Source organism: Ixodes scapularis, unplaced genomic scaffold, assembly GCF_016920785.2.
Source record: "Ixodes scapularis isolate PalLabHiFi unplaced genomic scaffold, ASM1692078v2 PGA_scaffold12__126_contigs__length_90152505, whole genome shotgun sequence".
Classification (NCBI taxonomy): domain Eukaryota; kingdom Metazoa; phylum Arthropoda; class Arachnida; order Ixodida; family Ixodidae; genus Ixodes; species Ixodes scapularis.
In genome coordinates this window covers 17,255,184-17,543,541 of record NW_024609838.1, presented here as the reverse complement: position 1 = coordinate 17,543,541, position 288,358 = coordinate 17,255,184, and the positions used below count along the sequence as shown (strand labels likewise).

Genomic DNA, 288,358 nt, shown 5'->3' with positions numbered 1-288,358 from the left:
CGGAAGATGACCAACTTGAGCCAGATCTGCGAGCGGAATATGCGCGCTCCAAATGGAGCGCTTTTGGAGCGCTCGAGATCTGCGAGCGGAATTCACCAACAGCTATATCTACTAGAGCATCACAAATGGCCCTGTCGCGACAGCCAACCACTAGCGTTTCCCAGTTTATATCGGGTGCATTAAAATCGCCCAGCAAGATAAACTTGAAATTCGCCAGATTGTATTTGTGAATGTAGTCATATATATCAAAGATCGTTTGCAGGCCCGAACTAGGAGCGCGATAAACCGCTCCGATAACAAGAACGAACTTATCAAGCTGCACCTTACACCATAAAGACTCTGTGTTAGGTAAACAGGGAAGAACCGAAAAGCTAATACCAGATTTAAAAAAAAGCGCGACACCACCACCTCTAGAGGACCTATCGCATCGTACCACGTTGTAATTAGGAGGTGTAAATTCGCAATCAAGAATGCCATCGTGTAACCAGGTTTCCGTAACACACATCACGTGCGGTGAATAAGAAGCTGCAATGCACGAGAACTCTGTAAATTTAGGGACAAGGCTCCGAGCATTAATGTTTAATACAGACAATGGTTTATTCGGTAACTGTCAGTTCGATCCGGTGGCAAGAACCGGAGGAGGAACTTTTATCAGCGTTCTATTTGTTGAATCCCACGAGTATCGGTCGTTGTCAACAAGAGCGTAGTCGTAACGTAGACGGACCTTTGCGCCATTTCTTCGGAATTCGGCAGTACTAAGCCAGAGTTGTTTTCGAATGTCTCTAATACGAGGTGAAAAATCCTCGTTAATAAATATCCGTGTGCCTTTAAGTTTAGAAACATTTTTGAGTATCCGCATTTTGTCACGGAAGTCCATCAATCTAAAAATTATAGGTCGTATTTTACCTTGTGCGGGGATACCAATACGATGACAGCGTTCTATGGCATCGCAAGTCACAGACAGTTTTCTGGTCAACAGTTCAGTTACACTATCCAGTAGTGATGCAGGGGTTTCATTAACAGGCTCTTCTAGACCATACACGACCAAGTTGTTTCTGCGAGAACGGTTTTCCAAATCATCATTCTTATCTGTAAGTTGACAGACAGCTGTTTCGAGAGCGGCACTCTTTCTTTCTAGACACTGCAACCGTCGGGCGATATCAGATATCTGGGACGAGCCAGCTTCGATTGCAACAAGTCGAGATTCGTAGGCGGCAAACTTAGCATCCAGAGCCTCTTGTCTGTTTTTGATAGAAGTAACGTCCGCAGCAATTTGTGTTTGGCCAGTTAGTAATTGCTGAAGGAGAGCTAGCGTCTCGGGGCCAGGGTTAGATTCAATATCGCCACTACACAACAGGATAGATGAACATATCCTAAACCATGACAATATATCAGAACAAATGCCAACCAGTGGGCCCGGTAGCAGCAAAAGAAAGCGATCATCGGACTTAAAACCGTCTGGCAAAGAAACAAACTCTACCTGTAGGGTGAGACAGAAGAAACTCAGTGGCATATTCGTCTCGCTGCCACCAAGCCCACTGAAGAGAAGAGACTGCGTCGATGGCTTTATGGCATCTGTACCGGAAGTAGGTGTCGCTGCGGTGCTTCCGTAGAGGGTCCAATCCAGTGTTGCTAGATGAAGTGCAGGCCGGTCGTCAAAAGGTGTCGAATCATCACACGATGACGGGGGTTCAGGAACCAGAAAGCGGGAACTGGCGAACCCGTGCGGCAACAAATCCGCGGTGACGCGGCATACGGAAGCCGGGGATGACCAGACCGTTCCGAAGACAGCGATCTGTAGGGTGAGACAGAAGAAACTCAGTGGCATATTCGTCTCGCTGCCACCAAGCCCACTGAAGAGAAGAGACTGCGTCGATGGCTTTATGGCATCTGTAGCGGAAGTAGGTGTCGCTGCGGTGCTTCCGTAGAGGGTCCAATCCAGTGTTGCTAGATGAAGTGCAGGCCGGTCGTCAAAAGGTGTCGAATCATCACACGATGACGGGGGTTCAGGAACCAGAAAGCGGGAACCGGCGAACCCGTGCGGCAACAAATCCGCGGTGACGCGGCATACGGAAGCCGGGGATGACCAGACCGTTCCGAAGACAGCGATCTGTAGGGTGAGACAGAAGAAACTCAGTGGCATATTCGTCTCGCTGCCACCAAGCCCACTGTTCGTCATTCATTTGAAAATAATCAGCTTTATTGTAATCAAGTATAATCTTTGAAGTTGTTGAGTGTTGCGGTGAACATATATCTAGTGTTATGTGTATTAGTTTATGGTCACTTAGGCCATTTATGTACTTGATTGAGTTTATCACGCTTGGATGAGTCACAAGAAAGAGATCAAGAATATTGTTCAAGCGTGTCGGTTGGTCAATTACTTGCTCAAAGTTAAAGTCGAGAGACAAATCAACGAATGCCTGTTCCTCCTGACATGATGATGAAAGCGTCGTCCAGTCAATATTTGGAAAATTAAAGTCACCGAATAGCAGCACAATAGAATCTCGAAACCTGTTTTTGATAATGGAAAGAACACTTCTTAACTCAGTACAGAAACTTTTATCATAATCTGGGGGCCTGTAACATACACCAACAACATATTTGCCGGTAGACAAAGATATGCAGATAGAAAGTATCTCTAGATTGCTACTTAGGTTAATAACACAGGAGGGCACATGGTTTTTTATCGCTATCATGACACCACCGCCTCGTTTGTTTAGGCGATCCTGACGATATATTTGAAAGTCATTACTCTCCGCAAAAATTTCGCAATTCAGGTTATCAGGCTTTAGCCACGTTTCTGTCAGCACAACTATGTCCGAGTCGCTATCTTCGAGAAATGCACTCAATTCATCGCGCTTAGAAAGAATGCTACGAATGTTGGTAAACGATAAGGAAAGGGGTGGTTTATATTTTTTGCACGTGTTCACGGAGGGCGGAAAAACGACGCGGGCATGACTGCGCGGTCTCCCGTGTTGCTATCTTACTTCCGTGATGCAGTTAGTGTCATGATTGTACTCGTACGTTCTGTTGTCGAGTTTAAGCTTCTCGAAACGTAGCTTAAAAGGAACATTTTTTTCTTTTGCAAATGCGAGTAGCCTAGCTCTTGCTATTCGTACAGCGAGGGAAAAGTCTTCTCTTACTGCAAAGGGGGTGTTTTTTAGTTTAAACCCAGAAGATAGTATTGGCTCTTTATCTTTAAAACGAAGAAACTTGGCAATTGTGGGTCGGTTTTTTTCCAGCAGCAAACTTTCCTAGGCGGTGAGCTCGTTCAATATTATCGGCTGCGATGGTAATCCCGAGGTTCTCCGCGCAAAAGTTCACGATTTTTTGTTCACATGTACTCCATGTTTCATTGGAGTCATCAGAAAAACCAAAGAACAATAAATTGCATCACCTTAGTCTGTTTTCTGCGTCGTCACATCGGGTCACAATATCACTGAGCTTTTCATGAACTAGAGAAAGGGACTCACTTGAAGCCCCTTCGTTTTGAACGTCAGATGCGTTACCAGTTTTTGTTTCCAGCGCCACTACCCTTGAATACAGCTCCTGCATTCTTTCGTCCGTCGTCTTTTGCTTCTCTTTGAGTTCTTTCATTTCTGAGAGCATACTAATTTGACCTTGTTCTATTCTTTGAACTGTGGCAAGTACCGTTGTCAAGATGACGTCAGTGCTCAGAGTGGAGACTACGGGCAGGTCATCCGGCCCCGGATTGGCCTCCACGTCGCCGCACATAAGCAACATAATACCCCTCAGTCCAGCGGGCAACAAGCCTTCACACCAAAAACGAACGCGCCGGGAAGGTCCAAGCCAGTGGTCGGGGCACGACACTGCTAACAGACAGTAGTCACTCGAACGATAGCAAGCAGCGAACTCCAAATAACTAACCTGGAGCAGGAATATGCGTGAGCGTTCCATTCCGGATGCAGTGTCGTGCCCCAAAGGTAGCTCGAAGTGGGCGCGCTTTTGTAGTCCAGCTGTAGTGGCGGTGGCGTCGGTGGTCGATGATCGATGTTGCCAGCTGAAGTGATGAAAATCCTCCAGGTCTGGTGGCATACGATGTTTTTCCGCCGTAGTTTTCCCGCGCCAGGCGGGCCTTAGACCGGTGATGTCCGTGCGTAGCGGTCCAGCGTCCACGCCTTCGCCGAAGAGGGTCCCCAGTAGTACCTGGAGCAGGAATATGCGTGAGCGTTCCATTCCGGATGCAGTGTCGTGCCATCTTCGCGAAGAAGTAATTTATAACGCCAAGCATGCGCTGGAGAGCTTTCTTGTTTTTGCGTGCATCCATCTTCACAATATTTTCTAAAAGACTCGGATCAGGCCTGATACCTTCTTTGCTCGCTACATCCCCAAGGAAAATTACTTCTGGAACTCCAAACTGGCATTTCTCTGAGTTCTGCGTCAGGCCTGCGCTGTGTGCAGCTTGCAGAGCTGATCGCAGCCCATCATCGTGCTCCTGTCGCGTAGCTCCCCAGACCTGCACGTCATAAATGTAAACACGTACCCCCTCCAGTCCTTCAAATATTTCAGACATCGCACGCTGGAATACCTCTGGCTCGGAAGCCAATCCAAAAGGCAACCTCAAAAATCGGTTTTGTCCAAAAAGGGTGCCGAATGTGCAAACTCGCGATGTTTCGTCAGTCAATGAGATTTGGTAAAAGCCTGCCCGCGCATCAAGCTTCGACAACACTGTGGCGCTTGCAAGCTCAGCTTGTATATCTTCCCTTCTTGGCATTTCGAAATGCTCACGTCTCAGACACTCATTGATTCTTCGTGGGTCCATGCATGCCCTTAAACTGCCGTTCTTCATTTTCACCAAGACTAGGGGGCTTACCCAGTCTGAGGGCTCCTTCATTCTTGTGATAATTTCTACCTGCTCCATGCGGCTCAGTTCTTGCTTCAGCGGCTCCATGAGGGCCTGAGGTACCCTACTGGCAGGTTGGACGGCCTTCACTGTGGCTTGCTTGAAAGAGATGCTGTCTGGACGTTGGATTTTCCCTGTGCCTTAAACAGTGCTAGAAATTCTCGCTGCACTTGGGATTGAGTATCCGTGGTGGTGGCAACCTCTTGCACTCGGTTCACCAAGCCTAACTCTTCACAAGTAGGCAATCCTAGAAGTGCACGCCTGTTCTTCTTGACGACGAAAAACTCGGCAGAAACAACTTTTTCTTGGAACTTGAGCACGAGTCTGGCTTTTCCAAGGTGGCCGATAGCGTTGCCGTTGTAGTTTTGTAACACTGCCGGACTTGGTATTAGGTGCCGCCTGGAGTTGGCGCTTCGCAAGAGTGACAGCGGGAGAAGATTGACTTGGGAGCCGGTTTCTACCTTGAACTGTACAGGCACCTCTTCAATCATTACCTTGATCAACCAGTCTTTTTCTGCGATTTTCCCGGACTCGCCGACCTGGAGTATCTCAAAGATATCTTCTGACGGTATCTCTACTTCCTCCACTCGCCGTCTGCTTTGCTCATCTTGAGGCTTTGCGTCACAACATATCTCGAAATGGTGTTTCTTTCCGCACAAATTGCATACCTTGCCGAATGCTGGGCATCTGCGTGGTGCGTAAAATCGGTTGCACTTTCGACATCGCAGACGTGACGCACTTTTTTCCCTCTTTTGCGTGGCGTCTACTTGTTCTACCGGTGTCGGTTACTGATCCATCCACATCCTCGCTTGTTGCGACGAATTCTCTCCAGCTTTGCAGATTCTCGTTGCTTTCTCAAGGGTCAGGTCATCCTCCCTCAGCAGACGTTCCCGCAGTTTGTGATCTCTGATGCCATCGACAATCTGATCTCTCACAAGAAAATCAAAGGTCGCCGAAATTACGAGAGCGCACTTTGAGTTTAACGTCTCTCAAAAAGTTTTCAAATGACTGACCTTCCATCTGGATCGTCTTGCGAAAAACGTGGCGTTCGATGTCTCGTTAGCTTTCGGAGTACAATAATCTTGGAACGGGTGAACTACCGCCTCGAAGCTTTCCCTTTGTTCTTCTGTGAGAGTGAATGTGTTGAAGACGTCGACAGCTTCAGGTCCCGCGACGTGCAGCAAGATAGCTATCTTCTGCCTGTCTATTCGAGCCTCTGGATCAGACCCGCCCTATTGGAAAGACCAGTTTGAAAATCTTACTGGTCGGACTGGTGTTTGGACTGGTCAAACTGGTATTTGGACTGGTCAATCTGGTATTTGGTCTGGTCAGACTGGTTTCACAGGGAGTCAAACTGGTGCAACCGGTAGCCAGACTGGTCTAGCTAGTAACCATATTGATCTAACTGGTCACCAGATTGCCTTCTTACTCGTCACCAGATTGGCCTGACTGGTCACCATATTGGCCTAACTGGTCACCAGATTGGCTGAACTGGTCACCAGATTGGTTGCAGAGCTTTTTCAGAAGTGGCTGATGATTTGCTTTATCGAATGTTTTAGTCATATCGAAGTACACATCTGCTTAGCTTTGGCTATGTACAAATGACACGACATGATTCAAGAAGGAGCACAGATTGGTCTCCAGAGTTCGGCCTTTCATAAAACCGTGCTGTTCTGAAATGATCTTCTGAGAAAAATATGTATAAAGACGAGTATACAAAACAATTTCGAAAACTTTTGATAAAAGTAGAAAAACAGGCCGATGATTGCACAAGTCGGTCGCCCGATTTGTGCAACGGAACTACAACTTATCACTTACAAGCGACAGGAAAAATTCCAGACTTAATTTACAAATTAAAGATATGAAGCAACGCTGGACAAAGTAGTTGAGCACAACCCTTTACTGTAAAATTTGGAATTCACCATCCGCTCCTGCAGATAACTTCGGTTCCAATTTTCTAATGGCCTCCATTACTTCCCTTTCGTCTATTGGAACGAGAGACAAAAATTCTGTGCAGTTTGTATCCAAGTATGGCAGCGAGCAATCGTTAGTATAGAAACAAGAGCTAAAATGCTTGGCAAAACGATTCGTTACATCAACCGGATATGGTTAAAAAGTTCGCAGTCTTACAGTGTGATAGTGGCAACATTATCTTTCGTGTGCTCCGACCGTGTCCTCAATGATTGCTTCGTAATGTAAACGCGCTCTCGCTTATCTTGCTCAAATATTTTTTTCCAATGCACTACACTGATTATATTTTTATACCAATCTGATAATTCATCTTTCCGATAAAGACGATGATAGTGTAGCTTGTGTCTTAAGCAATGCCTAAGTTGCTATGTTTGACCCCCATTAGCAAAAAAATGTTTAGAGTGATATTTGAGCAAGTAGATGACACTGAATTTGTTAAAAGGGTCCATTTTTGTGTGCATGCTTGCTTCTAGCGGTAGCGGCATGTCTTTAGCTGCCAGTACTTTGAGTAGATCGCATGATAGCCTGAATGTAATGCAAAAGCTCTTTGTCCACTGCGTTTTAAGGGCCCTATCGCCTAATCAGACAGAAATGTTGATGGGGAGATTATAGCGCAAGCTTCTGCCGCAATGTTCCTGATTTTTCGGCGACGCGGTGCGACTCTGCCGCCAACAATGGGTTCAATTTCTTTTTCCTTTTTGAGGAATGTTCAGCGAGTTTCAGCATACAGATCGAGACGTTAGAAACGAGGGTTTCCATCGCCGGCGTCGACAAGGCCTCGCCGTATTGACACAGCTGGTCGCCAGGATTGCCAGGTGCTCGCAGACTGACCCGCCAAATCCAAACATAGAACTACAAGAATAGCCCACATATACAACTCTATGCAAGGTATTTGAAATATATTTTTGGAACCCTGATGACATAATACATGACATAATAGATGCAAAAGTGCGGTTTCGATGCTGCTACATGCAAAAGTTCAGAGCCGAAATGGTAGAATATAACGAAGAGCAGGCGACGAAAGAGCGGGAAATCCGGCGGGGAGCGCGCTTGCAATCGCGAGAGCCAGTGCTGTCACGTGATTCTAACGTCCTCCTTGCCTTGGGACGCCGGACGGCGGTGCCGCCCAGCGGCACCGACCGGCGGCGCCGTTGTCGCTAGTGTGGTCAGGCCTTAACGCAACGTAATGTAAGAAAACGGGGCTGTTTTAACCAGCATTTACAGGAGCTACAAGAGCGAGCTCCAGGTTTCTTGAGTTCATGATATATACGAGTGTGCGCTCGTGCACCTCAATCATCGTTTACAACAATATTCTCGTGTTTGTCCTTGAGGAATAGTTTTAACATGCGTTGCTATTGCCGGTATTCGCTATTCAAAGAACCCTAAAAAACGAATGCATCGCAGTTCTTGGCAAACCTGTGACAAAAAAAAAAGATTCTGAAAATCTCGCCGACCATTACCATCTCATTCTTGTATGTTGAGAAGCGTAGAAAAAATCAGTCATGGAAGTATATGTATTTTGGAAGCTAGGTTATGAACCCAGATAACATTTCTGTTGTATGTGGTTTTATTCAACTGGACGACGGGCAATGGAAAACATGATACTCGCGTAGTGCGATTATTAGAGCTAGAACTGATCACCAAAAAGCGAGCTCTTAAATGCTCAATATAGTTTATTTATCTATCTATTGAAGAGTATCAAAAAGGCCCCTACGGAAAAAAAAATAACGTAAGATGACGATTTATTTTACGTTCCACAGGCTCATGTGGTCCGTTCCTTCCGTCATTTGATCAATCCTGGCTTCCATGCGTTGGATTTGATCGGATGAAAAGAGTTCCGGCCAGTCGTTCACCTTTCCTTTACGAAAAAGCCTGAAGTCATTCTCTTCCCGTCCTTCTTGTCTGGAGCTGGAAATCTTGTCCGCAAAAGAAGACGAATTTTCAACGAGTGTCGAAAACTCCTTCTCTCGAGGTTCGAGCACACGGCTCATGAACTCGAAGCTGCTTTTCATCAAGACCTCCTGAAACATCTCTTCGCTGCCCTCAAGCAACTTTCCGTACTCTTCGCCGAGGAAGTAGGCAAGTTTCAGAACCATTCCGGGAGCATCTGCTTTCAGCTCCTCGTAGGTCATGAAGAAGACGTTCGGGTCGTCCTTCCGAGCGTATCCATGGAGCACGTGATCGAAGTACTCTCCAAAGCACAACTCTCCAGTAACAAAGGCCTCAAAGAAGTCGTCGAACGTGCCGTCTTCAAACTTGTACTTGGGTACACGTCGCGTATAATGGTAGAGCGACACGCACGTGTCCCATGGGTTCCGAGCGACATACACGTACTTCGCCTTGTCGTTGAAGTTGTTCCGGAGCAGCTGGAGATGTGTCCTGAAGAACCTCGGTGAAGGCAGATCATTGACGACCGCAGCACCGTGGTATTCCAGAACTGGAGTTCGTCGAAAGAAATCCGAGTAAGTTGATGCGCCGTCTCCCCGATCTAAGAGAAGTTGGATGATGCGTTGCGTCCAGTGGGACCCGCCCTTGGGGTACGTCAAAAGGACTATGTCCCCGTCGCGTGGTCTGTACTTGAGAGCCTCGCGGACGACAGAAGGCTTCATAAAGGGGGACCGTCTGATGCCATCAATGAGTTGTACGAGAGGAGCTCGACTCTTACTCTCCATGCTTGGAAATCTTCACAGCAGTTAGAGACACCTATGGGCAGACAAGATTTTCATTACATTTTAGATAATACGTGTTCGAAATCCAGATCTACTCGAAGCTGGTAGGAAAAACTTGCTAAAAGAACGTCCTAAAAGAACGTCGTGGAGGAAACGAAGCATCTAAGCCTCTTGTTGAAAACTCGCCATCCGGCAGCGCAAACTGAGGACGAACTGGGCTATGCTTGCCTCGTTTCTCTTTGTCATTCTGTTCACCAATTTCGCCGTTCATTTTAGAGCGCAACCCTTAGGCGCCCTCAAGCCGGAAACGGCTTGAGGGCGCCTAAGGGCTGCGCACGTGTGACGCCCTCAAGCCGGCGTCACACGTGCGTAACCGCGCGTTGTATCATGGGATGTTTCCCATAATGACGTCACACGTGACGTCACATAGGTTACCTTCGTGAGGGTAACCCTCGTGACCCTTGTGAGGGAAAAACTCGTGGCCCTCGTGAGGGTAACCCTCACGAGGTTACGTTCACGAGGGTCAGGAGAGTTACCCTCACGAGCGTCAGGAGGATTACCCTCACGAGGGGTACCCTCGTGAGGGTAACCTTTGTGAGGGCCACGATTGCAACGTAATGACGTTACCCTCGTGACGTCACACGTGACGTCATGTGTGACGTCATTACAAGAAACGTTACGTGTGACGTCACACGCATCTAACATTGGTAATATTCCCGCAAAATTTAGCGGGGAAATTTCTCCGCTAAATTTGGCGGAAAAGTATTCCCACTAAATTTAACCTCACGGCGTCACGTGTGACCTCACGAAGGTAAAATTTTCTAGCTAAATTTAGCGGGGAAAGAAGAGGGGCATACTCTTCCCTCCTCCTCCTGAAGAGCTGCGATCTCATTCGGCGTGGCAAAAAATTGTAAACGTCTTTAATTGTCTTTATTATATCTATTATCTTATTTCAACACTACAGAACCGACTTGTTCCCACTCAAGGAGTAATCAATGTAAACATCAAGCGTAGGTAGGACCGGGAAAAACAAAAACAGGAAGCTCCGTGTTTGCGTTTGTCTGCAGCCTGATGCGAGCTAAGAACTGCAGCTCGGGCCCCTCCTGCGAAGTACTCCACTCTTTCCACTTTAGTTGAAAGAACGCCGGAAAGGAGGCGAGTGGAAAGGAGGAAGTCACCAATCATGGCGAGCGGGGGTATCTATAGAAGCTTGTCAAGCTATAACAGTCCCTCCAGACGCCCCAGGGTTATTATGTACTTGACCAGCTGGCTTGCATACTCCCGTTGACTTCAATGGGTGACATAGTATTCCCGATATCAATAGCGAGTTTTAGTAGACCGTGTTTCCCGCTCCGCTAAGCCCCTCCGCTACTCGGAACTCTACAGCCAAGGCCATCGGCGCGCAGGCGTAGTGGCGGTTTCTTCGTAGCGGAGAGCTAGCGGAGGGGAAAACACGGTCTACTCAAACTCCCTAATATGTCCCCTTCCCACCGCTTACTAGAACTAACTTCTGTCCCGGTACCGCTTTTAGCGGTCGAGCGTACGGCGCACGTTTCTCTCGCTCTTTACAACGGACAACTCGCATGTTTGGGTGCAGAGATTGGACGCTCAGAAAGGCTGATACTCACGCACAATCACAGTCTCGTCTTTGAAGTGGACCACCCGACTAGGAATTCTTTCATTCAATGCGCTCTCACTGGGACGAAGACGTGGCTCTGCTCTTTTCCCCAGAAAGCAGTGTATGTGCACCTGCAACCTACCTGACGCATGAGCTTTCTGACATCCGCTCTTCTAATTTCCAGGTGGCTTGGCCTGTTTGCCCTCGACCTGCATTGTTCACAGAAATGAGTGTAGTGATTGCGTTATGAGAAACAATTTGTCGTTCCCGTTTTCGCTTAAATGTTGTGCAACGTTGTTACCTATAATACGAAGCGTTGCGGTATGCTCGTACTGTGGAATGTGTAACTTGAATCAAAAGTAAAACTTTCGTCTAGAACATAATTTCAAATCTAGAACTGAATTGATACAAGATTACAAGATTGTTCAGTTCTAGACTGATTCAATCTAGAACTAAAAAAGATTTAAAATGTAGAACAATATGTATATCTGTGACGGAACGTTTCCGAAGGTTCGTATATTGCAGCAGGTGTAAATTTAGTAGGGAACGTAATTTGTAATCTAGAACAGAATGTATAATTTAGAGCCGAGCGCTTCTTATCCCATCAACCCTTTGAGCATTTCTTGGATACAATTTCCCCTCTTAGCCTCCGTTCCTCGAACACGGCCACCAGACGGCTGAAGTGTAACAAAACCTGGCTTGGTCTGCGCAATAATGCACATTTTCTGCTTAATCACTGATGCCATGTGACGACCGTGTCAGGTGACGTCGGTTCTGACACTAACGTCATCACGGCGTTCAAGTTGTTACGTAATGGCGAACATCTCTCAAATTTACAGAATTACTTCAGTTGTGGAACTCCCGCGGAAAGGAGAATCCCCCCCCCCCCCCCCCGACTTAAATCCGCCTCCCGTCGTTTGAAGCGCCATCTAGATTTTCGTTTCTTAACTATGTGTTTCATTGAGTACGGTGAAACGTTATCTAGACGCTGTTTCGAAAAGTACGTATTTCATAGCAGCAGGCTGGTGCCTATCTCAAATACTCTACTCAAGATACTGTACTTTAATTACATTTCTGAGTATATTGTACTCATTATCTCAAATACTTTTTTGACATCCCGCCATTTTCTAAGTTTTTCGGTATGAACTGGCGTGGGCGTGGCACGAGCAAACGTGAACATTCTTTCTAGCAACCAAATCCTGTTGCTAGCTCCGATATAAGCTACGGCGACTTAGATTGAACTCGTGAAAACATTGCTTTTGTGCCGATTGTGGCTCATATTTTACCCCAAAGTTCGTACCAATAAAGGTTTTTCCCCTCGCCTTCCGAAAGGCGCCTTTTGTTTCCTAGAGTTTCCCCCACAAACTCCTCAAACAAAAGGGGTGCTTTTACGGAAGTAAAGATTGCCACACTGAGGCGCAAAGCAGAATGGGAAACGACCCTCGAGAACAATGCTGACTTTAGTGTAAAAAAAATAACAGATAGAAGAAAATGAGAAGTGAACACAGAAATAAGTCTTTTTTTAATTTTTTTGCTTGTGGTATATTCAACCCCACTAGGGCAAAACGTCGTGTTTTTTTGTTTTTTTTTGTGTGTTTTTCCTTCAGATTGGCACTTATTTCTTTCGCGAACACCGTCTCTAAACGAACATTGATAAGCAGGAAACAAACTGCGAGCACAATTACCTCTAAAAATGCTAAGGCCCGCTTCAGACGGGGCAACTTTACCAGCAATTTTGAGGTTGCTGGCGGGTTGTTCCCTAGCTTTGCCTAGATCGACACGAATTGCTGAGATCGGGTCCGGCTCGAAACGGACGAGCAAGTCGGAGCAATTCGAAGACCGTTGAAGCGGCTGCAGCCAATCAAAGACGCGATATTTTCACGTGACACCCCTGTGGTGGTGATGATGACAGCTAAAGACTTAGTTCTGGTTTGGAATGGATCGTTTTCAGAAATAAACAGTTTCAGAAAAATTAGTTAGTATTCTCAACGTCGTTCAAAGATATAAGAACGCGTTTTTAGCGCGTAGCTGGGCGTCTAAATAGTAAAAGAAGAATAAAATTTAATGATGATGATAGCAAGTCGGAGCAATTCGGTTGCTGCGTGTGAACGCCGGCGGCCGGTGTTGCTGGTGTTGCGACGTCAAGTTGCTGGGTGAAATTGCTCCGTCTGAAGCGGGCCTAACAAAGCACCCCTCCATCAACCTTGAGAACCTTTCTGAACGCAACCTACTTAAAGAAGGTGTTACCAGTGCCGTGGCTATTATGTGGGCTCTCCTTGTTTTCCATTAACTAATTTCTGTATCCAAAGTTCTCTCCCTCTATAGAGAATGTGGATTGTAGTTAAACGATGCATCTAAGGTGCGCCGCACGACGTGATATTCAGCGATGTCACTATTCGCAAGTTTCAGCGACGGTGGTACCGGGGTGTGAGAATCGCGCTCCTTATCTCCTGGATAATCGGCTTTACGAAACATGTGCTTCCTGGCTGAAAAAAATAAAAAAAATAAAAGTAAAGTTCTAATACTGCTCGTATAAAGCAAAACTAGAATTTATTATGCGTCGCAGACCCCGCCTCTTATAGTTCTGTTCTACGACGATCATCCAGATGACGGCCATTTTGATAGGCACCAACGCGCCCCTTATAGATCGTGGAGGTTGCAAATATCTAAAGCGACGTCTTTCTTTTTTGACCTAGAAATGTTTTGTAACATACATGAGTGATATCCTGCTCCTTATATTTGTACTGCATAAAATATCCCTACGATGTATTTTTTTTTCTTTCTTGCCGTTGTGTGTTTGCGTGCTAATGAACCATTCTGGTAAACCAGATTGCCCAACTGTGTGATTGTGCTTCTCACTGACGTTGATACAAATTACGCAATGCGAAGTATCTTTAAAAGTAATTGAATTACATTTCTAAGTATTTGTGCTCTACTCAAGTTACTTTACAGTGAAAGTAACTTGAATAGTATTTTAAATACTTTACGAAGCAGGTATATAGTAACTTAAATACTTTTATCGGGAACAAAGCATTGAATACACTGCAGTTAACATAGCAGCCGTCCGGCGCGTCGAACGACTGGAAGCGAATCGGGGTGCGTGAGGGGGGCGAACTGCAGGGGCAAGCAGCATCTATGGACAGTTTCATAACCGTGGTAACCTAATAAAGTTGACCTTTCTAAAACACCGTGATGACGTCACGTGAACGTCGTGGCGTCTTCAGATTGACGTCGCCATTGAGGCCACGAACTCGAAGACGCTATGATCTGACCCTAGAGATGCCCTGTATATTAACGCCGAGGAGATTCGGTGGCACCCTCTGATGGTTTCCTTTCGTGACGTAACGACCAGGATTTGCCTCGACGCGATTGGCAGGATTTGTCTCTGCCTCGCTGCTCTTCTAAAAATGTGAAGCCTGACGTTGTACGAAACTTCGCGAAGAGCGCTTTGAAGAAATCATCTCCGGAACCCATTAAGTCCTCGCCACAACGCCTTTTCGACCGTTGTGGTGCGGCTGGCTGTCCGGAAGATTGTTTTCGAACAGTTATCGTTCCTTCTTTCCTTCAAGAAGAAGAGTCGGGACTCCCAAACCCACCTAACGCGTACTTCGTCCTTTATTCCATCGCATCTCCCACAATCTTAAATCAGTTGGGAACCGTTACCGTACCGGCACAGTGTTTTTTAATGATTTTAGGCTAAACAAATCGACACTGTCTGTTTTCGCGAAAACTTCATGTACAAAACAGCAAAGAAAAGGATGTCAATTGTGTGTTGGGTGCCTGCAGAGCTCCTTTTGATTGAGGCCTCTGTTACATAAGGCAAACCAAGCGTAACCTCAATGAACAACTAAGCGAATACAAACGTTGGGTTAAGAACAAGGACCCCTCCTGAGAATTGTCACAGCATGTTATTGAGTGCAATAATTGTTTACCTCTTTGGTAGTCCACCTCAGTTATCTCAACCGAGAGAGATGGTCACAAACGGTTAGTAAAAGAGGCTCGCACTATCATTAATCATACTAATGCAGTAAATACTCCGTCCCTTATAGTTTAGGTACAGAGTTAGGAGGATGTCTACAAATCTGATGGTATTTGTTTTGTTTTGGAAGAAGGTCACCCTCCAACCTAAGTGTCCGGATGTTCCTTTGTTATATTGCGTTGCAACTCAAGAAGGCAGGGCGAGGGAAAAGAAGGCTGGGGAGGGAGAAGCAGACGAAACGCTGGGGACAAGAGGGCGAAACCTCCTGCTTTCTCCAGAGTTTCGTCTGCTTCCTCCTCCCCGACCTTCCTTTCCTTCGTCCTACCTTCTTGAGTTGCAACGTGAAAAATGGGGCGAAATGAGCGAGGCGTTGCTTGTCGCCTGGCCACGCGCGCGCGAGCTACATTTCTTCTTTTTTTTTTTTTTACGAGAAAGGGAATGGAGGCGGTCGAACTGGCGTGCGAGACTGGCGAATATCTGTCCTTATGCGGTTTCTGATTGGAACCATATGTCTATTTTCACTAATTGAAAAGTTAATTAGTGAATTTTAATTAATTAGCCGACTTATCGCGAAGATTAGCCACCCACATAATGTCCCCCTGGCCGCCTAACTCACCTGCCCAAACCGTATAAGTGTAGCTTTCATGGCTTTGTTTAAAACAAATCTGTAAGAATAAAAAAACACCCGGTATGTATATATATATATATATATATATATATATATATACCCACGCCTTCGGCCCCCCGCCACCATGCCCGTTCTATATATATATATATATATATATATATATATATATATATATATATATATATATATATATATGGGTGGTTTCATCTCAAATCGTGCAGGCAAAAAGGGTCGAATTTTTAATTTCGATGAAAAAAATATATGTTATGGCGACGTTTCTGAAACCGCAGTCGACACAAACCGCAAGTTCGTCGGATTTTTTGTTCTGGACTTATGAATTTTTAAAGAGGCCGCGGCGAAAAGCAGTGTTTTTCACACCCGTCGTGGGTCGGATGTTTCGCTTGATCTCCCGCCATGGATTTTCAGTCCACATTATATTATATTTTTTGAAGCACTCTGTGGACATATTTAAAAGGCTCCAATACTATGGAATAATTTTAGGCCTTTTGCTTTTTTTATGTAAAAATGTCAAAAACGCCTCCTCGGTCAATTGTTGACGAACTTTGACAATTAATTACTCGCGATCTACTTGGGTTACACCGATATTTTTTATGTCCAGGGAGAGCCCAAAACACGGTCTTTATATTTATTATAAAATGCCCTGGTTGTATAAAATATCCTTCGCGGTACGTTTACGTTAATATTATGCAAAAACCAAAAAGTACCATTTTTGAAATTGATTTTCTCAAAAAACCCATTTTTTATTTTTTTTTATTTTTTGTTCAAATGTAGATATGATAGTTGTCTACACAAACATCAAGCCTAGAAAGTGTATATTTTGTTTGTATGTTCTACATTTAAGCATCAATATCGTACAAAAACGTGTTTTACGGCTCGAAGTGGACTTGCGAATTGCGCGTCTTCACAAGCTTGGAAATAGTTTTTTTCTTTTTTTCAACGTTCCCACATAAAAATGAAATACAGTATTTCCACCCTGATATATTTATTGATTATTTAAATTTTATTGTAGGCGGCAAGCTACATCGGAGGAGTTTCAAAAAGAGAAAGCAACACTTCTTAACTCACCAGCAGGTGTCGTAAATTTTTAACGTGTAGGAGTCGGCAGACGTCTTATTGATTCGGGGCCCTCATTGGCCTGCATGAGCGTCCCGCCCTTTCGGAGCCAGCAGATGACCACGACCTTTCGCGCTCGTTGTGTTAGATGGGACGGCCCGTGACAGTAAAGCGAGCAGCGCACCCTGTGTCACCAAAAGTGAAATGGTACGATTGTGTCGTTGACGCGGCGAACAGTGACAGCCACCCAGGAGGAGTCTGTCAGAGTATTGCACAAGGGAAAGCAAAGGAATCGTTGCCTGAAAGGATGAGGACACCACGACCTTACAATGTCGACGGTCAACAACTGTTCTGCCAGCCAAAACAACGCCGCGTGCGGGCTAAAACCGGCGGCGCGTGACAGAATTCGTGCAGACGCACACACGAAGATGGGCCGGTTTCGTTAGGGATGTGGGGAAATTTGAAACCAGCCATCCGTGCATGCGTGAAACGATACCGCATGTTTGCCCTAGCTTCGAGTGCCCTATCCTTACATTGAAACGGCCGTGCTCTCTCTCTCTCTCTCTCCGGGGAGATCCGATAGCACCGAAGGGTTATCTATTAAACTTGAGGAAGAAAACGGGAAGGGAGTGTTTATGTTTAATTATCCCCACCAAGCCGCTCGTTCTGTCCCTATAAAGGGTTATCTCTTTTGGAAACAGCAAAGCCCGGAAACTGACATTAAAACGAGCGTGTTGGTAAATATACTTGTGTTTGTATTCTGCACGGAGACTAGTTGGGTCGAAGTCAGCCTCCTTGTCAACTATAACCGTTTGTGAAGAGTGGGCTTCTCCCGATATGAAACGTTAGCGCCGGCTGACGTGTTCTTTTGAAAAAAGGAAAGGGAAAGAAAAAGTTTGAGTAACTGCAGAAACTACCTCGAAAGCTCCTCTCCCGATATGAAGCTTGAAGCATAGTCTCGGTTACCTTCTCGCGCATCGATTGCTCGAATCTATTCTTCACTTTCTTTCGTACAGCCACTGTTCCGCACCGCCGTCGTGGATGTGCGTAATAGAGGGAGGAACAGATTCGAGCATCATCTGGACGCCGTCATCATGCCAGACTTCAATGTCGTGGGACCGACTCGTGTGTGTTTCTTCGCCCCGCTGAACTTTGTTTCTCGGGTGCGGTTTTTTCTGAACGTTTTTTTTTTTTTTTTTTCAATTTTTTTTTACTAGCTGTTTGTTAGCACTGTTCAGTTGTTGGGTTTATTTCGTCATGGCGTAGCGGCCTGGCGGTGATGTAGAGAGCGTGTTCGCACGCATTTGGTTGCGTCCCGTTTAGGGAATGCCCGGGGGAGTTGGTTTTTGTTCTTGCCATGTGCGGCTGAGTTTTCCAGTCTTTATTCAATTAATTTTTTTTCCCCTTTACGTGCCGTCGACTTCTTTGTCTGACTCTCCACCAGGCGTGGACCTATCGCCTTGCCACCACTCAAACCTAAATACTTTATTTATTTTTTTAACGCAATTTTCGTTAAGGTCGGAGTTGGGCAATTTAATTCCTATTTATTTATTTTTATTTCCTACCCCTCTCCATGACACACTCTCTGTGTGTTTCGGACCGTTTCTGTGTCACCACTTTTGTGTATTACGGAAGTGAAAGGACATTCCCTGGTGACCTGTGCGATGTGCGGTGAACAAGCCCCAGTGTTTGGTTTCGTAAAGGATTGTATATAATATATCGACGATGTGGTGACCTTCTTTGTTTTAGTAATATGACAGCTAATAGCTGGTCGTGCTAGTTTACTTTAAAAGGTTTATAAATCGAAACAACGTCTGTGCCTTTTGGTTATTGAAAGTCTACTAGGCCTGTTGATTTGGTTAGATATGTATCTCATGGTTCCCGCTCTTATCAAAACATACATAAATATTCAATACCACAAAATCCGTTTATAATTGATTACAAAATGCAGAAGAAAATTCAAGAAAACTTTTTCACAATTCATAGAGACGCATGGGTCGCTATGTCTGACTTTGGTCTTGCAAAACAAAGACGTCTTTTCCCGATATTGAGGCCTAAATATAAAACATGCAAACAAAATATACACTTTCTAGGCTTGATTTTCGTGTAGACAACTATCATATCTACATTTGAACAAAAAATGAAAAAAGTAAGAAATGGGTTTTTTGAGAAAATCAATTTCAAAAATGGTACTTTTTGGTTTTTGCATACTATTAACGTAAACGTACCGGAAAGGATATTTTATACAGCCAGGGCATTTTATAATAAATATAAAGAGCGTGTTCTGGGCTCTCCGTGGACATAAAAAATATCGGTGTAACCCAAGTAGATCGCCAGTAATTAATTGTCAAATTTCGTCAACAATTGACCGAGGAGGCGTTTTTGACATTTTTACAGAAAAAAAGCAAAAGGCCTAAAATTATTTCATGGTATTGGAGCCTTTTAAATGTGTCCACAAAGTGCTTCAAAAAATATAATATAATGTGGATTGAAAATCCATGGCGGGAGATCAAGCGAAACATCCGACCCACGACGGGTGTGAAAAACACTGCTTTTCGCCGCGGCCTCTTTAAAAATTCATAAGTCGAGAACAAAAAATTCGACGAACTTGCGGTTTGTGTCGACTGCGGTTTTAGAAACGGCGCCATAACATATATTTTTTTAATCGAAATTAAAAATTCGACCCTTTTTGCCTGCACGATTTGAGATGAAACCACCCATATATATATATATATATATATATATATATATATATCAGGGTGTCGAACTGGAACCGAACCGAACCGAAAACCGGAACCGAACCGGTATTTTTTCTGGAACTGAACCCGAACCCGAACCGTTATATTGTTATCGCGATGAACCCGAACCGGAACTGAACCGGAAAAAAAATAACGGTTACCGGCTCATGTCAAAACGGTTCGGCCACGCGCTGTTGACAATGAATGTGCTATCAATGCCATTTGTTTCTTAAGTGCCGTCAACTGACACACACCTCGCTTACATATTTTTCTTCTCCACTCAGTCTTAGGAATATAAACGCTGCATCCATGAATCTTGACAAACGCTGCATCCATGAATCTTGACATAGGAACCAGTATTGCGCTGGTCGCGGCTTGCACGGAAGAAAGATAATTGGAAGGCTGTGCAAAAATAAAAATAAAAAATCGCGTCACGAGATTTTATTTTGCTACAATCTCGTAAATCCTAAATGCTGCTGTGTGCTCATTTCATAACACGTTTCTAGAACGCGCGAGTTCTTGAAGCTTGCTTCCATCGGAATGAGAAAAGAAAAGGCTGTGGAGTTTGATAATAATGCATCCGGTTTCGTATAGGCACTTAGAAGCTAACATATTTGTGAGACAGCGAACTCTTCTATTTTAATATTTATCCTATTACGTCCTTCTGGCGTTGCGTTCGGTGAAGTGTTTTTCATATTCCGTATCTTGTTTAATGAAAACTTCTTTAAGGGTCTAATTTGAGTTCCCGAAGGCTAGTTCAAATAAAGAAAGCTGTATTTTCTCCCCACTGTTCCTTCAATTGCTTACACGCCGAGGTGGCGGGATAGTTAGCGAGTTCTACTTGTAAGTGGGTTTGTAAGGAGGTCGCGGATTTTACAGCTACTGCGTCGGACCCAATTAGATGAAGTCCGAATGCGTAAACGTCGGTGAGGTAACCTTTGAGTGCACATAAAGAAACCATTCCTGGTAGAAATCCCTGAGCCTTACACTGCGATGTATCCCGTCTCGTATGTGCTGATTTCAGATGTTTTATTTGTAATTTGTTTTGATGTTGCAATTTGTCATTTATAATTTCCGAACCGGTTCGCGAACCGGTTCAGCGCCCCGAACCGGTTCGCGGATCAAATTAATCGAACTGGAACTGAACCGGAACAAAATAAATTTACCTGAACCTGAACCGTAACCGAACCCGTATTTTTTTCGGTTCGACACACTGATATATATATATATATATATATAATATATATATATATATATATATATATATATATATATATATATATATATATATATTTCGATTTTGCGATATACCGTGCTAAACATTCTGAGATTTTTCTCAGATTGTTTGATGCTGTATATCGCAAAATCGAATACCTCAAGAGATAAGGAGGAGGAGAGAAGGAGGGGCATACCCTTCTCTCCGGACCCTCCCCTCCTCCTCTTCAAAATCGGGGAAATTTACCTAAAATTTACCGCTAAATGGCAGGATAGTAGGAGAGGAGGGTATGGAGGGGAGGGTATGCCCCTGCTCCTCTGCTACCTTTCCTCAAGAGCTGCGCTCTAATTTGGCATTACAGGGAATTGTAAACGTCTTTCTTTTTTTTTTCTCGGTCTACCCTCTTCAAATGGAGAGAAATAAAGAGTTTGACCTAGCGTATGCATACCATGACACGAATTACTGGGGATGTGTGTGTGCGCGTGTGAGTGCGCGCGCGCGTGCGTGCGTGCGTTTTTGTGTGTACGCACGTGCGTGCGTGTGTTCGTGTGTGTACGTGCGTGTGTGTGTGTGTTTGTGCTTTACCGAAAACAATTTCATTACGCCTCAACGAATGTTCATTTTCCGCCTGGTTCCAACCAGATGCCAAAGTTTCAAAACTAACCGTTATGTTATTCAAAAGTTATAAATGATATTTTTTTTTAAGTTTTCAATGTGAAAATGGCAACCGACGGAGCTCTCAAATACTACATGGAGTTGAATTGCGCCATTTCCCGAAGACGAGCCCCATTTTCCCACTGATTTGTTTTAGAAAATTACTTTAACTTTTGAAATAACGGTTAGTTCTAAAACTAAAACGCTATAGTGCTACAATTGGGCGAAGAATGGGCGTTCGGCGATGCGTAGTTTATTTTTGCGGTGACAAAAACGCTCATTTGTTTAGGGACACGCTGTAGAAAGGACAAATCATCATCAGCAGCAGCACGCATTATAAGAGGTGTCACTATATAGCTAACTGTTACCAACTCGTCAAGGACCAGAGGGAAATTGTAAGTAGAGCGGAAGTCTTTATCGTTCGCGCCTTTTTGTTTTAGAATATTTTATTGGATGTTTGTGTATGACAATCTTAGGCAGTAAACGTAACGATAACTTAAATACTTTTTTTTTAAGTGACTAAAACAGTATCTGCAAAGACACCGATACTTCTTGCGAAAAAATGGTCCTATTTTGAGAACACTACAGCGGGTTCGGCCATGTGCGGGGGTTGGGTCCCATATTAGACGCGACAAAATAAAACAAGAACTAAACACTTTTTTTTCGTCAGAGCAAAAGCGCCGGCGGAGAGGGCAGATGTTCTTCTACTTCTGTGTTTCCTTTTTCATCGCGCGGAAAAATGCATATAGGATTTGTTTTATTTCAACCTTTTCGCGCGTGGCCTCTCTCGCCCCGTCTTCAACCCTTCCGGAACAGGGGCGGATCCAGAACTCCGCTTTAGGGGGGGGGGGGGGGGGAATTTTTAAGGATACTATTCTCACTTGCTTTCTTGTGCAAGGGGGGTCCACCTATGTCAAATTGCCCTCCGAGAAGGGGGGAGGGAGGAAGGTCGACTTTGTTTGGGGGGGGGGGGGGGGGGGGGGGAGGCGTCCCCGTCACCCCCCCCCCCCCCCCCCCCTTGGATCCGCCACTGTTCCGGACTCATCGAACATCGCCGCCTCTTCAGCCAAGCGACAGAGCCATTTCGCGGAGACACGCAACGCTCAGAAACATAAAGGCTCCGTTATACTTCGACATTGAGCGAAGCGAACGCAGCGTAATGCAGAACACGCTCGTTTCATTGTCCGGCGATAAGGAACTCAAAGTCTGCGACCAATCAGTATCTGTGTGCGCTGCACTACGCCGCTCTTGCGAGACCGAGCCTCTGTCGTCGGTGCCGCAGCAGTCGCGGCGATAGCTTTCTTTGCGAAAGCGAGTCGCTACCGGTAGACATTGTTTGACTGGGGCCAGAGACGATGCTTCTACTGGTTGACTTTCCCTTTCCAGGGGCCGCGAGCCCGTGATACAAGGTCGAGTCTTTTGTTCTGCGCTGCACAGAAGAAATTGAAAAGAAAAGCGGAACGCCTTCCGAGACGACCTTATGTTGTTTTCGTTCACTCCTTTCTTTAGCATCTGGATACCGTTTCTTTAGCTTGCTGGATGCTAACGGTCCTTCCTCACTTTATTCAGTTCCAAATGGTTGGGGAGGGGAGGAGCCCTCTGCTCCCCTCCCTATTATATGTAACGGACCCGTCTGTTCATCCGCATCGCTCTCCTGTCAGCCGTGAAAGGGGAGTACTAGAGCGTTTAAGAGAAAGAGGAAGGCAATAAATATAAATCGTAGTCATTGCGTGTTGTCATTTATGTCTTGATAGTTAAATTTAGAAAAATAGGCGAAAGTATCTTGAAAGTAACGAAGTTAATGACCAGTGGAGTGCCAACTTGTTTCTGAATGGGGGGGGGGGGGGGGGGGGGGGGGGCGGGAACAAACCAGACCCCCCCCCCCCCCCCACGGGCCGGTGCCCTTAATATCCCTTGGGCGCCACCGGCCAGTGTTTGCCCTGCCCAGTAGCGGCTATTTCGGGGAGGGGGGGGGGGGGCAAAACACATGCCTTGCCCCCCCTCTGAGAACTGGGGGGCAAGTACCCCCCTTGCACTCCCCCCCCCCCCGGTCGGTACGCCCATGGGCCGACCATGACGAGGCAACTGTAACTGTAACGCATTACTTTTATTTTTAAGTAACTAACTTATATACATTTTTGACAAACCGTCTGTAAGTGCAACTAATTAATTTTTGAAAAGTAACTTACCCAAGACTGGTGAATGTTAACATAAAAATTGTTCCCGCTTGTGTGACCACACCCAGATGACCGTCGGACTGACTATACTGTGCACAATTAAGAAACAAAGCAGGTATGCACAAACCAGGTGCGACTCAACAGGAATCATGTCTATCCACAGGTGCCTACTATCATAGGAGCCATCGACCACTATGGACCGTCAACGCCGTGTTCCCCTCTATGAAGTCGTGGATGGAATCAGGTGTAAGGCTCTCAGCTACAGACCAGGGGCCCTAATCGGGACACTTGCCGAGAAACTCGGCGAGAAATCTGGCGGGGGTAATTGGCCAACGCCGCACTTGACCTTGGCGCCGCGGCCAAACAGAGCCGCGGAATATCTCGTCGACTTTTGCGCCAAGTGTCCAGATTAGGGCCTCAGGTGACCTACCCCAAGGGCGGGACCCGTTGGACAGGGCACATCATCCAGCTCATCTTGAGTCGCGGACATGGTGTATCGAGCACCTGAAATGCCGCGGCCCGGAGGCGTATTTCAAGCTTGTCAAAGCTACGGCCACGCGTACACTGCACGTGCTTGCACGCATGGGGCACCAGTCGGGGCTCCATGCTTGCAATTGTCTATAGGACCTTTACCTACCCCAGTTCTAAAAAAAACAGGGCTGTTTGCCTTACGTGAATTTATCCTGGAAACTAACATAGCAGACAGTTATTGAAATGTATCTTCATAAAGAACAACACATACACGGCACAAAAGTAGAAACTTTATTATTCCATGATAAATTGACATAGTGATAAATTTTATATAAATTGACATTATATACATTCTTCAAACTCTGAAACCTTGGTTGTATAGTATCGTGCTAAAATTGGATTTTAATGGAAAAAGTGTTTCCGTAGTTTGATGTGCGTTGCGACATCTTTTGGTGTATATTGTACAGTACACAACATACTCGAATTTGAGTCTATGAATTATTGTATGTAAATAGCAGGGTTGTAAAGTACCTAGGTACAAGTAACTGTAAATCGGTATCTAGGTACGTTTGTTGTACCTGAGGTACAAACCTAGGTACTTGCATTTCTCAGTATCTGCATCTGTATCTTAGGTACATTTTCCAGTAACTTGTAACTAAGTGAAGTTACTTTTTACAGGTACTTTTCTATTCACTTCGTCAAAATCATAGAAATACAATGTAACATGTAACTGAAAATAAATTATAATTACAGTCGTAAAGCAATTTAACATCACGTAGTTTTTCCATGCAATAAATCGAACTGAAATTTTGCACTTTACAAAACTGAAAATGTTTGTGAAGAAAAAAAACTGGGAGGACGATTAACCTTTGGCTTTAAGAGTTGAACGCGATAGAGTTATCGGGCCCCGTTCGCATGGCCTTCTCAATCGCTTCTCATGCTCTTAAAGTCACACAACGACCTAGTTCTTATGATACAACACTCCCGGTGCGATCGAGGAGCTTTTGCCAGTGCTTTGGTGCCAATTTACTCCGCAAGGTATATTTATGTGTTTGGTCGGCGCGCGCAGACAACACTCGATGCCATAATGCCTTTACCCTGACACAGACAGACATCGAGGCACTCCAATGACGGCAGGATCGCAGTGCCATTCCCAAGCCCTCCGTTGCCTAGTCGGTAGCATGTCTGGCTCGCAACCGAAGGGTCGCGGGTGCGTTCCTGCGTAAATTCTTCAAATTTTTCTTTAAGGCAAATGAATTAGTTTATGAAGTGGGATCATTTGGAACATGCGGCGACCATTCGCCGCATGTTCCAATCGAAGACGATTGTGTATTGTATAAAAAGATAGTACATATAGAAGACACCTCGACACTTCAAACCGATCGGAGCTCTATTGCTTCGTGGTGCGACAAGTGGCAAATGCGAATTAACATAGATAAAACCAAATATATGACCGTGACAACAAAGAAAACATAAATTAATTGCAGCAACTCTATCAACGGTGTCCCTCTGGAAAAGGTAAATAAATATAAGTATGTGGGTGTTTTTATTTCCGATAGTCTTAATTGGCATGACCATATTAACTACTTAGTTGGGAAAGCAAATCGTTCTTTAGGATTCATCAGGCGCGGAAGTTGTTTTTAGCTCCTCCCGAAACTCGTTTGCTAGCTTTTAAGTCCTTTGTCAGATCGCAGCTCGAATACGCCAGCATCATATGGTCTCCCCACCAGGACTACCTGGTTGACCAAATTGAAAGAATTCAAAACAAAGCCGCGCGCTTCATATTTAGTGACTATTCACCTTACACGAGCGTTTCGGCACTGAAACAAAAGGGCTAATTTACCTTTATTAAAAGTCAGGCGCAAAGTCTCTCGTCTTACCTTCATTTACAATATTTATTACTATAATGTTAGCCTTAAGGAACTCTTATTGCCTCCCCCTCATCGCATCTTTCCCAGACATGATCACCCTCACAAAATTCGTTTATCAAATTGTCGCACTAACCAGTTTCGCAACTCGCCATTACAGCTTGCCATTGCAGAATGGAACTCTTTGCCCCACCACGTTGTAGATATCATAGATAAAAATGAATTCAAATCATCATGTGAACGTTTGTTTCACTTTTCCATGGAATGAATCGCGGGATGGTGTCTTTCTTGTTTTTCATGTGCAAAGATGGTCTTTTCTCTCTCTTTTTGTAGCCTGGTTGGCACGTTGTTTCCTGTTTCTGTAAGAGTGTATTCCTTTCGAGTGGGTGTATTGCATTGTTTCTTGTTTATTAAGCAAATATGTACGATATGTATCGTTTCAATATTTTTGTCGAAAACCTTGTACTCCCCCCTCATACAATGCCCGAAAGGGCGCTTTGAGGTAAATGAAATAAATAAATAAATAAAAAGAAATAGATAAAATTAATTCGTGTGTCTCTAACCACCTTCATTCCACGCGTAACGTCACGTTTCACATGAGCGTTGTGGGTTGTTTGAAATTGCCGCGCGAAGTCAAGTGGCTGTGACGTCACAACCCTATCAACCATTCAGGAATTTCCCGTCACGCCACCGACGCCACCGACATCCGACGGATTTTCTGTGACACGCACGAGCTCCTAAACGCGCTCGCGTTAAAATATTATCTTCCTTCCTTAAAACATTGACATCAATGAAGCACGTTTATCAAACTTGTTTTTGTGTGCATCCCAGCATACAAAGGATTTACTTCCAATAATAATGTGACAAATTTGAGAACAATACTTGACGTGAAAATAAAAAAAGTATCTTTGAAGTAACTGTACCTGTACCTAGGTACATTTTTAAGCGAGTAGCTAGATACGCACCTAGGTACATTTTCGCATGAGTAACTGTAACTGTATCTTAGGTACATTTTTGAAGTAACTTTTACAACCCTGGTAAATAGCATAACAAATCATTGCACCCTAATGTAAATAAAGTACTTTTATACTTTGGAGTGTATAGCAGGGTGTTCTTTGCAGTGCTCAGTTCAACTGTGAACTTGTCAAGTAAATGAACACTAATCAATCCAGTTCAAAGGAGTAGCCGGCAGCCAATGTGTCCTTTTTGTTAAGTTTTTTATCAGTTATTAAAGGAAAGATACGCCCCCAATTACGTCCTGGACAATGAATACCAGTTAAAAAAATGCATAGGAGAATGAAAGGGCACAAGTAAAGATTGTTCATAAGTACTTGCACTTTACTTTGAAGTACATTGTATTTATAATACTTTACTCCAAGTTCATTGCGCCCGGTGTACTTACTACTTTGGTTGACGTAAATAACCTCTCATTTACTTCGTATTTTACTGTAAGTGCTTTTTAGATGTACATTACCCAACACTCTGCGAATGACGACGAACGAGTATAGAAAGCGTGTCCTCAGCGTGCTGCCGCACCGCTTCTGCAACGCTCCAAAGGGCCGAATTCGGTCCATTAAGCCCCTCTAACCTGTGAAAAGTGGCGCCATTCATCGATCTGGAAATGCTCGTGACGTGCCGCACGCCCCTTCTGGGAGGAACTAAGGCGGAGGAAAGTGTGCCATTTGAAATCTAGCTCAGTGCTGCGCTGTGCCGCCATGATCTTCGCAGGGGCTGCACGTTGTACGTGTCTCTTGCATCAGCGCACCTTGCGCAATTTTTTTAAAACATGAAGGGGCTTGAGCCGCACTTGCGGCTCAAGCCCCTTCGGGAATGCGCGATCCAGCAAATAAGAGATATCAGTGTGTTGCGCCATCTCACGGCGCAACACACTGATATCGGGCCACAGCGGCAGAACAGAGGACCACCACAGCCGCCGCTTCAACGACGTGCGGCGGAGTAGAGCTGGTGCAAGCGGCGAAGCGTCATCTCGAAAGGCGGGAAAAGTGCTGCCGTGCTGCTGAGGAGTCCAAAGCCAGAGACCTCCGAGCCCCAGCGAGCCAGGACAACACACAGCCCGCCCACCTCAAAAACTTTCATTGCGGCCCGCGCATCAGTTTATCTCGGTGTTGTGACGGGTAAAGCTAGACTTTTTATTGAACATTGTATGCATCAACTAGTAGCTAAGTTTCTCAAAAGTCTCAAAAGGTGTGAACGGGGAGCAGCTTCAGTTGTCCAGCCTCCAGCGCGAGCCTACTACCCTTGACAACGCTTCGGCGTTCGTGCACCTCGAGCGCTCGCGTGCAGTCAAAGCACGACGGAAGGCATGGGGATCGTGCTGGATGCCAGGCGTTCGGAAGACACGCCCTGCCGTTCTAAATTCGCGACTGTAGTGACTTTGATGACCAACATAAATAGTCAACTAGTAAAGAAAAGCGAAATAGTTATTTGAAAGTGGAGAAACTGCCTTAACTCGCTTCGTCCAGGATGGTGCTATGCAGAGAAGCGATATTTCTTCTAGCAGCCGTTCTTGTGGATGTTGTTTTAGTGACTGCGCCGAATTATTATTGGTACCAATGCTTTTTAGTAAGAGATATTGTCCACGAACTTCGAAACACCGTTTTCCCTTTGACAGACTCGCGAGAAGATCGAATACTTGGAACCTTGATATGTGCTTAGGTGGTCACCGGCCGAATGATTACCTTAAATATGTAGGCTATATAAGGCTCTGGAGCACTCAACGGGACTGTGATTCAAGTTTTAGTGCTTCGTGACTTTTGTTTGTTTCTAATATGTAGCTGTGGGATGGTATGTAGTAGCGCCTTCATATACCACAGGAACACCATCTACCAAAAAAAAAAAAAATTCTCGCAATTTTTTTTTTATTTTACGTGACTTTGCTGCCGTCAATTTGGAGGAAAGTGGAAAGCCAAAGTAAGCATCCAAAACTTTGTTGAATGAATAGCTAAGCTATAAAGAATTTTTTTTTCTTTTTAAATGGCTGTAGTTTTTTAATTGAAAACCTGCAGAAAAAGCATCCTGGAGGCGACAGAAAGTATGTTGGCTTTCTTATTACAAAGTGGGCCAATATTCAAAAGAAAGTCAGCAGAAAAACTAGAGAAAGTCAGATGAAAAGCTATTGACATTTTATATCCTCTGATGACTTTCTTCAACAACCTTTCAACAGAAAACATCACAGTTCAGTCCCTCAACAGAAAAACAGTTTTTTGTAAGGGGTACGCCGGGGCGTGAGCAACGTCTACTTTCCTGCACAGAGTTTGAGTCTGCTCCTCACGCACGGTGGAAGGAACATCTAGGTGATGACACTGTCCGACGCGGTGACTACAATATGTTCGGCGCACCGAGCGCTTCACTCGCACGGGATAGATGGCGCCCCAGGTCCTTCTCAAATAGAGTTCCTGTATAGCTACCTGTATAGGCTCCCGTAGGGAGCCTATACAGGAACTCTATTCTCAAACCAACCGCTCCGGCTGTTTCTCCCAGCGGTGGTCCCGCATTCCCTCGCTCACCGCTTCTTGTTGTACCTCACCGCCGCTACCAAGTCGCCAGAGACCGTAAATCTGTGTTCTCTTCCTTCTTCTTCGGGTTAAGGCTCACCTTCGTGCACGATGGTGGCACGTGTGATCGACACAGCACCAAAGCAAAACACGAGGCCAGCCACTGGCCGCACACCACCACCACCACCACCACCACACCGCGGGAAAAGGCGAGCACGCTACGTTGCCGACACCGTGGCCGCCGTGGAGGGACCTCATACCTCAGCGCCCACCGCGGCGGCGCGGAACTTACTCCTGACTCGAGGTTAGCTCCGAACACGATCTGGTCGCTCGCTCCCCGCAAGAAAAGCGGCCATAGCCACCTAAATATGTTTCTTCCACCGTGTCCTCACGTGATCGGAGCTCGGCGACTAGTGGCGCGGCGGCACGTGAAAGCAGACGCGCAACTCTGGCTCACCCCAAGGCGGACAAACAAGTCACTTGGGAGGCAAGCCAGGTCAGACCGTCTGGAACTACGGTCCAGGTAGTGGACACACGAATTTTAGAGCGCAGCTCTTAGGGGCCCGTTTCCGGCTTGAGCGGAGTCGCCGTCGGCGTAACCGCGAGGTCACGTGACCCCCCCTGAGGTCACGTGACCCCCCTGACGTCACACGACCCCCCCCCCCCCCCCCCCGAGGTCACGTGACCTCAAGGAGTCGCCTATCCCTCAGTACACTTCCATCCTCCTCCTCAAGAGGAGGATGTAAGTGTACTGAGGCTTTCATTTTTTGGCGTTTTTCTCCATTTTGTTTTTACTTTTTTCTTTAACCACGTCATATCGACAACAGATTTTTTTTTTTCAAAATTTGCCTGCGACGTTCCCTTGGGAGCGATCGCCCTGGCGCAAAAAGCGCAAAAGCCTTCGACACACCTCTTCCATGGCAAGGCGGTGTTGTTCAGACCATAGTCATTACAATAAACGCTACAGGCTCAGGTGGCTCTAGTGTGCTGTTGCATTTTGAAGCAGAAAACCAGTCTAAATTTGACTTCCGGTAATGCATTCCTATGGAAAAACACAAATGCGTTTTCTCTTCGTGCTCGATTATAAGAGCAAATATTGTTTAGTGTCGTGACAGAATAAAAAGTGTAAAAAGTTCTACGACCGGATGTACAAAAATATATGTCAGAGTGTTTTGCTTAAGAATTCATGGCGTCGAACACTGCGCTAATATAGCCCAAAACACATGCATAGATCCTTGCATGTGACGTCATATGGCACCGTACCAGCCGCCATTACTTTGTACCATGCCCCTGTGCCTGTACCTTATGCAGCATATATTTCATACCATCGAATTTGTTCTTCTCGGCAAGCCTCGTAGAGTAGAACAAACTCTATGGTGCGAAATGTAGGCTGCAGAAGGTACGGGCACAGGAGCACCATAGAGAAAAACGGTGATTCATGTGACGTCACTGCAATCCATGTACAATACGTGTTGACGTTGCAGACTGCTATTATAGGGCACATATTTACGCATATAGTCAATGCTATGAGGCACATGGTGAATCAACTTGACAACACCATAAGGATGCTAATATATGCCATATCAAAACAGGTGACAAGACCGAAGCATGGAGTTATGGAACAAAGAACACGTACTGGATTAGTAACAAACTGTGCATGAATAATCAAAATAAACCAGCAACTGAGTGGGTTCTTTATGTTCTTTTTGCTTGAATTGATAGCTTGTATCGACATATATGCTGTACAACATAGACCTGGGCCTCTCAATTTTCGCTAACTTTAACATCGCTCAGTAATAAAAAAAATAAACATCAACTAAATATAAATTACACTTTCATAATGTGAATAAAACTACATAATAGTCGTTACGAGTAAAGAAACTACGCTGATTTCTGTTATTCCCTAGCGAAGAGAAAAATATTGTATACGTTTTCCCATAGGAATACAGGCAAATTGAAAAACTAGACTGGTTGCTGTCTGCTTTAATTTACAACCAGAAGTCCCATAGTCACTAGCGCCAGCTGAGCCTCTAGCATTTATTGTAATAACTCTATGGTTCAGACACCTCCCTCTTCTTCCATCGTGGGCAAGGACAATCAATGCCAAATACAACCCGCCAAAAATAAATCTTATTTATATTCGAAGCATCAAGTACAGGGACAATGTTGTCTAAATATACATTTCTTTTGCCTATCCATAGACCTTTTTCGCTCACTCTTGTCTCCAACCACCTTGTAAGCATATCCGGTATGGGCGACATAAAAATAATAAAACAATTTAACCTCCAAATAATAAAAAAAATAAAGGGGAGACAAAACGAGAATGGGCGACAATTACGCACATATCCTAAATGTATTCTATTGGCGAGGCGACAGCAGAACAATGTTTTTGCCCATACTGGAAGTGACAATATTTGAAGATGGCTGCGCCCTCGTGAAATAGGTCTGTGCGAAGGTTTCACCGAGACTTAACATCTCAGTGAGCACATCTGCTCACCAAGCAACACTGCTTCACAAGTCACTCGCGATTGGTGAATCTTGCTCAACAGCGGGACTAGGAAATTCCATAGCACGCCAGTATCATCATGCAACAAACATGTCTTGTCTTTTCTGCCACAAAGTTCATGCTTATAAGCGTGCACTGGAATGCAAAAACCTGAAATTAAAAGACAACCAGTGTCATGGCATAACTCTTAAAATGGTGCTGCTGCACCAGAAAAGTGGCAATAATACTCAATATCAGTTCAACTGCCACACATGAGTACATCTTGTATATAAATATAGCAAAAACATGCATCTCACTATCAACTGCCTGGATTCTGCTGGCCCTGCATGAAGGCAAGTATTTTGTTCAGCATGATACGCATTTAATTGATTTCAACAAGCCCGCTTGGCGGCGGCAGCCAAACCCGGTGTTGCTTTCCCAGGTTCGCCGACAGCTAGAGAAATGCCGAGTGTAACATATCATGCTCCCACTTCTTGCCTCCCGATTCGTTCTGTGGTGCTTTTATCAGCTCATGCCTCGATCTGACTGGCTGAGGGACGATAATAAAATGCTTGGGACTCGCGAGCCCTGCGTTGGTTAAGCCGTCAGCTACATAGGGCTTGTTATACATCGACAGGTGCCATCAAGCTATAACCTCAATCAGCTTGGAAAAACAATTGTGGATAAGCTGCACCAGCCTAAAACAAACTTTGTAATGTATCGCACCCACAGTATATGGCACACATAAATATGCTGAAGCACGCATTTCAGCGGTGTACACGGTATAGTGACATCCGTCAATTCCGAGCACTTCACACATCTCAAACGTATACAGCGGGAAGAAAAGAGGGTTCACGAGGTCAACATCTCGATTTCCGCCTTTATGTTGCTCTTGGCCCGTTCTTCGAACTTCCTGCGAAATGGTTCAGTTGCAAAGATGTTTGGGATCTGCAGGAAAGATGTGAGTATCTGGAAAAGGAAGCAAAGGTGTGTCTTTAGGTGGTCTACGAAGTGCTCTTTCCATTCCCAGCAAAACAACAAGAAACTTCTGTTGGCACACTGAAGCTCTTCGAGATACAGTATTCACTCGCACACTTTGTGTAATGTTTGTGAACAGGACCCACAGATTTGCTGTAGGCTCATACAACACCCGTTGTTTACCAGTGCAGCAAGGAGTCTGGTATGGACGCCACACGTGTCGGAGAGACGCACCTTTGAGCGAAGGCGGTTGTAGAGGTGGTCGGGAACAAAGCTGTATTCGAGCCTTATTTTCTGAGCATAGTCTTTATATTCTGAAACAAAACAAGGGGGAAAAATATTGGCCCTTTGCTGTACAAGCGTTAAAGAGGCAGCGGCAACACAAAATCCAATGTGGTAACTCTCAGAGCCTGTTGGACTGTGAGATGCAGTATACTGAGCGTGCGGAAAGTAAAAGCAATGGGAATGCAGCAGTGCCGCAGTGTGTTCCCAACTGCTCGATCACGATTGAGCGGTTTACGAGTCGTGTTTGCACGACACGCTGCAAGGAGGTGACGCCTGCGCTGCTCGTGTGCAAGTGCTCGTCTCCTCACTTCTTTGACTTCCTTCACTTCTCCATGACAACACAACGTATGTTCACTCGCAATCAACTTGCCCAGGACCTTGAGGAGGCGTCCACCATTAAATTACAAACTTCCACAATAGTTTAGTCGCTCGGCGCAACATGCAAACTGAACAAGCTTAATGTGGCGTATGTTCTCGTTTTTTTTTTTTTTTCTCTCTTGCTCTTTCTTGTCGTCTTTCTTTGGGGAAGCCCAGAAAGCGCTCGTTTCACGGAGCAGAGTGCTGCTGTATGTATGAACCTGTGACGTTTTACCCCTGCCGGGAGTAATGTGAAGGCAGTCAGGAAGAGGTTCGGCGGGACTGGTGTCTAATAGACCTTTTGCGAAATCCCCCAAGCGCCCCGGCCAGCACACGAGGAATTGTGGAAGAGACTGTACCTCGCCTGGCCGCTCTGCCTTGAGTTCGCATTGCCATGTCGCTTGTTTCCTCTTAATCTTCGGTTTTGCGATTCTATTACTTATTTTTATCTATTCCAGTGTATTTTTTATTGCTTCTAAGTGTTTATATTCTCTTTGGCGCGCGGTATTTCTTGTATACATATAGTATTTGTGTCTTTATTTTGCCTTTTTCGACGAAAGTGCTGACGGACAACACGCCGCTTCGCGCGAGGTCCCCGGGTGAGTACTACTGTTACTACAGATTCCCATCACACTGTTAGCTGTTCATTTTTGGTTCATTTGACCAGCGTGCAGTCGAGAGGAGCCGTTTATGAACACCCGCGCACATGTCATAGGGGTAGGCAGAGCTCCGAATCAACAATCGCGACGCAAGAGCCGAGTGTGCAGTGATTTGGCCGCCCGCGCTCGCTCCGTTGACTCGCACTGCAGCGTATGCCTTCGAGTTCCGCTCACTTGACCAAGATACAGCACGCCACTTTGTCGCCACAAAACATTTGTTCGAATGTTTGCGAAGCTGAGGCATATGCAACCAACTGCGCACTGCGGCGCGATCCCTTCGCAAACGCCAACAGCTCAATGTCGCGGCTTGAATGCGTCTATGGCATGCCTTCGTAATCTATCTGCTCAGCTGCTTCAGTTGCCAACGCCCTTTTTCAAGTGCAGAGATATGTTGCCGCGAATCATTTTTCCGAATGCCTGCGAAGCCATCACACCGTTCGTCATTTCCAACGCTGCGGTGCCTGACAAACTGCGCGCAGCGGCGCGAGCCCTCCTTGAAGGGATACTGAACCGAAATTTCGAGCTCACTAAACAGGGCCGGGCGGGTAAGTGGGAAGCTGCAAAACCAAAAAATATCACTCATACGGCGATATATCTAACAGATCGCCATATTTTTTGGAAAAGAAGTGCGCGATTGAACCTGGCCGACGAGGCCAAGACAAGGCACGTCACGATTCCCATTCTCTCTCTTCCTTGCTACGTCCCGTCAAACTGGTGAACCGAAGCGAGGAGGAAAGAAGGGAGGCCGCTCCTCCTCATTCTCAAATTCTCCCGGAGGACAGTTACGTCAAAGAACTCGCTTGATCGCGCCCTTCTTTTCCAAAAGTATGGCCATCCGTTTGAGATCTCAATGTATGAGGCGAGGGACAATTTCTCCCACAATTCCTCGCACGCGGGCCGGGGCGCTTGGGAAAATTGCAAATCGTCTATTGGTGAGGAGGCGATGCTATGCCAGTGTTCAGCTGGCAGTCAGCCTGTCAACTTCTGCTGCTGGCACCTAACCGGATGTGGTTAGGTGCCAGCCGTATAACGCATTCTGTGTTAAAAAAGTAAGGTGCACTTTTTAAACTGGAGTAGCCTGGGGGTAGCCATGTCAGCTTTCCCCGTGATTGCAAACATCAATCTCTCTTCCCTGTGACAATACCCAGCCCTCTCTCAGTAATAACAAAATAACCTCAAGGAGTGGAGCAACAGCAATAGCGCCGCCAACCACCGGATATCGCACAAAACAAGCTCCGAAACCGAAACTTGAGCCAGACTTGTAGTCAGGATTTATGGCCCGTAATTGATGGCACACGTGACACACTCGTGACTAGTAGCCACAAGGTTAAAGAGGATAAGCTGAAAACTATGTATAGCAAACTCTAGACAGCGATACGAGGGGCAATATTGCGTAGGCACTGCATGAGGTACTGCTTCATGTGTGTCAAATCCGAAAGGACCTCGAAGCGAAGAGCAAGGAGGCAACCAGTGCCACTGCAAGGGCGACCCCGGTCAATGTTTTTTTTAATTTGGGATTACGACTGTTTTCAGCTAAACCAGTGTCCCTGAATTTCAGGGTACAATATTTTTTTTTAGATATTGTGAGCAGTTTTATAAATATCATGGCTCAAAGCTTGGTTTCGGGCATCTACAGCAAAACCGAAACTATCTGCTAGAGGGTGGAAACACTGATCATCAGCCGTACGGCCGCGACATGATGTCAGAAGGATGCTGCGGTACATACCAATCAACCGCAGCTCCACCGCGACATGACGTCGCTAGGGTGTTGCACCAGTGTTGCTTGACTAAAAGCCAATCCGCTTGCCGCCCACTAAAGAGCAGTTGCTCGCACCTTTAAAATCTGTTTTAGTGGAGAACACGGCTTCACTTTGACGTAATATTTCAGCTGTGATCATATTTCGTGACACTAAACCGATACCACTCATTTATTTTTTTCGTTTTCGACCGGAGTTGTCCTTTAACTAACACATCCAGACTCCGATTCATTTTTAATTATTTCAAAATTCAAGGAGTGCAATGTCTTTGCATTCACCATGAGAATGTGCTTCTTACGGAGAGTGAAATCATCATAAAAATATACTTTTCCAGGGGTTACAAGTTTACGAGCTCGCGTGCACGATTTCTAATATCCCTAAATCAAAGTGTTTTCAGCCTCCAGTGGTTGTAACGAGTAAGCTTTATGCATGAACATTTTTATCAACGAAGATGTGCCTCAAAATGCCTGTTACCACACTTACACAATTGTAAGTCTATGCGATTCTACGTCGACAATACCTGTTGGCAAAATGAAAGAAAAAACCGCATTCCATGGCGAACATTTATTGATCACTGAATTACTATTCGTCCTCACTAGTGCTGCTGTTACCACCGTCATGACTGCTACATTCCCAAAGCACGTCATCGTCCAACGAAATATCCTTAGGTACCAATCGCACATTTTCGCGACGTGCGCTGCAAGCTTGAATTTCGGAAAGCATTCGGGTTTAGACCCGTTAAAAGCGATTTGTGTGCCATCACAGTTAAAGATCCTGTGCGCATTGCAGATGCCACTGTGCACACCCCACTGTGACACGTCTAACGTACAAACTTCTGTCCAGCAGCGCAGTTGTTGGTTGCTTTTGCATGAAGAATGGCCGTAACGAGCGCCGAAACCCAAGCTCGCCCGGACTACGCACGTCAATGAAGAGAAACGTAGACCGGCAACCTCCAGCGCAGTAGCATGGTGTCGTGCAAACCGTTCAAACAAAGAATGTGCAATCAGAAAGTTCAGTGAAGCGTATTTCACATGCAGAGCTGATGAGGCTGTTCCAGCGGCCGTTCCTCCAGTTCCGGCGAGGCTCTTGCATTAACTGTCTCCAGCCCCTCGACCATTCGTTCCGCGCACCGTATCCTATGCACGTATTCCACACGTTCCGTGCTGATGTGCAAACTGCAATACCAGTTTCCACCATTCAAAAAAATGTTTTTTAAAAGGCAATTGTAAAACGAGCACATAGACGTCGCTCGTGTTTTACTGAAGATCTAGGACTATTTTAGTGGCACTTCCACAGGTCACTAACAAAATATTTGCTAAAGATTTCTATAAAGTCATGAAATACAAGGACCTAACCGCCGAGATAAAAATGTCTATGGCTCTATATCTCTCTGCTTTTCAGACGTAAGCCATTGCTTGAGATATGCGGCATATGATAGCACTTTGTTTCGCTTTGTCTCGACACTCAAGTGCATAGAAACGTGAGACATTGTTCTCACCGCTTGGACTGCCTCCGAGCACGCACATGTCGAAGTCGAGGAAGAAGTGCCTGTCCTCGCTGCCGTAGATGCCCTCCTGCTTGTGTTCCTCGGTGCTGTGAAGTTTGGTCAGCTGGATAAGCTCGGTCACTGTCAGGAACAGCTCAGAGTCCTACCAAAAGGAGCAGAAGGGGCCACTTAACATCAGCATTTGATTGCGACAAATTTCCTTGCTTTCCAATATAGCAGTATGACCGGTATCGCTGACCAATAGTAATAATAAAATTAGATAAGCACCGTAATGCTACAAGATTAATAAAAGTTTGAGAGTTATGCGAGGTTTTTAAAGCAGTGATGTGATTGGCCTAAGCCATTGTGGCGCACAATTCAAAGCCACTAAAACAGTGTTTTGGGGCAGTAAAAGTGGCTTTTGGGGCAGCCAAGACAGTGTTTTGGTGCACAAAAAAGTGGTTTTTGGAGCGGATATTCATAGAAAAAAAAAATTGCTTTAAGTGCTGTACCATAGGGGTTGTGTGGATATTTAGACAGCGTGTACTTGGTCAGCCATTTCAAAGTTGCTACGAGTCACTCACTGTAGATGAGAAATTTAGCCAGTGCGGTACAACCGCTAACCTAGAGTCTTTAACGTGCATCACACAGAAGTGATAAACGACCGCACGCCGGTACGATGCTCATCCAGATCGAAACAGGCAGGAGTGGGGATTGAGCCCAGAATCCTGGGTTCTGCAGCGCGAGCTTTCGCTCCATGTGCTACGAGCTGGTGTGTGTTAGCCCATTCGGCCACCGATCCCCCCATAAGTGCTCTACAAACGAAGGGCACTCTGTGTTGCGTTGTGTCCTGATGTAATGTGTTGTGACGGAACTCGCTGCTTGTGTTCTTACAGCTGAGACACCCCGCAAGTGTACAGTGCTGTAAGCATTGCCGAGCAATTCCGAAAAACCGCTTGCCACAGTTTTACTTGTTCACAAAGTGCCAGATTTTCGTAAACAGTAAGCGAACGTAAAATAATGAATTGCAAGCGTCCCAGCTGGTGCCTCTGTTCGTGCAATCATGTTTGCATGCACGTGAGGGCAACTTCGGCAGGCTTCCAGCTGCGCCTGCTTCGTCGCGCGAGCGGAGACAACGACTGTTCGGTCGAAACCATGCCACTGCGCTCCGTCGCCAACCGACTCCCACAATTGCATGCAAAATGTAGCTGTCGAGCATACGACAAAAAACAGTCCAGCGACGTGTGCTTGCCAGGCCAGCGAACAAGCTAAACACACACAAAAAAAAGAACCTGAGCGCATTGATGCAAGACATCGCGAGCCAGGGTCAAAAAGTTCTTGGAGCGCTTTGTGCAATGGCTGAACTCGAGACATTCAAGCACGCTGTACGGGTTCAGCGTGCAGACATTGCCTTCCTTGCTTTAGCTCACTTCTCCTCACCAACTTTCTTTCGCTGCAGATTTTTCAAGTACCGGGGTCCGTCTCGAAAGAAGGCCCACCGAGAGGAATCTAGATAATCAATCCTTCAACACAGCAGTCTTTGAATTGAAGATGGGTTCTTGTAGTAATGCACGATTTAAACAAGAACAAGAATGCTGATGAACATGCGGCAATACTTAGTTTCATTTTAGAAAGCACATATCTGCAGCGCTGTGGGGACGGCAACACTCAATGTCGCGCGACGACGGGGACTGGAAGGCAGGGACCAAATAGTTTTCCCACGGCCGTTGCTTCAGCCGCGCAAAAACATGGTTTCGTTTCGCAGCATGACAGCATGGCTTGTACCCGGCACGCTAGCGTTGGATTGTCCGCACAAACCCGCGTCTATTGTTCAAAATATTTTACAGAAAAAAGACGCGAGACGAGATCCAAGAGACGACGACAGCGCGAAACGCTAGACGGTGGGAAAACCATGCAAGACCGGGTGGACAATTGATGCACGGTACTTTGTGCCGGGCGGCTGCTTGTGCCACATAACACATGCATGCTCAATTACGGTACTCAGAATACTTTAAATTTTGAAAAGCGGCCGAAATTGTTTTTTTGGCGCAGGCTTGGCACAGATTACCCATATTTTGTCAAAATGTAGCAAGATGCAGCAGGGTTAGCCCCTTGGCACTGTTAAAGGTAGATGTGCTTACTGTAGACACTTTGATCCGAGAACCTCAGTTTATGAGCGACAAAAACAAATGTCTGGGAAGTTGCAGACTTACCTACGTGGTCAAAAGCAGGCCACTACAACAAGTTACAAGTTGAGCCTGAACTTTTGCTTAAAGTTCAAGACACTTGAGAGAGCTTACAGGAAATATTGAAGTATGTAACGCATAGGCACAAAATTAGCGACTTGCGGCTTCAACACAAGTTTGTTTATCTAAAAGTTTCTCTATGCTTCTGACCTTGTGTAGAGTGTATTTAGCAGTCACCATGGCAGTGTTTCTAGACAAAGCATGTGTTGGCATCCGGATTTCACCAGATTCATTGAACACTACCACGAGTGTTGCTTGGAAAGGGTAAAACCTTACTTTGCCCACAGCTCGATCTAATGACATGTAAATAGTGGGCATGGCATTTCGAGCAAACGAGGAATGACTACGAACAACGGTGGTAAATAAGCTGCGAGGCATCATTGGGAAAAGAAAATATGATTGCAGTCTGACCATTGGGATCCTCGCTTCGTCTGCAAACTGCCTGAAGGCTTCGATGCAGCGCTCTTCGTTGTCCTGAGACCTGGGGTCGTATTCCAGACTGAAAATCACCATTCAAAAACACAATCGACGATTAGTCACCAGCAATAACATCTTGCCAAAAAAAATCAACAACAACGAACGGCCTCTGAGCGGTCCGACAATGTACCGTGCTGCGTGGGGAATTGCATGGCCGTACCAATGTATGCTCGGGCTAACTTGTATCCTCAATAGATCCTGGAAGCCATGCGATCTCTTCTCTGCTACTATTGCGAGTTCAGAAACCGAAATGAACAGAATGGACAAACAAAGCCAATATGCACACTGTTTCATTACTGCACTGTCTTCTTCTCAATCTAAAATCCTATCAACATTCACACCCTCTTCTATCCATGGGTATTCCTCCATGCACTATACATCATAGAGCCACAGTGTGTCGAAAATAGAGTGGGGGCACTGAATATTCCTGGAATGGTCTATAGAGTGGCTAACTGATTTACTATAGTTCTCTTTTCATCACTGCGACGAGCTTTGATGGTGCCATACAAAATCCCAAGAGCCAGCTCAAGCACCTTGCAAAATCGCTTAGTCGGCCACCTGTCAGTGATTTCGCCGGTACAAACCAGTGCAGCATATTTTAATGAAAATTTTCTGCGATTTTGTCCAATTGTGAACACCAAAATGAAGCACATGTTGCCTTAAGATGCGCTATGGTCCAACATTGTTTTGGTTTAGTTTCAACAAATAGCTGGATGTCCAAAGAAAAGTCCCCGCCTGAAATCCCCAATAACCTTTCCAACTAAAGAACACGAATTTGAGCGTATCCTCCCACAACAAAATCACAAAATATAAAAACCAGCGAAATGAACACAAGTATACCATACAACATAATGATACAATTTCATCTCCGATCGGGCAGCCCACTTTGTGATGCTTGAGGTGGCGTACAAAGAACGCTGAGCACTACCTGCCCACATATTTCAGAAACGTATAAAACTCTTCTGTCCACTTACAACTGAAAGAAAAGAGCAAAAGCGACGCCTTTCGGATTGCTCAGGTAGTCTTGATAGGTTCGGAACAGCCCCATCATGTGGCTGAGGTGATCCAGGTTGTGGTGATGCCTGGCGCCGTCCGTGTACTTCTGGCAAATCCAACGTCTCCACTTGTCCCTGACTTCCTCGGTGAAGTCAAGGGTAAGATCGCTCCACACCTCATCTAGTACGCTGCAGCCGAAACCGTCTTTTTCGGTCATTGTCGCAGGCTCGTTAGTTCAGAGCGTCCTGAAACAAGAAAATGTGAATGGCAGATGGCAGACGGCAAAGTAAGAGTGTGTAAGCATGGGAGCAGCACTGGTCATTCGAGAAACAAAACGAAGGTGCCTATCCACTAAGAGATTGAAAACTTGTCCTGTGTCCAAACCTATGTAAAAACGATTGGCAGTCCTTCTGGAGTCGGGAGACTTTAACAGCAGGTGCATGGTCTTGCAGATAAACATGAAGTAAAACAATTAGGCTTGTACGAGCGAGTGCAACCCTACTAACTCGCCAATGGTAATTGCATGGTATAACAGCATAAATGCCAACCAAAAACAAACTTGACTTTTTTTGTTCTTTTTAAATGACATTATTATCAAGTGAAGACTTGCATTTCAACCACTAGTGCTACAGTCCGACAGAGCGCGAGCGTTCGACGAAACATAGGCCATTTATGTGGCTAGAAAAACACAGTTCTGTTTTCTCTCAAACACCAGGATATCAAAAACATTGTCTGACTTTGCTCAATTTGTGATCTTAAACGATCTGAGAGACAGACTCAAAATAGTTTCATAGGCCCGTTTATTAAAACATCCATGAGAGTGAGTGGCTACCTCTTTAAGAAACAAAAGTAAATGCGACCGGCAACCGGCATGGGAGGAAACTGAAAAGGAAGGCCCTGCAGCGTAGGGAAAACCCCTTTAGAATGATGCAGACTACCACGACGTCATCGTCACCGCACGGAAGCAGACCAATCCTCGTACGTGCGATACTTTCTAGCCACGGAAACCTCACCTCGAGAGTGCAACAATACCAGTGTGGCAAGAAACAGGTTCAGCTTACTCTTATCGCGATCTTTCAAACGAGAGATTGCTCAAATGTCACTTGCGCATTTTCAGTCGCTCGCGATCGATTCTCGGGTGGCCCATTCGCGAAATCAAAACGGATAGCGGTTTTGAACCTCTATAACCAGAAAACGATTTTTTCTGAACTGGACTGTACTGCACGTCGGAATCGAAGCACAAAATTCGCTCCACAAGGTGTTTCGCGGGTCGTATTGCGGGGAAGGCCCCCTTTCATCTCTGCAGCGCTACAGAAGCTACGGCACTGACCCGCCAAGAAAAGTCACCATCAATTCTGGGACTTGTGGAGCATTGACTTACATTAGGCTGCGAACCAAGGGTGGAACCACTTGATAGACTTGATATGACCGAGGACTGGACCGGGACAGGAGAGAGCGTTGTTTACTGTGTCGTGATCCAGTCGATCCCGTGATGCGAAAGGAAAACTCCGCTGGCCTTGGTTGGCTATTGACTTTTGACTACGGATTCTAATGGATCGCGCGAACGGCAGGAGCGCGCAAAACGTGGTGGATAGGGGTGTCGCGAACTAGAGCACTATATATCGCGAACCGGCCGAGGTTCGCGTCCAACCAGGTTCGACTTTTGCGAACCTTTTGTGAAGATTTCGACGAACCTTGTATTGAGGTTCGACACGTCTGCGCATGCGCGACAGGCTGGCCATTTGGATTCGGATTGGATGGTAATGGCTAAAGGATGAATTAAGGGCACCGCTGGTTGCACCCACTGATCTCAATGACAATTGCTGGATCGCGCTTGCCGCTCCCGCAAGTGAAGCCACCGGACTTCACTCGCTTGGGATACGATTTGCCGTTTTTGCTAGCCTTTGCTGCGGTTTTCCAGCGTGCTGTAGACACGTTTTCTACTCGTTCGTCGTCATTCGCCGAAGAAGTTTTTTGAAGACTCTGTGTATTGTTGAGACTTGCCGTTGTGAACACGTGGAAAATTTTACGAAAGTGCGGTGTCGCAGGAAAAAGGCACAACGCGTCGAAAGGAAGGGCTGGCGGCGTGTTCAAAGCGTCCTTGGCACGCCGAAGTGCCGTGTCTCTGTGCCTTCGCGCGCTTGGATACCGACCAAGAAGCGACGCCGTGTGAATGTGTTCAGCGAGTGGAATGTGCGTGAAGCCGTATCAAAAGGTACAACTCGTCGAAAACGTGTCGCCGGTGTCGCGGCGTGATCAAAGCTTCCTTGGCACGCCGAGTGATGCATCTTTGTGCCTTCGCACGCTTGGATACCGGTCAAGAATTGACGCCGCGCCAAAGTTCTGAACGTGTGTCGCGCGTAGATGCCTTTAGATCATTTATATATATCGGCCACGGAGTTCTGGATCGTCCAGCTGTTCCGGTGAGTTGCTATCAATAAAAGGGGGAGATCTGTACGTGTTCTTATGTACTATATTAACCATGGCTATGTACCAAATCTACTCTAATAGATTCCGTGGGAGCACGAATAGGGCAACGTTGTGGAGCCAGGGGGTTTTCGAAAGCAAAAGTACAAGACGGCGAGAATGAAAATCTTTGAAGCGCGGCCGATATGGTCGTGTGCAATCTGTTGACCAATTACAATTAGGCGAGCCGCGCTCAAACGTCAAGTGCAATTGAGTAGGTTGATAATAAGCCAGCACTGATCAGTGATGAGGAGCTGTTGTGCACGGTATTGCGTAAATCGTCTAAGGACGAAAAAAAGACGTACCTTCCCCCCATCTTCCGTCGCTAGTGGACGCTGGATTAAGCTCGTTCCTAAACCGCGAGGGGAAAAGACGCTGATCCAGAGGCACGAACAGCTTCACGCACATTGCACTCGCTAAACACATACACACGGCGTCGGTTCTTGGTCGGTATCCAAGCGCGCGAAGGCACAGAGACACGGCACTTCGGCGTGCCAAGGACGCTTTGAACACGCCGCCAGCCCTTCCTTTCGACGCGTTGTGCCTTTTTCCTGCGACACTGCACTTTCGTAAAATTTTCCACGTGTTCACAACGGCAAGTCTCAACAATACACAGAGTCTTCAATAAACTTCTTCGGCGAATGACGACGAACGAGTAGAAAACGTGTCTACAGCACGCTGGAAAACCGCAGCAAAGGCTAGCAAAAACGGCAAATCGTATCCCAAGCGAGTGAAGTCCGGTGGCTTCACTTGCGCTGCAGCGAACAAGCGGGGAAGCGCGATCCAGCAATTGTCATAGAGATCAGTGGTTGCACCGCTGATTGGTTATTTCCACTGATCTCTATGTCTATTTGCTGGATCGCGTTTGACCAGCTCCTCCTATGGACCGGAATGCGGTCACTGGCGGCCATCTTTAAGTAGAGTTATATCATCTCTAGCCATCATAGTAATATGGCGGACAGCGCAATGGCGGCAGGCTGCCATAAAAATAGCCGTAGATCTAGTACACTGTACCGTGGGTGACATTTCGTGCTTGATTGAAGTTGTTCGACGAAGCAGATTGTTGAAACCCGGCGTGAACGGTATCCTCATCTTTGAGGACCCGGCAAAAGTTCTACGAAAGCGCAGCACCGGGGGAAAGCAGCGCAGCTCGCATCAAAAGCAGACTCCGTACCGTCGTCTGCTTTCGATGCTTCTTTCGATGCGACTTTCGATACGTGCTGTGCTGCTTTTCTCCCGGTGCTGCGATTTCGTGAAACTTTTACCAGGTCCTCAAAAGCCGGACTACTGTTCACGCCGGGTTTCAAAAACATGTTTCGTCAAATAATTTTAATCAAGCACGCAATATCACCCACGCTATTTTGACCGCAGCCTGCCAACCCACCTGCCAAAACGCTATCTGCCATGGATGGATGATAGCGGCTGCAGCAGCTTACATTGGCTAGAGGTGATATAACTCTACCTAAAGATGGCCGCCAGTGACCGCATTCGCGGAGCGGGCAAACGCGATCCAGCAATTGTCATAGAGATCAGTGGTTATTTCAGTTAATACAGTACAAAAAAAATATTTTATTAACGTCTTCAGTGATTAGAATTGGTTTCTTTTAATTGCAAGTGTTCATAAAATAAAATAACCCTTTGCATAAAAATAAATTCTCAAAACCTAGACATGCGTGTATCAAGGTCTGGCTAGAGCACTATATAGCTCCTACGGAGCAGAGTAGCGCAATCCTTTGAACCCCGTGTTTTGCCGACAACATGGCCGACAGAGCGGCTCGGCGCGAGTCACGTGGTACTCAGGGTTCCAGGAGGCGGCCCGCCCTATAGGAGAATACATGGAGATCGACATAACACCGCTGACTAAAAAACTAATGGCGAGTTCACATTTTTCAAAACTAGCCTGTCGTGAAGTTAGTAAAGCGCTAAACACTTTATCAAAGTTTTAATAATATCGGATGCGTGTGCAAATTTTGAGAAGGCAATTTCCAAGGCAATGGCGTTTGAAGCACACGATTTTTGCTCGCAGCGGAGATGGGCTTTTCGGGTTGGCCGGAGCGGGTCACGTGAATGGTGTGACGTCGCCGTGTCGTCTGCTGCATGATGCCGCTCAGGCAATTTTTTAAAAAAAGTTACGTCCTTGTATGGCACAAAACTTATCGCATATTATTCTAAAATGTTTCATTATTATGTCAAAAACGATTTCCATTCCGCACATCCCCACAAAACTGCAGAAACAACGATTTTCTCACGTTCTCCATGCATTTCTGACCGCAGTTGGAACCTCCGGGCGTTCGCCGCTAGTCGCCGAGAGACGGCGTTCTAGATTGCGCTACTCCAGAGCTCTGCGCTACTCTGCTCCGAAGGAGCTATATAGTGCTCTAGGTCTGGCCACACGGTCCGCAAAGTCGAACCGGTCGAATCTGGTGAAAAGTTACGAAGGTTCGTCGAACCGGTTCGACCCAGTCGAACCCCGAAAGTTCGACCTAAAAATCCGGTTCGACAAAAGTTCGCGACACAACTAGTCCGGCCATACCCGTCCGCCCCTGTTCCCCTCCTTCTCCGGCTTCCGGCGGCTGTTCGCGGAGCTGACGGTTTTGTGGACCTAGGATAGATGTCGCCGCTAAAACTCCGTATAATAAAAGTTTTGTCGATGATACCAGGTTTTTGACGCATTTATATATATATGTTGGAACGACAAGATTTATAGGAAAGTTACCTTTTATCGAGCAGGTATTCGCACAACTTGCTATCTTTCTACAAGATTCTTCCTCATTGACGTCACGCCGCGTGTTTCTCATGGCCGCCGCTCGCGGCTGCAGGTCGGGGAATATTCGAAGTTTTGCCTCGCTATTGGCCTCGAGATCGACCTAGAGGTGGCGCTGCGGTCGCGCTATCATCATCATCAAAGCGGGGATCGGAAAACGGCCGCCCCATAAGCTCTCCACGGTCGCGCGCGAGACGGCGTAGATTCTTGCGTTTATTTTGTCGCATACTATCGGTGGGAAAACAATTCTAGCGGAAAAGGATGCAGTACTTTTCGGTGCTTCAGTTAAGATCGAATCGTGTTGCCAGCGTGCGGCCCAAATTTATATAATCGCTTCTGTGGGTGCGTCGTCTGCTCTAGGCAGACGTTGGAAAGCATGGATCACCACGACTGATGCTTGTCTGCGGCTAAACTGGACTATTTATGTTAAATATTTGTTTCTTTTAGAATGGATGTATCGGTTCATCAACGTGGGAATAAAAAAAATAATAAATTCCAACCCAGCTAACATAATACTGCTACTGTGGGCTGTGAAATCGCAGCTTCTGGGCTTTTTTTTAACGTCTAGCTTTTGCAGTAATATAAATATTTAGAATGAAGATAAGTTAGCGCTGTATTAGAAATTACCATGCTATTGAGTTCCTCTGCCCTTTTACTGTGCCATAGTGTGGGTAAGGTTTTTGGAGTCTAAACAAATCTACTGCGTTGCGATGAGGAGAGAGTGTCTCTTCTAGTTAAAATCTGCAAACTGCACGTTGGCAGCACAGCTGAAACAAGTGAAGCAAACTGTTCTAATATATCTGCCGTGACTGTAATAAACGAGTGTAACCGAGCAACGCAACAATGTTTCTATTATTAAATGCTTTTCTCGGTAGTGCGGGTTCACTCGCTTCAATTTTCTCGGTGAGGGCCGCGGATTTTAAGAGGCTAATACTATAAATTTCTGGCTAAATAATCTTGTATTCAAACACGGTAGACTTTGCAGCCCAAGCAAACGACGCGCACCACGACACAGACAGCATCGGCCGCCGTGATACTCTTTTACTGATGAGGGCTAACAACCTTCACGAGACTTTCCGATCGCCCTCCGCCCTCACCTAACGCATATCGGGACTCAGCAGTTCATCGATTAACTTTCAGATTATTCGAGTAATGCTTTAATTGCAATTTTCTTTTGCCGGTGGAGTCTTGTGCTGGAGAAAGTCATCAAGGAGTAAAATATGCCTGCTTTAATATTTTTGGCGTCTTTACTTTTTTTGTGACACAGGCTTGCACGGTAAACCACTTCAGCGTGCTTGTCATTTCGCCGAGGGCGATTATACTGTTTAAATAATAACTTAAAAATACTTCATTTTAAAAGGCTTCTGTGTTCATATTTATGTAGGACTCACAACGTGAAGTTTAGAATGGGAATGCAATATGCCATTTATGACATAGTAAAACCAGTAGAAAATATATATATAGTTTAACGTCTTTCACGCAATATGACCGGGGAAAAATCAACATACGGATTAATTAATTGATTGATTAGTCTATTGAAGGATAGCGATCAGTCGGGTTAATTTTCTAATCAAACCACAGACCCACTCAACATTTAATGCTTTATGAAAGCCACGGTTTGTGCGAGATAGCAAAAATACGTGGGACCAGCGATTGTATAAAAAACAACACACTAAGATTATGGAAGCTTCCGTCTTAATAATAATCGCTTTGCTGAATTTCTACGCATGGCAAACGATACAACACAACCTTTAGTAAGAAGAAACGGCAACAAAAACATAAAACGTTTAATAAGAATGTCAAGCTCAGCCTGAAACGGGCTTGCGTCGTCGAGATCCATGCTTCTGAGCGCGCGCCCGTAGCAGACGACGCACGGCGGTATCCCCGCTTTCGCGCGTTTCCAATTTCGGCCGCACGGTGGCGGCACGGTTCGATCTCGAGGCGAATTGCGCGGCAGAATCGCAACATTTCGATGAAAAGAGGTGTGTTTTCTGTCATTTGTGACAAGGTGAACAATACCAAAAGCAGAAGATGCCAATTCTTTCAACGTTAAAATCGTTGCACAGCTCCTTTAAGTTCGAAGTCTGAATTTCACAGAAGGAGATCAGATTCCGCAGTTTCGAACTAAGGCTTCATCGGTTTTATAAATTCATAAAAAAAAAAAGAAAGAAATGTGTTAAAAATTTTATTGAAAACGCTGCCGATTTCTCTTATGCCGTGAATATACTCCTTTCTTCTTAGTGTTGTGGTACTGACGGTACTACCTGTATTACTCGTTATTTGTCGTAACTTATGAAGCAAGCGTTGAACTGGTTGAGCGTTTCATTGAAAACCCCTGAAGCGGTCAGGTGAACGTACTTCCTACTTGTTTGCCAACCTAGTAGTAATTCGATCAAACGTCGCTTAAATGCAATGCTGGCATAAGACGTCTAAATATGCAGAACAATGCATTCCCATAAAGGGATTCAGGCTTCCCCGAAACTCTTTTTTAGTCAGTCTCGGCGTTTCTTCTCGGCGGGATGACGACCCGTGGGATGGAGAAAACACGGAACACAGGCACAGCACCCGACACAAGTCAAGGTTGAGGAGAATGCACCCAGACTAAATTAGGGGACCACCCGGCCTAATGCAGATGATCGGGTCATGACCGGTTGTTATCGGGCTAACCATATTGCCGCTGGCTGCAACTCTTCTTTTTCGATGAATGGAGTTATTGGCCGCTCCGATATACAGCCGGTTGCTAATGATAATGAAGTAAGCGTTGATTCGGCATTCGCTGTAGCGCATCGGTGTCGCGCTTCGCGCGCGCCTTTCCTTGACGCGAGGAAATCGGGGCGCCTCGGTTGGATCTCAAGCTTACAGATCAGGGATCTGTTGGACCAGACCAGAGGTTACCTCGGGGGCAATGTACGGAGTTGTGCGCGGGAGAGGCTCTGTGCGCAAGTCGAAAGAAAAAGATCGAGGTACACCTAAGCATTCCTTATGATATGCGAAAGCATGTAAGCCGCTCGTCCGCTCCCTTTTTCGTTTGCTGAGTATTTTTCGTCACCGGTCGGCGCGTGTGCCCCCCTGGTGACCTTGGACGCTTCGTGTTAACGGCGCGCTGATGGACTCGCAGCGCCATGGGGTGAGCGGTCGTGGAAACTGACGAGCGCAGCGGCCAATGGGAGCCCCGTCGACGCGCGCCAGCCAATGGAACCGAAGGAAACGGAAACTATATATGAAGAAACACGACGACGTCTCAACGTCGTCGTTTTTCTTCCACCCGGTCTTCCACCCAGTCTCAGGTGGTAAAAAATGGTAAACTTACACCAGCTCGCCTGCGCCCTAACTGTTTTTTCATTATATATATCTGTCGTTTTCGCGCTTCCGACTGATGGCGTCAGCTCGCCCTATCAGACAGTTAATGCTTTCGCATTAAAAAGTGTGAGGTACGAGGCCACCCCAAAGTGATCAGTGAGTGCTCTACAAGCGAGTCGTTTGTGGCACGGTCAGGTAAGACTGACTCGAAATCCAATTTCAACTACACTTCACAGATTGACATCTTGTGTTATCTATAATTGCTGCCTCGAACCTATGGGGGTGAACGTGGTTCGAACTTTGTCGAACTTTTGTTCAGAAATTCGAAGTTCATCGACCTTTTAAACTCAGCAAGATCGAAGTTCAAAAATCGCCGATTTGCTTAGCGTGAGAAGTTCGAAAATGTCGAATTTAATAACGCGAAAAAGTTTGACGTTTAGAAGCTTTGGAAACCTTTCGACCCCTTGGTTCAATCTTCGAACATCGGGTTTGGAAAACGTTTGCGGCATCTCTAGTCAATATGCTCCGTGCGCGGATTTTCTGGGAGTGTCATCACGCCCTTTCAAACGCGCATACATTCAAAAGCTTGTTTCTTCCTCTTCCCAAGCTTACACTTAATTATTTTCAAATGCAAATGTGTAACGCACACCTTTATCGGAGTGTGTCCACCAAACCCTTTCTGTGTGTGTCCTCGTTAGTTCTTGGCGTCGGAACTATTCTGGAAAGGGGGGAGGGGGGCTTAGATTTTCCTTATCTTCCCCCGTATTGTTTAGATGAAATTTCGAAGAGGGGAGAGGGATATCGTCTCCCTTCCTCTTCCCTTACACCCATTTCCCCTGTTCCGACGCAACTGGTGGTGGGGAATGGGGTCGATATCTATGTCGGTTATGTCGAAATCTAGCCAGCCATGCTTTGGCATAAATATTTTTCGTGACTTGCGTCAGACGTGCACATTTCAAAGGGCCCTCAACTATACAGTTGCTGTATGAGCGATCCGTCGCTGCTACCCAATCAATCAAACGCAATAAATACAAAGCGCGTATCAAAAACAACCATTTCGTCTGGCCCCCCCCCCCCCCCCCCCCCTCCCCCCCGGCCCCTCAAGAAAAAACAAAAAAGTGCTGGACATCGAGGTTTTTGTGCGCCCATACATTTCCTACCAATCTCAGGTTTGACAGAACACTCAACAACAATATGTACGTGACGTATGTCATGGACTTCTCCGTGGATATGGACATCTATATCAAGATGCTTTTAGACTTCCAGAAAATCTCTTGTCTTGTAATGGCTTCAATCGTCCAACACGTTAGATGTATTTTAAGGAGGTCTTCTAGAGGAAAATGGCTAAGTGGACTAGTTGGCTCATGTTTAACTGGAAAAGCGCCTCACACATACGTGGACACGAGAAAGAAGGGACATGATAAAGAGCTGCTCTAGAGATCTAGAAAATACCTTGCCGATGTCTTGCTTAGCCCAAAACGTGATATGTCTTGTAAATATGTCTTCTAGAGATCTAGAAAATATGTCTTGGTGGACGTTTAGGTATAGAAATTTCGTTGACGTCTTGCGTGTCTCAAGACGTCAGACGTCTAGATGTCTTCTAGACGCCTAAAGGTGTCTTGTAGACACCTTGCCAAGACTGTATCTTGCTTCAGCCGTTTTAAAACGTCAATGAGACGTCTTGCGCTCAGTCAGGTATGTATGTGCTTGGTACTCATGCCATGATACAGTTCCACTAACAAAGGGAAATGTAAGCATCGGAATTATATCGTTTCGTCGGCCAAGAATGAAAGAGTTCACTCTCAATATTCGAAATCGCAGTATTTGATGCGTCGAGCGAACGGCAGACAAGAACTCACGAGACAAGAGCTTGGTGAAGTGCAAGAGGACATGACGTCGCGGACAACGATTGTTGGGAATTTAGGACGGATCATGTCCACTTGAAGCGCTTACCGCGCTACCATGGCTGCGAAATCGTCGCTCAGCCACCTCGGCCGCTCAGTCGAGAGTCGGCGCGGTGATCCTGCGCTACACACAAGAACACGACTGGAAGAAAATGATGGTACGGTCTTCAAAAGGTTGCCTTTCTTTTCTGTATTTTCCTTGTCGTATGGGAGGCCTTCATTCTCGCGCTAGCCTCTTCGCCCCTGGAGGAACTCTACGAAGCGGGTAAGACCGTTTTGATTCATTTTATATTTATGATTTTTCTACAGCTCGGAACTGGACAGTGAAAAGTTCGGTACATTTATAAGTGCTTGTGCACCGAATAGTTTAAACTCTGACAATGAAAGGAAGCTTCTTTAATATTGCACAGTAATCTTACAACGTATAGATGGAGAATATCAACTGTAACTATTTGAAATCTAGAAACGGTTTGTACATCTGGCGGATAAAAAAGAAAAAAAAAAAAGAACAGCCCTTTTTTTATTTTATTTTAGCTCTCGTTTCGAAGCTTGTCGTGCACCACGAAGTTCGTATTCCCGCATTCGTCTAAGTTTCTTTGTGTCTTCGTTTTCGTAAACACTTCTTTGTGACCATCTTCCCGACCCGGCGGTGTTTAAAAGCTCTTTTCGTCTCAACTGCTTGGAGAAATGCATGTACAACTGCAGTGACCTTGGACGGACGATCTGCTAAGCGCCTAAACACAGCCGAGTGCTATTTTATTTCTCCTTATTCACGTGGGCACCGGTATACAAATGATGTCACTTCCCGGTGACCAAAGAAATAAGCATGCTTCTCGTTATGAATGCTTGCGTGGCAGGGGGAAAAGGGGGGAGGGGGGGTTCTTTTTAAGGTTAAGCTCAAATAACTTCATAATGCAAATATAGTTTTGCTTGCAATCTTGCGCGACAAAATTATTTCAACCAGTTATTGCTTCGAGTGGAATGTGAGCGATTACCATTTGCATTTCAGGGCTGGGCGTCGATTAAAAATTTTACCGGATTAATCACCACCGTTTAATCGATTCATCGGTTTCGGTCCATTTCCATGCATAATACTAAAAACAATAGCACTACTCACACTTACAGATTATTACATCCGCTGCACAAGGCGAAGAGCTCCGGTGATATTCGACGGCAAGGGTGACCTCAGTTCAGTTCAGTTCAGTTCAGTTTATTTTACCTCAAAGGCATTTCAAATGAAATGCATTACATGAGGGGGGATCAAATGACATATACAGATGGCAAAAAAGTGACGACAAGGTAAATAATACGAAAACGCAAAAAGAAAACAAAAGAACTACAAACTAATTGGACAGATATCAGAACATAACATGTATAAAAATAATTAGCAGATAAACATGTTAAGGATCAACGTTTTTCAGGTGTGCCTTGCATAGTTCACGGAATGTCTTAGGGTTAGATTTACGTACTATGGATTCAGGATGGGAATTCCAGTTAGTAACAGCGAGAGAACCTCCTTTGATTGATTACAATAGTCTGCTGAACTAAACGGACACTCGCGCGGCATTGATGTGGCCGAGATACCTGTAATCTTGCTGCACTTCTCTGCAGTCACAAATCTCGCCCCTACAGTTTACTTTAAGTTAAAATTTTACCTAAAGTTTGCCCTTCATACAGGTATACTCGTCCACGTCTGCGTGGTGAAAGCGTTTTATATTTACTTTCCTTTGGTTCGCCGAACGTTTACCGATTAACTGGTCAAAAAAAGTTAATTGCGATTACAGCGTTCATTGATTAACCGGTAGGTTAATACATCAATCTCCCGGCCCTGATTAATACAAAAAATATATTTTATAGAAATTAAAAAAACAAAAAGAAAAGAACGTTCAGCTTTTTGTGTTTAAACCTTATTCAACTCTAGTGGCCGGTGCAATAAAATTAAACAAACATAGAAGAAGAAAAAAAGTGATTGCGGGGGCGAGACTTTCCACCTATTATTCCGTTTGCGGTATTTACGAAAACAAATTCTTCCGTAAAGTACATTTTCATTGATGCGGTTATATTTAATCTCACAACACCACACATTTCACCGCAACGACAGAATGCGCTCAGAATCCTAAGAAATATTCAACGAAACAAAACGTGACAACAATTTCTTCACCGCCGAGGGTGAGCCGACCACAAGAACTGTTCCCGTGGTCGGCTCACCCTCGTCTAATTCAAAAAGCAGTATCAAAGTGACCGTTAAAACAACGGCCAGCGGTCGTCGCTGACGAGGACACGTCGAGGCCACGCATGGTCCGCTTTCGCAACACCGCGCCTTTTGCGCCATCTTTTCTTCGTATCTTTGTGCTTGTTCAACTTCAGAGTATAAGAGTAATAGAGCTGTCATTGGGCCGTATCACAAGGCTCCGATGCCTCCCGTCTCTTTACCACTCTGACGGACCTTTGGCACGCCTCCTACCCAGCATTTTGGCTGCCGTTGCTCCAGTTGCACATCAACGGCAATGTCACTCGGTCAGGAGGCCCCGCGCCGGTGGAAGCGTTGATTGTTATGATCTCTTGTGGCCCAGAGATCTGTTGTGTTTTGTTCGTGATCAAGCTCTTTGAGAGAGCGTTTCGAAACACATATAAAAAAAAAAAGTCACGCGTAGAAAAGAAGACGCAAAGAAAGGAGGTTTTTGTGACTGAAGTGTATGGTAGTTTTTGCTAATGTGTTCTCGTGAAAACTTGGCCGTACTGTGGATTTTCTTTTGTGCTCTTTTTTTTAACGCAGGGGTTATAATGGAAAAAAGAAAAAAAAAAAGGTCTGTGCTTTGTCATAATGGTTCATCGTGTGAATGAAACATAAAAGCAAACGGAAACGTAGCGTTTATCGAAATCATCGAAGGCGGAAAACAAGGTCAGGTTAAAACCCCAATTATGGGTTTCACAATAGGAAAGAGCAGGCCGTCGTTGGGTAGGAATCTTCGTGAACACAGTGTTCGTGGCGCCGCCAGACTTTTGTTGGTGGAACTGGCTATCGTCTTTGGGGTGATTTTAAGAGCTTTGCGAAGGATAGTGTTTGTTGTTTCTTCGCCCACTCGAGCCAGGTCACTACAGTTACAACACGGATAGAGCCAGTTGTCACGCATGCTGACATTCTGGAGTACTAAGGTCTCGAACTGCTCATAAAAAAAAAAAAAAAAAAAAAAAAATAGATCGTTTTTTTAGGGGCCTCAGTCACAACCTTTAGAAGTTGTCGCATAGGACTAGCCTTTAAGAAATACTTGATTTGAGTCACTTTCATAGGCAAGATCTACAAAGTTCCGGTGAGCTTACGTTACAGGAGTGGTCGATAATATGCCAGTAAAAGCACTGATGTCATATGCGCACTGACCTCTTTTGCTCACGGTCATTGTGTCTAAGATCGACGAAGTCGCAGTTTCTGATTTGTGTTCCCGTGGAGAAGGTGTGCGTTCAAAGCAGACCTAATTCTTACTGAGCCCTCGAGAAAATCCCCGATAATTGTATCTTACACTTCGGAAGCGGCGCAAGTAAAATAGTTAGAGAAAGATGTAAGCAAGGCAGTACATGAAGGTTTCAACAATTGGCCCCACTGTTCGCCGAGCTATAGACGCTTTACACACGCGCCAAATTACAGCCGCCATTGCTGACCTTCTCCTGTCTCACTGAGATGCCGAGCAACTGAAACGGTAGTTGACGATCCTCTACAAAGGCCGATGCTTTAGAAAAGAACACAGTGGAATCTTGAATGGCAATAATCTGGCCCGCTATGGTAATAATGAAGTGCAATAAACGGAATAAGAGGAAACAAAAACTGAAGGTCAGTTATGGCGGCGTCCATGCACAGCTGCTGCAAAGCGTCTATATTAGCGCCGAGATGTTTCGGTGGCGCCCCGCGGTTTCCGTTCGTGACATCACGACCAAAACATTCATCGCCGTGACGTCGTGAGCTGGAATCTGACGATAGTTATCAGTTGCGAACCGCAAGTTCGTTGGTATGTGTAAGAACAACAATGGAAGCTTGGAGTCATTGTATTCTTAAACCACAACGTCCCAGGTGACACTCCAAGATTGCGCCGATTTCCATCGATGAAAAAAAATAATCCGAAATAAAGAGATTTTAGTGAGCGTTTGGCCAATCGCGAATCGCGACCACAGCGACCACAGTGACGTCAGGAGTAACGTCAAAGCACCACGACACGACGACGTGACGTTACGACGACGCCACGACGTCATCGTCGACTTACGACGTTACGCGACGCCAAGATGCTGCCGTAAGGCCGTCGTGACATCCCGTTGCGTCGAGGACGACGCCGTTTCGCGACATCAAGTCGCCGTTGCAACCAGGTCATGACGTCGCGCGAAGCGTCGAGGACGACGTGTACGTGGTCGTCGATGCCGACGTTGACGTCTACTCCCCACGCAACGTCAAACATCACTATTACGTCAGGTTAACGTCGTCCTGACGTTACGTTAACGTCGTCCTGGCGTCGTCGCTAACGTCAACGTCACAACAAAGCCTTGACGGTGTGTAACGTCGTCGCCTTCGCCAGCATCATCGTCGACGCGCAGTCACAACGAAGTCTTGACGTCGTATAACGTCGTCGACGATGACTTCAACGTCGACGTCCTGAAGTTGCCGGGACGTCTTCGTCACGTCGAGTTGCGTCATGTCGACAACGACGTCGCCGAACTGACACCAAGCGTCCTTATGACGTCGCATTGACAAGGACGCCGTCATTTTGAGATCCCGTGACGTTGTCGTCGTCGTCATCAACGCCAACGCTGACATCGTCATCGTTGTCAACGCAATATGACATCAGAACGCAGTCTTGATGTCGTGTAACGCACGTTGTCAACGTCGATGACGACGTTGACGTTAAGGCGTCGTCCTGATGTCGCATGGCATTGTGACAACAAGTCAGGTCGCGGTGACTTTATCTACGTGACGACAGGCGTCTAGGTTGTATAAAAAATATTGTCAGGCGTCCTATTGTTTCTATGACCTTGTCCAGTGTGCCGGTCGAGCTTGGGTTTCGAACGAAACGCGTTTTTCATAAAAAACGGCTAATCCAAACCACCTCGTAGCGCCCGAAAGGGCACTATACGAGCGAAGTGGCTGGGATTAGCCGGTTTTTTCCAGATGTGGGGGTACCTAAATAGCACTCCGGTGGCCCCACTCGTCCCTTCTACACTCCGTTTCACCTTATGTTGTTCCTTAGAAAAGGCTAGAAGCGCGAGCTCATAGCGTTGGGAGCTGCTGTTAACGCACGAGAGTTTGTGCCGCCGAGATGTGCCCTAGAGCAAGGAGCTCGCACTTGTAGCCTTTCCTGCGGTACATCATAAGGTGAAACAAAGTATGGTACACTCTAGCCGTGCATGCGAAGGCTCGTGCCGTCTTGGGCTTTACACCAGCAGAGCTTCAGTGAAGTTGCCGCACATGCAGAAATAGTAAAGATCCCTCGATGCACAGCGGCAACGGCGGCGCAATCAAACTGGCTGGTAATATCGGTCTATTGGAATCTTCCAACAGAACAACGCTCCACATGTCACAAGGCCAGAATTGTGCTACGGTGGATTGAAGAGCATGATGAATTCCAGTTCATGTCCTGGCCAAACTCACCAAATATCAATCCTATATTCACTGGCGACCATATCCGTGTGCGCTGCTGGAGTGCGCGTGCTGACGGCGAGCGTCCGCAGTCTTTTTGGAACGTGCATTTAGCACCATCAAGGTTGCCGGTCTTAGCAGGCTATTAATGTGAGCTCGTTCTGAGCATGCGCTCTAGACATCGCCCTCAAATATGGCTTCCGGTGATTCGGTGAATACCTCCTATTGGCGACGTGCGCGATCAAAAGCGTCGCGGTGGCCGGCCTTCCACGATTGGCCGAATGCTGACTATGACGTCAGCAAAGGAGTTCTCATGGACGGAAATAAAAGGAACGTGAGGAACGCTATGATTTCAAGCTTCCGCCATGCTAATTACAAACACCATCGAACTTGTTGTTCGCAAGGTAATGACGTCACAAAAGGTAACCATATGAGGGCGCCACCGAAACATCTCGCCGCTAATAGGAAGCGTTCACTGGCCGCCATAGCTGTGGGCGCGGCTGCTGAGCGCGTGCTGACGGCGAACTTCCACAGTTCTTTTGCAACGTGCATTCCAAACCATCAAGCTTGCCAATCTTAGCGGCCTCATAATGTCAGCTCGTTCTGAGCATACCGCTCTAAACATCACCCTCAAATAAGGCGTCCAGTGAATACCCTTTGTATTGATCACATCTGGGATGTGATGGGGCGCCGGCTCAGCGCTCGCAAACCATCTTCCTCGCAATCTCCGAGAATTGCGCGACCTGCCTGTGCTTACAATTCTGGTACACTCTCACCCGAGGCACCTACCAAGGACAGGTAGAATTCATGCTACGATGGGTTGCCACTGTTTTGCGTGCCAGAGGTATAAATCAACACGGTATTAGGTGGGTGGTCATAATGTTTTGGCTGATCAGCTATAACCAGGTAAACCATTCAAGCGCAATACGTGGCCATGACTTGCACTTTCAGTATGTATGTCCGTGTTCATGAGCCCTCTATGCTCACTGCCGCAAATCAAAAAGCACAGGGCAAGGCTAATTAATTTCGTACTTCTGGCCCACACCTGGTGTGGATAAACACTGGCTTGTTTGTGAGCGGTGCGTTGGTTTATAGAAATCCCCTTCATGCCACAGCTTCCATTGTCAAGGAGCCGCCCCTCCATGAGAAAGAACGGGAGCAGCCCACATGGGACTTCCGTTAGATTGAGGTGTTTTTGCATACGTCTGCGAGACAATCTGGCATCGTTTTTTGCTGAGAGCGGAATTTTTTTTCCGGTCCAACGGTACATACATTCTGTTCACACAAGAGAGTTTTCGCAGCTGTGCTCGTGCGGTGCGAATGCTAACCACTTCAACAATGCCCGAGGTGTGACGCGGGTAGGGGTTTGCAGAGCTGTGTAACCTTCGCCACCACGCACGTATTTGTTCAAGGCGAGGATGAGAGAAGGACGGGAGCGATTTAGGAAGCATGTACTGAAGTCACAGCACCAATAGAACGTGCAAGCAGTGATGAAAAACATTTAGATAGCTTGGTTGATTAGTCCCTCTAAAAAACAAAATCATCTTGTACAACTTATTTAGTCGTCTGTGTCCGCGTCACACTTAGTGAAATTAAATATAACACGCTAAACTCAAATTGCTTTGTCCCAGTGAAGTATAATCCAACATGAATATATTTCCAACACGTCGAGTTATATATCTACGCAATTTACACAGCACTGCTAGCTCTCGCGGTCACCAAATATCCGTAAACATTGTCGTAAGCTAAACCAGGGGTTTTCTTATGAATTGAAACTAGGGAGAGTGCCTAAATATTTAGGGAAGGGGGGGGGGGGCATTGAGAATAGAGGAGTCGTTGCGAATTAAGGGGTGCCTTCAGAAAAAAAAAAGGGGGGATGTACACCCCCCCCCCCCCTTCCTAGGGGGTGCTCTACGAATCCCGGAGAAACGCTCACCGGAGAAAAGCTCACCGGAGATAAGCTCACCGAAAAAAAGCTCACCGCAAAACCAGCGGATGCGGAGAAAAGCTCACCGGCCATCGAGTGTATGCCAAGAAAAGCTCACCGTTTTTTTTTTCTTCTTTTTATATGAAGGCTGTTGGATCATGCGTAGCATATATCAATTTATTGTCATTAGAATTCGTCAACTTTATAAAAAATAAAATGTCCTTTGTATTATTTGTTAAGCTTATTGGGTATATTGCTCCCAAATTAATAATTGCGGGGGTGTATTTTCTGTGGCTTACTCTGTAGGCAACAAAAGCCAAACTGAAAACTTTATGAGGTTCAAGCAGGAAAAAGTTCGAAAACTTAATAATGTCCGCCTAAAACGTAAAAACCAAAACTGTAAATGCCGAAAATCCGAAAGTGCATGCGCAACAACACGGTGCCTGGAATTCTTTTTGAAGCTTTTGTTAACCTTTGAAAACATGTAGGATAAAACAGTCAGTAGGATATATCGGGGTTTCTTTCTTCCACAGACATGCACGTTTTCTAGCCGTTCATGCTGGTGTTTCGACACGTTGCCTTTGTGTGATAGTGTCCTTCTACGGTAAGCCACCTGTGACCTTCAGAGCGGCACACTGTTACCGTAGTTACTCGTGACCTATATAAGAAGTAGTCTTCTGTAACGCAGCGAATAGGGCGAGTTGGTAAACATTATACATGACGAAAACCGCTCGGGGTGAAGACAACAAACACGAAAGGACGAAGTTGTTCTCGCAACTGAAGTTTTGTTAGTGAAATTAACAGAAAGAATACAGCGTAGCCCACACTGATTACATCAACAAACGCCTACTTATATATTAGGCACTACACAATATTTGGAGCTGAAGCGGTTCACACACAGCTTCAGAATCCGCTAAGTAAAAAAGAAAAAAAATTGGTGAGCTTTTTTCCGCACCCTTGAAAGGCCGGTGAGCTTTTCTCGCATCTGCCGGTTTTGCGGTGAGCTTTTCTCCGGTGAGCTTATCTCAGGTGAGCTTTTCTCCGGTGAGCTTTTCTCCGCCGCCCGTGTTCTACGGGGAAGTATACAAATTCGTTAAATAAAATTAACATATATTTTTATCCAGGAAAGTACAATAGTGGATGACTGTTAGCACTATTAACCGACAATTAAAGTTACCAACAATAATTCTTGAGTGTACTACATAACATATAGTTAAACTACAAGGACAGTTGACTCAATCGCGATCGGCCAGAGTTACATGGTGACGCCAACTGTCATTGAGCCGCCAACGATCACTGAGTTCAAGTGAGCTGGCCTAGCTCAGTTAAAGGGGCCATGGAACGAAATTTGGGCTGGAATGAATGAATTTAAATTGAGACGTTACTAATCGCATATCGTTTAGTGGGACAAAAGAAAGAGGGTAGTAAGTCAAAAGCCAGCTTTCGGTACGAACATTTCAAAACACAGCGGGCTATTTCGTACCTCCTTTCCTTCGAAAGCTCTCCGCCTTTTCTCTATGATACATTCGCGGTACCGAAATCACGTCAGCAGCGCCAAAATGACATCAGCTGAGCCCAGCTCACGCATTGGACGCGAGAACTGCGTCACTCGGACGTATGCGCTCTTCAACAATCAATCCGTCGACGAATATTTGGATTTGCGTTCGTGGCCAATGGGTGCCCCGACGGAACTAATCGTCACATGCGAATAATAAGTTCTATGGTGCACTTAAAAAGCACGGTGGAAGCTTGGAGCCATCGGACCGGTGCCCAAGCATGTCATGACGACGTGATTTCTCAATTCGCTTTTGAGTTGAGGATTAAAGCTAAGGAGACGGAAGTAGAAAAATCGTTTCATGGCCCCTTTACCTGATGGGGATTCGCCCCAATAGAGCTAAACATGGCGGCGTCCGCCACATCGCCACTCATGGCCAGCGCAAGCTAAAGTCACTGCAGCTTGGTAAAGTAGCGCCATTGCCTTTCCTACCTGCTAGCCGTACACAAACAGATACTAACATACAGACCACCAAAACCTCGCAAGGTGACTAGCTAATCGGCGTCCGTTGCCATGGCAATTGCCATTTTGGCCCCTTCATATCTTCGAAGCTTTGAGAGGGTCGTTCTAAACCAGTCGCTTCAAGATCATCATGGAGCATCGTGGTACTCAAGGAGTTCCTCGCCAGTATAAACGTCTTTGGCACTGTGTATGCAATAAACTTTTCAATCATGCCCATCTCCATGGATCTCTTACAGTGATTTTGTTCTTGTTGCGTATTTCAAGACATAATTGTTTTTCAGTGCCTCGGAGCTCCGATACCTTATGTGGTGATGGTACGAAGATGTACGCTTGCTTCGCCGATGTGTCGATAGCAAAATATTGGTGTACAAGAAACGTCTTTATAAAGCTACCCGTCACCAGCGAATGTAGATTGGCTTGCCAAGAATGGAGAGGTCAAGGGGAAAATGTTCATTTCCAGAGCCAAAATGGCGTCCATACAGGGAGCTTGGCTCCACTTTGTCATGATCCAGTGACCAGTGACTATAGCACCAACGAAGCATTTGCTATTGCGGAAGATTGAGGGAGACATTTAGAAAGTACCGTAGCAGCAAATATTGTCGGAAGAGGTATGACTCAGAGTCAGAGCTGTCGCTAGATCGATCATGGCACGTCGCGGCAGCCAAAGCTCGGCGAGGGACGACCATTGCGATGTCCATATTAAAAATAGCGCAAAAGAGACGGGACAAAAAGACGAAGAAGCACACAGGACAAACGCTAACTGTGTGCTTCTTCGTCTTTTTGTCCCGTCTCTTTTGCGCTATTTTTAAAGGACCTTGGCAACGATATTCAATTGGAATGTTTTTCGCTCTACACGAGCTTACTGGCACACCTAGGACTCAAGGATACTCACACGCAACGCCATTGGCCAAAAAACTCCTTTGTTGCGGTGTAATTTCAAGGACAAAATCGATCATTTTCATTCAATCTCTCCTTTGCAAAATTTGATGACGTAACTCGGGGATCGCAGTACACCCAAGTGACGATATTTGAATGCGGTTCATAGATTGGACCCGAGCATTGCGTGGGCACTCGACTTGGGCTCGTGACAATTGTTAGCTCGAGAAGCATTCGGGTTGTGACCCGTGTCCAATTGCTGCAATGACGACAACAGCCGAGCAATAACAATGTCTGGAACTCAGCGCGTGTCCTGCGCTTTGCCAACCCCAGCGCGTGGCTATGATCAACACTGGCGGCATATAATCGGCTCCAGATCACGTGGCCGCTTGTTCTGGCTGCGAGTTGAGGGGGTGAACGCTGCTCGTTTTTCTTTAATTTTTTTCTGGGACTTCTATTGCGTGGGGTGAAAAACGAACGCGTGTTTCATAGGTCATTAACGTTAGGGATCCGTTTTAAGCGGTATTTGCGCAAAGTACGAAAATTGTTGCATAGCTCCTTTAATATGAATGTCCACTACCAACTTGCCCAGCAGACCAAGCTTTTACATTGCGATGTCGTTGCCGATTAGACTTATACGTACCTCTCTGGCTTGAATTCGCGTGAAACGTTCTGATTAACGTTTCTTTATTCTAAGAACAAAACAGAATTTCATTTTATTTTGTTTTAGACGTTATAATGAATGAAAAAAGAACATTAAAATTATTTGCCTCACTTTAAAAAAAAAAAATGTAATGTGACACAAGTATTGGGCTCGTTTCGGTTTCAACTGTGTCCCTGACGCGTATCTCAAGTGAGTTTGTGAAGTCTATGTACCATGTAACGTCATACAACTCAGTTGAGGTCACTGACAGTTGGAAGAGGCCGCCAGCGATCATTGGCTTAATGACAGTTGAGAGCGCTCGTGTAACTAAGGTAGAAGTCACACACCAACGTGCGACTCTGATGTCGCACCGCTCCGTTGCCGCTGTTGTCGGCAAGGTGAACGCGCAGCGCTTCACTTCCTATAAATCTGGTTTCCCCGCATACTCACAAATCCGGACTTGTTTGTAAACAGGGTGTTGGTATGTAATATATAGTAATACTTAAACCTAGGAAGACCATAGTTTTCGAGTCATCTGCCATTTTTGTCATACTGGACAGTTGTGGTATTACATTTGACTCACTGGCGGTCCTCGTACGATTCGGAAACGAAGCGCCATTCCAGTTTCCTCGCCAAAAGGGACTCCATGATTGTCTCCGAAGAGTCAAAGGTTTTTCGCGTTCGTAAATTTCGAAAGGTCGCAAACAGGGTCGTGTACAAGTGTTCGCTAACCGAAAAGTCTGTCTTGCAAAGCGTTTTTGCGCACCAAGACAAAGTTAAAAGTTAAAGAAAACAACAAAACAAGCGATCGGTAACGGATTGGTGTAATAATGCGCTGTTCGCGGCGGACAAAAAGCTAGCGAAAACCACGAGGAAAGAGAAAAACAAACACAGGAGGACATCATTGTTGTTCGTCGACAAAAGCATGAAACCGTCACCGAACAAAAGGGCTCCCGAGAAACGAACACACGGGCATCGTTTGCTTAGTCGCTTGAGAACCAAGGAATACCGGGACACCGATAATGCGGACAATGGTCTCCATTGTAAGGCGTGTTCCCTTCTCTCTCGTGGGGGCGCCACCTTTTTACGCAATGCGTGACAGCGACATCGGCATCGTCTCCCCCTCCCGCGTCGAACCGGAAGCCATAGCGCGTCAAGACCCGAAAGGTATCGATCCTAGCAGTCGAACTGTCTAGGCTCTAGGCGAAGGCTTGCTGAAACGTTTTGGATAATGTCCAGTACCGTTGTCTGACCATAGATAATGGATGTTTCAGATTAAGGCATGCTGAAACATAAGGTGTGCAGTGTGCAGGTACAACTCCACCCTCAGAATCTCAGAAGAAAAACGCAACTCAATACCAAGGAATGTTTGTTTTTTTGCACCCAGAATGAGACACCAATAAACATGCGTTTCTATGACCTTATACTGTCGCTTTTAGTTGGACTGTAGTTTGCACCCGCTACTATTAACTATTTTGTCCCCCCCCCCCCCCCCCCCCCGTCCATAATGTTAAGGTGGAGCTTCGCTTGTGGGTGCAGTCTCCTGCATATCTTATGTTGCAACATATTAGTGGTAAGTGTTAAAAAAAAAGTACATTTATCTTTCCTTCATCGTTGTAGGCTTTGGTTGAAGATTTTGTTTTAACTATCTAAGTTTTGTTTCCCAATTAGGAAGACCTCTGCCGAAATGTGTACGTTCAAATATTTATCTTTCCTACCAGTACAATACTAAATGTTTTTTTTATTACACTTGATGCTCTGATTTAATTAGCTGGATTCGTTTTTGTGCATATCCAAATATAACAAGAGTCGTCGTACGGCAGTGCAATGTAAATTAATTCCAGATTTATTTTCTATAATTTCTTTTCTTACGCTTGTAATCAGTTCAATATTGAGAAAGGCAGACAGACAACCCTAACAACAAAGAGTCTGAGATGATGTCTTGAAGGCTAATGATAACGAAAATTATGGTTCGAGCTCGGGCGACCTCCATGCCTCAAAGATACAAACAAACACAAATACCGCGTTCTAGTTCGTCCTTCCTCGTACCACAGCGTCAGGAATGCAGTCTCAACACGTTAGTTCCACGCGAACGATAATTGCCTCTGTGGCTAACTTGTTTTACTTGTTAAATCCGGGTTCCTTCTCACACAGCCAAGAGAGTCACGGCACCCTATATCAATCGCCCGTGCCCAGACGATCCTCGATAGCCTTCCTTTCTCCAGTTCAATCAAGCGCCCAGGCGGAAGTACGTGTGGCCGGAACAATGCAAGAGCCCCTCGTCGTCTGCGATCGCCGGCGCGCGTTCTTCTTTTTTCCCACAGGGCGTTTCGTCCAATTTCTCCGTTCCGCGCGGTCATTTTAGCCCAATCCGTTGGTCATCCCGTTTCGCGCGAGACGCGCTAGGGCCCGGCCACGTCCCATCCCTCCTTCACTCATAACCCTGCACCAGCAGCGACGTGCACGGAAGAGCGGCCCGACCTCAAAATCTCAAGGCGCCCGTCGCCATCCTTCCCTTTACACCGCGCGTTACAATGGGCTCGGCCGGCGCCGTCGTTATAAATGCAACTTGAAGACAATGCAGCCCTCCACAATTTGCAGTCGCCTTTTACGAACAACAAAAGCGCGCTGATGAGATTGTAAAGCTCCCCTCCTCCTCCCCTTCCAACTGAAGGGACGTGTCTTTTCGGGGCCACGGATGAATTGCTACGGTCCTCCTCTGGCACACCCTAGAAGACTCGCGATGATGTCCATGGGCTGTCGGCGTCTGACACGGAAATGAAAAGGGGATCGTTGGCAGAAGACAAGATGAAAGAAAAGATTTGATTTGGTTTGCATCGGTTTCGCGGACTCTTCAGATCGAACGTCTTTGAGGAGCTGCGGGCGCCCTAATGATACGGTGTACCAGGAGTCTTCAAGACCTCCCTCCCTCTTAGCTTCCATGAAGCCGCCGTGCCCCTACCAGGGCATACCCCGTGAAGGGATGGTAGTTATATATCTTGCTATGTCATGGCTATGAATGTATCCCATTACCTGAACGATAGATATGGTATTTCAGGTTTTTTTTTTACTTTTTTTGTTAGTTTTGTTGTCAAAAGATTGACGGTGAAGGTATACTGTTGACAAGGATTCAAGACAGATTCCATGGGACGTTCTCTACAGTCATGAGATCAGTTCGGGATCATCTTGTCTAGGTGATAAAAAAGACGGTATATATATTCACTGATAGATAAAGAAACGTTCGCTTATTGTGGTCGCACCTCTCGTGATTTATTGTTCGGTGTTCCTATCAGCGAATGTCACAACCTCATTGGTGGCGGCGCGGTAATAAGATGATGTTCTTATGCTGTCACGTGACCATATTACACTTGGGTGATCATTTCACAGCCAATCAGGCCGTCAAAACAAGTTTCATTTTTTTTTTTTTTTGCATATACCTGAATTATGTTGGGTAACTAAGAATACATACATCTTCGGTTGAATCCTCTTATACACATGCGGGAAGAACGCTTATTTGTTACCAAGAGCTCTTGATCTATGCACCAAAAACGCCAAATCTCTCGGCAAAAAAAAAAAAAGAAATAAATAAATAAACAAATAAATAATAAAAAAGAAGTTAATAACAAGCATGGACTTCGGTGAGGGTCAGCAAGGGTTGCGGAAACCCGGAAGTGTTGCGCTGCCCATCTTTCGTCGTAATTCATCTCCATAGAGAGCCGAAGCGCACCCCCCCCCCCCCCCCCCCCCCCCCCCCCGAAACTTATCCCAAATACTTTACTTATCCTCATTTCCTCGCGTTCCGTGACCGTAAGCAAGGCTTCGTTAAGGGGGGGAGAGTCGGCCGCTTTTTTATCCGGACACTCAGTTGTTTTCTTCGGATGCCAGCAGCAATGAGGGTCGATCGTTACCGTCACCGATCGCCCCAAACTGGTCAATTTAATTGCCCCAGACGCCGTCAATGTACGATTAATGATTACATTATTTATCGTCGCGTCAAGGGGACTGGGCCTCCGCGTGCGTGCATGCCCGACCCTGCAAAGTGTCAGAGGTCTGCCGCACGGTTCCATGGGAGCGACCTCGCATAAGTAGAATCCGCGTCTGCCCTCTCTTTAACGCTCCGTTCATCCCCGCCGAGTTGGCAGTGCGTTGGAAGCTACGTGCTCGCTGGACGAATCGTACGTCTTTCGCTGGACGAACCGTACGTCGTACCTTTCGTCACGTTATTTCGTTCCCTGCCATACCACATCGCGCTGAGAGTGGGGTCAGGTGATGAAGAAAAGGGGGGGGGGGGGGGGGGGGGGCGGTTAGGTCTGGAAAGCGCGCTGCCCCCACCGCATTGCCAGCTTAGGGGTGAACGGTGTGTAGGTCAGAGCCGTACGTCTCTAAGAAAGAAAGCGGAGAACAGGAACGTTTAGAGAAGACAAAACAGCTGGCCGCATCCGCCCCGACTGCAATTACTGTCACGCGGTACCTCCCGAAGAAGGGAGAAACAACACGACTCGTAGATCTATTGAAACGGTGCGCTTGCGATGTATTATAAATCGTTTTTCGCGGTGTGCTCTTCTTCTGCGGTTTAAACGGCCGCACGTTACGGTCGTGCTTTGCCAGTAGAGACCGAACGCTGCGAAAGTGTTTTGTAGTAGCACTTTGTTTCATCCGCGAAACGTGGTTTGTTCTCAGGATATGCGGATCAGGATTTCGTTTTCTTGTTTTATTTTTTTTTTTTTTTTCTTTGCGATGCCATGTCGGGGCGGTTTTCAATATGGCCCCGTTTGCCCTGAGATGCTGACAATGGACCTTTTTCACATATCGACGGCACCAGGCGGTGGCTGCACGAACTTAAAATCGAGGAAGTGACCTACCTGCGCTACCAATTGATAATTGGAGCTACGCCACCTGTTTTTTTAGCTCTCTGAGCTGCAGCGCGTGCCCAACGCGACTTTGAAGAGGGCATCCGTGGCGTCCACCTAAACGTCGTGTTTTTCTTTCTGTGCGCTTTCTTTTTTGTGTAACACAATTATATATAGGCTGCAATTAAGTGTACGACTCCCTGATCCACAACCTCCTTCCGAATTTCCTCGATTTTTAGTGCCGACTTCCGCCGCTTGGCCTAGGGAGCTCGCGCGTGCGCAGAACGCTTCTTGGAAAGGTCCATTAAATATGGCGCTTGTTTCTTTTTCTCGAGAACCGACGATTGAATTCCGGCTCCTGTTTGTCCTGGTATCCCTGAAACCAGGCAATTCAAGATGGCGCCGGTCTTTCCTGAAACCTGGCGACGACTGGCCGATTCAGAAGTGAACTTCGCGGAGATAGACTAAACTGTTACCATATATGTTTCTCCCAAAAGAAGAAAAAATAATTGCATTGTTTTCACCTTTTTTCCTGAACTGTTTGATTTTTTTTCTTACCCTGTCCAAAGGGGAGCGCGAGAGGCGGGACCACATGTGCCGCCACCTAGTAACGAAAAGAGTATTTGTTTTGTTGTTGCTAGAACAGCATAAAATAAATTCAGAGCTCCGTCATTCTCTGGGATCCTTCTACAGTTAGATGTGATTGGCTCTTTTTGTTTTCTGCAAAAAAGTAAATTCACAGGAATTTTCTTCTAGGGTTGTATTTATTTGTGTGGAGATAAGTCACGAGGTGCACTCGAAGCTAGTAGACCACAACGTTTGCTGAGAAATAACGTAGAAACTGCAAAACCAAGAACTTAAAAAACGAAGTGTGCGAATTCTTTGGATTGACATTTTTGAAAAGAAGGAGAAGCAAAAATACCGACCGGTGCGGTCGCGTTTGCGCTTGAGAGACTACCTACCAACATGAGCGGAATGCGGCTGTCGTGCCAAAGATGTCGACATATTTCGTAACGAGATGCGTAAAGGTTTTGACGCTTCCTAGCCGTCGCTTGTCATGCTGCAGAGTCTCTGTGACGAACAAGCCACGTCGAAAAGTAATATACACCATGAAGCGAACCACAAAAGCCGGCGCCGTTTTTAAATGCAAATCGTGCATCCAAATTTTCCGTCGGAGATTTTGTATATTATACGTTCAGTATTATGACGGATATCCATATCTGCTTTCCGAACTTTCCAAGATGAGCTATTTTGGGGGAAGAAATGCCCTTTCAAAACATTTCTTTATTATTGTTGCTGTTGTTGTTTTTGATTTATTAACTTAAACGATGGAGTACATAATTTTTGAGGGAGGACTTCTACTTCTGAGAACTGTAGTCACTGAGAAAAAAAATACTAAAGCAAAAAACCGACAATTTTGACGAAATCAAATCGGCGTTGGTATAATTTAGATATGATAGTATAATTTGATGTGTTATTATGACTACAATGTCTACACAATTACAGGTATAATTCTAGTTTCAAATTTGAGGAAAAAATTAATTCTCTTTCTGACTGGTTTTGCAATGCTGATTAGAAATGTTCACGCCAATTCAACACGCAAAAAAAAAAAAGAGGAAGATGTTTGGGTACAGAACGAATTACTTCGAAATATATGTGCACACTGTTAATACGTGTTCGTGAAAGAATCGTGTCAAACAGTATATTTTTAATATATTTTTTTTTCTTGAAATGATGTTTGTGTGCCATTGTGGGGGGCAGAGAACACGTGAAACTGATTTTTAGCCCCCCGGTCTCCACTTCTGCAATGGGATGACACAGTAAAAATTCATGCTGTATTAAATTGTGTAATATGATATTTATTGTATTATATATTTCAGGCCCCCTCCCCTCTCCCTTACCACGCAAGAAAAAGCTTATGCCGCGAAACCGCAAAAAGTAAATAGCACTAATTAACTTTCGCTACGCTTCATTAGATGAAGAAGCCCCCAAAGCTCAACGCATACTCCATCTTGAACTCACAGGACCGCTTTCCTTTAGGTAATTTAATGATTCCTCGCCTTGTGTTTGTTTCGCTTCGTCGGGGTACTTATGTGTTATTAAGTGTACCGGCTGCTCTCTCCCACCTTGTACTTTTTTTAGACATCGTCGTTTTGCGGTTGGGAGAACGCAGCTCCTTCTGTTTTCGCTCCTTGTCAAGCAGGAACTGTGTACCACCGACGAGGCCTCTGCGGGCCGTTCTCGAAACTGTGTTCGCGCGCTCTCTTGGTAAACATTGTCTTCCCTTCTACTCATTGTTCTGCAACCGCTGAGAGAACTGGGTTGTTCTTCCTGCTTATTGAATGTCTACGTCTTGTTAAAAAGGCGCGTAATACGGCCGCCGGTTAAGTATGATTCTGACTGTTTAATTATAATGACCAGCAAAAAAAAATCCTGAAAAAAGTTAAAGTCGGCAATAGTACAGTAGGCCACTGTAGCAATAGGATATGGGAGCAGACATCCATTATTTAGACACCTTGGAGGTGTCTAAATAATGGTTGTCTGCTTCGGCATCAAACTCCAAGTCGTTAATTAATTAAATAATTAATTAAGAAAGCGCTTATTGGTCTTAAAACAGGGATGGGAAGAGTGGGAACTTGTCGACGGCGTTACGGCTTGCACACAAACATGCACATAGAGTATACGCGGTTTACCTAGACAGACTCATAGACAAAGTCAAAGAGCGAGGTAGGAACTTGTCTCCGCTTGTCTGGTGGTTCCACCGTAAAATCATTCAAATTTTAAACCACTAGATGAACGAATGAAGATGGCTGAGTCGGTTCAATTGGGCGGCGGCTTGCGCCACCTAGCGAGTGTCCCGCTCTCTTCTCTTTCAAGCGGACAGTGGGACAAACCTTATTTCCTTAGTTCGGGAGAGGAAGATAAGTATCTTCTTTAATATAGAAATAGAAAAAAAAAAAAAGTGGAGAGCTCGTTTCAAGAGAAGAAGTAAAAAAAAAAGTATCTAGAAAAATCCCATATCGCCCGCAGCCACATACCACGAATAATTTAATTTATATCGCAGCGGGCCGATTCATTTGCCTCTGGGTACACGCCTCTCCTGGATATGATAGTCTCAATATGTCTGTGCTGTGCACAAAAGCCCGTCAATCACTCACTTGTAAACCGCGCCACGCGACCCACTTAGCGTACCGCCCTGGTCCTCGGCCGCTAAAACTAAAGCTAATTCAATATCGGACAAATAAAAACCGGGGAAGTCTGAAAGAAACATTTTGCAAGAAACAAAGTCCTCGCTTGAAAACAAATAAAAAAAAAAAGGGTTGGAATCTGACTTGTCAGTTTTGTGGAGCGACGAGCGATTATGACGGACGCGGTGAAGGCTCTGGAATACTTCGGCGGACTTCCTCGTGCCAATCGTTGCTGCGCGCTCTTTCATCGACGCTTTCTTCGAGTGCCATTCACAAAGCGCAACGGCCACCAAGCGAGCAACCACAAGCGAAGTTTGCGTAGCGGACGACTGTAGGGCCGTTTGTCCCGCGAATCCAAACACCCCCTTTCTCAACCTCTCTCTCACACATGCACATATGCACACAAACATCCGTATACACACACGCACACACACACACGAGCACATACACATACGCACACACTTGTACACACATACACATGTAGATACGCACACAAATACACTTGCACATACACACACACACATATCCGGACGCCCACGCACGCCCGTACGCACATGCACATAGACACACACTCACGCACATGCACATACACACGCGCACACATATACATGCGCTGACGCATATACATACATACATACACACAAACACACATGCCCGCACACACACGCGCTTTCTCTCTCTCTCCCTCCCTTTCTCTCACTCGAAGTAGATCGAATAGAGGGTAATTGGACACTCCGAGTTTCATCAGACACGCGTCAGCTATGGAGGACGGTCTGAAAGGCGCCCCAACAAAACCGCCGTGGCGCAAGCGTGAAAACAAGCTGCACTGAATGGACGCGATCAGGGCCCGTGTTGGAGCGACCAAAGGATGCGTGTACAAATGGTACGATCTGGCGGTGGAGCAACCAGAGCACCTCTTCGCCGTTTTATACTTTTGTTTCGGTGTACGTGGACCCTGTTCACGAGAGGCACGCACGATGCGAGGCTACTCAGGTCGTGCGAGATGAGACATGTAAACGTTACTCAGAAACAGTTACTAAATATCGTTGCTCGTTAATTGCTCAAAAAGTAACTAAATACGTTACTCGTTACCGAAAAAAGTAACTAGGTAAAAGTAACTCCTTCGTAGAAACGCGTGAGATAACGGTCGCAGTTTGCTGGCGAGTGATAAATAAACGACAGTATCTGCAGAGGTATACTTTTTTCATTGCGGTAGCACGTTTTCACTCCACCCCTTTCCTGCAAAATTCATGTCTGCGCATCAAAACGCATGCTCATGCGCATGCTCGGGGGAGGGAAGTACATGTGCCATCCTCCTCTCCCTATCGCGCGTATACGAGAATCGCGGGACGATGTGCTCAGTGGATGCGCCGTAGTCTTTGCAGTGCCTCGCAAGAGTGACACTTGGAGAGAAGCAAACTATCAGAGAAGGAAAGCAGTGCATGCTGTATTTAGACATAATCTGCAGCGAAACACAGCCAAAGCAAAGCCCCCCCCCCCCCCTTTTTTTTTGTGCGTTTGTTTTTCTACTTAGAACGCATTGTCATCTGGAGTTTTTCGTTAGATTTCTTGGACACTTTCGGTTCGTGGTTCTTAGCAGAAACAAGACTGCATAGGAACAACCAGCCTTTTCTTGAACTGCGTCCGTGGTTACAATACCCGATTTGTGGTTCAGCCAACATTGCAGACCACGCCTAGTACAAGAAAGTCTACAATATAAAATTTGACAGTCAAAACAAATAAACGTCGTCTGGACGCGGCAATTTGAACGTTCTCTCTCAGATTTATATTTTAAGGGTTGAATAACAGTATTCACATTACAAGTAAGCGGCAACTCGACAATGCATGTGTGCTAAATTAAGAAATGGTCATCTTCCATGGCGATAAAACAACCGATAAGCAAATATTAAACGACTGCCATCCTCTCATATCCCGTTCCGAAACTATCATCAGCTGTACTACCATTAAGTTCCCATAAAGTCTTTCAAATAAAGTTATGGTTGTGCATAGTAACAAGTAACAGACATCAAAAGAAACATTCTTCTTTTGCTTTATACCCCTGCAGGAAATCGCCATTACATAATAAACGCAGTAGATATCTCGGTCCGAGTCACATTTCCCATTAAATCCACGCCTACAGAACCGCAGTCCCTACATATCGCGATCAGTCAATGGCAACTTGGTGTTAAAAAAAAAAAGTGTTTTACAAAATTGATTTGGGTCACGGTACCTGCATGTCGTATAAATATTTCTGTACATTAAACTAGTTTTGTAGGCATAACAAATATCAGTAACGCTCAAAGACGATACAGTTTTTTTTTTAATAGTCACTGATGGTTTAAGTAACACAGGGTGTGGCTTATCACGTAGTAGTCGCTTCTCGAATTCTGATTGGTCAATGGTGTTCTTATCAGCTAACACCGTAATTTCATTGGCTACAGAGCAACAACAGGATGCTTGGGGTCACGCCGTACGATCACCTTCGAGCATTTATACTATTTTAGCGGCTAAACCGATCACGCGCAATAAATGATCCTGCGCTTTTTTTTTTTTTTTTTTTCCTGCGCGCGATTTCTTCAGCTATAGTCTCCCGGTACTTTTTTTACGAGCAACAACAACCAACACAAATTACAAAGCACATTGCGCTCCAAGAAAATGGCGGTTGCGGTCGAACAGGGGAAACGGAGTTTTTAAAATGAAGCGTGCGAAGTAGGAGCGGGTCACTGGACGTTCTCTCTCCCTTCGTCCTCTCTCAAAGTCCGCAGGTCAAATCGTCATCTCGTCCAATTACTTTCAGTTTGTCGACCATCCAGTTACGGTCCAGCAGATTCGTCACTCAAACAGGGGTGGTCGCCGAGCATCACGCAAAAGCGGGTAGATCGATGCCCGTCGGTCGCGAAATTGCTTCCATGAAGGTTTCATTACAGTTATATAAAAGCTCCGGTTTTTTTCTGTATTTGTATTGGGGGGCGGGGGAGGGTCGTGATGTCCGTGTACTTCATTTCAGTTTACAATGGGCCGCAGCGGAGCCATCCCTACCGATTGAGCGGTGTTTTAAACGGATCACGTGAGTACGCGCTTCCAGCGTCGCTGCGCTTTTCCGAAGGTCACGTGATATTCACACAAGCTTTGGTCGGCCTTCACGTCTCCTTGCGTCCTCTTCGGTCTTAGCCTCCTATATACTGACAGAGCCTGGCAGATCACCACAAGAAGCGGCCGCCGAAATGGAAAAGGTAAAGCGTCAGACAGCGGATGAGAGGAGAGCCACGTGACTGGCGCCCCGCTGCGGCGAGACGCCGAAACATACTTATATGAAACCTCAGGCTACCACGTCATTCGCGGAATTAGCAGGGGGCACGAATCCCATCATGTTTCACAACAGTGCAAGAGCCCGTACCACGTGCGTCCACGACCAAAGGTGACGGCATTCCTAACAAATCGCTATAAAAAAATCATTTTTTATTGTTAAATGATTGGTTTGGTAGGAATGCCACTATTTTTAGTTGTGGACGCTCCTGACATAAACCCACTCATTATCTTCAAAAATGTGTGAAGTACATGTCGCTTGTATATACTTCCACGAAGAACGCTTGAGGTATTCATATATTACCGCGAGCTGTTTGTAAAGTACTAAATTATCGTCTACCGAGAGCAACGTTTTTCTGACAGTATCAAAGGACTCTAGTGAAAGCGTACTCACCAGTGCATGTTGTCGTTTCAAAGCTCTATGACCCGCAAACGAGATCCCGAAAAATCGCTGAAAACCGCTAAATTTAGTCAGAAAGACAATAACGACTGTTTAATGCGTTTCCTCTCAAACTAGTTTAAAAAGCAGTATAATAAATCAAAGAACAGTTTAGAAGGAAGCTTTTTGTTTTGACTCAAACTGCTTCCATGCACAGAACGGTGACCCCGCTTCATCTTGCTGTCACCAGGTATGTTCCCATGCCTTCCAAAGTACACATGCAGCATTTGGTGGCAGTTCAAAGCTTCAACGACCAAATTCATATGCTACGCACAATTTCAATATTTTTTTAAATGGAATTTGATTTGTATGGTGTCCATTGAAACTTTTGCTAACCAAGCTTAAAGTTTAAAATCGTATAGCATTCTTCTGTGTATGTAGTTCTCTACATACTTCACTGTTCCCCTTTCATCTGCCAGATTTCAAAAACGCGTTCATGCGCTCATGTACAGATTAGTTCAAATCATGTTCCAAATGTGTGCTACCGTATTCTCTCCACATCTCAATGGCTTAGCGAGCGACACTCTTTTTGAACGACACTTTTCCTTACAGTAAGAAAAAAATGTCAACTCTATGACTTTTCTTTTTTTATCGCTGAATTCCAGCTATTCTTTTGTAATAAATGGTAGCTAAAATACATTTTACAGCTAAAAGTAAAACGCTAGCACGAGTTGAAAACCGCCAAAACAGCCGCTACCAGCAAAATGGCTATTTCTCACAATAGGCAACACTGAAAACGTCCTAATTGGCAACACTGGCCAGCACGCAGCCCCACAACATCGGCCACGAGTTCCTCAGGGATTCGCCACGGAATTTAGCGGAAAGCACATTCTTCACAAAACTTTGTCGGAGAAACTTTCAATTACGACGACGACCAAACCGTATACCGATCAATTCATTAGACATTAAACAAAGAAATCACGCATGAATTGTTCAAACCCTATTTAATGGTTCGAGGTCTTGACCCCGTGACAAAAACAAACAAAAACAAAACAAAAAAAAACTAACGAACAATAGAGCTGCCGATTTGGGTCTTTGTAGTTACAACACATCAGGTAATGTAATGTCACGTAATAATTGTGTATAACGTGAATTTCCTACCCACTCCCATGCCCGTTTCGACCTGGATGAGCCCCATACCGGCGAATGCGGTCGTGTAACACTACATGCGTGATGCACGTTAAAGACTCGGCTGTTGCAGTCGTACTGCACTGGCTCATCTACAGTGGGTAACAATGTTGCTAAGCTCCCGCTGTTTAAAATAACTAGTGAACTTTTTTTTTTTCGCTTGCATAATGTGTGTTGAACGGCAATTCATTCCGACTGGTGGTGTAGAATGTCCGTGTGCAGTGCGGATATTGTGTGTGGTCAGGTTGCAAGAGTGTGTGCAGCGCATCGGCTGTCGCGCTGCACTTCATTTTCAGGACACGACAAAGAACCGGAAGATGTTTTTGGTGAGCTCTGTGCTTGCAGACGTCTAAAGAAAATCTCGTTCGAGCACTAAATTAAACTAGCAAAGCACCGTTTTTTTTTTGTTTTTTTTTTAATGATTTGTGAGCAATGCGATTTTGGCTTTCGAAATGCGAAACAAGAATTTTATGCTCGCGATCGTGGGTTCCGGCGTTCAAACAAGTTTCGTGACCCGGTCGTTTTCGATGCACCGCAATTTGCCAGAGCGTGAAACAAAAGGTATGGCTCCTTACTTAAAACATAAAATAGGCTTCAAGGGGCCTCCATATACACTTCCATCATACGCTACCAACGCCTCAAAAGAAACCGGCTCTTGTCTTTCCTACAGCTTCGCCTACTTGTGACTTTGCCAACCTTCTTCCAGTTCAAAAGTCAGGTATGAAAAAAAAAAAAAAAATAGTTGACACCTATCGTAATTTCACTTCTCGAAATCGGCACCCCCTTTTTTTCGGGGCGCGTGTAATGTATCGGAAGGCTGCGGATGGGTGAGGCTGACACACTAAGGACTCTGCTGCGCCCATGGAATCGTTAGCGATCAATACCCTATACGCCAAAAAGCTACTATCGACTCCGACTAACGCGAATTAGACGGTTATAGGTCGACTACACGTTGAGTGAACTAAAATAGGGGTGTGGAACGGACACCAACCACATCGTTTGTGGTAAACGAGACAAGTATGTTCCTTCGCAATATATATCAGTCTAGGTAAACATGTTCCAGAAGCTAGAACTCATTATAATAAAACATTACACAAACTGCACCGATTTTACGCAACAAAAACATATCGTAATTAACAAAACATAACTTCACATGACTAAAACAAACTATACAGACTTTACGCATCAAAAAACAAAAATCAACTTGACAAAACTGATGATGTCTCCTGTATGGGGCACGAAACGTCCGACTGAATTGTTATTTTTGTTATGTAAAGCCTTTGTAGTTTGTTTCATCAACAGTCAATAGAAAACACTCGCATGTCTACTTTTCTTCCAGATCACGTGGACACTAGATAAATGTAATCTATGGTAGAAAACATGCGAATGGCAAGATCGAGAAAGAGAGAGAGAGAAAAGGTTTTGGACCCAGGAATGCAAATCTGCGCCGAGATACTGTGCACAACATTGCAAGTGATCAGTCCTAGCGCTGACTTTTTTTTTTTTAATATTTTTCTGAATTCTCCCGATAAATGTCAGTGATTAGTTCTCATCACGCTGCTGCTATTGTTGTCAAAAGTAAGACGAAGTGGTGTTTAGGAACAGGTTTTATATCGCGTTTTTTTTCTTCTAAGATCTTGAAATTGGGTAAAGACAAAAGGGCGGACTACCTTTCAGGGACGGGCATATACAATTATCCCTTTGGACATTACCTAACTCTAAATACAAACGTAACAAAATCTCGCGTAACCCGTCACGCGTAATGGAACGATCTCTCCAGCCCTTTCGCTGCATGCACACGGCGTTCAGCGCGCGCTCTTCCAAGACAACAAAACCACGCGGACGATCCCACCCAGCGTTCTTCGGACGTACTCAAGAGAAAAACAGAAACAAAAACCGTCCCGTTGGACCAGTTCCTCGCCATCACCGTTCCCCTCCTCCGCTTCAATGCCACACTCTCTCCTGGAAGAAACAGCGACGGGCCTCCGCCTCTCCCCAACCTCCCACAGAAGCGCAGAGGAGGCAGCGTCTTGACCACAGTGGACTCAGCCGGCGAAGCATCGCGTGTGTGTGTACCCGCCTTCGGCGCTATAGCTGCCGGGATTCCGCGGTAACGCATATAAAATCGGACAGCGTCGCGCGTTTTGCGTGGGACATCTGTCACAGAAGGAACACCACCGGCGTCTGGATGGCGTGTGCTCCGTGCGCTATGAGGACGCTGGTAAGCGCGGCGTGGTTGCTTTTGTTCGTCGGAGGAGGTGTCTTGCTGAGGAGCCAAGCTGACGCCGCCTTCCAGCGTGCTGTGAGTATTAACCGTATTGTCGATGATTTGCTTTGCTTTTGCAAGCGGGTATAGCTTAGATGGTCCCTGGGAGCTCCTCCTTACTACATCCTAAATCTCCTGTCACACTATTGGTGTACATTATATAAAGGAGACGGTGTTCGTTGCGGACATGATGACGGAATCATGTGCGCGGAGAGGCCTCGAGCATCTTGGAAACATGCTTGAGTCGTACATGCGCATGCTTCTAACATGATCTGCAGGCGGTGTCTGCGTGACTGTCTTTTGTATTATGTATCAGCGATGGGACTATGGCTTATAATGGCGCGTTTACACTCGTGGATTTGCGGGCGTATCCTCGCAGTGGTATGCGGATTTTGGAGCCGCGGGGGGCGAAATCGACGCGTCGTTGGCGGAAAATCTGGATATGTACGAGTGTCCCCGGACTGATTCTGATTTTCCGCCAGCGACGAGTCAACTTTACCACCTTGCACAGCAAGAAAAGAAAAAGAAATCCACTTTTTGTTTGCGCGCAGATTCGCCGAGCAGGAATCCGCAAGTATAAACGAGCCATAAGAAAATCTGGAGCGTTTCGCACAAAAGCACGCGGGAAGAGTCGATCGCTGCAATCTACAAGACGAGCTCGGTGAATTATGAGACTTATTATATATTAAAACAAAAGAAAAAAAAGTGTGTTGTGAAAATGAGCATGACGTTTCACGTGTTTACGTCATTCATAGTGATACAGCGCATACATTTATTATTATATCGAAACTTTTTTTTCATAGTCGTTAATATGCAATAAACCCCTTTAGAAAATCACGTGCCGATTGTTAGAAGGTCGGGACCACCACTGCACAATATGGCGGAGCAAACTAGAAGACACGCCAACACATACACTAAAACCGTAAGGTCACGCGGTGCATGCCTGCGCGCTTCATTGGTTCATTAGTCTTGTGATAACATACGCACTGGCAGGCAACAAGTGCCGTGACGTTGCGCTTTTGGCGCTGAATGTCTTCATCCGCCGTCTCGTGGAGTTGACTGTGCTGCACGTCGCATCTGCGTCCGCCACTGTCCGCCATTGTGCAGGGATTCCACAGCTTCCAACAGAGGGCAGACCTTCGAGAGGGGTCTATTCTCCGTGCTCTCTCCGTAGACTGGTTCTCCTAGTAACTTGCGGAAAAAGTAGACATCCTGACACCCTGGAGTTGCTAGAGAGCAGCGACATCATTTGCGGTGTCAACGAGTGTGACGAAGCGGGATTTAAAAAAATCAATTGCGGTGTATAACAAACAAAATGGACTGGAAGCTGCCACGTTCATCCAGAAATTGTGCTTCGTCATACGCGTTGGTGATCGTTGCTTGTAAAAGGCAGTGCGCAGTATCAAGAGACCTTGCTTCTTTCTATAATGAGTGGGAAAACTCCCCAGCACAAAAAGAACGTCCCGAGAACCAATCGTAGTCACTCACCGCTAAGCTGACCGCGGGCGGTGAAAGCTATGTGGAAAGCAAGTCGTCTGCTTCTTGCACAGGAGTTGCGGTGACGTCAGAAAGGCGCCGAGTTTTGATTGGCTCTGATCGAAGGATAGTGGATAGACCTCAAAGCAAGCTGTCTTCAGGTCTACCCACTATCTTTCATTCAGAACCAATCAGAGCTCGGCTTTCTGACGTCACCACAACTCCATCAAAAGAAGCAGACGAACTTGCGCTCCACATACGGAGTGCAATTTCGTCTGCTTTTGCAGGGGTTGTGGTGACGTCAGAACACTGATCTCTGATTGGTTTTGATTGAAGGATCGTGGATAGACCTAAAGACTGCTTGCTTCGAGGTCTACCCACTATCCTTCAATCAGAGCCAATCAGAACTTGACATCGTTCTAACGCCAACGCAACCCCAAGAAGCAGACGACTTGTTCTCCGGATACGTGCTCGCCAGTTCAATCATCTTCCTGCCTTTCATCGCTTGACACCGCTGTGCGATTGAGTGTACGCAGAGAGCGCGATCACGTGGTACGAGACCGATGGTTGACTGGCCCAACAAGCATGTAACTTCCACCACTCTGTCAGCTTCGTGATGCACCCAGTACAATCCCATTTTTAAGAATGCGTTACTATCAAATCAAGTTGCGCTTCGACCAATCACGAGGACTCTGTCGCCCTCATATTTTTTTTTTCTATTTGAACCAATCACAGGCTACGTTTACATGAATGCGACCGATTCGCATCGAATTAAAAGGCTTCCAATCAAGGGCGCCCAATCTTCCTATTTCCTCCCCTTCTCAATTACTGTTGTCAAATCTCAATTCGATGTGCTGTGTTTATTGGATGCTACGTTGCGCATCGAATTGGGAGGAAACCAATCACACGCGTCCAGTCCCTCTGCTTCTTCCTTTTCTACCCAATCGCAGTATTGGTTTACATGAACGGGACCGTAGCGCATCGAATCGGGCATGGGCCAATCAGACGCACCCTGTCTCCCTACTTCTTTCTCTTCTAACCATCTACTACCAATAAAAAGAGTTAAATTTCGATTCGATGCGCCACGGTCGCGTCCATGTGAGCTCAGCCAACATCGTCACATCTCGATTCGACGCGCCACGGTTGCATCCATGTGAACGCAGCCAAAGTCGTCGTATCTCGATTCGACACGCTACGGTCGCATCCATGTATCCGCAGCTTTAAGCTGCGTTTACATGAATGCGACCGTAACGTATTATTTCTATTTTGATTTGTAGTAGATAAGTAGAAGAGGAAGAAGTCGAGAGGCAGGGGACGTGCGATTGGTCCCTGCTAGATTCGACACGCATGCGATCGCGTTCATGTAAACCCAGTCTCCTCGCAATGCGATACGCTGCTTTCATATTTACGTAGCCACAGGCACTGCGACACAACGACAAACACTACGATACAACGACAAATCCTTCGCAAAGTTTTGAGGTATTCATGCGACCTGCTCCGAGATGAGAAGCCACCTGCAACAATATAGTGATTTCTCCAAGACAGGATTTGGGCATCGTCGTCGAATTGCTCGGCTCGTTTGACTGCCGATTTCCTCAGGGCATTTTTTTTTTTTTTTACAATAACTGGCAGTTAAAGAAACGCAGGTTGGGGCTTATCATATGTTCACCATTCTTGCTTCGTGATTCTTTCTTTGAGGTTTCTTATCAGCTAATGCCGTAATTTTATTGGCTCCTGAAGGATAATAAGAGGCTCGACACTCCCCGCGCCTTCAGTTTCTAGAAATGTCAATGCCCATAAGGTAGCTGAACCTCTGGCAAATACCGAGCCAATGCTTGAAGCCAGTGTACTCCACTGCGCTCAACTCAGCTAGCCCCGTTTTGCTTTTCCCAAGTTGTCTTGATACTATACCTCGTTTCAGCGTGAGTCCAGATGCAGCCGACTCTACCAGGTAATGGGACCAATCAAGCAGCTTTCAAAGCGCAAGTCGTTAGAGCTTTACTGTTAATTACTGATTCAGCGATCATATACCACGTACAGGAAAAGGACGAACGCCATGATGGTGCTCTTTTGACGCTATCTGAGGGGGGTCATCACCTCGTAGTGTCGGTTGCTTTTGGACTCAAGGTGAGACGAAGTATGGCCCCATGTGAGTTGAGTGCACGGACCGAGTGCGTGCTTCAATCAAACCCTGAGGCTTTGCCATGTCATTTGTGCTGTTGAAGTCAGAAATTAACGCCCGGTTCCTTATGTTATTTTAATAGGATTTTATTTATTCAATGAAGAAGAATTCGATAGCTTTCGTCGGACCAAATTCAGCGACAGCCTCGGTGCAGGTCGTAAAACTGCTGGACACTCTGCTTGATGCCGCCTACCATGGCGTCTTAAATGAAGCACTGAAGGCCGTCAAGTTCGAAAATCGACGACCATACTCGACCACATTGGCCCATATATCCTTCCCGAATTCCGTCTTGATGCATGCGCAGCTTGCAAGAACAGCGAGTGCCATGGCCCAAGTTCCGATGCTAGTACCATTCTCCGTTTTCTTGACGGGGTCACCAAAGGGGGCCTGCATTCTTTCATCAAAACGCAAAATGGCGTCCCTAGCTCCTTTCCACGAGTGCGGACCTTCCAGTCGGTACTGGTAGTTAAGCACGGGGCTCAACATAAGCTTCCAGTAAAGCTTCGGATCATAGAAGAACATCTTCCAGTAGTTAGGCTTAACTCCAATGGCTCGAGCCAACTCCTCCACGTACGCAACCCTGTCGACCATCAGTGCGTGCCGAGGAGTAGCTACGTAAAAGGCCTTCATCGCCTTCTGAACCGCCTCGATGTCAGCCTTCATTGCATCTACCGACGGCAGGGTCACTTTTCCGCAGAAGACCTGTACCGCGTAACGTGCCTGCATCTCGAACGCTTGGAGCAAGTTGGCACCGGCGTCTATGAAACCAAGGAACACGATGTTCGGATTTTCTGGCGGAATCATCATCTTGTACAGGGGAAAGTAATCGCCATTGCGTGGAAGTGCATCCGACGCGAATGGGACATCCGACTTGTAGCCAGTTGCGAAGACCACCAGATCTACCACTTCTTCGGCGCCATCCATGACTACGCCCTTCTCGGTAAAGCGCTCAGGGGGGCCCCGGACTTTAACGCTTCCGTCAAGGAGCTTGCCGTCCACAAAAGCGTTAATCACTGCCCCCTGAGACAGAACGTTATGTTTGATATCGAGGTTGAAGATCTTGTGGTCCCAGGATTCGTTGGAACAGCGTATCATTAAACGAGCGAAGTAGGACTTTGGCAGCCAGCTGTACAACCATAGGCGCATTTGGTTGAACAGGTACACGTCCAGCGGAATGCCCTTGTAATGCATCGGCAGAATCCAGTTGATTCTCCTGGTGCTGAGGAAGACCTGAAATAAAGTTGAGCTCCTTTGTTTATGGCATGTCTTGGTCGAGGTTACTGATACAGAAATGTAGCACACACGTCAAGCGAAGTTACATATTTTTTATCCATAAGCACGAGCAACTCCAAAACCGCAAGCCCCAGAAGTTATCCCAACTGTAAAACCCTATCCTCCAGAAGAATTAGATTAATGAGCGTTTGACGCTTACCATCTTTAGTGTTATATTGCTGTGAAACAGCTAAAGAGCACTCTGGTCATGTAATGTTCTCTACACTTACCATTTGCAATAGTGCTAAAACAATCTAAGTTATTCAGATACTCTAACAAAGACCAACCTGTTCTGCTACAGAGGTCAGATTGACGGCGACATCCACAGCCGAGTTAGCCATCCCGACCACCACGGCCTTCTTCCCTCGCAGCCCTTCATCTGCATACTTGTACTGATGGGAGTGCAGTATCCGTCCTTTGTACTTGTCCATGCCAGGGACATCTGGCATTAGCGGCGTGGCGTGATGACCCGTGCATACCAGGACGCGATCAAAGTTCTCTTCAAATTCCTTGCCCGTTTCCAAGTCCCGAACCTTCAAGGTTCCATCCTTGTCCAAACGAAGAACTTCGTGCCGGTATCGGATTCGATACGGCACATCAAAATGTTCGGCGTAACTTCGTATGTACCGCAAGGTCTGCTTGTGATTCATGAAGATGGGAGCCTCTTTGGGAGGCGGAAAGTCGCTGTAGCAAGACATTTCCTTGCTGGTGTTGGCCACGGTGAAGCGCATCACAGTGCCGGTGCCCGCGGCCGCATCCTCTCGGTACCACCATAGGCCGCCGGAATCGGCAGCCCTCTCGAAGCAGACGACGTCAAGGCTTTCTTCGAGACAGGCTTTGACGGCAGTGATGCCGCAGCAACCCGCACCGATAACGGCCACACGCATCTTGCGTTGGATGCCTACACGGGAGAAAAAGAGAAGGTGTCGGCTCTGTCCTGACGGCAAAAGCAGAAGGAAAACAAAAATCAAATCACAACGCCTTCCACTTTTGGAAGTTCCTCACCGCGTACTGCGTTGAGACGCATTCGGCACACCGACTTAATCAATTCCACTAACACAATGGTTCTCAAATATGCGTCCGCGGACCCTTTGGGTCCGTCAAGGCAATCTAGAGGTCCGCGAAGCCCTGCCTTATCAGTCAAGCCCGGCAATAAAAGTTGTATTTTTTTTAGATTGAGCAGAAACGTTTCAATTTCCGGGTGAGTTTTGTGAGAGAAATCTACTTCACACTAGCCCTTAGTTATTTCCACTTATTAAATCGTTATCATAGTTAACCTATATATTTCCCTTCACCTCACCACGAACGGGGTCCTCCTTCATCTCCGCCAATCCACAAAGGGTCCGCGAAGCGTCATTGGTTGAAAACCACTCCACAAACGCTTCAATTGTCATGCAGCGTCGATGGGACAAAGCCGTTCACTTCTGACACTGACTGCAAGATATCGGAGTATGACACCTATGCGGAACGCAAATTCGTCTGCTTCCTTTGCAGTTGTTGTGGTGATGTCAGAACACTGAGCTCTTACTGGCTCTAATTGAAGGATAGTGGGTGGACCTGAAGGCAGCTTGCTTTGAGGTCTACCCACTATCCTTCAATCAGAGCCAATCAGAGCTCGGCGTCGTTCCGACGTCACCACAACTCCTGTGCAAGAAGCAGACGATTTGCTCTCCGCAGCACTCTTCCTATTGGTTGAACGGGTCAAGAGAGCAGTGATGGCTTTAGTCCCTGGCAACTTAAGGAACGCGTGAAGTGGCGTGTTTCCAGCATATTATTAACGCACCCCAGCCTATCAGATTTTAGCCGACAGAAACGGAGAAGGACGAATCCCGAAGCAAGAATGACAAACTTGAGAAGCGCAGGGCGAGGCTTTATATATTCACGCGTCTCACTTCGTCAAGCGGACGTCCCTAGATAACGCTATACGCGATGCAGCCACAAGGCCTCCTCCACCGTTCTCTTTCCCTCGCTCCTCCTCCCCTCGCGCGGTCCACCATGTTCTTCCTATCTTGCCCACCATGGCTGTGTTCGAAATCTTCCCAGTTACTTCGGCGGGTCAGGTGGCGTGAAAATTCAGAAAGAACAACCGTGGACGCGGGTAGGCTTTCGAATGCCAAGGTACCAAACCGTTGCTCTAGAGTGAGGTCGAGTCAAATCCGCCATGTTCTTCCTAACCGGAAACGAAACGCAGGCACGGACAATTAAGAGAGCGCGTCGGCACATCAGTCGGTCTCTTAGCAAAGCGTTAATCGAGGGACTTAACGTCAAGCATTAGATGATCATGCATTAGAACAGTCACTCAGTAGGTTACCTTAAAATCAAACCTGCGGCGATCGAGCGTTGCAGTATGGCACACCTCAGGCTGTGGCAGCGAGGGCTTCAGATCGTCCCTGCCGCGGTATCCCCAACTGTCGAAGCGGATAAGCGCAAGACTTATCTCAATGCACCTCGGACATCGTAAAAGGATCGTCCAATTAAATGCGACAAGATAAACACCAGATGCTGTTCTCGGTGCTTCAATCGGACAAACAAAAAACAACAAAAAGGCCCTACGTGCGAAAACGGCATCTGAGTTAACTGCACGACGCTCGATAAGGTAACAACGTTGATAAGACAACTAGAACAGTGAGGATCTGTCTGTAGTGGGATCCCATAGCAAAATGCGTAAAGATAATAAAACACGACATGCTTTTTTTTTTTAAGTTGTCTGCGATTAAACATATGTTGAATGTCTACGGTTTTGGGGTTCAAATTTAGATCTCAGCGGAAATTAAAAAAAAAAAAAAAATTAAGCTTGCGTTACGAGCTGGACTGAAGCTTCAGTCTCAACATGTGCCATTTGAAGGCAAATTAAAACGTCTTCCCTAGTAAAAAAAAACTTATATTTATAAGAAATTTCTTTTCCAATAAGCGCATTTCCTCAATTAAAATCTTATAAGAGCATACAATAACCATACGAGATTATATAAGAACAATATACGATTATATAAGGTTACAAGAAACTTTTTATCAGTTTCTTTTATCTTGTTATATAATCGTATATTGTTCTTATATGTTCTTATATGGTTCTTGTATGCTCTTATAAGCTCTTATTTGGTCATATCCGTTAAGTGGACAAGGCAATGTCTTATACATATAAAAGTTGTTGCTAGGGTTATTAGAGACTACTGGTTAGCTCAAAGACAATTTTGGTCACATAAAATTCGCGTTCCCCGCGTAACGTTTGTGTTGCTTTCGAAAATACTTACAAGTGTCTATCTCGTGTTTCGAAAAAAAAAAATGTTCTTGCGTGAAACGTAGTCTTACGAAACTGCCGACCAGCAAAAATAAAACCAGCCAGCAACACTAGAAAGCAAGCAATGTGCAGGAGGATAACACTGACGACCCACCGACGTCTGTGTTGCGTTTTCCTGCATCTCTTCCGTTTACTTGATACCCTGATTACAAACGCGTTCAACATTTCAAATACAGTATTTTTTTAACTATTGTATCTTCTGGCAAATCGTTCATTTGGCTAAATGAGCGAGGAACGGATCGATATGAAAACCGGCACTATAGAAACTTGACATTAATGAACTGTCGGCTTCTTTCTGATCATAACTAATAAGCACAAGCAACCTTCTTGAGAAAAACAAACATTGTCTCGTTATATTCTTTGTATACGAGTATAGTTGCCTGTCATTTTCCCGTTTTCACGCGCGCCGCTCATAATCTGATTATAAGAGTGCGCTGCCTTGAAATATAATAGCCGAGAGTGCCGCACCTCGGCAAGTATATAGATGCTAAGTGCGCGTATAAGCCTATTAGTTCCGCATTTCCAATAGCCTTGACTTACAACGGCACGACATGCCGCCCGGCGCCCATATGCCACGCCGTTTCTAAAGGCAGCGCCGAAGTAATCGCCCGTAACTGTCGTCGTGACCGTCGACGTCAAATTCGTGTCATGAGGTTGCCTGATAAGCTCCCACGACCCGCTCGCGTGGATTTGTATGTCGAAGAGCCTTCCTCTCACGCTGCTCACCCCTAATCACCGATAATTGCGAATTGCGCTTTGTAATTTGAGCCAGCGACCCCAGCGTATACTATAATGATCGTGTTGTTTCAATAGGCCTTCGCTCTCGATAGCCGGGTTTAAAGTGCCGTTGATACCGGAAGACCATGCATACGGAGGAGGCCTTGGAAGCATCATGAAACCGTGTCACTGCTTTTTCCCCTGTATACCACACCTAGGAAAACGTGCGCACATTTATGTTTCGCGTATACCGCTGCCAAAGTTGCAAGAACAACGGCCGAAATGATAGTATAATGACATTTATCGCTGTTAAAATGATGATGTTTAAATTTACACCTTGTATATATCTTTTTTGTCCTAGTTTCGGCTACCATACTGACTTGTTTCGAATAAGGGACAACTGCAGTTTCCTTTTTTTTTTCTCTAGTCGGGTGATTCGGTGGTCTATTTATAGGACGGTTATATGCCAGTCGCATACCCTACCGAAAAAAAACAGTATAGACTGGATTATGGAACTAAAAATACTAACTGAATTCCTTGCTGAAATCCTGAAATCCAGTTTGCAGACTATTGTCTGCGAATTGGAGTTCAAGTTTCCAGCAAGAAATCCAGTTAGATTTTCCTGTCTCATAATCCCGTTTATACTGCTTTTTTAGGTAAGGCAAGCACATAGTAAACTAGTAAAGCAGTAAAGGCGTCAGTGTACCTAATCTAAGCCCTTTCCGCACGTTATTTAAGAAATGGAGTTAACCCTTATACTGCCACACGTCTAGTTGCCCATACACGAACCGCACGGTTCTTCAATTCTCATTCCACTGATGCGAGAGTGAATACTCAATGGAGTAGGTACAACTCGCATTTGGATCCTATCTTGGTTGCATCTATCAAAGTCAAATTTGGGGGTTTTTACGTAATAAACCAACGGAGGGCATCTGGCACACCCCAGCGGAGGACCGAGGATTAATTCCGACCGTCTGGGGATCTTTCGGCGTGACACCTAAATCTCGGTTACACGGCACCTTTTCTGCACTAAGTTTCCGTCAGATTGGGGGAGGGGGGGGGGGGGCAACTAATTGGCATAGGTGTACTCGCCCGGTAGGTCAGCTTGTCACAGGTCATCTCGTGCGAGGAATTCTTGTCACGGCGGCATTCTTGTGGCACGGAACACTGGTATTAGAACTTGATTTTTTTTTTTATACAATGTGACGAGTGACTTTGGTTTTGTGATAGGATTAGTCAATATTTGAAACAGTGATATCCACAATTCGAGTTGCTAGCGAAATAATTATAATGACATACATTCCCGGAAATTTTACATCGATTTGAAATGAAGCGGTGAAAGAATACATATACTCGTGAACACACCGTAATTTTAATAGTGGAAAACAGAAACCACCGGCCATAGACTTATAATAATACATACTCCAGAGGGTCAACTGGCACTAGTGTGCTGGTGCAAATTGAAGCAGACAGCAACCAGTCGAAAATTTACATTCGCAAATGCATTTCAATGGGAAAAAGTGAGTACATTTTCTCCCTGCGTTTGATTATAATTGCAAATATCACGAATAATTCGTACATGCTATAATAGTAGCTTGGAACATTTCTCACTAACGCGTACGAAATAATCGGTCAGTTATGTCGTTTTTTGTTTCTTAAAACTCATGGCATTAAACGCAGTGCTAAGACAGCTTCATACATGCGTTTATGTGCACTGTCGGACACTGTTAGCGCGAACACGGCGTCGGCGCTTTTGGACATGGTGGATATACGTGCCAAACGAAGGACATGTGGAAAACCAAGGGAGACTGCAAGAACTACGCAGTAACACGGGATCAGTAACTACCCGTGCATGTAGATGATCAAAATAAATAGAAGGCCACGTAATAGAGACCGATTTGCAATAAATAATTTGCTTTATTCTTCCTGCTCATCAATATGTACGAAGATGCTTGTTCTGCGTTCAAAACATCACCCGCGCGGACGAAATCTTTGAAAATATGGAGACGCCAGAGGACAAGTGCCCGATAAAAGCTGTCTGGCATAGGAAATATTGGAAAGAAACACCTTTTATAACCCACATACTTTATACTTTATATACGTTTTGAGTGTTTTTAACCGCCCGTAACGATGCAGGACGGGGTCAATTTTATATAGTGACAGGACTGGCATATTAGCAATACATAAACGTCCCTGAAATCCTGGCGAACTTTGAACACACTTTACATTCCTTTCAACGGTTATTTCGCTTAGATCCGCCACACGTGTTTACACACCTCCTGTAAAGCAGAAATTTGAGCCTGAAATATAGCGAAGTTGAACATCATTTACTGATGAAAGAAAATGACGTAACTAAAATATTTACACCTTCAGAAATCTTAATAAAGGTACATACTATTCGGTGCGGTCGAAATATCAAACGTGATCCATGGTATTTTCCGGCGAAGATACAAAATGCACCCTCGTTTTGAATGCACAGGAGCGTCGCAAAAGCAGACTGGCTGCTGTCTGCTTTTGTTTGCATCCGGGAAGTCGCATAGACACTACAAAAAAAAAAAAATAGTGCCAGTTGAACCTCTACCGTACATTATAATAACTCTATGCCGTCGACTAGGCGTGAGTTTTGAAGAACTACTCGTCGCATGAGTTCTTGAAGGACAAGCGTCTTTTATCAGCTGCTCACTCACGCCTTTGAATTTCATAGCATGCGGCACAGCCTGTTTGTTTTTGTATTTTTTAATGAATATTGTAATAGAAGTTTTCGGAGCTGGCATGCCCAATCCTCAGGATGTTAGGATTGACCGTATGACGTTAAAATGATAGGTTAAAAGGTCTTCATTGAACTTATGCAGATCATACAAATATCTCAGATATTTGTACGTTTAGTACAATATGGTCGTTTAGTACAATATGGCAAAGTGTGGTGATCGTGGAAACAATTTCGAATACTAAAAAAATCCGGCATCAAGTAGAATTTAATGCAAAAAATCTCTACAATGTCTTTAGTAAAAAACGACAGCGTGAAAAAACAATTTAACAAAACCATTGGAAAAACGACAAGTAGAGGAAAGGCACAATTTAACTCTTCTGCTTAAAAGAGAAAAAAAAAATCTTGCCGTTTTTTTATGCTTTGCCATATTTCAGTAGAGTGGTTTGTGTGATCTCCAAAATAAGAATCGGTGCCACTAACGCCCACAATACTAACGGCCTCGTGAAAAGTTATCGATTGTCTTCCCGTAGTTCTCATCCCAACATACCCAATAAATGACATAACTACATTTTCTGCTAGCTGTGTAAGAAATTTCTTTCTACAATGGCACGAAAATTCTTTCACCATTATTGAAGTCCAGTACGTTGAGTGTTCGTTAGCTTCAAACTCTCCTGAACGTAGCCTTACCAAGTATCCGCGTCCTAAACGTGTTTCCAAGTCGGCTCCAAATTCATTATGTTAGAAAACAAACAAACGAACAAAACGACGTTAAGCCGGGGTAATGTTGCTCATACACCAAACAAAAGGCAGTCTTCAAACACGCATGCCAAGTGTTCTCCTTGAACTCGTTGCCATGCGGCATTCGAAGCAGGCGGATCTCGCAGCGACCCGCGTTCGAATCTGTATGCAGACCGTCTTTGTGGTGTGACCACCGGCTTTAGGATTCATTCCTGGTGTTGCGGTTCTTTTGTGTAAAGCAAAGTTCACCATGCTCCCACCGAAACACAGACAACTTTTTGACCAGTGTTCCGGTGACGAGCGGCACCCGTGCCGAGTGTTCCTATGACAAAATGACCTAGATCCAGAAGGCCGGTGTGACCAGTAGTCCTGTGACAAGTTTTCCGGTGACGAGCAGGAAGGTGACGTGTGGGCCGGTACCCGATTGCGGACGGCCTTGAAGCTAATACCCCCAACAAACACATCATCTGACAAACAAGTCGAAAAATAAAAACAAAAAATTATCGTGTCTTATGGGATGCGTAAGCTCGTGACTTTGAATGCAGTCAGACCTTAAGCCGACTAAAGGATTGCGTGCATACACTCCGTTTAGTTTTTATTCTTATTTTTTTTTAAAGCGAGCGCCATTTGGGTCAAAGGTCCGCCGTACATGGGAGTTCAAAAATCAGACACGGGTCAGTGATTGACAGCTTAATTAACATAAGCCCCAGTAAATCCGCCTTGAGATGGATTTGACCGCAATGTGGGATTAGGTTTTCTTTGAAGACGGGCGGCCTGAGACGTGGCTAGCCTTGAGAAGTATGACGTTTTCGTCTGCAGGTATATTAATTATAATTTGCGGAAGACTCTACGAAGCAACTGGCGGATCGTTTGGAAACGCCGAATCGCCGCGGGCTCGGTTTTTGCCACACAGTGTGTAATTGGTGCTTTAACAATTTGCCTGTCACACCGCAAATTCTCGTCCAAAAAAAAAGCGTGACACACGGGGTTGAAAAGCCACACCACCGCACTCGTCCCAAATCTCAACCACGACATCGCAGCGTACCGCAAAATGTCGAGCTTCGTAAAGTAGACTTCAACTTTTATATTATAGCCAAGATGCGGTTAAGAGAAATAATCAAACTCGCAGCTCGTTTTTCGACAATTCGGGCCCGAACTTACACGAGTTCACGGATGACGCTTACTGCTCATCATTCACTATCTAGTAGTCACAGTGAATTCTATATATTTTTCTCACTGTCTATGGGCTCCGTACTTCGTTTCAGGCTAAGCCCAAACGCCGTCGATCCGAGCTTATGGGACCAATCATACACAGTCAAAGACGTCCGCACATGGCGTTCGTCATGTTTCCCTATGTCCTCTATTAGCGCTGAACCAATCATGTACAGGGAAGTCCCGGTGACTTTCGCTTTTACACAGTTTGAGCGGTTCCCAACGCACGTAGCGTCGGCTGCGTTTTGACTTAGGATGAAACGAAGCATAGTGGTCATTGTATTCATCGAATGTGCTTGAAAGTTGTAAACTATCAAAAGTGCTACAACCCGATACGCAAGAAAAGCAAAACGAAAAAAATAAACCGCTCCAAAGCCTCAAGTTCTAAGTGATATTACACACTTTTCAAGATGCAAACTCGCGATCAAACAAGCGCAAACGGTACAGTAGTTTAAAAAAGTGGGGTTCTTAAGCGGTCAATGATTTAGCGCAGATATTCGTGTATCTCCTACACGAATCACTGCGATCGACTTGCTGACAAGAAAACGTGAGAGCACTCACCGTTTGTAGAAATGATATCTAAAACACCTAAATATTGTAGCAACTTTTGTTTTTGGTTCCAGCCTTCTCGCTTGGCGATTGCGAAGAGTTAGCTGCGTTTACGACAGTCTCCTACTGCTCCAGACACTGTCAGCGAAAACCGGTTGTCTGACGAGTCCTCTAACCAATGCGGCAATCGGAAAATTGGCGCAGCGACTCCTCGAGGGAACTTGGAATTATGCACTCTTTTGAAACCATGCAGAACGTCATATTGCGTCACAAAACTTGAGGAAAAACAAGGGAAAAAAAGTGGAAGGAAGGAGAGAAGGAATGACGCGAGCATTTGTCGGATGATTGATGGATCGAGGAGTTTCTACCGTTTTGTTGTGCCTTTGTCCAAGGAAATGAATAATTGCGTCATTAATCGGAGAAATTACAAACAAAAAAGAGGTCGGATTGTCTAGTGACGTCCGTTAGTCTCTAAACAAGAGATTTGATTATAACTTGTGGTGATAAATAACTTTTAAGAAGGGAGAAATTGGGACACTTTTACCAACATTTGTGTGCCTGTATAATGAAAATGAGAAAACGGTTACCGAAGATACGCAGAAAAAAATTGTGTAAATTTTTTTTGCGGATTACTGAACTTTTTTTCTTTAATTGTTGTGCACTCTAAGAAAAAATCCTTTCTTGAAAGATTTTTCGACGCCCTAAGGACTATTTGAGCCCGTGAAGAACGGTTCCACCTCAAGCACTCTTGCCCCCTGACGCACTAAAAAGGCAACTGTGCGATGAAGAAAACTGATAGGTTTTTCACGAAAAACACTTTCAGGGGGTGCTTAAAATAACATTTTTATGGTACCAAATACGGACAAGCGGAAGAACCCCTAAGAGTTTATTCCCGACCAGATTGTTCTTAGAGTGTGCTTGTATATGCTTGTGAGAATTGGTAGTTTATCATGGTTAAAACCCGAGACTGTAGTGAGGGAAAAACATCTGAAATATTAAGTCGAAGATTTTAAGCTTTCTGTGTTTTTCCTCACCACAGTATCGGATTTCAAGCATCATGATTAACTGCTATCACCAGCTCGCCTGCGCACTCACTGTATTTTCGGGAATTGCAGTACCCCTCTACAACAATTCTTTGTGGGAATTGTTGTACCCCACTAACCAGTATTCGTTTTATCGGGCGATTGCGAACACCAGTAGTGGTAAACGTTCTTCAGCCCCGAGAAGTATGCAATCAGTGCGCATTGAAACGGATCAATTTAGTCAGTGAGTTACAGCTGGTTTAACATGCTCTGCGATACGTCTACGACTGCAGTATAACAGTTTTACGCTTGTCAACGTTCTCGTGACTGGGCTAATTGCCACCGTGGCCAATGGCGAGGAGATTAAACTATAGGGGGCGCTATGTCCAGTTTGTTTTCCCCTGTGTTTACCAACACAATGCACACGTGCACTGGATTATTTACTTCATCTTTCTCGATTGAACGCGCGGCAAAGATTGACCAAGTCTCGTGCTTATGGGAGTAGCTCTCAATTTAGCCACTAGGGGCGCGAATGTTGCACCCCCTCCCCAATACTAATTTTTAACTGCTATATCTTCTGTTTTGCCTATTTGTGTTTTGCTCGTATTTTAATGCTTAACTCGGTATGCAACGATCATTTCATACTACGTTTATTATTTTTACATGCCTGCATGATTGTGTTAATCATTTGACTCTTGCGTGATCGTTAAGAACGCCATTTTCTCCTCCAAGATATTCCTGACTGAGAATTGTAGAAAGGGGATATAGGATCAGCCATTGAATTTACTGAACGCGTTCGTTTGGGCCTGTTACGATATCCTCTCCACATTTTCTAGACGACGTCCTGTTCTTAATCTTGGGGTTGAGTTCATTTTGAGTTTTGACATTTTATAGCACTGCCTGTCCCAATGATGTCACTGGAATATCTGTTCTTTTTACCTAGAAAATCGATAGAAAATGAGCGTTTAGAAAATGGTTGCTTCTTCTTACCTCGCAGGTGCCAATAGGACCCAAGGGCCGAGTCATCAAGGATTGCGAGTGGCGGTACAGGCATTTGAACGACGTGAGTGTGCAGATCGTCAAAACTTGTTTCGAACGAAAGCGCCAAAACTTGGTGATATGGTCGCCGACAATTTAAGAAACGCCGTGCGCGGCGAGTCTCGGACATCTCATTATCGCTCTGCGACCAATCAGATTGCTACATTAGCCGATAAGAATGCCGGAGAGCCAATCACGAAGCAGCATGAACACCAGCCACGCGCTTCGTTTTTTAAACTGTCAGAGGTTATGCAGGGCGTTTCAAATAGCAGCCAGGCTCTTTATATCGACCGGAAAAGTCGGTTTCTTAAGCTATATAGCGCTACTATTTTCTGCAACGTTGCGCACAGGGGGTGCGTTTTTTCTATAAATTTTTCAAAGAGCGAACTTACCTGAAGAAAAAGAAATAAAGGAAAAAACTTAACTTCTAAGGAAACGCAGCGAAGCCACCGGTCTCCAAACAACAGGGCGCCCTATTGTTTAAAGACCGGCGGCGTCACTCCGTTTCGACAAGAGTTAAGCTTTTTTCTTATTTAATTTTTCCTCGGGTAAGTTCGCTCTTTGCAGGTTTTATTGAAAAAATGGACCACCTGAGGACAACGCTGCCTAATATCGTAGCGCGATAGGTTAAAAAACGGATTTTTGCGGTCGATTTAAAGAGGCTGGCCGCTTTTTTGAGACACCCTGTAGAATGCATGAAGAATACTCGTTTTTTTCTGTTATCCAATACTTCAAAATATAAAGTTGCTACGTTCGAGGTGCTATTCCACACTATATTTGATAGCTACTTTCAGAGAGTCGCTGCCGTTAGTTCAGAGAGTTAATTCAGCGAGTCGCTGCCCATTCACACGATCATAAAGGTCCATTTAAATAAGGGGCCTTATGGTCGGTGCTGTTATATAGGGCCGACGCGCTGTTTACAAACAATGTCCGCGTTTGCCTACGCTTTTTCCACTAAAATTTCGATGTCGTCGCAGTGAGATCGAGCGAAGACTTTGATTGGATACGAGTGTGCTGCGTCAGCGTTCGGCTGGGCCTCGCGTCCAATCAACGCGTCGAGGGGCGCTCGGCATCGGGCTCGGGCCCAACTGCGGAACGCAAGTTCGTCTGCTTCTTCTGCAGGGGTTCCGGTGACGTCAGAAAGACGCCGATCTCTGCTTGGCTCTGATTGAAGGATAGGGCCTCAAAGCAAGCTGCCCCGAAGGCTACCCGCCATTCTTCAGTCAGAGCCAATCAGAGCTCGGTGTTCTGACGTCACGACGACTCTTGCAAAGAAGCAGACGAACTTGCGCTCCGCATTACTGAGTTTTGTGGGCACTGCGGGTTTCGCAAAGAAACCAGATATGGAAGAAGTAAAGCGTCTGGCGCATGCACCATGTCGACCGCAGCGCCGCCACAGCGGCGTGACGTCAGAGCCGCGCGTTGGTCTATAGCACATATGAACAATGGTAGAGAAAGTGCGGAAGAATCGAAGCATCTCTGTTTGTAACCATGCATCGCGCGACCGGGACATTCTTCTTCAATGCATTAATTCGGATATCTTCCAGTTTTTCATGAAGCTCTACAGTAATGGCAGTAATAGTACAGTTCGTTTGTATGCACATGAGATGTTTATCGCCTCGCATAGACCATTTCAATGACAGCCTTGTGCGCGCTGCCGTCTTAATCTACTGGGCTGTAGAGGTCCTTCTGAGCATGCGTCGTAGCTGTCTCCTGCAGAATAATGGACGTCGCGCATGCGGGCAGAGCCCAATGACTCGGTGTATTTTACTTGGGTGAAGCGCTGTAAAGGTGTATATAGACCAACACCCTGTTTAAAAACAAGTTCTGGGCGATGTATAGGACTAGATACTCCTGCTGTGGCTCCGATGGCGACGTGGACAGTCATTGACTGCGGACGGACAGTAGCGTCCCTTAAGTCAAAACGAAGTAGAAACATAACAAAACGTTAATGATGTCGCCAGACGTCTAAACTTCAAAAAGTCCGTTACGGTTAAACTTGCATCACAATGAGCTCCGCGTTCTTCTTGCCGCAAAATAAGATATGAAGAAAAGGAAGCGGACGAGGCAGCCTCAACTGTCGCAGTCGGAACGCATTAAAACTAAATATAGTCCGCATTCAACGAAGCGACGTGACCGGCCAAGCGCTGACCGGAGGTGTCCGACAAGACGCCGTGAATATGCATCCGCGGACACGGCAGTCCTCACGATCTATTGTGTATCCATCGGTTATTTATAGGAGGAAGCCGCCTGCGTTAAAGAAAACACACGAAACTGTGCTGCGGTGGCGCTGCGGTCGGTATGATGCGACGGCGGATGCGTCCTTTATCCGGGTCGCTTAAGACATCTATAACGAAACAGCAGATGACGGGACATCGTATGGTTGTCTGCTTGCGGCGGGCAAAAATGCTGACTGGGAAATGTGGTCGGAAACGATTCGGGTTGTTTGGAAGTGTTGCGTGCGGAAGGAAACAGGACTGCGCTTGTTTGTTCTTGGGAGGAATAGTTCTTCCGCGCAAGCAAAGCGGTCGCAGCAGGTTTTCTTCTTTCTTTTTGTGCTTTCACATTCAGTCGGCGCGGGTGGCCGGGTAAATAGTTCGATGGAAGGCCAGCCCGTCCTGCCTCTGATCTCCTTTCAACGAAGCGCTTTTGCCAAGCTGTAACGAATGAGTAACGATTGTGGCCGACATCGGTTTGTTTGGATGTTTTCCAAAGGAATATTGTTAGAGCGCTATATGGCATTGAGCGTTGATGTCTTCCGGTTTGAAGCCGTCACTAGTGACGAAGTTGCCAGTAACTCGACTTCTACCATTCAATAATGCGTGCTCAATAAAGTGAAACACGCATTAAGAGGCCAATTGAGGCTTAGTAATGGGAATAATAAGACCCATATCACTAAGCAACCCAACTGTAAGTTTTGTGTTCAATCTCCGCCCCTGCCAGTTTTGATCTGGGATAAGCGTCGTACAAGCGTGCGGCAATGTAATCACTACTAATTTGTGTTGCACAGTATAGTGCAATTTGTGCCGGCTTCAGGCATCCTATTAAAGGTGCCCCGAGAAAGTTTCTAAGATCGCCTGAATGTGGCGATTAGTCACTCTGCTGGCTCTAAGCATCCTAGAGATTCACAAATCATGACGCTGCGCGGCCAAGTTCCCTATTAAAAATGCAATCAAAGATCGGACGCACCGAGGTCACCTCCGGCAATGTGAGGAGCATGTTCCGAAACCAGGACCACTTTCAGCCAATAGCGAGCGAAGGATTCTCGCGCCTCCAACCGGGGGAACCGCGGAGTGATATCTCGAATGCGCGCGGCTCGTTGCCCATACACAGATGCCCATACAGCCAGGACTACGATTCAGCCCAGCAAGCGCGCTCTTGAGAGTTGACGACTAAACACATCACTCTCGCGAAAAACAAAACAAAAGACAGGGTTTTTTTTTTTTTTTTGTGAGACGATTATTGCAGTAATATGTTCCCTCTCCGCGAAAAATTCAAATATTTCGACTACTCTTATTTGCTTTTATTATCTACAGAAGCTACACATTTTGTAATAACCGCGTTTACAATTTCAACGAAATGTCGTGTTTTCATTGGTCACATGTCGTCCTGGCTGCCGGAACAATGTTTCTCTCATCGCCTGAGATGACCTCGGTGTGTTCGATCTTTGATTGTTTCTTTAATAGGGAAATCTGTCCCGCATCGTTATGATTTATAAATTTTTAGGATGCTTAAAACCCACAGAGTGAGTTATGGTCGTATGTAGACGAAATCAAAAACCTCCTCGGGGCACCTTTAAAACTAGTTACGGCGCAGCAACTGTAATTAGCAAAAAAGTTCCGGCAAGAGCAAGACTTGGGGAAGCCATAATCGAGATGCACGTTCATTTTGAACTGGATTAAATCACGGCCATCAATTATCATTAATGTCGCGTGCACGCGTTTGTGTGTATGTGTGTGTGTGTGTGTGTGTGTGTGTCGGGGTCCCTTTTACGATGTAGTATATAAATATGTGATTGTGCACAAACGCCAATGCAGTGGTGAAAGATTTATTATTATTTTTGTTTTAATATTTCAGGATGAAAGCAACCTTCATATTGTGCCGCAGAGTGCATGATCTGACAACAGGGATATGATTTCTCATGCTACATCTCGACATTGATAAGGTGTAAGATTAATAACTACACCTAAAACAACATACAAATTACGCAATCAACTTGTCGACTATCAATGGGTCAAGTATTGTGCGTAGTTCTGATAACAGTGGCGTTGACGAATAGTCCGAGTTCAATGAAAAAAACGAATAGAAGCCAAAACATGTAATTAAAAATAAGAGTCCCGCGATACGACATTAGGACGAAAATCAATGTCTAAAATTATGCTTGCCTGTTAAACAACCAGAAACTGTACGAAGTTCGGACACGAACGAGTCCCTGCCGGTGTGAAGAATAACAATCAACATTATTTAGATCGTTATGTAAATCATAATTTAAATACTGTTTTAGGACAGACCACTTTTACTATGACCAAAATCCCCCTTTTGCGTAAAAATATTCCCGGAAATATTTTTATATTTACCGTTTGTCTATCACTTCCTTACTTTCAGACACGACCAAAAAAGAAGTGCTTTTTTTTTAGCAAATCGAACATGCACCAGCTACGTACCGTCCCATCGCCACAAAATCCGAACGCAAGAGAAAGAAACGAGAAGTAACGTAATATCCTATTGCAATCAAGTCAGAACTAAATAAATAAATAAAATAAATATTTCTTTTTTAATTTACTAAAAAAACGAGCTGTTCTTATTCTAGTGTGGTGGGAGTTACATCACTAAAAACTAAATTTTTTCTTCCGTATTGTTATCGGTGATCGGACGAACTGATCAATCAATCTCCCATGCTGAAAAATGCATCTCGTGGTAAAGAATTACTTCCTTCTAGCTACAGTGATTTAAATCAAATAACCTGATTTGTTGAATTTATAAAAGTAGTAATTTTGTTTTTAAGTTTGTAAAACTTTTGATTTATTGTGGATCCAAGTTTCACGTTGTAGTTTGACCTCAACACCCTCTCTAGGCTCTAGGTTGTATGAGATCGAATAATTTAATCCTCATTATTAGTGTCAGAGCGCAGACTGTCTTCTTAGGTCTAAACATATATTCAAAATCCTCATTCACCAAATGCCTTTCGTAGACTGCTGTGAATGACTCTCCCGAAAGTTTGACGGGAAAGTAGACGCACTATTATATTTTTAGAGCGTCTACTTGATCTATTTGAAGCCTTCCATCAAATTGATCAAGAGTTTTGTGCGTGTGTTTTATTTTTTTTTCTCTTTCCCTCTTTCCAGACAGACGAGCTGCTTACGTGCAAGAAATGTGTGAAAGAGTTCGACCTCCCCTTTCCGCCACGGCGAAGTAACGTGAGTGCCATTTGTCAACAGATTGCGCGAACAAGAGGCTCGTGACGAGTCGAACCTCGGCTCCTGTTTTGCGTGGGAAGTCGAAGTAAATACTCTTGATTTTAAAAGCGGTTGTAAAACACGATAGGTAACTGAATTGACTGATGGGGCGCCGCGTTTTCGCACGCAGCACGTTGTGCCTATTTCCAAGAACACTACAATGTGATACTGTCGAAACCGGTTATAACGAAGTCAACGGGAATCGGTAATCACTTCGCTATATTCACTATTTCGTTATAACCGAGTTCGGTTATGACGAAGTGCAAAAGGGAATGAGAAATCGTGATCGCTTCGCTGTAGCCGCTATTTCCTTATATAACCGACTTCGGTTATAACGAGGTGCAAATGGAATGGGAAATCGTGATCGCTTCGCTGTAGCCGCTATTTCGTTATAACCGACTTTGGTTATAACGAAGTACAAAAGGGAATGGGAAATCGTGATCACTTCGCTGTAGCCGCTATTTCGTTATAACCGACTTCGGTTATAACGAAGTGCAAAGGGAATAGGAACTCATGATTGCTTCGATGTAGCCGTAATTTCGTTATAACCGACTTCGGTTATAACGAAGTGCAAAGGGAATGGGAAATCGTGATTACTTCGCTATAGCCGCTATTGCGTTATAAGCGACTTCATTATAAGCGGTCTCAACAGTAGACTCAAAGAAAGCAGTAAGGTTTTGTTTGTCTTGATTCAGTGTTGCTTCTGTAGACTAATGCACACTCCACGACGCTGTTGGCACAGAGAAGCTATCACTGATATTCTCCGAGTTTCTCTCAGGTTTGAAGGACCGTCATCGAAACTATGCTATAGTGGTGGAAAGTGCTTAGTTTTGGTACTAACCTAATTAGTTAATTTGGATGCCCGCCAGCACCCCTTCGAAGTAGAATTCGAAACTTGAGTGCCGAAGTCGTGCTCGCGTTGACAGTGTCGCGCAGTGTGCAATATGCTTAGCAAATTACGTAAACTACTCTGTTAGTGCAAACACGACATACGCGTTTCCCTGCATTTGACCTCGAAAGGGTATTTGGAGGGCATCAAAATTTACAACTTCAGTTAGTGCCCGACATGTCACACCTCACTTTACAAGTAAAATTTTTTACTCTCTTTTAAAATTAAAAACTGAAGAAAAATAAACAGCAATCACTTGTTCACTCTAACAGTGTCGCGCTTTTTACCAGCAGTATTGACGGCAGATTTACTTAAAGGGTTTGTCCGGTCGAAACCGGAAGTACTTAAGCTTTTGTGCTCGTTACATCGAGGGAGCCTTCATGTAGACAAACAACATTTTTATTTTGATATATGATCTCCCGTTATTAACTAAACCTTTCATGAGCGTATGTACGAAACTGCACCCCGAATTTCGCCAGTGTCAATGGCTGACATCCTTAGCTGCTGCGTGACGTCACAAAACGCAAAGGTTTATCTGATGGTCGGGATAACAAGCGTTGGTCGATGGATGTTTTGTATTTTGTTTCGAATTATATAGCCTCCTAGGCCAGTGGTTCTCAAATGGGGGTTCGCGAAGGCCTTCTAGTGGTATGATGATCTCTATGGCCTCATTAGTCGAGCCCAGCAACAATTCTTTTTTTTTTTTTCAGGTTGAAAAGAAATGTTTTAGATTTCGGGCAAGTTTCTTCGTGTGAACGTCAATAAGAGAGGTCTACTTCACACTAGCCCTTAGTTATATCCATTTATTAAATCATTATTATATTTAACCTATACTTTTCCTCTCCTCTCACCACGAACGGGGTCCTCCATCATCTCCGCCGATTCACAAGGGGTCCGCGATATATCGATGGTTGAGAACCTCTGTCTTAGGCTGTACCTTACTGAAATACGGTTCTTTTATTGCAGTTCCCAAGCCCGTGCAAAAAAAGTGACGCCTTTTAGTAGGATATTACTCGAAAACAGCCATATAAGCTTCGAGCAAACGTACGCCGTTTCGCACAAACACAACTGCGACGGCCACCGATCGAATTACCAGCGCTTGCAAAGCAAAGGATGCAGATTTCGCCCCTGAAGCGGCAACAAGGTACACGAAGCGGTATCTGGGTACACATATCGGCGGATCCACTGGATGGGTGATGAGGCTGCGGGTCTTTCCCTCAGAGGCGACAACCGGTGAATCGTTCAAATGCATGTCGTCACTTGACTTGGACGAGCTTGGTGAATCGTAGCCACGCTCTATTTGCACATGCGGGTCAAACAGAATTTGGCTGCACGCGTGCTAAATACAACTTCTGCTATCGTTTCCAGGTGGTGTAGCTATTGGTTTCGGTTTCGCTGCATAAAGAAATTGATTGATCCGATTTGGGCGGGGAGTGGATGGACGTAGTTTAATACCGTTGGCACAGCATCACACCTCAGCTTACGAGCCTTCTGTCCGCTTAGAGCTCAGCTCGTAGCTCTCTTCTGTGAGATGATTGCTGCATAAGCGGGATCTCGATCTTGACGGGAACCCAGTCCCTACGCACGGCGACGATCCATTTTGCTCGTCCCTGCACGTCTCGCGGAAAAGCATGGAACGTCATGTCTTGGCTCGCATGTGCTGCCCGGTGGTTGTGGCACCCAACCGTGCGACAAAAATCTCACCTAACCACGAAACAAGTCGAGCACAACAACAAAAACGAAGCACGCTGAGGCGTCCACTCGCAGGTGAACGACGAGACAGAAATGCTCGCTCTGTGTTGTGTGACGTCAGAGCTCCCATGTTGCCACTGAAAACAGCGTTTACGCTAGAGTGCGATTGGAGCAGTATAAATTCAATTACTCGTGCAGAGGGGCATATTAAATTCAGATATTGCACGTACGATGCTTGTCGAGGCAATAGCAGTAATATTCAATTGTTTCTCGAAAACAAAATTTGACCGGATAATCCCTTTAACATAGAAGTTGTACAATTCGACACCGCACAGCGTCTTTGTTGATTTTAAAATCTCCTGCGAAGTGTTATCAAATATAAACATGAAAATTGTGATCGGATTGTGCAAAAAGAAAGGCAGGTCTGAACACAGGCAGTATTTGTATTAATATTACTCTATCGCTTAATGAGCTTGAGTCCAAAGAGACTCAACGAGAAAATAGCGCATGATGCTAAGAGTCACATATAGTTTATAGCTTAATGCTCACCATTTGGTGACCTGCATTTCGGGTTCTGCGTTTTCCGAGTTTTTGATCCAAATCGGAACGATTTTTTTTTTTCCAAGTTATATTTTTAATTCCACCTCCATTTTTGAGTTGCTCGATGCTGTCGTTCATTTTCGACAAAATTTTGAGTTTTCTTTATAGCACATAGTTCAAAGACAGTGAAGCAAAACCTGAGCCATCCACAATATAGATGAATTTGTCGAAACCATAGGCGTATTCAATTCATTGAACACGCTTGCCTCTCTCTCGAGATGAGCCAGTCTCTTCCGATGGATGTGCCAGTTAGAATTCAGGTATTTCAACAATTCAGAAGGGTGCCCTATTCGCTAGGAAAAAAAATATTGCGGGCACTGAAGCCAGTACGAGGTAGCACAAAAAGTGCGTCATCAGGGTGATCGTTGCTTTATGTGGGTTCACGAATACAGAATCATGCATAAAAAAAAAAATCACGTATAAAAAAAACGCAGGATCGCTGCGCATTTAATGTGCGTGATTGGTTTTGTCGTTGACGGAAAACGCACAAAGGCGATGAGCGTGGTGACAATGCACTTTTGGTGCTGATTGATTGGCAACCTTGGTTTGTAACGTTGACTCTCGTCGAACTTAAAGGTGAAACAGAGTATAGTTGAACGTAGTATACCTTGGTTCAACCCAGAAGAAAGCTTTCGCTTTCTACACATCGCACGTGGGTGGTAAGGAAGTCATGTTTGAATCTCGAATTCCTGTCCTAAACGCGGATGGGGCGACGGTACGTGCCCGTAAGTTATATTTTTAACAAAAGGGGGCCAGAAAGAAAATGGCCAGTGAACCTCTTGGAAGGAGGAAGGCCCTAAGTTCAGCGGCTGGAAAGGCCAGACCTGCTCAACGAATGTCTTTTGAACCCCTTGGATTAGTATAAAAATACATTGTTTTGTGAGATTCATAAAAAAAAAAAGGTTGGGGGGGGGGGGGGATATAATTGCGAGAGACGTTTTAGGGTTATAGGAAAAGATAAAGAGCAGTCGGGGTTCTACCTTAAATTCTGAGGTTCGTATTAACTTGAACATTTTCGTTGGTGAGTGTTTTTTTTTCGGATTTTATCGGATTTATTTAAAAATGCTTAACGGGATCTATTGAAAGCTCTTGTTCCTTTATCTCGCTGAGGCCACTTTACGTTTTCAACTATAATATGCGCCTGCTCGAACAGTGTACATAAATTGCTGGAACAAAAAAAAAAAAACATTTTGCTTATTATTTATAGGTGATCCAGATGAGACAGTCATGCGTTAAACCGGTGAGTTCGACTCGAGAAAGTTTCGCGTCAACTTATGATCAGTTCAGGAAAAAAAAAAAAGACGTGTGAGTGTGTGTGTGTTTTTTTAACGCAGTATACCGCCAAAGAAGCTGCTCTCGTGCTGTGCAACGCATTCCACGGTGTACCTGGGGTAAGCATTGTTTGTTGGAATTTTTCTCGGGCTTTATTCATATCTCCACGAACAACATTGTTCATGGAACTAATAGTTTTTTTTTTTGTTTTTTTTTTATTTAAACGTACAGCAACAAGATCTACGGGAGGAGTGCGTACGCTGCGTCGAAAACTTCCAACTGCCAGAAAACGCCACCAAATTTGAGGTACGGTCGCGGCCGCCAGCAGTGTCCCTTAAGTTAGACCCGGTATCAACACCGATTACAACGGACAAAATGTTTCTTTTTAAGCAAATTTATATCAAGAGTCACTGAAAATTAGAAGAAAAATAAGAACGGTCAGGCATCTCTTTCGGTTGTCCGGCGTCCGCGTTGTTTCCAAGCTTAAAGTGTTACGTCGCCTGTTCGGCGTCGCAAAACGACGCCGAACTCTTATTGGCCGATTGAAAAAAAAAATATAGTGGGTAGACCTTAAGGCATCTAGCATTGAGGTCTACCCACTATCTTTTTCGATCAGCCAATAAGAGCTCGGCGTCGTTCTGACGTCATCACCACTCCTGCGAAAGTAGCAGACTTGCTCTCCCCATAGGCTCCTTGCATTGACGTCACATCGCACACATTTGCACACCAAGTAAAAGGAGGAGAGGGAAGCTGCTTTTGTAAGAATTTTGAGTGACAGGTTAATCTTCTATAATCTTCTGGGAGGAGAATAGCGACGCCTGTGCAAATCCGGAAGGCACAAAGGAGGGTCCTGGTAAGAGGGGAGCTCCTTCTCCCCCTCTTCTCTGGAGGGTATCGGAAATGACGTCATGTGCAAGGAGTCTATAGGTGATGCCGGATGTCAACAAAAGTATAGGAAGCCCGCGCTGCGGGTGCGGCACAACTCAAAACCTCCCTTCCGTTCTCGTCGTGTTAGTGGCTATAAAAGACAGTTGTAACGTTCAGACATGCTAAATGCCCAACTTTACTTTCGCGCCATTGTGTAACTTTCGTACACAATAAAGTAAAATAAATTTAACCTATCGATACTGCGCATATAAATGTAACTTTTTGCTTAACCTAGCTTTTTTGTCAACCTTTTTTTTTGTGATGAAGCGTAATTCGGTCTTAATATTTATTAACTGAGCGTTAAAATTGTCGTTTAATACACGCTCCTTCTTTCTGAAATAAAACAAATACAAACAAAAAAAACGCTGTCGTCACAAACAGCGATTTCCTAAAAGCGGGAAACAAAACAAGCAATCGTGCGATCGAAAACTCCACTACAAATTGGTAAAGGTCTGCTTGATAGAATTCTATCGGTCGGTCATGACGGAATACTGTTGGCGATCAACTTTATAGTTACGGGAATAGCTTATGAGTACCGTTCCGGATTTTAAGATAAAACCGAAACATGTCCGTGAAAAACACTTGTAGCAAACGTTTCCTGAATTGGCCAAGTTATCCTCAAAAATATGATATTAAAGAACTAATATCGTTTCGGTTTTAGGCACAATGTGGTTTAATCCTTTGTTTGTTTTTCGCTGAAAGGAGAAGGTAATATATTTTTGTTTTGTTACGACAGCAGTTTTCGTAGTAATAACATACAATTAATAGTACGTTCCGAGTCTTTTTTTCTTTCTTTGGAGTTCGGACAATAGTTTTATTTATCCCGAATTTTGGAGGAGTAAAAATATACCGAAATGAAAGACCGGGGTAAAAAAGTAAACGCTGGCTATCCGAGAATTCGGGAATTAAACGAAAGAATAGATTTTGATAAAAGCGCCGAGTTTACGATGGAAATGTAACATTTCCATCGTAAACATTTTAGAAGAAAAAAAAAATTCCTGAAACGATGAACGTTTTGTTACAGGACATTCATCGCAGAATTCAGTGATCGCGCCGGGCTCATCTCGTGAAATTAAAAGGGGCTTATATGTTAATTCACGATCGCTGCTTCGCGATTGGTTGTATGGCGTTCTGATCGGCTAATGCCACAACCTGATTGGCTGCCGATCCATGAGATGATTAGGACGGTCCCTTCGTTTATGCTGTTGATGGTTATAAAAGAAACAGAATAAAAAAATGATGAGATGTATCTTTTATTTCAGCAACGAGAGATCGACTGGAAATGCATGCCCCACGTGAGTTCTCCTTACTCTCGATCAATGAGCACTATAAAGGGGTTTCTGAAGTCGAAAACTTGACTGGAAAGTTTTTGGTAGTGGGCAGAATCTTCTATCTATCAGTTATGTACACTAAAAAAAAAGCCTGCGCGTCTACTTTCACGCACAACACTCGGAGGGCCAATCATCGAAACTTACGGTGGCAGCTCAGCGAATGACACTGCCGAAACATATGTTTAGACCAAAAAACGCAGGCTGAGCTGTGTCATTAGGCAATGCAAAACGTCACACCAGCATTGCTTAATGTCACAACTCTGACTGCGTTTTTTGGTCTAAACATATGTTTCGGCATCGTCCTCTCCTGCGTTAGCTTTGCTAAAGTGCAAAGTATGGAGGGCGTTGCAGCAAAAGCTTGTCCTGCCTTAGTATGGTAAGCACTTGAGCTTGGTGCTCGCCAATATTTCGTCCGAACAAAATGCAGAAACCCAACTGATGTCTTGTTTGGGCTAAAAGTGCCGCGCAGTGTACAGGTACAAACGGCTGTACAGACCGTCCACGCCTCAATCAGGTATGTTCGTTCCAGCCGTCGCCGACGGACCTATTGCACATGGAATGCCGATATCGGTTCAACAAAAATGTAAGTTTCTTTCTCGTTTTTTTTTTATTTTTCATTTGCCCCAAAAACGGCAATGTTTTTTTTTTCAGAAAAAAATAAACATATCGGTGACTAAAAATATTTTTATTCGACAAATCCTTGTTATTTGCGCCACAACCGCCGCATTCATTAGTGCTTATTAATTAACCCTGGAAACTTCTTTGTGTCAACCTTAAAGCATACTTGAGTTGTTCCACGTTCGGTAGTAAAATCAATTACACGAGTAGGTATTTCCGCACGTTACTACTAAACATGCAATTTTGACTTTTATAGCCGAAAATGAACTGAGGAAGCAAATGGGAAAAAATACAAGGTGTTCTTGATCCGGAGGCGTTTTATAAAATAAACTAGAAACATAAGCGTGCCGATAACGAGCTCAAATATTTTTCCAAGGTGTAGTTTGATAGTTTATCTTAACTAGCGAAAATTCAAGTCGCAACTTTGTTCCCGTGAAAAATAAAACAACATATTTTGATAACTCCAATGACGGGTGCCGACGCAAGCAACTGAGTTATTTCGATAATCGTATTTGGAGTCTCTATAGCCTGTTGTAGGTTAAGAAAAGCATGACAAACCCCACGTACAAAAGTTTATGCTCGCAACGATCGAAGGCTTCCTCCTCTCCAATTGAACCCTCTACAGCATTTGTTCTGCTAAAGTGCAAAAAGTGGACTACTCTGTGGGAGATGCTTGTCCTGCTTTTCTTAACCTGCAACAGACTATGCGGTGGGCAAGTTCGTCTGCTTCCTTTGCAGGGGTTGTGGTGACGTCAGAACGCCGAGCTGTGATTGGCTCTGATCTTTGGATCGTGAGTAGACCTCAAAGCAATCAGCCTTGAGGTCTGCCCACTATCCTCCAATCAGAGCCAACCAGAGCTCAGCGTTCAGACGTCACCACAACCCTTGCAAAAGAAGCAGACGAACTTTCGCTCTGCTAGTTACAAATATTTTATTTAAAAATAAACCAACAGAAGCTTTAGAACCGAATTTGATGTGTATAAAAACTCACTGCTGCATTTTTTACTTCTAAGAGAGTTTTCCCACTGGCTAAAAAAGAATTGTTTTGGCGCCTTGTGCAATAAAACAAACTATTAATCTCATTCATTTATTTGTTTGTTTTATGTGCTCATTGACAGCCGAAGCCTTGGTAATGATGCACATCAGATGGATTAGGTAGTGGTAAAAAACAACTTAAACGCAACATTGTGTGAACAAACACAATGCATTTAGTTCCTTAAATTTGAATTTTTTTAAACTTTTCTACAGGTTTGCGTTACGTGCTGACGATGCTAAACTATACGCTGCTGTAACTTCAATTAAGAAAAACGAACAACATCAGACAGCACTTTTGTACCAAGTTTTGTTTACTTTACTCAACTTTTCCTTTCTCGTTATGGCTAAATGCTTCACAGCCCGAGAACCAAACGGAGTGCTACAAATGTGTCAACAACACGGGTATTGACGACAGCGCGACATTTGCCGAGGTAAGTTGGCCAGTCGGTGTGTACAGTTTGTAGCACTGCAAACGCACGTTTTTAGTATTCGCTTTATTTTCTTGCGCGTTCAGCTGTATACGATGCATTTATGGTTTATCAAGGCGATATTTTTGCAATTCGTATCACCGTGTGTCCCAGAGTCTCACAAATTGCTTAATTTACTGTGTTCTACGTATCATATTTAGGTTATTCTTATTGATTAATAATAAAACAATTTTCGAGTCGTCCAGTTCCTCGCTTCGCGCTGTTTCAATATAAGTACGCGTCAACTCGCCCAATTATATATTCAGTTATTCTTACTGAAATGAAAAAGTTTAAGACAATGCATAGGTATGTATAAATGCTTAGCTACTCAGTAAAACCTAATGTGTGCCTTCATTTTTAGATATGTTCTCGTAAATAAATAGTATGAGTATGGGTTGTTTACGTGAGAAGGGTTGTTTAATTAGTTTAGCCGTCAGTTTATCGTCAAGTCGGTTGCTGTCCTTTTGGTGTTCCACAGTATCTAGTCATTGTTTTTTTGCTTTTATTTTGTTCTTTCAGTACAGAAGAGTGGAATCTACGTGCATGCCAAGGGTGAGTGTCTGTATCGGAATCTTTATTTCTTTGCCCTAGTAAAATATGGACTGTTTAAGCAGCAAAGATAATTGCATGTTCCTGTCTCCAGTCAAGCCCCAAGGAAAGGCTAAAGCGTCTCTGCAAGTGGAGGTACATCGACGACGTAAGTCACGTCCAACGTTTTGTTTTATTTTGTATGGGCAAACTATGTTTTACCAATCAGTGCCCATTAATAATTACTATCATACGAACTCAATATATTACAAGTAATTTTAGTTTAATGGATTTATTTTTGCTTTGAATACATTTCTTACTATTAATTCTGTGCTTATTTTATTGCTTAATCACCAACAAATTCATGCTACTTAAAAAAAATGTATGAAATAAACTGAGGAGGAATGAGCCCCAAAGACTGGATTCAAGGATAAACGAAAGCTTACTTAAAGCCCTTAAAAATAACAAAACCCTATTAGAAGGCATCGCGTTATCGTTAGTCATGGCATTCAGAACACCTTTAAGGCATTTTTAATTTTATTTGCACGTGTTCATTTTGATCAGGAACAGGCCGCTCAGTGCCAGCAATGCGTTGACGAGTACCCGCTTCCAGCCAACTTCGAATACGAGGACGTGAGTATATGTTCATGTTCCTAGTTATCATTTTCTTTCGTGTAAAGGTAAGCCCTACCCGTTGCGTTTAGTTGGGGAGGTTCTCGTATTGATAATTTTACACAAAATGATTGGAGAGAAAATTTCACTTCTCTTTCTGGTTTGCAGTTAACTTGAAGTGAACACTGTAAAATGTTAAGAGTTGCGGAAGACTATATTAAATTATTTTATATATGTTTCATTTTCTAACCACTCAGTGAGTTCTATCTATGTTTTTAGTGTCCCGCAGGTAGATTTTGGGTATGTTTGGTTGCCATCACGCCAGGCTCTATAGATAAACCTTCAGAATACTGTCTTCAAGTCCATAAAGAACATGTGTATCAGCATATATGAAAACCAAAAAAAAAAAAAATATTTTTCCAAACTTTGTCTTTCTCAAATAAATAACATTACCTTCTCATCAACATTCTTTTTATATTTCTCACACTTTTAAGGTTTCCAACCTGCGGAACAAGTGTCTACCAAGGGTAAGGCTTCATCATAACCTTTACAACTTGAAAACCTAAAAAAAAAAGGAGATGGATTAAGCATTTTGACAGGCTTTTTGACTATTACGTATCACCGTAGCAACTCTAATTCCAACTTCGCCTACGCATATTATTGAAACATATTATGAATGGAGTAAGTGGTGGTGCTGTGCTCGAGGCGTCCATTATCTCCAAATTCACTCTTCTCCCCCCTTCCCCCCCCCCCCCTTCTCTCTTTCTCTCTCTTTGTTATTCTAATCCCGAGCACATCATTATTTGCCTCCCCAACCCGACACATTTAATCCCCTTTCATCTGCTTCACAAATCAGCCGCTAGGTCTCGCCAGTATTCGCTGGCAACTTAGGCAGATGGTAGCTCCCCGCTCCTCACCTTCACACCTTTTCCGCTAGGAGGTGTGGACGACGGAATATTGCAATTTTTCGGGGATATTTACAAAGACTAACATGGGAAGGAAAAAGAGCAAAGCCAATTGAGATAAAAAGAGGTCTTAGACAGAGAAGCCCTTTCTCGCCATTGTTGTTCATGTTGTATCTCCAAGAACTAGTGGAAAAGTTGAAAAAAACCTTTCTTCTTTTTTTTTTTTTTTGGGGGGGGGGGGTTGATTTTTCATGCGACAGGCAAGGTCAAGCGATCAAAAAGTCATTACCAGGTCTTGTACATACTGATGATATTGTGCTAATGGACGATATCAACATAGGGCTGCAGTCCCTAATCAATACATGTGGCGAAGAGGGCCAAAGTTAGGCTTAGAATTCAGGAGTGACAAATCACCGGTCTGGTGTTCAATGATGACGGAATTGCAGAGCTAAAGTCATAAGGACTATAAGTTGTGCGAGTCGATAAATAAAAGTAAATATACCACAATGAACATGCAAAATATGTAACTGGCAAGGGAAACAGAAATTCAGCTGTAATGAAAAATAGAGCACTGTGGAACTATAACAGGTTTTAGGTGGTGTGGGAGATCCTAGGAGGAATTATGGTTCTGAGCCTGACTTTTCCAAATGCAGTATTGTGCATAAAAGTGGACGTTCAGACAAGGCTAGAAATAAAGCAGCGAGGAGTAGGTTGGTTGGCTCTGTGAGCTCGTGGTAAAACACCGAACCAGGGGGTACAGGGTGATATGGGATGGCACTCATTCGAGTGCAGGGAAGCTAGCAGTAGGGTAGAATTTGAGGATAGGCTAAGATAAATAGATGCAGAACGATGCTGTAATGCCCTCCGGGCAATTTAGGTATGACATATACAAATACATAAAACTGTGCCTAATTGAACCCTTCGTTTCGTACAGCCTTCACGAAAAGAACTTCTCCGCAAGACGTGTGACTGGTATTTCAGAAACCAAAATGTAAGCCTCTAAAATAATTTTCGTAAGTTCACGGGTGCAAGCCTGAACTGCAATCTTGGTCCTATAGATCGAGAAGTCGGCGTGCGAAGCTTGTGTCGAGAAGTCCCGCCTCGACGAGAACGCATCTTATGATGATGTGAGTCGTTTTTTTATGCGTTATTAATGCGTGAGTATTAAAACGCTCGTTTTGACGAAAACCCGGCGGTGTCTTTTGTTTGTCAGTGCCGGAAAGAGAGGGAGAAAGAGGGGAGAGGATGACACGTGCCTCGCTCCCATTGGTACAAAGCGCTGACGTCAGCACGCGTCAACCTCTCCCTCTCTCCCTGGCGCTGACAAACTGACAGACACCGCCGGAGTTTCGCCAAAACGAGCCCTTTCGTTTTCGTCGAAAGAACGTCGCATAGGCACAACTGGCGCGGAGCCAGAGAGGAGGAGACGGCGCGCAACACCTCCTAGATAACATAGCAGCAGCGCTGAATGAGATGGCGTTATCGGAGAAGGGAAACGCGGGACACAGATCGGAAATGGGTGCTGCGTCAGCGCTCGGCTTCGAGTCAAGTTTGAGCCGAACATTGACGCAATCGTCGTGTCCAATCTATGAGCAGCGTTGGCCTTCTCTGATGACGCCATCTCATTCAGCACTACGGCTTTGTTATCAGGACGTATTGCGCGGTAGCGTGGTGGAATCCGGGCGTGCTCAGTTGCCGCTCTGCCGTCGCCGGTTGTTCTTCGCTCTGGGTTTCCGTAGTAGAGGTGCGTGAGCTATGATGTGTGTGTATGTAGTTAAAACGATTGACGCGGTTTCCTCCACGAGTGATATAGATAAGATTCCTTCCACAAGTGTTATGGGTATGGTTCTTTCCACGAGCAATATGAATGGCCATGTCCAAGGGCGTCGACGTACCCTGACAGGCAAAGTACAGAAAAGGGGGCGAAAAAGATGCATGAAGATCCATTGGTGAGTTCTTAGAAAATCCGTTAGCATAACAATTGGGAAACGCCACACACGCCCGCCTTTAAGAAACGCTACCCCGTAATCAGGCCAAAAAGATGTTACTAAAAAAAATAGAGCATGCAAAAAAGAAAGCCGAAAGGGAAAAGTGAAGGGGTCAGCGTTAGCGTTTCCGAATGGCGGACGTGTGTGGTGTTTCCAAGTGTCATGCTGACGCAACCTCTATAAGAATCCACTAATGTATCTTTCTGTAATTTCTGTCTCGTCAATTTTGTTCACTGAATTGAAAGTTCTTTCGCTAATAGCAAATACCGAGAACATTTCTTGCGTAAATGCTGCTCGCGCATACTTGAACAAATAGCGTAAAAAAGTAAACAATGCCGTGTAAAGCCCGATTCGCACGATCGATTTTGCTTGCGAATTCAAAGCTGCGACGTAAGGGCCCGCCGTTTCCCCCAGGTATTTTTTTTTTTTTTTGCCGCACGAGTCACGCCGTAACTGCGAAATCGCAAGCAAAATTGCACAATATAAATCAGTCTTAAGGGTAACTACGGTCAGTGACAAGATGAGAACGGGGGGGGGGGGGGGGGGGGGGGGGGGGCGTCTCTCTTTTGAACGCCCAGACTCCAGCACGCACTCAATCGCTGCCTTCACTCGCGCTTTTCCTGCGCCTGCACGATCGAGGCTCGCGGGACGCCGAAGCATCATCGAAGTCAGAAAGCTCTTGCTGGAGGCTGGACAGCTGAAAGAACCCGCCTGCCGCTTTAGTCTGTCAGTGACTATTGGCGATTTTCATCACGTGTTTTTGGACCTAATTTCACGGCTTCGTCTTTCGATTGCGACAGGCGCTGTGAAAATCTGAGCGAACTTGTCGTGACACTTTTCTGTTTTAACCGCTTAGTTGCCGTCGATTTCACAAAATTCGCCAATAGTAAAAGCAGCAATAAAAAAAAAATAGGTAACGATAAGCTCGATCGCGTTCCTTTGTTTGGTCGCTTGAGCGTTACTGATTTTATATATCATGACGGCGTCTACGTTGTTTTACAACGTGTCTATTTCTAACTAAAACGCCAAGAACAAAATTAAATGAAGAACGCCAAACAATCCGCCAAATTCCAGTGTATTTCTTTTATTGAGCTGTGGAAATAATAGAAATACAACACGGCGTAAGTGCCTAAAAAAAAAAAAAAGAGTGATCCAGATAATAGAATATCGCATCAGGTCTAATGTGTTCATCGAGATGTTTAAGTTTTCCTCCTTTTTTTTTTTTACAGGAAGCACAAGTAAGAAGCATCTGCATGCCACGGGTGAGCCCATGCGACAATGTATATCGCGTGACTAAACGTAATTGTGTTGTGCGTATCTTTAGACAGCGGGAAGTTTGCCAGCTCCAGCGAGCGTCTAGTGCCTCAGCTGTATGTAAGTTTAGCCGGTCCGCTAGCCTGGGGTCTTTATCGTGCACCACGCAGTAGTGATACACGACCGGACGCCGGTATGCGATGGTCATTCAGATCGAAACGGGCAGGGGTGGGGATTGAACCCAGGATCTTTAGACAAAGGTGTATTTTTATGGCAAACATTAATGTGGTTTTCATTACGGTAATGACTACGAGACCGATACGCATGAATAAAAAGTTTGTCTTCGCGCGCAATACAGAAACAAGCAGTTTTGTTTTGAACATACATAACAGATTTGGGTTTTTTTCTTTTGTTTCTTTTTAGAAACCGCCTAGGGAGAGAGTCAAGGATGCCTGTCCTCGACGATTCAAGGATTCGGTAAGGACAGTCACAGGACCTTGTTGCGTTACAATAGCAGCAAACTATAATTGGCCTGAGTCCACTATCCGCATACCACGGGATGCGATTACCACCTTGGAAACCCGCTGAGAAATAACGTCATATCGGCGATGCTTTCATCAACCCGTTTGCTGACCCCAAGAGCATGACAACACTTGCGCTCCCTCTGAATGCCATTGACCGCGCCTTTAATGTAGATCAAATGTAACTGATACATCCCGTTCATGACCTACAAATCGATCATGTAAATCGTGCGTGCTGCAGCACTCACACACTATACGTGCTCTTAATGTATATTCACCTCGCAAATCGAGCGCAGCCCTCGAAAGGGCGTGAATTAATCTAAAGATGGCCTGTTCAGAGGCACTCGAATCACACGAAGGTATAAAATAAGGAAAGACGTTATTAACTCAAGTCAGGAAGTCGAAAGACTTCACTGGCGCAAAAGCAGTCGTGAAAGTAAAGCAGCTAGTTGTAAAACTCCCGGACTCACTCCAAAGGCATGCCTGCGCTTGCTGCTTGCTTTAGAGTGTGATTCCGCACAACAGGGAGCAGAGCCTTTACAGAGCCATGAGCGCGACCTTGTCGCCTTGGGTCCACTAGAAAATATTGTCTTTAAGATTACTCGGCGTCTAGACTAGTCGCTATATGCGGCTAAGAAGGTAACCTCTATTGTAAACACAAAAAATTACCATTTCGCGTGCTCTCTGAAGCGATGGAGTCAAAACCGTATGAACGCTCGTGCGCTCTTGCACCCTAAGCTTTCATATTACAAAAAATTGTACATTTTGTTGTTAGACGTTACCATGATGACACTGAGTGATTTTAGATAAGATCGACCAAAGGGTGGCTGGTCGACATTTTTAAATCAACTGATGTTTTTATATGATATTGTCTAGTGTATGGTATAAACGAAACCAAACTTAGTTTCGACCAGAAAAAAAAATTTGGGGATAGGAAACCTCGTAACGCATGATGAGGTGGACAGCTGCAGTAACGCGCGCTGATGGAATGGGCATGTTTGAAAATGAATAACTAAAACGATAAAATTAGGAGAATTCTAATGCTTTTTAGAAAAAAACTATGGGTACAGTTTGCTTGTAATATATAGCAATTATATTTATTTCTTTTATATTTTGTTTTCTAAGAATTGCCAAACATGCCTCCTCGAACGACAAATGGCAAAATTTGCAGGCCTGTATCTCATAAAATAAGTTAATCATTATCATATACTTTTCAGATAGTAGTCTACTTATAAATGGCTATTATTTAAAAAAAATATATATATAAGGTATCTGAGTGATACGGTAGTCGGTATATATTTAGGCAAACAGGGGGAAAAGATCAAACAACAAAAAAACCCGATGCGAATAAAAAAAAAAACACCTTCCATTTTTTATTTAATTTTGATGCCTTGTTGTACACTATTAGGCATTCATTTCTATTAAAAAGATGTTGCATTATTCGATTGAGAAAGAAGACATAATTCCCCAAAGTAGGGTCCTTTTTCAAAGCCTGCACTTAGCAGTGCCCTATACGAGAAATGACTCTGAGTTTTAGTTTCGTGAAACTAACACACATCTTTTATATATTTTTATTCAGATGAGACCATTGATGACTGTGGCCATCGTTTGTACAGTAAGAGTGGAGAGAAATTACTGTGTACAAAGAGCTACTATATATAGATGTAGTGATCCGAGAAAAGATCCTAAAGCCATCGACCACTGGGAACTTTGTTCATTTTATTTTTTTACGACACGATATGCTCCTCTCTCTTCCCCTCTATCTCCATCTTCCTCTCTTATATATACCCCTTTCTTATATCTAGAATAAAACATGTTCAAGCATTCCCTTTCTGCGTGATAGTGTTCTGTGGCTAGCAACAATCATCTTCTTGCGAAGGTCACGATTATGGCGCAATAGTTGACGGAAGTAGCAGACGGCACTCGTCGCTAGTTCTGGCAAAACTGCCAATACAATCTTTTTTCGCATTTCCCCGCTTCCTGTCAAGGATGAGGGGGCTCAATTTAACCAGAAAAATATGGCCGCCGATGCCTGTTTACTGAGCAGTCCTGCCTGTCACCATCCCACTCGCTGGCTTCGCGGGCGATATTATGAGGCACAAAGAAGCACACCGACGTACAGCAGAACCCCCAAATACCCGATCCCTGCCTAAATACAACACAGTGTAAACACTTTCGCCATATTAACCCAGGAAAGGTTAACATGGCGACGGTGTTTACGCTCTAGGTAACAAAAAACGTGGCGTGTCGTATGAGCCGGATCCTTAGATGAGGTGCGAGGTGAGCCCTGAGAACGTGTCTGCTGCCCTAGGGTACTTCACGAAAGACGAGCTACAATGTTCGCGCCAAGGTCCCAACCAGAAGGACGTGGTCTCTGTCATGCTCGACGGGGAGAAAACGTTCGTGCCAAAGCGCTTCCTGACACGCTCAATCCGAGAGGCCTTTCCTGCATACAAACACAATCATCCTGATTCCGCCGTTGGGCTGGCGAAACTTGCAACATTCCTTGCGCCCTAGATGGGTCAAATGTATTCCACACCAGGAAGTGTGTGTATGTGTCCGCTGCGCCAATTGTTACCTTTCTATTTCCGCTGTAGAGAACGTTACAGCCTCAGCATTGAACACTGGTGAAATGAACTCAAAGCATTTTTGTGCGACCCACTAACAAGTCTGTGTATTTAGGGAAACTGTGATCACTGCCAAAAAGGCCAGTCTCTTACACTGGAGGAACTCCATGTCCCAGAGAATGATAGATTGTGCTTACAACATGGGAGTTCGGTGACCTTGAGAAAAGAACATTGGATCCTGAAACTCTTCTAAAAGTTGTTCAGGCAACGGTCGAAAGTTGGATATTTCACAGCCATAACCCGACAAACGCAAGATAAAGCGATCTACAATGAAAAGCAGTGCATGCAACGCAGGAGCATTGTCTTTAATTTTGACTTTACTGAAAACTTGACCATCGCGCTTCCTGACAAAGTTCAAGTATACCACTGGGGAAAAAGAAGTTACGATATTTACATCTGCAGTGACGACAAGAAAATCTACAAACAGCGTCGCTATCATCAGTGAGGACCTGTGTGACGCCACCGCTCACGCGCGCTTGGCTCTAAAAAAAAGTGGAAGAGTGGGTTGAAGACAAACGTTGCGGTATACTCGCACATGACGTACGTAAGTGACGGGGCCGCCAGTCATTTTAAGAATCGCTAACAGCTTCACCAGTTTGCACAAAATGATTGCCCAAAAGCCCAGTGGTTATTTTCTGCATCTGGACATGGGAAAATACACGCGATGGAGTTGGCGGATTCGTGAAGCACCAGGCCAACGCTGAACAACCTCAAAGAACGTTCAATAAACGCAATTCAGACGCTCAGGACATTTGTTTGCATTCTATCCGATAAACTGGGTGCATCTTGTGTATCTGGACGAAAACGATGTTGTTCGGTATCATCGACAAACAAATAATAATAAAAAGAAGAAGAGTGGCTGACGGTGCGCGTTTTTTCTGGCATCCAGTTTTGGCATGCGTGGCGGCTCTGCAAGTCATCAACAGAAGGAACCGGTGACGTATATGTAGGACGGACAGTCGAATATGGTTAGAAAGAACTTTATTAAATGGGGTACATCGAGGAATGCCTTAGTGTAAAGTGTCGAATTTGATGCCCCAAGGACTGCTCATTTTGAATGCAGGGACATCTTATTTATCAAAGTTTTCTTCGCGGGGTATTTAACCTACTGTTTTACTTGGTGATAGCTTATAATCTTTATCTGATCACCATATAAGAATCACGAAACGTTATCCTCGCGCAGGATAAAGTATCTCGGACTGCCACGATATATTCTTACACCGAGAGTATCGTCGAAGCTCTTACAGTCCGGCGCGGTGGCACCTCTCACCTGAAATGGTTTGCCCCCGGAAATACATAGCTAACCTGAACAATTTTAGTATTCTATCTTTATTTTTGTGTGCGGAAGTAAAGTTATTTCTTTTGTTTTAAATATAAAATATACAGGAAAGCAAAACTTCACACTGCATCATTAGTCACTTTTATTGTGTGAAGGATTGCTACAGTCATCAGTGGCCTCGTGTGAATAAAATATGTAAAAGATCTGTGTTAGTTTTATGGAACTGGAACTCACGAGTCACTTCTCGTATAGGGCACTGCTAAGTGTAGGCTTTGAAAAAGGACCCTACTTTGGGGAGTCTCAATCAAATAATGCAACATGTTTTTAATTGAAATAAATGCCGAAATAGACTATAACAAAGTATCCAAATTTTAAAAAGAATCGAAGGTGGAGCTTTTTTTTTTTTTTTATTCGCATCGGAATTCTTCGTTGTTTGATTTGTTCCCCATGTTTGCCAAAATATATCCCGTCTATCGTATCACTCAGATACGTTATATATTTTTAAATAATAGCCATTTATAAGTAGAATACTATCTGAAAAGTTTATGATAATGATTAACTCATTCCATGATATACAGGCCTCCAAATTTTGCCATTTGTCGTTCGAGGAGGCATGTTTGGCAATTTTAAGAAAACTAAATATAAAATAAATAAATATAATTACTATATCTTAGAAGCCAACTGTACCTATAGTTTGTTTCTAAAAAGCATAAAAATTATCCTAATTTTATCGTTTCAGTTATTCATTTTCAAACATGCCCCTCCATCAGTGCGCGTTAACTGTCCACCTCATCATGCCTTACGATTTTTCCTGTCCCCAATGTTTTTTTTTTTTCGTCAAAACTAAGTTTGGGTTCGTTTAGACCAGACACTAGACAATAGCATATAAAAACATCAGTTGATTTAAAAATGTCAACCAGCCACCCTTTGGTCGATCTTATCTGAAATCACCCCACTTACCTTTGCTCTTTGCATTCGACGCTGTGAGAACAATCCCACATACGGTCGTGTTCTGCGCGTTACAAATAGCTTATGTCATCAAAATGATGTCCGAAAGATGCCAATGAAGCCACCCTTCAAACAGATTACAAAATAATCAGGACAGAACTTGTGTTTGCTAAACTCGCTTACGAAATTCAACCTTCGTGTATGTTGTTTCTCTCCGCCAGCAATCCATTGAGGAGATGATGAAGTCACTATTCAATCAGAGTGCTTAGAAAAACAAAACTGACGCCAGCGCATAATAGTTTAGCAGGTACGCAATGTTACACAGCCATAACAGTGTGCATAAAGAAACCTTTCAGAACAATCGTCGCCGTAGAGGTTACCTGGGGCCCTAAACTCGTGAAACACGAAGTTGGAGCCGAAAGTTTCCGGAGAGCGGCGATTGGACGTCGGCCAATCGGTGCGTTCCGTCAACTTCGGACCCAACTTTGTGTTTGACGAGTTTAGAGGCCCTGGTGTCCTGGTGTCACCAGGCAAGCGTAGAAAAAACATGGTGCGCCAATAGAATAAAACACAACTTTACGGCGATCCTAGCAACGTTCGGTGGTAGTGCGTGCTCCTTCGTCACCAGTTTGTGATACTTAAGCGTGACAAAAGCCCATTAGAAATTTAAAACGTTCGCTAGATGGCGCAGGACACCGCCCAAATCGAAAGGCTCTGGTCATCTATTTATCTAGTCGTAGACTTGACATATGTCGGAGAGCAGAAGCCCTATTACATGAAGCGATTTCTGCTTATCGCATCCCGTTACTAAAACTTTGTTTGGTTATCACTTTCTCTCTTTTGCAATCTATTTCTCAAATGGCGTCTGCGATTTTACGTTTGTAGGAGGAAATTGAAAAATGCCGAAAATGCGCTGACAACTTTATGAACGATCCAGCTAACAACGAAGTACAAACGGTGGACGTAAGTAAAACATTTATTAACAAAACAAAACAAAAAGTCGTTCTTGCCTTTCGAGATACGATCTTTTAAAATAAAACCTAATTCTTTTGTTGTTGTTTTGTTCGCAGGTACAGCAACTATATCGTCGATGTTTGGCCGGGGTAAGAACAGCGGCTTACATAACTCCTACTTGATCTAAGACATGCCCTTCAAAAGCCACGTGTAACTTCATTCGTTGAAGTGTTTAACACGCACTGTCAAAATCAGGCTTGGGGTCAGCCCATAGTTGAATCCGGACTTCTTGTCTTACTTGGTTTTTCCAGAATAATCTGAAGGCTCGCCTGCTGCAAGAGTGTCAACAAAAAATGCCAGAACCCGTGAGTCCACAAAGTATATTCAATTATCTTTGGTCCATTGTTCGTCTTGATGTTACCTAAGCAGCGGTAAACGATTACACATAGTATATTAGATCAACTGTGAGCATTCAAGTCATATATCAGTAACGGCCAACGATTCTGTTACAAACTTCACGACCTCTTGCCCTCAATGAAAATTGTATGCTATTTCGCCTCAGTTCGAGTTGAAACCACGTCCAGTTGCCCGATTTTTATTTAGTAAGCCCTAGAATACTAAAAGAAATAAAATATAGACAAATTACTCTAGCCAATTCAACAGTGAGAGTGCCATGTGACTATCTGAACTGGAAACAATGGTACGCGAAGGGGTTGGTCACGTGACATATAAGTTCTCACGTTGCATTGGTTCCGATACCGACAGCGAAGAAGCGATAACGGTAGCAATGGTCTCCTTTTAGTGCGCTTTGTTTTTGCCATCTTTAAGAAAGAAAAAAAAAAACTGGTTTGATGGCAAAATACGCGATCCTATACTATTTGTCACCTAAAAATACATTTTTGCCCATAGTTTATAGGTTGTATGAATTAGTTCTTACAATATTTGGTTGTCAGATAAGGAAAAAAATATCTTTTCGTGTTTGGAACATGTACGTTTCTGTAAAATAATGTATAACCAATATTGAATGGACAGACAAGCATCCGAATTCACCGCATTAAGTGGACAGTTAGCAACGCTCCACGAGAAGCCAAACTGCTTTTCTTTTGGTTTTGAAGGTGAGAAAAGAGTACTGATGGAACGTGAAAACATTTTGTGTTGTTGTTCTAGGACGTGGCTAACAAGTGCAAAGCGTGCATCCTCCGAACCTACCAGTGGAGAGTACCGAAGCATATGGTAAGTTCACAACTTGCCGTGAGATCGAAGTTGACAGTTGAGAACCGGATATGACGTCATCTCGAAGTTCCGGTGACCCGCACTCTTCCGCAAATAAGTGATTAGCTGTATGATTTTTTTTTTTTTTTTTGTTGCAGCTATTTTTAGAGTTTTGAGCGGATTATTCATAAACAAAGGATAATCCTTCTTTATATTTGTTTCGGAATGAAGGCTTTCTGGTGACAACTGACACATCTCGTACACATGACCATGTGCCCGCGGAAAAAAAAAGCTAAAACGGAGAGACAAAAAAAAAAAACATATGTTCAAGAATTGACACGTGGTCTACTCTTTAGAATCGTGTGAAGAGTTTATTTTTATCATTAACCATAAATATTGTTTCGTGTTTTTTTTAATGTAAGCGGACAAACACCAGACATAATAAAATCGGCAACCATTGTGCTGAATTTATGACTATGAAATGGCTCATATTACCGATTAAAGACCTAAGCAGCTGGCACGGTAACATCATGAATAATATAGGGAAATGTCAAAGCATACAATTTGTTTTTTTTCTGTTGTGATTAGAGTAAAATCTTCAAGATTATTTTCAGCGCCTCTAAACAAATGTAACTTCAACTTGTTTAACTTTGAAACTCCATGGTCATTGAACTATGGCATCTAAAAATAGCATTATCTAAACGAATGTAACCTCGACCTGTTTAACTTTGAAACTCTATTATCATTGAACTGCGGCGTCTAATAACAGCATTATCGTCATTTATTTTAGATCCGTGAAGCAAGAAAACGCTGTTTCATCGAGGTAAGCATATACAGAACAACAAATATTCTAACTTGCTTCAAATCTCTGCAGTCGACTTTCAAGCAAAAGAAAAATTCATGTTAATTTCTTGAAGATACAAGAAGGAAAACCCTAGAGCTGACACAATATTATCTGTTAAACTCTGGTCGATATTCGCGCAACGGGAACACTTTTCTTCAATATAATTATTCTAAGGTTGTTTCTGTAACTATACATGACACAAGCCCGTAAAAAGGGAAACGTAGTGTGTACAATGCTTTCATTCGAGTTGTAGCCTTCTCTACTTTAAACGCGCGAATATCTGCCATACAATAGATTTTGACGCGCGCTCTCTTACGCTATTAAAAAAGCTTGTGTTCAATTATGAGTATTTTGGAAGTCTTCAGTTAGTAAATCTTTCATTTTGTTTATTTTACCTCCAAGGCATCTAGAGATGATGCTAAGTAAACAATGTTCAAGAGCAATATTAAGAACGATTATATGGCCAAGTTATCCATGCAATATGATAAAGTTACCACAAGCAGATATGAAGCAAAGCAAAATCAGGGCATACGGACAGTAATCAAAGAAGCTTGCTCTTGCCTTTCAAGTTAGGTGCATAATCAAAACTTGTCAGCAAAATACAACACAAACACAGAAAACTTTTTATTTGTGTTATTGAAATAGTGGTCTTTCTGCTCTTTCTGATGAGTATAGGTTTTTTTAGCGAATTCCATGATATAACTGGTTTTATTTATTCGCCAGCGCTGAGTTATAACACGAGCAATATGTTTCTACGCTTTACGTTCACAGGGTTTTCAAGAGAACGAATCATAACCAGGTCTCCTCCGGCTTAAACGACGGCATCGAATTTTTATGCTTCTCTACTGTTTATTGTTTAATAAAAATGTTTCCGATAAAGTAAAAAAAAAGTATTTGTTTTTAATCAAAAATAAAATATTGTTTTTGTCTGTTCGGTTGACTCACGGTCCGGAAGGCTGAAGAAGCTCAGTTACCGATAAAAGAATATTAAGAATGTCTATCCTTGGGGCTACAAGCAGCACGTTCGAAAAGGTTACGTTCATTTACCTATCGCAAAGATAGACGTACATACGTGCCTCCACTCTCTCCCCCCTCCCTTCCTTTTTTCACACACACACACACACCGACACACACGCACTCACGCACGCACACACACAGACAAACAAACAGGCAGACAGACAGACAGACAGACAGACAGACAGACAGGCAGACAGACAGGCAGACAGACAGACAGACAGACAGACAGACAGATATACACACACGCGCCAACACAAAAATAGTAAAGAAGGGGATTTCTGTCTTCCGATGTCTGGGGAAGGAAAAACGCGTTGACGTTGGCTCATTTTATTTAGGTTTGTGGCTCTGTGATCAAAGGCGAAATAAAGCCCCACGATCGTTCTAGCGACAACAGATAACAGGTTTAATGCTAGAAGCGTTGATTTTGTTGAATCGCGCCTCGGCACCTCGGCTGCGAGCGCTCGTGCAGTAGCCGTGCGTCCTCAACTGTCAGAACAGCCAGAGTTTGGCATTTTCTAAATTTTTTCTGCAAATAATGCGTCGAGAAAGTGAGGGAGAGGAGGATATGAGAGGGTCATTACAACGCCGAGATCTGGTTGGTACGAAAAGTAGCTGCCCTTGTTCGACGACGCTTAGTCACAGATTTGGAGCGCGAGGATCTGGTAGCACAGATCATCAGAGAGCCATTTCTCGGGGAACCTGGACGTCAGCGCACAGCTTTTACAGCGGCGAGAAGCCGAAACACATTTGTTCGCTCGGGAGAAATGTGTTTCGGCGTCTCGCCGCAGCGGGGCGCCAGTCACGTGGCTCTCCTTTCATCCGTTGTCCGCCGCTCCACCTTTTCCATTTCGGCGGCCGCTTCTCGTGGCAATCTGCCAGGCTTTGTCAGTATATAGGAGGCTATGACACTGCACTCGTCCAGCGCGTTAGAACGCGAAATGCCGGCGTCCTGCGTTAGGCTCGCATTCGAACGCGTTCAACGAGTGCAGTGGAGACAAAGGCACATAGCTTTAGGCTTACCCACTAATCGTTCAAACTAAAGATCGGCGTTCTGACGTCCCCACTCGCGCTCTCAACTCCTCGTCTCCTCCCTCAGTTTCTCGGCGCCCAGCTTTAGGAGAGCTAGATCGAATGATTTGCCAATATTACGTCATGAATCCAGTCGTAGTGTGGCGAAAGCTTGGTGTAGATTCCCGGGTGCTGAGGTGCGCCGCACTTAAGACCTCCAGAGACAACACCGGCGAGCAGCCAACGACCGGACTGCTTCACCACCAGAGGTCCTCCACTGTCGCCCTGAAAACCAATGGTTTTTCACTTGTTCAGTTTAAGTTCAAAAAAATATACACACACGCACAAGCACCGGAAAGAACAGCTTGTCGGGTCTCTCTACTCAACATTAAAGGCTGTGCTTGGCGATAGGGTTGCCTGATTCAGATGGTGCAATTTTACTGGCGATCTCGCAGTTGCGACCTTGTTGGTGCTGCAGGAAAAGCGGGGTGGAAGCTGCGGTGTTCGACGTTGTTTAAATGCTAAACTCGCGTGCAAAATAGCATCATATGGTCGCCGCTAACGCATTGCACAATCAAGAGCACTGCTTATAAGTTATTATATTCGCCTTTGCAACCATTATGGACCAGTAAAAAAAAAAAATTAGTAGTTGGGTTATGAACGCATGTGGGATGTCTGATATTTTCCTGAAAAGAGCTATTGCGCATGCTCAGAATGCTTCCAGGTCCCAATAAACAAAGATGGCACCTTGCAGATGGAGATTGTTGAAATGCTTCATAGACAACATGACAAACACTTAAAATAGACGCATTGGCACCTAAACAATGACAGTGCGTCCACTTTTCAAGAGATCACTTGAAAAGTCAATCGGTACGCGTTTTGGAAGGAAGTCTTTGAACGACGAGGTGAAAGAAATATTTTATTCGAAAAAGAAAGTTTGTGATTTGACATTGAGCATGACATTTACGTGATCGCGTCATGCTCGCTGTCACAGTCTAGACTGAATTTTGTGGGTCGACATCTTTGATGTGATCTCCTCATTCGCTGTGCTTCATGAGTAGACTGCGTAGATTGGCCCGAAGGGGGTTCTGCCGGAATGAAGACTTGGCTCTCTGACTGGAGCGTTCTTGATAGCAATCAGCATATTTGAAGCATATATAAAATGCAAGGACAAAGACTACTGGAGTCTTAAATGATCCCTTAGTTTCGTGGGCTAAATAGGACGATGACAAGCACACCATTTTAAAAGCGTCCGAGAACTCACGTGGCAGGAATCGTGTTGTCCCTCTGAGTAACCCGCGCAGTACATCAGGTCGTTGATGATGAAGGTGCCGTTGTAGTAGCGAGCACAATCTTCCTGTCGAAGTACTAGAACCGCAGCCTGCTTCAGTACCGCGCTCGTCTCTTTGTCTGCAACACGGATGTTCAAGCACTATGTCAGATTCGATTTGTCCTCCAGTGCACCAAGATGACTCTTGGATCAAACGTCTGTCTGTACTTGCTTTGGTTAAGCAAACATTCAGAATGTTCTTACACACTGAAAGAAAACGAGGAAATTCTGATGTATACATAGTCTATTGTGGGCTCATAGTTCGACCAAATGCTCCACTAGGGGAGTTCATCTCACTCCGCGAAAATCCCCATGGCATTGACACGGAGACGTTTTGCGGAGTTTGAATGGCTGGATGCGCCGTAGCCTTGGCGTTTTCCTCTTTGAATTGAAGGGGGTGACTGCCCTCACTTATCGTTCTGGGCACTCGAGCGCCAGTCAAGACTCAAGACAGCCGTCTCTGCTGTCTCGGCGAGCCCTTGCAACCCGGTGCGCCGGCGGCAGCCCTCTCTCTCTCTCTCTGTCTACCCCGAGCGACTGCGCGACAACATGGACAGGCCGATGCATATTCGTCCTTTCGGACACGTACTGCACACACTACTCGAGGAAGATTTGGCGGTGTAAGCACGCTGTTTAAAACAAATGAATGCAGTGGAATGCATTCTCTAGTGAAGTATTTGGTCACTCTACTCCAGATGGTCACGATCTCCAATTTTACGCACCCTTGCTCTATGGCACGTTAGTGCACGCGTACAACGTCGGACATTACGACTGCTACTTGCCTTTCGTGGCGCCCCAGCCTGTGACGTAGCAGGTTGTGTTGGTGGGCAGTTCGGGCATCTTGTTAAAACAGATCGGCTGCACCTGAGCATTCAGCTTGAGCGGAGCATTCAGCTTCAGCAGTGCAATGTCGTGGTCTTTTCTGTTTTCAATCAAGGTAGGTCGCTGCGGGAAGAGGCAAGATACCGTTCTGTATAAAAGGAAACAAGATAATAATATGCATAGAAAAAAAAAAAAAAAAAAGACAACATGACGCATGGTTAGGCCCATGCGTGAACTTGTATCTCTGTTGTCACTTATGGCAATAGCCCACTATTCTGACGCCTCACGCGTAAAGTGAGGGCATTTGGCATGCCCTTGCGTCACTTTAAGTGTAAGCTTAGCAGGAGTTGCAAGAGCGAGCTCCGTGCTTTGAACGAAACTGCCGAGCATGCGCGCACTTGCGCATTACAAGAGTAGTTCGAAGCAGTACGCTCGCGCTCGTAGAGTTCGACCTTGCTTGCACTTCTCGTGAATCAGATAGCTCTCTAGATATCTACGGTGGCCACAGTTTTCACGTAACTACACGCTTGTTTATCAACAATCCGTCGGTGTATAGGCCAACGCGCTGTTTCCAAACAAGCCCACACGAGGTGCGCGCATGCACGGGAACCGGACTCGCGTGAACTGAGGCTTCCGCGCATGCGCGCGGCCGACAGCAGTGTCTCTGCTGCGGTGTGACATCGGGGCCGTCTGTTGGTGATACTTTATCCAGTCTTGTTCTTATTAGTGAAAAATGTAGCTCGTTACAATTTCAATTACTTAATTAAAAAACGTAATTCAGCACAGTTATTAATTAGAACATTCCAAAGGTAATGAAATATTACTGAAAAAAGTATTATATTTCCTAATACATTCTTTCAAAAATTATCTTGCGATTAAGAAATATATATTCCTTAGTACAAGGATAAAAACGTATGTTCTTTTACGTTACGATGACAAAAATAACAAAGAGAAAGCGTAATTTCTTTTTTGTTTTAATTTCAAACTTCGTTCAAACTTTGTTAAACATGTGCTCAACAGTTTTATTTCAAACTTCACGTCAATCACCTAGAGACTGGCAGCACACGCCGTCTTCAGAGCACGTCAACTGCTACGCTGCCCCTCTTATTTGTTTTCTTTTTTCTTTTTTTTAATTTGAGGTAAGTTAATGATGAAAGCGGAAAAGCGCAGGAGAGCTGATGAATTAACTATACAATGTAAACACCGAAACTGGGAACACATAAAAAAACGGACAAGCACACACACATTGTCCCGTTTGAGACAGTGTGCGTGCAGAAGTGTGTGTGCACAGAAAAAGATTGCGAAGTAGCAAATCATTTTTTGAGCAGGTTGAACTCTTCGTGACTGTAAATAAACAATTATTTCTCTCTCAGGAGACAAAACGAAAACTCACAACTTCCATCTGGTAGCCCGGATGAACGAAGATGGAGTCCACATAGCGCTCTTGTTGAGTCGTTTCTTCCTCGATCAAGAAGTACTTTCCGGCCAAGACGATCCAATCGGAGGGCTCGCCCCAGCTGACAAGAAATACGACTGAATGAAACGAGAAACTTAGAGAACGTGGCTTGTTGAGAGGGAAAATGGCACTTTCTTTTACTCTAAACAAGATGCAGAGAAAAAACTAAAAATATGTATATCTTAATCCTACTGAGAAAGTTGGGAGAAGAAATGTGCAGCGCATTTTGAGCTGCACTGGGTCTGTGCCACACCTAGGAAATGTCGCGCGGGCACGCGGTGTCAGTCAGGTCGCACCGGTCGCACCGTGACGTCATAGTGCCATCTGACGTCATGACGTCACGTGACTTCTCTCCTAAGTTTTACAAAGTCGCAATCCTCCTGCAACTTTTTTTTTTCAAGTCTACCGAGGGCTATTGCGGCTAAGCTTAAAAAGAAGCCAACTCGCAAAAACGGCGTAGCACAAGGTAAAAAAAAACGCTCACTTTCTGAAGCAATGGGCGGCGGAGACGAGCCACTGTTCATTCAAGATGGCCCCACCGCACTTGTGCCCGTAGATAGGGTCATCAAACAGCCTCAGGGAAACCTGCCAGGGCCAACTATCTGGCTTCGCCTTCCTGCCGCCAACGATGTACGTGTCGCCTTCGTCACCGTCGTTGAGAGAGAACGGCTTGACGGTCGGCTCACCACAGGTGACGTTCTCAAGAAGTGGGTATCCTGGGAACGAAAACAAAATCACCAGAAAACCATTAAGCCTCGTAGTCTGATCTGGCCAGCGTTACTAGAACACTCAGTTGGAAAACTCGCCGTCGAAACCTGGGCCGCTGGCGTCCACCGAGACCGAGCTAAATACGACAACAGCGCCACTCTTTATCATTTGTCTGTACTGTAGTGCACCTTGAGCTTTTAGAAGGCATGTATTTCGTAAAAACCAACGAAAAAAAAAAACTCTTTTTGTAGTAACGTTTATTGGAGTTTAGTACAAAATGAAGGGCGGGTGACGTTTTCTAAAATCTCTAGTTTGCAAGGTTTTGCGGCACAAATAATATTGTTTTCATCCAACCATGTATCAGTGGTGATTTCAAGTAGCGCGTCCCGACCTAAGCGCATCCTAACTTCGGTAGTAATTCGCGGCGCTTCCGCTTGGGAGACGGGGATGGCACCCCTCTTCCACCGCATATGTTTCGGCGCTAAAATAACCGATTAAAGCCAAAATAAAAGTCACGTGCAGTTCCTCGAGTGGCCGCTGCGGGAGAAATGGCGGCGTGGCGATCGCCATTAGCTCGGTTCTCGAATACGGATCGGTGCCTCTTTTTCAGAGCAGGCTCTATGGCATTTTTTCATCTGAGTGGTTATAGTAACGTTGGATGTGACTCTATTCTGATGGAGTCAAAATTTTAGTGCACAGGGTTATTATACTTCGTGCGACTTTAGGTCAGAGCGCAGCAAACGTCACGGCTTTCGTCCTCGTATTGAGTGTGTGTGCCATCATCGGCTAAAATAGTCAAGCACAGTGAGTTCGCTGTGACCTTTCACTTTTTGACTGCGTCTATCTGCACTCTGAAATATATGGTTAAACCAGAGATACTAAATAGGCTACGCTTCAGGGTAACGACACTTACCCATCTTGGTGCTTAAATTCATGGCTGCCAGTTATCTGAAGCTTTATCTGAAATCACAAGAAACGTTTTTCCGTCCTCCACAAATGTTTAAACAGTTCGCGACAAAAGCAAAGCAAGATTACACGAGCTTTCTAACACCGAATCTAATGCTGAGAAAGTCGCACTGTTGAATCGTGACGATCGGCAGTCGCGTCTGCTCTCCACTAAGCACCAAGATGGCGGCGCCCACAACAATGTTCGGGGAACAGACTGCCAATACTCTAAGCGTAGCTCGTTTAGTGACTCTAGGTGAGACACGAGTGTATAGGTTGCGTCGTTTCGTTGTTTGGTCTCTTTCCGGCTTTAGTCTCCTCTACCCCTTCTGGCGTCGCACTGCGAAGCACCAACGCACTTTATCAACAGCCCCCAAGATTAATCGAAGCCCGTGCACGAGTATTTTGACGTCATCATATCGACATCAAGCTTTTACACACAGATTAGACACGAGTTCTGTGTGAACGTTGGGGCCTAGTCTCTATGTCTGTCTGTCGAAGGACGCCGGGCTCGGCCTGCAGTATACGATGGCACAGCCCATAGCAGTTCCACCGCAGCGCGCCGTTACGTGAGGGCTACGTGTTAGTGCATACAATAGGCAAAGAGGGCAATGAAAAACGGTTGCTCCATACGTCTTTATACACCAACACGGTGTTTCCAAACAAGCCCGCTTTACCCACAGCAGGTGTGGGCACTGCGCGTGCGCAGAAACCGAATTCGCGTGAAGTGAAGCGTTTGCGCATGCGTAGTACCGACAGCAGCGCCACCGCAGTAACGTGACGTCAGTGAGATGAGTTGGTCTATACATTCGCATGCAGTCAACATGTCGGCAGACGATTTTTTGAATGACCCATGTGACAAGGCCGTCGAACGAGGAACAAACGCACCACAGACAGTGTATGCTGACACTCTTTTTCAGGAAACGTTAGCCGGGGTTTCGACATCTTAGCTCCTCCAACGATGGCCGGTTGTCTCGTGCCGTCACTTCTACTATCAACCACCAGGATCGCGGCGGTCAGAGTGATTCACAACCCTTGTCAAATAGTTTTTAAACGAAATTCTTCACCAGACACTTTAATTTATTTGGAAGTCGGAGCGACACAGTCCAGAGTCGTATAGAGCTGAATTTTCGGCGTTGTTCTAAGAAGGCCAACGTGGGCCACACACCAGAGTCGAGTCGGCGTTCGGCTGGAACCTGTGCCCTCACTAGTTGCACACGAGTCCCAGCAGACCAGTGTCGCGGCATTGCATCCAATCTGGGCTCCACCTTCTCTTTTTTTTTTTTTTTTAGTTAATTCTCAATATTCAGTACTAGGGCCTTGCTATCTAAGAAAGGTTGGTCGGAGTCGTGTTTATTGCAAACGTATATAGGACCCTATTTCTCAGAGAGTGTAAGTTATATTTCTGCGTGTGGGAGTAATTTATCGTGAGTGATGCATGCACGGTACGCAGTCTTGAAAGATCTCACCACAATTTTCTTCGTCCGTGCCGTCCCCGCAATCATCTTGGTGATCGCATTTGGCGGTGGCGTCGACGCACTGACCATTCCTGCACCGAAGTTCGTCGTCCTTGCATTCGTCTTGAAAAGCGAAACAGAAAGGCAAATAAATAAACTATAAAATGTTTTCTAAGCAAATGTGTTGCATACGGGAAACGTTCTTGCATTACAAACATCTAGCGATACACCGAGTTCACGGCGTTATTCATCGGATAGTCTAACGCGTACCATGAGTACACTTGATAGTTTTTCTTATACCTCGTTTCAACTTAGGCCCGGAGGCAGCCGACGCCACGAGGCAATGGGACCAATCAAGCAGCATCAAAAGCGCAAGTAACAAGGCATGTTATGTTTATGATTGGCTCAGCGATTATAGAACACGCACAGTGCAGAAACGCTGCCGGATTGGTCCAATCGGTTCGTAGCGTCGGCTGCGTTTAGACTTTGCGTGAACCGAAGTATAAAGCGATACTAGTGCCAACCGGACTGATAAGCCTGGCGTTCTTCCATATTCGCCAAATCAAAGTCAAATTTGGGGGTTTTACGTGCCAAACCTACGACGGGCATCTGGCACGCCCCAGCGGAGGACTGAGGATTAATTTCGACCACCTGGGGATCTTCTGACGTGCAACCGAAAGCTCGGTTGCACGGCGCCTTCTCCGCAATAAGCCTCCGTCATATTGCGGGCACCTCGGTCGGGATTCGAACACGCCACCTGGGGATCCGTAGGCCGGCGCTCTCGCCTCGGAGCCACCGAGGCGGCTTTTCCATATTCGCGAGCTCCTCTTCCTCAGTGCGCACAGGTGGTCGAGCTCCTCCTCGCCTAGCCTACTAGTCACATGACCTCCCCGTTAACCAATCAGCGTCGAGCACCCAACCAATCAGTGTTGAGCCTCGCGGCCACGCTTTTATCCAGGCTTCACGAAATGCCAAACACCTAGCCAAAGAACGTTTCACGTAAATACAAACCCTCCCAAGAAACGCAGAGCGTGGGTTATTATGTTCAAGCTTCTTGCTTTGTGATTGGTTGTTCGGTGTTCTTATCGGGCTAATGCCGCAACCTCACTGGCTGCGGGGCGATCACGTGATGCCCGTAGCTCGCCACGTCCCGCACTTCTTCAGCTGTCAGTCACTGTCAACCGGAGCCACACTTACTGCGGCTGACGCCACAGTCATCGCGTGGCGTGACCACCATATGTTTTCAAGATGGTGTTATTTACCTTCGACGGGTGCATCTGCGACGAAGTAGCGAGCGACGAACCCCAGCGACGTGTCCGGACCGCCGCTGGACGCAAAGACGAGGTTCGCCGCCGCGTTGGCGGACACAACGTACTCTCCGGGAGACCACGGTCCGCACCACTTGACCAAGGGAGGAGGCTCGTCGCCCGCGAGCCGCGGCAGGTCTTCGCCGGCGTAGACGGCCAGGTAGTCCAGGCTACAGTTGAACGAGTCGCGCAGTGAGAACTCTTCAAACGCCAGATGGATTGCCTGCGATGTATTACGAAGGTCAAGCTACGTTGTGGTTATGCATGGCTTGCTCGTTACGTCATCGCATCGTGCCGGTGGTCCGTGGTCACTCCGACTTGTTCTTGCCGAGAAGACCAAATTCGATGGTCCGAAATGCATGTTGGGAACGTACGCAATCAGCGGAAAAGTCGCTACAAACTTTCGTTGATGGGATGTCATTGGAAGCCATGGATGGCTTCCATTGAAGTCACGTCAGCGGCGCTTTCCTTCCGCCGCATACATTTCACAACAAGTACTTTGTTCTCATCGGCAAGAACAAAAACGAATGACCACCAGCACTGCGCGAAGACGGCACGTGTAATCCGTGTGTACTTCGTCCCACCCTATGGTGGACAATAGCCAAAGCTGCGCGCTTCCAGGGTCAGTCACGAGTCAGTCGAAAGGCACGTGATACATTGCGCCGGTTTTAGTATCGGTGCACCGCTGCTGTACACATACAAGGCAACACACCGCGTGGTTTCTAACTGGCTCCTAATTGGACCTTGCAGCCCGTAGCTTGCAGCCCGTGAACGTGTTTGTTGTTGAGTGAGATGAAACATATGCGCTCCCAAAAATAGTCCTTGCTTTCTCTTTCCGGCAGAGCACTCAGAGAGCCAATCACTGCAATGTACGGTGGGAGTTCGGCGAATGGCTAGGCTGAAAATATGTCTAGGCCTAAAAATAATAAAGTCCGCGATGTAACACTGAGTATGATATCGGAATGTCTAATATGTCATGCGCGCGTGTCACATCGAAGGTGTCATTATCGGGTCCCGACATATTTTTAGCATCGTTATTCAGTCAGGTTCCTCCCTAGGTCGCAGTGACCGGTTCTTCGTGTGGGAAAATGCCCAAACGCAAGGATGCGTTCTCGTACGAGCCGCATCGTTTTAGGCTGGTCGCACACTGTGGGACGCCAAAAAAGTTACGGTATTAGGATACGCCGTTCATCCGATCCCGCCTTTGCTCGGGCGTGCGCCATCAGCATGTATCGGATACGAGTGCTCTGTCAGCATTAGGCGAGGACTATAGATTCAATCGCATGGTTCGTCCACAAGAAATAGTGACCGCTAATGTTGCTTGATCGGGTTTTAAAAAAGGTATACTGCACGTACGTAGCGAGGGGCCTCAAATTAAATAGAGATTGGTTTCATGAACAGTGGGGTCAGGAAGCCTTCTGGTTGACATGTTCAGGGTATGGCGAGCAAGTCTGCCTTTTCATCCAAAGGGTTATAGTGACGTCCAAGCGCCGTTATCTGATTGGAGAGTTGCTCCGGCAGCGTTGGTAAACAGGAGCGGTTGGCGTCTGCTATTTGCCGTCTGTAGCACCCACCTATTCGCCCGAACCATGTAAATAAAAACGCCAAAGATACCTTACCTTCCCAGGTGGGACCTGCAACTTCCAGGCGCAGAATGTGTTGGGTGGATACTGGGAGATCCCGTCGTAGTTGGGGCTCAAAATGTACGTCGGATCACTGTCCACGACTTCGGGCAGGAACTTGGACCGACACGCTATGCTGGAATCGGTCAGCTTTGGAAGGTTCACGCTGCGGGCGTCAAGGCGCATTGCTGGAACCGACCAAGCAACATGCTTAAAGAGGCCAAGAGACGATTACTTCGGCTAAACAGTAGCTTCGTTCGATTTACCTGCACTTCCTGCACCGTTGCAGAAAAGTGGTGTACTTCCGGTCCTATCTCAATACACACACCGGAAGTAGACTGTCCTACACTCGTTTGCACCGGTGCAGGAAGTGAAGGTAAATTGAACGAAGCTGCTGTTCACCATAAATTCTGAACCCTCGTATAGCCCCATAGAGTGAACAGGAGGTACCTCAATTGGGTGCTATGCGGAGCGCAAGTTCGTCTGCTTCTTTTGTAGGGGTTGTGGTGACGTCAGAACGCTGAGCTCTGATTGGCCCTGACTGAAGGAGAGTGATTAGACCTCAAAGCAAGCTGGCTTGAGGTCTACCGACTATCTTTCAATCAGAGCCGATCAGAGTTTGCCATTCTGACGCCACAAAAGCCGGTGAGTTTGCTTTCCCGCACAACACTCGGAGAGCCAATCACCGCAACTTACAAAGGCAGCTCAGCCAATGACAATGCCGAAACATATGTTTAGACCAAGAAACGCACTCTGAGTTGTGACATTAAGCAATGCAAGCATGACGCTTTGCATTGCGTAATGTCACAAGTCCGACTGCGTTCTTTGGTCTAAAATTATGTTTCCCCATCGTCATTCGCTGAGCTGCCTCTGTAAGTTGCGGTGATTGGCTCTCCGATTGGTGTGCGTGAAAGTAGACGCACAGACATTTTTTAGAGTGTTAAAGGGAAAAACAAAGCATAATCAGTGTTGCTGGTGTCGAGAAAGGGTAACGTGGTGCAGGCCATGCCACCGAATGATTGGGCACGAGCGCAGCGTCACAGTCTGGCAACGCACTCGGGCGTTCGAGCTCGAGAACGGGTCATGACTGCGACCGCAGGCCGGCTCAGAGTTACGAAAGTTCGGCGTAGAATGCCAGTCCTCGTCAAACCAATCTTCGCTGCTGCCAACGTTACTAAAACATTCAGTTGGGAAACTCGCCGTCGAAACCTGGGCCGCTGGCGTCCACCGAGACCGAGCTAAATGCGACAACAGCGCCACTCTTTATCATTTGTCTGTACTGTGGTCACCTTGAGCTTTTTGAAAGCCTGTTTTTGCGTAAAAACAAACGAAAAAGACTCTTTTTGTATGAAATTTATTGGAGTTTAGTACCAAAAGAGGGGCGCGTTATGTTTTTAAAATCTTTAGTTTGCAGGGTTTTGCGGCACAATTAATATTGTTTTTATACAACCATGCCTCAACGGGCCTTTCAGGTAGCACGTCCCGCCCTAGGTGCATTTTAACTTCCGTAGCTCAACGCGGCGCGTCCCCCGGGGAGACGGGGGTGGCTGGTCCGTCGTACGTGTCTTTGCGTTGAGAGAGACGCATCGTCATGGCTGCTGCGTCAGCGCCGCACTCCCCCCCGCCGAAGGCTCGCGCCTTCGGCGTTGTCGTGCCCTTGGGCACCTCGCCGGACGACCTCATTCATGCTGTCGCCGGCGTTGTCGGACTTCCTGAAGTCTACTCAGCGCAGCACCTTGGTGCGCAAAGTTTTGAAATCGTTATCAACAGCCGTCTCGCCGCCGCCAAGCTCACCGAAGCCGGCGTCATCACCATCGCCTCTACCCAAGTCCCCATCGTTCCAGCCGGACCTCAGGTGACGAACGTCACTTGCATGTTCCTGCCCACCTATGTCCGCAACGACCTGCTGGTTCAAGCCCTGTCCGCTCACGGGAAGGTCCTGGAAATCACGCATGCAACGTACCGCAGCACACCAACCGTAAAGACTGGGACAAGATATGTGAGAATCGAGATGAAGGAGTCGGACCCGGTCCCTAACTTCCTTCGTATCGGAGGCCACCGGGCGACCTTCGACTACCCGGGCATCAAGCGGGTATGCCGGCGGTGCCGACTGGAAGGACACATTCGCGCCAACTGCACGACAGAGCACTGCGACCGGTGCGCTGTTTTCGGACACGCTACGGAAGGTTGCACGTCTGATTGTCGGCGATGCGGCGGCTCCCACGCAACTGTGGACTGCGTGGCTCGGCGGAGCTACTCGTCTATGGTCGCTGGGACAGCCTCGTCTGATTTTCCTCCGCTGTCCCCAGCACATGAGGTGTCTCCCCCTCGCCCAGCCGCCCAGACAGGAGCGTCCACAGACCTAACCAAGCCCCAAGCCAACGTCGACCCGAAGAACTCCCAGTCCGCGCTGTCAGGGGGACGACCGCCTCCGGCTCCGCTGACGGACGCGACGGGTGCGATGGCCCCCGAGACGCAACTCGTCACACCGGCACCCAGCCTGTCTGCTGTGGACACCCACACCCCGTGGAGCGAGGTGACGGAGGACCCCGAGGTCTCTAGCGACGACGAGCGCCTCGTCATCATGGAGGACGAGTCGCCTGTGGCGGAGGACCTTTCCCTTTCTTCTCTGGGAGCCCCAAGTACTTCCGTGGCGCCAGTGACGGCAGGCAACAAGGACTCGACCAACAGCTCGGAGCCCTCGGACCTCGCAGGCAACTCGGACCCGACAGACGCACGCCGGGGACAGGCCTTAGACGCCAAGCGCGCCATCTCAAGCAGCGGCTCTCGTTCCCCTCGAGGACGAGACAAGGCTGGTCGTCGCCCCAAGAAGCCGCGACCAAGTTCACGTGACACCTCGTTCAGCTCGGCTGAGGACGTTTAGTGAGTAGATGTTACAAGGTACTGTTTCCTTTTATTTTTTTTTTTTCTGCTTTTTTTCCTGGCCAGTTTGCGAATTATTTCCTTTAACGTTCGTGGCTTTTGCAACCGGGCGAAGCAGACGGAGATATTACACTTTGCCAAACAAGCAGCTGCCGATATCCTCTGCCTTCAGGAAACAAATTTTTCAAGCCGGCGTGAGGTTGCAGAATTTGAGGCTGCTTTTTCTGTGACGTCTTTTTTTTCTTTTGCATCGCAGAGTTCGTGCGGCGTAGGCATTGTGGTCTTGAACCATGAACTGCTGCGTCATGGCTCCTATTTGTTTGACACGGAAGGTCGGGTGATCCGTTTTGATTTTGTTTTTCAGGGCATAAAGTACAGGCTTATTAACGTTTACGCCCCCGCGAACCACGCTTTTTCTCATTCCTTCTTTAACAACCTCGACGTCCATCTACTCGATGCTTGTCCTTGCTTTATTGTGGGAGATTTTAATTGCGTTTTTGACTCGATGACAGACATCCGGGGCCCGGGAATGGGACGATCAGTTTGGAATGCACGTGAACTGCAGAGACTGGTGCGTCATTTTGCACTTGAGGATGCGTGGTCTTTCCTTCATGGCGCCAGTTTTCAACCCACATGGAGCGACGGCAGGACCAGCTGCCGCTTGGATCGCGTTTACGTGCCGCGTCGGTTGACCACGGCGCTGACGTCATGCACTGCGGTTGTTTTTCCCCGACTCCGGTTCGCGTGTCGGATCACAGCCCCGTTATCGTCGCTCTCTCTCTACCCAAGGCGAGCGGCATGCGTCCTTGGCGTCTGGACGTTCGAGTTTTGCGTAATGAATCCGCCAAGACAACGCTGTCCACCCTAATAAAACAGTCTCTTGTTGGAATGCGCCCGACCCCCGCCACGTGGGACCACCTCAAGGGCAGGTGGCGGGATTTATGCTCCATGCAGGGGCGGCACCTTCGAGCGGACCGTCGTGCGCTCCTTCAGGATACGATTCTCCGCATACGCATTGTCCGCAGGGGTGGTGCTTCCACTTCTCTTATGCAAACGTACTTGGCACAACTTCAGCAACGCTACCAGTGCCTACTCCGCACTGATACAACGGCCTCTACGGTTTCTTGGGTAAACCGTTGTCCAGCGACTCATCCCGAAGTCCTTCGATACTCCCGGCGGGCTCAGCGGCCCGGTTCTAGCGCGCCCTTGTGGAACCCTGCCCCTGTTCCCTCGACAAGCATCCCCACAGACGCAGTCCACCTTCCAACCTTTGCCTCCCACTTTAGGGCTCTCGCGCAGGCAGAAGATGAAGCTGGTCGCCCTGAACTACTCGACCACCCATTTCTTTGTGGGCTTCCAACAGTTCCCGACGATTTTGGTTCGACCTTAGAGCAATGCCCTAGCCCGGCGGAGCTTCAACACGCCCTTTCGCGAATGAAATCAGGCTCGGCGCCCGGGCCGGACGGACTCCCAACAGAGTTTTATAAGACCTTTTGGCCTGTTCTTTGCGATTTTTTTTGCGGCGTTTTACGGGTTTTCTTTGAGGAACAGTGCCTTCCTGCATCCTTCCGGCTTGGTCGAATAGTTCTTCTCCCCAAGGAAGGGGGAAGCCCTGGCGACCCGGGTGCTTGGCGCCCAATTACGTTGTTGAACGCGGACTACAAACTTCTGACCACTGTTCTGTCGTTGCGGATGCGGACCGTACTCCCAGAACTGATTAATCTGCGGCAGACATGCTCGGTTCCAGGTCGCACCATCCATTCACTGGTCGCCCTTACGCGGGACCTCGTGGAGTACACGCGATCCCGACGGGCAGGCGGTCTGCTAGTATCCCTTGATCAGGCCAAGGCCTTCGATCGCGTAGAACACAAATATCTGTTCAGGGTCCTGGCCGCCTTTGGATTACCTCCGAAAAGCATTGCTCTGTTCGAGTGTCTCTATAACGGTATGCAAAGCGACTTGTTTGTCGATGGAATCCCGGCCGCACGCTTCCCGGTCACGCGGGGCGTTCGTCAGGGTTGCCCTCTCTCCCCGCTCCTGTTTGTGCTCAGTTTGGAACCTTTCCTTCTTGGACTTGAGAGAGCCTCGAACGTTCGGGGTCTACAGCTCCCAGGAACGGGTCAGGTCAAGGCGACTGCGTACGCTGACGATGTGACGCTCTTCGCCCGGGATGGCGACAGTGTTCTGTGTGCGCTTCAGGTTTTTGCGACCTATGCGGCTTTGTCCGGCGCAGAGCTCAACTCCACCAAGTCGAAGATTCTCTGCATTGGCAATCCCCCGCCCGATCCCTTGCCGCTCCCTGTTGACGCAACTGTCAAAATCTTGGGGGTGACCTTTGATAGAGACGGCGTGGCACGCGAGACGTGGTCGACGCTTGCGCGTGACATAAACTCGTGCGTAGAAGAGGCCCGGGGATATGCCTTCCCAATGGCTGTACGGCGTTACTTGGCACAGTCAGTGATTTGCGGGCGACTTTGGTATGTCGCGCGCGTAGCTTCACCGCCCTCTCCGTTTATACGCCAGGCGCGCTCTTCTCTCGTGTCCTTCTTTTGGGCAGGCAAGACGGCTCTGGTGGCTCGCCCCGCGCTCAGCCTCCCTCGAGAGCGCGGTGGCTGGAGCTTTCCTTGTGTCAAACTGACAGCGTCCAATTTAGCTCTCAAGACCCTCTTGACTACTCTCGATGACACGGACAACCCGTCCCGTCCACTGGCGGTGTATTTTCTCGGGACATTGTACAGTGACCTGGAACCCTCGCAACCGCCCTTCATTGGCGCCCGCGTGGAAACGGTTCCGCCTTTCTACAGAGCTGCTATTGAGACTTTCCGGCAGCTGCGCGCCCATGTGTCAAAAGAAGACATTGTTGAGGCTCCGGCGTCTCGTCTTGTTGAGATCCTCTACTCGTCGCAGTTTCCGGCGCCAGTGCCGGGGCTTGGTCCGTCGTACATAGGACCACCCCTCCCCCACGGTAGCCTGCCAGGAGAAGTGTGTGACTTCCAGTGGAAGAAAGGTTGGGGAGTCTTACCAACCAAGGACCGCCTTTTCCGTTGGGGTTTGGTCAGTGATGTAAAGTGTCCCAACTGCAGCGCAGTGGAGACAAACGTCCACGTAACGGCGGAATGCGTGGTGGCGCAGATTTTCTGGCGCCTTGTGGCGCATGCCTTTCCTGACGCTGGTGTGCGCCCTTATGTCAATCAGGGTCGTTGGCCCCGAGGGAATTTTGCTTTCCTTGTGATAGCGCTGGCCGAATGGGTCCTGTGGCGCAACCGTTGCTCCTCGAAGGTGCTGCAGCGGTGCCAACGGGCGATGTGGCCACTTTTATGGAGACTGCGACGGGAGCTGGTCACGTTTTTGGAGTGTGAGCTGTTCCTCCTTGGGGAGTGTGAGTTCCTGCGGCGTTGGTCGTGCCGGTTCTTGACGGTGATCAACGGCCAGGTACATTTGGCTTGCCTGTCCTTGGACATGCTGTAACCGCGGGCACTCCGGTTCCGCCTCGCCGGCTGCGACGGCCGGAGTGATTATTGCGTCGCGTAAACATTGTTTTGTGAAGAGCATATAACATTGTATACCTTGTAACATTGTATAAACTCGCAGTGGTGTCAAATAAATTTTTCTTCCCTGTAACCTCTACCGCTGTATCTGTTCTTAAAGCCAAAATAGAAGTCACGTGCAGTTTTTGGAGTGGCCGCTGCGGGAGAAATGGTGGCGTTGTGTTCGTCATTAGCTCGGTGCTCGGAGACAGTTTGGGGCCACTTTATCAAAGCTGTCTCTATGGGAGTTTCCCAACTGAGTGTTTTAGTAACGTTGGCTGCTGCCAACGTTACTAAAATATTCAGTTGGGAAACTCGCCGTCGAAACCTGGGCCGCTGGCGTCCACCGAGACCGAGCTAAATGCGACAACAGCGCCACTCTTTTTTATTTGTCTGTACTATGGTCACCTCACGCTTTTTGAAAGCCTGTTTTTTGCGTAAAAACAAACGGAAAAGACTCTTTTTGTATTAAATTTATTGGAGTTTAGTACCAAATGATGGGCGCGTGATGTTTTTATCATCTTTAGTTCGCAAGGTTTTGCGGAACAATTAATATTGTTTTTATAAAACCATGCCTGAGCGGGCCTTTCATGTAGCGCGTCCCGACCTAGGTGCATTTTAACTTCGGTAGTTCAACGCGGCGCGTCCGGCGGGGAGACGGGGGTTCACCCTTGTCAAAGCCAAAAATAGAAGTCACGTGCAGTTTCTCGAGTGGCCGCTGCGGGAGAAATGGTGGCGTTGTGTTCGTCATTAGCTCGGTGCTCGGAGACAGATTGGGGCCATATTTTTAGGGCTGTCTCTATGGGAGTTTCCCAACTGAGTGTTTTAGTAACGTTGGCTGCTGCTGACGGTATGAGAACGGCAAGGCATATCTTTCGAAATCCCGGCCACCAGCAGGCGTGCTCGTTGCCTTTTGCAATACTTTGGCTGTGCATCCGTACTTGAAGACCCTCATGGAGCGCCGAAGTGTTATCGCAGTTGGAACCTTGCGCTAGAGGCGAGAGAACTGAGGCTTCTGCTTGTCATTCTTATTCTGCCGAGTTATAATAACCAAGAGTCAGTGACAGTACGTTAACGGCAGGGAGGTCTTTCAGTTCGTGACTGCCTGGAGCTGAGCCGATTGGTATGACATGATTTTGAAGGTTTCCAGCTGAACGTAGGAGTCTTTCAGTTGGTTCCGCCATCAGCCCGTGCTTGTGCTTGAGGCCGGGCACCCGAACGGGGCATTTTGTCGTTCTCATTCTGGCAGTAACTATAGTAAATACGCATTAGTTTTTCTCTAACCAAGAGCACGTAGGGTTGAACAACGCTTTCTCTCCACCGCAGACGGCTATGAGCCTGTGCACTTATACTGATTATACGTCGTTCTTAAAACGGCGGTACTGACGTGCGCGCAGCGTGTGCGCACGTTTGGCCAGTGTAGCCAAAGATGAAAGAGCGTGTTGGTGAAAATACAGGAGTCAAAGAAAGAATAAAAACACTTAGGGACAAAGACAGACAGCACAGTTCTTTCTGAAAGAACTGTTCTGTCTGTCCTTGTCCCTAAGTGTTTCTATTCTTTCTGTGACTCCTGGCCAGTGTAGCGTTCTATATAATATTGCCGCGCGCAAGGTCACGGACTTGTAGAAGGTTCTCGTTTGTTCTTACTACTGACATAACTTCTATCGCTTATCCCTGCTCTTGTTTTTCCAGAATGTGCATGTTCATTCTCGCCCCGAGCGCGCTACGCTCGAACCTTCTCCGCCGAAACTTCGAGATAGCGCTCACTCTAGATAAGAGGCCGCCAGCGACTTTGTCGAGTCAGTTTCGCCCCAGCGTTCGACTGTGCTGCTACGCCGACTTCGACGCCCGCGACGCTCTGTTATTATCTTTGTACCCTTTTAGTTTTTGGCACAAGTTCGCCACATTAAACGTTTCTTTCTTTCTGTTTATTTAGTGTTCCTTTGGTCACCACCCGTGACATTTTTGGTGGAGGTGCGGGGTACCCGCATGCCCGTGCAGCGCTCCCCTCCGAGTTCTCGGAGTGCAAGTCCGAACACAAGCCCCCAAGAACCCAACGAGGACCAGACCGAGATCCGATTAAGTCGCCGGAACCTTGGCCTACCCCCGGAGTTAGGACCCTTGCCACCCAGGACCAGGCAAACAAGGAGGACGACGATGGCCAACCAGTCGGAGACCCCGGCAGCTCCAGCCGTCGTTTACCTGCCCGTCGTACCGCGGACGGCTGCTCCATTCCACGGCGAGCAATACGAAGACGTCGAAGATTGGATCGACCAATTCGAACGCGTCGCCCGCCACAATAGCTGGACCAACGAGCAACGGCTGCAAAACGTGTATTTCTCGCTCGAGGGGACTGCCAGAAGCTGGTACGAAAATCACGAGTCTTCGTTGACATCCTGGGACATTTTCAAGAGCCAGCTGAAGGCGACATTCGTCAACCAGCATCGCCGAGAGAGAGCCGAAGACTTACTGCGTACCAGGACTCAAGGGCCCAACGAGAGCATCACCGCCTTCGTGGAGGATGTCCAGCGTTTAAGCGCCCGAGCCGACCCGGAGGCCACAGAGGAAAAGAAACTTCGAATCCTCATGCGAGGCGTCAAGGCAGAAATTTTCGGAGGCCTGGTTCGGAATCCCCCGACGACCGTCGATGCTTTTGTCAGTGAAGCCACCAACATCGAGCGCGCACTGACGGCCCGAGCAAGCCACTACCACAGACTCGCCGGCGCGCCTACTGCTCCAACCGTCACAGCTTCCCTACTGGACCCGAATACCAACGGTGTCGACAACCTCCGGGAGATCGTCCGGGATATCGTCCGGGAAGAGCTCCGCAAGATCCTACCTGCTGCAGATAGCCCGTCTTCTCTCTCACTCGCCGAAGTCGTACGAGAGGAGGTCCACCGAGCCTTCCAGGCGGAGACTCCTGTCATCGCAGCAGCACCCGAGGAGCCCAGCCTGACCTACGCCGCAGTGGCCCGAAGGCCACCACCTCCTCCTCGAGCCTATGTCGTTCCGCCCCGACGTCGATCTCCTGCGCCGCAGCACGACCGCCACCGCGACGACCAGGTCCAGTATGCCGGCCAGGAGCCCCGCGCACCTCGGAAGACCGACGTGTGGCGAACACCCGACCGACGTCCTTTGTGTTTCCACTGCGGGGAAGCGAACCACACCTACCGCCAATGCCCATACCGACGACTCGGGCTGCGCGGATTCCACCCGAATGACCCACGCCCCCGTTACGGTGAACGCCCTCGGGAGATCGACGAGTACCTTCGACGACCTCAGTCCCCCGAGCCTGCCTCCCGCCGAGAGTTCCGGTCGCCATCGCCACGACGTCCGGCTTCGCCGATGCACCGACCCCGACGTGAAAGCCTGTCACCCCTCGCTCCTCGCCGGGGAAACTAGGCGCGGCAACCCCTGGAGGTGGAGTTGCCGAAGACGACCGACGTAAAGAGCCTCCAAGAACGACGGAGCGCTCCCACTCTCCCGACGCCACGCATCGCAACGAAGCTTCTGCATCGGTGTCCAACAACCTAAACGTTGTTATCGACGGCCACGACGCATCAGCACTCGTGGACACCGGAGCAGACTACTCAGTCTTGAGTGGGAGGCTCTCCCGCCGTCTTCGAAAAGTCACGACGCCGTGGGATGGACCTCAAATACGAACCGCCGGAGGGCACCTCATCACGCCGGTTGGGAGATGCACTGCTCGCGTCGAGATCCACGGTGAGACGTGCCCTGTCAAGTTTGTCGTTCTGCAAGACTGTTCGAGGGACATTATCCTCGGAATGGACTTTCTCTGCGAGTATGGCGCCGTCATCGACCTCGGAGCAAACCGGCTGACGCTACGAAAACCTGCTCCACCGCAGGAGGACCCCAAAGCGACGTCATCCGCGGTACGAGTCCTCGCAAACCACGTGAACCTACCACCGCGGTCAAGTGTTTTCGTACCCGTCGGGGTCGATGAGACTTTCTGCGGTGACGTTTTGCTCGAAGGAAGCCTCCAGTTGCTTCTAGGAAGAGGGATCGGCATCGCAAGAGGCGTCACGGAGCTCCAAGACGGACACACTGTCGCACTCGTAACGAACTTCCGACAGGAGGCCCAGCACCTTACAAGAGGCACCGCCGTGGGTCACGCGGAGGAACTCCCGGACTCAGCCGCAATCGCCGGAATATCAGAAGACCTCTCCTCGTGGCCACCCAAGACAACGCCGCCTTCGCAGTTTGACATCGATCCAACCCTGCCTACCCCACAACGACGACAACTCAGTGACCTACTCGTCGAGTTCAACGAGTGCTTCTCCACGTCGTCAAAGGTGCGCCAAACGACCGTTGCGAAACACCGAATTGTCACTGAAGACAACGCGCTTCCTGTTCATCGGTCGCCGTACCGTGTCTCTGTCAAAGAGAGAGAAGTCATCCAGAAGCAGGTCCAAGAAATGCTCGATGACGACATTGTTCAGCCCTCAAGGAGTCCGTGGGCTTCACCGGTAGTCCTGGTGAAAAAGAAAGACGGGACCCTTCGGTTCTGCGTGGACTATCGCCGACTTAACGCCGTAACAAAAAAGGACGTCTACCCGCTGCCACGCATCGACGACACCCTGGACCGGCTGCGCCACGCCCGATACTTTTCGTCGATGGACCTGAAGAGTGGGTACTGGCAGATCGAGGTGGACGAACAAGATCGTGAAAAGACCGCCTTCGTCACGCCGGACGGGCTGTACGAATTTAAAGTTATGCCGTTCGGACTATGCACAGCACCGGCGACGTTCCAGCGCGTAATGGACACCGTTCTTTCCGGCTTGAAGTGGCAAAGTTGTCTCGTCTATCTCGACGACGTCGTGGTATTCGCCACCAACTTCGACGAGCACCTGAGACGCCTGCGAGCCGTGCTACAGGCGATCCAGAATGCCGGACTGACACTGAAGCCGTCAAAATGTCGGTTCGCTTACGGCGAGCTCAAATTCCTGGGCCATGTCGTGAGTGCTCAAGGTGTAAGTCCTGACCCTTCAAAGACATCCGCTGTCGCCGAATTTCCGAAGCCATCAGACAAGAAGGCCGTGCGAAGATTTCTTGGGCTGTGCGCATACTACAGGCGTTTCGTTCGCGATTTCGCTAAGATTTCTGCACCGCTCACACATCTGACGAAGGACGACGTGAACTTCCAGTGGGGGGAGGAGCAAGAACAGGCGTTCAACGAACTGAAGGAAAGACTCCAGTCTCCCCCCATTCTCGGACACTTCGATCCATCAGCGGAAACGGAAGTTCACACGGACGCCAGCAACGCCGGACTAGGCGCGGTACTCGTCCAAAGACAAGACGGAGCAGAGAGGGTGATCGCTTACGCAAGCCGGGCACTGTCCAAGGCAGAGAAAAATTACTCAACAACCGACAAGGAATGTCTCGCTGTCGTCTGGGCGTTAACCAAGTTCCGTCCGTACCTGTACGGGATCCCGTTCCGCGTTGTCACGGACCACCACGCTCTCTGTTGGCTCGCCAACCTTAAGGACCCGTCAGGACGCCTCGCTCGCTGGAGCCTTCGACTGCAAGAATTTGACGTAACCATTGCGCATAAGTCTGGCCGCAAGCATAATGACGCCGATTGTTTGTCTAGGGCCCCAATTGAATCTCCACCCGACAGCACCGACGACGACGATGACGCCCGTTTTCTCGGAGCACTTACGGATACTGACATGGGAGCGCTTCAACGAGACGACCCCGAACTTCGCGCCGTGATGGGCCACCTCGAAGGTCAAGGAAGTTCAGTTCCGCGAGTCTTCGCCCGAGACCTGCCAAGCTTCGTTCTGCGGCGAGGCGTGCTCTTCAAGAAGAACTTCAGAACGAGCAACACTGCCTGGCTGCTGGTTGTTCCGGCCAGCCTGCGAGAGGAAATCTTTCAAGCATGCCATGACGACCCGACGGCTGGACACCTTGGATACAGCAGGACGCTCGCCCGGATTCGTGAAAAGTACTACTGGCCGAGGCTACCGAAGACCGTTCACCTATACATTCGATCATGCCATGAGTGTCAGCGACGCAAGAAACCGCCGACGAAGCCGTCAGGACTTCTGCACCCGATTTCTCCCCCGTCTATGCCGTTCCAGCAGATCGGAATGGATTTACTGGGCCCTTTCCCGCCGTCAACGTCGGGAAACCGCTGGATTATCGTCGCCACCGATTATCTCACACGGTACGCCGAGACGAAAGCCCTTCCAGCAGGCACGGCTGTTGAAGTCGCCAAGTTTTTCATCGAGTCCATCGTCCTCCGGCACGGCGCTCCAGAAGTTTTGATTACAGATCGCGGATCATCGTTCATGGCGCAGCTGACCCAAGAAATCCTCCGACTGAGTCACACCAGCCACCGTCGTACAACTGCGTACCACCCGCAGACCAACGGGCTGACGGAAAGACTGAACAAGACAATCGCCGACATGATCTCTATGTACGTCGACGTTGAGCACAAGACGTGGGACGAGGTGCTGCCCTACGTCACGTTCGCCTACAATACGGCGGTTCAGGAGACCACTGGATTCACCCCTTTCCAGCTGGTACATGGTCGGAAGGTGACGACCATGCTGGACGCAATGCTGCCCCATGAGCCATCTGACAATCAGAGCGACGACGCCCAGGTGGTTGCTCAACGCGCCGAAGAAGTCCGCCAGCTCGCCCGACTCATGATTCAAGACCAGCAACGCGTCGACGCGGGCCGCTACAACCTTCGTCGCAGGGACGTTCACTTCCAGCCCGGAGACAGGGTGTGGGTGTGGACGCCCATCCGTCGCCGCGGTCTCAGCGAGAAGCTTCTGAAACGCTATTTCGGACCCTACAAGATCATCCGACGGCTCGGCGATCTGAACTACGAAGTCCTTCCCGACGGAACGCGTCCATCTGCAAGACGCCAGCCACGACCCGAGGTGGTGCACGTCGTCCGGCTGAAGCCGTATTACGAACGATAGCCCTTTCCACCGTCGTCGACGTGTGAACTGTGAACTGTGAACGGTGAACAGTGAACTGGTGAACTGTGAACTATGGCTCGCAATTCTACTGTCCTTTAGTTGTGGATTTGTTTTTCGTTTTGTGCTGCATCGGGACGATGCGCTTTTAAAGGGGGGGATAATGCCGCGCGCAAGGTCACGGACTTGTAGAAGGTTCTCGTTTGTTCTTACTACTGACATAACTTCTATCGCTTATCCCTGCTCTTGTTTTTCCAGAATGTGCATGTTCATTCTCGCCCCGAGCGCGCTACGCTCGAACCTTCTCCGCCGAAACTTCGAGATAGCGCTCACTCTAGATAAGAGGCCGCCAGCGACTTTGTCGAGTCAGTTTCGCCCCAGCGTTCGACTGTGCTGCTACGCCGACTTCGACGCCCGCGACGCTCTGTTATTATCTTTGTACCCTTTTAGTTTTTGGCACAAGTTCGCCACATTAAACGTTTCTTTCTTTCTGTTTATTTAGTGTTCCTTTGGTCACCACCCGTGACAATATATTCCAGAAACTATACTTATGATGCAGGTTCTCACAATTGTCGGCCAATATTTCTTCTACGGTCCTAGAAAGTTTTGAGTCATTTTAAAATAATAAAAGTCACAGTATATTTGAAATAAATGTATTTGCCCTCCAAAAAAAGAAAGCATTGAAAAAAAAAAAAAAAACGTCAAAACTGAGGGAGTGCTACAAAACCCAAACCAAACAAATAAAAAAATTCAAAAATTAAGCGTTTAGTGTATTGTTTATACAAATTATATTATATAATTTATATAAAATACAAATTATATTATCAGATGATATATTCACACCAAAAATTAGAACAATGCTCTTATCGAAACGCCTCAATAAGTCGCAACATGTTGATGAACGTGACTGCAAAACAAGCCTACACTGCAGTGGCGTCAGAACATGGGAGGCAGGGTCTCCCGAATAGTTCCGATGCGTCTGATTCAATGATACGGCAATCATAACTTGCTATGCCATGAAGAAACTTGCGACTTAAAAAATTAATTCTCAACCACGTTTTATGAATTGAAGAGACGTAGACGTGTTTTATAGCTTGGATGCCAAGAAACCAAGCAATAAGCCCTTCATTTATTCCTTCGCTTATTATAAACGTTCCTCATACCTACCTTGTAAAAACATATAGGTAAAAGGATTCAATCTTGAACATTCAGTACCTAATAAATGTGCTATCTTAAATAACCGAAAGCACCAAAGGACAAACATTGAAATAATTGTGTTGTGAGTGCTTTAGACAACTGGAAGTGGGTGAGCTTCAATGGAAATCTGTCTCCGCTGTAGATTATGAATTTAGCCAGAGCGGTACCCCTGCAAACGTGGGGTCTATAACCTGCAGCACGCCGTGTAGTAATACACGAACACGCGCCGGTACGATGATTAACCTAGATCGAAAGGGGGAGGGGTGGAGATAGAACCGACGCCCTCAAATAATTTACACCATTAGAGGTGTAAACTAGCTTGTCCCAAGGCTAACACCCTAAAAGTGATACAACAACACCCTTAGGACACTTGTGAACAGACTAAAATAGGATGCTGGCAACCTGAGCAGCCTCCTATAAGGATAATTATTTTACAAGAACTTGTTCACAAGGAGCTAGCACTAGATGCAGTGTTCACATGCACAGAAACATCAAGTACAAGTGCAATGAATCACTTGAGATACAGGAATCACGACCATGTTCATTGCTCCACTGCGTTATATATACTCTACAATTCAAAGGCACTCAATGTTGCTTTGTTGTCGTTACGTAGAGCATATTACTAAGTTCACTGAACGTATCCCCAAGTAAAGCGCGTTGGTATACAGGCAATAATTATTTGACATAGTCGCTAAAAAAAACCGTTAGCAGTTGATACAATTGCAGCAAACACCCTTAAAAAGGGAATGGTGTTATCACTTCCCAGTAATACCCTCCTCAGCATTCTTCTCGCTGCCGCTAAATTTCAAGGGTGCATGCTCCTTGCAGCAGAACTTTATATTGCGATTAAAATGCGTGCACTACTCGAAATAAAAGTGCTGAAGAGATGAAACTATGGGTGTAAGTCTCTGGAACACAATTTAAACATTCTTAAGGGTGTAACCATTTTTACTGTGTGGAATCCCTGGGTTCTGTAGCACGATATTTCGCTCAATGTGCGTCAGCGGTGTGTTAATCCCCTCACCCATTGACCTCCTTGCGCTTAAGGACAACTGACACAAACATCGTGCAATTTCAAAGTTACGTACCGCACAACAGCAGCAGAATCCCGTTAGCAAGAAACTTCATTGTCCCGGCACACCTGAATCAATGAAACTAAGAGGTCTAAAACCTACCAGAGTGGCGAGTCTTATCGCAAGAGGTTTATTATCTAGCTGAGTGGCCATCATGCGGTTGATAATTGCCCCCCGTTACAAAGAACCCCATCAAAATAAGAAGCTGTTAATCTTGCTATCGTACGCACGCCAGCGAGGAAAAGACAACCATCGAGTGGACTCTACCAAACATCTAAGAGCAAAACAAAAGGTGTTGCTTCCTTTTCTTCGATCTTTGCAATGTGGACGCTGAAGGAGGAGCGCACGAACTGGATGTCACAACGCTCACGCGCACCTTTTACCTTGAGCTCGATTACCATTGTCGCGACAATTGTAAGACACCCTGGCTCGGTCAATATTGCATGTCACCATAGATGATCCTATATTGTCTGTTTCGACGAACGCTTTTATTATCAGTAGCAATGGCGCCGGTGTTATTGTCCCAGGATGTGCACAACGATGACGTTCTAATTGTGGGAGGTTCGCATGCTTTTTGTACAGTTCGTGCTTTTTGCATTGTTAATTTTCGTTCAATAGTTGCTTCATGTTTTTTACCGTAGTGAAGCACGATCCGTGTCGTGCTATCACACACTATCAACTTGTATTTGTTTTTGATTTTCCCTCGGCTTTCTGGAATGGATGTTACCGAGAAACTTATTTTGATTCTGGCTATATGGTGGCGACATATTTGCGGCCGATAAAACCACGAAACTGCGGACACTGATGAGAATGTCCAGTGTGCCCTTATATGCTCAATAACTCTTGCATCCCTGCACCATAAAACACATTGATCTCGTGGTAAACCCTTCTATTCGCAGGAGGCCGGTCTTGCCTTACCGAGTTTTCACTGCTCTTGATTCATGGCTGTGAAATAAACCAAGAAAATATAAGTAGCGCGATTGTTTTGACGAAGGCTGATGTCATGATAGGCCAACTCAAAGCGCTCTTGTAAATGCATATCAAATATAGGTGCGACACCCTTGCGTTTGATCTCGCCTCCACTGCACGAACAACTTGAAGCACCAACAAGAGCTATTCTCGTGGGCTTGTAGACTTTGTTGTGCTTTGTTGAACGGAATGTTTTTTGTTTGCTTTTAGAAATGTATTTTGAAACATGATAGAGGGGAGGTGGGAACACCGAAAGGAAATGTCATAATTACGAAAAAAATCCACGGGACGATGGTAGAATAGGGACAGCATACACGAAGTCTCAGACAGCTGAAAGTTTATTTGACAAGAAACCCCTTAAATATAGTCTAAAGACCCTAGTCACGGGTTTTTTTGTAATTACGTTCCCTTTACACCAGCTTGTTCGCGCACTTACTTTTTGTTCAGAAATGCTACCGCATTTAAAACAGTAACGACACATCAGACACCTATCTTGCATAGACATAAGGGCGAGCGAAAGATTATCATTGTATATACTCGGTCTTCATTGCTTCACCTCTGAAGAGCTCCTATTTTCTAATACAATAAGTGGAAACGTGAACAAAACACATCAAATCCGACCGCTGTATTATTCTTTTTAAGCGAGAATTTAGTGTGATTCAATGTTCGTTAAAGGAATAATAAACCAAAATTTGAATAAAAAAAAAAAAAAAAAACAATGCAGGAGATGTAGGCGGGACGCTACAATCCTTACAGCACTGCTAGTAAGGCTATATCTCGAATGAAGGGCCGTATTTTTGGAAAAAAAGGTCGAGATTGAACGAGGCCGATGAGGCGTGGGACGTCAACATATCTCGTTTCCTCCTCTCTTCGCTTTGCCCCCTCAAGGCGGCGAGGCGGAGAAGACGCGAGGCCGTTCCCTTTCCATCTCGGAGAAACAAGACGTAAACATATCTGTCAAATGCGCCTCCTCTTTTTGACATATATGGTCATCCGTTCGAGATATCGCTTTATGAGTGATGTTTTGGTGTTTGTAGCATCCCGTTGCACGCTTTTGTCGCCATGTTTTGTGGAATCCCGATTTCGGTTCAGCATAGAGACACCAACATAAAATAGAAACAGCAAGTAATGTCACGTTGAAGCCAGTCACCCTACTAAATTTATAATATAATTCGGACTTCTATTAAGTGTTTTTCTCTCTGTCACCTTTAACAATTTTTTCGTCTTCCTTTTAGAAGGGTATACCGACTTCACCCCACCCCACAATTGGAGGAAAAAACATAAACTTGTAAAGTAACTTGGCTAAAAAAAAATTAAGAAGACATTAGCCGGTAAAGTTTTTGCCCAAAATGGTAAAAAAAAAAAGAAGCTCAATACTTAAAATTAGGTTAAAAAAAAAGGGGGGCGGGGGGAGGGATACTTTTTGTTACAGTGAGTATTGCGCTGTCAGTGGTTCAGATGCGAGTTCCAATGAATGAAATATCAAACCCTCTAGTATAATTGTTATGAAGACTTATTTTGGTACCTTTTTTTTCTTTTACTCTTACATCAAACGGATGGTTAAAACATACTCCCCTTTTCAACACTTCATACTCAAAAATTTATGAAGTGCAGTGGCGTCGGAAGTATTTCTGAGGTGGGGGGGCAACGGAATTGGGGTGGGGTGGGGGGGGTGGGGGGGGTGGGGGGGGGGAGGGATGAAGCATCTAGAACAGTATGGATATATCAAATCGAAACGCTCAAAAAACGTTTATTTAGAACGAATATATGTCCTTCCTCTTTTGGAATGTGGTGATCTTGTTTCTCTCCCATGTTGACGTCTTCAAACAGCGTGAAATAAGAAAGAGCTCACTGGTGCCCGAAAACGGTTCGTCGTTCAGCCGTCCTTGACACGAACTCTCTGATGATAGAGTTCAGATCAAGTTTTGCTGCTCGCTCACTATTTACGTGCAGCAGCATTACCTGAGTCAGTCGCTTTTGTGACATGGTAGCTCTGAGGTAATTCTTGATACGCCGAAGTGCGCTGAAACTTCGTTCAGCTGATGCCGCTGACGCTGGCACAGTCATTTTAAGTGCCGCAAGGCGCATCACCTCAGTCATCATCATCTTGACCTCTGGGACTTGTCCGCCCAGAGCACGGCACAACTCGGGTACGGAGCCGATCTGACCGAGTGAACCATGTTCAGCTGCCTTTAACGGCTTTCCGGGTGAAAATCAGTAGCGTGGGATCCTAACTTCCTTTCAAGTTCTTCTGCAGTTTGTGGCTTCTCTTGAATAGCGCACAAAATTTTTTGCTCTAGTTGTGCGAGACTCTGCATGCCCGGTTGCTTGAATCGTCTTGCAAGCTCGGCGCGAACACAAATTAATGCTTCGTAGAACTGCTTCCGAAGGCCTGTCTCCGCGACTAGAAACGCTGGTTGACAGGGCTCGCTGCTCTGTGCGAACCTTCTTGGAGGGCCGCAAATAATTGAGCCCTCGAATAACTAATCCCATGATGATGAATATCATCATGCCACTCGTAATGCGAGAAATTCATGCCCGCGAAATATCTTAAAAATCGCACTCTGAGAAATTTGCGAAATATCGAGCTCGCGAGCCGCCATTACTAAAAACTCTCTGGGGGGGCGGTCGCCCCCCCTGCCCCCCCTGTTCCGACGCCACTGATGAAGTGTACAGACGACACGGCGCTCTGATACAGCGATGCTGCCTATCATATATCTATATTTATTCCCGTTTTTTTTTGTTTTTTTTTTCAGTGGGAAATAGAGCGAACATGCTTGCACTCAGGTGAAAAGGTTGTGATCACAAATTGTAGCTGTGGCACTGTTGTCGACAATGCTACCCCGCTTTGCCGTCTGATTCGCGGGTCCATTCTGGTTTAACGAAAAAGCAGCAATTATGAAGCATAGGGCACTATGTCATTACAATAGATATAAAGTTGTTAGGGGAATATGCAAAGGAATCAATGTACCGGGGCTGTCTTCTGTCAATGCCATTCTTGTTCGTTGGGAAAGGAGAGCGATCGTCACTAGGTCGTCGCGCCCCCCTTTTCTAATCCACCGTTAGACAAGAAAAGTAACTTGAGCAGATTTAGAAGAAATGCTGCACACAGAATGTCAACACGGAATGAACAAATTCCGTTATATCGAACGTTAATTTAATTTTGGCAGTCGCAATTTTCATATCAACTTGACCACATTGCTTTGCGTAGTAATAAAGAAACGTTGAAGGAATGTGCTACGCGATTCTTTTTAAATTTTTAGTTCGCAATTATATCTTTCACGTTCCGTCGTGAAACCAGTCAACCACTGGATTAGGAATTCGCAGTGTATTAATTACACCATGTTCATTGTAATTATTTTCTGTAAATAAACCTCTTCAATCCCATTAGACATTATCCTTGGCGTTCCTTCTCAAACATCGAAAATGTTAAGAATGCGTTGCAGTTGAATGAAGACCCAACTAGGGTGTCGAACGGGTCATTATTTTGTTTCGGCAACCGGTTCGAACAAGAGCGACTCATAACTCTAGGTTTGATCATCCTATTCCCTATAAAATCCGACTTCCCATGGAATCTAATTTCTTCATAACGCCGAATTTACATGACAGAACAAAAAAGAAAAAGTATGTACAACATTTTGCTGGTCTAAAGCGAAATGCCCTCAGTAATGAGCATGCCGCGCATATGTAGAGCCGGTACTGGTCACTTTCTTTTTTAATGCACTGTAAACCACTTCTCCCATTTCATTTAAAAAAAAAAAAAAAAAAAAAAAGCTGATTTACGTGGAGTTTAGAGCTTATCTAGAGACCCCCACACAATATAATTCCAAGAAACAAGAGCAAATAAAAAAAAAATAGGGGCAATAAAAGCAAATCAAAGATGGTGCCAGAACATGCCTATGGGCAGAAGCCCGGCAGGCAACACTGAATATTTTAGTTCACCGGCAGCAATAAAAAGAGGACACAGGCAGGGTTGTCCGCTATCGCCCCTGCTTTGTATACTATACCCGAGTAGAATGGAAATGGAATGAGAAGAGTGTAATTTCACGTGTCGCATATGAAGATAGGGGGAAAATTAAACCAAGTTAGAATGTTCTACGCAGACGACATTGTACTGTTAGCGGATAGCCGGTTACAGGAGCTGATTAAGATCTATGGAGAGGAAGGGGACTTTTTGTGCCTGAAATTCAGTAGCGACAAGTCAGGAATTGTGGTTTATAACGATGAAAAGGACATACTAAAAATTCAAGGCGTTTTAATAGAACACGTAGAGAAGTATAAATATGTAGGACTTTTTCTGAATGAGAGAAAACAATAGTTATAGAACAGGGGTCTCCCCAATAAAACGTTAATAAACACCTTCAAGACGGAGTGAGCTGCCTTCGATGGTTCCAAGCAATGTTTATAAAACGTTTTATTTAAATATCCTGTGTCAATGAGTGTGTGTTATGTCGAGAACTGAAAACAGCGAAGTCGAGATGGGCCTAATGCCGGAGCGAGTCGATCAATGATTCAACGATTCGCAATCGATGCATGAGCATGTTTCAACTTTCAGCAACAGAAAATCAAGGTTTCTTTCCAGCTACATTATCTACTAAATTTGAAAATAAAAAGAATCTAGTCGCGTTGTGACGCTCAACATAGGTTCAGGGCTCTCTGGTATCGCGCAGGAGATCGCGATTCAGGAAATTCGATAGAACTAATTTTTCGACAATTTCCAGCCCCACCCGGGGGCGGAAATGAGCCTTCAACTAAGTGTTGTAGATGATAAAATCGAGTAAGTGTCACCTCTTCAAAATATCAATATTCAGATAAATTCAGTTCCAAAATGTTACAAGCTGAAACAGCAATTATCACGAGAAAACTTGCACGCACCTTGCGAGCGTACCCCATGTTCATCGACGGTATCAGCGTTCGGTGCGCACTCCATTCACAAAATGTTCCGAGCACAATCGAGAGGATGACGATGAGGAAACGTGTTTTTGGTTTATGGACGCAACCCACTGCCGCCGAAGGTCGGGGTCGTGTGGAAAGCGATGGAGCTTAAAGACATTGCAGCCGCACTTGTCGGATTCCGTGTAGGCTACATAAATCCTTGGACAGTATTCGAAGCTTTCTGTCGTTATTCGTGCACCCTGTGACCGAGCAAGGGTGTCCCGACGACCTAGAGATTGTCGCCATTCAAGCTCGTGGCTCTAATTAAGTTTGGGAGTTTAAAACAGAGAAGAAAGCGCGAACGAAGTTCGGGCAATGCATTTACCCAACACCGACGAAACCTCTCATCCGGGACTATCCCCTCTTTCTAACGACCCAGCAAGGGGGAAAGCGCCGGTGGCCCTTTCCCCTATTCTCTTTCGCTCTCAAAATAACGCTACCCACGATAAATGAATACGCGGACGAGACAATAGCACACGTATGGTTGAGGTGCACAGGGCTTATTCCCGCCCTTCTGGTGGGGGCGACGGATTCAGCCGGAACGCTGGGGTTTGCAGATGAGAATGGAAGAATGGATGATAAGTACACCTTCATAACTAGTAGGAGATTGGAAGACTGGTGGAAATCGAATTAAGTACAACTAACTAGCACAGGTGGGGGCAGGAGGAACAGAGGAGAATTGGGACTCCCTCCCGCGTGGCTCCGGCCCAAGGTCTCATCCTGACTCCCAGTCGGCCCGGTGTTGGGATAACGGCGAAACGCCATCAAAATTGGCGACTCCCTCGCCGGGGGGAGGAGGTGGGGGGGATGTTTTTGGTTTTTTTCCCGATCCCCCAAAGGTTAATGTTGAGAACTATTTTTAGTAGATTGTACTTAAAAACTTCACAAAAAGAAAATGTTTACTTTACTTGAAGTACATTCTCTGCGTATCCATAATAACCCTGAGACGAAGGAAAAATAAAAAAAAAAACGGACAGTACAACGAAGTCTCTAAAACCCATAGAGACTTCGTTGTACTGTCCGTTTTTTTTTTTTATTTTTCCTTCGTCTCAGGGTTATTATGGATACCATTCACCAGCTCGCCTGTGTTTTTTACCTTTCTTCACTAATTCTCTGCGTATTTTTTTTTTCTCGTACTTTCCGAGGACAGTACAACTCCCGACTTCAAAGTACATTCCTCAAATTCGGCCTTGTTAAACTTGTATCCCAAAATAATCATTTGTGTGGCCGCTGGAGCGAGGTTCCAGAGAAGTTGTCTCTTTTGCCGTAGTCAGGAGGCAATGTCTATACTCCATTTATTGTGTAAAATGCTGAGAAAGACACGGGGACGAGCGAGCGCATTGGTCTGGGCACTGCCTTCTTGCGCTCGAGGAAATTAAGCTCCCTCGAGGATCACGCAAGTGTTAACCGAACTCTTACAAAAAAAGGTTACGTGAAAACACGCTGTCGACTTCTGACTTTCTTAGACGTCTTCTGCTCATTTCTCCAAGTGAATTAATGGCGGCTATATACAATACAAATAACTACTTTAGCAGAACCAATTGGTTCTGCTAAAGTAGTTTTTCGGCGAGAGTAAAACAGCTCCCCATGTGACCACTTGACTTTATTCAATATTCGACGCCATTTCCGAAAATAACTGGTGCCCCCCGATTACCCCTGAGGCAATACATATCAGTTTTATAAGATTGGCTGCATGTTTGGTCATTCTGCCAAATGCACTTAAATACGGAACTTTATGGGGTAGGTGGGGCCTAGGGCAGGATTCATTGCCTGGGGCGGGTGGTGCTCTTAGTTCAGGTGGTGTCAAGGGCAGAATCTTTGACAGAAACAGATTAGGTAACATCATTCTCGTGGCGCTGCGCGTGCTTCCCTTCAGCACCACCTGGATAGTCTTTGCGCTAAATTTTCTGGGTCGCCAAAAGAGGGGAAGCATGCTTTTCTGCCCTTTCCACTCCTCCTCGTTCTGCACGCCCTTTCTACAACACCTGTCTCAGCTCCTTTCTTGCCCTCTCCGCTCCGCAAGCTTTCGCACCACCTGCTTCTGCTCATCCTGTTCCTGCGTGCTGGCTCCATAGCTCAATCAGCATTGCACTCGGCTTCCGCGTCAGTGATCAGAGTTCAAACTTCAATCACAGGCGCCGAATACCATTTTTTTTTTTTTTTCAAGATCGAACTGAGTACGAATTGACTAACCTACACATTTCCTGCTAACGCGGTTTAAAAGGTTGGTAGGCCCTGTATTGCTACCGCTTTAAAAAGCACTCTATTAGAGAATGAAAGGGGATCATAAAATATTTTTTTAAAAGTACTCATACCACACTTTTAAAGTACATTGTTTTATATAATACTTTACTTCAAGCGCATTACGCCCAGTGTACTTAACACTTTAAGTACTTTTACTTGAAGTACATACACATCCTTTTACTTCGTATTTTACTTCAAGTAATTTTTAGATTTACTTCACCCAACACTGCCAAAGGTCATCCTAATGATATCCCACACCGCCTGGTGGTAGTTACAAAATTGCAGAGTGGAAGCAAATTGGCTTAAAAGGGCAAGGGAAGGCATACTTTCGGCTTTGTATCTAGGCTAGGTGGCTCAAGCTACCACCCATTATAAAGGGTACAGCCATTAGCAACCATCCATCCAACCAAGCAAGCCGCCAGATGTCATTCGTTAGAATCGTTACCATCAAGGAGGGTAGAAGGGTAGGAGAGGGCATGACGTCGGCCGCATAGCCTCCACAAGCCATGCTCCCTTGACGCCTCGCTCTTTCTCATTTTCCTCCTTACTCTCCTCACTTACCATGCCAACGTGACCACATCACGTGACCACATCACGTGACCGTAGCTAGCCTTCGTCTTGCTATGGAATACTAGAATACACCACAGTCTAGCCTTCGATCTGATAAAACCTACCGGACGGAGCGCGCGCAAGCCTGCAAGGAGTCCTTCTACAATCAACCACCCATCTCACACGTGACATGTCACGCGCACCAATCGCCAGAGAGATCTACAGTCACGCTGGGCACAAAATCGTTTAAACTTTTTATGACTAGGCTTCACCAATATTGCAACGTGCCCCCTCCTAGTACTTCTAACCTCCTTGGTTACCATGAACAGATCAAGTTAAATCACTTCACAAATTAACAATGCATTTTCAAAATCAGCCATTATACAAGATCAGTTGACAACGAAAAGTTGTACAAAATTTACTTTGTAGCAGCGTACAACACAGCAACTGATCGATCACACAATGATAACTGTAGTGAATTCCATCTTGATCATACTTTGAATGGCACATTGAATGGCCGTTTATTTCTGCAAATGCTTTTTGTAGGTACATGAAAGCTAGAACATATGAGTATGACTATACAAAAACGTAATAAATATAGCAAGTTGTTGGATGTCATAAAACAATAAAAAGGAAATACAAGAAAAACGCCTTTTTTATAAAAAGGAAAAAAACATGCACTGATGCATGTTTTGCATTCGTACCATTATATTTATCTACAGTCACTACTCTATTATTTGCTATACGCCCTTTCAAACATTCATCCATAAACTCTGACCACACTCAAAACATGGGCAAAGGTGGCAACATAACAACAGTCAATTCACACCATCAGAACCAAAAGAAAGCTGATAACACCCTTCCACATAAAAAAAAAGGCTGCACTGATGTCATCACCACTCAATGGTATTAAAATGACAGTATATTGAAACAAGTTCAAATTGTGTTCCGTTGAATTCCCCTGTACAATCGAGGAGTCCATTTTTATTCCCAGCCACAGGAATAAAAAACAATGCTCCGAGAGCCTCGCATGTCTGGGTGGCTCCACAGAAGTTCTCGTTGCAATGTACTAACAAATGCTCCTTTCACCCCTACGCTGACAGTGAGGTTCAAGCTTCGAGCTCGTTGCACCAGTCATACATACATCTTTTGCCAAGGGATCACACTCCTGCCCGTAACCAAAAGTAGAAACTTCCTACACCGCGGTGTAGAGAGAGAGCGGGCCAGGTGATGAAAGGGAGGCAGTCGATTGGTACGGCGACTATGTAGCCCCCACCGCACTTTGAGCTTGGGGGCTGAACAAGGTATAGGTGGTGTTAGAGCTGCTGAATATTCCCCAAATACCAAAAGAAAACCACCAAATCAGGCTTTTTGTTTGGTGAATGTCAGCCCTGCTGGTGCCAGATAGAAAAAAAAGTTCAATATATTCAATCCTACAATGAAGGTCAGGAAGGTGGAAGGTGCAGCTGTGTTGGGTGCTTGTTTATGCATTTTTCTGCTAAATTTAGTGAGTAAACAGGATAGGCATATAATTGCACACCCGTTTAGGGTTCCCCGCTGAATTTAGCAGGGAAATGGTTCCTGCAAAGTTTTATGGGATACAGGTCCAGCAAGTTATACAGTCAAACCCATTTATAACGAACAGCAGGAAACATTACGATCAGTTCGATTTAGCAAGTAATTCGATATAGCAAAAACCATTTACAATGAACTTCCATGATACGTTCGTTGTAAGGCAAGAGCTTCTCTTTCTTTCTCATGTCTTCGCATCCGCCTTGTAACACCCGCAAAAAAGTTATTATTTTTATTTTATTTTTAACTTTTGCATGCGAGCAGTTTGTTCTTTTAGCGTATCTCCTCTTCTGAATCACTTCTCTTCGTGAGCAACGGTTTTGGGATAATTTTTTTTCTTTCCGTGCGTGCAGAGTGCATTTTTTAGCTTTCTCCCCCTTCTGAATCGCTTCTCTTCGCTCAACTTTGTTTACAACTTGAGCTTTTGGAATTTTCTTTCTTTCCTACTGCTTTTTTTGGGGGAAGGGACAGGCTAGAAGACGATGGTCAGCGCGTTTTTGGAAGCCTTTCGGGGGGGAAAGGCTCGATATAGCCAATATGTTGTTCGTTATAAAAGTGCTTTATACATGCATTTTGGTATAAAGTTTCCGTGAGTTCGATATTGACAATAATTCACTGTACGTGGGTTCGTTCTAAATTGGTTTCATTGCATTGTGCTGCACTTTTTTGGGGCACATTTTCTTAAATGATATCCTAGCCCTAAACGATGTGTAAAAATGTATGCAAAACATGTACACATGGGACCTCTCCATAGCCAATGAATTACTACCCAAAGGAAGGTAATAAGCAAGCTGGTTTTGCTAAGAATTTTTCTATCAAAAAGCCAATATACAGATTAAAAAAAAGCTTTCTAGCATGTTTATTTGCTGACGAGTCGACTGCACCTAGCTGCCATATTGCTTTGGCCGATTTGAGCGCTACGGTTTTAAAACAACACTACCTAGGGGGTTTTGGTATTTAAGAAACATTTGTTAGCTCAAGGTTGCACAAGCCACTCACTGCCTAGTCATGGTTAGAGCAGGGTCCTATTCATCTAAAAGGGGCAACGGTACAGCGGCTGGAACGCATGTCTGACCAGCCTGTTGGGCATCCTAAACCACGTAGCATGCATCCGAGCAGTCACGCGTCGGCAGCGAGGTGTGCTGCAGGAGCCAGCGTGTCATGCTGCCAGGCGTCGCCAGACGTAGAACCACCAGCAAAGAAAGTGAGCAGACGCATGCGTCGCTGTCGCTATGGCATCCCGAGCAATGGATACACTAGTTTCCATCATCTGGCCGGCTGCAGAGCAAGGTACAGAAAAAGAGGCATTTGCCGTACCCACATCTGCCGCTGCGCCACGGCCTGTATCGCAGCCATTGGCGGTGTGGCGCAGTTGACAATGTGACGCAGTTGACAATGCGAGGTGAAAATCGAGGGTCCCGATTCGAAGACACTGAAACACACAAGATACCACAGTGACAAGGTCCCTCAACGTTCTTCTTACTCACAACCTGTTTCAAGGACAGGCACATTCTATTTTATGGGCGCACTATAGCCTCAGTCGCTGCCACACCGTCGAACGCCAAAACTCCATTCACAACTGTCACCCATCACCGTACCATACCAAAACAAAAACATGGACGGGCGAAAGTGTGGTCTAAGCATTCGCCGACGCCGAGTACTTGTGTCGTGACGCCCGACACTGCATCCCAGCGTTAGAGTATATCGTAACACGGGTCAGCGTGACAACGTTAAAAAAGTTCCATATGCAGGGAGGCATTTCGTGTGTTCGAAGCGAGTATTTTGATCAAGTCAGTCATTCAATAAAGCAGAGATTCAAAAGCACTGGGAGAGGGGGAAAAACAAAAAGTCACCAAAAGCACTGGGAGAGGGAGAAAAAACAGTAAGCAGCTTTCAGACGCGGAAAAGTTTGCACGCCCGCAAACTTACGGGAGGAAAGCTACTCAGGGCTTGAACTTCACGAGCGGTATGCTCTTCGACGAAAGGCAGCGGTCGCAGACCCACTCGGCGTAGACTTCCTGCGTGAGCAGGTGGAACGCGGCGTCCGTGAGTCCCGTGCAGATACGGTGAAACCAGAAGTTGCAGCCGCTCTCGCAGAGTATCGCCTGGTCATTGTCGTGTACCTCCTTATGACACACGCCGCACGGGTAGATTGGCGGAGCGTTGGGATTCTGCGGATTGAACACCATCGGCTGGTCGTGAGGGTAGATCTTACCCGACATCATCGGCATGGGCTTCGGGTGCATGGCGGACGGAGGCATCACGTTAGCGGCCGACATCTGGGGCGGCTGGTTCACGCTGGGCGACTGGTGTAGCATCGCGTGCTGCGGGGGGCGGTGATGGAGGTGGGTCTGCTGCGAAGGGACGGTGTCGTCGAAGGGGTTCGACGCCACGATCGTCTCGCCGTACCCCGTCATCGGCGGTGGTGGGACCAGGTCTGGGATCGAGGGGCTCGCCTGTGCGGGAGTACGTCGTTTCTTGGTCGACGGACTGCCCGGTTGGAGCTTCATGTCACCACCCGGGCCGACGGCCGGGTTGTCGAGGTCAGCGTCCTTGAATTTGTTGGCTCCCTTGCGTTCGCGGGGCATTTTGAGACGGTGGGGGGTGCCCTCGTAGGCCGGGTTAGTTCATTCGAAGACGTTCAGACGTTGAAACGAACGTTTGGGACACTCGTTTGCATGAGAAGCGCGTTGAAGAAGCAAAACACAACCGGACGCTCGGATGCCTCGTATTTTGGATTGTAGTGGAATTGCGACTGACTTAGTTGCTTAAAGCATTCTGGATTTGACTGGCGCTTTAATCTTTCCCTTTTAAGTGCAAATAGTAAGCAAAAAAACTTAAAATTAGGTATTTTTTGAAAATATAAATTGTTAAATCGAAACAATAGTTGTAAACCAAATTATTTACAAAACTAAAATATTCGTCGTGAACGTTTCAAGATGGCGACCGCTATGGCGACATCAAAACGAGAGCATCCTCTTACGTAAATTAAGCCAATTGAAGATGTCATGTCACGTAATATCTACAATTTGACACTTCTCTGAAGTGGATTCGAAGACTCTGAAGCGTTTGCAATGAAGCTTTTACACCACCAGATTATTTATACAGTATTTAAACTCGTCAGTTTCCATCACCGATTGTCGGAAACTTGGAAGCCGCCATTAGTTTTTTATCCACTCAAGTATGTATCCGCGCGGGTTTGACGTGCGTGCGGATTGGCTGGATTGACGGGGGTGTTCGTAAAAGCATGTTACCGTGCGCTAGCTAGCTTGCTCCGGCGTCGCGAAGTTGTGGTGTGGACGAAAGCCTGTCAAAATGGCAGGTAGCATTCTCGAAAATCTAAGCGGCCGCAAATTAGCCTGTATCGTTTCTGTCGTGCTCGTCATCCAGCTCGTTTGCTTTCTGATCGGCGGTCTCATAGGTAAGCTGTTTTTCCATTGTCCATACTTCCCCTTTGTCGGCACTCGTGAATCACTTCAAGCAGAGGAGGAGCGCACTACGATCTTGCCAGTTTCTAAATTTAGTTTTCACGTTGGACGCTGTCTGATCTTTAATCTTCAGTTCAAATATTTTTGTGTGCGTTCCGTAACTCACGATCGGCACAATTCATGCAGTGTGATGAGCGATTTTTCGTGTTTAAAGACCGGGCCACGAGCGTTAACATAAGAAAATAATCATTGTTATAAAAAAATTTAAAAAATAGATTTGGCAGTTTCGTGTGCAAATTAATTTGCTGTAGATATTGAACTTAAAACCAGGTTGGTCGCCCGAACAGTGGCTTCAATCATAACTTGATATTGACAGACAGGTGCATACCTGTACCAACCTTTCACGCTTGTGTCAGTTATATTACGTTTTCTTGTATTTTACTTTTGTTTCAAAAGGACAAGACATTAGATGTCATGTGAACTTCGGGTTCGGTGTAAGCAGCGAATAATGGCAAGCAACCGCATTGCTAAAAAAAATATTAAACCGCTCTTCGTAAAGTGTGATGTCTTTCCCTTTTACATTTTCTTTCTCGCACCTGACACTTCAAAGGAAGCCGCCCGATCTTCATTGGGAAGCGAAAGGCGGGGGGGGGGGGGGGGTGTCTTATTGTCTGACAAAACGCTCTCTCTCTCTCTCGCTCTTTTTTTTTTTTTTTTTTTTTTGACAGAAGGTTGGCGTTGCCTCGTATATTTCACTATTTTTTTTTTTTTTTTCAAGCCCGTCTACTTTGAGCAAGGTGAGGAAAAAAGAACTTGGTTAAAGAGGTATATATCTGACTCCTGTCAAAGGGTTTTAGTTGGCTTAGAAATGATTAGAAATGACCCAGAGCCTGCAAAACTTGCTCTTAAACGTCATCTTACCGCATGCTTTCGCCAACTCGCGTATTCCGCAGACCCAAACACACCTTTGCATTAGGTCCGTGGTTCTCTCAGTATAACAGAATCAACAATCAAGCAAGCACGAATGTAAGCTTCGAGCAGGAAGCCATGTTGTCTCTACTTCGTCTTTTCTATCTGCGTTACTGCGCACTGGTTGAATAACTCCATAATTATTATTTCTGGATGCCTCGGGGTGCCTGCCACCATTTTTCTTTCTACATGACTATGAAATTACAAACAAAGCTATATTTCTTAGCGAAATGACGATCTCAACTTCCAAGAGACTTCTTTTCAAGCTCCCTTTTCCATGCCGCGACCACCTTCGTGTTTGAGTGTGATTGACTGTGTTACAACCGTTTCTGTCGGCTTACAACGAGATAATTGCCAAATGGAGCACCTCTGTTTTGTGTATAATTTACGCATTATTCTTTCACCATGAGCATGAAATGATTCTGCGACGTTGTAAAAGACCATTTCTCCTGGATACCACGTATATTTGATCTTCTAGTTGCTGCAAAACCTTCAGTCAAATTGAATTAATGAAAAAATGTTTATTTATGAAAAGAAAGAGGCGGTGGCACTCTGGGATAACCTGGCAAGGAAAGGGAAATTATAATCTTTTACTGAGGCCCGTTTTCTCCAGATAGGAGACTACGGATCACTTCAGTTGAACCTGCTTTCGGAATCGCCTGTAGGATTTATCCATCCTTGCGCGTCTTTTGGCTTGTCTTGGGGGCTGTAGCATGGCTAGTGTTTCCTCCCTTTCTTTTCTGAATTGTTCACAGTCTCGTAGAAGGGGATGATGTTGAAGGGGGGGTGATGTTGAATGGCCTCCTTTTTCTGCAGAAGGTACATTCTGGTGGTTCTGGTGTGAACTCGGGAGCTTTTCGAGTAATATCTTTTTTGTGTCTCCCATTTCTTGGGGAGGTGAAGGGCTATGTTACTGCCAGTCCTTACTGCTCTCAAGAGGACTGTTGATACACAGTTCACTCCACCTAAAATAAAATTGAGAAAACTCGAAAATTAAATTTTATCTGGACTAGAAACTGGTTGTTTCTAGTCTAGAAACTCTAGAGAAACTGATCAGTATAAGCAGTACATCGGTATATGTTGTATCATTATAAGTGGATTGCACTTTATATATATATATGGAACAGTTCAGTCTAGTTATACCCAGATCGAATAGATAGATGCCCCGAGTGCGTTCTCTTGACGGAAACCTCAAGCACGCAATTGTATCGCAGCTCCGGCCCCATCCAATGCGGACCAGATTCTGGGCACCGTCTGTTTACGGCACGAGCCGTTGCCATCCGGCGTCTTCGACGACACGTGGCACATTCCCCGCGGAGTCGGCGGCCACCCGACCAACTGCAACGTCCTTGGCGACCTTGCGCACGTGCCCCAAGACAACGCCAGCGTCACGGCGAATCACATCGTGTTCGCCTTCCAAGCACCGGGGCCGCGGGCGCGCCAAGACCTTGACTATTCCCGTTGGATGCAGAACCTCATCGGGATCCTCCAGTTGGACATCGACGACTCCAGCCACATGGGTCGGTCTGTCGTTACGTGGTTCTTTTCGTGGTTCTTTTCTCCCAACTTTCCGTCGGTACTTTTTATACAATGGTACGACTTACATGCTTTTTTTTGTAATCATGTACTTTAATCGCCTGCTCTTCTGGCGGTCCAAACACCGTCCAAAGCATGGCAGCGTTGGTTCTTGGCTGCAGCACCACGCCGGCCATACAAAAGAGGTGTGACTTATATAGTATATATACCGACGTTTTTGTGAAAACAGCCTTTTAGGGGGAGGGTGCGATGACCTATGCAACGGTGTGACTTGTAGACTGGAAAGTATTGTCTATAATGGGCACGTCTTTTGGTGCCATTTCGGTTGCTTCACAAGCTGCAGGGAAGTGCCTCAAAATTTATGCGCAGCAGTCTCTTGTCTTCTGTCCCCTAAGTGTTTTATTCTTTCAATTTCCACTGCTTTTTCCCACTCACTTGTTATCAATTTCTCTGTTTTCCTAGCTTTGTTTGTTTTGTTGAAGGGGCTTCTGTCCACTTGAAAAAACACTGAACTTCCAAGAAATATTAATCTTTTTAGGTGCCTAGATAGAATATGTACGCCACAGAATGAATTTTCCTAAAAATAAAAAAAATGTTTTTTTTTTTTTGTTTTGTTTTTTTGCATATTATTTACATTACAAGAGGCATTTTGAGTAAGGAATCATTCCAAAACTACCTTCTATTTCCAGGCGTCCTCCCCGAAATAGATGGTTTCTGATTCGCTCCAAGTTCACAATTGAATTAGTGTCGGAATAGCTCCTCCCTCAATATGTGTCCCATATATTGCGCAAAATTCTTTGTTCTTACAAAACATGTTTTTGGGGGTTCACTGTCCCTTTAAACACTGTAATCTTTTTCTTTTCGCACGGAATGCCGCAGAGGAACATCCTCTTCACACTTCCAGCTCTGCTCCATCTCTTTTGCGCAAAAACAAACACAATTATTTTTATAATTTTTACTTCCTCAGTCAGTCCGAGTTGAGGCTCTGCTCAATTTGGACACGCTCAATATTGCGTTTTGTTGTGCCTAGAAAAGAGTAAGTGCCACCCATCCAGCAGTTTCAAAACATTTTCTAGAACCCAGTCCACTGTTGCTACTGGAAGTGAAGCTGGGCTATCGCAACAAGCACGACCCCCCCGACAAGTGGACGCTGGTGGCCCAGTCTCTCGAGCAGAGGCACCTGAGGTGCGACGTTAAAACCAACAGCAGTGACACGCAGGTCAGTCGTTGCATCCACATTTCTCCCAGGGAGCAATCGCTTGCCTTCTACCACGTGCCTACAAATCCAAGGGAAGCCTTTAAAGCGACCGCATAAATTGGCTTGGTAACACATCATGCTACAATTTACTGCAGAGGTGCCCGAAGGTGGGGGGAGCACTGCATCAAGATTTCAAAGAACAATTTCACCCGACTAAAAAGTAAAAAAAAAAAGGTAGCTGATTTTTCCTACTTATGACGCCCGTCTTTTATCCGCGCACCCATCGACTCGCACAAGCACCGATAGATGGTTGTGCCAAAAGCAGACAATGTTTTCGAACCATGTACGGCACGCGCTCATTAGAACACATTAACTGGACACAAAACAGATAAAACGGATGGTTCGTTCAGTAATTTCAGCTACACATCACCTGCTTTTGGCGCAACCCAGCGTTAAGCTGTTGCCGGGGCCACTGCCGCCATCTGTCGGGTGTTGCGCCAGTTGGAGAGTGCGTGGATAGTAGACGGGCACCGTAGGTAAGGAAAATCAGTTATTAAGGCGAAAGCCCCACTTGTCCCATTGAGTGGGAAAGCAGCGTATATGGCCATAAAATAATGATTGAGCGGCACGCGCCGCTCAATTGTATGCTCAAGGACGACGCTGTCCTTGGCATTGTCCTTGAGGTCGTCCTAGACCTCTAGGACGTTTTTACTTGTCCCATTACGCGAGAAGGCGGCGTCATACTGGGAGTGCCTATTCGCAGAAAGGGCGACATCATACTGTGAGTGACTATTCATAACTCCAACACCCTATAGGCGGCGGGGTGGTAGTTCCAAGATGGCGGAAGAGACGGGGATAGATTCTCCAGGATTTCCCGTACGCCTGCTCGCTGACGCTGGTCAGTGCGCTAAACATAATTTATTTGCTTACAAATGCGAAGTGGTCAGGGCTGGAGCATCTATAACCGGTGATGGAGATGTTGATCTGCATTAGAAAAATGAGCATGTTGATATTCAGAAGTTGCGGTACCCTCAACTTGCGAAGCTTTGTAGAGGTCGAGCGCGTTTTGGACACCGGCCACGCCACTGTTTGTGGCAAGATATTTTTGAGGCTGATGAAGATGTTGTGGTGTTTGCACTTTGCCTGGCCATTAGTGCTCTAAAAAGTGAGTCGTGTACGGTGACCGTCAAGCTCTGGAAGAGCAGCATTCACAGTATTGATGTCTTTGAGTTACAGGCTCACAACTCGGTCCTCACTGTCGCAGTTTTAGTGTATTGCTACGTATGATCGAACTGCGCTATGGGTATTGATAGGAAGTTTTAGGATAGCGTGACCGCAGGCTACTGAACGGTGCAGCATTGCAACCAGAAGCTCGCACGCTGCTCCTTTAAGCATAGTTTTCAGCACGCGCCAGGAGTGTTGCCATGCTCACGGTAGCCTGTGATAATGCTATGCTAAAACGCCTACTTACATCATCGGCACGATTAGGGGTTTTGTTTATTGCTCTAGCAAAAAAGACATATTTTAACATACCATACATTTGTGTACCATGTTATTTGCAACATTGCAACCCGCCTCGCCAAAACTGCCTGTTCTAATCTCATCGCAAACGGCTGACTAACACAGACGCGCAATGCTTCAAGCATTTTTTTTTTGCCTTTGTAATTAGCTGAAAGCTAGTATGTGTATTCTGTCTTTAGAAAGGGTTTGGAGCAAATGGTCACATTCCTTGTAACGGCCTTAAGACGCGAACCCATTCCCCATGTCTGTTGCTTGACATAGTGTTGCACAACCTGTTTTCTCCTACTTAGAGCAAAGAATAAATCATTCGTGGACTGTACGCTAGAGCGGGGGCATTTGCCATGTTGAGCACAGATTGAGCTGGTGACCACAAGACCAGAAATCCACAGCGTGTGCAATATACAAAAAGTCCTCAATTAAATTAGACATCCCGGTCTCCTTGTGCAAGGCTGTTGTGAGGCAAAACACAAAAATTCCTCTTTTAACTCTCACTTTTTTCAATAAAAGTGCTTTACGCACAAACACGCTGACCAGAACCATGCGGTAATAGAAGCACCAAGGCCGACAGTCCCTGCCAGTGCCACCGTCTCCGCGCCGCCACTGCCATCCCCACTCCTGTGATTCTCCGCTGGTCCACAAGAGGGCGAGCAACGGGCTGGAGTTGCAAATAGTTGCACTAGTTAGTTGCCTTTCTGAAACGGTAGCATTAACTGGCAAGGAAAACGGGCAAATCCAAACGTGTGCCAGAAAAGTAGAGGCCGTCGAGGCTCTTGGCTTAAATGCACCTGCAGTTGGGAAACGTTTGTAGCCAATGCATTCCTTATTTTAACAACGTTCCTTCTTTGGCGCAAGTGTGGATTGCTTAATTTAACAACGTGCCTTCTTTGGCACAAGTGTGGAAGACACCCGTTTATGACATATTAGAACTCTTATCAGTTTCTCAAAGGTGCATGTTTTAAAAGTTATCAAGTTTTTCACTGCTCTTGAAAGTTCAAAGTGTCGATTTCCCCCAACTTGTATGTAGTAATTGTTCCTTCTTCTTTATGATTTGGCATTTGCTTGAGAGTATTATATATGTCATATTATTTTTGTCATAATTGAGAGTAAAGTTGTCTTCACTTCAATAAGTGCATCAAACAAGTCTGGGTGGTTTGGGGACCAGTACTGATTTCGATCATTGGAGTATATCAAGTTACCTTTGTGCTTGCTGAAGAACATTTCTTGGTTAGTTTACCAAAAAGCACTACCATAAAGTGTGCTGCAAGGGCCCACCTAAAAGTTGGAGATATTCTTGAAAAACTGGGGTACAGGCAGGGGCAGATTTAGAGCGGGGGGTCTGGATGTCTTGACCCCCCTCTTGATTTCTGCATGTGTAAAATTTAAGGCGTGAAACGAGGGAGAGGGGGAGGGGGTACCTAAACATATGGTACGCTGACCAACACCTGACCCCCACCTCAGGAAATTCCTGCATCTGCCCCTGGGTACAGGCAATTGTTAGGTCCAAGAGCCAGCTTAGAGAACTGGCACGCAGTAAGGTGGGTTTCACCGCTTAACACCAGTGCGTTCGTGTCATGCTTCATTGCATTGCTGCGGTGCACTTGGAGAAGCAGCTGACGCAAACGAGCATCTCAGTTATCTAGGTGTGCTCAGAAGTCTGGTGTGTACGCTTGATATGGCCTTCGCCTACTTTTCAAACATTTCAAAAGTAGTGGGTGGGAACTTATTGAAACGTGGCTGGATCGATGCTCGATATTTTAGGGTAGTTTTTAAATTAAAAACTTTAGAGAACTGGATCTTGTTTCATGCCACAAGCAAATTGCTACATGCAGAAGATAATGCCAAAGTGCTGCTGGATAAGGTTAAAATTGTGCACAAATAGAAATTAACAGAGGGAAATGGGAAAATCTCTTTCTGTTCCTTTCTATTTGTGTGCAATTATAACCATGTTCCATCATTACCAACTCGCCCAACTAACCACCTTACTACTGCTGCTTGAGTGTGCCTGCCTTTTATTTGGAAAAACTTTTAGAGCAAAATCAGCCACTCTTTTTGAGGACCCACATAGGGTGGATATGTACATATCTCTGTTCCACTAAATTACCTTGGAAAATTTTCTGGAATCATCAAAGATAATCTGAAAAACCGGGGTAACTTAGAAATGCATCTCACATTGGGTGTCCCATACTGTGTACGAATCCGTGCAGCTGCAGGATACTGGAGGGCGTGTGTACAACTGCGACGTCCTGAGCTTGTTTGAGCTGGGAAGCCTGCACCACGACTTCTACCTCCTCAACCTGCGGCTGCCCATCGACGGAAAGAGCACGGCCAATCTGGGGCTCGGAAAAGTGATTGATGCCTGGCTGGTGGTGAGTACGGGGCAGAAAACCACTAGTTACTGTTATATAGGTACATAACCCAGTAAGGTGCCCCTTCCCAGTTCTACACTTGATTTTCTATTTTTGGGAAAAGGTCACCAACCTCAAGATTGTTTCTTCATGCAGTAGGCAGCCGAAAGCTATGGTAGACGCTAAAGCGGTGGAACCATTAATGTTTCGCGGGCTCCTTGTGGATTGGCAAAGATGATGGGGGACCCCATTTGTGGTAAGGGGAAGGGAGAGATATAGGTTAATTATGATATTGATTTAATAAATGGATATAAATAAGGCTAGTGTGAAGTGGACTTTTCTTATTTACATACACACGAGAAAACTCGCCCGAAAATTGGAACGTTTCTTCTCAATCTAAGAAAAGACAACTTTTATTGCCGGGCTTGACTGATGAGGCAGGGTTTTGCGGACCCTTAGAACGCCTTTGCAGACACCAAAGGGTCCACATACCCCCATATGAGAACCATTGACCTAAAGCATGGTGCACTAAGTGCGATGAGTGAATAAACCAATCTTCGCATTCTCGAGAAAACTTAGCAACTTCAGCTTTTTCACCATAGCCATGTGATGTAGGGGTTGGCTATGGTTTTTCACCATAGCCAGCTACCGTAAACTTCCATAGTGCCACCCACACAGATGTTGCGACCAGCATCCTGTGCCAGATTTACGACCGAGCTTGCTCTTGTGTTTCTTCCAGCTGATTCACCAAAATGGAGGTTTTACCAAGGTCTGGGTGTCCCTCAAGACATTCTTCTTCCCCCTGATCGTGGCAACTCTCATCTGGTACTGGCGGCGCATCAGGCTTCTCGCAAGACCTCCACACCTTCTGGAGGGGTGAGTGTTCCTATCTGGGGTCACTGACTAGGTGGCGCCAGCTGCCACCCGGTTCAAAAGATTTTGCCACGTCTGGCCGTCCAGTTAGTTTATTGCTAATTTGGCCACCAGCTGAAATCAAATTCTTTCTAAAACTAAAAATCTTGCATTTCTCTTTCAGCCTCCTCTTGTCGCTGGGATTGGCCATGACATTGCTGAACAGTAAGTGCTGCTTGTTTTGTTTACATTCAGGTCCTCATACATAGATAACCTTAAAGATGAATCTTTTAGTGTCAGTTGGAAGTTTTATACTATTCAGGTTATGGTATTTTTTACTTCTGCTTCAATGTCATTTCTATGCAGATGTCTGTTCAAATGTTCTTTTTGTCAAGTATGATACAACCAGTAGTTTCTATTGTTTATTGATAAGGATGTAGCTCACCAAAATGTACTGCAAGCTGAAGTCTGTTTTATGCCTACTATATCATTTACTTTCGATTTCATGACTTTTTATATTAGTTTATTGTAAAGTCTGTCATAGACATTGTAGTTTGCCTTGCTGCTGATGGAACTTGCAGACTAGAAAGGTTGTGTTTAATGCCCTGTTTATACTGGCATAAGAAATGCTGCTGCAGTGGCTTTACAACAGCTTTACCATTAACAAATTGAATGTGATGCTTTTGTCCGTATAAAAAAATTATTATTTATAGCGAAGTTTTAGAGCCCTGCGCAGACAGCAGTTTGATCGTCTGCATCTGATCTGCATCCGCAGACGTTGTATCCGCACCCGAACCGCATCCGTAATGTTCTTAAATTATTGTATATCCGTATCCGATTTGCATCTGCAGAATTTATATTCGCATCCAGACTACATCCGCAAAATTTGGAACCGCATTCGAACCCCAATTTGTGCCTTCATGTTACACCATGAAATCGAGCCCGATAGAAAGTCCCTGGATGGTACCTTATACGCTGCTTGCTTCTCTTCGTACAGAACTCTTCGAGCCAGAATACGGTGAAAATCATTTTATCGTATTGTGCTTCATCGTATTAGTATTATAAACAATCATCCTTTCAGAGACATTTTGCATCTGTGGAAATATGATCACATTTATAAGATCATCCTGGGTCTACAGCACTTTGCCTCTCTCAAATAAAAAAAACACATTTTATTTTATTTTTTATTGATTTTGTTTTGTAACACCCACTTAAAGCAGACAGATATTTTCTAAACATGGTAATTAATGAAGGACAGACTAATAACATTCTGTCATTTTATTGAGGTCAAACAACAAACAAAAAGGGAGAGAAAATGTCACTCACCCCAGTGAAGTACTCGTATGTACAGGGCAAGATGCGAGTACATCACTGGGAAAATATCACAGTATTCAATAATGGCAACATTTCCTATCAGTTTTAGTTTTAAACACGACCCCAAAACTACGTACTTCAAGCCACATACTTATCAACAACTAACCAACTGTCAAGAAAAAAACAAAATGCGCACACACACCACATTTTTCTTTTGGAGGAGGCTGCTTCTACTTCCCTGTGGATTGTATGTTTTGGGTTTTCTTTGCCAAGGAATGTTTTCCACTCTTGCCGTGTCAAACAAGAATACGCACTCCCAAGGCGATTGATGCCCCTGCATGTTTTTACTTTATCTATAGGAACAGCATTTTAGGCAAAAAAAAAAACTCTAAAGCGATCATTGGCGAGAATTAGGTCTTTCTTCGTGTAAAGAATAATTTTTTCTCCGATTGGCACCTTTCCTCTAAGACAGAGATTTGCTCCCACGAAACATTCAATGGTGCCCTTGTATCGCTTATTTATTCACTCTACACTCTGTGGTCACAAATGTTTGTGGGCCGCCTCAGCAAGAATGTACAGGGTGATTTAAGGAGACGCCAGGCTCTTTAAATCGACCCCAAAATTCTGTTTCTAAACCTATCACGCAACGACTTTGTGCAGCGTTGCCCACAGATGGTGCATTTTTTTTGTAAAATTTGCAAAGAGTGAATTTACTTGAGGAAAAAGTAAAGAAAGAAAAAGGCTTAGCTCCTATGGAAACGCAGCGACGCCACCGGTCTTCAAACAACACGACGCTGTTCCGCACGGGAGACAAGAGATGGCGCAACGAATGCCACCAACGAACGACCATACGGCGCCGAGAGCCGGCGTTTTTAGCAGGCAATCTTTTCGACTCAAAAGCGGCGTGCGTTCCGCAGGCGGCGACAGTCGCAGAAACAAAAACAGGCGCGGTAACAACAAGGAAGTGCAGTTCCTTGTCGGCTAAAGACGCCGGCTCTCAGCGTCGTCTGCTCGTTCGTTGGCGGCAGTTGGCGTCGCGACCGCTTGCGCCGTCTCTTGTCTCCCGTGCGAAACGCCGCCGTGTTGTTTGAAGACCGGTGGCTTCGCTGCGTTTCCATAGGAGCTAAGCCTTTTTCTTTCTTTACTTTTTCCTCAGGCAAATTCGCTCTTTGCAAATTTTTCAAAAAAAATGCACCATCTGTGGGCAACGCTGCACAAAGTTGTGACGTGATAGGTTAAGAAACCGAATTTTGCGGTCGATTTAAAGAGCCTGGCGTCTCCTTGAATCACCCTGTAGATCCGGGCTCGAGAGTGTCCGAATCCGATTTTCATCCGAATCCGATTCGCATCCGCAGCCCCTATCATGCGATCTGCAATCCGCCATATCTGATTCATTTTTGTTTGTATCCGCTTATAACGATTAGTTTCTAGGGTTTCTGGACTGGAAATTATCAGATGAGGTGCTAAAGTTTACACTATAATTATTTAAATAGCTATGATTACATTATAAATTTAAGATTTTTACTCTTTCTGTTAAGGTTTCTTAAGCTTAAGCTGACACACTCCGTTACATGACGACCACAAGCATTTTAGTCATATCCTATTGATTATGAGAACCCGTGCAGTATAAATACTTGGGCTGGACTGAGACAATCCAAGTTTTCATGACATGACCTGATTTAAACGGTGCTTGCGTCTTGCATTTCAGTTCCCCTGGAGTTCTTGACCTTATGGCTCAACATGCCGTTCATGCTACTCATGAGTGACATACGGCAGGGAATCTTTTATGCTACGCTTCTTAGCTTCTGGCTTATCTTTTGTGGAGAACACCTTATGGTAAGTGCATGTTTCTGTGATCGCGCTTGCTTGTTGCTAGAAAGGAACACATAATTTTGCTTGTTATGTCGCTCTCTTAAGTGTATAGTGTTGCTCTATGTGCAGGAAAAACCGACTTTGTATGAGTATAGCTAGAAAAGTATTTTTCTTTTTGGCAGCATTAACACAGCTTTAAAGCTCGGGATACAATGATTTTGTACAAAACATTCATCAAACGAATTTGACTAATGAATTTGCGTGTTGTGGTTAATTTTTTTTATGTGCTCTCTTACATTCAGTTTTAGTTTTTCTCAGAATTGCTGTAACTTCGGCCTCTGAAATCTATGGCACCTGATAAGGCTGTTCGTGCATTCCCCCGTCGAACACTGTGTTTTCCGGTGTATAGTCCGCAGGGGCAGATTTGGGGTCAAAAATGAAAGTTTTTGTTTCGATTGTCCGCACCCGGTGCACACTCCGCACGCCGTGCATAGTCGACACGAAAATTTTCCCATACGTCGCATGCCTTGACAAGTGCCTGCTTTCTTAGCTCGCAGAGAAGCGTATGATATACATAAGTCATCATTAACATACTCTTTTATTCATAAAATCCGTCTCGTCCTGTCATAATCGACGGTATTGAAAGACGAAAATCCTGTATATTCTGTATGCATAGATAGTCCTAGATAGTAGATAGCAATAATACTTAAAAAACAAGCGAGCTGGTGATGAATCATGGTAATAAAACCCGAGACTCAGGAACACAGAAGGGGACTAACACAACACAATGTCTCAAACACGTTGTGTTGTGTTCATCCCCTTCTGTGTTCCTGAGTCTCGGGTTTTATTACCATGATAGTAGATAGCACAGCCTAAAATTTCAACTTTCAAACATGTACACTCCATGGACTATAGCCCGGAAAACACGGTGATATAACTGAAAACAAAATAGCTGCCAACATTGTAGATGCGTAGCATTGGAATGCCGCACGCTTGCAACCGATACAAATTAGTTACAAGTTATGGTTCTCTGTCTCGAATGCCCGCAGCTATCTAAGCTGCCCAGGACAGTTCTTACGCCTGGGGGCACCCAACATACTGTGTTGGAAATAAAGCTGAATAGGATTGAATTGAATGAACCGCATTTGCCAATCACTGTGAACTGTGCTTGCTTTTCATGGGATCCTGAAGGAGGGACGAAGGGTAGGTTCTTTCACTTGAACGTCACACCAGACTCGCGTTGACCCTGCGGCTCTTCGACTCTCTGACTTGTCCGCACCGGAGTCGGGCTGTTGCTACTTCGTGAACTTAGACGCACCCTCAGGCCATAGTTCCGTATCTACTGACGCGTCCAATACACACTTTGTGAAAATGAGTCTGAGCATGTCAGAGGAGTGTATTGGCACAGGAGTTTTGTTAGGATCGGCCCAGTTCAACTGAAGTTTGTCTATCGACCTCAGGGGCCGATTTGCAAACTTAACTGGGTGTTGTACCAGACTCTCTATCACAAACGATTACCGTTTGTTGGAGTCCCTAAGCGTTAGGGTTGTTAAAGTTCTGCCACTTGCTGCAAATCCTCGTGTAAATTTACGCATACTACATTAATGCTATTGGTTTAACTTTCATGTTGGCCCAGCATGTGTTTTGGAGTCTTTAGAGTGCTCGACTGTTTTTCTGAACAGTTCAAACAAGGGGCGTTGAGAAAGTGATTTAAACAACTTATTTAGTCACATGCCCTACATAGTTTTAACATGAGCTTTAAAATTGCATTTTTTTTTACTTACAGTTTATCAAGGTTTAAGTTATTTCTACTCTAAACAGCTTTCTATCCACTTACAAATACCAGCACCTCTCTACTCAGGTTCCTGCAGACCTTACATCAACTTGACATCCTAAGTAGAAGGGCATTGCAGACAAACCCTTGAGTGACACTTGTTGTTACGCCTCAAGTGCTTCATAAGTTCCACCGCTTGTTTTGGCTATTTAGACAGGGAATGATAAACTATGGTCACTGTCAGTATGAGAATGGCGGGGCACGTCTTTCGAACGCCCTGCCTGCAGCACGCGCTCCAAGCAAGCTTTGCTCAGCTTTTGGCTGCACACACGCACGAGACACCAAACTATTGTTAAAGGTAGCTTGCACTAGAGATGGGAAAACTGAAGCTCCTCCCTGCCCTTCTCACCTTGTCAGTGATTAGAGAAACTTTTCACGTCTTGATACAAGCCTTCGTTAGGCTGTTCTTCACAAGGCTCCGCGTGCGGAAGTGTTCGTCAGCATGCGAGACCCTTTTGCACGAGTGTTGGACAACGGTAGCGAAGGGTTCACAACGTTTGTGCACGAGCTTCCCGCAGAAGTTGGCCTCATAACAGTGATGGAGAGGCAGAGATGCTTTCGTTTCAGGACGACATTGAGCGCAACCGACTTCGGTCTTACTGGAAACATCTAAGTGCAGTGATCACCGGCTGTGTCTGCCTCTTCATTTTCGACCTGTGCGAAAGGTGATTCGCCCCATGTTGAGTCACTTGAATTCACCAAGTTTTCTCTGTGTGTTGCGGTGCCTTCCATTGGATCACTCCAGAGTGACACATATCTACTTTCTTTTTGCTACTACTAATATCCCGATAGATTGCCCACCTAAATCCGAGAACAAATGAGGTGAAAATAAGGAGCGGGCTAACTTTTGGAAGTGCAGTCGAGGAAAGTTGAAAAAATGCTACTTTTAGATTATATCTCCCTGCCAAACTTGTTGTCGCGGCGAGGGTCAGTGAGGCAAAGATAACTGTACTTCCCAGTCAGCAATGTTTGCTTATATCCCGCCATAGCTATCTAGCCGCATGTACGCCAAGGTCATCATTTGTCCCAACACTACGATTACTAACGGTGTATTCTCACGACAGAGTTTCTTTCCGAGGAGAGGATTAAACGTCGCTTAGTTTTAAGGTCACAGGCTACGCGTCACGGATGTTTGCTAATCCTTCAAGCTCGCGGGGAGCCGAGGAGAATCTGTGGCCGGCCTACAGAATATCCACTGTTCTGTCGGAGCGATCTGACCCCTTCCTTTGTCCCTCTGCTTTTGGGGGGGATAATGAGGAACAGCTATGGAGGGGGGTGATTTTTTCTTTATTATTTTTTCCTTGCCTTTTGTACGATGAGCTCCCGAAAGTTGCCAGCAGGTTTGCGAAAAGAAAGATTTTGGAGACTCAACTTCATGCGACTCCATTGTGCGAATGCTCGCTTGGATTTTCTGTACTGCCTCCTCCTTCTCGTGTCGTTTCCTTCTCGCAGTTCCGGAGATAAAGCTCTCTCGTGCGAATACACCATAAAAATTAGCTATCTTTCGGTGTTTGAAAAAAGAAAAATAGCAAATCTGGCTTAAAATAGGTGTGGGTTATCTTTCGGGGATGGGGCATGTGTCGGGATACTACGTTAAGCTGCATCGCTCTTGATGTTTCGTTTAGTTGATTTCGAACTTCGACTGCCAATTTGGCATACCTACATAATGCACCATCGACACATACTGAACCGCAGGTATATACTTTTCATATCTAAATATGAGACAGTTTGTAATCATTTTAAATTTTAACCTCCAGTTTCAGACCAATGGTCATTACTTAGCTTTTCCTAACCTAACCCTTTTGTGATGTAAAGCCTGCTTCCTAAAAGATGTGAAAAAATGTGCAGTGTGTAGTATACACAGATACATTTTGACGATGTGGAGGAATGCAGAAATGTTTTCAACGGTCCCCCTTAAGACTTTAGTGAACCGTGGCAGTCTCGGCTTTTGCACGATGCGATAAACTGTCGCCAGCTTCCTTGCACTGCTCACTGTCTTTTCATTGTTGGCACCATTTTTAGTTTGCGTAATTTGTAATTAAGACAATCTAAAGTTGCCGCCAACAGCCTCAACGTCAAGGAGAATTCATTGTCTCGTAGGAGAGTGTGTGGAACTTCCAGCGATGAATCGGCTTTTTTATCCTTCTTTTGCAGGGGAATTCAACTCAGAAACCCTTTCTACAGCATCTGGGCATCGCAAGTTGGCAGCAACCTTGCTGTATCCTTTGAAGCAAAAGCAATCTAAGCCTTCTTTCTCCACGCTTACTCCGTCTAAAAAAAAAATAAATGCTGTTGTGAAGCAAATTTTTAAAATATTTGGTCTAGTTACTTTTTTTTCTTTAAGTAAGCGTAGGGTTTTCCTAATTATGGAATGCAAAATGGAATATGCCACGATCGCAATAATGTATCATTGCATTATATCTACAGGGTGTCCCCCCAAAAAAATATTGCAGACTCTTTTTCCGCCGCAAAAATAGACAATGCATCGCCGAACACTCATTCTCCGCCCAAAGTTAGCAGGTCCGAACCAGATCCCAAGGTTTCAGCACAAACCGATACCTTATTAAAAACTTAGAAGTGATTTTCTGAAAATTTCAATGAGAAAATGGGGCCCATTTTTGCCTGCTTCTGGTGCCATAGGACTGCATGTACAGTGGACTCGCGATAATTCAAACTCGGATATTTCATACTTCCGGGTAGTTGAAACAAATTGAAAAAAATTCCTTGTCCCGCAATGTCTTCAATGCATTTATAAGCTGCTTAATTCAAACAGCGTTTTCGCTTAGTAGATTTTTCCGGAAACATGTGGTGCCCTCACCATCTGCTTGACGCATTGTGGCATTCCAATGTACGCCACGTGAGATTATTCAGGAATTAAAGACGAAGTTGACGTTGGTTTAACATCTTGTGATTTCAGAACGCAGAGAAGGCCGAAGGAAAGAAAAACAGAGTATGTGATGACCTCCTTTTGTATTCGCTTTATTTTTTGTGCGTTCTGAGCTGCTAATGATAGGAGAGAATGAATCGTACCGCTTCGAGGATATACGAAGCATTCGAGTGTGCACGAGCATACATCTGAACAGCCTCACAATTCGCTCCACCGCGAGGTATTCTGGGACTTTCAGGAAAGGTCTACTCATACTATTTGTTCATTGCGGTGTTTGCCCCTTTGAGCAGGCTTCTCACCGAGCACCTGTGTACTGTGGGTAAGCAATACCCACGATGGTTGCAGTCATTGCTTTTCCGCAGTACGCGGGTGCTTGGTGAGAAGCGCACTCGATGGGATTAACCCTACGCGATTATGCAAGCAGAACTGTCCTGACAATCTGCTTTCATTATTCATGCTTGTTTTTTTTAATATTTTTCTGAGGAAGTTAAATTAGAGATTCAAGACAGAATATTTGCATATAGCAAGCAGATTTAGGAATTCCCTTGATTAGGATAGCTGGGCATCTCTTTAGGTTTAATTTTATGTCAGGTCTGTCATTTACATGCCACCCCATTGTAGGCATTGAACTTTCTGAGGCCACATTTCGTAGATATAGCTATATTAAAACTAACCGAGCTTAAAGTTGGACAAGTGGAAGGTTGGAAGCAACCTTCATGAGTTCAGCCGAATTTTTGTTTTGAGCACGGCACAACGGTACTAAGAGGCTTGGAGAAGCGATTCAGTATTCAATTAGAAAATATTTGACCAAAACCACTGTTTGCTTTGAACTTCACCACTGTTTTATGTTTGTGTGTGTTTATAAATAAGCCTGTGTGGAGGAAAGTGTAAAAAATCTGCTTGATACGTGTAGTAGCTATTCATATAGCAAATTACTACTTTGCCTCATATCATATTTAGATGGATTTCTGGTAAATCAAATTTCTGATATTTTAAACTAGAGTCTGTGGCTTCCTGGAGTTTGAATTAATAAGAGTCGACTGTATTCGAGAGTTTTGCCTGCCACCATTTTCCCATTTAATTTTTGAGAAAATCACCTATAACTTTTGAATAAGATATCAGTTTGTGCTGAAACTTTAGCATCTGGTTCAGACTTCTAGCGCTACCTTTTGGTCGAGAATAAGTGTTCAACAATGTGTAGTTTATCTTTGTAACAAAAAAAAAAAAAACCCTGTAAATTTTTTACGGAGACACCTTGTACTTTTTGCTTTTGGCAAACAACGAAGTTGCCATTGCTCCGCAGCTTGCTGGCCTACGTGACCGTTGCTGTAGCTGTTTTTCTTGGCCTGTGATGTCATCCCAAGTTCCGAGCAAAAAAACTGAATAAACTAAGTTTAAAAAAGGCAATAATAAGCTTCTTACTGCATTTTGGTGCATTCTTCGTTGTGTTCTATTGATTAATAATGTCCTACGCATTAGTTACAAAAAAAAAGTCTGTTCCAAAAATTTAATGTTTTTACTATTTTATGGGGAGCTCATGCCTACACTCGCCATCCATCCGAATTCGGTTTCAAATAACTTCAAGGTGGAAAAAAAAGTCAGACCCATCGTCTAGGAACAAATTTCTTTGTCACTGACGTATTAGAAGCTTTTTTTTTTATGCGCTGTTGCCAGAATGTTAGATTCTAGAGTAATTTTTACTCCAGCAGTCATTGAAAACAAAAAGGCCAGCACATTGCTGAAATTATTTTACCGTATTTACTCGAGTAATAGCCGCACTGCTTATGAAGAAAACCCGAGGGTTCGCTTTTCCGCGGAGCACGCGGATTGCCAATCGCCGCGATCAACAGCATGATTCCAGCTGCTAACAGGACAGAGATAACGTCTTCGTGCGAAGATACCTTCTGTGAAGATTGCATTTGTATGGAGAATCGTGTTCTCGATCTAGTTGTTCGCTATGTTATTTATGCGCAACGTGATGATTGGCTGTATATGTGCTTTGCGGGAAAGTAGACGCAAGGGCCTTGTTCATAAATAGTGTGGCTATTACTCGAGTAAATACGGTAGTTTTTTTCAGTCAAAATCTGGGGGATTAAAGCCATTGTTAAACGTGGAAATAATGCTTGAATAAGCAAAAGCTGAACTGCTGTGTATGTATCCGTCGCCTTCCGCCTATAACTGGTATAGGTATGAAAGGGACGTTTTGCATCAAGGGTGGCTCAGACATTTTCATTAGAGTGTAACGAACTGCATTATGATCGCTTATGACTGCCTATGACAAAGTTGCTGATGCGGCAACCAAAGTTTGTGCAACTCGTAGAGGAATGCAAGCAGCCATAACGCAGCGAGTCACACTCGAACACGTAGGTCTAAACCACACTTTTCAGAAATCTGAGTTGAGGGCTGTTCAAGCAGGAGACGGCTTGGGCCACACACTCTATTTGCCTGCTTATTTTGGGGCGATTTTTGTCGCGAGGAAAGCTGCCTTCCGCTTTTCTGTCTTTGGAAGGTGCTTGTGATGTAGTGCCAGTACCCAACCACTCCCACCCTTCGCTGGGCGGAGCAACAGCGGTGGAGGTCAGTCAAGGCCTCCACCACTGTTACCCATTCTGAACTTCTCATAAACAAGAAAGGGGAGGAGACAATGGTGAAGGTGAGGAAGAGGGTCGTGCTGTGCAGAAGGCCGCGTCCTCACTGAAATTGTATGCACGCGCCTAAAGATAAAATTTTAATTAAGACATCCACTTTTGTTTTTCTTTTTCTTTGTGCAAGACAAATAGTGTTTTGTGTGAACAGCTCTTTATAGGTATGCCACTGGTCCTTGACACAATTGACTGCAGCTGGCCTTCATCATTCTTGCCGGCCTGTCCGCGGGGCTCTACTTTGTGTTCCTGTCGTACATGCTGTACAGAGTGCTGCGCAACATCAGCTTCAAGAGGAATGCCTTGCCCAGCATGAGCCAGGCTCGCAGGATGTACTATGAGGTATCTCGAAGCAAGCCCGCATCGTTCGACGTCCGGAGGACCGGAACGAAAAGCAGGGGGGGATGTTCGACAAGAAGGTGTAGTGCCAAAATGCATTTTTGACACGTCGGAACGCAAGGAAGGGCACGCCAATTGAAGGGCAACACAAAGGATGCATAGGGAACGCGCGATGACGAGGCAGCCAAGCGTGCACTGTCATTGGTTGAGGTGGGGAAATGCAAAAGCATGTGGGTGTATTTGGTGAGTAAAGAGATGTATGGAGGTGTGCAAGGAGCAGACGAGCTTGCCACTCAGACAAGAATGCTCGAAATGCACTCAGAAGCCCAATAAGACCAAGATGGCGGTGCACAAAAACCGGTTATTGAAATGATCTCTTATCTTGTGACCGGTGTAAACACGAGTCCAATAGTTGCGAGGACTTCAGTGTTTTGTGAGTATCCATGCACCCAGAAATCCTTTAAGTGGATGAACCTCCGTCTAGTTCCCAATCATTTTTAGAGTTTAGGGATTTTCTAAACGCATTCTCAAGGCACAATCGAGCGGCGAGGTTAAGCGCATGCTTGGGGTCTGTCCCCCTGGTTTTCAACGGGCGGAAGGTGAACGAAACGAGTTTAATGGAAATAAGGACGTAGCACAGATGGCCGATTTTCTCCAGGGCCTAATATTTTGACGAGCCTTGGACCAAAAAGCTTATCTTTAGCCTGAGATTTGGGCTTAGTGTTTTTATGGGAACATGGGGCTAAGCTACCGACATGCCTGTGATCTTCTCTTGGAATGATGCCAATGTAAGAAAAACTAATAACTCTACAACCTTTTTTTTTACACATTTCTTACCGCAGACATGGACAAGGCCCTTTTGTATGGAGTTCTGCCTGCAATCCAGCTGTGTATTCTACCCTTCTTAAAAGAAAGACATCAAAAGTGGCTTCATGTTGCATGCTTAGATATACTTTATTGAATGCATTGCAACTGATGGGCAGAAACAGTTTCCTCTGTTTTCTCTTTATTTTCACGTGTACTATCCTGGTTACAGCTACATTACCACAGCGTTTTGTCTACATGTTGCTCTCTGTGATCTTTTTTCTTTCTCCTCCTTTTACAGGGCATCATTTACAGGTTTAAGTTCCTACTTCTCGCCACACAGATCTGCGCTGCACTTACGGTGATCGCTTATATCGTGGGCCAGGTAAGCAGACGCCGTAGTGTTGGTTCGCTCATTGGTGGCACTGTTGTACAGTGAAACTCGTTTAGAACGAACCCACGTACAGCGAATTATTGTCGATATCGAACTCACAGAAAATTTAAATAAAAATGCATGTAAAAAGTACTATGTATAACAAACAACATATTGGCTATAGTATCTAACTTTTTCCCCACGAGAAGGCTTCCAAAAGCGCGCAAATATTCAATTTCTAGCCTGTCCCCCCCCCCCCCCCCCCAAAAAAAAATAGAAAAGAAAAAAAAAAATTCAAAAAGCTCAATTGCGAACAAAATTGAGTGAAGAGAAGCGATTCAGAAGGGGAGAAAGCTAAAAAAATTATACTCTGCACGCATGCCCAGAAAAAAAAATAAACTTTTTATCCCAAAGCCGTTGCCCACGAAGAGAAGTGATTCAGAAGGAGAGATAAGCTGAAAACACAAACCTGCACGCATGCAAAACAAAAAAAAAAAAAAAAAAAACTTTTTAGCGCATTGCTACAAGGTGGAAGCGAAGAGATGAAAAAGAAAGAGAAGGCTCTCGTCTTACAACGAATGCATCTTGGAAGTTCGCGATAAATAGTTTCTGCTATACACTCCGTGCGACGCGACTGGCGCGCCGCCGCGCGGCCGGTATTGAAGGTAGGCAGTGAGCACCCCAGAGAAAACGAACCGAAACCACGCCGGCGTACGTTGGTATGCGTTGAAGTCGGAGTGGTGCTGTTGCGCTGGGTTCACAGCTTAATGACGCAGCCTGTGCTGCGTCATTAAGTGCTTCAATAGTTATGCGTCGTATCTCGTGGAGACAAAGTTTCACAGTTTTTCACCTCGCCGATGTTTTGTGGGACAGCGACAACGATGGAGCCGTGCCATACGACGCGAGAAATTTGGTGTCCCGATCATGTCTGCCACTGTGTCGACACGGCTGACATATTCTACACTGCCGCTTTGCGCTCTGCGTTTGTTTTCGTACCAGTAACGCCTACATGTGTCAGCGCCGATGGGACGAACTGAAATGCCATCCCACACTCGCGGGTATGCAGTGCCAATTTCGTTGGAGGAATGCCCTCCAAAAAAGTTTTTTGATGATAATTCCGGACAAATATGGCACGCAATCTGTACTTCATGAAGAAAGATTCGAACGGTAAAAAAAGTGACAACTATAAATCTAAAGAAAACAACCATGAAACTCGGAATCACTGGAGAATCGGCGTTTGCGTATGGAAGTTTATGTGGTGTGCTTTCTTTCTTGATCAGCCTCCTTTTGGACGTGGAAACACTGACACCCCGAGTTCTGTAGACAACAATTTTTTTTCTCAGCTTTAGAGCCACCTATCGCAAAGTGGTTCGAACTGGAAGTACCGTCCACTGGTCCCTTCCTACCTGTAAAATGTGCACCTCCCACGATGAGTGGTATTTTCTGACAGCCTTTGACGGTCAAAGCCAGTTCCCATTGAGTTACGCCGCCCAAACTAAATTTCCACCTGGTTTCGCTATGCCAACTATTTTTGTTATAATAAATGTTATGCCAAGTGACGGTCATGTCAAAGTACCTGTGGGCCAAAAATCAGCACCTCGCACAACAGGTTATTACACAATAGCTGACCGCAAAAGTCCTTGGCGGCCAAACCGTGTGTTGGCCGACAACTTTGTTTTCTCGGCTTTGGAACCACCTTTCGTAAAGTTGTTTCAATTGGAAGTACAGTCCACTAGTCCCTTCCTACCTCTAAAGTCTCCACCTCCCCCGACCAGTGGTATTATCTTGACAGCCTTTTCATGGTCAAAACCGGTTCCCATTGAGTTACGCCGCCCAAAACAAATGTTCACCTGGTTTCCCTATGCTACCTTTTTTTTTTTTCTTGTATAATAAGTGCTGTGTCATGTTACTGTCAAGTCCAAGCACCTGTGTGCCCAAATCTGCACTTTTGCACAGCCCGCTATAACACAACATTTTGGGTCCAATATTGGATATACCGTACAGCTTTATTTCTTTATTCGTTAGAAACAACTTTCACACACTTCGTGCAGAAACTTAGTGTACATCTCACTCGCCTCCAAATATCATCGTTCCAGCAGTCCTAGGTTTACAGCGACGAGCAAAATAAATTTCCCACTCAAAGCAATTATGGTGGCGGCCGTCTTGCTTTTCAGAAAATTGCTCCAACTCCTTTTTTGGCCGCAACTAGAGAAATTACCCCTATTAACGACTCAAACTCAATATATAAGAAGTGGAGAACAGCTAAATGCCCTTCTTAGGTCTGCCCCAGCACTCATGCAACGTCACCCTCAACTTATCGGCTCAAAAAGCAAAAGTTCCATCCGTGCGGGCTTCCGCCGCCACAGCTTGGCATGCAAAAAGGCGCCGCAGGCTGCTGAACGCGCCTCACGGTTGAACGCCAGCTCCTCCGCTAGCGGCGCTGCGCGCGTTTTTCAAAGCGCCCCCTATAGTTCCCGCACGGAGTGTATATCGAACTGATCGTAGCGTTTCCTGCTGTTCGTTATAAACGGGTTTGAGTGTACCTATTGAATTGTTTACTTACTTAAATGTCATAGAACTCAATCTGGTAGCTGCCTTCCTTGGATGTTCTAAACTTGGTTAAGGCATCGGTGTACTGTCTCAAGACAGAAACTGCGACGTGACGGGTGTTAGCCGTTTCACATCGTCTGCAGATTTTGTTTCCCTTTTAAATTTTGCCCTTAAGGCCGATTCAAACATTTGCATTGTTGAGATGGTTGCTACGGCAATTGGAGTCTGTGTAACACATTGAAGCTAAATGTAAGGAGTTACGGCGCAGTCAATCATACTCAAACGCAGATGTCTGAACCGGTCCCTAAAAGTGGTGCTTCTTTTCAGTTGTTGGCGCACGGCGCACTCATTATACAGGAGACTCGTAATGAACGAGTTTCCCCATAATTAAACTCCATCATTAAAAGTTGCCTAAACCCGACGTTTTCTGCACCACGTTGCCCCACCGCTTTTTCGGCAAAGGTGAGCGAGGGCCGCTGGAAGTGGGACGAGGACATCCAGCTGGAGTTCACGTCGGCCTTCTTCACGGGCGTCTACGGCATGTGGAACCTCTACGTCTTCATGCTCCTTGTTCTCTATGCACCCTCACACAAGTTCTACCCGTCACCATCTGGTGAGTCGGACTTCAGTCACACGCGCCTCCCGGCAACACTCCGCTCGATTTGTAAGTGCAGCGAAGTGGAACCATGTCTGATCTGAGTCTCGAATTGTCCCTCTGGTTGTAGAAACCTGGTGCATGATGCAGCAACTTCTGTTTCATTCGTGTGACTAGAAGGATACCTTAAGTCAGACTATTATAATGTGGTGTGGGACGTGCAAATGCGTGAAGCAAACTTGGACAACTAAGGTTTGTGCTCCCCGTTAACTCTTTCCTTATTGCAGGAAAAAAGGCAGTTATGGGGTGGTCTCGGTCAAAAAATTGTTTAGCCGCAAATTATGCTACTAGCTTTTAGGTGTACCAAAGCATATTAAAACATAGCTAAATAAATATTTTATTCAGCAGTATAAATGTCAAACAAGATCTTTATTATATAGCATGAGAAACGATTGAAGTCAGATTTTGTGTAACCAACATGAAAGCTTTTATTTCAATTCAGTGTGCCTTGCGAAAGGTTTGGAGTAAAAAAATTTAAAACTATGCATTTTGTACACCTCTTTTTTAGAAACAAATCCTGCAAGTTTGAAAAGCCCCCGTGCAAAACTTTTTGTTTTTGCAGAAAAACAAAAATGTTAGCCCCCGTGATGACCACCTATACTAGAATCACTGAATGTACCCAGAGTACCGAATTTCATTCAGACTGCTTACCGGAAGTTAATCCCGCAAAACCCACTTCTGATTGGCTGGTTTAGCCTGTGGCGGAAGTTATCGGTTGGCCATTTTGGGGATGGGCCCAAAACAGCAAAAAACATATATAAAATGTTTCCGCATTACCTCGGGTACGGCGGGTACACACGGGTGGAAGCTCTTAGTATCCTTAAGTTAGGACCAAACAAAAGGTGCATTGATTTTTTCTAGTTTCTTTTATATCAAGTAGCCGCTAATCGGGCTCGCCAAAGAAGATTGTTGGTTCATTTTCTCGCTCCGGTTGTGCTGGGGCTGTGTTTCAAACTCTACGCCTTGTACGCTAAGCCTAACACTCAACTTCAATGTGTTTCAAGGCGAGAGAGAGAGACGGGACAGTCAGGAGCAAGTCACGCTCTACTGGGAAGGAAGAAAAAAACTTTAATAAAAACAAACCAGCGTCGCCACAGACGAGAAAAGTGGATTCAAGAGCTTTTACAAGAATGAACGCTACACTGTACGAGCTTTGATTTGACCGCACAGGGCAGCGCCATATTGGGGATGGGTTGGAGCACAACTGCTGTACCTCGACTCGGTTCTGAAACAAAGCTTGGGAGTTTCGGTACCTTGGGAACATTCAGTGACTCTAGACTATACTATACTGTGAAGCCCCTTCTAGAGCATTTCACACTAATCCTTAGTGTTGTGCCCATGTCGGGGACCAGTCCGCCTTTTCGAAGAAAACTGTACTAGTTGCGCATTACTTTCTGCATAAATAAACTTTCCATACATTTTTGCATAAATGAACTATAGTTTATCATAAAATCATCTTTATATGAAGTTTGCACCCTGCATATGAAATCAATTGTGTTCAGAATGTGCCGGTATATCCGCAGGAGCTCGCGGATGCAATAAATGTGCTTGGAGTGCAAAACAAAACATATCGACAAGCACCTGTGTATAGTCCAGGCCAGTTTGACCCACTGCTACTGTCGAAGCAAAAATTCTTGCGAATGAACATCATCTTCTGGCTCACTGCTGTCACTTTCGTAGACAAAATTGATTTCATGTGCACCAGAATTGCGAGTCAGGTAATGGTTTTGAGGAGCGCCGGCATGCAACGCGGACGCCGTGATTGGTGCTCTATGGTCCTGGAACTTTAAAGCACATCAAAAATTGACCCCCGCAGAAAAGCAAAATTTAAACCGAAACTCAAAGTGGAGTAGTATCTTTGTAACATCCTAGATGGCGCCACATGTCTAGACACAACACTGAATGCATTTTAAAGCCTAAAGCTTAACTTCAAAGTCACATCAAAAACCGCCCCTCACAGAAAAACAAGATCCGAAACTCAAAGTAGAGTTCCTCTGTAAAATCCTAGGTGGTGCCACGTGTCTAAAAACGATGCTGAACGCATTGAAGTGGTGGTGTGAAATCTATCCATCAAATTGCTTGATTTGAATAGGTGTGGTAAGGATAGAGTAAAGCAGAATGTAACCTTGTGCTGAAAGACTGACTATTGGTACTGTCATTTTTTTGCAGTTTCATAGGTCATATTTTTAAACAGTTAAACAATTATCTCAGGCTTTGGTGACATCCACACTTCATGCTGATTGTTGTCCGTAAGTTCTGGGGTGTAAAAGCTCATACAGCACGCCACTGATTAAGTGAAGAAAACGGGTATAAAAATTAACCTGTGACTAACATTGGCTGTAATTTCAAAATTATAATGAGCTTCACAAAAAGAGTTAACTAGAACAGCATGGCTGGCCTCTTCAGCAATGGGCTTTGACGGAGATAGCCTGTCAGCTGAGACAGCCGAGAGCCAGGTTTGTGGCGCCATCTTCTGACGGTGCAACAATCTAACGAAAGCACCTTCTACTTTCGACTAAGTGCTTGCTGCACCTATCGAGAGATGGCGCCGCAAGCACCACCCGCGGGCAACTCGGTTGTTTGCGTTGGTGCCCACCGTTAGAGACGTCAAGGTCTAAATTTTCGCAGGAACAGAGCCAAGTCTCGAAATTTCGCCAGGTGAAATTCGTCACGAAACTGTATCCTCAATGGAAATTCAGCCTCTTTATTTACCGGCACTGATTTTGCTGGTTCATTTGATGGCTAGGTGCTCTGTTTATGCCATCCTATGCAAATCAACATAACACTTTTATTAAACAATGAGGGACTTTATTATTGTTCCTCATTGTTTGATGGGAGGGCACAGTCTTCTTATACTCATTGTTAAATTTGAGTTGAAAGTCGAGTTCTAGATATTCTAGATATCCAATTCTTTGGAATGTAGATATTGCAAAGAAACATCTTTGGAATATCTGGATTCTCCTCCCACTGCCATCATGTCTTGTTAGTACAGACCATGTTAACGTGGATATCCTACTGTATGAACAACATTTTGGGGACGAACTGAATAAATGCATGCATTTTTATCTTATAACTACGGACAACTCACATTATGGGACCCTTTTTTGTGGAGGGAAACGGAGGTGTCCATATAAACGAGGCATCACTGTATGCTGTAAAACCCTTTGTTTTCGCGGCCCCTATTTTTCGCGAATCGGTCACAGAGGGCATAATTGTGGCCGCTAAATTTCGGGAATTCCAGACACCTGCATTGAAACTCTTAAAGGGGCCCTGCAACAACTTTTTGACTGGTTTTTAGTTTGCAGCGAACCTGAGCGCACTGAACGTAGTAACTTAATGAAACTTTTCTTTTCTCGAATTTCGCTTTATTTTAAAAGTTATAGGCGAATTAAAATTACAAAAACAAGCAAAAAATAACCTCCTTCATGACGTCGTTGGTTGCATAAGTGGCCATGAACTAGAGGAGGGGTAGTGAGCTCAGCGAGCGCTCACGGCTGCCGCACTCCGTATCGCCGGCTCAAGAGGTCGCCACTAAAGCGTGTGTGGATAGGCTGTAGGAAGTGGGCGGCCAGGGCAGCTCGCATTGCATTTTCTGCGCGATTTAAGACTAATTTGGCATGACACCTCACTGGCCACAAGCGACAGCAAACACAGAGTAAAGATCAGTTCAGAGCGGGAGCCACTTCGCGCTGCCATACCGTCGAACGGCCAAATCGCCAGCCAAACCTGGGCCGAAGGCCTTCGGAATGCTCGGAACCGGTCGGATCCTCGAGCCGGTATACGACCGCGGCACCGCTGCGTACATCTGGGACCTTTCTACGCTCGCCGCTCGTTGATGCCTCATCCCACTACCACTTTTTAGTATGCGCCGCGTTTTCCACCGCTTGGTGGTAGGTATGTCTATGGGTCATTTGCGAAAATTAAGTGCTTTGCGAAAATTAAGTGCTTGCAAACAGTAAGGGTCTTACAGTGAAGTGTGAATCAAAACCTCTTACCCGGTTCCTTGGCTGCATCTGTCGCAACGTCGACACAAACCTTGTCACCTTCTGAATGCAGATCGCACCACAAGCCAGGAAGAAATTGAATTCAGCCGACTCACCACCACTGAGCCTGTGGCCACCGAGCCCACAGAGTCGTCCTCTCTCACGGAGTTCGCTAAGAAAGCAGCCCTGGACTAGAGCAGAACCGGACTTCTGTGAAGGCGACGACTTTGGCCAGATTGTTTTGCCCGCAATATCCGCGTTTCCCGCCGTGCTGCTTTTGAGGCGCTGTTTTACAATACCAAAAGCGATTTTGTGTTCCTCAGTCCCTTAGGGCCATCTCACCAGTCGTGCCATCTCTGTGTGTTGATTTTACCGTACTTACCGTATTTTCCGATGTGTAAGTGGCATTTTTCTTTTTAAGAAAGTCGCACAATGGTGCGACTCGTATGCATTTTTTTTTTTTGCTTTAGACCATAAATCTGCAAATTTGCCGCGGGGGTTAAATTTCTCGTTAGATTTGTTGACGAGAATGTTGGAACCGGCTCCTGATTGTGCACGTATCGGGATCAGAATACGCATATGTGGGCTTATCTATGCAGTTTCGTCGCGCCGACCAAAGAAAAGAAAAAGTGCAATTTATACAAAGGTGCGACTTACCGTAAACTACCGAGCATCTGCCCGTTCCACAATAAGCCCCCACCCCTCAGTTTCGTAACGCTCGGAGAATACACAAAGGAGATATCTTTACATATTGTTGACCCAAGGAGTGCCCATTCCTCAGTTTCACATGATTATCTCCAAATTTTGAGTGGGCGCTTGCTCGGGTTTTTATAGTATACACCGTATTTTCCGGGCTATACATATTTAAAAGTTTAAATTTTAATGATGTGGACTATCTGCGAACTATAGAAGGATTTGGTTTTTCTAGGTTGTTGACTGTGACAAGATGTGAAGCTTTTTATGAATAGCGGAGTGTATTAATGTTGATTTACGTATGATACAAGCTTCTTTGTGAGCTAATACAACAGGCATTTGTCAAGGTGTGCTGTGTATGATAATTTTTACGTTCAGATTAGGCACTAAGTGTGGACTATGCACGGCGTGCGGATCCTGCACCGAATGCGGGCTATCTAAGCAAACACTTTTATTTTTTGCCTCAAGTTTGCCTCTGTGGGCTATGCACCGGGTGCCAACTATGGTCCGGAAAATACGGTACTAACTTTCTTGTGAAAACGGTCGTTTATGGGGTGTTACAACTTATAAACCGGAAAATACGGTATAAATCTGTGTAATACGTCGAAAATCAAAATATTGTTGATATCGGCTAATTATGTATGATTTCAAAGTCTGACATGCTTTTGCTGTCAATGGGAATGAGTTTATGTTCTTGTCACTTTTATGCTCCCTTGACAAATTCCAGAAAAAAAACGGATTTAGAAAGAATTTACAAATTTTGTGGATGTTGAAATTGAAATTTTAGCTGTTGCATTACTGCCACTGATTGCTTTGTTGCCAATGGCATTTGACTTGGAGGAAGGTGACGCATTCGCGCTCGTTTCCTGTGAATGTCGCGTTAGCTAGTTTCAAACTGGTATTAGTCTATTTATTGTAGTACATCATCGTCAAGGACTGTAAGACCGTGCTGCCTCTTTTAAGTCATTTTGTCGGCATCTAGATGCAGTAAACTATTCCTATTGAGTAGTAGGACCTCCTGCTTTCTGTAAACGTATATACTACTACTACATTAACTTTGGTCTCTCTAAAGTTGTGTTTTCTGACTTTTTGTTTCTCAGTCGATTTTTGTGGCCACCAGCAGAGAAGGGCAAGCGTGGTGCAATGAGTATGGCCTGAAAAAAAAGAAAGTTCCCGACTTTTGGAGGTTCAGCTTCTAAATAAAATCAAGAAAGGTAGCCGATAGTTGGAAGGCATTTAGAAGTCACAAACAAATGTATTGAGTGAGCTGTGATTTTTACCCTGCATATTCATTTTGCCTGTACTCTTTACACCTTTACACCTGATGATTACTTGTGACATAAGTATACTTTTGTTCCTAATTTTTTCTACCAGTAGAATTTTAAGTTTTTTTTCTATTCATATACCTATACACTCTTCACTATGCCATAAGTCCCATTCTTTACGTGTGCTGCTTGTTTCTTTGTAAGATGTTCCATGTTGTGATGTTTAATGTCTATGCAGCTGGTAGGTGCCATGTTGTTTTTACTTGATGCAACTTTTGCACCGTCACGAGACCATGTTTCTTTTTTTGTTTTCCTATTCTACACAATCTAGTTTGTTATATTGCTTTTAAGGATAGTGCTATCACATACATGACATGAATTTCCAAGCTGCTATTATACATTTTGTGTGTTGTAGTTCTACTGTGTCGCCGAATTTACGTGTAGAAAATGTCTCATCCGACAATGTTTTGTAGACGTGACATCACAGTAATATGTATGTACCAATCATCTACTCCTGTGACAGCTTCTTTTTTACGAAGTAAAGTTTAGATTTTGCAGACTGTCAAAATGTGCTAGGTTTTTTTGGCACTATAAGACCATACACCACACAATGACACTGCACATTTGAAGTGAGGTGAAACAAACTGTGAAGATAGGTGTAGCAAACATTACGAATCAAGAGAATTCTCTTGAAAGTTTGTAGTGGACCTTTTGTTGGTCACTTTTCTGTTATACTATTCGAAGTTTGAATTTACTTCTGCACACTTCATTACTGTTTGAAGCTGACAGGAATTGTTTTTTTTTTTTTTGTTATCACATTGAATTGGTAGAACAACAAAGTTGCTGCATATTATTATTTTTATTTTGAGTTGTGAGCACATTCGTCGAGAGTTAATAACCTGGACAGACTTATTAACATAGTTTACAAAGGCACCATTAGTGAGTATGCTCCAAAGGTTCTCTTTTTTTCTATATAAGGCACTTTCATCATCTTTTTTCTTTTATAAATTGCACTCTGTAAAATATGTACACTCATCTTCAAAAGGCAAAAGGTAGTTATTTTGTCATTAGAATGGTTAGTAAACTGCAGACCTGATTTTATTTTAAAAAAAGAAGTGAGGTTTAGATCTGCAGTTTGCGTTCTCTTTAGGACAATTTCAATAGTTCAAAAAGGATCTTCTCTTCCATAGACTTTCGGCCGGACACCTCTTCATGCCCAGGGTTAGAAGATCAATCTGAAAGATGGAAAGAAAAAAAAGTACATTGGACAAATTAAACAAGTAACAACCACATACGCTGAATTACCTTTATAGTTTCGGAAACATTACATAAAAACTACAATAATGAATTTTGTAACTTTCAGATATCTCCAGAGGTAATATTAGTGAAGATCGCCGCCAGGCATTAGTCATATTCACGAATAGACGTCACTGAACACTCCTTGAAACCCCAAGGTGGGCTGTGAAACCGCAACAAACGCGAACTTCGCGTTCCGCTAAAGCGCTAAGCTTTAGCAGGGCTCTTTCAAAGACACGAGAATAGGGAGTTTTCGTAGATTGCGTTTCCCCCTCCGCTAAGCCCTCCGCAAACCGCTACGATAGACTGAACTCTACAGTCAAGGCCATGGGCGCGCAAGCGCATTAACGGTTTCTTCGTTGCGGAGGGCTTAGCGGAGGCGGAAACGCGGTCTACGAAAACTTCCTAATGTTCGCTCCGTCGAGGCGCAAAAATGCGTACCAAGAGTGCAACTGCAACATCGCCGCGAAGCAGCACATAACAGATTCTGTGTTGCCTTAGCCACGATAGTGCGGGAAAGGGCAGAATTTTAAGGCGAAAGCCTTACTTGTCCCCTTACGCGAAAAGGCGTCGGCGTTGTGCCCGAAAGATGGTCATAAAAATACGTCATCAAGCACGCCCCGCTCAAGGTCAACGGGCGGACGAGCCTCGGAAATAAAAGACAGAAAAGCACAGCAACGCAGATGCTGCGTCACGGAAGGCGGCGGGGTTCGCCGCGCCTGCGCTGTGGGTGAGTGTGATGTCACCGCCGGAACGCCGTGCGAAAAAGGAAGACGTGGCGCGCTTCTTGAAGTAATGCGCTGCGTGTAGGAATGCTTTCGCATTCCTACACGCAAGCAGTCTTCAGTGTGTCTGCCGAATTTTTCATTGTTTAGTGGCAGTGATGGGTGACCAAGTGCTCCAAGCTAGGTTCGACTACATGTATCACTTGGCCAATAAGTGATTAAATTAAATTTGAGGGAGAGGTGAAACAATGATTTTAAAATACATCCATCTGAGAAAAACAATGTAGCGATGCAGACTAGTTGGTTCATGGTTACAAACTGGTAGCAGCGGGCAAAAAGTATGCAAAGGGAGGAACTAGCCATATTCACCGAGCCGACAGTTTGGCCAGACTGGCCGATCTGTCAATGGTCGAGCACGCGAACATGCACTTTCGCTGCGGTCTACCACTGGAGAGCACGTTCCTTTACACCGCCCATGTGGCGGGTTCGAATCCCGGCCGAGGTGCCCGCAATAGGACGGAGGCTTATTGCGGAGAAGACGCCGTGTAACCGAGCTTTCGGTTGCACGTCAAAAGATCCCCAGGTGGTCCGAATTAATCCTCAGTCCTCCGCTGGGGCGTGCCAGATGCCCGCCGTTGTTTTGGCACGTAAAACCCCAAAATGTTTACACCGTGTCGCACGCATATGTGTCAGCCGAAATTCGACATCATTTTGGACATACGAGTTAGGAAAGGAGGGTGATAATTGTGTCAGTCAAGCATCGGCGTATTTACAAAAAAAAAAAAAAAAATGGCACGTGATGTTATGACGGTGTGGTTGTTTACCTCGGTATTTTCTCTTCATTAAACGTTCCGTTTAAGTTCGACGCTCGTCCTGTCCATTCCTCCCTTCGCATGTGTATATTAATGCGAAAGCATTAACTGTATCATGGAGCGAGCCGGCGTCATCAGCTTTGAAACCATGCGAAACGGCACCTTAATGAAAACGCGCGCAAAGCGACACAACGACATTTTTTATACTTCGGTCCCACTGGCTGGCGCGCGTCGACGAGGCTCCCATTGGCTACTGCGCGTGTTTGTGTGGTGTCATTCTGACTCGCACTGTTATCGCTGATCACCGATTTGGTTGTATGGCGCGTGGCAATATATACGCGCATGGAATAAACCAAGGGGTTCGTTCTGCTGGGAACTACGTTGCTGTCTGTTCCTTCCTCGCGCCGCAAGGCACACGACAGTTTGAACGATCGCTCACCCGATGGCGCTGCGTGTCCGCGAGGCAGCGGCTCCAGTTCCACGCCCAAGGTCAGCGCGTTGTACGTCGCAGATTAAAAAAGGGAGCGAAGAGCGGCGTGCGTGCTTTCGCATTCACAACTCGTAAGAAGTGCTTAGGTGTACCTCGAGCCTTTTTTTTGCGCGCTGCTACCAGTTTTTAATGAGAAAAACAAATATCAAAAATGAACGCTTTCCTGAAAGATCACAATCGACAATCGAAACACTGGAGCTGGGAGATGGTTCCACTCGAAGGAGACGAGTGGTATAAAAGATTTATAAACCTACGGTGCCTAAAACGCGTCTCCAACTTGTGCGTTTACTATCTTAGTCCGTCCAAGCATCGGAAGGCGTCCCGAAGTGGCAACAAATGACGTCACAAAAGCCCGATGTCGGATGTTGCGATCCTGGCGGTTGTGCCTAGAAGTTCTCGAAATAAAGCACTAGAGCTTCCCTGGACTGTCAAGCTACAGAGCGACCTGCAGCAGCTAGAAGCCTAGAACAGGCGTCTGCCGGACCCACCACCGCTGCTGTGATGCCGCTAGGATCGCTGCCGGCGAAATGACACTTGTATGACGTCATCAAGCGGAAATCGAGGTACCATTTTTTGAGATTCGGTAAACAAACCAGTCCGAGACGCGTTCCGGCACCATAATAAAACGCGCTAAAATTTATATATATATATATATATATATATATATATATATAATACATTTTAAGCTTAACGACACCAAGCGGCGAAAGCTCGAACTACGCTTGGTGTCTGAAAGGGAAGTACGACTTCTGCCACCTCCCCGACTCGCGGAGAGAGGCAGGAGAGGTAGCGCAACTCCTCTTTCGGACGCCAACCCTAGTTCGAACTTTCGCCGCTGCGTGAAGAATAATGACGCATGCGCAAAACCCTTGAAAAAAAAAAAAAATATTAGGTTTCGTTTTTTTTTTTTGTCATTCAGTGTATCTTTTAGGCACGCAGTTTCTTACCTCACATAAAAGCCTTCACAACACGGGCACCAGCAGTCACATTTACATCCGTCCCCTCTTCACAATTGCTGAAAGAGAAAGAAAAAACAATGCACACGGACGAAATGTGTACATAGTCGGGGGGAAAAAAAAAAGGATGGGACTTATAATTATCGTTTGGTCACGCGGTTCTGTGAATTCTACCGATCGAACGCGCTTTTAAAGAACAAGGACACTCGGTTACGCGGGGAACTGCGCCGGAATTCAACGCAAGCCAGGCAGGCTATCGGCTAAACCTTATGAAGGATGAATGTGCTCGAATCGGAAGAACCAAATAAAACCGAAAAATTTTGTCCTTGCGAGTAGCGCAGCTAAGCCCGCGCGCTTCTCGACGGAGAAAATGTGCCATATAGCGCTCTCACTGCTTCCCTGTTTGATGAAACCGCGAGGATCACGGCGCACATTTCTGTCTAAGACGAAAACTAGCTTTAGCCGCGCAATTTGTGGGGGAAAAAATCGGTTGTCACATAACTGTTTTCTTCTTATTATTATATAAGCTCACACTTCCAGATAATTGGAAATTCTTACACGCGTCTTCATGCTTTTACTCTTCTTAACCTCATCATGACTTGCACTTTTCATCTTGTATGACGAAGAGTGTTAGGCTCTGTGATTGGGTACTATAGTCCGTTGCAACTCTGGAAGGTAGGCTGAGGGAAAGGAAGGTCGAGGAGGAGGAAGCAGACGGAACGCTGGAGAGAGGAGGAGGTTTCCCCCCTCTCCTCTCCAGCGTTCCGCCTGCTTCTTCCTCCTCAGCCTTTCTTTCTCTCGCCCTACCTTCTTGAGCTGTAACTTACTATAGCAGTATGTCTGACTACCTTCTTTTTTCCTTTTGCTTTTACCTACGATAAAACAGACACGCAAAAAATGCTTCTTGTATGTACTTCGCTTCAGGTTATGTCCAGGCGCAGCAGACGCTACGAGGTAATGGAACCAAGCAAGCAGCGTCAAAAGTGCAAGTCACTAGGCCTTTTCTGTTTGTGTTCTGTTTGTGATTGGTTCAGCGATGATAGTACACGTACAGAAACTCGACAAACACTCGACAAACCCGACAAAACAGGGTTCGCTTTAGACGTCTGTCTGTCGGGAGGCACTCACTTGATCGAATGACGTTTTAGCGAACGCCCACGTTTCATCGAACGACACTTTAGCGAATAGTCGGACGCCGCGAAGCGGCGTTTTCGGGTGGGCCAAGTGAGTTCATATTTTTGTAATGAGTTGCTGTAGACTGTCGCCGCGAAGCGGCGTAAAGCGCAGCGCGACGGATGGGTTAACGCGCGCCCCCGTTATTCGCTAAAACGACCATTCGCTCAAATGTTGCCGTTCGCTAAAATGTCATTCGCTCTTGTGATATGGACCCCTGTCTGTCTGGTCCCATCAGCTTGTAGCTTCCAGCTGTGTCTGGAATCGTCTGCTGCTTGCGCAAGAGTGGCGGTGACGTCAGAACGACGCCGAGCTCTAATTGGCTGATTTAAAAAAAATAGTGGGTAGACCTGAAGGCATCTAGGCCAATCAGAGCTTGGCGTCGCTCTGACGTCACCGCCACTCCTGCGCAAGAGGCAGACGACTTGCTCTCCGGATAGGCAGAGGCGATGTAGAGCGCTTCTGACAGAACCATGGTACCACCATCGGCCAATGACCGGCGGCACGCCTGGCGAATTCGTTCACCAACCCTATTCTAGCGATCAATGCAATTAGAAGGAACTATTAGCAGCTAATCGCCGAAACCATTAGGCTCGTTTATAAACCGGACCGACTCATTCGGATCGGTGTCACGAATCTGGAACAATTGCCTTCTTTGTTCGGCGGAGCGATCGTCCATAGCCGGCGAACGGGGAAACATAATGGCGGACAATTACTCGTCGTTGTTTACACGACTGCTCGAACATCGCCCAGAGGCTTTAATCGGCATTTTTTTCGTATGGTGCTGCCCTTGTTTGTGATATCATTTCTTTTTTTTTTCTTTTTCGAATCGAAAGTAATGCCGAGCTAGCGCGCACCAGCATTTTTTTTTTTTTTTTCTCAAAGCACGCGATGCGTATTATGCAACGACGCCAGCGTTCTCATTGATCATGGCGGCCTGGCAACACGCACGTTGCCTTCAATGGTTCTCTCTTTCCTTGTCCGCGTTGAATTCGTGCTTGGAGATGATTGACTGAGGTTTAACGCCTTAGTGGACTTTCGGATACCAATTACCTTGCGTCTCGCTTTTATGTTTCTGCTTTTTATTTTTTTATTTTTAAACATGATGAACGATTTTACGTGTTTCTGGAGCATCGTTATCTCTTACGGTGTCGACCGTAAGTGTAGTATTCCATGTTTCCAGACTTTTTTTTTTATTCCCATGATTCGGTGTTTTTCGGTGTCGGATTTTTTTGGCGTCCGACAATGAACCGGCGTTTATCGGGGTGTTTCTGTCCCACTGCTCATACGTTATACAAAAGACGCAACGGTCTCTGCAGGCACGATGACAGGATTATTGGCGGAAATACTCCTCAAGCACGTTCGAAGTTGGAAGCAACGTCTCTTTGTTCTCGTGAACAAAGAGAGGCTCGCTTCCCGACGTGCGTTTCAACTCCCCTACGTTTCAACGGGTTAAACGTTCAGTGATTTGCGAAACGGCTTTCAAACTCATATCAGCAGATTTTTTTTTTTTTTTTAATTATACACTTTATAGTTACGAGCGCAATGGCTGGGCATGGTAAGCTGTAAGCATAGTTACCGGAGCTAGTCGACGAGCCAGGCAAGCACTTAGCTACTCCGAAATGTGTCACAAATTTTAGCGCCGCGCTATCGTCACACACGACAGTAAACATGTAAAATGTCACGTTCATGTGGGCCAGCGTCGTTTAGATGCTTGGGTCAAAACGTTGTCTGAGACCTTGTTCTTTGTTCGTTTGGCTTCTTCGAATAGCCCTAATTACTATATTTACTCTAGTAGTAGACACACCGTATAGGAACAGTTTCTGCGCGTCCACTCTCCCACGAAGCGCGCGGATAGCCAATCATCGCCATCGACAGAAGGAACTCGGCGACTTATGGGACAGAGGGAGCGTCCTCACGCGAAGATGCTATCTGCGCTGATCGCATTACCACGGTGAATAATTTCCTGGACCTCGTCATTGGGTACTTTTTTTAAACTATGATGATTGGCTGTACTTATGTGTGCACTGCGGGAAAGCAGACAGGCATTACCCGTCCATATACAGTGTGTCAATTACTCGAGGACATACGTGCTCTAAAAAGGCGTGAGCGTGCAGTGCGTGTGTGTGCTTTTTTTTTTTGTGTATATGTGATTCTAGTACGGCGTTTGGCGCAGAGGCTTTAGGCACCATTACCTCTGTTTCCTTGTGAGTATCACACAGGTTTGTGGAGGTACCTGCCATAACGCGTGGTGTTAGGGAATTCTCCGGACTGCATGCATGCATTTTTTGCATTAAAAGAACAACTGAGTTTACTTACCTGCGGAACACGTAATGCACAAACCACGGCTAAAAATAGAAGGTTCATAGTGAATGATCAAGCTCAGAATGCGCCTAGACCTGATAAATGTGGTGTGCGGAGTGAGAGGCACTTGTGACATGTCATGGGCATTGTCCCTGCGCATATCCCATTCTTTAAATCCACTCGTATTTTGAGCTTCGTCATTTGCTGGGAACCTCCTATTATTGGCCGTGATTGCCTGTCTCCGTGTTCTGCGGGGAAGTGAACTCACAGACGTTCTTTTGTTAGAGTGTGCTTTTCCTAATTCCAGACTCGAGTTAAGGTCTTCCACAAGGCTGCACGAAAAAAAAAAAAAAAAAAAGAGAAATAGGTTGTGTCACTTAGTGCTGAACTCACCTAAAGCTACCTATTGGGCTTCGGTTGATGTTGCTGCGTCAAACTGAACGGAACGGGCCGGTATCCCTTGCTGGCGCCAAACGGCTGCACCGTTAGCAACGGCTTGGAGTGAGCCCTCCTCACAACATCCCCCGACGAATTCCTTTCCCTGGCACCCTGCTTTCCTCGACAAATCTCGTCGCTCATACTGTCCGAGTCATCGAGCGACCTGTACCTCCCTTCTTTTGGCACGTCCTTCTTCTTCTTGTCGGGCACGCTGTAGATGTAGTTGGAGTGGGACTCGTAGGTCCTTCCGCTGCCCGTCCTCTGCAAGGACTCCTTCTTGCTGAAGACGCTCATCGGATGGTCGACTCTCCGGTCGTCGTACGACGAACTTCGTCGCCTCGAAGGGCTCGAACTCCGGTTCCGGGTTGACCGATTTCCCGCCTGCGAAGCCGGCGAGAGTGAGCGACGATCCCCTTTGGATTCCGCTTTGCCGTTGCACTTGTGCAAGTTTTCCTGGTGCAGGACGCGCGACAGCTGATCGTAGATGCTCTTTTTGACGGGTTTCTTTCGGTCCGGTTCCCTCGCGACGGCGGGGTTGTAATTCTCGAGGGAATTCCGGCACTCGTCTCCCGAAGATCTGCCGCCTTCGGGCTCCGGGCGCGGAGGGCTGAAGTTCCGGTGATCTCCGTTCATGTGACCGTCGGAGTCCCGTCTCTTTAGCCATTTTCCGTTTTCGTTCGGCGTGCTCTTGTGGTTGCCGTTCCAGTTCACCTCGTCGCCGTTAAAAATGGGGTCGGCGTCCCGCCGGGAGGTTTTCTTCGTTTCGAGGCTCAGGATCCGAAGCTGTTGACGTATGTCCAGTTTTTCCTTGTCTCGCTGTTTCCTGAACTCTTCTTCGACGCGATTCATCCAACGGATTTCTTTCTCTCGGAGTCGCTCCTTCTCGGCGACTTCCTGGGCCAGCCGTTCCTCGAGGCGTTTACGTTCCTCTTTACGCACCGTGCTCATGTAAGAAAACTTCTTGCTCTTTTTGTGGTCATAGCGGGAGGCGTGGCTCTTCGAAGACTTGTGATTAGAGCTGGAACTGGTGTGCACCACCTCGTACTGCGGGAGGTACATCACGTGACCCTCCCTTGAGAACGTGAACGAAGACGTCCGCCTGGCCGAATCGTTCTTGGATGACTCCGACCAGTGCGCGATTATGGGCTTTTCCTCCGCCTCTGGAGTCACGGCTTCCTCCGAAGACTTCTCGAAAGTCTTTCTCAGCTCCAACTCGCCTACTATGTTCAATGAGTTGGGGGCACTTCGACTGAGGGACCAGTTGGAATCGATGCCTCGTATCTCCTCTTGAGCGTCTCGTGGCCGAAGTCCGAGGGCTTTCCTAATGTTTCGTAAGCTGTTGAAGTTCTCCGTGGTAGAAGCCAACCGGGGACTCTTTCGAAGCCTGCCTCTCGGTCTGCTGCTGAGGTCAGAGGAGTCCTCCGTTCTTAAAGTCGTCGACGGAGTCGACCAGGGGAGGAACATATTAGTCGGCAAAGTAAATTTGGCCTGCAGACCGAGCATGCCAGGTTGGTGCTTCTCCTGAAGACCTGAGGTAGTTGGGTCCACGCTGCCCGAGTCTGAATCGTCCATGAGGTCCGCCTTCGGAACCCAGTGGTCGTCTCGAACGCCATCCGGTGGTGAGGCCCTGCCGACGCCTTCCGATCTTCTGCCGGCTCCTGGACCGAAGGCAGAGTTGTCAATCGCGTCATGTATAAAAAGCGGACTTCCAGCATCGGGAGAGATGCCCGAGTCTCCACACCGATCCGCCATGACTCTTCTGGGAGCCATCACTCGACTGACTCTTCTAATTTGTTCTTCTAAAACGTCACCGTCGTCGGTACTGGCTTCGGATCGTAATCGCTCGTTTCTCCTTAGCTGGGGACTATCCGTTGCCCATAGCGCCCTCCAGGCGTCAGTGGGTGAAAACCGAGGTATATCCATCTGTTTCCTTGGAAGAGTTGGCCTTAGTTGAATGTTCACGTTGAGGTCCTGATCGGAACCGCTAGAGAGGGAGGATTTGGCTGAAGATGAAACTCCGCCGCTGAGGTTGTCTAAGGGCCACGGGGCCTTGGGCCACGCCGGAACTGGGCTCCTGTTGCGTTGTCGGTCTTCTGCCTTCCTGTTTCCTCGATGAAATGGTTCTGGTTCCAGTTCAACTGGAAATATATGATTCTGCATTCGACTTGAGTCGTTGAGGATGTACTCGATCACTTTAGATTCTCCCTGAGAGTGATCGTCGATGGCTGCCAGGCTTCTTGAGGAAAGAACGGACTCGTCCGCCTTTGACGGTTTCTCCTGACTCTTCTTTGCGTTTCCATTTTGAACGAGGCCGTCTTTTAGCTTCAAAGCGTCGAAGTTGGAAAAATAATACTGCTTCTTAGGCTGCGTCTTCGGACTCTTGGCATCGCCGTTGCAGACAGGAGGTGTCTTCGCGCTTCGACCATTTTCGTGGCCATTTTCTTCGACCGCTTTGTGACCGTTGCAAGCTCTCCGCTTGGCAACCGCAAGGAGTTCTTCTTTGAGGTCCTTGGTTAACCTCAAAGGACCCTGCCTGGCAGGGGGCTCCGCCGACGAAGCAGACCTCCGATTCCCAGGGTCTTCGATCTTCCCGTTCGGCTGTTCTCCCTTGGAAAGCTTCCACTTCTCGACATTCCTCCTGTTCTTTTCGTAACTACTGGCCGACCTGAAGGCGCCATTGTCGTCCGAATTATAGTCCGGGGGTGGAGGCGGAGGCGGCGGCGTTGGTGCCGGTGACTTGCTCTCGCTACGACGCCCCTTAAACTTGGAGAAGGCTTTCTTGGGCTCTTCTCTAGACCGACCGTTAGGCACCCGATCTAAATCCCTGGGTAGGGTGCTGGACTGTGGTTGCGGCGGTTCTGGAGCTTTGGCCTTCTTCCTCGACTTTATCTTGGCCTTACTCGGACTGATGGCAATCACGCTACGACCGGTAACGCCATCGTCGTCCTCTTCCTCGTCGTCGTCATCATCATCGTCCATAACGCTTCTTGCCAAGTCCGGATCGCTGTGAGCTTTCCTACTCAGCTGTCCCGGCTCAATGTCACTGTCTCCAGCGTCGGACAAGGACCGTCTCTGCTGGAGAATCTTGGCCAAGTCGGGGTTGTCCTGGGCATCCGAATCCTTGCTGACCAGCCTACGACCGCTGATGGTCCCGCCGTTCTGAAGGATGTTTCCGTTTTGTGTGGTCCTGAGCAAGCGGACACCATCAAACACCGGCTGGGGAAGGACCCTGTTACCAGGGCTGGCGTACTTGTTGAGTCTCTTGACGGCTCGGTAGCCGTTGCTCTGCTCCTTGCGGTTGGCGCTGATGAGAGATGTTGCCCTTGGGCGTTCTTGCACGGCTTGGGAGTGAGAGTTGCCCATGTCGAAGGTCTGTCCGGACGTACGACGTCACATCAAGACCCCGACAGCTGCGATGGAAAGAGAACAAAACGAAAGGTTAGACAACTTCAATACGCGAGCGGTTTCACATGTCACTCTAGTGGACCATCTTGGGGCTCGCCCTGCCGGAACAGAGCCAAAAATAAGCAGATATGTTCTTAGTCATTGCCAGACATATCTTGTCCACAACCTTTCTGCTGCTTGAGTATGGCCAACTGACCAGAAAATGTGTTATTTTGGGAGCAAGGTCGCTAAAAGTCGGCAAACAGAAATGTGTGGGCAACTATAGTCTGTTGCAGGTTAGGAAGAGCCCCTTACGAAGCTCATTGCATGCCATAGTGGTGTTTTCCTCCACTCATTTTGCGATTTCTTTTGCACTCACTCTGCTAAAGTAGAAAGAGTGGAGGGCACTCCGAGAGGAGCTTGTCCGGCTATTCTTAACCTGCAACATACTAAAGTCTTGATTTTCTTATTCGCCAAGTGGAATTATGGCCTTATAAATCAACCTATTAGTTCGGTACTTCGCTAAAACAACCAGATAACTTGTATTACGTATAAAGCAATCAGGTCGCGTATGCCATTCGGAGGAATTCCGAATGACAACTATTTGCAACGAACCCGGCAAACGAGGATGCATAACACTCCGGGCATAAGCAGACGCCACCACGGAATAGACCCGAAGACGAAAAACGAGGGGCTCGCGTCCATCCGACCGCGCAGGTGTAAATTGGCGCGGCCTGGCGGGCATAGCGGCAAACGGGCATTCGAATGCACGACGAGGTCGAATGAGTTCCCAATGGCATCTATCCGGAACGAACCCGGCAAACGAGGATGCAGAGCAGTCTCCGGGCATACGCCACGCATCGCACGCCGAACCTCTCGAAATCCAGTCCATCAGAGATGGAGAGGGGGGAAGAGGAAGACGGTTACGGGGGCAACTTCCGCCGATAACGTCGAAGGACTCGAAAATGGACTAGGTGACGAGGAACGTCCGAAGATGTCGGACCCCGATAGGCGGGCCTGAGGGGCATCGGGAGAGGTCGCGAGCATCGCCGACGCTAGCTGGATAGCAAGGCGGTAGAGTGCCGAATTTCATGCTTCACCTACCACCGAGGGCCTGCGCGGTGCAAGTATTGGACACCAGCGCTACATCGGCGTATGGCTGGAAACCACGTCTTCAATCAGTCAGGACGCAAGTCCCAGCGTGGGCATCCCAGCCAGCCCGTCTGGCACCGTTTCCCAACGAGCATTACGCCAGCAAACGGCGACGTCAAGACGGACGCTCTTTGCGGTGACTCTATACTTCGTTTCACCTTTAAAGGAATACTCCGGAGATTTTTTTTTTTTTTAGCTACCCCAATTAATTATATATTCGCAATCACCGGCCTTGAACCCTTTTCGGTATGCTATTTAGTATCGCGAAACTCAGAATAGTCGTGGTGACAAGTATCGCGAGACTAAGAAAAGTCGTTGTGAATCGGCAAGTGAAAATGATGCCGAAAACCAAACATCCTAAAATACCCGCGCTTTTCAGTGCCGTGACGTCGGTGGAAGGAATAGCTTACAGGTCGAGCGGGTAGTCTTAAATATAAACTACGCCGAGCCTTTTTTTTTGTTTTTCGCGTTGCTGCGCGGGTGCCGGAGCGCGAGCTTCAGAAGCATTCTTTTTGACACCAATAAACTGCCTGTAATCGGTTGGGAAGAAAGTCTACAGTTAAAAAAAGTGAACCCCTGCCTTCCGCTGACGTCACTTTTCCATTGTTGCCTGCAGACACTTTCACTTTGAAAAACACGGCGAAGGCCAAAATTGTAAATTCAACCACTTCGCGATAAAGAATATATATATATATATATATATATATATATATATATATATATATATATCAGGGTGTCGAACCATGAACCGAACCGAACCGAAAACCGGAACCGAACCGGTATTTTTTCCGGAACTGAACCCGAACCGTTATATTGTTATCGCGATGAACCCGAACCCGAACTGAACCGAAAAAGAATAACGGTTACCCGCTCATGTCAAAACGGTTCGGCCACGCGCTGTTAACAATGAATGTGCTATCAATGCCATTTGTTTTTTAAGTGCCGTCAACTGACACACACCTCGCTTACATATTTTTCTTCTCCACTCAGTCTTAGGAATATAAACGCTGCATCCATGAATCTTGACAAACGCTGCATGCATGAATCTTGACATAGGAACCAGTATTGCGCTGGTCGCGGCTTGCACGGAAAAAAAAAAAAAAAATTGGAAAACTGTGCAAAAAAAAAAAAAAAAAAGAAATCGCGTCACGGGATTTCATTTTCCTACAATCTCGTAAATCCTAAATGCTGCTGTGTGCTCATTTCATAACACGTCTCTAGAACGCGCGAGTCTTGAAGCTTGCTTCCATCGGAATGAGAAAAGAAAAGACTGTGCAGTTTGATAATAATGCATCCGGTTTCGTATAGGCACTTAGAAGCTAACATATTTGTGAGACAGCGAACTCTTCTATTTTAATATTTATCCTATTACGTCCCTCTGGCGTTACGTTCGGTGAAGTGTTTTTCATATTCTGTATCTTGTTTAATAAAAACTTCTTTAAGGGTCTAATTTGAGTTACCGGAGGCTAGTTCAAATAAAGAAAGCTGTATTTTCTCCCCACGTTTCCTTCAATTGCTTACACGCCGAGGTGGCGGGATAGTTAGCGAGTTCTAATTGTAAGTGGGTTTGTAATGAGGTCGCGGATTTTACAGCTACTGCGTCGGACCCAATTAGATGAAGTCCGAATGCGTAAACGTCGGTGAGGTACCCTTTGAGTGCACATAAAGAAACCATTCCTGGTAGAAATCCCTGAGCCTTACACTACGATGTATCCCGTTTCGTATGTGCTGATTTCAGATGTTTTATTTGTAATTTATTTTGATGTTTCAATTTGTCATTTATAATTTCCGAACCGGTTCGCGAACCGGTTCAGCGCCCCGAACCGGTTCAGCGCCCCGAACCGGTTCGAGAACCGGTTCGCGGATCGAATTAATCGAACCGGAACTGAACCGGAACAAAATACATTTACCTGAACCTGAACCATAACCGAACCCGTATTTTTTTCGGTTCGACACACTGATATATATATATTGTGGCCCAATGTTTGGGTTAATATTTGAACGATGTGTTGTTGATGTGTTTGCCAAATTTTAGGCAAATCGGGGACTACGAAGAAATCGCCGCCACGAGCTGACGAGACCAATCAGACACTGTCAAAAGCGCACCGTCATGGTGTTCGTCATGTTTCTGTACGTGTTCTATCATCGCTGAACCAATCATAAAAAAAAAAAAGCCCAGCGACCTGCGTTTTCGACGCTGCTTGATTGGTCCTGTTAGCTCGAAGCGTCGGCTGCGTCTAAGCTTCGGCGTGTTTGCCGCTTCGGGGAGCCACTTACAGTGACGTCATGCGCAGGCCTTCTCTTCTAGGTGGTACTGGGGAAACACGATCGCTGAGAGTCTTAAAAGAAACCCTCTCCCCCGGCCCCTAAGGATGAAGAGAAAGCTGTCTCCCAGAAAGGACCAAAGCTCTGTAATTTGGCAAGGGACGCGGTGCACAGAATGCGGCGCAATAACCACAAACCACTAATTTACGAGTTTTTTTTTTTTTTTTGTATTGGAAGGTTGTTATTAACACTAATGTACTCCTGTCGTTTCAACCGCGGAGGACGCCTGGAGCTACCGAAGTCGATGCCTTATGAGTGTCACGTGAACTTCGGGCAGGGCTCCGAATCACGTGATAGTTTCACGGCCCTGGATTGGCTGGGAGGATGCCTTTGTAGCGTCCTCTGCGACCCACCCCGAGACGAAACGAAGCTGTATTCTAGTGGAAAGTAGTCATTTCAGACGCCAACCTAAATAGTAAAAATAACAACAGCAAAAAAAAAAAAAAAACAAAAAAAAATTAACGCTTATGTTGTGTTTTTGCAAACTGTGTCTTTCTGAAGCTTAGCGCACTCGGAAGATCAATCATCGTTTTTTTTTTAACCGATTGGCATACAGAAGAAGGAAAGCCGATACAGTGATCCAATGACCACGGGTCTCAGTGGCCAAAGGGGGCAGATGCTCTGTTTCCACTGAAAATGCAGGACGATTTGTAGGTGATATCGCTTACACCATATGTATTGGTTGAAGCGACTGAAGGAAAACCAGTAATTGGTGGTTTTGACGCCTTTCGGGACAGTATACACTAAGGGGGGGGGGGGGGGGGCCTTCTGCTAGTGTAGAAGCACTGACTTCTTCGAGATACCAGGCATTCGGCCACGCTCACTCTCAGAAATAAGTGGAAAATCAGATTGTTTATTTTCCCCCCCATTTTATTTGAAACTTTATACTCCGTTCACCATCAAGCTGAGACTGCAACTAATTCGGCAAGCACGAGATCATGACATTCTTTTCAGACCGAGCGCTATCACTAGAAAGACACGTCTGAAAGTCGTGAGTACTAAGGTAAAGATGGTAAACATTGCGCTTGATGGGATGAACAGCTCAGAAAACGTAGACGAAGACGTAACCCCAACAGGACAAAGGTCTTCGCTGTCGAAGAATGAACCCCGAAGCAAGAAGAGTGAACACTTTCCTTGTTTCTTAAACTATCGGTGACTAGATAGCCCTATGTTTAAGAAATGTGATTAGGTGGCTATAGTTGACGCTGAAGAGTAAAAAAGATATTTGAATAGGGTGTATTTGTTCACGCGACCGCGAGTATGGTTCATCCACCGCCGAGGGCTCACCCCGCAGAACCAGAGGTGAACGTGCCGAGCCGAGCCTTTCTCCTATCCGTAACATTCAGGCTTCAAAAATAATAAGAAAACAAATACTCCGGATGGTCTCGGTCTACATAGCGCTCGTGTAGATTCCGCCATCAACCCCCTCCTCTTGTCACAACAGCTACCCACAACGTCGGCTCATTTCCTTCAACTTCAACGAGAGCGATGACAACAAACCAAAAATAAAACATAAACATAACGTGCAGAAACGGAACACGAGAAACCAAACTCGTCATTATCCTTTCCGTACACTTTTGTTTTTGCCTCAGCCGAACATACACATATACACGCACCGGCCGTCATTTCAAAACACGGAGGCTGGCGGGGGAAAGCCAACGAGGCTCCGCATTCCGAACACCCCCTAAAGACAACCGAGCGAATGAAGCAGGACCAAAAAAACAAAAACAAAAAACACACAAAAACGTAAATACGAAGAACCAAGTAAAAGAAGACAAGAAATAGGAGGAGAAGCCGAACTGCCAGCCGTGCGCTCACGAACGTATATGTATACGCATCCGAAGTTGCCAAAGCAGACAACAAACAGCCGCCGACAAGAAGCCAGCTACTCCACGTCGATGGACGCCGCGTGTGTAGGATACACGCGCTGTGCAAGCAAATAGGAAGATGGGAGTTTGAGCGCGTCGCGGCGATGCTGCAACAACGCGGGCATCTAATGCGGCGTAGGTAGAGCCGCGAGCAGCGGCGGCCGGCAAGGTCGTCGGTTCCTCTTGTATCGGTGGTGGGGGCCCCTGAGGTGGATCGGCGGGCGATGAACCTCCCGGCCTCGTCGTCTTCTTGTTGTTCTTGTGCTTCTTCTTCCTCGGGGAAGGGGGGTTCCACATCCCCCAGCCTAGCTTCTTCGGGGGCGCAGGGGAGGCTTGCGGAAATGATGCCGCGCTGCCGCCCGACGCGCTTGCTTGTTGTTCTTGCTGCTGCTGCGCTGCTTCGCTCAAGAACGGGAATACTACCGGAGTCTTCGAGGGGACTTCTGCGTCGGTCTTCTTGTCAGTCTTTTGTCAAGGCGACGCCGCCGCCGGCGACGTCGCCTTGACTCTGGAGAGAGGCCCTAGCGTTTCGAGAAGCTTGAACCACTTGAAGGCTGAAGAGGGGCCCTTCTTGGACAGTCGGAAGCGTTCGCTGATTGAGTCAGTTGGGTCTCATTCCCATAGAGGTTTCGGGCATCTGTGAAAGTTGCTCTTGGTTTTATCGAACGCTCTTTCGTCGCCTGGACGAAGGATCAAGGCCCTTTGACAGGGTAGCGTTTTACGTTGTGACACGACTGCAGCTTACCATAGCAATTCTCAGCGTTGCGTCGGTTGAAATTACTGGGTCAGCGCGTAGTTGTGTCTCGACGCAAGGTCCCATAACGTAGCCAAACGCTACTGCGTGAATGGGCCTTATCTCTTGAAGAGAATGGCGGGTACACGGCAAAGCTGGCTATTGCTCTATGCGGAGAGTAAGTTCGTCTGTTTCTAGGGGGTTGTGGTGACGTCGCAACGCCGAGCTCTGATTTAAGGATAGTGGGTATACACCTCTAGGCAGCTTGCTTAGAGGTCTACCCACTATCCTTCAGTCAGAACAAATCAAAGTTCGGTGTTATGACTACACCACAACCCCGTGCAAAAGAAACACGAACTTGAGCTCGGCATAGGGACGACACTGCGCTATTCGATTCGAAGACCCTATTCGCGCACCCTTATCTTATCCGATAACTATCAGTCACACGGCTCGTATGTCGTACAAAAGACGCGGAGTTTTTCTGCGGACATGACGACAGACTTATCAGCGCGGACACGCCTCAAGGATGTTCTAAGCACGATGTTGGCGGACAGTGTTTGTGTGTGACCAATGTTACGGGATGCCGTTCGAATTAAACGGCTTATGAATACATTAAAACCATAACGAGACAACCAACATTTGAAATTTGTTTGAATTAACCAGATGTACGAAATATCCGAGCATTAATTATCAACCGTGCAAGAAAGAAGCACACCTCAGACAGTGTCTGTGGACTGCCTTTTGAATGATGCCTTAGCTGTGTGGTCGCAACTTCAGGAAGGTTGCTACGTATGTGGGGCGAACGAAATCTGGGCGAAACACATATTAACTTTGTAGGCAACTTTTTTTTTTATTTTTTCGTTCCCGCAGTTGTTCATTCATCTTCTATCGCCGTTTTCCTGGTACTGCCGCGTCGAAGGTGCGGAAATTGCCGGGCAATAAAGGGTAGCGTTACTTCCTGGTCCGATCACTAAGGCTTTCGCGAACTTTTTCTCGAACCTTCGAACTTTTCGCAAAGTTCGACCAAGTTCTACTTATGGACTGTGTTGCCCGACTCTGACACAAAAACTTGAATTTACGGAAGCAAATAATTTATAAGGTAGTGTATTTTATACATTTTTTAAAGATTAATAGATTTGTTTAAAAAGAAGAAAAAAAAAGTCGTGAAAACTACAATAATGCGGTATGTGCAGGTGCGTTATATGGCCTGGAGGACATAGTATAGGGGATAATCGTAACGATCAGTCGGCTAATAAACTAAAATGTGTTCATAAACGCTTTAATTATTGAAAATAAACATATGGTTTCAATTAGAAATTTGCCGAGCGTCACCGAAATCCTCTAAATCAATCAAGCACGGTGGAATGCTAAAGTTACCACTTGGGCAGCAGGAGCATGGCTACCGATGTGATAAGGCGCCCGCTTATATTATGTCCTCCTGGCCGTATAACTGACCTGCACAACCCGAATCAGTGTAGCTTTAACGGCTTTTTCTTTTTTTTAACAAATCTCTTAAGCTTAAAAAGAAACACCCTGCGTATTAAACAACGATTAGCAACGCTTCCACAATGCAAGAATGTTACTAAAGCACTTTTAGTGCTTTAGTAAGTGTAGAATGTAAAACAATAAAACAATTTATACGCATCCAGTATTGCGCTTTTCTTCAGCCAGGTGGTGTCAGCTCGTTTTCAAATTTTCGCGCATGCGCAACAAAGTCAAACTTTTATTGAACATTGCGTTGGAAGTTCGAAAAAGTCGAACCTGATCGAACTCGAACTTCAGCAGGTTCGCGACATCCCTGGTCCGAACGACGCAGACCACTAACGGTCTTGGCCGACCACCACGCGATCCATTCTGCAAAGGCGGCCCTTTGTAAACGTCTCATCGAAATGCGGTCAAACGGCAGACGCGAAACAAGACTCGTATATAGGCGTTCGGATCGCTCGACGTCGCAATGGCCCATTGTTGGAATCCGCCTCCATATACCTCCGATGGAAGGACGTATCGCGAGCCTGCGGTGGCAGGCAAGCACACGCCAAAAAAGGAAGGACACACTTCGGAGTTGTATATGTGACAAGCGGATTCCCCGACGGGAGCGAAAGTGAAGGCTGCTATAAATCAGGTTTATCTTTATTGCGCATTCCGCGGATCGACTCGCGACTTTACGGAAGGACATTTTGAGGCCGTATACGACGTATCGTACTGCATCGAGAATTCTGGCGCGCCGCAAATTCGAAGCTGCCTCTCGGAACTGAACGTACACACTCAAAGAAATTTGCTATATAGTCCTGGACAGCTATAGTCCTGGACGTTTAAAAGGATAGATGTACTACGTCAAGGCCCATTCGTGCAATCGTACAGTATGTTCTCCTTCGCCGAACAGTTGACTTTCTTTTTTTACGTTTCTGAGTCGTGCCCTAGATGTAAGTGGAAGTCCACTCATAAACAGCATGTGCCCTTGCATGCCGCGAGTCAACCGCGCTATATACTCTTCAAGGAGGCGTCCCTTTCCTACCTCCGTTCGTCGTAAAGGCTGGGGCACACTGACAACTCGTCCAGGCAGACAATAGGGTCACGGACAACCCGTCGAACGAAAACGAAGATAACAACCAAGAACGACAAAAAAATGTATACGCAAGGAGTAGCGCAAGGAGTGCGTTCTCGACTAAAAGCTGCCCGCTGCGCAATTACGAATCTTAGACGAAAGGAGACAAAGAAAAGGGGGAAAGGAGGAGTGCGTTTAGCGCCGCGGCAGTTTCCATCTCGGACACGTTTTGCGTTTCGGTGATTAGCGTGGGGGGAGTGCTGTAGATGAGGGGATAAGAAGCTCAAAACGGACACTGCAATCACACACGCGCGAAGGCGAAGCCCCTATATATCACTTTGGAACGTTTATGCGCAGTTCCCCTTTCGTGCACGCGTGCACTTATGTAATCTGTGCATGCCTGTCCGCCTTGGTGCGCGCTATCTCGACATGTGCGCTCGCGCGTTCATTTCTCAGAACGCGCGTTCGTGCGTGTGTGGGTGTGTTGTGCGGCGCGGCGTGTTTTCACGTCGGCGCGTCAGGTTGTGCCGGCATCGGTGTGTTTATTTATGTGTCGTTTAGCGCATTACGCTTTTCTGACTCGGGCGTGAATCTACCAACGAGTGTAACGTCGCGTACAGATTTAGCTTCACGTGCAGAACGTAACATCACGTACAGCTATAACGGCACGCGCAAAAATGTAACATAACGACTTACAGATATGTGACGACACGTACACAAATGAAACATTAACGTCACAAGAGGAGCGGTATAAACGTCCTTTTTTCCCCTAAATTTAACGGGGAAAGTGAATTTACCGCGTCACGTGACGTGACATCACGTGACGGGGTAAATAAACCACAGAGGACACTATACGAGCCGTCAGAGCCACTCGAGTGTCGTGTGACCTTCAGGTGACCTTCGGGAGGAGCGCCATATTGGACGCGCAGTCACGTGATTCGTTCGTAGCGCCTGATTGGCTGGAATGGCTCGTGGCGTTCACCGCCGTTCATCGTAAGGTGAAAAGCAGTACTACTCTACTATATGGTCCCACTCTGCAAGTTTATTTTTTTATGTTATTGTTTTTAAACTGTTTTTTTTTTCTTTGGGGGGGGGGGGGGGGGTTGAGAGCGGCAAACCTGTTTATGCAGTAAGTCCCTGTACGGCGGAGATATGTGACACCAGCTTAAAAATATATAAAAAAAGGAAAAGGAAATGCCAATAAAGGAATTAATTGCCTCGCGTTAGTGGCCAAGCGGAAAATTTACGCGTATCTGTCGGGGTGTGAACTTCCTGAAGCTGTGCTCGCTGCTCGTTTCCTGGATGTCGCTACTATATACACCTTAGCTGAAATGGCGACGTTGCCAGGAAAAAAAGGTATATATATAATGAAATAAAAGTAAAGTTGCGGGGTGGTGTTGGAAGTATAAACTTATCTTAAGTTTAAGAATAACGGCCTTTACGTTGGTCCCGAACGTATGCGGCGGCCGAACGCCTCGGGAATGGGTGTAAAGATAGAGGTCCTTTTGATACATTGAAGACATTAACGCTGATCTTGGCTACTAGCGGACTTCTTATCGTGCTGCGCGGCTCCACACTGTCCACCGAATAAGCGTAGCAGGGGTTTTTGTGTTTTTTGTTTGTTTGTTTGTTTACTTTTGCGCCCGAAGGAAAAACAAGTTTTTTGTCATTGCCTCTGCCGAATAGATCTTGTAATGTTCGTCGGCATAGTGAAATGAAGCGTTACGGTCACCAAGGCATCATTAATAGAAATTTGCAAAAATTACAGCCCCCGAGTTTTTTTCTTATCTTTTTTAACAATGACTTGCTTTTGTTTTGTTTTGTTTTGTTGTTTTTAACAAAGCTTGGCTGGGGGCTAGTTTGTTGTCATTGGTTTTAAACTGCGCTGCCAGGAGGACAAAAAAAAAGGAGATAAGAGAATAATGACACGATTTTTTCAAATATTTGTTTACTCTTTTTATTGTTGCTTCACTATTTTAATGTTTTCACTATAATAGTTGACGTGAGATGATAACAGTCTATAGGAATGCTTCCTTAACTTTAAAACGTCACATTTTAGATGTATGTTTGTTCCCCGAAGGGAAATAACTTTCTGAATAGCACACTTTTTCCCGCAAAGTTCTGAGGGGCAAAAAACTGCCCACCTACTCACTAAAAAAACAAAATTGTTTATGAAGGGCTTTTGCGCCCCGAGAACTCTTTCAGCTGGTAAAGAACAATTTCGCTTCAAGCGCTGTCGCCCCCTGGCGCACTGGAAAGGCAACTGGGCGAAGAAGAACTTTTTCGCATAAAAAAACAAGCTTAAATGAGCCACTTATAGGTTTTTCACTAAGAGCCCTTTACACCCGCAGAAAAAAAAGGGTGTATTCTTACACCCTTTGTCCCATATAAGACACCCTAAAATTTCAGTTCGACATACGGCGCGCCGACGTGGAACCGACGGTACCAACTTTCGCGAGCGGCTTGATCGTCGAGTGGTACAACTCATTAATATAGCTAATGTGCGTGTTCCTGACTACAGAAAAAGTGATCGGGGTTTTCTTAACCCTACCGGAAAACCTCGGTGTTTTTTGTTTTTGTTTTTCTCTGTGGTCTGTGATACATAGATGGAAGCTAGTAAATATCCTGATACTGCGCCGCAAGTTCAGCAGACTACGCTGTGACGGCCCTTCGCGACGAGACGCGAGATGACCATAGAGGAGGCGCTGTGCTGCTAGGTCACTTAAAGCCCCTCGATGAAATGCATGCTTTAAAGGTATACCATAGTCACTGGCAAGATGAGAACGACAAAGAGGTTCGTCAGCGCGCATGCGCGATGTAAAAGCACGACGGAAAGCGACCAGCGCGTGCTGGACGTCGGGACATCAAGAAGAGACGCACTGCCGTTGTCTTCCTGTCACTGACTGCAGCTAGGTGGCGCATGCCACTGTCTGATTCAAAGAGTTCTGACGCATTTATTCATCCATCTATCGTGTGCTGCGAACGTTTTTGAGGACAGTCGTGGCCGTTGTGGGCCACTTTAACGTCCCGGCGGAACTGTCACGACTGCTGAGTTGTCCCCCCAAGACCGTGGAGCTGTCACTCGCAGAACCATTTCAGCTCTATCGCCGTCGCCAACGAAAGCGGCGAAGTATAAAGGTCGTTGCGGACCATTAGGCACCACGGATCGGAACTCGGATACGGGGCAAGACGTGCGTTTTGGAGCATTCTCGGCGACGCGAGCAACCTTTCTCCAGAAGTAATTGTGCCTTGCCCAGACAAAAAAAACAAACAAAACAAAAGTCACTACAAAATTAATTATAAATAAATAAATAGAATAAAGCGGGACACCCGCCAACGCAGAAAAAAAAAGAGTCACTAAAAATAAATAAAACAAAAGCAACAACAACGATAGGCTGCAATCAAAACCGGCTACCACCAATTCTCCTGGTTGCAAGGTTTGGTATATCACCTACTTCGAATCGAAACGAGTGAAATTGGAGGTGCGCACGCGAACGGCTCCTTGACAGCCTACCCAAGTGGAAAATAAGTGTTTTACTTTTTTTTTTAGAGACAGAAATGGGTCATTGATTTTAACTAAAACTCCCAACAAAAAAATGAAAGCCGCTTACAACTCCCTGTAACGCCGAATTAGAGCGCAGCTCTTGAGGAGGAGGAGGGAAGGGCACTGGGGGGGGGGTTAAACTAACCAGGGGGGGGTCACGTTACCTTGGGGGTCACGTGACCCCCAATGCCGATGATCTCATCACTGACGTCACTGATGACGTCATCAGTGACGATGACGATGCGGGTACCGATGACGTCATTAGTGACGTCACTGATGACTTCACCAGTGATGATGACGATGACGATGCGAATGTCGGTGACGTCATCAGTGACGTCGCTGATGACGTCATCAGTGATGATGACGATGACGATGCGGATGCCGGTGACGACATCAGTGACGTCACTGATGACGTCATCAGTGATGATGACGATGACAATGCGGATGTCGGTGACGTCATCAGTGATGATGACGATGACGATGCGGATGCCGGTGACGTCATCAGTGATGATGACGATGACGATGTGGATGCCGGTGACGTCATCAGTGATGATGACGATGACGATGTGGATGCCGGTGACGTCATCAGTGATGATGACGATGACGATGCGGATGCCGGTGACGTCATCAGTGATGATGACGATGACGATGTGGATGCCGGTGACGTCATCAGTGATGATGACGATGACGATGTGGATACCGGTGACGTCATCAGTGATGATGACGATGACGATGCGGATGCCGGTGACGTCATCAGTGATGACGATGACGATGTGGATGCCGGTGACGTCATCAGTGATGATGACGATGACGATGTGGATGCCGGTGACGTCATCAGTGACGATGACGTCATCGGGGGGTCACGCGACATCGGCGGGGGTCACGTGACCTCGAGGAGGGGGCCACGTGACCTCAGGGGAGTCACGTGACTTCGGGGGGTCACGTGACCCCCCACGAGGTCACGTGACCTTGGTGGGGGGCTCGCGCGGTGCATTATGGGACATTTCCCATGATGCACCGCGCGGTTACGCCGACGCCGACGCCGACGCCGACGGCGACGGCGACGCCGACGCCGACGGCGACGCCGCTCAAGCCGGAAACGGGCCCCTAAGAGCTGCGCTCTAAAATCAAACTTTTGATGTAAAAAAAAAAAAACAAAAAAAACGAACACTTTTTAAAATGTGTTAAGCTCCCCCTATCATGTGGATTACAGTGGATTACTGTTCTCAAGGTCTGTAGGCTTCTACATTACCTTATTTGCAGCGATGTAGAGACCGACAAGGATTCCTCGGTTGTCAATTAAGCAAAAGGTATACCACCAACGAAGCTTCGAACTTGGGAGTTTGAAATAAACGTGTTCTCTCTTTCTCTTTTTCTCACTCGGATCAAAATCAAGAGAGATTGGCATTCCTCGAGACCAAAAAGTTCGAGAACTCTGGCAATATTTAATACTTTCAAGGTCGTTATGTTACGTCGCTTCGTTTGGTAAATCAACATAGCCGAAGAAAAATGTTGGTACAAACTTTCTTTCGGGCGAAAATAGCGAGCAGCGCCATTCCACCTGTCTTCTACAGATTCCTCGATGACCTTCCAGCCCTGGCCGTGTACGCAGAGATCGCATTTCACGACACGCGCTATTTCCCACAAGGAATACCGGCCGCTCGAACAACTTTGTCGCTACACGACAGCTGACCGACGCTGGAATTCCAAGTAGCAATGCAATGTCCCCCATAGTTCACAGGACCACTGAGGACTCCTTTGATCGACAAGGTCGGCCATCGGGGACGAACGCCTTCGAGAAATCTCTGGGTATGCGTTCAACAAAAAGGGTCACCACTTATTTCGGGCAGTGGCTTAATGCGGACAGGCCTGCAGCGCTCGACGGCGTACACATACACCCGTTCGAAGTGACAAGCTGTCGGCGAAAAGAACGCTCGAACGTACGTATTATTCTCCGTCCCATGCATGTTATACTTCCCCTTGCAGGGTTCTGCAGCAATCGTCACGTCTTTCTGCAGTCAACGTACTTGCCTGTAACTTGCCGCTGCATGTATGACAAGGCTTCGTGTGGGTGCGACGCCTCAAAGTGTACCCGTGCCAGGAAAGCTGTAGATCCGAAACTTCCAATTTTTTTTCTCGTGTCAGCCGGGCTGAGTATTAGCCGTATCATGTTGGCTCCCACCACTGACATATTCAGGCTTGGAGGGACAAGCAAGACGAACGGCCAAAATAGAGGCTTCCGGAGTAGCAAATGACAGCCAGAAAGGGCCGAAATTGTAGCCAGCGTGTGTCCGCCGCCATTGTTTGTTTAATGGGCCCAACATAAACCAGGGGTGTCAAACTGCCTACTCCGCGAGGGCTGTCGTCAGCGGTGTACGACCTTCCCTTCGCTCCCTCCGTTGTTTCCAGAACGCGAGGCGCGTGCAGAACTAGAACGAGAGGTCGGCATGACTGGTATGCAGTGATCCCGATGGCAACTCCAGACACATTCCATTCAGATTGTGCGAAAAGTACAAAGGACAGCCGAAATGCGGTTGCAGCGCGTGGTAGAAGGCTTGATGGCCACAGGGCAGGGAACATGAGGTCCCTCCGTCGGCCGCTGTAGCCAGCGCGACTGGTGGCCAAAAGGGCAACTTCCAATGGGTCATGCTAGAACCCACTCATTGAGTTCCGCTCAACACTGCTTATACATCATACAAGAGACAGACTGCAGACACAGCGAGTTGCTTCCATATATGACACTCCGTCCTTGTATGAGCCTGTGTGACCTTGTGTGACCTTGTATGACATTGATCGTACAAAACTGTCTGCAGACATGTTTAAGACATGCATTAATGTGAAGCGAACATGCTTCGACGATGCCTTAAGCGTGTCCGCGAACAATTTGTCATCGTGTCTTCAGCCGAACACCGTGTCTTTTTGTATGATGTACGAGCATGTGTGACAGCGGCCTCAGCGTACACGGAACTACGAATTCGCTGGTAGACTACTCTCGAGACCGGTTATAACGAAGTCAACAGGAATCGGAAAGCACTTCGCTATATCCGCTATTTCGTTATAACCGACTCCGGTTATAACGAAGTGCAAAAGGAAATGGGAACTCGTGATCGCTTCGCTGTAGCCGCTATTTCGTTATAACCGACTTCGTTATAACCCATCTCGACAGTAGTATATGTGTTGACAGGGAACGTCTCCACAACATCGCGGTGATATATCGAAGGAGGCACGGGGGCAGCGCGCGCTTTCGTCCAGACCCCCTTTTCTTTGCCCTGTAATCACAACTTGAGAACAAAAAAAAAAAAAAAAAAATCACGCTAGACGGCAGCTGCGTCGCGGAAAAAGTTGTGCGATGCACCCCCGCGCGCGCGCGCGCGCTTGCACATTGGAGATTTATATATTTATTTTCAAACGACGTCGACTTCCGCGTTCTGCATCGTTCCACATCCAAATTACTCCATCAGGGGCATGCCTGCTGCCCCCTCTCTATGCCATTTTACCCCAGCAGAGGCGCAACGACCGGGTAGATAGCGCATAAAAACAAGTAAAAATGGAATACGAGCATTTAATGGTACGGCGGAAGGAATCTCGAAACGACGGCTTGATGATGTGCTTGCTTAAAAATAAATAAATAAATAAAATGAATAGTATAAAGTTTGTATTTCTTCTCGGGACAGTTGATGACAGAGCTTATGCTTAACGAGGGGGGGGGGGGGGGGGGGCACGTGGAGCCTACTTTCTTTTTGATGTTTATCTGTTATAGACATGCGGAAGTAGTGGGAGGTCTATAGCTTTCAGGGCGATGGTGATTAAAGCTACAGTTTGCCGCTGGTATATAGCAAAACCCAGTGCCAGACAGAAATGAAAACAAACAATGAGTCGTACTGCGCGATATTGTTAGCTTAGTGCAAAGAGGACTTCGGCAAGTTTTCGCGTTTTTGGTCACGGAGAAAATAGTGACGAGCATTACCGAATATTTTCATTTATGCTGTGGTCCTGGATGGGTACATTTACCCATAGTAGCGATTTCAATGATAACTCTTCAGTTCTGAGAAGAAAGAAAAGAAAAACAGTAAAAAAAATTGTAGTTGGACAAGTTACTACATCTTAAGTTCAAAAAAACGCAAAAAAAAAAACAACAACAACAACAAGAACTACAGGAAAAATTGGACGAAACGATGCGCTACTGTTAACTGCATTTTTATTTGAAAGGCGAATATTTATACACTCCCAAGCGAACTATTCGCTCACGATCAAACTTCTTGCGAGGTGATTTCAAGTTCCGCATCTGACGAAAGAATCGACAAGGTGCTGATGCATGCTTTCATCGCTCTTCACCCTGATTTTAAAAGCCTCGAAGATTTATCTCTCTGTTTTTGCTTCATGCTGTCACAAAATCTGCGTGTCATCGAGTACAGGAGAACACGGGCACATGTCACAATGAACGGCCAAGCTAAAAGATCCTGCTCCCTGGCCCTCTCGTTTACGCATCTCGTTTACGCACAAAAATACATGTAACCAAATATGTAGATTGCGAAACATCTACCGTTGTTTCGCAATCTACATACTTGTTTACATGTCTTTTTGTGCATGCGTCATTATTCACCCTTGGACATAATCTGGATAACTTTGACGGTGCTGTGATCAAAACAGGAACCCCGAAACGACCTGCCATCTTTTAAAGGTTGTGGGACACTCTACGAATGTACGGCAAAACGGTGAATAATAAAGCACACAAGAGGGACGCATGCAAAAAAAAAAAAAAAGAAAGCATGTAAACAAAAACTTATGCCGATTGCGAAACATCGGCGGTTTACGAGACATCAACGACGTGCGGGAGAGAGTATAAACTTTTGGGCAGAAATCGTCTTCTGCGCGCTGTCATTTTTGTCTGCTGGGCTGTGGAAGGCCTTCTGAGCGTGCGCTGTTGATCTGCTGTGTGGTATATCGGACGCCGCGCATGCGTCCACGGCTCAGTGACTCAGCATTTTTCGCCCGGGTGATAAGCGATGGAAAGGTATATATGGGGCAGACGGGGAGATGCGTAAATGAGAGGGTCAGGGAGCAGGACCTTTCTGAAAGGCGGTAACCTTCGGGAAACCTAACCGTTCGTTGTGACAGGTAACCATGTTCTCCTGTACTCGATGACACGTAGATTTTGGGATGATATAAAAAAAAACAGAAAGAGAAATTTTTGAGGCTTTTTAAAATCAGGGTGAAGGGCGATGAAGCATGCATCGGCACATCGTCAATCCTTTTATCAGATAAGGAATTTGAATTCATCTCGCGAGAAGTTTGACTGTGAGCGAATGGTTCGCTTGGGAGTGTATATATGTTAGCCTTTTGCGAATAAAAATTCACTTCCCAGTAGAGCATCGTTTAGTTCAATTCTTCCTGTTCTTTTTTTTTTATTTTTGCGCCTTTCGAATCTACAAAAGAAGGAGGCGTTCGCTTGTACGTGCTAACAGTGTCACGTCATGTGCATGTCCTGGAAGGCTTCCTCCCTAGAGAAGAGTCACTGCTATGGCATTATGGCCTAAACACTATGAAATGTCGCACTAGCCAGAGAAACAGCAGTTCATTTCCAACACCAAATGAAACAACTGGCAGTGCATCGTGATACACAACCGAAACACCGTAAACGTATTCAACCACTGAGGTAAGTATGTTGATACTAAAATGCGTCATACTTGAAAGCATCTATTGAGGACACTTGCTGCAGCTTACGGCCCCAATTAATAACTTTCTTGATAACAAATATGAAAACACTGATTGATTGATTGAGTGTCATCGTGATGTTGCCAATTCGCAAAGTGTACCATGTTACCGTGATATAGAAAGCGAACTGTACAACAGTTTTTGTATAACGAACATATGCATAGCGCACACCGGCATAATTCAAACACCTGGGGGAATTGTGCTTAATTTTCCAATTTGTGTGAAACTCACTAAAAAACCAAAGCGCATTTCTCCAAAGTGCTTTGTTTTTCAACAGCGTCAGAGTAAACAAAACAACGCTTAATTGCTCCCACGTGCACACAACGCTACACCGGAGTCAGAAGTATTAGCAAGGCAAAAATTACCTCAAAATAAACTTAAAGATAGAAGCTCGTAGTCTGGGATAAAAAAGCAATAACAAGTTTCTGTTTATGTGTTTAAGTGCAACAACCGTCGCAGCAGCCTCCCTTTTAGCAACTTGTCGCTGAAACGCTGAAACTACTCGACCGAAAGCAAGATGATGGCGAGCAAACGCGTACTGCGGAATATTTGTCAGGTGACCAGAAAGATTCTTGATAATTTTTGTTTTGGTGAACAAAGCTCAGTGTTCGTCGCACTGGCGAAAGTAAGGTAGGCTTTTTTCTGTCACATGCTACACGATTCGAATTTCTAGGTACGACCAGGGATATATGCGGGGCGGGAAAAGTATTGTAGCTCTATAATACAGCCCGATATTGGCAATGCGCTCAGACCCAATGCAGTAGTACTAAGTATCGATATACACTCCCAGTAAATATTGTTCGGGCGTCGTCACTACAACGTCCACAGGAGCGTTGTTTGAAAACGTTGCGGTGGATATTGTAGACGTTGTTAAACAGAGTCTACCAACCTTACATTGTAGACATTATTAATCACTAACCAGACATCGCTGACAAACTCCTACAATGTAGACACTGTTAAGACATACCAACCTCACATTGTAGACATTATTAACCAGACATGCTCATTGACCTCTACATCATAAAAATTGTTAACCAGACTAACCATTGTATTCCAACCTCTTGCTGTCGGAACGTTTAACGTCTAATATGCCTTACTTTCGAAACATTTCTGGTTGAATATATTATAGGAACAGGACATTTGGTTAGAGTAGCACGTTGGGCTGTTACTGTAAACACTGGAAACTTCTCAAGAAACAGAAACGTGAGGCTTAAAATGTATATTTTGAGCTGTTTTCTCGCATGGTTGAGTCGTCGTTGAGATTTTATGTTACAACGGACTATAGCTACATTTTCTCTCCGCAATATATAACACTGTTTGTTTGTGAAAACTATTGTCCGTCGCTCAACCTCACTTTGTAGAATTCCGCCCCGGGGCGGCCGTCACTGGCTGAAAAAACAAAACACGGCAAAAGGGGCGTTCGCAAAAGCATGCGCAATTTTTGCTCCTTCAGGGAAACGCCATCGCGTCTCTTCTAAGGTCAGAAGAGGGAAAGAATTATGACTGAGAAGAAAGAAGAAAAAAAAAATGAATGAAGAGGCGATACCTGTCAGCGTGCAAACTTTGCTCTAAACTCGCAGCAATGTCTCAATCTTGGCAGTCTCACCCACCCGAAAGGAACCACCATAAAAAAAGGCAATTCCAGAAGAAGAAAAAAATCAGAAAGAAAACGGGCGCTCTTCTTTTGTTTCCTCGAACATCTTTTCTGTTTTCTTTTTCTGCTCTATCTGCAGCTGACCCTCTTCTCCAACCCTGTTGGTTCTTAGTGGCTGGTGGGGGGGTAGCCATTTTGCTATTTGTACGACGCAGCATCGTTCAGACGGAGATGGTAGCGGCACGCAGCAGCATGTCATAATGACTGCGCTGTAATGGTTATGGAATGACGGCGGCTCGCCAAGTCGGCGCGAGGCAACGACAGGACTGCTTGTTCGTACCACTCGTCGTCGTATACCACCCCGTGTATATGTACACCACCCCGGGTAAGAAGGTTTCGGTCGAATGCGTCACGCGTTTCACCGACATTCGGACACCGGTCGGCGTGCGTTGCCTCGCCGTTAACGGTACGTAGTATACGTTCTCCCATCTGACTCCGCTAAGGCTAGAAGGGGCCGTGAGTTCCTCAGTCGTGCCTTTCCCGGCCGGTGGGACTAAACGACGTCTGCTTCGACCATGCCATCACCGCCGAGAACATTCTTTGATGGTGTCGTTGTTTCTATATCTCCTCTTGTCTCTCTTGTCTGGTGCACAGTGGATGTCTCACTCCTTCAGTTTCGTTTTGCATTTTGATGATCACAGCTAGATCTTCAATTCTGTGTTACGCAACTTCTAGAGCAAGAAAAAAAAAGAAGAAAAAAAAAGGGGGGGGGGGGGGGGCTTTTGAGTCTTGTCTATATAAACCTTGTCGCCTCCGCTCTTCGTAAAAAAAAAAAAAAAAAAAAAAAGAAGTAGGTAAATGATGCTTTTGGTTGTGTGTTGGCGCGACGGGCCGTCAAGTTGCGACGGCTTCTAGTGCTCTCTGGGATGTCGTTAAGAGAAATTTTTGCCCTACTTGAGGATAACCGAGAATAAGAATCACGATTTTTGGTGGACGGCGGCTCTGACCAGGCGGATCTCTGTGTCGTCGGTTCGTTTTGCCCTACTTTTGTCTTCCAACTTATAAATGTACAACGCGAAAAACAAAACAAAAAACTCTCGTTTGGTTATTAGGGGTAACTCCAGGTTGCTGCTTGTTCACACATGTGTAGGGACAAAGTTTTTAACGTGCACTCAAAGATGTAAAATCTTTGCGAGTTTGTTTTTCTGCAAAACACGGAGGAAGCAGCAAGCCCAGCATCGCCGCGAACAGTGGGTGAAATTCAAGCGTATGACGAAACTCAAAATACGAATAGATCTGAAAAATACAATGTGCGCACAGGGACAATCAGCAGGTGAAACGTCCCGCTTATTGTATCTTCGTATATCGCATCAGTTGTTTGCAGCGATTGACTGTCTCCATGCTCGGGGGGAAAGTAAACTCATAGACTCTTTTTAAAGTCTATTGATGCTCTTGTTCACAGTGTCTTAAGAAAGTCGTCTCTCTTGTTGTTGTTTTTCTGAGGAGAAGGGGGGGGGGGGGGGGAGTTGACTTTGAGGGCCTTCACATGTACCATAGCCTCCTGTATACTGACAAAGCCTGGCAGATCGCCACGAAAAGCGGCCGCCTAGAAGGAAAAGGTGGAGCGGCTGTCAACGAATGAGAGGAGAGCCACGTGACTGGCGCCCCGCTGCGGCAAGACGCCGAAACACACTTCTCCCGAGCGAACAAGTGTGCTACAGGTCCTCACCGCTGCAAAAGCTGTGCGCCGACGTCCAGGTTCCCCGATAAATGGCTCTTTGATGCTCTGTGCTACCAGATCCTTGCGCTCCAAATCTGCGTCGTCGAACTGCCAGGCTTTGTGAGTATAGAGTAGGTTATGCATGTACACATTTTATGCTTCGCGCACTGACAACGAGAGCGCTGATACTTGAAAAAAAGAATGACGCAGCAACACCAAATCTAAGCAAAAGAAAACTTGGCTAAAACGGAAGGCCACGACGCATTCGCGCAATCCTAACTCTTTCTCGTGACCCGAGCCTGCGCAAGTCGCGCGCGCGTATTCGGACGCGGCACGTTCGATACGGTTTGAAATCTCCGTCGAACGAAAACTATAAACCAGAGACAAGATTTCCTCCTAGAAAGTCGTAACGACAGTTGATGCGCTGCCGAGGAAAACAAAAACGATTCGTTCTGCGCATGGAACTCTAAAAAAAAAAAGAAAAACAGAAAACAAAACAAAGATTCTTTCGATGTGTTGCAGCAGACGGCAGAGCCAGCGAGGGAAGAAGATTCTGTGGATTTTCAGCCTACCGTGAAGCCTGACGAGGTTTTGATTGCTCGTAAAAGCGAGACGCCATTTCTACCTTTTCGTTTTACTTTTGCGCGTGAATGCGTTTTTCTTTTCTTATGTGAGCACACATGTATGCGCTGGCCCTTAACATGTTACGGCTGTCGGGACTTCCTCAAAGACTCGTTTAATCTATTTTCTTCCAAGATTTTTTTCTTTCTGGCCTCGTCGGGTGCGCGAAACTGACTGACCTCGCCAGTATTTTAATCTCCGTCGGGATCTCAGCGATTCCCGCGATCGCTCAGAAAATAAACGTAAACAAAAGTCGCGCGTCATTCCCGTTATACACACCAAGGCCTCTGAAACTCGTCAAACACAAAGTTGGGGCCGAAGTTGACGGAGCGCACCAATTGGCCTGTTACGACGATGACTTGCGCTTTTTCCGCCGACGTCCAATCGGCGCGCTGCGCGAAATTTCGGCTCCAACTTTGCGTTTGAGGAGTTCATGGCTCCAACTCGGCTCTCTGACGTCACGCCCACTGCGGTGGCGCTGTTGTCGACCTTGCGCATGCGCAGACAGTTCCTACAACATGAATGTGGTTTCTGCACATGCGCAATGCCCACCAAACCTGGTGCGAGCAAAGACGGGTTCGTTTGTGAACAGAGTGTTGGTGTACAGTCACGGACAGCTTATAGGTAGGGCCAGGCGCGGCTTATTATGTTAATTAGCTTCCTGATTGGCTCGTCGACCTTCTTGTCGGCTGATGCTGCAATCTGATTGGCTGCCGAGCGATAATGAGATGCACGGAACAAGACCAAGCCCCCGCGTTTCTTAGGTGTTCGGTTACTATCCGCTATAATAAATCTGGAACGCCTTCTTTTACCCCAAAGAAAACTTTCGGGAGCGCTAATCACTGCATGCCTTCTACGGGATGGCGAATGAATATAAGCTAAAAACATTTTAAAACTTTGAAAACAAAACGAACAAAAAGAACGGTCTGTTCCGTGACGTTGCGCATGGTGAGACCATCATTCCCGGTGCCACAACAGCGCAGACATTTAAAGCATGAAATGCTTTTTAACGCCCCCCCCCCCCCCCCCCCACCCCTTTCCAAAGTTTTGTCCGTCCGTCTGTGCACTTTCCGTCATATCTAGCGGGGAAAGTGGTGTCACCTGACCTATCCACCTTGGGGAAATCGACGACACGTGACCAATGCGTCAGCTCGGTTTCCCCGCTAAATTTAGCGCGGGAAAATTCACGCCCTGTGGCCAAAACGTCGATTCGGTTTCCCCGCCAAGTTTAGCGGGAAACTGAAGACAAACACACCGATTCAGTTACCCGTTAAATGTAGCGGGAAAATTCGCGTCTTGCGACCCAGACCCCAATCCAGTTTCCCCGCTAGATTTAGCGGCAGCAATCGACGTGACGTGACCCGTACAACCGTTCAGTTTCTCCGCTAAATTTAGCGGGAAAATATACGTAACTTGACACACCCATTCCCCCATCAGTTCCCTGTAATGGATTCCACGGAATATACGACTTCGAAAATAAAGGTCGCTGCCAATTGTTTTTCTTTTCTTTTTCTTCTAAGCTTTAAATATAATACCAGCCTCGTCGTTCGTCGCCCCGTAGATTACAACGATTGGCTCGCCCAAGTGCTTCGGGGAAGAGTAGTCGCTCCAGAATTCACGGAGTGTATAGGATGTGCTACATCATCGGTAAATGGGTTGCGGGCCCGGTCGTCCGTTATACGCATATCGCTCAATTTATTTCCACTGAGAGCTCCCGGTGCAATCGATCAGAATAAACCCACTTGTTTGGGCACGATTAAATGTCGAATCAATTTTACCGGCGCGAGAGCGCGCTCTTCGTAGGCGTCGTATGTGGGACAATCGTTTGAAACACCAGTGCAGGAGCTAAAAGATAAAATGTGGGTTGGATCCCTTTTGAGTGCGCTATCGGCTTTCTTTGCCTCGACAATGCGTCGAAGTTTGTTGTTCTTACGCAATGCTTCCTATACTGAACCCAGCCATTAAGCTACTCGTGCAGATAAATCGGCCCGTTTTTTTTTTTTTTTCCGCCCACCGCTATCTCCACGGAGCGAAAATAAATATCGCGATTAAGTCGATGACGTTTTTTCGATGAATTCGTCGTTTTTGAACACAGATGTCGTTCAAAAGCGTCGTTTTACCAACACCTTCTATAGCCAAAGTTATATCTGGAGAATACAGAGCTATTGCTTAGACTTATAAGCTTCCTCGATCTCTATTGGACGTGTCTCGTGAATTTATCCGTCCCAAATATGGCGGAAAACATTTGAGACATCGAAGAGCCAGACAGAACAAATAGTTCCTTCTTGGTTGTCACTACGTTATCCCCATCCGGTCACCCTGGATAAGCTAAAAATGTGTTTGTACTCACTATGACCTTTAAAGTTTGATTGATATTACGGTGCTATACGTTTGTGTTCCAGAGCAAACTTCAACGAACGCAATAGAAGGAGCGTTATGATTTCTGGCGAGGTGCCGTGATATGATTTCAGAGTACACCTACAATAAGAGGCTCTGGATTGTCCCTACGTAGAGTAAGGAAAATCCAGATCGTCTTATTATCGCCCCCAACCGATCAGAATGCGGCATTAACCTAGAATCACGCTCAACAACCAATCACCAAGCAAGAAGCGCGAACCATGATGAGCCACACTCTGCACTTTTCAAGAAGTGAGTGACTATAGGTTTCCCTCCCTTTGAGGCCATCGTGATGCATACTCGCATTCGCACGCGCATTTTTATCCTTTTAATGCGCCATTACGCCATCTTTAGAACACGAACCAACCAACGCGAGGGAACGTTCAGGGAAACGGAAGCAGAACCGTTTTGCTTCTTCTTTCCGCGTATTACTTAGCTCTATTCGTTTGTTGCCTGGTGCTATTTTTTTTTTTTTCCGTCGGGAGTTGGAGGCAACGGCTTCGCGCGCCTCGCCTACCCACCACCGAGAACTGCGGTGCGACGTGCTCCAGCGCGCATGCGCATAACTTAGCGTGTCTCACGCGAGCACGAGAGTTCAAAAGTCCACGCGAGATCCTAGAGCGGAGCTCACCTAAATCCGTGGAACTGCCCGATCAGCGGGTACCGGGAAAAAAAGCCTGGCAACGTTGAAGAGCGTTCTCGTTCGCACCCTTCCCCTGAGACTTGTTCCGGAAATTGGTATGGCCAGCATGATTAGGACCGCATTCGTGGCAAGGTGGCGCAAGCTACCACCCGTTACAAAGAATACAACCATTAACATTCGTCCATCCATGGGATATATATTAGATTTTGAGACAACCTAAAAATAGGCTGCCAGAATGTGTTGCAGCTGATAAATTTTACCAGTGCAGTGCTAGGCTTGGGTCTCCCGCGTGCATCACGCAGTAGTGTACACGACCGCACGGAAAGCCCTGGAAGTAGCAGTCATTAATCAATTTGCTAATGAAAAAATGAGAGGGGCAGTTAGTACAACCATCCGGGGGGGGGGGGGGGGGGGAGGGGGAGGGAGTGCGTCTTTATCTTGCTACTGAAAACAGACGATCATCGGAGAGATCGTACCGATTGACCTTCTCATTCATTGAAATGATAAAAGAACGGTGTTACGAGCATGTCGCAGTGCGGTGTGCATTTAAGAGTTGTGAAGCGCACACCAACGATTTCAACGTCACTGCTAACACAAGTGTTGCGCGAAGAAAGGCAGAAAAAAAAAGTAATCGTGTTATATGTTTGCTTTGACAGCGTAAATTTAGCCAGCCGCATGGTGCGTCTAGTGCCTCCGATGGTGACGAGAAGTTTAGACAGAGCGGTAGGACTGCTAGCCCGGGGGAGGGGGGGGGGGGGGGGGGGGGGGGGAGGTCTGTAACGTGACTCAAGCACTAGCGATTACACGAAAACACGCCGGTAAACGATGCTAATCCAGGTCGAAACGGGCAGGGTGGGGATTCAGTCCAGGATATCTGGAGTAGCCGGCGCCATTTCAGGGCTGCCAAATTCTCCATAGCACCATGTATTTCCTTGTTCTTTTTCTTCTGGGTTCTGCAGCGCAAACTTTCGCTCCACGTTGTTCGAGCTGCAGTGCGTTTACTTTACACACTCCAGCCAGTGACCCCTCCCCTCCCCCAAGAAAGGAAAAAGCAAGATACTCACTCTGCGGGAAGTTAGAAGTTCGAGAGAGTCATATCGTCGAGGTCACATCGTCTCTGCGCTCAAGTCACGATTGTCAACCTGCCAGGAGACATAAAAAAAAAAAAAAGCGAATGAGACACTTTCAAGCGGCAGCTCCGACAGAACGCACACCGCGTCGTTGGCACTACAATGTTGTCGGAAAAAGAGCGACATTATGTTTTTGATTTTAATTTTTCGATTTTTTTTTCTGCGAGTTTGTATTTTCTTTTTGCGCACCATGTCGTGCCTCAGAAATTCGTACCACGTAACGTTCTCCGTTCTGCAGCGACGGGACGCGGAACAGACAGAATCAGGAACTCCGCTTTTTCTCGGTTTAACACTTTCAGGTGCAAAAAAAAAGTTACGCACGAAACAAAGAACGGTCGCTTAGAAGCCTTCTAATCTCGGCCGGAAGAAAGCTAGGGAGCTTGAGAGAGGCAGGAAGCAGAAAGGAACGACCCCCTACGGATTCCCGCTCAATCTGGACACCTTTGTCAGCTTCATAGCTCCAGGACGCCAGAGGAGAGCGTAGCGTTTTGCCAAGTCTGGCAATGCTAAGGCTTGGGTCTAATAAGGGTTTGCCTCAAGGTGTTAGTTAGGGCTAAAGTAATTTTATTTGTCTCTAACTAGCCAAAAGGAAAAAAAAAGACGTCTGTTATTATTTTTTTTTAGACAGACAGGAGCCAAATATGTTGTCAACCGAACAACCAGGCAGTGAACACTAACCCTCGCACATGTGTAGCGATTTAGAGTACAAACATCCAGACACTGGCCGAAGAATATGAAGTTTGGTAGTTCTTTGACTTTTTGGACTTTTAGGGCTCGCAACTGCCAGACAAAAACCACGTTTAGCATAAACAACCGTGCTACTTAAGATACAGTCTCCAGGAAGACCCATGTTCCATTACCGCTAGAAATCCTGAATACTTGTTGTAGGGTCACCAAGATTACAAAGCAGTGCTGCTTATAATCTCTTCTCTTGCAACCGGAATATCTGTATGCTCCTCTCCTTCCCGCTTCTAGAGAGGAGGAAAAAGTTACTGTCTCGCAAAAACTCGAGTTTGCGTTTATCAGCCTTTTGACTCCCGTGGGGGCTGTACCGCAAGACAGTGAACTAGAGACGTTGCAGAAGTGTAGGTGTGCGGCCACAAAGAGCATTTGAAGCTCAGAACCAAATAGAGAAACGCCAACCAAAACACAACAGACAATCAAAAGACCTCACTGAAACATAGAAACGGTTCCTCGGCAGACATTACTGACGGACCACACATCAAGACAGCTCCTGTAAAGTTCTAAAGCGTTCCAAAAAAGAAAACAAAAGACAATAGCCGCGTTATAGTACGATCGTCTCACCCTAAAAAGCAGAACCAAACAACCAAAAGACATGCCCCACATCCCAGGAGCATACAAGAGGGGGGCCCCCGCCGCATACCGATCCGCCATAGTCGCCACGGTCTCGAACGTGGTCCGCGCACGAGCGGTGAGCCAACATAGCATTAAGTGTTGTTGCTGTTGTTGTTTCACATAAACGCAATGTTTATATGCGCGCGCTCAGCGCACACGCGGCTTTTTGGGTGGCTGCGCGATCGTGATGGTATACATTGTGCACGCTTGAGGCCCCCAGATGGCGACGGCGATAGCGCAACACAAACCCAGCCACGCCTCTTCGTGTGGAAGACGGACAGTGTCCGTCTCGGATTCGCCGCGCACGTCCTTGTGTATTTATAGACGACCGAACGAAGCGATTGTGACGCTGGCACGCTGTGCAGACGTCCCACCAACGTCCCGCCAACGTCCCGAACGTCGACTTGAATTCCAGGGCTTTGTGCGCCGACCTAAACACCGTGTCAAAAAAAAAAAGGTGGGGGGAGGGGGCGAGAGAGAGAGAGAGCACTGTACTTGTAATCTAGGACTGTGTGCTTATACAAGCCCGTTGCGTTGTCTGAGCTTGGAGAAGTGCTTTGTGAAGCGCGCTGAGCTTCGCTTTCTCTCGAAGGCCGTTCCTTGGCCGTTGGCTGATCTCTCTTCTCTAATGAACGTCCTATCTTCCTCTTTCGAGCTGCCCAAACGCTCGCTTCACGGAGGTTATCTCATCAGCAGACTCCGAATGCAAGCGCGTGTCACTTTCTCTGCGTGCATTCCTGTATCATTCGCTGGCGGCCAGAGCCGAGTGGGTCGGTGTCTGCAGCCCGCGGCAAAGACGTGCTTCGAGAACGTACATTCCTCACCGCCGAGATGGACGTTTCTGGCAGATGATAAGTGGGCGGCTCGTTTCTGAGCACGCAAAATGAATGATGCATGCCATTGACTGGATGTAATGATGAAGTCTGTTTACATCTATTTTCCATTGGTTCTGGTTGCATCACCAAATCCCCGAAAAGGTAGAACTGTCTTTTTTTTTTATGGCAGCGATTGGTTTTTATTTGTTCTCATTCGGTGATGTCGCGATGGTGTTTAAGCTTCCCAGCGATGACACTATGGTCGGTATTACCCATATCCTATTTTTCCCTGAGATGACTGGCTGTTCGAACGTTTAGGTCAGACATGATGAGCAAGTACCCCAATGACGGGACAAGAATCGGTAAACCCGATGTTTGAATTAAAACCGATTTAACGATTGAAAGATTGCTGCAAAGCTATATTTTGTTTTTCATGCGAAGCGTTGAAAAACACGAATGTCACGTTTTAACGCATTGCAAGTATTGTTTAGTCGTATGGTGTGCGCACTGTACCCGTATACTGGGTGTCAAAACTGTCCGAGAAAAGAGTGTTTGGAGCACAGTTCCTCTGGAAGTGGAAGAACTCCATCGTTCCAGTGATCTAACGCTGGTGATGAAATCGTTTCCACGTCAAGATGACAGTTAAAATTCCTTCTAAGAACTGTTTGGGTCCAGCCTCGTTCAAAGATGAAAGTATTGAGTTGCCAACTATGAGCGTGGTGAAGATGACAATTATCAAAGGGAAACAACGAACTGAACAATTTTGACCACATTCTACTGCGTCTGGTAGAGGTCGTTCTAATACTCAAACTACGAAAAAACGAACCCAGTAACCCCCCCCCCCCCCCCCCTCAATTCCTTCAGTAAACAAAACAGCGCGAAAAAGGACACAAGGTGGAAAAAATGGCACTGTTTTTTTTTTTTGTTTTTTTTGCACTGTTTCATTTATTATGATCTGGCACCGAATTACCCAACACCTTGTTTCAGTAACAACGAGGCCTAAACTAAAAACCAAAAAAAAAAAAAAAAAAAAGTGACGACGTGAAATAAAAGCAGTAGCTCTGTTTTGATTTGTCCGTTATTTTATTAATTCTCAGTCTCGGGTTTTTCATTACGGAGTTAATTCACCAGCTCCCCGCCTGCGTATTCTCACTTTCTCCATCAAACGCTCCCCTATCCTTATGCTCATGTTGCACCACGATTCGCTCGAAACGCCATTTGTTGACCTTCCTTTAGTCAACTCAACCAACAAATAGCGAGCAGTACGACGTTTCAATTATCATGCCTCTCTTAAATAATAAATAAAAAAAAAAAAACAAGCAAGGGTGTTTACTGTTTGCCTACGAGAGTACATCACCCCATCGAATCACAATATCACTCGCCTTTATTCCTCGTTCACTAAGCCCTTTAAAGAAAGACAAATACTTGGTGCCACCAGCAGTAGGCACTTCAGAGATCGAAAACGATTACGCGAGACAGTCCCCCCACAGTTCATGCATCGCTGCGGCAAGGCACCCTCCCATTCAAGATCCCAGATTCGCCCGATGGCGTCCACGTGCAAATGGCGGCCTTGGCATTAGGCCTATGGTAATTCGCAGAATAGAGCGAGCTGAAAAGAAGAAGAGTCGACCGGAAGAGAGGCTGGTGGCAGCGTCGGTGCTTGAACCACAAAGAGCGTGTCTCTGGCGCTCTGGCGCATGCGTGCCAACGGTCGTTGCACGCGTAACGCGACTTGTTTGCTTCAAGGCTGGGACGATCCTACGTTGGGCGCCAACTAGGGCGCCGCTGCATAATGATGTCGAAAGAGACGCTGCTAGCGCCGGGCAGAAGCAGACAACAGCAACAGTAGCAGGCAATAACAACGAAACACACACACACACAGAAAAATATTATACACATGGACGTTCAATCAAGGAGTGTCCTTGTTTTCTGGACCACCTCTACGTTGACGGTGGAGTGGACGCTACACTCGCGGTGAACCAATCAACGTTCTTGATATCGCCACGTGACCGGCGCGTACGCGTTCTAGGAAAAGGTATGGCGTGCGATAACGTGGGTTTATATTAGGCTGAAATATTTTGTATTGTTGAGTACTACGTTCACGCGAACGCGCCCGTGGTCCTATCGTTTAAACGCTGATGCGGCATCACCACCTGGGACAGTTTTTTTTTCTTTCTCGTTTCTAAATTCCCCCCCCCCCCCCCCCAAAAAAAAAAAGATATATATTTAGTGCTTGCTTCACAAGGCCCCGTCTAATAAAACAGGTCATTCTAAATTGTAGAGTATTGAATAAACGAACAGCTTCCAGCATCAGCACCTAAAATGCACAGCTTGACCGTTAACTGATCCCAAAACTTACAAGCGATTTTCGGAAATGTTTTATGAGGAAAGTAAAGGGGGTCTGTTTCCGGTAGCCGACGCAATTTATCGATCTCCACACATTCGTGTGTTTGGCCGGCAGCCATATCCTCATTAAAAAATAATTTTCCGAAATCGTTTTTTAACTTTTGGATTGGGTAACGGCAAGCTCTGCAACTTTACCATTTTGTCCGGATTGCTAGCGCTACATGTGTGTGTGTGTTTGTGTTGGGGGGGGGGGGGGGGAGGGGGGGGGGGACTAAGCGTTTAGTGAGGCGTGCTTCATTTTTTTTTTTTTTTTTTTACATTTTGCATTTTGATGACATGCGCAAAAGGTCCATTGAACTCAATTTTGAGAATGGCGTTGAAGGATTGAACTTTGGGGCATTTTTTGTTCGACATTTGTTCGTTTGTCTGTTTTCGGTCAGCGAGGCTAATTGCAGTTCCAGGAGCCTTTTCCTACATTTCCTTTTAGTGGCAAGGGGATCGCGATTTCGATGGCGATAAGACGACAGTTTGGCGCTTAGGGTACCCGCGGCAGTGTCGTTTTCTTTTTAAATGCAGCCCAGTAGAGCAACTCACCTAAGTGGAGCACGGAAAAAAAAAAAACAAAAAAACAAGATGGCGGTCACCGAAATTGCGGTGCACGTTTCCTAGAAGCTTCGGAAAAAAAAAGGGCGCGACGGCATGTTAGTTTTATTTATACAATTAATACAGGAAGAGAGACAGTTAAACAGTGTAAACATAAACAACGCGATATATATAAAGAAAAGAGGGCCCACGCAGTGCACGGTCGACAAGAAAGACCTTCGGGGTAAGCCGTGAGCGAGTGACCGACACTAGTTGCAAGAGGAAAATGCAGTGTGCAAAGCGCAGAGAGAACAAAAAGTAGAGCGTCAAAAACCAAGCAAAGTCAGTTCTCGTGAAGCAGGTCTGGGTCAGTTCTGAAACAGGAAGTAATACAGCGGACGTCGTCTGCTAGCTAAGGTAAACTGGAAGTGCGTGTCGTCTGCCACAGGGAAAGGGAGGGGGGGGGGGGGTACTGCGAACCAATCAGAGACGTCGAAAGCAGACTATCGTAACTCATAGCTAAAGAGTTGCAGAGTGTAGCGAGCGCGTTCTTAAGCCGTCATTGACTGCAGCCGCTTCAAGTCGAAATGATAATGAAGTTCTGTGTGTTGTTTGGACTATACGGAGTCCGGTACATAAAATGAATCGCTGTTCATGGGCTACCATTAATGCAGTCCACATCGAAGAAAGCTGAAACTCCGTGTGAATCTGGCGCTACTGGCGGTGAAAGAATGTCAAGGCCCCAGAGCAAGACATTACCATAAATCAATAGATAAAACCTTATAACAATTTTTATATATGTTTTTATAAGCCGAATTCAGCTATAAGGCATACTATTTCTCATATAAAAAAATGGCGTTGTGGGTAGCTGTGGTATTTATTTCACTGAAACAGTTAAGGCTTGCCCGCAAGAAAGGCAATCTCGTTTTCTTTCTGGGTGACAAATGTGTTTCACTGTTATGAAAGCCACAGATCCCCTCAACGATATTTCTTGGTTTGAAAAATATGCGGCCTAGATTGACGCCGTCGCATATAGAATTTTTTTTTTTTTTTTATCTTTTGATTTAGGTAACGTCCTCTTCTCAAACTCTTGCATCCTTTTACTACCGCTTGCGTCATAGTCACACGGAGTTCTAGGTTTTCAACGATGCGTAGTTCATTTATGCGACTCGTAAAACAGGGTTTCATTTTCTCTGTAGAGCCCTGCATATGTATAACATGGCGCCTATGTGTGTTTCTATGTTTGAAAAGTTTAGCACCTGCTTTATTTTCCCAGAATCATTGCGATAATGACACAAGATCATTAGAGCCTTACAGTATACCTAGGATTGAGCGAGTTGGTTTTTCATGCTCTCCAGAAAGAACGAGGACCGGACAAAACATAATTCGTCCTTTACGGCGTTCATGTTGCTTTCATTTATTCCTTTTATTTCTTAAGGATTCTCAATGTCATTATTTGGCATCCTTCGCAGCGCAGTTTATTTATTTTCATGTATTCTATTTTCAGAATCCCCAAAGGCCCAAGGGCATTACATAGGGGGGTTGCTGTAAAGTCAGTCAAACAGATATACAACACAAAGCAACAATACTATACAAAAACAGGTAAAACACACTATGAATCATCATTAGAACATATAAGTCATTAGAGTCTTTCTTTTGATCTGCCCCGAAGAATGACATAGCTACATACGAAAACTCAATCACTTCCGATACAGGGCGAGGAGGCACGCAGTATGTGTTGTCTGCCACTAGGCGCGATTAGGTTAACAATTCAGAAATAGCAAAAGCAACCTACTTTTTTCGAAGCATCAAGTCAATAACGTTCTTTTTATATGAACTAGAAGTCTTTACGAATTCACTAATACTTGTCCAGTTCACCGTAAACACAAAAAAACATTGCTTAAAATGCCAACAAAAAAAATCTTGCAGGCTAAGAAAAGCAGCACAAGAGCCTCTCACTAAACCCCCCCCCCCCCCCCCCCTTTCCACCTTAGCAGAGCGAACACCGGAGAAGGGGCGAGTTCCTCCTCAACTGCTCTCCAGCCTTTGCCCTGCTAAAGTGGGAAGTGTGGAGGACTTGGCGAGAGGGGCTCCTCCCGATTTTCTTAACCTGAAACAGGGCATAGTCATAAAATAAATAAAAAACATCCCAGTCCCCGAAAGAAAAAAAAAACGGGGGGGGGGGGGGGGGGTTAGCGGACGTCGTCTGCAAACTCAGGGAAACGCAGTGATGTGTCGTCTGCTACGGAGAACCTCGAACCGACCTGGCTTGTCAAAAGCAGACGAACCTTCCTTTTTTTCTTTCTTTATACTTCTAGACGTTGTTACAGTAATGGCAGTCTTGAGACCTAATGTCCGTCAGTCTACAAGGTTGTGAAGGTCTTTTCCTGGCGTCTTGAAAAGTAATCCAGTTTGCTAAGGTCTAGGTCAGCGAAGGAGGAAGTCATTACGCAGCATCATCTGCCGGAGCAAGGACTAGACTAAGAAAAAAAAATTGACTGCTGCAAGTTTTCTGACTGCGGAGCTGCTTCTGCGTCTTCCATGAGCACTCTTGAGCTGTCTGCGACCGCATTTTTTGACGTGGGGTGCGCCACAGTTTCTGTTGAAATAATTACATTTGCTGCTACGGAGGGATGATATTCACGACCCGACAGCGCTCGTTGTCTTTGAGGGTTTGCAGTCTCGGGAGATATTCCGACGACAGGGCAGTATTGGACGTTAATCACAACAGTCAGAGGCGTCTCTCGCAGGCATCCCATATACCATAATGGCGAGACGTCTTTCCCCGGCACGTGTCATGGTACGCGACTGTTGCAATAGCCTTAAAAAGTTGAGGCGCAAGTTCTTTCAAAAGCGATAAAAAAAATTTTTGTTTTGTTTTGTTTTGGTTTTGTAACGACCAATATTGAGGTGACACCCATCGTGACGGAGGTGGCCATTGTATACGAAGCGATATATTTACGACCCAAGAATCGAATTTCAAGCGTTGGCGTTGACGAGTTTTTGATGGCGCAGCAAATGGTCACTTCGCAGCTCTGTTTTTTTCTGTTACTTAGTCTCCTCCTAACCAAGGTCGCTAGGAGAAAAAAAAAACTGATCTTGCGCAACAGTAAATGGTCTTGTTTTTCAAGTGCCTCCAGTCTGACTTTTAGCCTAACCTTTTGAAAAATAAAGTTATACCACCACCACCACCACCACCACCAAAATAAAATGTTAGGTGGCCATGAGTACGGAAATTGTATTGATATACCAGAATTGTGCTCCGATGAGCAGAAAACTAATATTCTTCGTCATCCTCGTCGGTCAAATAGTCATTCGACTCAGACGTTTCAACTCATACAAAAATAAACTATGTAGCCTTTTTTTTTCTTCCTACGTGTAGAATTGACGGTGTTGAAAAATTACACAAATGAGTGATTCATTCTTTTATGGTGCACTCGATTATAACGAAGCCCACGGGAATCGGAAATATGTTCGTTTTATCCGAAACTCAAATTCGCAAAATAAAGAAAAAACGCGCTTTTTTTATGCGTAAGATGCGTCAAGACAATGCAGCCTACAGCCTAAACTAGTTCAATGACCACTGTCTCATTTGTAACATGTTTAGTACACAGTAACTATATTATCGCCGTATTTGGGTTTAATACAATTCCCGAAAGCTTACGCCCACATCCCAATTCAAAAACAGGCAGATGCGTGCCTGACAACAAATCCTGAAAAGCGCTTATCGTATACAGATGCGGCCATCGGTAAATCAATCCAGAACACAGCAGACGAGCTCTGAACAAGGATATCCAATGCCGCAAAAGTTTTGCTCGGGACTGGCGCACCTCCCGGCAGGGGCGCTGTCAATTTAGGGGCCTTCGTTCAAACCTTGAAAACGTATTCGCGAGTAAGGAGGGCACATAGAAGAGTAATGTCAGTTAAAATAGTAAAGTCAATAGATATACTAAAAAAAAGAGAATAAGGCATTATATTTTCGACCGTAAATAATATATTGCATGTAAATGTATAAACGGCTTTTGTCCCTGCTACCCCAATTCAAAACGGCTAATAATAATATGAAACATCGAATGAACCTCCCCGGACCTTCAATGCTCATTAAGATGCCCCTAGACGTGTTGCGCCATCCCGCGGCGTTTGCCAGAAATACGGGGGAACGTTGTTTCCTCCCTGGCGAGGCGGTGTCCGTTCAGACAGCTCTCACCTCTTCCCTCGTTTAACTAGTCCGAATCGCCAACACTGAAGAAAAATTGTTTCCGTACATTTAATTTATTTTCAGTTTTGTTTTGTGCAGGATTCCACATAATTTTATCTATCATAACTAAAAACGTGCGCGATCACAGCGCAAACGAGACGTCCAGACGCAGCGAAACAAAATCAAATCCATTCGCCGCTTGAAGTTAAGGTCTTCCTCTAGATACACGCGGGATCTCGTTTCAGCTATGAAGAGGACCAACGATGGACTCGCTCAAATTGCTCATCTATATAAACGCCCCAAATAAGCGGAATATTTTTAAGGCCTTCAACTTCCACGCGTAGAACCGCGTTATGTCGCCAAAAAAAAAAGCAATAACAACAATAAAAGGATACAGTTTCATCCGCCTCGGCGAATACTATACACTATACACCTCGCCATGAAGAGAGGGAAGAACCGACCACGTCCAAACAAGACGAAATTTCACGCGGTCCCGGCTAATCAGATATGCAGCAGCCCGGCGCGGCCTACTTAATATAGAAACGGCCTTCCCAGCCCTTCGGGAGCTATCAGCCCACACAAAACAAAGAAAAAATAATGACCTAAAGACAAGCAAAACAAAAAAAAAAAAAAAAAAGAGAGAGAAAATGGTTGGCTTAGAAAAGCCGAATAAACAAAGTAAAGCGACTCACGTTTGGAGATAATTTCACATCGTCCCACTTCATAGCGGAGACGTACGAAACCACAAAAGAAAAACAAGACAGAAAATAGCAAGTTGCTGGTCCTCCCCCCAAAGCTCTGTGTTTTGAGGCCACATGCGTAACGTTCTCGTCGGAGGGGCCCGTCTGTATGTGTGCGTATATATGCACAAGGTCGGTAGGCTTCATGGTTTGACCACACGAAATAGTATTACTCCCCATGCCCCCCCCCCCCCCCTCCCCCCCAAAAAAAATGAAAAGAGAAACATCCATTACTCTTCGGGCGGCGAGCGCGAGCTGTCCAGCGTGTAGGCCTCGCATTAGAATATACGAAAAGGCCCAGTTTCACCGCGGGCGGCCGTTAAAGGGACAAGATGTCGTCGACATCGAAATAAACAAATGTGAGACACGTTTTGATTATGCTTGTTGTATCCGAATGAGACAAGATGTGGGTTCGGATCGAGCGACGTCAAGAGAGATCTTTGGATGCTGCGTGCGCGAGTAAGTGATAGTTTCGTTAAACACTGGTCACACTGAGTTGTTTTGATTTTTTTTTGGTTCAAGAAAAGATTGTTGTTGTTTACAGATCTGCAACTAAAAAATTTCAAAGCGTAAAAAAAAAATTGGCTCGATTTATGTTTAAGATAACATTTGACTTTTCCCATTAGCATAAAAGTGCTACAAGGATCAAAATGACATCACGGTACGTTCTTCTCCTCCCTTTTCATTTTTCAAGCACTAGGTTTAAAGAATAATTCTTGAACTAGAAATTAGCGGTAATGGCGACATGAGCGATCGAAAGCGTCGCAGTGGTCGGCCTGCCACAATTAGCCAAATACTGACTAAGACGTCAGCAACAGATTTCATCGACGAAAATAAGAGTGATATAAAAACTCAGATTTTGACGGTATTGGCAGCGTTGGTTTCAGAGTTCAATGATAACAAGCTTCCACCATGCTCATTGCAAACACCATCGAACTTATTGTTCGTAAGGTAAGGAATGACGTTAGGAGAGGGAACCAGAGTGCCCGAGTCCCACTAGAGCGACAAACAGAATTAAACGAAAGCGACAAGCCTCGAACACATGCAGCGTGCTCGCGATGGTGTACCTTTGGCAGGCGTTTGTTCGTTCGGTGCTCGTGAAGTAAGCACGAGTGATTGCGAGCCTGCCAAAGATATCCTCGCGTGCATGATGCTCGCGTTTGAGCATAACCTCCTTTAGTCTACACAACTTGTCAAATCGCGAAAGACTCTGGTTTAAGGTTTGTCGCTGTCGTTTGTTTATGTTTGTCGCTCTAGTGGGACTCGAGCGCAGGAAGGTGCCACCAAAACATCTATACTTCGTCTCACCCTACGATGGACTAAAGGCAAAAGCTACGGACCGCCAGGTCCAATCACGAGACACTTAGAAATTGTGTGGTATTTCGCTTCGGTGCACGGGTATCGGCGTATCGGTGCCTGCGTCTAGGATCACTGATGAGGGGACGGGTGGACAGTGGTTCGAATCAAAGAGCACTGAGTGACTCAACAATTTTACATCGCGAAGAATGCAACGAAATATAGGCTATTTGCAGCGTCAAAGCTATAGAAATGATGCGGCGCTTTTGGATTCGAGCGTTATTCGTCCACTCCTAATCAATGTTAAGCGCGTCATAGTATAGCGTGGAACGTGATTGGACCTGCGGCCAGTGGCTCTGGCCTTTAGTCCTTCGTAGGATGAGACAAAGTATAGCGCCGCCAATACTCTCGCATCTTCAACAAATCCAAGCAAAAACAAAAATTACAACCACGAAAAAAACTCGAAAATTATATTCCCATAACATATCTCGATAGGTTTCAGGGGTTAATTACATTAGAACACGTGACGCTGCAAAAGTGTGCCAGGGTGACAATAAAACCTATTCATCTTATTTTTACGATATTTTTTGACAGGGATGCTGAACCGAACATGCCATAATAAGTGGCGTAGAATCTTTCCAGAGACCACCAATCTACGGTGTGCGCTAGCACACGCAACGAAGTTGACATCCTAGTCCCCCGTTCACGCTTAATATGACAGTGAAATGTGTGGGCTCCGAGGAAAATGAGAATAAAGACAGGATTTTTATCTCCACAGTAGGGTCTGGTGTAAAATCTAGGCGGTTAATTCGTCTAACAAGCACGTAGATCTCACTTGTCGAGAGGAAAGGCCCGTCTTTATTCTCCTTTTGCCCGTAGCCCATACATTTCACTGTTATCTTAAGCGTGAACATAGCACTGTGTTGTCAATTTCATTGCTTGCGTTGTGCACACCGGCGGCTGCTGGCTCGTGGAAAGATCGTGCGCCACTTATTATGGACACTGCAACGTTTGGTTCAGTATCCCCTCCCTCTCCCCCCCCCCCCCCCCCCCCCCAGTAAGTATCAGTCTCAGTTTCAGTATCAGTATAGAGAAACGAAAGGCGAAGTGTTTGCGCCAATCTTCCTGACTCTGAGTATGATCCATTCGGAGTGCTATTTCATCTGCTTATAGCGCATTGGTTGCACTGACGTCAGAACGCAGAGCTCTCATTGGCTCTGATGGAGGGAAAGTGGGCAGACTTCAATGCTCGCTGCCTTGGGGTCCCCCCACTATCCCTCAATCAGGGCCAATCAGAGCTCAGTGTTCTGACGTCACCGCAAGCCCTGCTTAAGAAGCAGACAAACTTGCTCTCCGCATAGACCATTTTCATGACAAACGCCACCAGTCGGTGCTCAGTCTGTCTATGCTGGAAAAAGCGGTGGAGAAACTGCATCGTGACGTCGCCGGTGGGAGGAGCCTAATCTTCATCGCCAACCAACTACATCGGAAGAGAACTGCGTGCACCGTGACGTGTCCGGTGACGTCGCCGAACAGTGGCGATTGAGTTGAGACTACATAGTTCTTTTTTTTCCCTACAGGGAATTTCGGAGAATCGCCGAGTAGGCTAGCACACACCAACTTGGAGCACGTGGAGCGAAAGCTCGCGCTGCAGAACCCCGGAATCGTGGGTTCAATCCCCGCTCCTGTCCGTTTCGATCTGCTGGATGAGCATCGTACCGGCGTGCGGTCGTGTACTGCGCGATGCACGTTAAGGGGTATTCACACGAGGGAGAAATCCCGGGGATTTCTCCCCGGCACGCGCATCGAACGACGAAAACGACAGGCTTTGCGATGTGCAAAAGCCTCGCGTTTTTATCTCGTGATGCGCGCGTGCCGGGGAGAAATCCCCGGGATTTCTCCCTCGTGTGAATACCCCTTTAAAGACCCCGGGCTAGCAGTCGTACTGCACTGGCTAAATTGCTTATCTACAGTGGGTAACAATGTCGCCATGTTCAGATAGACTAACCTCCTGCTGTATAAACAACTAACGACAAATTTTACTTTTTGGCTATATTTTACTGCGTTAGCGCAACTTCTCTCGTGCTGCACGAGAAAGAAGGAATGTTCCTTCGGGGGTTAAATTTGCGGTGAAGTAGGAAGCAAAAAAGAAGAAAAGAGAATATTTCCCTCGAGTTGGGTTCGTCGTAGAAGAGGGGGAATAAGAAAATCAGTTGTTAGTCCCACGGTGTGTATGGTCTTTTCTGTATGTGTATGTTTATTCTAGTTCAGCTGGACTGACCTGAAGTAGTTGCTTTAAAATGAAGTATATCTCTCCCCCTCTTTCTACCTGAAGTATGAACGAACTAGCTCAACTTAAGCCTGTTACCGTTGCTTGCTTGGCTTTTCACTCAGCCAAATCGCTTATATGGGGTGCACTCAAATGAAAACACAATCGTGTTAAATCGTGTAAGCGTATTTAGAATATTTATCGATAACGCCGCTGAACTTGCATCGCTCGAAGAACTTCCTTTTTGTGAGCGCCTTCTCTGCTTGAGTTTGTTGGAAACATAGCCACTTCGATCCGGGGCAATCGATGATAGCGTTGGTGACATCCCCAAGTACGCGATTCATAGAGCACTGGAAAACACCAATGTTTTCGTCGCTCCCGACGGTTTCCTGGAGGCCGCTAGCGGCGTAAAAACGTAGAGCTGCGAGGACTTGTTGTTCGACCGTCAGTACACGGGGCCCTTCAAGACAACGCTGGAGCTTTCCGCGAAGGTCACACAGCCAGCGAGTCACCCCTTTGGTCAACCGGTATTCGCCCACAAACCTCGCATCGCTCGTCTCGAAAGCATCCCGGTGATCTCTAAAAACTCGATCCGCTGGCGAACCCAACGGTAAGAGATGCATATGCGCCATTTTTTACGATGCAGATTTATCTTCGGCTTCGCATCGACCACTCAGTTAACTGCATCGTCAAAGTGCATCGTGACGACATTTTGACGTCACCGCCAACTGCATATTTTACGAGCATAGCTCGAACTGCATAGGGATAAACTACATTTCAACGTCATGTCACGTTACCCGAGAGAAGAGCCAATCAGTGCCTGATGCAGTTATCTACATCATTCAGTTTGCGTTCCAGCATATATAGACAAGTCTTTGGCGTCCCAGAGAACTTCCGGTTCATAAAAAGAATGAACAAAGCCCACCTGAAAACACCGCTGCTCGAAATGCCGACGAGACGTTTAACCACCGATTCTCCAGGTGAACGCCAAAAGAACGAAGAAGCACGGAATTGGTTAAAAATGTTCGAATATTCCTGTAAACCAACTTGTCTCTTCCAAGACGTTAAAGTGTACAGCGGAAGGCCCTCGTTAAACCTCCAAATTCGTTGTCCGTGTAGCCTTTATGCTTTCTAGCACCAGTGACATAAACAAGCTCGACGGGCTCGCTTAGGTCGCCACGTACCCGCCTAGAAAGTGTAATAGGTCGTTGTAATAACCACGGTCCCCGACAACTTAACAAACGCGGGACGTTTCTAACCCGGAGCAATTGATCAATGAGATCGCACTATTAGCCAAAAAGTCCACCCATGAAGGAATCAAGAAGCTAGAAGTATGCACATAATAAGGCAACGTCCTGCATTTGGTAAGCGGTCAGAAACGATACTAAACATAGGTTCATCAAAAACGTTCCTCCGACGTTAAATCAGTCGTTATTATAACTACACTAACATAAACGTATACCTCAAAGTAAACGTATACCTCGAAGAATAAGCCATCTCAACTTCAACGTGGCATGCAGGCTGTTAAGAAAGTGAATCCTCGGTAGCTCTTTAACGAACGAATCGCGAACTGTTTACGAAGTGAGAGCGAAATCTATACGCTTGATGTTTACAAGAATCTGTTCAAGTAAGACGCAAAGTGAAGCATTCGCGCCAATTTTTCGTGGTTCCCAATACAATATAGCTAGATATAGGTCCATCGAAAACATAAGAAACAATAGACACGCATACCTCCTAAAACGTTTCCCAGAAGCCATCTCATCTGCAACGTGAGAGCAGGCTGATAAGGAAGTTATTTCGTGGTAACACTTCAATTTTCTTTTCAAATACAGACCGCAACGAATCATAAACTGTTTACGCGGCCGAGAGAAGACACTACTTTTACAGTTCCCTTTTACCAGAAACCGGTAAAGTAAGACGCAAGGCGAAGCATTCGCTCGTCAACTTTTGTGGCACTGAATATGATCTATACATCTAAATATATCTCCATTGAAAACCACGCGCCTACAACGCTAAGTCACACGTTGCTATAACTAACAATAGAAATGTATACCTCCAAAAAAAGTTTCCAAGAAGCCGTCTCGACTTCAACGTGGCAGCAGGCTGATAAGGAAGTTATTTCTCGGTAGCTCCTCGATTTTCTTTTTGAATCCCACCGCAACGAATCATGGGCAGTTTACGCTTCCAGTTTGTGGAGGCTGTCAGCCAAAGTAGCTCGACATAGGCTCAGAGAAAAGCCCGTCGTGGAAGGACGCCACAACACGGAAAAAAGTGGCGCGAATTCCGTTCTGAAAGGTCGGAGATGTCTGCTTTTTGTTGATGTTGCTGACTATTATTGTGTGTGTCTTGGTCTCTTGCGTGACTGACAGGTCTTGAGCCGCAAAATAGAATGTTGACATTTGTTATCTTTGATACTCTTCGTCACGGTCCCGTAGGTCTGCGTCTGAAGACGGAAAAGAAACTGGTCTGAGACCGAATCTCGGCAGCGTTTTGCAACGTGACAGTCCAAATAAAACGCAAAGGTCTTCGAAGCTGGCTCGAAATAACTTGGAAGCAAACCCTCTGGAACCCTCAAAGTACCAGCAACAACATTTTGCGAATATAATTTAAGTCGATTAAGGAAACGTCGAGCCGCCATGCTGAAATGTTAGCAGGTACTTTTTTAACCGCCAATGTGATATACAAACAATTTCAACTATGTTTGTCTGCATAGGTGCCAATATAATGCTTAGTTGAAACGTCGCTGCTCGTGCGGGCACCCAGACACTCTCAAGCTGTCTGTTAACTGCAATGCATACTTTCTCGTCTGCTGATTCGATCCTCGGGCATGTCGTGAAAAGTGTAAGCTAAGATACTTTGCTTTTTTCCTTTGATTGCTATACTCGTTTTCATCTCAAGAAAACAGGAAGTTTTGTGCATTGTTCGTACGCGGCGCAAGGTAGTTTTACAGGATTTGGTGGCATTTGAAACGAATACGTCTTGATAAGATAACCTGTCTCTAATTCAAAGTGCACCTACATGCACTTTAAGTCTATAAATAGAGATATCAGTAATGCTCCGCGAGGAGACGGACTTTTTTTTACTACGGTTCTTGAGGTGAAAACGAATATAGGTGACGTACAGCAGACGACAACACAGTGTCTCAAAGGGAAGGCAGAAAATTAACGATTCAAGAACTTGAAGTGACTCGTATTATGAATTAAAAAAAAGTATTTTCAATGTCTTTTAAAGGGTACTTGCATACATATAATCTAACAAGAAATGCTCCCAAGTTAGTCGTTCCTTCCGTCGTGGTAGCCTCCAAAGACCGAAAGCATAAAAAATTTAAAAAAAAATGTCCAGTCGCAATGTATGTGTATACGTTACCTTTATTTTACACATTTACCCGCTATGATCAATCATCACCAATAACTAAACTTTTAGTTTCTGAAGAAAAAAAATTAACCGTGCCTACTAACCGCCGTCAAAAATACACATTCGTTTCCAGCAATTCTGACCACTGCGCTTACAGTGAAATTCAACAGCCCTTCAACTTTTACGCGTGGCTTCATTCATTCATCTCTTACTAAATACAAACGAATTTCTCTTTGTAAAAAACGCACAGAGGTGGCCGATGCTTCGTTCTTCATAAATTGATCGTACAACGTCTAGAAAGCAAGGCCATTTATCACCTGCATACTCCGCAAGAACAGCTACCTTACGATTCATACTAAGAGGGTACGGGCGTACACATGCCAGGGTGCGATAATGCTACGCATCAGCGACGCTCCATAAAGAACCACGCCTCTTATACTATACCTACGAGGGAAACCATGCAGCAAGAAAGGCAGCAAGGAAGGCACGTCTCGGTGTACCCCAGCCGCACAATGTTCCAAGGACGACATAAACCATCCGCCCAAGTCATTCTCATCCCTGCTCGTATTTATGCCGCGCGCCTATTCTTTCCCTGAGTTTCATCGAAAAGAGTTCGCCCATCACGAGAACAATGTCCACAGAAGGCAAGACCACCCATCCAACTCCAGGAGAACAACAGTCAGACCGCATAAAGATGCAGGTCTTGCCGTCAAGGAGGCACGTCTTTCCTATGGAAGACAGTCTCCGGGGGCACACGTCTACCTCCTTGTAAGTCAGAGCACCATCTCATACGATGCATCTAGGGCCAGTGGTGTAGCCAAGAACAAGAAATGAAAGGCACCCCCAGAAGATGCGCGCCTCTTGACATCGACGAAGGCACGTCTTCCTGGTAGAAGACTGGCGCGGCGTTGTTGCTGCGGCCCTGGAAGAGCGCGGGCGCGCCATCCCGTGCATCTAGGCCTAGCGACGTGGACTGGGAGGTGGCACACGAACGCTATGAAGTCAGCTGCTGACCGGTCCGACGAGACCGTTCGTCGGCGTGGGAAGAGTGCGAGGAGACGGTGGAAGGGGAGGGAATGCCGGGAATGGGGTCGCAGGAGCTGCCCAGGAATACTCGGTCAGTTTTTCTCGCCGCCGCGGGGTCAGCTTTGGCCAGAGTCACGTGATACGCGGACTCTCCTGGCAGGGATCGGTCATCCGCCGGCCACTGGAGACTTTGGTCACTCCGTTCACGTAGCTGCGCATCGCGGGTTCGACGTGGTGAATCCGCTAGTTTCCTTTAGGACGCCTTAACCCGGTAGGAGATCGTTCCGACGACTCCGATGACGGTGCCTACCAGCGATACGATTCACGCGGAAAGCTACCGGTGGACTATCGGTTATTGTTATGGGAGTTAACGGAACAATCTACTTAGATTTCCTAATGTCGCACCGGTCTTCCATCGAGGAAGAGACGTAAGCAATCCAACAAGAGCTCTAGCGGGGTTGCAAGATATAGACGAGCTCTTAACGTATAAGCCTGCACGACGTTAATAACTTAATAGAGATATACTGCGTAGATAAATGCTATTTAAGAAAAAAATAAAAGCAAACAAATTCTGATTATTTCTTCGTTGTTGCTATCTCTTAGGTTTTGTTTTGCGAAGAATCTCCACACGTTTACATCCCTGTATGGGCATAAGGAAAAAGCACTTTCGTTAGCGGGAGGAATAATGAATTCCAGACAAAACCTTCACCCAAAATTATGATCGGTGCGGATACATTGAGTACATGAATTCTCAGTCTCAGTGTTAGCCGTATCCCATATGCCATATGCAAGAAGCTTTCATATAATATAATTTATACGTTTTTTCTCAATGAAGAACGTAAATGTATTGTCTTGCCATGGTTGTCTACCATAGCCTGTCAGATGGTGCAGAAATTATATTTTCTTTTACCTGTAAAAAAGTTTTCCAATTAGCAATATTTAATTAATGGGATGTAACGCACAGAGCCGACAAACTTTTGTGGTTTTTTTTTGTGAATAAAACGTAAATCCTGTACAAGAAACTTTCTTGAACCCCTTAAAATTGTCTAGTTCACTGATAAAACTACCTAATTTCTAGTGTTCTTTGTGAGGGTCTTTTATGTAGTATTGTGGGAAGTGTGTCACGGCTGCAAGCGGTTATTTTCAGTAGGGTGAGCATAACCCTCTTCGGTCTCAACGCCTTATAGGATTCGTAAATTGCAAAGACACAAAGCCAATCACCGTGCGGATCACAGTGATTGACCCTGCGCCTGACCTGCTTGCCAGCATGCATGCTATGAGCGTAGACACCGACGCGACCACATGCATTTAGAGCTTAGCAATTCCGCGGTCAATTTCCGCATAGGATAAAGAAATCACCGTTCTTTCTGACCCGTGTCTAGAAGAGTTCGCTGGAAACGCCCTACGGCCTACCAGCAACACCTGATCTGCTCGTCTCGAAGAAAAATACTCATTTGCATCAATGCGTTTCGCCTCGACCTCAACCCGATTTTTTCAGAGAGTAATGGCCGTTCCTAATTGAACAATGGAAGGCTTGAAGAGGCGGCGAGGAAAATTTTTTGTCTTGTTTAACAGCACAGATGCAGCGTCGCTGGCCTCCCAGAGGTTGACCTTAACCTCTAAAGTAGAGCGCAGTGTGTATTTAAAAACCCGCGGTTCTATTCTCGCGGCTGTAGGTGAACGCTGAAAGTGTGACCTTTGCTCGGTTCGAGAGCAGACCCTCGACGACTTTCTACCTCGGTTCCCATCGAGGGTGTGTAGAAGATGAGCTCCGGGAAACAAGGTACAGTCGACAATTGAAAAACGTGTTCAAGGCTACGGGAAAGAAAATAAACGCTACAATAGCAAAAACCTGTTTTCTGGTTCCCCCTATGCTGCCTTCTGTAGTTCAGTGTGTAAGGTCTGTGCGGATCAAACAAAGTATATAAACTCGGTATCTTAGAACAAGTTTAGGATGGGGCCTTCAGATTCTCTAGATTTAAACGTTCCAACTAAAATCCAGGAGAAGCGAGCTCTTTGCAAACCAGAGGAAACCCCCCCCCCCCCCCCCCTTTTTCCTCTGACCTCTTCAAGCTATAAAAAAGATGGCATAGCACTGATGCTAATATTGGAAAAGGAATCTTCTGGAAAGCCGCCATGTGGCAATTGACGCATCGCTCACCGACATGACGTGCAGGTGAGTACTCGTCAACTTTACGCATATGACCAACTTCAAAATGACAGTCATCCGAGGACATGCGATACTGTGTGCTTACAATAGCCTTGAAACTGGAGGAATGCAAATTACTTCACAGGACCGAACAACCACGCAGCAACTCCCGAGTTTCTGCCACCGTACACGACATACCTATGGTATTCCAGACCGTAGACCTTCTCTGTAAAAAAAAAAAAAAAAAAAAAAAAGAAGAAAAAAAAATGGGATCCGGACGAAAGGATTCTGATCAAAATGGAACCAATAAAAACCTCAAAACCTACTCCGAAACAGCCAACTGATCCACCCAATCCGCAGCATAGCAGCGTAGGCGAGACTCTGCACGTCCTGATCGTCCTGCAGTCGCAGAAGACAATGCCGCCGTTCAGGAGCCTCGCGCGGTCGGCGTGCCGGCGCCATTGTGCTGCGCACGGACTGCCTTCCCTCTCTTCCGCGTGCGGAAACAAAGGTCCTCCGGAATCATTCATCACCTTCCCACCTGTCTTTTGTTGTCCCGATGCCGACGGCCGCCCGATGTCCCTCCCCGTCCCTCTCGCTCTCCCGGGGACGGCGCCCGTGCAGCCAAGACCATGGCGACCCTTTGTCTCGCGGCGCGGACGGGCGCTTGGACACACTCTACATATCGTGGGACTCCGCAAATTGGTCCGCCCCACTTAACCCCTGCGGCACGGGCGCTTCGCCGTGCTAACCTAGTCCCACAGGCTTACTTCTGGGAGTCGGTCGGTGACGGCGGGCTCTCCAGGATGCTCCGAGTGAACAAGGGTTCCTTAAGAGTTGCTGGTGTGCAGCTGTTTTGTGCTAGACGGAACGTGCACGTTGTTTTGGTTTAGGCTGGCGTGCAGAACTCGACGATGCTGATAGGCTTATGTTGGCCACCATCCCGTATGAGGATGGCTCTGAACGCTAGATGCACTGTTTGAAGCTTCACCCTATAGAACTACTCAATAAGTCACGCTTCCGAGTAACGACACTTCTGCCATCGTGGTGCTTTAAACCATGGTTGCCCGTTATCTGAAGCTCCCGCAATTTCAGCATCGTCACACTCGTCAGAGGCAAAGTTGAAGCCGAGAGTTCGTGGAGCGCGCCTATTGGACTTTGGCGACAAAAGAGCGCGTCGTCACCATCGCGAGAGTCAGATCGGCGCGCCCCGTGAACTTCGACCCCCAGCTTTGCTTTTTACGACAGTCTAGGGTTCCCACACTTTTCAGCTTGTAAAAGGTTCCTATTCGTCAGATACGAGACATTAAAGAACAAAAACCCAGGCAGCAGTAATAATTGATATATCATAAAGAGTGGCATCGTTCATTCCCCGAGTTACGTGCTGAGAAGGCAATGCGCCCATTGCAGGCTATAACGCTCATTTGTTTCCCCGTTATAATGCATAACGATCCCAGAGATCCAAACAGCCATCAAAAAGCAGCATAAATAACGTAAGGGGAAGATGTGAATGATGTTCTCCGCACGGGTAACGACTTGATAGGTGCAAGATATTTCCTCGAGTTAATGACATCCCGTAAATTACGCAGCGGTTTCCGGCAGCAACGCTTACTACCGTTGCTTCGTTTCCCGCTTCCACGGCGAGTTCCACTCCTATGTCGTACACTCTAAAAAAAGAAAGTCTGTGAGTTTACTTTCCTGCACAACACGGAGGCAGTCAACCACGGCCTGTAATAGAAAGATCCCGGCTAATAAAATAAAAAAATTAACTCAGAATACGATTACATATATAAAAATGCATAGGAAGATCCAGTGTTTAATTCTTAAGGAGTGCGTTAGCATGACCCTGGGGAAACGCCACACACGTCCCCTTTTGGGAATCGCTAAAGCTGACTCCTTCCCTTCTCTGTATTGGCTTTCTCTTTTGCTTCCTCTATTTCTTGCTGCCTCTTTTTGGCCTCGTTACGGGGTCAGTGCTAGCGTTTACCAAAGGGGGACGTGAGTGGAGTTTCCCAACGGTCATGGCTAACGCATTCCCTAAGAATCCAGCAATGGATCTTCCTGCAATTATTTTCACCCCTTTTCTGTACTCTGCTTGTGAGAGTGCGTTAACGCCCTTGGATACGGTCGTCCATATCATTCGAGGAAAGAACCACATCCATATCACTCGTGGAAGGAACCGCATCGATCGTTTTAACTACACACGCACACATCACAGCCCACGCACCGCTACTACGGAAACCCAGAGTGAAGAACAACCGGCGACGGCAGAGTGGCAACTGAGCACGCCCGCATTCTATGGTGCCGCAGTTCCTCATCCTCTCTGGCTCCGCGCCAGCTGCGACGCTCCATTGACGAAAACGAAAGGGCTCGTTTTGACGAAATCCCGGCGGTGTCTGTCAGTTTGTCAGCGTTGGGGAGAGAGGGAAAGGTTGTCGCGTGTTGACGTCAGCGCTTCGGACCAATGGGAGCGTCGCACGCGTCACCTTCTCCCCCACCCTCTCTCTCTTTTCCTGGCTCTGACAAACGAAAGAGAGCACCATATTTTCGTCAAATCGAGCGTCCTAATGCTAACACATTAAACAAAAGCAATGTACCAACACCATCTACAAGGATCAAGGCCCGTGCACCCGAATTTCGACATCATCAGTGTGAAATCGAGCGCAGCGCATCAGTGTGAGATCGAGCGCAAATTGACGTCACTTGTGTACCAAGTCAATTTCCGCGCTAAATTTAGCGGGTGAATTGGTAAAAAAAAATATAGGCTCTTTTTCACTAACCCCAAAAGACTGTTTAATGTCCTCTTAAAAATTGAAGCGATTCCTCCTTGAATGCTGTATTCCATACGTCAATGGTTCTCAAATGGATGTCCGCGAAGCCCTGCCTCATCAGTCAAACACGGCAACAAAAGTTTTTTTTTTTTTTTTCTTTTTTTTAGATTGAGGTGATTCGTTCTAGTTTTCGGGTGAGTTTTCTCGTGTGTATGTCAATGAGAGAAGTCTACTTCACACTAGCACTTAGTTATGTCCATTTATTAAATCATTATTATAATTAGCCTACACCTTTCCCTTCCCCTCACCACGAACGGGGTCCTCCATCATATCCGCCGATCCACAAGGGGTCCGCGAAACATCAATGGTTAAGAGCCACTACCATACGTTACAGAACTTTGGAGATAAAGGCCAGCCTTTCTTTTTCTGTGTACGCTGCGTTCGGAAAGTCGACGTTAGTCTAACTAAAGCAACACCAACAAACAAATCTGCTCCGGGCGGGGTGACAGGACGGACATCTGTGAGGAGCTTAAAAGCGAGCACCTGCGGTCACTCTACCTTGATGTCGAGTGGAAGATTAAGCCATACGCGTGCCGACTGCCCTACTTTCGAACTTTTTTTTCTGGCCTTGCTGGTTGATTAGGAAAAATGGGGTCACTCATATTAGCAAGTTTAACTTGGTCCCACTACAGCAACGAATAATAAACAACGATCAAACACACGTAAAATGCATCGGTTATCAACGTTTGTTGTTTTATATAGACATTAAGCGTCACGAACTGGCCTCAAACAGACGACATTATGCAGACGAACAAATGACATTGTGCAAGGTACCTCGAGTCGCCAGAGAAGAGACTTTCTTTTGTTGGTGAACAAACAGTTGTTGTTTTCCGCCCTAGTGGCTAGTAGTCCATTAGAGGCACCGTTTTCCTAGCCCTAGTAGAATTAGTTCTCCGTTGCGGTCGTTGACAGTTCAATTAAGAATGACCAGACGTTGACAAATATGGAGGTCTTCGTCGCTTCAAGCCTGATGTATGGTTATTCTTATCGAATGAGAATGCCCTCTGTCAGGCTACACAATTATAATGATTCGAGGATTGACCAGGATCGCTTCTTCTTAGAATGGCAGTGACTATATATCGTTTCAGCTTGACTTCAGACGCAACCGACGCTACGAGCTAATGGCACCAATAAAACAGCATAAAAAGCGCTAGTAACTAAGCCTTCTCTGTTTATAATTGCTTCAGCGATTAAAAAAAAAAAACACGTACAGAAATGTGACAAACACCGTATGGTGGTTTTCTTTTGACAATGTATTATTGGTCCCATCACCTGCCCCTGGAATTAAGGCAAAATGAAGTATAGAGTAGAATTAAGGACACTTAAACGTCGCCTTTCAGAGTGGAACGCCGATGGCTAAAAATATGAACCATCGCTCGCTCCCAAGCGGTGCAAGCGTGTCTGCGTGTCCTTAATGAATGAATAATACAAAAAAGTGTCCTTACGTTACCTACTCGGCACCGTGTCTGGCTCGCAACCGAAGGGTAGTATAGGTCCCCCGCTTCCGCCTAAAATTCTTCAATTTTTTTCCTTTAAGGTAAATGTATTACTTTCTCAAGTGAAATCATTTGAGACATTCAGCTACCTTTAATTCGCATTACGTGTCATATTTTCATCACTTTCGTTCCAACGTTGTGGGTTGTTCGAAATTCCCGCGTGAATTCATGTGGCTGTGACATCATGACCCCTATCGACCAATAATGATTCTCCCGTCCCAGCGACGCCATATTTTCTGCGACACGGGCTGCTGAACGCTATCACGCTAACATAACTTCTTTGTCCTGGAGATGTTACCCGGTGTGACGTGCGATAATGATGCACCTGATTATTCAATCTGATGGTCCTCAACCCGCCTTCAGCAGCCAGTTACCGACCGATCATGGATGGACGGACGGATGGTATTGGCAACAGCCTATAGCCTTTGTGACTGCCGGTAGCTTGCGCCACCTATTCTAAAAACATCTACACCCCTTTTCTTTAAACACTGTTCGAAATTCCAGTGTCTCGTCAATTCGTAACCCACCAATGTTGTATTATGCACAATGGAAACGATCGTTATGCACACTGCAGATACCAGCGTTACCGTCACTCTAGTCCTCCTCTCCATAAAATAAACTTTCATCCACGTTCTCCCTTTACTGCACAAAAGTCAGCAGTGGCTGCGTTGTTTGTCTGTCTGTCTTTTTCATCCGGTACACAGCAGCAACAAGGGACCAATCTAACTTTCGAATAGTTCCTCGGATCCCACGGATCTTCCCAGCACTGGGAAACCAAGTAGTCACGAACCAGGTGTTTAAAAGCCGAATATAGACAAAGGCGCCGCCCAATAAACTCTATTAACGATCACGATCGGAACGATCGTGATCCTGTTGTAAACCCGAAGGAGCATCGTAAACCACTAAATATGCGCCCGGACTACGCCCATCCCGACCTCTGCAGCGTCACGACCTCGGGACGTTTTCCCCGTCATTGTTTCCAGAGAAACGAAGCAGAGACCTGTAGGTTCAAGGTTCAGACCCGAGAAGAAAAAAAAAGTACAACAGGTACAAACACAAATACACCGCGTATTCTATACTGGAGATCGCAAACAGGGGCTGAGTTTGTCTGGGGACTGTCTTTTTGATGGTTTTTTTTTCGGCATTGCGGAAGGATTTTAGCCTGAGCGAGGTCAGAACGTGGACGACACTGGACCGAGTCGTGAGCGATCAGACTCAGATGTGCGCTTCTCCAGTCCACAGCTTGGGGAGCTGCCTTTTCTGGAGCACGCGGGTAAAAGACCTCTCGGCGCTCATTATCGTTCATTGCAGTGCAAGACTCCGCGCGCGCCTGGGCACGCCGTCCAGACGCAACAAGGTCCCCGCTTTGTGCTCAGCCAGAACTCAAACGACCGCTCATACAACAACCGGTTCTTTTTTCTTTTCTTTCTTTTGTCGGGTACAGTTAGCCGCAAGCAAGCGGCGTGCTAACAGCCCGAACCGGTGGGCGCAACTATGCATATATGACGCCCTTGTAGCTTACTTTGCGAGCACCGTTATAGGTGCCCCAAGTTTGCGAGGGGCTATATTTTAAAGTGAAACAATGCGTGAGGCGGTGTTTAGAAGCGCACGTCTTTTCTTCTCCGCTTGGAATAGAAGTTCAGTGTCCGGACGTCTGGACGGTTCGCGATGCGAAGGTCCATTTAGTTGGATAAACGAAACGGGAGCAAGGGTCTTCGAAAGTTCTCCGCGACCGTTATCTTGCCGCTCAGTGATTTTCAACAGCGGAACAAAAACAAAAGCAGAGCACGTGACTGTTGGGGATCAAGTTCACCGTCCACCGCGTACGCGGAGATCACTGATAGCGGGGATAGCCGTAATTATGCCAGTATTCGTCCAGGCAGGCCTCTTATTTTCGTGGCGGAGGGCACAGCAAAAGCCGTGTAATTTCATCTCTCGTGGTATTCCTCCCCCTAACCGACAATAGCAACTCTGTATCCCATGGGCGTGAGCGCAGCCTCGAAGCCGCCATCAATCGGTATGTAATCCATTGTAACGTCTACCCCTTGACGTCTGCCGTCAACGGGCATGGATGCTCTTCGAAAGAAAATAAAGAAAAAAAAAATACACACACAGCGTATCTTCCGGATGCCTGACTTCACGTCATCTGTCTTCGTCACCCAAAGGTCACGAGACGGCAAGACAAGATCTCGGAGTACGTATACCCTTGCACAGAAGAACAACATGAGAAAAAAAGACATCTTAACCGCAGTGCAGTGGTCAATGCAATTACGTGTCCTCTTGTTACTTGCAGTATTCTGCCAAGGGAACCGTTACAAAATGAGAAAAAGACATCTAAACCACGGTGCAGTGGTCAGCGCGACCATGCATCCACTTGGTTCTTGCAGCATCCTGCCAAGGAACTGTTACGCAATCCGTCTTAGAGTCGTGCCTAGTTCAACTCATTAGACTGTATCATTTCATTGTCTGCTCTTAGTACGACCGTCGACTAACGTGACTCGGACAATTTTCCCTGTCCGAGTCTGCGAAACCCACAATGGAACCTACCGTCCCCCAACGTCTCGCGTCACGCGCGGCTACGCAAAAGGTGCCTCTTCTCTCTGTAGCTCTTGCAGAGTCATTGTTCCAAAGCGTGCTCGTCTTCTCTTTGCTTCTTTTCTACGTTCTTCGTGCATCTTTTTTACTGTACTCCCGTCTGTCTTCCGAATACTTTTGTCTTAATATTCCTTTTTTTCTTTCTTCGGCGCCACAGTCCATTGTTCCCGACAAGCCATAAGCTTTCTTCTATCTCTTGGTCTCTAAACTTTGTCAAGTCTTTCTTTTTTTTTTTTTCGTCTGGTCAGCTAGCCGACAGCGTTCGCGTGTCGACTGAAAGCCGCATCAATAAAATACAGTAAAACGCAACGGGTCCTTTTTGATTGACTCACTGCTGTCACGATCTGTATCAGATATATAGGCGCTCGTGGACATCCGTTTCACAACCCCTTCGTGATGGACTGGGAAGGCAATCTCGCATTCATCAGTTCCATCTTGCGCGCTGTATTGTCTCTGGAGACGAACCAGTCTTCAGACTCGGTGTCCACGCAGGCGAGAACGGCTGCGTGTCACGAAGAGTTGCATGTTCGGGTGGTTATCAGGAGGGGAACGAATTAGCGTTTTCTAACTACCGCAATATCTTCCCAACTGCAGCCAAAAGGAATCCCACCGACATATTTTTTTCTGGTGCAACAACGAAAATACGTCTAGGGCAGACATCGAGTCCTACTGTCGGAACCTGGGTTAGATATAAGGTAGGCTGGGTAAGGGTAAGTTAGGTGAGGTCAGACCAGGTTAAGCTAGGCTAGGTCAGGTTAGGCTAGGTTAGGTCCCGTTGCGTTTAGATAGGTCAGGTTAGGTTTTATTAGGCTAGGTGAGGCCATGTTAGATTAGTTCAAGGTATGTTATGTTAGTTCAGGTTTGGGAATAGGCTACGTTAGGCTTGGTTATGTTACTAGGCTGTGTTCGGCTAAATTAAGTTAGGCTAGCTTAGGTTAAGACATATCATCTCTCCCGTGTCCCCTGGTCACTGCAAGTATCCTCTTCCCCAGTGCAGAATAGCCGGCTAGGTCATGTATTCAGGCGAACGTGTTCTCCATCTCTGCTTCCGAGATCGATATCTCAGTCTCTTATCGCTCTTAAGGCGAGCGCTACAACGCGTGCTTCGAAGTAAAGTACAAACTCTCGAGAGCAATCTCGGAAGCCACCATCTGCTAAAGGCCTTCCCCAATGTTCATCGCGGGGAGCTCCAGGACAAACAAAAACCTCACTCTCCCCCCCTGGCGCCAGAGCAAGGAATCCCCCGGTCCAAAACGTTCGACCAGGAAACTTCGACTGTAGACGCACCCACAATACGCACATCCGCCTCTTCAGAAACGTTGCTTGGACTTTCAAGATCGGCCGTAATCGCCGCAAAAAAAAAAAACAGGCTACAATCTCCGACTCGAAAAGACCGTTTAAGTCGTCGAGAAGGAATCGTTTGTTCCACCTCGCCCGTTCCGCCGCGTCGCGGCGCGGACCAGCTGGTCTGTAGGCGAACAAAAACCGGTTCCACTTTCGTTTCCTTTGTCCCTATCGGGTGGAAAACAATCGTCGTAAAGCCCTGTTTGTTTTCCCTCGTGGAATGCGCATCCACCTCCGAAATGACAGATAACACACTAGGCAGTGGACTCATTGTCTATGCGTCGCACGGCTCGACCGGCGCTGCTGACTCTTCATTTACCTAGACGCTTAGCCAGCTAACACCCCCTCTTCAGTGAACGACTTCCGGAAAGTTGGAGAAGCTTCTTCCTTTTTACAGCTCATTAGTGGCGAAAGTGAGCCTGGACCGTCGTAAACCGCTTTCGCCCAGCCCAACATTATCGCCCTGTCCCTTTCGGAGCAAAGAACACCCGGCGCACGATTCTACACACGATGATATTATTATCCTTTAAGTGCGAGTGTAGGATAATTGCGAAAATTTAGAACGACGGGTCAGCTTGTCAGCAGTAACAATGGCCTAATCGTCGGCCTAATAGTCGTAAGGTTCATTTATTTCGATGGCTCTTTTTTGCTCTCAATCCAGGATCGGAGACTCGATTCGCCACGTTCTCCGTTACCTCAGTCAATAATTCTGGAAGTGGCGCGTCAGGTGTTTTCCGCGAGGAGTCTTTAAGCTTTTACGAAACGAATTACAGCCCCAAGTCTCGCACGTGCGGCTTCCCAAAGTACCGACATTTGTAATCACCGCCGTGGTATACCGGCAGCTTAATAAATGCGGGGTGCGTGGCAAAATCCGCGCATCTCTCAATAGCTCTCCGCAGCCAATCAGAGTCCTGCATAAGCCGGTACGAACGACGAGAGGCCAATCAGGAAGCGTTAACAGGATTAGCCACTCCCCGCGTTTCTCGAGTTGTCCGTGACTATGAAATCTTGAGAAATGCGGGGCGGGGCCTATTATTATAATCGCCACGCTTCTCGTTTTGTGATTGGTTCTTCGACGTTATTATCAATAGATATACCGCAATTTCATTGGCTGCGAGCGATAACAAGACACTCGGAACTCACCTGGCTCTCGCCTCCTCCTCTCCCTCAATTACTGCCCGCATTGTTTTCTTTTTCCTTCAGGGAGTCTGAGCAAACTGTTGTCAGTGCGCGAGCTCCCAATCCCTATATCGTTCTACAAATTCACGGTCCGCTAAAAAGCTTCCCGGTGTGCATGGGGAAAGGGGGAGGTTACATTATATCGGCATCCCACATTACGCGCATCAGTGTCACGCGCGTGCACTACACACGACAACGCCACGCACACAAAGCGCGGTTCCTCCGCATTCAGCTATTTCGGGCCACGGACTATCGTCATCCAGCATCACTTCGCTGCATGCTGCTCCCCGGGAGTTTACGTGGTACGTGAAACCCGCCAACCGCAAGGACGATAAGACGTAACACCAATTCCGACAAACGACTCGTTGTCTATGTTTCTTGTTGTTCTTGCTGTTTTTTGCGTGTGCTCGGCTCTCTTTCTATGTTTAGAGAATCCAGGCAAGAGACAAAAGAAAGAAGAAAAAAATAACAATAACCCTTTTTTCGGGCCGCCCAAAATGGAACGAGGCAGTAAACACTATACTGCTGCCCCAGCATATACAACAGGGCCCGCTTTTGAGAAAACCAGTTTGAGGAACGCAATCAACTGCTCCTGGGCTAGACTCTAAGTAACCTCCCTTTCTCTCTTCCAAACCGTGTTTAAAATAACAAGCAACAAAGCGCAGCGACATATAGGACGTAAACAGTCTAAAGATATATCTAAAGTCAGCGCCCCCTTTCCTCCGGTGGCGTGGCTGATATCCTCCCAAAGAAAAGGTTATCGAGAATACTGCCTTCTTTGAAGCCGATTTGACGTTACGGCATGCGACACCTTGGCTCGAAACGCTTCAAGCGGCAGTGGCTCTTTCGAATATCAATGTAGATTTTTTTTTTCTTTTTAGTTTTTGTATACTAACGTAAAAACGTTCTTTCACCGGTATCTTTACCGTTTCTTTCAACCGGTTCGAACAAGGCAGGCGCTGGTGTCGTTTGCGCACGATAGCGTGCGTTTTGCTATTGCTGCCACACAGACACCATGCGTTGCGTATAGTCCTGCGTGAATTCCGTCGGGATTTTTTCGTGTGTGTGTGTGTTTGTCTTTGTGCGCTCGTATGTGTCTTTGTAGGGCCACGTACGTCCGCTTGGGTTTGACATTTCTTTTTTTTTTTTTTTGCTTACTAAGAAACCTGATTTCCATTCGTAAAAAAATAAAGAGACAGATAAAGAAAGGTTTTGTGGATTGCAATACCGAGAATTTCCAATAATTGCGTTCGAAGTCTTAAATGTTTATTCCTTTGTGTAAAATTCCTTATTGTCACTCTTTTCTTTTTTTTTTTTTTGTATTTGCCACACGTTTGATTGTGTTTGCGGAGAACGCGCACGACTGGTATGGGGCAAACTCAAAAGAGACACCATGCGCGCATGCGCACAAAACGGGGGTGCCGATTGGAGGTTTCGATAACCGCACACACCCAGGTCACTCTCAGTACGACCTGCGGGATCGGTGGCCAAGTGTGCCAACACACCGGATCTCGGAGCACGCGGAGCAAAAGCTCGCGCTGCACAACCCGGAGATCAATCAATCAGTCAATCAATCAATCAATACTTTATTCCACGTCAAGAATTGGTGAATCCTAAGCTCAATCGCCATACCTACCCGTTTCTATCTGGATGAACATCGTACCGGCGTGCGGTCGACGTGGCCCCTGCCAGTATAGCGGTACTGCACTGGTACTACACGCAACACAATTAGTTCGGCTTGTGGTTTCTTCACACCAGCGCAACAAACAGAAACCTTTGTTCGGCAACAAACTGTATACTCGCGCCCCGCGTCCGTCGTGTGGCGGAAAAGATTTCGAAAGAAGGAGGTCACCGTTAGCTTACCCTCTCACTCCTCGACAAGACCGTAGGGGGAAAAGTTATATAAGATATTTGTTCACGCTAATCAATCAACGCGTGTCAAGACGTCGCGGCGTTTTAATGGGGACGCACGCTTTGCGGACGCATCCCATAGGAAACCTCCGCGCAGCAAACAGATACGGGCCAATCGAAAGCGTTCGAATTAACAAAAGCGAAGAAGACACCCGTCAACTTCGTGCTCCCAATTGCTGCAACAATCGATTCGACGTGCATCCGCAGCCGAGCGTCCCGTCGCCATCTTCTTCTTCCGACTTTCTTGCGTCGTCGGCCCACAAATACCGGAAGCGAAGATTCCGACGAGGCGATAACATCGCTCCCACGTCGTGGTAAGTATTACACCTCTTTCTTCTCTCTCTTTTTCTTCGTCTCCCGTCAAAAAGGTCTCTTCCGTCCCGACAACGATCGGGTGAGAGGACACGGGACACCGGGAACGAGACCCTTTTTAAAAAGTGAGCACCACCCGGTAACTGCTGCGCCAACTAGGGACTTTTAGCGAACCGTTACCGTGTTCCGCGTACCGCACTGTACCGGAACCTATATGAAACATGCTTCAAATGTAGGCTCCGGTAGTGGTGTAAGCGGAACGCGGTAACGGTTTGCTAAAAGTCCCTAATATCCGACACCGTTAGAGCGAAGACGGTTTCGGTGCTTTTTCACATTTCAGTTCAAAACGGATACTGGCGGGCACCGAAATCTACCACTTAGGTTAATAGTAGCCTAACTGAGCAAAACCACAATAGTAGTCTTGATGACAGTCCTTCAATACGGAGGGAAAAAAAATAGAGAAAACCGACGATGGCTCGTTCGCGATAACAGTGTCCCGGGATGTACTAAGAGCATGTATTGAACACGAGGACAGCGTCAACGTTCGGCGAGAACTCGGAACCAATCACAGGCTTAGTACACAAAAAATGGCGACGGTCAATGTTGCTTGACGGGGTTTTAAAAAGGTTCTATTACCACAGACCGCTTCTATCTAAATTCCTATCTATACGCTAATGAAGCGAACACTTTTTTACCTGCGAAACCTATACGATCCATACATTTATAATTAATATATATATATATATATATTTCTGGAATGCGAATGAAAGGAGAGTTGTGTGAAGTTTGACGTCGTGACTCGATACCGCGGAAACTGCTCTTGCATTGGCATGCCTTCTCCACGAAATTTAACACGGCGTCGTTGTAAGCCGCTCTTTATCACGGACCATCTGTGTAGGTGATTGTTTTATATAAAAATTAAAAAGAAATACCCGGAATCAGGAACAGTTCGATAACAAACAGAACGAACAACGTAAGTATCCTAATGTTCTATACACGTTCTAGTTCCGGAATTACGTGAACAAAGGTTGAAATTGATGTCCTCGAGGCATCACGGTTCTGGTTCAACGCTGCTGATGAGCTCCGTCCAAATGTACTTTGACTGCTAGCCTGGAGTATTTAACGTGAATCATGCCAATCGATATACTGCTTTTTTTTTTTTTTTTTTTTTAGATTGAAACCGACTGGACAGGAAAGGCGCGGTTTGGGGGGAGGGGGGGGGGGGGGTTATTGTGGTCGTGAATAATAGCTCGATTTCTTTTAAACACTTACATATCTAAAGCAGTTTTCTAAATCAAAACTTCTAACTTTCTGACGGCGGCCATGCTTCACCGACTATGGATGGACGGACTACTACATTGCTAAGCACTTTTGTTTCTTAGTCTTAAAAGTGCCCAGGAACTGGCGATTCTTAACTTGGACCGGCTGACTCAACGAAGATCGCAGCCAGCAGTGGTCACCAGAAACGATGTGCGCCGTCCTTACAGAGGGTATTCATCAATGGACATATTCGATCTCGCTGCACAGAGCGCGTACGCACTACGAGATTACACTTAGAGGCTACTAAGACCCGCCATATTGATGGTACGAAATGCACGTTGCAAAAAGCACTCTGGAAACTTTCTGAAAGCTCGCACTCGGCAGCCACGGACTCAGCTACGGCCACCATAGGATACCTTCATGTGCGCTTTACTTAGGGTGATGACATCTGACCATTTCGTTCCGAACGCTTTTGTTTCTTCTTTAGTTCTCGAGCGCAAAAGAGAACGCGTGCTGTCGGCATCGCGTACTATAGAAAGAATGGCTTCACCCTAAACAGAAGCACATCTACGCAGCCTAGACCGCAAGCGAATACCATATTTTTCCACCGTAGTTTGGTGACTGGCGACGGTACGACCCTTGAGGACGCGCCATGCCGGAAAACCGTGAAAAAGAGTGCATCAGGTACGCGTCCGTACTAGTCACCTTCCGGACCGAACCCCCCGCGCGAAGCCGCGAGAGAAGATCTCGTACAGCAAAACCACAACCACCATCGCAACAAGCGAATAAAAAAGAAGAAGAAGAAGACGAAGAAAAAAAAAAAGGGTTGTGAGGAGGCTTCGAAAATTCCGACGCCGCGGGTGATCCCGGAGACGACCCGCTGGGGAAGGGTGCCGCCACCTCCTTCGTGGACCAGGCGGAGGAAGGCGGCAACGGTCTCCAATGCGGAAGGAACGGGGGTCTTGAAGAAGAAACTGATCAGCCCAGTTGATTTCCGCGGCTGGCTGTGCATGCCGCGCGCCGCGTTCCTACTTTTTTTCTTTTCTTTTTTCTTCTTTTTCTCGCGTTCTTTCACCCTCCTGCCTGGTACGCAGTGCCCGGAGGCGGCGGGCGGCAAGAGCTTGCGGGGCGCCTCTTCGAAGACCCGGTCGACAAGTTGGTTCGGTGCTGCTGCTGCTGCTGCTGCTTCTGTAGCTGCTGGTGGGTCGCCGGCGATGTCGTGCGAGAGACCCCGTATAATTCGCGAGAAACGATAAGGTTTAAGCGGTGGGGATCGAAGCTGTCCGCTTTCTTAGTGGGTTGCTGGTGCTGATTAGGGATCTGAATTTCTTTTTAAGGGGGTCACCGCCGTGAGCGCGGGAAGTTCGTCAAAGCGTAGACCTAACGGTAAAACTCCGTTGTTTTTTGTTGTTCCTTTTGTTTTAAGTGCGTTTCTTTGAGGAGTTGTCGAACTGCGAACGATCAGGAGACGAGAAGACATCGCCGTGTAGAAGTGCCGGTTCAGGCCTTGGACCACAATATAGGTCCCCTAAATCGGGATACGGTCCATTCGTCACATGCACACTCGTCACAGGACGATTGGTCACAGGACGATTCGTCACACAGGAACAGTCGTCATAGGACGACTCGTCACATGGCCAACCGGTCCCGCAATAGTTAGTCCCCCCAAAAATGTATTGTTCCATTTGGTTCGGGCGGACAAAGTGGCTCACCTCATATCTTAGTATGTGTTTGGCTTCTCAAAGGCGAAGAATTTGTAACAAAGGTTTTAGCTTCTGTTTCGGTCCTGAACATTGAATGTTGGTTCGGCCTCACAAAGTGGGTCACATCTTAGCATGTCTTTCGCTTCTCAAGGTCAAAGAATTTGTAACAGACGTTTTAGCTTCTGGGTCCGCCCCGAACGGTGAATGCGGAGGCCATATAAGACTGATTATTTTTGAACTCGGACTACATTCAAAATAATGGAGGGTATCGCAACAGAGAGAGGCTGTACACATTCACTCGTACAGATTCAGCAGAAAGAATTCCGACACTTATTGATTTTGTCGAATAGGTGTATGCGAGGCAAAAGTAAAAACTAATTTAGCTGCCAGTCGGATTATTGCTCCTTCAAGCCAGCAACTGAGGTCAACCTGCTAAAGACTCGTAATATAATGAAAGTAAAAGCGGAAGAGGAGCATTGTAAGATTAGTTTTCCTAACCATTGGTTTATGTGACAGTGGGAAGTCGTGAAAGTCCTCATCAGGGAACGTGGGCAGTTGTTGAAATTTGCGATTTACTGTCGTCGCCTGCCCGATCGATGTGACCAGTTGCCCACATGACGAGTCATCCTGTGACGAATGTTCCTACGTGACGAATCGTCCTGTGACCAATCGTCCTGTGACGAGTGCGCATGTGACGAATCGTCCTCATCCCCTCTAAATACTTTTTGTTACCAAAGTTCGAAAGTCATTGCAACCTTACTGGATACACTGGATAGCGGATTTGCAATGCGCTTGGAATGGTGCACAATATTGGCGAGTCACTGGCACACCATTGAATGAATTGAATACCACTGCCATTGGACTTCCAATCGGTTTTCGATATTCCACAATATTGGGAACCCGGGGGGGGGGGGAGGGGGGGGGGGGGGGTGTCACGGACACACGATTGAATCAATTTGATACGACTTACAATGATGATGCAATAGTGCTTTAAAAAAAAAAAGTTTTTTTTTTTTTGTCTATTGTAGAACGTTCAAGTTTCCGACAATATGTACCGCTAGCGGATGGTCATAGTTTCAGAACTTACCGTTGTCTGGCTCCCCAAAAAATAAACACAATTTAAAAATTTGCACTTACAAAAAAAAAAAAAAAAAAAAAAAAGTAGCCCGTTCCTGGTAGAAGACGTTATTTATCTCCATGTATTCTCAAGCTTCGTTGGCCGCCATTTTCTCACTGAAAATTTTCGAACATTAATCACAACTTCCTAGTGATACAAGAGTAAGTTCTGAAATTTTTGAAATTTGATTTGAATCGCTAGCACTCTACGTATGGGCGAAAATCTCCAGGGTTCGTCAACGCGCAGTTTATTTTTACGGTACAAAAATGTCAACTTAAATTGTCAGGCGGATTTACTTCAGAAACGTTGCATTAGACCTCTGTACTTCTGTAAATCTCTAAATCGTATACCATCACACAAAATACACCATGCGTTCGCTGTAGGCCTGCATGATGACAGTATAGTATCTGAGGACACGCCGCAAGCATGTTAGCTTCGTACTCAAACACGTCTGCATATGGTCTGCGTATATTATGACCAACGTGGCAGGAGCGTCGTACAAGGAAGGAACACGCCTTAGCGTATGCAGACTGTTCTTTTGTACGCAACCGCGGCTTAAAAAAAACACGACAGGAGCTGGCAGCCCTATATATATTTGCTGATCATATTACTCCATGCAACTAACCTGTGTGAGGAGGGCAAGTTCGTCTGCTTCTTTTACATGGGTTATGGTAACGTCAGAGAAACGCCGAGGTCTGATTGGTTCTGATTGGAAGGATAGTTCCTCAGAGCAAGGCTGCCTTGGTTTGCCCACCATCCTTCCAATCGGAGCCAATCAGAGATCGGCGTCGTCCTGACGTCACACCTGCAGAACAAGCAGACGATCTTGCGCTCCGTATAGCACGTATAATTAAAGATAATCCTTGTTCCTAATACACCGTTGATTCTTTTGTGCACCCTGGTCAACATTCGGATTATCATGTAGTCATTGACAATCTGAGAAATGCAGGATTTTCTCATTATGTTCAAACTTCTTGTTTTGTGATTCGTTCTTAGACGTTTTTTTTTTAGGACGATAATGAGATGATAATGAGATTCTCGCGATGATAATGAGGTATTAATGAGATGGCTCGGGCATTGCCACACCCTGCGCGTTTCTTGGGTTGTAGTCATTGACTGTAGTGTTCGCGCCGTTGAAACTTGTACAGTGTTGCCCAAGATAAAATTCTGGCGATCGCAACACTGAATAGCTACAAGGATTATTCATAACAGCCGCCACTCCTAACTTCAAGACAGTGTTGATCTGGTCGTTGAGAGGAAGCTAAAAAGATAATTGTCCTTGTAATCAGCTCAAAATGAAAACGAACGAGCAATAATAAAAGAGGGGAGGCCCTCTGATTCATGAAAAGTAAAGGAATAAAAAAAAAATAAAACATGTAAAAGAGAAGCTCCTAATGGGATAAATAATATATGACTGCGGAGACGTTTCCCGCGAAAAAATGGCACACACACACACAGGGGAAAAAAAAAAAAAGTCATACGCTTAGATGTATTAATGTCTTTCCCCTGTCAACCCCCGAGAGGTCATGGCCAATATAATAGCCCCATAGAGTATCGAGTCGCCGTATTTATCACTGTTCGTGGGAGGTCCGCAAAGGAAAGTGACCGGTGGAAACAGGTCTATAAGCACCTTACTAAAAATACCGACGTTTTTGCAGTCAGCCATTGTCGTCGTTTTCCGGGCTTTTCTATGGAGCTGTATCGTGCCTCGTGTTCGCCACAGTGACAGTGTTCCTACATTACTTCGGAAATTAAAAACAGCGCGGAAAGACGAGGACCAGACAACGAAGTGACACGGACGTAGCGCTGATGTACGGGTAATGTAGTTCCTACATTACCCGTACATCGATGAAGATATTAATGATAGATTACGATCTGACTAAATGATCGCTCAATTATCACAAATGGGTTACACGCGTGAACAGCGAGAGTGATGCATTTTGTGATATGCAATGGGCGTACATATACCGGAATCCATTCTATGCATTGTGCGTGCACATAACGAAATTTCTTAATATGAAATATGTGTGCAAATAACAAAATTTGGTTATAAACGTAATTTCGTAATACGTAATTTCGTACTACAACAATTTCGTAATACACAAAAATTGTTTGAAACAAGGAAATTCTGTTTCCCAAATTTAAAGATGCATCTTTTACAAGTGCACTCTTACGCTTTTCACGTTTTCTAGTATGGCAAAGCCAAAGTCACGCATCTCCTTGTGGACTTTTTTTATATATATATCTTTTGTTCTTGTGGGTGCACACGGTCCATAAACTTCACTGTCAGCCACTCTATGGGGGGCCGAAGATTCGTCCATCTTTAGGCAAACTTCTCTCGCGGCTTGCAACCGAATGAATAAAAACCTGACTATTACTACTATTATCATCGACATCATTATCTTAGTCATAATTTCCGTATAGACTGACACGCTGTTTACAAACAAGCCCGCGTCTGCCCACACCAGGTGAAGGCACCGCACCTGCGCAGAAACCGAATTGAAGAACAGCGAAACGTCTGCGCATGTGCAGTGCCGTCGACAGCGCCACCGCAGCTGTGTGAAGTCAGGGCCGCGTGCTGGTCTATTGTATAGGGTATACAGCGTCGCTCTCGTGGCCGCGTGATTTCCTTACGGCATTTATAGTTTTATAATCCCCGGGGGGAATAGCGGCCATAAAGGGAATGTTCGCAGGACTCATTGCCGTTATTGTTGGGCCTATTGTTGGAGGCTGTTATGCCGCGTACCGAGAGGAGGAAGCCCGCCATGCCGAAAAGCCGTGCTTCCTTTTCCTTACTTCTTGAATGCAGGAAACAGCAGCGTCATTTGTTCGTAAATATAGAACTCGCGGGCGGAATATTCTGAAGCAGGTTAAGTGGTCCATGCGTAAAACAGCACCGAGTTCTTCTTCTTTTTTTTTTTTTTGTATGACAGCGCTTTTAGGCGTTTTCTAGACAGTTTCGTATCGATCATGCGTTTGAGATGTAAGATACAAACAAAATTAAGCACGTTTTTTTTTTTTTGTTTTACATGAATCCGGATTTTTTGTTTTATTTAAGGCGTAGTAATGAGGACAGAAGTTGTTTTTGTACATATAGGCTGCAAGTTTTTGACGCAAACAAAAGTGTGAAGCAGTATACAAGCAAAACATCCGACTGTCAATTTAAAGTATTCCCCTTAAACTAAGACCCTTCGTAAAAATCACGGTAAACTAAGAAACAACAAAACGTATTTGTGAGTTTCGCTTAAATTTACAGTATTAGCATAATGATCGCGCTCGGCCTAAGGATTGAACATGCTTCTGTTTATACTGTGTTTGCATGTGATTTTCTTTGTTCTCCAGGAACTCGTCTTCAGATATAGACTTGGATTCAGGTTATGTGCCATTTAAAGGAGCAATGCAACGATATTCATTTAAAAAGTTTTTCACTGAACATAAGTTTACTGGCACTAGTGGGACCCAAGTACACTCGCACGCAATGCTATCCACAAAGAAACTTCTTTGTTGCGGTGTAATTCAAGGATAAAAGTGAGCGTTTTTTTTTTAAGCCTCTCCTTTGCAAAACTTGATGACGTAGCTGGGGGCCAGTGATGTTATTTGAATGCAGCTCATAGTTTGGACCCGAGCGTTGCGTGCGCACTCGATTTGGGCTCGTGATAATTACTAGCTCGAGAAACATTCGGGTAGTGGCCCGTGTCCAATCGCGGCAATGACGACAATAGCCGAACCATAACAATGTCTGGAACTCAGCGTGTGTCCTGTGCCTTGCCGACCCCAGCACGTAGCTGTGATCAACACTGGCGGCATATAATCGGCTCCCGATCACGTGGCCGCTTGTTCTGGCTGCGAGTTGAGAGGGTGAATGCTGCTCGTTTTTCTTTAGTTTTTTCTGCGCCTTTCATTGCGTGGGAAGGAAAAACGAAAGTATATGTTTCATTGGTCATAAAGGTGAGGGATTCGTTCTAAGCGATATTCGCGCAAAGTACAAAAATCGTTGTTCGTCCCCTTAATTATTTATTGTCTTATGTATGTATTTATGTATTTATTTATTCGCACATCCTATCAGTTCTTTTGAGGAATTTTCGTAGGACCGAGAAAATCAAAATAAAGCACACCCATTCAAGTAGGTAGATCAAATTTTCCTTTCTAGACTTCAAGAAGCACATGCATTCAGTAATAAAACAAATTCGTATTGTTGACGTTTAAATTCTCGATTATGTTTCATGGCTATCCCGAGAAATGAAACAGCGAAATATATGCAACCTCTTTGCAGCTGCGATACCCAACATTTCGTTTTTGTCAGAGAAATCACTCTAACAAAAAGTTATGAGGTCAATTATTTCGCAGACAGAATATCCCATCCAAGCTACACTTTTTTTTTATATAAAAAAAATACTGCGTTACGAAAACACTTTTTTAACGTAAGTCGATGCCGTCAGCGCCCTCTTCGACAATGTATCCTCTCGTATGTTCCCGAGAAACTAGTTTATCGCGTATCAAATTCTTGAGCCCCGCAGCCACCTGGCCTTGGAAAGGACAAAGAACTTAGCGCGCAGTATCATCGAGCAAAACTTCGAAAGCAAACCGCGAAGACAAAATTCCGACTCACGAAGCCAGCGATCGAAGTTCGCGATTCCTCACTTCGCGTCATTGTTTCGAACGCTCCGGCGTTCATCCGCTGTTGGAAGACTTCCAGTGCTTACACTCAGTTGTATCTCAAGATGGGCCGCAGTGAACGCTACGAGCCAGTCCCGCCAATCAAGCAAGCGCCGTGAATGTACCACGTGACTGCATGCCCCGCGCACCATGGCGCCCCTCATAAAGCTCACTTGAAACTCGCGCAGCGTGGGATTAGCTTTGATGGCCCGTAGCGTCCCTTGTGGTCCATTGTGAGGTGAAAGCGGTGAAACGCAGCACCCCGTGTTCGTGAGGGACGGAACCTTGAAATAAAAGCATATCCCCTTTAACAATCACTTCGCCAGCCTTTAAGAAGGTACCCTGCGAGTCCCAACGAACTATAACCACTCCCCCCCCCCCCCTCCCCCCCCCTCCCCCCCCCCCCCCCCCCCCCAACCGGGGGTCTATAATTGGTTCGCTGCCTCCGCAAAAAAAACGCAACAGAAACAAACCAAGAAGCAGAAGCTACAAAAACAAAATGGCGGCATTTCTCTCCTGGAACAACACAGCGACGGGCTTCCGAGGAACGCCGGCATTCCGTCGAATCTTTCTGAGCAGGTTTCGAAGAAAAACCGCCATTCCCCGTTTGATCTTTGGATGGACCGAAGGCAGGGCGCGCACACTTCCAGAAACGTTAATAAAAGCTCAGCCGCCACGCTTGACCGGCCCAACAGTCTTGAGGTTCCATGACGTGGCCTCTTCTAGGCAGTTCATTGGTTCATCTTAGTAAAAGAGCGGCCGTACAGAGCATGCTCGCGGTTGTTGTCCCATGGGCTCTAGCTGGACTCTAACCTTCCCTTCGGTCCATGTTGAGGTGAAACGAAACGCGGTAGTAAAACCGCCGGGGCACCTGTCCGCGGGTAGACGCTTCCAGGTTGGCGCAACCAACCGAAGACCTCCGCATCCGGAACCTGCAATTATTCGCGTGTTTCGTCTGGGTCAGACGCAGAAAGTTGGCGGTGGTCTTTCGTCGTCCGTCGGCCATCTTGCAGTGGCCGTTCGCATCCGTGACCTTGACTTCCAGAGTGGCGGAGAGAGCTTTGTTTTTCTTTTTTTATTATTATTATCTTCGTCCGTTGTGTTCTTCTTTTAATCAGACCACCCAAAGATTCGGGTGTCACGTTCGAACTAACGTTCCGGTTGGCGGATCATCGTCCGCGAGAAAAGTTGATCTTGTGCGTTTGTCTCTACGATAAGGAAGTCTTGGCTTCTGATTTTCGTCGAGGGTTTTGCGAAGCACAGTGGAAGGCACGAACGTAAGAGTGCAGCTTTCCGAACACCGAGTACTTATGGAGTTCGAGCACGCTCAAATGTTTCTTTATGTGGATATGCGAAGATAGTACAGAACGTTACACGAGGATGTACCACACATTCACAGCGTCCTTCCTGGGTCGTTTACTACTTCATCAAAATTGGAATCTCCACCTCACGTGTTATTTGGTCTATGTTTGATGTCTTCTTGTAAGAAAGCAATCAAAACAATTACCGTCCTGTAGCATATAAAAAAGTAAGAGTTACTGGTCTATTTGGAGAACTGAAGAAAATTTAAATGAAGGAGTTGACATTTAAACATCCACAATATACTTGCTAAATTACTTTAAATACGCCAGATTTCGAATTCCTTTCGAGCGCATAAATGAAAACTGTCTTCGTACAAGCGATATTGTGCACGTTATAACACCCGTCACTTCTAAAGCGTCATGAATACTAAAAAGTCATAATAAGTGAACCATTATTTTCGTATGTAAAGACACGGACAACATAACTGCAGGTATTGGTTGATTGACTTCTGACGTTTCAATTCACGAACAAGTTCAACGTTCACGAGAATCTTGAAGACACAGCGATCGAGACAGAACGCGAGTCGATCTTCAACAGAATCACGAGAATAAACATGAAAAATATCAACATTCTTTTTTTTTTTTTTTACGTTGACGATGCGAGGTTATGAATTCAACGCCGAAAGAAAAGAAAAACCACCATAATCGTGAACAACTGCGCTACATATTAAAACTATAAAAAAAACCTCTAAATTTAAGAAAGAAAAAAATGAATCGGAAAAGATTGTAGTCTTGTGCGAATAGCGGATTTTGAGTTCGAAGCGAATTCGAAGCGAATAGTGGTTTTGATCGAATATTTTCGATTCGAATATCGAATAGTTTTTCCACGCCTTTCACTACCATTGCATAATGCTTAGACGAAAACCCAGCTAAACTTGTGAAGGTTGTTTCAGTTGTTCATTTGCAAGCTAAGTTTAATCTATCTATACTTATGAACTGTGACCCCAAAAGGTCTGGTGTCTTCGGATGGCAAGTAAACGGCGGATTTGACCTAAAATACATCCTGTAGAGATGGCCAACTATACCCAATGGTGTTAATTTACAAATATTGCTATACAAACTATTCTTTATTTAATCTCGAGTTAAAAGAGAATGAATCGTGCATGATGAACGCAGGTTGTAAGGGCATCTGTCTAACATAGGCAGAGATGCCCATGTTATAATCTTGCATAACAGTTTAATTTTAAACCTTTTACTGCAATGTAGACATACACATGCACAAAGTTTTAATTTATTTTCACATACAGTAAGCAGCATCCCGCTTTAAATGTATGCTTTACTTCCAAGCACGCAATTGCGATATTCATACTTTTTCAAGTGTTTATCGCGACGTGTTACCCCGTTGAGTGCGCTTCTTACCAAGCACCGGTGCGCTGCGGAGAAGCAACACCCGCAAAGCTCGCTTCCGCAAGTATTGCTTTTCCGCAGCGCACCGGTGCTCGGCAAGAAGCGCGCTTAACGGGGCCAACCCGCCGCAGTCAACACTTCGAAAAACGTGAACAGTGCAGTTCTTTTCGAAGCGAATATCGAATAGTGTATTTTTCGGAACTACTATTCGAAATTCCGAATATTCGCACAACCCTAAAATGATTGCATTTATGTAGAACTGCTCCGAGTAAGATTTGTCGTTGTGTGCCGTTATGACGGTTTTTGTGACTTTTGGCAAAGCGTTTGTTCCCATTCGGGAGCAAACGCTTTGCCGGAAGCGTTGATGTGAGCATAAGGTCGTCACGCGAATGGCAATGTATGGCCCGAAAAGGAGCGAGAAAATATCTCAAACTTGACCTGTGCCGCATTTAGGCTGGACTCAATGGAATAATTACACTACGCAGAATCGATGAACGTAGTTTGGAGACACGTTCCATGTGCATATATGAATTTGGACTACCATTATTTCAACTCCTAGTGCGGTTACACTTGAAGGAATAGATGCCGAACAATCGTTCCTAAGCATTTCGTTCTCCTAGTTTTGTGTTCTAGAAAAGCAAAGCAGTGAAAACAAAATACCGAGGAGGGGTGTGAGCTCCTCATGCCTCTAAAATGGCTACCACAGAGATGAATATAATTTTTGTAAAAAAAAAAAAAAAGTAAACAAATATAAGAGAAACTGGTTTTAATTTGCACTAAAAATGGCTAAACATATGGGCGCTTAACATTCCTATTAAGCAGCTTCGTCAATCAAGGTCACTCTTCTACAAAACCTTCGCGCACGGTGAAAGGTCAAGTGAAAACTTAAAGCGACGCTAATACACGCACTCACTCTTCTCGTATACGTCTATTCAATCGACTGATTCGATCACGAAAAAGCCACCACCGAGCCCACAACGCGTCCAAGCAGCCCTTCAAGAAACAAAAAAAAAAACTGACGCGCATCTTCGCTGAGACAGATTGATTGACAGCGTGATCGATTGACCCCAAATTGGACGGACACCCGCGCGCGGTCGAAGTCGGTCTGCCACGGACGAGATGGCCTCCCGAGCCAAGGGTAGAGAGAGCCTCGATCTAGGAGCGGGAGCAAGTGAAACCACGGGGAACGTTCGCAATTTAATGGCGGACGCCGTCTGCGTTCATGGGTCGCAAGTGCGCTGTCAGGTAGCGAGGAGGGAAGCGGGGACGAAAATACTTAGGCCTAGGCTAGGTGGCGCAAGCTACCACCCGTCACAAAGGGTATAGACGTTAACATCCATCCATCCATCCAGGCTGAGACGCTTGCAGACGATGAACGGTCCGGCCAGTTGGAAACTCTCTGTAATCCAGGCTCTCTCCAAGTCGAAGAACCCCCGCCGAGCGACGGGGTGCTGTCAATCCTGGCGGCACCTACACGCGGAAGACGGCTTCATACGGGGCCAGCTTCCCACAGCACCGTTTTCGTGAGGGCAAATGAGGCTTGAACCCGTTCACCCCACGCGACCTCGTTGTCGAAGGGGACGGTGCAGTCCGGTTCCACCTTTTTAACGATGGAGCGCAGCAGACGCTACACGAGCCATCGGAGCCAATGCGCGGTTGCGTGAGAGTCACGTGATCTCCGGGAATGCGTAGTCGATACTGAGGCGTTCAGACCGCCGTATTGGCTGGGATGGCTCGTAGCGTCCACTGCGTTGCGTCGTACGGTGGAATGGAGTATGGCTGCGTGCCGTACGCGTTTGCCGCCTAGAATACACCTCACGACGTGGTCGAGAGGGCCGCTACGGGCCGGCCTTCTCCGATGGGTGCGCGGCAGAAACACAAGGCTGACTTTATACTCCCGTTTAGGCTTAACGATCTATGCCGCAGCGGAGCAACACCTCTTAGAAACTAAAGCCTCCGCGCTCGCCCCGCGACGTCACTGTGGTTGTAGGTCAGCGATCGGAAAAGCGACTTGAGGTGTGTGGTCGCTTGCACGAGCGTCAACCTCTTCGAACTCTGGCAGCGCAGTTATAGTTTGTGACAGCTTTTCGTTCAATGCGTAAACTTAAGAACTGAGCGATGTGCTGGGGCGACATAAGCCCAGGCAAAATGACAATAGACGGATCTCACCAGCCTGTTTGACTATACGCCACCGCTGCCGCAATGCATCGAGGGAATTTGAGTTTTTCTGCACGTGGGACAATCGTCGCTGGAGAGCTGCGCAAGGACGAGACGGCACAAGCCCTCGCATGCGCGGCTTTTTGCCTCTTGTGAAATAACGTTATGGCGGTGTCACGTATGCGTCGAGCACTTAGTGTGATCTGTGCATTCGTAGGTGCAACAGTACGAGGATAAAGCCGGGGTCACACTGGTTATACGTCACCCAAAAGACATGTCTGCACGCAGCTTCGAACCCGAGTCATCGCGAGATCCGTGCTTTGAGTGCCGCGTGGCAGTCAGTACAAGGAGAAACTCGTGTTTGAAGGCTGTCTTTTGTATGATGTGTGAGCAGTGATACCTCGGCTTAAGGAATAACTTGCCAACCAACATACCTTCGAAGAACTCGTAACTTTGAAATTGCCTCAATCCAATGGATACGGTGCTGCTCATCGGTGGGAAAGGCGAATTTGTGGGACTTCGGTTGTCCGGCATACTTTCCCCGACAGCCCCGCACACAACAGTCATAAGGCATTGATACGCACATTCGAACACACGAAAACACTAGAGATTCTGGTCGCCGACGGACGCAGTGAACACGCAGGCGTCTTGTCTCCACTAGAGGCACGAAATGAGCTGCGCTTAGAGTATTGGCACTCCGTTCTCCGACATTGTTGTGGGCGCCGCCATTTCGGTGCTTGTGCAGAGCAGACGCAACTGCCGATCGTCATGGAGTCAAAAGTGTGACTTCCGCAGCATTAGATTCCGTGTTAGGAAACTCGTGTAATATTGCTTTGCTCTGTCGCGAACTGTTTAAACATTTGTGGAGGACGGAAAAAGTTTGCTGTGATTTCAGATAAAACTTCAGATAACTGGCAACCGCAATTCTAAGCTACAATATGGCCAAGTGTCGTTACTCTGAAGCGTAATCAATGGGCCGCCGCCATGTTGCACATTTTTGACCACTAGACACAAACTTCATAGTTTTACACGCAAATAATTGGTTATTGCTCTTTAATCATAATACCTACGAGATAAGTTATGTTTCGTTCGTTATAAGGCCAAAATGTGCTTTTACGACGAAAACTCGGGCAGCTTCGCAATGTCTCCGCTAGATGTCGTCAGCCGCGATGTTGTATTTTCGGTTTTTATCGGAGCCGCACACTGATCTCTGGGGCTAACAGTATTTTAAAAAAATAGTTTATCATGTACCATTACAGCGATCGTAATACAAATCTTGGCTCAGTTTTGCGTCAAAGCATCGAGATTTGGTGCGGTCACGTGCCTAGTGGTCAAAATTGTAGAAGACCATGGTGGCAGCCAAGTGGGGGTCGCTTTTGCCAGGTGAATGGGATACCAGTTTATCGTTCTAAGCCTCTCGACCTCATTGGACCGACCGCAAAGAAAGGTGACGGTGCACAAAAAGAAAAACGAACAAAGTATTTTCCAGGGCTATTCGGAGTGCTTCGACAGCATATCGTCACAGATGCTCGGCGTTGAAGCTACTGGCTCTCCTAGTGTGGCTATAAACCTTTGCATCGCTTATCAGCCGGGCGAAAAACGCTGAGTCACTAGGCTATGGACGGCATCCGCAGGGTCTGACAGACCGCACAGCAGAGCAACGGCGCACGCTCAGAAGGCGTTCCACAGCCCAGCAGACAAAGATGGCTGCGCGCAGAAGGCGATTGCTGCAAAGGTCTATATGGACCAGCTAAACTCTCTGACGTCACACCGATGCGGTGGCGCTGCTGTCGGCACTGCGCATGCGCAGATGCCTCGCCTCAAACGAATCTGGTTTCTGCGCGCGCGCACCCGATGTGGGCGAACGCGGGCTCGTTTGTAAACTGTGTTGGTCGATAGGAACGGTGACGTAGTTGGTGTTGAGCGGACGCGAGCGATCAGAACGAATCGAACGCCATGTGAGTGTCAGGTGACGTTCTGAAGGGACGCAACGGCGCGCGGGACGCGAAGCCACGTGATACGAAACTCGCGGCGGAAGACTGGCTAGGATAGCTTATAGACGCTTTACACACGCGCCAAATTACAGCCGCCATTGCTGACCTTCTCTTGTCTTACCGAGATGCCGAGCATCTGAAACGGTAGTTGACGATCCTCTACAAAGGCCGATGCTTTAGAAAAGAACACAGTTGAATCTAATATGTCAAAAACCTGGCCTGCTATAGTAATGATGAAGTGAAATAAACGAAATAAGAGGAAACAAAAACTGAAGGTCAGTTATGGCGGCGTCCATGCACAGCTGCTGCAAAGCGTCTATAGCGATCCACCTGCAGTCCATCGTATATAGAACTTGTGGTGCTTGGCAGCGTCCTCTGCGGACCGTGGTAAGGGTTAAACAGGGTGTATAGAAGTCTCGACAAAACGAAAGTGGAACTTGCAAAGAGACCTCTTCCTCTTTCAAAGGGATCGGTCGGGCGTTTCAGTTTTGGGTGTCTGCCTGCTTGCTGTTTTGGTGGGCTGCACAGTTGTTGGGGCAAGCCTGGTTCGTTTGTTTGTTCGTTGCTTTGTCCGTAGACTTTGTCGGCCTTCGCTCGTTCGTTTGGTCGGTCTGAATCGCGGCGCGTTTGTAAGCTGTAGAACGTTGTACGTTTCTTTTGTGTGTGTGTGTGTGTTTTTTTTCCAAAACGGGTTTGACAGGGAAGCGTTTTGTGAGTGATTTGTGTCTATGAGAAAGAAGCGAAAAATGCGTTGAGAACCGTTCGCTGCACGCGAAAGATACGCGCATTGTTTGCTGTTTTCCTGGACTTCGGTTTCTATCTTGAGATGTAAAGTACCTCTCTTTCTTTAAAGACAACTTTTGTAGCTGGCAGGTTATACATAGAGTTCCGTGTTTTCGGCTAAATAATAATAATAAAAAGAAAACTCCGGAAAACGCTTCCTGGTAAAATTTTTCGCAAATTGGGTTTATCCGGAACTTTGAATTTCGAGGTCACGACGGCAAAATGAAAAGCAAATAAGACCGTATTTTACGAATTCTTCAGAGCACAGGGTTAGTAGTCTTAGAAAAAGGCCACACCAGATCTCTTTCTTTTTTGTTTAGTCTAGGAATATTGACAAAAAAGAGAGCTTCCCGTTTACCTATAGTACAACGGGGCAATGTGCCTCTCGGCGACGATAAAAGCACCCTTCCAGTTTCCAGTTTAGAGTCTTTAGACCATACTATTGTGCTTTATAGAGAGAAGAGGATTTCTGTTCTTATAACAGTGAAATATAGGAACCTGTTGTTTTCATAGGAGGAGACAGGGCAGCTGGAGCGTTTTTGCTTCGAAACAACTACTACGTCCAGGAGTTTGGTTATTTCAAAGTGCCGACGTATATTAAAGCAATACTTGTTTGCAAGGTTTGTCGTGAGGAATTCAGTATACTGCCAATCGCAAGAGCACCAATGCATAATGCAGAAGCAGACGTATATTTTGATACTGGTGAATTAAGAAAAAAAAAATTAGGGTACGTTTTTGTCCGAACATTTATTTTAATGTTTAGTTTCGAAAAACTGGAACGTAGTAAAATTAAACTCCGGATTTCTAAGAATTTGGAATCTAGCAAAAATAAACACCGATAAACCCAGGATTTACAGCTAAAGTAAAGTCCGAAAAACACCCTCCGAATTTAACGAAAAATAAACTCCGAAAACGCGGAACCTTACGGCATATATCTTGGAGCGCGACGTATCCATAAAGTCGGGGCCACACTGCTTATACATCATAAAAGACAGTATGCATGCAGATTCGAACGTGAGTTACCGCGAGATCCGTGCTTCGAATGCCGAATGGCAATGAGGTCAAGGAGAATCTCGGGTAGCGGCATTCGAACCACGGATATATCGCGGTGATTGATGTTTGCAGACTGTCCTTTGTATGATGTATGGGCAGTGGGGCGATACAACTTTGTTTTACCTGCTGTTTTCTGTTTGTTCGCTGTTTTCTATTTGCTACGAAGCAACAAACCAACTCCACGACGTGGGTTAAGGTGGTATTTTTGGAGGGCTAAATAGCGCACTATTAAATATCAAATCGCTTACGCTAAGTTACAGAGATCAGTATTTCAAACGCGCTGTAAATCCCGTAAAAAATGTAAACGACACAACGCTAAATAGTCTCTAACACAGCTGAAATTTTTATTTTCCAAACCTGGTTTTATAGGCACTTCGATAAAAAAGAAAAAAAGGGGAGAGGGTGAGTACCCCTTTTTTTCTTTTGTATCGAAGTGCCTATATAACCAGGTTTGGAAAATAAAAATTTCAGCTGTGTTAGAGACTTTTTAGCGCTGTGTCGTTTACCCGCAGTCTCGGGGTCTTTTCAACCATGTGCAATGTACACCAGCTCGTTTGCACCCTTACTTTTTGTTCAAAAATGCATATCCAGACAAGTGCAATTGAGAGTTTCCTGGGGCATCTAAAACGGGGCTAAAAGGAAACACTGAAAGTACGTCTTTCAGTGGGCACAAATATTCACGTAAAGAAACAAACTATATACAATGTAACACAGATAATTCGATGTACGTACGTTCAGGTAAGCACATAAATGTCTGTGTCATCACAAAAATGAGTTCTATGAATGATCATGAATAACGGTAGGCACAACGCTTTTGCGGATTTCTCCTCCCAGGCTCCCAGCAGTTTAGACGCCGTAGATGGCAGGTCATCTAGCTGATACATAGCGTTCTTTAAAAGTTCCGTCTCAGTCTCGTAAAGCGCACATTCACATATAATATGAGATATAGTTTCAACGGAATCGCGCCATGGACAGTTTGGATTGTGCGTTTTCCCAATTCGGTGGAGGAATTCCTGCGTCTAAAGCGCGAAACAGATGTACGACGAAACCTTCCGATCCGACGTGCGGACTGCCGGAATGACCTTGGGGGGGCGAGGGTTTTCGTAGCATCGAAGAGCGTTGAAAACCCTCACCTCCGATCGTCGTATTGCGTGGTCGGACGTCGGATCGGACGATTTCGTCGTACATGTGTTTCGCGCTTAAGAAACACCCTGGCGCAATTTATGCATAACAGATTTTGTTCGCTTGGGTAGGTTGCGCGGCGCACGGCAGGTGAGTTCCGGATCCAGCATATATAAGAGAAGGTAGTAGAGCAGCTAAAAATATTGCGCAACTTAAATGAAAACTATCCCTCGGGAATAGTGCCATCAAAGGCTAAACGAAACGTTAAAAATCTACATCTTTTACTTTTCATTGCTCTGCACGTTGCACACTACATCTTCGTGCGAGCATAACTCTACTAACAAGAGCCCAAGTGAAAGTTACCTTCAGATCTATGGCCGTTGTTCCTCCCAATGTTTAAAACTGCAGGTAGGTCGAAAACATGCCACGAACCCAATAATGGCTTACATAGATGGACAGATACAGCGTGATTTGTAATTACTCCGTATCGTGAGATGTTCACTTCTGTGCTCCCTTTACTCTCTAGGCAGTTGTTGAAGATTTCGGCGATCCACATGCATCGCGGAGTCTGACGTTGGTTCGTGACAACGTATCTAAATATAAAGGTACCTTTCGGAGGTCGTGATTCAAATCAGAATACAAAATGCCGGATTTTGTGTAACTGCGTTTTGCTTTCGTTAAAAAAAGGTTATGCGACCTCCTCTCCAAGTAGCAAGATTTGTGCTAAAAACAGAAGCCAACGGAAAACACCGCTGGCTCTAGGGGAAATTCCGTTTAAATTCTTTCTTCCATTAGGCCAAAGATAAAAGCAGAGCTATACAGACTTACCTGGACCTATAGCCAAGAGCCGGTGAAACTTTCCCCCAAAAGCAATGAAACAAGCACTTAGGCTTCTTAGCGGACGCAAGAAGTAACACCACCGATATTCGATTATCATATAAAACACCACTAAAACTACGCGTAAACAACGCTGGTTCAGTCACGAGCTCCCGAGCAATTACCTAAAAAAGGGCACCAACGCGAACAACACAAGCAAGTACGGAAGTAAACACCGTCGAGAGGCCAAGCCACGGAGTTGGCAGGAGGAAGACAAAAAAAAAAAAAAAAAAGTCTCCCGCGGCGCAAACGTATAGGAACTCGTGTGCGTGCCGAACGCTCACGACCAGCTCGCTCCCTGCAGATATATAGAAGTCCCTCGCGGCCGAGGTGCACGTTCCGAGCCGTTGACGCCCGCCTTCGTGCACCGTCGAAGTTTCCTTCCGCGCGCGAAACGTGGAGACTGCATGAAGCGTGTGCGTGTGTGCGCGCGCGCGTTGATATATACTGTAAACGACTTATTTTTCGCGGGCTCAATATTTCGCGATTTAGGTCAAAGCTGAAGTTTTGGAATAATTCGCGGGTTCTAATTTTCGCGACGTGGTGGGATCTCATCATAGATTCCAATGTGTTTACATTTTTCCCGAATTGTTCGCGGGAACCATTTTTCGCGAATTGTAAACGATTCTAAAAATTCACGAAAATCAGGTATTCGCGAAAATGAAGTCGTTTACAGTATACATATATGCCGCTCGTTGTAGACGCCGCCAAAGGGAATCGTATACTCAGCTTAGCTGGCAGCAACGTGCATCTTTCCCACGGAACCCACGCCACCTAAGCTTAGGCTAGGTGGCGCAAACTACCGCCCGTTACAAAGGGCATAGCCAGTAACACCCATCCATCGATCCGGAAAGCCTTGGTTGGCGATGGCGGCTACTGGATGTGGACGGATGTGGAGGAAGTCGGCTAAATTCCGTTCCACTTAAAAGTATACGACCGCAGTCCAGGCTACGAGATCCGATGGAAGTCAGTCGAGCAGGGTCAAAAGTGCACCGTCATGGCGCCCGTCGTCTCGTTGTGTGTGTGTGTGTTTGTGTGTGTGTGTGTTTTTGTCACCGAGTAAACTAACCCAAAAGTTGACATATGACTCGGTGGAAATTGCTTCTCTGCCGATCTTTGAGCATTACGATCGATGCAGTTACCTTGAAAAGCAGAAGGTCAGTTCCGGGTCTACATGGCCCACAAGTTGATGATGGCGTCTCGCCCAATTTCACGCGCACCTTTGCGGCCATATACTCCCGAAGGGATTCGGCGGGCTTCAACGACCGGCTGGCTTTGCTCGCCGGTGTCCGGTATTTTTCCCTCGCATACCGGACGCGGGAACTGCATTGTTCTGCGCGATGTATCGGAGCAATTTGGCACGGGCCGCCCGAGACCGCTATCTCTCTTGCAGTTCCCGCGCAGTCACGACGTTGCCGAGCTCGCGCAGCAATCTCGGAACAATTTGCGGACCACAATTCGGCCCGTCGAAACATGGCTCCCAAGTGGGGCACGTCCTCACTGATCGGCGGCCTTTTTAAGGGGGACTGAGAACTGCTCCTAAGGCTAACTCTTGAGCTGTTTCCCTGTGTGTCTCGTATAAGCACGCTGCACCCAACCATACTAGTGTGTGAGCTCCGCTTCACTTTATCGCAAGACAACGTAGTGGAGCGTTGAGTGCGTAGAAACCCCACTATATGTCACTGACACAATGAGAATGACATTGCCAAAGAAAGCATTTATGACAATTCTAAGGGAAGCTCATTGTTGTTTGAGGCGAGGACGGGTGTTCTGCGAACCAGAACACACAGAGCGAGGTACCAGGAAATGGATACAGTGTGCACTGCTTGTGGAGAGGAGGACGAGACGGCTGAGCACTTGATAATCTACTGTAAAGGGCTTCACCCTATGCCTACCGAAGACAACATAGATTTAATAAAGTCATTGGGTTTTAGAGACAGCGAAGGGAGAGTGGATTTCAAGACTGTAGAGATTACCAAGCAAAGATTAAGTGAATGGTGGCAGAAAGCGAGGGAAAACTAGGTATTTTCTTATTAACTGATGGCAAGGGGGTTTTATAGCCCCACTTTCTTTGCAGTGCGGACTGAATATAGATTTCACATTTAAATATTCTAAGCTTAAATGGTAAAACAAAATGGCTAGGTGGCATAACCTACCGCCCGATCCAAAGGGCTCAGCCGCATTCATCCATCCATCCATCCATGACAGGGCGTTTTTTTTTGTTTTTTTTCAACGCCTGGCCTTCAGCTCGCGCTCGTTGCCTTTCGTCGTGCTTTGACTGCGCGAGCACGCTCGAAAACGCCGAAGTGCCATGGAAGGTAGGAATCAACAACACGCATTAACACATTAACATCACACATTAACCCGGCTGCGGCAAATTGGGATGCGCTCTGAGCTAGTATTACTCACCAGAGATTCACACAGGCCACCTATCGTCTGCTACTTGGGACGTGACAAAGAGAATCAATAAAGATGTAGTAAGAGAAGTAGAAGTATTACCTCCTTTTTTTCGGAAGGGTTTGACATTATTAGTGTCTTTACAGTACCAATACCCCAAAATGCCTGCGCAATATTGCGAGCGTACTTCAACTTTACTTTGCGATACTCATTCATTCACTATGTTCGTTACTTCGCTATATCTGTACCTTTGCTATATCAGTCTTCGCTATAGAGAGGTTTTACTGTATGTCCCTTGTTGCCTCAACTGTAGCCTATCCTTAAGTCCAAACAAGAGTGCAGAAAACTAGCAGCCCAACCGGCACGTGGATCGACCAGATTTTTTTGTTGTTGCTGTTTTTTTTTTGCACTACACGTGTTGTATGTGTTGTGTGCGTGTGTCGTTTGTTTTTTCTGCGTTTGGGGGCGAGGAACGCAGCCAAACAATCCGTCATCGTCACGGATTGAGGAAACGACGTGTGCTGGCTTTCCCGGGGAAACAAGAAAACCAGAGAACACCAACAACAGCAAGAGACATTCGTGTGTTCGTTTCTTCCAGCTGAGTGCCGCAAACGGGTTAGAGTTTCCCGTACCGTTAGAAAAAAAAAAAAAGTTTTTAAGGTGTTTTATTTTGTATCGCTTGAACTCAACTTCGTCAAACAAAAAAGAAAATATACCGGTCATGCTCTAAAACCTCAATCAGTCACTTCGACCCGTTCTCATCAAAGCAAACCCATAGGACTTTTTTTTTTCTTTTTTTTTTTATTATAGTACCTGGAAAAGGTATTTCTTAAACGTTTACAAAAAATAAATATATAGAATATAACGATATCGCAGGTAACGCACTGATACGATCCGGGAAACCTTGTCCCACGGTACACTTGCCGTTTTAACTGCTTATCAGTGTTGTCGAAAAAAAAAAAAAGCTTAAAAAAAACAATCGAAAAATTATAAACACTTTTTTTCTCGGTTGATGTTTTGGAAAAGCGTCGAGAACCGGTGTGAGCCAAGGTTGTCGGATCAAATGTCCGACACGGCGCGCTACGCTTCGCGAAAAGATACAAAACTCGGTCGTAAAAATAAAAAAGGGAAGGACGAAATTTGAAAACGCTAAAATGGCCATACTATAAACAAGTGAAAAAAAAAAAAAAAACGAACGTGAGGAGATATACGAAGCACCACCGGAATTCGTAAATGCGTCGCGGCTGTCAAGGTTAGTGGCAGATGTTCTGTTAATCCCACCTGTCCTCGTTGCCGGAATGAGCTCGACGGAAACGCGACGCTTTATTTTTTTTTTTTCATATAAATTCTCGTAAAACAAAATCTAATTAAAGCTGCTCTGTAGAGGAGGGTGCGCTGCGACATAAAAAGGCTTCGACATATCCGTCATTGCCGGAACAAATTTTAACGTTGTACGCTGAAAATATAGAAGCTCGCATTTAGGAGGGATCTCAAAATGCACGGTTGGAAGCTGACGTGCAAAATCTCCTACAGCAACGTTGAAACTCTTCTCATGTTTCTCTCATTCTGCAAATATAGCGATCTCCATAAAACATGCCGTTTTACACGTGCAAGGTGAATGGATCAACATGCAGAAAGACGCCAGTCGAGGCTAGAACGGGCTAATCTATAACAAAATAATTTTAGCGCGTCAGCAAAGTACCGCAATGCGCCGAAGTCAAATCACATCTCGTCGAATCTATAAAGACCTAATAAGCGTTTGGCCATTGCAGAACGTTCTGCTTGGTACATCGAGTGCACCAAACTCACGTTCTCTTCTCGGCCGTGAAGCGTTTGTAGACGTTTGGCCAAAGAAATAAAAAGAAGCAAGTTATGGTCAGACACTTGCGTGCTATGGATCTTTGTGTATTAGTGATAGAACAAACTAGCAAACAACAGTGAAGGTCAATAAGGTCATGCTGTAGAAAAAGAAAAAACAAAAAAGACACTCCCATAAAAACACGAAAAATAAAAACATCTGTTACTTCATCTTTTGCATAATAATGAGTGGTCAGCCAATCACTGCGAACGACGCGCATACTTTTCACCTCTCATCGTGTTCTCTGAGCAGCCATTAGCCATTAGCTAAGATCCATCCATTATTCGCTGCGATTGGCTGCCTCCGTTTTCTGCGGAAAAGTGAACACGCGATTCTATTTTCATAGTGTACCGTGAACAGTGATAACAAACAAGCCATGCCATGTATAGCGCCCTTTAAACCGCAGCCACACGCTGTTCCTACATAGCACAAAAAGACACGGCATTTGCTGCAGACGTGACGACACAATTGTTTCGGACATGCCACGGTGCGTATGAAGTGCTTCATACGCACGTTTGCGTTTTTGAACATGTCTGCAGGCAGTTCTTGTATGGCCAGTGTGAGGGGACACTATGGTCTTAGTTGTCCCTGTACCACTAAACTTGCAGTCATCATCATCAGTGTTAGAGGAGACTATGGTCTTAGTTGCCTTTGTGCCACTAAACTTGCGGTCATCATCATCAGTGTGAGAGGACACTATGGTCTTAGTTGCCCCTGTACCACTAAACTTGCAGTCATCATCATCAGTGTGAGGGGACATTATGGTCTTAGTTTTCCCAGTACCATTAAACTTGCAGTCGTCATCATCACTGTGAGAGGAGACTATGGTCTTAGTTGCCTTTGTGCCACTAAACTTGCAGTCATCATCATCAGTGTGAGAGGACACTATGGTCTTAGTTGCCCCTGTACCACTAAACTTGCAGTCGTCATCATCAGTGTGAGAGGAGACTATGGTCTTAGTTGCCCCTGTGCCACTAAACTTGCAGTATCATCATCAGTGTGAGAGGAGACTATGGTCTTAGTTGCCCCTTGAGGCTCTAAACTTGCAATCATCATCATCAGTGTGAGAGGACACTATGGCCTTAGTTAACCCTGTGCCGCTAAACTTGCAATCATCATCACCGGTGTGAGAGGACACTATGGCTTTATTTGCCCCTGTGCCACTAAACTTGCAGTCATCATCATCAGTGTGAGAGGACACTATGGTCTTAGTTTCCCCTGTGCCACTAAACTTGCAATCATCATCATCAGTGTGAGAGGACCGCCATACACGGAAGAAACGCACCTCAGACAGTGTCTGCGGACTGCGTTTTGTACGTTGTATTAGCGCTTTGAGACCGCGCGGCTTTGGTCCTGACAAGCTGCGGACTCTCCGCTGGGTTGACCGCGAAACCGAGTGCACGCCACAGACTCCGCTCTCCGGGTGTGAGAACATTCGAGAGCTAATTGCCTCCCTCCGCAGAGCGCAGCAACCTTGCTCCGATATCGTGTTTTCTGTGTCGGCATTAGTATTCCGCCATCAGATACAAAACACTGCGTTCAGACACTCGACGAGTGCGCACCCTTCCCCCCACCCCCTCCGAGCACGTATTATATACGGCCTTTGCAAGGACGTCCACAACCTGTTCGATTAGCGGGGCCCCCAAGTTCCTGCGGGCTCTCTGGAATATATGCACAGGTTGAAGTTTCCACGATCGTGACTTGCACGTGACGTCGTTACATCCCGACGGTGGTCATTCCTTACCCGCATCTTGCCGAGAGAAATGAATTCGATGGTACAACACGTGTGGTGCGAAAGGTGCGCGCGCGCGTGGCGGCCACCAAAATGGCCGCTGATGTGAAGGTGGCACGAGTTGTGTATAGTCGTTGACAGGTTAAGGACCTAGCACCTAGATGGTCCACCTCGAGCGTGAGTTCTCTGCTTTTTGGTAGCGCTTCGTCACACGCGCAGCCAAAGCCCGGCGCAATGCAAGCCCGGCGAAAAGCAAGTCCGGCGTTCTGGAGATGAAGAATCTACTGGGTTTCACAACCTATCACCTCCTATAGGCCTCTTGAACCACTTTACCTAGTGCAATCAGTCACCGATCCCAAACTCTATAGTCACTGGCAGAATGAGAACGACGGGGCGTCTCTTTCTGATTCCCGGGCCCCCAGCACGCGCTTCTGGCCTTCCACCGTGCTTTGGATGCGGCATGCACGCTCGAAGTTCACGAGTTGCCGAGGCGTTATCGAAACTGGAAAGCTCGCGCTGGAGGCGCCACAAGTGAAGGACCTCCCTGCCGTTCTCATCGTGTTAAAGACCATAGAACGCGGATGGACAGCCCTGACACAGACCATCGAAAAAGAGCGGACGAAGAGACTAACCTTTCTGCAGCCAGACGTAACCAGCACGTACAATCTGCGCTGCTGGGTCACTGCTCTGTCACAACGCGGGGTCAACACTCAAAACTCCACTCGTGGAGGCAAACAAGAAGCCGTGATCAGGGACGCCGGAATCCAATCCAAGAAATCTCCGAATCCAAATGGCTTCCACCAGGACGATCCGTGACTCGTGCCGCTTTGCTTGCAGAGTACACAACACACACACTTTTTTCTTTCTTCTTTTTTTTTTTTGCGTTGGTTCGTCTTCTTGCCGTGCACACTTGGAAGGGTCCCCCGAGCCCCCTACACGCGCGTAAATCCAACGTTTGAAATTAGAGAAATAAAAGAA

At 46.0% G+C, this 288,358-nt stretch overlaps 8 protein-coding genes across 12 annotated transcripts; 2 read left to right on the top strand and 6 right to left on the bottom strand.

The window, feature by feature from the left end:
- Positions 1-8,577: 8,577 nt before the first annotated feature.
- LOC115323242 (amine sulfotransferase-like) lies at positions 8,578-11,227 on the bottom strand. The gene is made up of 2 exons (XM_040213202.3): positions 11,133-11,227; positions 8,578-9,538 (listed from the first exon to the last, which is right to left on the bottom strand). The coding sequence occupies exon 2, from the start codon at positions 9,505-9,507 to the stop codon at positions 8,578-8,580; it is 930 nt and encodes a 309-aa protein (XP_040069136.2). The 5' UTR covers positions 9,508-9,538; positions 11,133-11,227.
- A 20,323-nt stretch (positions 11,228-31,550) lies between these two features.
- LOC8038917 lies at positions 31,551-42,918 on the bottom strand. Its single transcript, XM_002412980.5, has 6 exons — positions 42,550-42,918; positions 41,147-41,413; positions 40,107-40,194; positions 37,462-37,612; positions 33,140-33,219; positions 31,551-32,896 (listed from the first exon to the last, which is right to left on the bottom strand). The coding sequence occupies exons 2-6, from the start codon at positions 41,383-41,385 to the stop codon at positions 32,780-32,782; spliced, it is 675 nt and encodes a 224-aa protein (XP_002413025.1). The 5' UTR covers positions 41,386-41,413; positions 42,550-42,918; the 3' UTR covers positions 31,551-32,779.
- Positions 42,919-77,606: 34,688 nt separating this feature from the next.
- LOC8038920 lies at positions 77,607-122,945 on the top strand. Its single transcript, XM_040501937.2, has 23 exons — positions 77,607-77,895; positions 94,030-94,095; positions 99,416-99,487; positions 103,915-103,947; positions 104,042-104,098; positions 104,211-104,285; positions 106,169-106,201; positions 106,767-106,820; positions 108,250-108,321; positions 108,877-108,909; positions 109,001-109,054; positions 109,450-109,518; positions 109,992-110,024; positions 111,337-111,393; positions 111,461-111,529; positions 113,620-113,652; positions 114,068-114,121; positions 119,905-119,982; positions 120,090-120,122; positions 120,285-120,338; positions 121,141-121,206; positions 121,976-122,008; positions 122,801-122,945. Exons 1-23 carry the CDS (start codon positions 77,782-77,784, stop codon positions 122,822-122,824), a joined length of 1,266 nt encoding a protein of 421 aa, XP_040357871.2. The 5' UTR covers positions 77,607-77,781; the 3' UTR covers positions 122,825-122,945.
- Positions 81,583-92,223, bottom strand: LOC8038919 (flavin-containing monooxygenase 5). 4 transcript variants are annotated; one of them, XM_040501935.2, is made up of 4 exons: positions 92,023-92,223; positions 85,101-85,197; positions 83,077-83,690; positions 81,583-82,747 (listed from the first exon to the last, which is right to left on the bottom strand). In XM_040501935.2, the coding sequence occupies exons 3-4, from the start codon at positions 83,674-83,676 to the stop codon at positions 81,707-81,709; spliced, it is 1,641 nt and encodes a 546-aa protein (XP_040357869.2). In that variant the 5' UTR covers positions 83,677-83,690; positions 85,101-85,197; positions 92,023-92,223; the 3' UTR covers positions 81,583-81,706. The 4 variants fall into 4 exon arrangements, with proteins under 4 accessions (XP_040357869.2, XP_002413027.4, XP_029839432.3 ...); XM_002412982.5 differs by lacking the exon at positions 92,023-92,223 and having other exon boundaries at positions 85,101-85,217; XM_029983572.4 differs by lacking the exon at positions 92,023-92,223 and having other exon boundaries at positions 85,114-85,214.
- Positions 121,554-149,431, bottom strand: LOC8038921 (transmembrane protease serine 9). Its single transcript, XM_029983628.4, has 9 exons — positions 149,347-149,431; positions 133,699-133,889; positions 132,035-132,302; positions 130,785-130,895; positions 128,147-128,378; positions 127,600-127,723; positions 126,167-126,329; positions 125,319-125,464; positions 121,554-124,339 (listed from the first exon to the last, which is right to left on the bottom strand). Exons 1-9 carry the CDS (start codon positions 149,384-149,386, stop codon positions 124,169-124,171), a joined length of 1,446 nt encoding a protein of 481 aa, XP_029839488.3. The 5' UTR covers positions 149,387-149,431; the 3' UTR covers positions 121,554-124,168.
- Positions 149,432-160,078: 10,647 nt separating this feature from the next.
- Positions 160,079-162,323, bottom strand: LOC8038922 (protein pygopus). The gene is made up of 2 exons (XM_042289446.1): positions 161,530-162,323; positions 160,079-161,032 (listed from the first exon to the last, which is right to left on the bottom strand). The coding sequence occupies exon 1, from the start codon at positions 162,186-162,188 to the stop codon at positions 161,544-161,546; it is 645 nt and encodes a 214-aa protein (XP_042145380.1). The 5' UTR covers positions 162,189-162,323; the 3' UTR covers positions 160,079-161,032; positions 161,530-161,543.
- A 478-nt stretch (positions 162,324-162,801) lies between these two features.
- LOC8038923 (protein wntless) lies at positions 162,802-193,168 on the top strand. Of its 2 annotated transcripts, XM_029983574.3 has the most exons (14): positions 162,802-163,021; positions 165,212-165,517; positions 166,610-166,752; positions 170,457-170,618; positions 171,337-171,473; positions 171,634-171,674; positions 174,472-174,599; positions 175,767-175,778; positions 176,977-177,074; positions 178,564-178,627; positions 182,137-182,280; positions 183,383-183,466; positions 186,467-186,617; positions 190,716-193,168. In XM_029983574.3, exons 1-14 carry the CDS (start codon positions 162,916-162,918, stop codon positions 190,835-190,837), a joined length of 1,698 nt encoding a protein of 565 aa, XP_029839434.1. In that variant the 5' UTR covers positions 162,802-162,915; the 3' UTR covers positions 190,838-193,168. The 2 variants fall into 2 exon arrangements, with proteins under 2 accessions (XP_029839434.1, XP_029839435.1); XM_029983575.4 differs by lacking the exon at positions 175,767-175,778.
- A 344-nt stretch (positions 193,169-193,512) lies between these two features.
- Positions 193,513-204,157, bottom strand: LOC8038924. Its single transcript, XM_029983576.4, has 3 exons — positions 200,750-204,157; positions 196,871-196,938; positions 193,513-193,835 (listed from the first exon to the last, which is right to left on the bottom strand). Exon 1 carries the CDS (start codon positions 204,155-204,157, stop codon positions 200,756-200,758), a length of 3,402 nt encoding a protein of 1,133 aa, XP_029839436.2. The 3' UTR covers positions 193,513-193,835; positions 196,871-196,938; positions 200,750-200,755.
- Positions 204,158-288,358: the final 84,201 nt, after the last annotated feature.

What these genes read in the sequence shown, in the direction of transcription:
- LOC115323242 (XM_040213202.3), bottom strand. Translation starts at nt 9,507, where the DNA reads ATGGAGAGTAAGAGTCGAGCTCCTCTCGTACAACTCATTGATGGCATC.
- LOC8038917 (XM_002412980.5), bottom strand. Translation starts at nt 41,385, where the DNA reads ATGACCGAAAAAGACGGTTTCGGCTGCAGCGTACTAGATGAGGTGTGG. An exon ending in TTTGCTCTTTTCTTTCAGTT is followed by an intron (nt 40,195 to 41,146) that starts GTAAGTGGACAG and finishes GGTGATTTTCAG; the next exon opens with TCTGGAATACGACCCCAGGT. An exon ending in GCTCGGAGGCAGTCCAAGCG is followed by an intron (nt 33,220 to 37,461) that starts GTGAGAACAATG and finishes GTTTTGTTTCAG; the next exon opens with AATATAAAGACTATGCTCAG.
- LOC8038920 (XM_040501937.2), top strand. Translation starts at nt 77,782, where the DNA reads ATGGCGTGTGCTCCGTGCGCTATGAGGACGCTGGTAAGCGCGGCGTGG. An exon ending in GACAGTCATGCGTTAAACCG is followed by an intron (nt 103,948 to 104,041) that starts GTGAGTTCGACT and finishes TTTTTAACGCAG; the next exon opens with TATACCGCCAAAGAAGCTGC. An exon ending in GATATCGGTTCAACAAAAAT is followed by an intron (nt 106,821 to 108,249) that starts GTAAGTTTCTTT and finishes AATGCTTCACAG; the next exon opens with CCCGAGAACCAAACGGAGTG.
- LOC8038919 (XM_040501935.2), bottom strand. Translation starts at nt 83,676, where the DNA reads ATGCGTGTGGCCGTTATCGGTGCGGGTTGCTGCGGCATCACTGCCGTC. An exon ending in TGACCTCTGTAGCAGAACAG is followed by an intron (nt 82,748 to 83,076) that starts GTTGGTCTTTGT and finishes ACTTTATTTCAG; the next exon opens with GTCTTCCTCAGCACCAGGAG.
- LOC8038921 (XM_029983628.4), bottom strand. Translation starts at nt 149,386, where the DNA reads ATGAAGTTTCTTGCTAACGGGATTCTGCTGCTGTTGTGCG. An exon ending in TGCAGGTCCCACCTGGGAAG is followed by an intron (nt 132,303 to 133,698) that starts GTAAGGTATCTT and finishes AATACATCGCAG; the next exon opens with GCAATCCATCTGGCGTTTGA. An exon ending in GCCGCCCATTGCTTCAGAAA is followed by an intron (nt 127,724 to 128,146) that starts GTGAGCGTTTTT and finishes ATTTCTTGTCAG; the next exon opens with CTGGGGCGAGCCCTCCGATT.
- LOC8038922 (XM_042289446.1), bottom strand. Translation starts at nt 162,188, where the DNA reads ATGCCCCGCGAACGCAAGGGAGCCAACAAATTCAAGGACGCTGACCTC.
- LOC8038923 (XM_029983574.3), top strand. Translation starts at nt 162,916, where the DNA reads ATGGCAGGTAGCATTCTCGAAAATCTAAGCGGCCGCAAATTAGCCTGT. An exon ending in CCTCCACACCTTCTGGAGGG is followed by an intron (nt 171,474 to 171,633) that starts GTGAGTGTTCCT and finishes TTTCTCTTTCAG; the next exon opens with CCTCCTCTTGTCGCTGGGAT. An exon ending in AAGTTGGCAGCAACCTTGCT is followed by an intron (nt 178,628 to 182,136) that starts GTATCCTTTGAA and finishes AATTGACTGCAG; the next exon opens with CTGGCCTTCATCATTCTTGC.
- LOC8038924 (XM_029983576.4), bottom strand. Translation starts at nt 204,157, where the DNA reads ATGGGCAACTCTCACTCCCAAGCCGTGCAAGAACGCCCAAGGGCAACA.